Genomic DNA, 226,260 nt, shown 5'->3' with positions numbered 1-226,260 from the left:
CGTCTTTTGACGAACATGTCCCTCTGTGAAACATACCTTTGATAAGCCCCTTTTCCATCTTATTACAGTGTGATAAACAAGACCGCTGAAAGACCTTTGAAAGACCATGAATTTTGGTTGATCTTTCAGAGGTCTCTCAATGAACCTACAATGGTCTTTGAGGTCTTACGCGACTCCTGACCAATCTTTCAGTGGTCTTCTTGGTCTTCATGGGCTCCAAAACTTCTTGAAACGGTTCAAAACAGTCTTACAACGGTCTTACAGGAAAATTGTCTTTCAGTGGTCTTTCAGCAGTCTCTCAAGATTTTTGCGGAGATCACTGTAAGACTCATGAGAGATCATTGAAAGACCATTGAAAGACCAGGCAAAGTCCATGGAAAGAATTCTGAAAGATCACTTATTGCATAAAAAATCTCTGAAAGACCATTGAAAGATCTCGAGAGGACTAGTCTAAGACCAGTACGACAAGAAATATCCAACTAGTCTTTCAGAGTTCTTTGAGGGGTCTTTCTGAGCCATTCCACAGAGTCGACAAATTTCATTGATCTTGAAGACCGCTGTAAGACCTCACCAATCTTTCAATGGTCTCCGTTCTGTGGAATGGGGGCCTATTAGTATTAATGAATACATTTCAGACTAAAACCGAATGGCAAATTTGCATGCTGTGTCGGCTAACAAACGCGCGGTCGCCCAGAAACGCTCAGACCGGGGTGGTGTTTCATAAATATTTTCGTCCGACAAGTTGTAAGATCTGACAACTTTCCTGTATTCTGATTGGTTGAGAAGCATTGTTACCATAGTAACTGTCGGATAAAACGTCCTACAAGTCCTTTCATGAAACGCTTCCGGACCTGGGGAGTGTTTCATCCGACAAGTTGTCAGATCTGACATCTTTCTCTGATGTTGATTGGCTGAGAGGTACTGTTACTATGGTAACTGTCGGATGAAATGGGACTTTTCGGATAAAACGTCCGACAAGTCGATCCTTTCATGAAACGCCCCCCCCCCCCCGATATCACCAACGCGCGTGAACGCTAGTTACTCGAGCAACATATGGAATCTGAAAATAGCTGTAAAACCGAAAAGTTTAAAGAGTTATAGAGGATTGAGTAGTTGCTTATTGGATAAATGAGAAGATGCTATGATTCGGCGAATGGAGTGCAGAGCAGGAGTACTCATCTATCAACTAATCAAGCCTCTTCTTCAACCTTTTCTGGTTTACTGTCTTTATCAGGATTACGCTCATTTGAAGAAAACATTACTCGACTTTCACTGTCTACTTCCTCCTATCAATTTCAATTCTTCCTCTATCCACTTTTTTTCTTTTTTTTCGAAAACTCCACATGGTGTACCGTCAACCACATCCGCTGTTGGAATGTAATTGTTTTCTTCTAAATAATGTTACATAATGTACATTATGAACTGCCGTAGTTTGTTAGTTCATGATTATTTACCAATGAATATTTCCAGGAATTCGATATTCATAATTTCCTAGTTATGGTCACATTTTCCCCAGAAAATATGTAAAGAAAAAAGAAGATTTTGAAGGGGTCATCCAAAAGTGCTTCCCAGCCATACAAAACATGCCAAAGGAAACACATAAATCGAGTAATGTTTTAAATTTTCAGAAAAGTTTTAAATTGTTAGACAATAATTAAGCAGGTCATATTTCTTTTTCCTCCAGTTACAAAATATGAAACGTTTTGCCTATGTATGTATTATCAGGGACTCTCTCCAATGCTGAGGTCAGAAATGATTTAAATAGAATGGGTATTTAAGCGCTTATCGTCGTCTGCCACGTCAGAACACCCGCCATTTTGAATTTAAAAAGACATTCATTGGAATGTATTTTGTTTCTGTTGTTACGCTTCTTCTGTTTCTTCTTCTTCTCGCGTCGTCCGTGTATGTAAATGTACATAAATAAATATTTCTGAAAGGATATTGCATGAAAAATGTAATTTCTGGTATTTTTAGTCAATATAAGCGTGTTACGTAATTTAATTGATCAGACACGAAAACCACATTCCGAATTAAGCGATCGTTTTGCGCGTAGATTTCATAGGTTCTCATAAACTCTGAGTATAGTCTTTCGTAGTGAATTCTATGTTTAATTCTCAATAAATTTATTTTTGAATTCTCTTAGAAACGTAACTTTTAAACTCCATTTTTACACAAAGTCCTTACCGTGGGGGGGGGGTCCCACGCCCTCTACCGCTCGATCGCTTCGGTATCTCACGCTGTCAAAAATATTGTGTCCCCTTCGGGATTTTGCCCCCCAAAAACTGAAAGTGTTCCGGCGCGCCTGAACATTAATGAATCATTATTCCCCCTTTATTGAACATTAATGATATCACGCATATAGGCCCTAATTCACAAAGGTGCATGGTTTCGTTTGAAACCATGGTTTTTAGAAACCGTGTGTTTTAGACCCGGGTTTTAGAAACCATGGTTTCATTTGAAACCACCTTTGTGATTTTGGACCATAATGTCTTGATGGCCTGACTAGAAAACATTTAAAGACATTTTTCAAAAAATATCATTCAACCATCTTGTCAAAAGGTCCAATCTTGATGTTGAAATGACATGAAAGAAAACAAATAACAATTTTATAAAGTTATAATTTTCCACAATGAATGCAAAAATAAAATTTTTAAACGATGTTATGGCAATAATTTCTAAAGGGTTTTAAAAAGTCATGAAAATTATGTTTTCGTAATATTTCAACAAAACATTTAAAAAAAATATTTTTCTGATGTTCCAAAAAAAAGTGTTACAAGCATAATAATTTTGACGTTTTTGTGATATCATTTCAACAGTTTACGAGAAATACAATAACATTTCACTGTTATCATTGTAATGTATCTTGGATGTAAAAATAGCATTTTAAAAAACGTTAATTATGACAGTAATAATCAACTTTCTTGAACTGATGTGAAACAGGCGCGTAGCCAGGGGGCGGTGGGGGCGCTCGCCCCCCCAAAAAAAAAAAAAAAAACGTCCCCGAAAAGAAAAAAAAAGAGAGGAGAAAAGAAAAAGGGGAGGAAAGGGAAGAGAGGTAGCTTTGTGTTTTTTTTTTCTTTTTATTCTTTTTTTTTTTCCAGTTAAAAGAGAAACTCCATCACTCTTGCTCTATATTTTTATATATGAATTTTTCTTCCGCGCTGCGCGCGGTTAAATGACAATATTGCAATTCTCCATTGTTTCCCCCACCCTTTCTCTAACCCTGTTTTTCCACCTCAGGTATATGTGTTTCTTACCGGTTAAAGTTCAAATGTATCCATTAGTGCATGGAATTAGAGTAAGGCTACGCCAAAGTATATGAAGTTATCTTTTTTTTAAATTGATCGCGCAACTTCTGGTCGGGTCGGCTCCGGGCGGGTAAAATTTTAGATCAATTTCTGCCGCCACCTCCATAAAGTCAACTTCTCCTGCTTTTCAGCTCATTACCAAACAACCATAATTCTGGGGCAAACAGGTTCCTAAAATTCGCGTCGTATTAAATAAAGAAGTACAATATATATTTTTTTTAAATCAAATTCTATTAAACTTCATGTCATTTCCCTTCACATTCATCTCCTGCCCTGTTTTGCGCCCTCAGTTTGAAATTTTGAATGACAGTTAAGTTTCTTTATTATTCAAAATGAAGCACTTCACTTCAGGATAAGTCAAAGAAATTAGGAATCCTCTTTCTTTAATTTAATTTCAATAAATCACAGAAGTTTCAACTTTTTGCGCACTATTTCCTCATAAAGAAGTTCAATAATCTTAGAAAATCATTTTAATTAGAGCCGATGGTGGTATTAGACGTATCTGCATTATTTTGATGAAACGTCCGCCCTTTGAAATTTCAGAGTTTCATTGCTCTGCGCGGGGCTGAATATCTTTCTCCCGGCATATATACACTTCTTCTCCTCTGTTTTGCGAGTTAAAGATATGCACTGTCGCTAAATTGTTTGTAATCAAATCTGATCTTTCCAAGGGAAGTATTCAATATATCTTTGAGAAGACCCTTTAGTCGGGACCCTTTTCATGGCAAAAAAAAATGATAAAACGCTTTAGCTTCCGCGCTTCGCGCGAGGGTATTATTATTTTAATTTCCTCCAATGTATTCCTTTTTTTGTGCGTTCACAATCACTTTTTGAAAACAACTTAAGGTTCATGAAAACAATGTTCAAAATCACAATGAGTCAACTGAATTGGAGCTGAAATAGGCACTAGAGACAAGAGAGACGGCTCCTTTTCATTTTAATTTATGAAACACCAAAAGCTTCGCGCGGGAGGGGGAAACTCCCCCTCCCTGCACCCACCCCCTAGGGAGCGCGCTTCGCGCGCTCTGTAAGTGTTGGCACGCTTCGCGTGCATTTACCGCCCCCTCCAAAATGAAATCCTGGCTACGCGGTTGATGTGAAACTATTTCAACAAAACATTTTTGGAAAATGTTTTTCAAATGTTTTCCTAAAATGTTTAAAATATAAATATCAGAAACATCCTTATTTTCACGTTTTTGTGATGTAATATTTTTTGAGAGACAAAATAGCTTTTTACTAACATCTTTATAATTGATTTAAAATTTCTTGCAACAACGGTAACATAAAAAGATGTTGCTTTAAAAAAAGGGTGTTAAAGCGGGGTTGAAGCACCCAAAGGATTTTCCTTGGGGGTGCTGTGTGTATTATTTTCCACTAAAGGCAGTACCCCCGGAACTTATGGAAGGTGTGACAAAATGAAGAAATTTATAAACAAAAAAAACACCTATTTTTATTTTACAGAAACTTTTTTTGGGGGCATGTCAAATTTCTCGGGACGAAAATTGCCTTCATTTCGAAGTGAAACCTTTTTTGGGGGGGGGGTTGTCAAATTGACATCAGCACCCAACTGGATCGAGGCCCCATGGGAACGGTTTTGATACTGGGGTGCTAGTTTAAAAGAAAAAAATGACAAAATTACCATTACAAAATAGGCATGAGGGTGATTTTTGTCAGGAAATATAAATAAAAAAGGGGGGAAAATTGATAAAAGTGAAAGTGCAGGTAAGGCGGGGGTGGGGGTGTATTATCAGTTAGGTCTACACAGAAAGATTTTAGGTTGTCAGATCCCCGGGGTCAGATCTGACTTCCTTGATTTTGATTGGCTCATATGCACGAGCTGTTATTATGGTAACTTGGATAAAAACATCCAAAAAGTCATTTTTGTAAAAGGCTCCCGGGGTGGGGCCCATGACTGTGTGGTGTGGGGGGCTTTCACAGAAATTGTGAAGACGAAAATCGCTTCAAACGGGGGTACGTGTGATATAACTCACTGATGAAAGGTTCAACTTCAGCTATGATCTTGACCAAATAATCTTACGTCATATAGGGAACCCACCTGTAATTATCTCTCCATATACTCATTTTTGGAAAATATTATTTGACCAAAAAAGTGTTTATAATCATACCCTTACCATCCATTTACTGAAGAAAACTTTGAAAATATGTTTTCACTGATTTCAGTATTTTATGATTTAAAAAAAATATCATAGGTGGCGGTATATCATGGTTATATTGCGTGCCCTTGTAATCTAACATGAGATCAATAGTCTGACAAGCAAATTTAAGACTAAAAAGGTTTTACAAACAAATAAACCAGCTGTCCAACATACTGATCTCGGTGCCAAAACATATTATAATCATTATAATGTTTGTAACAATAGATGGCGCTACAAGACTTATGCTCGTAGTGCCGGATGCGAAAAATGTCTGGTTGTCCGCCGAAAGATGATCAGGATAAGGCGGAGGGGGTGGGGGCAAGAATAATCATTACTCAGTAAAGAGGTTGGCAAGTGGCGTACCGTGGGCCATGGCATTGGAGGGGGGGGGGCGAGCAAAAATGTTGAGTCATAATATCATAATGATAGTGCGAAGCGCTTAATAGCCAGGTACTGACATGACTAGAAACTTTTTAGGACTGTTGGGTGGAATTGATAAAAAAGGATTTCTATCTTACTAATCATGCTACGTACTTGCGTCACTTAGCAAACAATGCAAGAGCGAGCAGAAACTTCTGTATATATTTACCCCCTCTTAGCATTTAAGGACTTTTTTAATAGGATTTCCGGAGAGCATACAGCACCAATCAAAATGCGAGGGCGAAGCGCTAGCTAAAAAAATACGTTAAAAAATAGATTCTGACCAGAAAAAACATTTCAAGGAATGTTCTTGTGAATAAATTTCATGAAGGCCAAGCATATCTGATACGAAGGGCGGACTGAATTCTTAGCGCCACACGTTGCCACTTTTATAAGGGAATTAATTGACTGTTTTCATCAAATAGTAATAGTAGGGCCCGCTGGGAAAACAGTTTTCAGAACAGAAGTGGCTTCCCTGTGTAAAAATAATATATTATTATTATTATTATTATTATCATTATCATTGTTGTTGTTGTAATTGTTATTATTATTATTATCATTATTATCATTATCAAATAAATAACAAAATAAACTCAAGAGGAGGGTGAATCTCCATTCCCCATCCAAAAGATGTGATAAAAGTAAAAAGTATATTTCGATGAAGGGAAAGAAAAATTGGCAAATTTCAGATCACTATATTTAAAAAAAAATTCTCTTCCACGTCGACGTAAAAAAGTGCTCGTATTATCTTAGTGTATTCTCTGTTTTTCAAGCGTTTGAAATGTGTGATTTTCAGGCATAAATAAGCTCACGCTTTGCTCAGTCAGGGATTACACCTACGGAGATACGGGGTGATTAATCTTGTAGACCCTATATATCAGTGCCTTCAAGGTCAAGTCCACCTCAGAAATATGTTGATTTGAATCCATAGAGAAAAATCAAACAAGCACAATGCTGAAATTTTCATCAAAATCGGATGTAAAATAAGGAAGTTATGACATTTTAAAGTTTCGCTTATTTTTAACAAAATAGTTATATGAACGAGCCAGTCACATCCAAATGAGAGAGTCGATGATGTCACTCACTCACTATTTCTTTTGTTTTTTTATTGTTTGAATTATACAATATTTCAGTTTTTACGAATGATTCATGATGATTAGGGCCTCCTTGCCTGAAGCACAAAATGTTAAAATAATGGAGTTACACGTGTTCAGGGAGGAATAAAACTTAATTTCACATGACAATGACGAGAAAATAAAAATATTTCATATAATAAAATACAAAAGAAATAGTGAGTGAGTGATGTCATCAGTTCCCTTTGCATACCGACCGAGATGTGCATATAACTGTTTTGTGAAATGAAGCGAAATTTTAAAGTGTCATAACTTTCTTATTTTACATCGGATTTTGATGAAATTTTCAGTGTTATGCTTGTTGAATTTTTCTCTTTTTATTCAAATCAAGTTTTTGTTGGGGTGGACTTGTCCTTTAATGAGCAAAAAAGGAATTGAAGGGGTACAAGGGGTCATGCGTGACAAAATATCTTAAATGTCCCGAGAGGGCGAGGAGAATGAGCAAATTTTTTTACCTTTCAAAATGATTTTTTTTTCATGGTCGATTTTTAAATTAGGCCTATTATACTCAGAAAATGATAACACGTAACAGGCCTACATCCTTCCATAACTAGTACCTTGTGGAACTTTTTAGGGGGTGTATTACCTTCTGTACGCCAGTGGGTCCAGGGGCGTAGCTAGGCCTTTTCTAGTGGGGGGGGGGGTGAATGCCCTGATTACCGATAAATATCGGTACCGATTACCGACGACCATGAGTCATGGTAGAGCTCCCTTTTCTCCTCAGTCACATTTCCTTTCGTCATATCCAGGGGCAGATCGAGCTTTTATCAATGGCAGGAAAAATATTCTCCATCATATTTTTACCCGTTGCGGCCGCCAAAGTAAACTCCGATTTTTGTTAAGGGTTAGTCCTAACTAATTTTTTATTCTTAGAAACAAGTTCAGGTATTTCATGTGACCAGAATATCAAATACCACGCGAGCGTGAAGCGCGAGCTCATTTTTTAAGAATATTTTATTTAATGTAGATCTATAATTTAACATTTTGAGCAGATTATTTTTCATGAACCAGATGCGTATCGAACTGAACGATCCATGCAAGCGCGAGCTGAAACTTTTGATAAACTGGCCTGCAAACAGGCCTGTTAAAGACTGTTCGCAGTGATCCATAAATGGAATACATATCTCTCAGATCCAAAAATGCGAGCGCGGAGCGCGAGCTGAAAATCTTGATGCATCGGCCCAAAACTCGACTGTAACTATGAAAAGGATGGATATTTTAAAACAAAATAACAGATGCGAGCGCGAAGCTTATGCCCTTACATGTAAATAACCCAATAAGATGCAGGTGAGAAAATTGCTGATTAATTTAGATATTTTTTGTTTATAGAAATGTGTCTTATCCTATATCATTTTGTATCATATTTATCAAATAATTATGATCTGAAACTGGATAATTTAAGCACGTTCTAAATTAAAAATAACCTGCCTATCTCAATATACATGCGTGCGAGTATTTTAGATTTAGACCTAGAATCTGGGCATTCTGAAAACATTTTTTCAATCAAAGTGAAGATCAATAATGCGAGTTCGAAGCGCGGGCTGAAAACACTTGATATTCCGATCTGAAAAAAGGGACAATTTAAGCACTATTTCAAGCACTTTGTAGGAAAATTGTGGTGAATTTGGATCACACATAATAAAATAATGCGAGCGCGAAGCGCGAGCTGATATATATTTTTTATTATTTTGACCTAGGCCGGGACATTCTATAAGGATATTTTGTCATCATATGAAAATTATGACTATCTTCCTATCATTCCGAAGCGCGAGTGAAACTTGTCGATATTCCATTCTGAAAAAGGGCCAATTTAGTTATTAGAAAATGTTATATGTTTAATGAGAGCGTGGAATTTGTTGATATTGAGGCCTGAAATCTGGACATTTTAAGCATTTTGTGATTATGAATAGGACGCATGGCTTAAATCACTTATAACAATCAATGCCAGGGCAAATCGCCAATAACATAACTCACCAATCAAAATGCTAGTTTTGACAAATCATCTGAAAAGGGATGTTTTGAGAATGAAATACATGAAGACAGTAGCACCCAAATAATGCGACAGCACAGCGTGAGCTGAAAACGTTGATATTTAGACCATAAAACAGACATTTTACAGAGCACTTTACAAATCAATTTTAAATAACAATAAAAAAAATAATGAAAGCTCGATGTCCAAGCTGGTCGAAAAATGTTTTGTTAGTTGATTTCAAAACTTGATATGTTAAGCTCCATATCAGCCTATTGAGCAAGATATGAATCTCATCGAAAAGGCAATGCGAAAGCGAAGCGCGAGAGAAAATTGTATATAGAGACATGAAAGATTTTTTTTTTGCATATCTTCCCCTTACCATATTCTATTCACTCGTCTTCCTACTTTTATTTTCCTCTTCTTCCTTCTTTCCCCTACTTTCCCCTACATTATTATTATTTTTTGCTCAGCCAATTTTTTTTTCTGGGGGCATCTGCGGAGGGGGGCACACTAAATCTCAGGGGGCACGTGCTCCCAGTCCCTGGCCCCGTAGCTACGACCTGGGACTGGGGTTTATGGGGGCACGATGAGCCCCCTTCTGATCTTGGCCGCGATCGTCTCGAAATTTGGCAAGCACGTCCTTTATCAGGGGCCTGTTGCATAAAACCTTTTACCTGAGAAAACTCAGGTTGTTTTTACCAGAGTTTTTGCCCTGTGTTAAAGTCAATGGCAGAAATCAAACTAACCTTAGTTTTCAGTTTTTACCAGTTTTCTCAGGTAAAAAGTTTTATGCAACAGGCTCCAGATAAATTAATAATAATAATCCGCTTTATATAGCGCTTAATACATCGGAACGACGTGTCTAAGCGCTTCACAGATATATTATTACCCCGGTCATCGGATTCAATCAGTCATTCCCGCACACAATGTGTGCACATCCTCCATTCCCTGGGGAGTATTCCAGTCAGTCGCCGGTGAGGCGCACACAGTATACTGGACAAGCTACATGACTTTCACATCCTATACCGGGTACCCATTTAGCACCTGGGTCGAGAGTGGCAAAGTGTGGATTAACGCCTTGCCAAAGGACGCGAGACCGCGGTGGGATTCGAACACACGACCCTCTGTTTACAAGGCGAGAGTCAGAACCACTACACCACGGCTCCTCCACTCTTTAGGTTGATAAAGTACAACCCAGTAAAGAGGAATAAAAATTATCTGAAATAGTTATGTGTATTTGTTATGAATGAAATATGCAAATTTATTTATTTATTTTTTTATTATTTTTTTTACATATTTTCCAGTCCCATGCAGGGATTAACGAATTATTTATTTATTTATTTATTTATTCACGTTTTCTTTAAAAGACAGGGTAGTCCCATTCAAGCCAAAAGGCCTGCTTTACAAGGGAGCCCTGTCAAAGTGTACATACATGATTTACATAACAAATACAGAAATTAACACAGTGAATGAAAATAAATAAAACAACGCTTTTCGTAGAATAAAAATCATAAATGAAATGAGTATAAAACAACGATAGTAATATATAAACACAAAGACAAAGCACGATGGGCAAGTACAAATAACGAAGAAAAAAAAAGAAAAAAAAGAACATGATAAGACAATGGTCATTATGGTTACTTATAGGAAATCTGAATAACGAACCCGGTCGGCTTTTAGCTGAGATTGAGGATAAGCTGTGATTTAAATTCCCCTCCCATCTTGGACAATACAAGATCCTCCTGCAAACCCATTTCACTTCTTTAGGTTGATAAGTTGTGATATGAAGGTCTACTTGATATATGGACATCCCTTGTTTATTATTCAGCGTGTTATGAGTATGTTCCTCAGTCGCACGTACGCAATTTTGCTTGCACCTTTACCATTTGGGTAATTATTTGAGGCACCCAATTTGTGTATTAGCATGATTAGGAAAATTGGTATTTTTCAGTTAAGATCCACGGATTGAATGGGCCTTAAAGGGGAATGAAACCTTTGGAACAAATAGGCTTGTGTAGAAACAGAAAAATCAAAGAATAAGAATAAAGAAAGTTTGAGAAAAATCGGACAAATAATGAGAAAGTTATGACCATTTGAATATTGCAATCACTAATGCTATATGGAGATCCTCACATTGGCAATGCGACAAGGATGTGTGATGTCACTGATGAACAACTTTGCCTTTGGTGGACTATAAAATACCCTCAAAATGTCTCTTTTTGCTTTTTCTAATGATGATACAAACTCTTTATCCATGATGTATTCTTAAAAAATATGTAATAATGCCCTCTGTAGAAAGAACACATGATCTATGGATAGATGTGATGAAAGAGGCAATTCAAGTGAAAAATATACTAAAGTAATGGGGAGAGTTGTTCACAAGTGACATCACACATCTTTGTCGCATTGCCAATTTGCTATCTCCATAGCATTAGTGATCGCAATATTCCAATGCTTATAACTTACTCATCATTTGTTCGATTTTTCTCTAACTTTTGTTGATCTGTTTATTTGATTTTTCTGTTTTCACACAAGCTATCTTGTTCCAATGGTTTCATTCTCCTTTAATGAATAATATCTTTCTTAGACAGGAAAAAAATTAGGAAAAGCGATCGATAGGCATACCGTTTAATTAGGCCCTGTTTGTAACCTATGATCCTCAAGAAAACAACTATATTGTAATGGGCGATAACACATTTTTCAATGAATAGATCTAGGTTTAATCTTTATGATTTAAAACACCCATTAATTTTCTGCTACAATTTCAGCTGACAACGAGCTATAATTCCTTAGCATATAGGCCTATATGTAATTTTAATTTAATAGTTGTGTCGCATACCCTAGACCAACTCCGCCTGGTGGTCCCACGGAATTAAAAGTTTAGTGGGTGGCCCGTACGCTTCCCCTACAAACACCATGCAAATTAGATTTCTCATAAGATTTACGTCAAAACACCTCATTATAGAATACTCAGAGAAAATGTTAGCGGATTTTTTTGTTTTAATCAAGTTTAGGGTACATTAAAATGTTAAAACATTAATTGTTGTCCTGCTTCACCATTTCTTCCTAAAGAGGGAGATACAACTCCGTACAACTCACAACTTGATCACCAAAGTCTTTAGAAGAAGTTTAATGATGGGGGTAGGGTAGGGAGGGGGGGGGGGGCTGACCAAGCAAAAAAAATCACAATTCTATCGTAATTTTTACATTTTGTACACGGTTTTGGAAAAGAGATACTACCGGTATCATATAACAGCGACTGCACGTTGAAAGGATCTAGGGATGTCAGTATGGACTGACAACAAGAGTGATGCTATAAGTCCAAGTAGAATAAAAACGGTTTTATTTTCATTATATTTTCATTATAATCATATCAGGGTTTTCAATCCCTTATCGGCAATAGGTATATCCATCAATATATGACTCAATGATAATCATACAATAATTTTGGATATTTTTCGTGTAATTTGCATAATTGGTTTAATTGGCACTCATCAATTGAAAGTTTCTTATCCAATGGCCTATTGGCGAAATCGCCTCGTGGGCTGTTTTATCAACCAATGGCAGCGGAGTTCTTTCAACTCTCCATCTCTCATATCAATGCTCTTTAAACATGGCTGCTGTGTGTATGCGGAGAACGTGATATCGTCTGAAATTAATAAAGTCAGAGACTTCGTATCCCATATCGACATTCTCAGTATTCTGACGGCAGTATAGCTGGTAACGTATTTTCATATATCGAAATATATATAAGTAATCTTGATTTTTTTTATCTAACACATAGATTCCCTTGAGATGCAAATGCCCAGTAAATTTGGTGCGATAAGGCTCCAAGCGGGGTAAGCCTCGGTATGAAGTCCCCTTGGGTTTGCCGTGTGTAGCTTTCATACTGCACTGAGCTGTGCTGAGGAGAGCCGCTATTACCGGCTCGTATCGACTATTGTGTGTCGCTGAATGCGATGCGCCTACGGCCGTAATGTGTCGATGACTTTACCTGTGATGGCTTTGTGGCCTGTGGCTGCCTGTGCCTGGGCTTGCTACACGCATATAAAATAACTTCTAGGCCTATATTACTTTGTAGATCTAGGCCTACCGGTACTTCACTTTCTGAAGGTGCTACAGGAATATAGATCTAACTGGTAGTGGTAGGCCTAGATTCATCTATATTATATCCAGTTGTTGTGTGTCTGGACAGGTTGTGTGTCCGGACGATCAATTTTAGAAAGTCATTTGGAAAAAATTTACAAGCGAAGTTTCATTGATTTTTAGTACGGTACAAAATGTTAGGAAATATTATAAAGAACAAAATAGAAGATGATTACAAGTATTGAATTCATATTTTTAGTGTAATCCAAGAACAAAAAAGAAGGCTTCAAAAAGATAAACTGTCCGGACACCCGACCCCCCATCGTACATTTTTACAATGATTTTTTTGTTAGTAATTTTGAAATTTTAAACATTTGTTATTTTTATATCACCTCTGTCTCTGACTGCCCTCTGTAAAAAGCCTCAGACAGCCTCAGACTCTGTCTTGAAGAGTGGGAAAAATATCATTAGATCTAGGTAAAATTTGAAAATTGTTATTCCAAATTTAAACGACCTAAATAAATAGGTCTAGATAGATCTAGTGCAATACTAATAGAGAGGTTTAAATTTATATGATCATCAGTGTTGTCTGAATAGACAGGAATAACTAGCTATCACAGCCGGTTCGAGATTACGACACTGTCGTATCTGTCACCGTGTTAAATTGGCGAGAACAAAAAGTTCATTTTCTAAAAGTCAAACTTTTTTAAAAATAAAAATGGTATAGGGAAACACATTTTATAATATATGATATTATTACATTTAAAACTTACATCATGTATTTTGAGGTCCATAATAATCCATTTTACAGAGACGATGTTGTCACTTGTGCATCCCCAGAAAGTCGCCATCTTGAAAATATCAGGTTTCGCAGGATCTGACTTCCGGGTTTTATTTTCGCTCTCATATCGTGGCTATTCCAGGAAGCATCGATTTTCTTTAGTTAGTGTGAGCTCGCATGTGTTATCACATCCTCCCTTTTGCCGATTAACTGTCCAGACTTCAATATACCTTTTTACATTGAATTTACAGTCTAAGGATTTAGAAACTACAAATATTCTATCTTTAATATATAATCAATAATTGAATGTCAACAAAATAGATCAAAAGGTATGAAAATGGTACTTTACTGATGTTTACTTGTCTTGGTCTCCAGAATCACCCCTAAAATGGCAGCCAAAATATGAGATATTTACCAACGAACGGAGAGGGCGTCAACAATTTACAAATGTGATATTGATATTGCTTTCGATAATATACGATCTGCTCCATATGTACATATGCGAGCAAAACCGCAACGATCACAGGTAGCAGACGACATTCGATATATCGAGACATTAAAAAGTTAATAACAATAATGACGTCATTCAAGATGGCAACTTGCAAGAAAAATCCTCAGCTCAGGTGAAAATGTCTTAGATGAAAGATTTTTCAATCATCCAGAGGATTTTTTTTCAATAACTCCGGTCCAAGGTACACAATTACTTAAGTTATTTATATTTCCCTGATAATGGAAACCATGAAACTGTAAATTTCGCTTAACAACAGTTTTAAATCGCGACCTGTAAAACGTTAGTTCACTTAATACGTTGGCTGTACATACGGGCCTCCAAGCTCTTCAGTCTATGTATTGGTGAGTGGAGCCAACGTAGTTTAGCGGAACAACCAAAATAAAGAGACTGAAGCTTTTGGTCTATTGTCTGAAAAAGTTTCCGCCACTGGAATTTTAAACTAGATCTAGACAAGTTAAGATTAGTCCAGTTTACTCCAATGATGTAGTAGGACTAAGCCTGTATCGATCAAAGTAGAATGTCTTGTACTGCTCTCTTCAGACCAAATTAGGTCCTACATAATGTAGATTTGGAATCAGTTGATACATATATCTCTACATGGATAACTTTGTATTGTAAAGAAAGCATTCACATCAAATCTTTTGAAATTCACTGAAGCTTGGATCCTTTACCATGTCCATGTTCACATTGAAAGAAAATACAAGATCTTTGGTGACCAGTTCCCATAAGTGTGACTAACATATTATACTAGGGAGGACAAAAAACATCAAAACAGCATTTCTACTAAAAAGAAATTACCTAAATATATTCTTTATTACCATTATTATCACAGAACAGTGCTCAAAACTTACCTCAAAATTTCCTAACTAGTGAAAAATAAGGCTTAATCTGAATACTCATTAAAATCATGTATGCATATTGGTACACTAAATGCTACACCGTTGGCTAGTGGCTAAAAATAGCTATGGTAAAGTCTTTATGCTGATGTTAAGACTGTTTGAGCCTCTGAGAAGAGCCGTGGAAACATGTCACCTTAATAGATAATCAACTTGGCTGCCAGAAAATATGAAGATATCGCGAAGTTTAATTACATTGTTCACTCAAAATATAGAAAGAAAATTTGAGGCCAACTCACCTATTGACACATGTCTACAGCACAGTCTAGTGCCATTGCCTAGCTTAATCATACAGTATTGTACTTCAGGGATACCACTTTTCCGTATTTATACGGAATTCCTTCTTTTTCTCTATTGTCCTTCTTTCCTACTTTTCCTGTTTTCTGTGTACTAAAAAAAAGTCGGAAAGTCCTCCTTTTTCTCCCTTTTTTAGTCTAGCGTTCTATTACTTTAGAAACACACAACTAACTACCGTCAGTTTTTTCAAACCTTGGCTTCAATGTCATCGATCACAACAAGGTAAGAAGCCACTTGCCCCCCCCCAAATTTTGAGGTGGGGGATACCTCCCCCCCCCCCCGCCGCCAATGCCCCAATTCACTGATCTTGGACACTGTCCCTGCCCGCGATAAGTTTCAGTATTTTTGGAGGACACTTAGTGGCATCCCTGGTACTTACTGTTTAATTTCTATTGTTAAAAGACGTTTAGAAATTAATTATGTAATGATAACAGGGATGTGAGAGAATAATTCTGACATTCTTCTGTATAAAAGTATGGGTATGCTCTCAATTTGAGCTTTTTGCAACACTCTCCTGCTTTTTCTCTTTTTGTTTGTGATCCACTCCACACCCCTGTGTGTTATAGCAGTCAAAAGGCCCAGTTTAAAACAGTAATGAATATAAGAATGACCCGTTTGTGTTACTACATGTAGGTCCGTTAGTCATTACAACTATTTTGGACAAAAACTGGTTTTGATTAAAGGGATGGTCCAGGCTGGAGATATTTCTATCTCAATAAATGAGTAAAATTCACAGGGCAAAATGCTGAAAATTTGATCGAAATCAGATAACAAATAAAGAAGAACTTTATTGAATTTTAAAGATTTGCATTATTCCTGTGAAATAGTTCTTCTAGGCATGTCATCATGAATATTCATTAGGTTGGCAGATGTCATATTCCCACTTCTTCTTTTGTATTCTATTTTATGGAATTAAGGTTTATTTCAAAATTTTTCTACCAGGCACTAAATCAATTGGATTGGCAACTGATTAGGTGCATTAGTTTTATATTGCCGCAACTTATTTCATCATAGCGGAGACACATCATTTACACATGTATGAAAAAAGGAAACAATTATGATTTCATGTAATAACAAGAAAAAAAGAAAGTGTGGATGTGACATCATCAGCCCCCCTCATGAATATTCATGACAATGTGCATATAACTGTTTTCACAAAATATTGATTAAACTTTAGGATTCATTAACTTTACTATTTGTTATCACATTTCTTTAATGAAATTTTCAGCATTTTTCTCTGTGAATTTTACTCTATTTATTAAATATAATTTGAATAAATAATAAAGGGACCATCCTTTTAAAATTGGTATCCTAGGTACAATACCTGGGACTTAATCAGGTATGCTTAAGCCTTGTCTTTAAGGTAGCAAACCAGCATCCTTAATACCTCCACCTTATTAAGTCTTCATCTACTTATATCTGACCAGGTTCATTACCCATAATGCAACTTTCTTTGTAGAGAATTCTTGTTCTTGTGATATAAGCCCATTTGAATTACAACATACCAGATCACTATCACAATAATTATATTACCAAGTACATGTAGCAAAACATGTGGTACGATTACTTTTGAAAACATTTTAGTTTCCCTACACAAATAAAATTAGGCTAATTTATCCTATGTATTTATCTCAGATGTAGGCTTACTGGTATATTTTACAACTAACCATTCTATAACACACAGTCAAATAGAGACCCCAAACAGTGTTGGTCAGTTTGCTCCCACTATAAATAGATGAAGAAAAATTCTTTTTCATTTTGTTTTGATGTTGTCAGTGCTGATACTTACTAAGGGATGTGAAATGGGGCTAATTGATTGTGTTTATTCCGTAGCTAAATCAGTTCAGCAGCTTTATTCTCTTCAATACCATGTTGCATGCTAGTGCTGCTCAAAATTTCTACCAATGTACTAACATCGCTTTAAAATGAATACATTCTCACCTTTCATATTGTTAGCATTATTTTATTGTTAAATGGGATTTTATCGCTGATTTGGGGACTTTTTGGACATTATTTTGAGCAAGCAACGACTTTCGCCTATCCGCCATTTTGGTTTTGTTGAATCACCGTAATCATTATCATGACCTAACGCAGAGGGCAGCAACACACGGCCGTATTCTGCCTTATGTGCGGACGTGAGTGATTACTAATTTAGATCGAGTGATGGAGAGGCTCAAGTGTAGTTACGATGTGTTGATTGTCATGATTGTTGGTGCAAAGTGAGATATTGTTTTTTTAGTTGATATTCGTATTTTGTTGAGGATTTGGGATTAATTTCTGTTGCTATTTTGTGCATAACGGAAAAACATTTTTCCGTTATTTTCCGTTTGAAAACTTTCGTTCTGTTTCAAACGGCCGATTCCGTGAATTCTGTCCGTTTTCTGTGATCATGGAAAATCACTGTCCCTAGATAATTTTGTGATCATTCACACAAGGGCTGATTCAAAATGTTTACATGCAGTTTAAATGATTGTTGAAAGCATCATTTTATTATTTTGACAACCGTTTGAACAGTGAATAAAAATTCTTCCCCAAAGTTCAATAAGAAATAACATTTTACATCTTTAAATCCATGAAATGGTCATTTATTTTTATATATTTCCTTGAAATTATTTTGTTGGCCACTATGAAAAAAAAGAAGAATATTCCCTTAAGTACTCTGGAAGATCGTTATCAGTTGATGACACTAGATATACTAACATGAATGTGGGACAGAAGTGAACTAGAAATGTTTTTTTTTCTAATATTTTATTCAGAGTGTCAACGATTGACAAAATTGCAAAACGGTTATCCTTTTTTGAAATACATGTAATTGTTGTTTGAATGGTGGTTAAATGTACGACTTGGATCTGCAGTAGTTTATACCATCCATGACTTAAACTTTCTTTGTAATTTATAAGCGAATGCTTTTAGTTCAAGTAAGTTTGGTAGAATCCCACTTCTGGGATACACATAACTGGTATTAAGGCACCACCATAAAGTATGAATGCCTACAGTCATGACCATGTATTTTGAGGTCAAATAATATAAGACTTGAGCTCAAAATGAGAAAACATATTTTTTTAAAAAAGAAATAAGATAAAAAAGCAAACAAGGCAGGCAAAATGCTTTCTAAATGAACTAGTGTGGGATTTTAAAATCATTTCCTCTTTAATAGACTGCACCTGTGCATGTATTGTATTGGTAGTAGGAGCAAGTACAATATAATTAAATTATTTTTTAAAGTCAGTAATGTTTATTCATTTGTCATAACAAAGAAGTAACTTTTATGTACAGTTTTTGGTGATCCTTAATTCTTATTTTAATGAATCCCTTTGTAGAGTTTTGGAGTAAATGTTTATCTTTGTTCACAATCTCAGCACCTCTACTTTCAAAAAGCACCTCAAGTAAGTTTGGTAGAATCCAAAGTATGATTTTATTTTGGTATTGTTTATACAGTATGTTAATGGTATCTGTTAAGACTGTTATTGTGTTCAATGTTACCTGTACCTTTTGTAAAGTACTGTGATATTAATGTGAATTTTAGCGTTTCTCAAATGGTATTATTAAAAATGGAGTGTAAATGTATTTTTTTTTCATGTTTTAGGCCTATGCATTGTTTAATGAGTAGTATGCTACATATACATGTACATACATGTATGTACTGTACTGCCTGTACGTATGTATCTGTCAAGTTCAACTCACTTTAATTGATGGTATGCAGACCTATATATACTGTATGTGACCCACATAGGTGTATGTACCTACATGCACCTGAACAAGCCATCAATGAATGTTAGAGATCCAGTTCTTTCATTCTGATATTGAGTGATCTGTATGAAGAAAAAAAAGGAGGAAAACTGTGTACATGACCTGAACTTGCCCTAACTGTGTGTGGCCTGTATAGCTTGGGAGTTTAGTACATGACCTTATGACCTATTCACCGCACTTCTTTGGAGGGAGTCTGCAATGACATGCGTAAATTTGTGTGCTTAGGATATGATTGAAAAGTGCAAGTGACTGTGCGAATCATTGCTGCGCTGTGTAATTGGTTTTGACATGTGTTACCTTGCATTGCAGATTATATAGTTTTTGTTGCTACACGTATGTATGATAAGATACCAGGATGGAAATCATGCAACATTGTCTAATAGCTTTGACAAGTTCTTTTTGAATATTTTTTTATTAAAGGGCAGGTTGATTTAAATGAAAAGAGAAAAATCAGACAAATGTGCAGAAAATTTTATAAAAATTTGATGTGAAATAAGAAAGTAAATTCATTTGATAAAATTTTGCTTCAATTCTTAAAACATCTATATGTACAACTTGGTCATTATGAAAATGAGAGGACTGTTGATGTCGCCCAATCACTATTGTTACTGTATTTTATCATGAGAAACATATGTTTTTTTTACCTACTGTACAATGTGAAGTAAGGTTTACTCCTTGAATATGTTGATTGCAATGAATTGTTGCAAAATGTGATTCGATGTGGATGTTACCGTATTGTCAAAGCTGAAAAATAGGAATATTTTAACTGATATATACATGTAAGAAAGGTGTATGACATCGTTAACTCTTTCATTTGCATCACACTCATCTTGTGTGTATGACTTTTTGTGGTAATAAGTGGCACTTTCTTATTTTACATCTAATTTTGATGAAATTTTCAGCACCATGCTTTTTTTATACATTGTCTATTTATTCAAATCCATGTTTTGTTGGGATAGACTTGTCCTTCAGAAAGGTTTTCTGAATATACATGTATATAAATATATATAAGGTATATTGAGGCATATTCCTTTTGTAAAATGATAATATGCATCCAAAATTGTCTTAGGTCATACATTTAAATCTTTCATGCCAGAAGGAGACTGAACAAAAAAGTTTGCAGGACACAATACGATCTGCTGAGTTTTGTCTCGCCTGCATAGCAGAGCTAGACTATTATTCATGTAGGCACCGCTTTTCCGACGGCGATGGCGTTGTCGTCAACATTGAAATCTAAACTAAACCAAGGTGAAGTTTTTGAAATGACAGCATAACTTAGAAAGTATATGGACCTAGTTCATGAAACTTAGACATGTAAAGGTAATGAAGTATTACTGAACATCCCGCCTGAGTTTCAGATCACATGACCAAGGTCAAAGGTTATGTAGGGTCAAATAACTGAGACCATGTTTGGGGAATCAATATCAAAATCTTAACCAAGGTTAAGTTTTTGAAATGTCATAACTTCCAAAGTATATGGACCTCAGGACCTGATGGACCTAGTTCATAACATTTACACATGAGGGTAATAGTGTATCGCTAAAGATCCTGCCTGTGTTTCAGGTCGCATGAAAGGTCAAAAGGTCATATAGGGTCAACCAATCTCGTAATGCTTGGGGTATTTGTGGCATTGTCATAACTTTAAAAGTTTATAGATCTAGTTCATGAAACTTGGACATAAAAGCATCCATTTATCCCTGAATATCATGTGTGAGTTTCAGGTCATGAGACCAAGGTCAAAGGTCACTTACGGACAACAAATTTTGGTAGTATTGGGGGTATTTGCAGAATTGTCATCATAACTTTGAAAGTTTATGGATCTATTTCATAAGAGCAGCAATGTAGCCCTGAATACCCTGTGTGCGTTTCAGGAACATGGCCAAGATCAAAGGTCATTTGAAGGTCAATGAACTCTTGCTGTGTTGGGAGTATGTGTAGGGACAGTGAGTTTCTGCAATCGCGGAAAATGGGCAGAATTCACGGCAATGGCCTTTTAAAACGGAAAGTGGCATTTCAAACTGAAATCATGGAAAACATATTTTCCTCAGAATACACAGAACAGCAAAAGAAATTACTCTAAAATCTCAACAAAATATGAATATTTAATGGCCACAAAACACGATCTCATTTCACTACAATCATGACAATCCACACATCATGACTGCACGACTCGATCGTACCCCTCATCCCCGCCGTGCCCCAGCCCTTGGCCGGCGGCGGGGTGGGCCATATAAAAAACATTCACATGCATACATCGTTTGATTTAACAACACGGTTGTGTGTTACTGCCCTCTTAGTTTTAGTTTGAAGATGAAATCCAAAATGGCGGATAGGCTGAAGTCATTGACTGCTCAAAAACGATGTCCAAAAACCCCCAAAATTAACGATAAAATTACATTCAACCATAAAATAATGCTAATAATGTGAAAGGTGAGGATGTATTCATGTTAAATGTGTTTTTCAAAATATTTTGTGTACCCGCAAAGATCCGATTAGAGCGGATTCTACTGCATTGTTGGTACAGTGGCAGATACAAATTTTGACCATCGCGAGTGATGTTATATTCTACTGTAAATGGGTAAACGGAATTGTCAGTTTTCCGTGTACAAAAAGTCTATGGGGAAACGGAATTTCCGTTTTCTGACATGCTGAAATGGAAAAGGCAATTTTTTTGAAACAGAAAATCACTGTCCCTTTATGTGTTGAATTGGCATCATAACTTTAAGGTTATGGATCTCGCTCATGCCTGGGGGAGCTACTTAATTGATGAGTGGATACCATAAGCGACCCTCCAAAACATGTAAAAAGCAGTGTTGAAATTACTTTTTATTTTTAGGGAGCCATTTTGAAAAATAAAGGAGAGCCATTTTTCATTTTACGAGAGCCATTTTCAGTTTTGAGAGCTATTTTTAAAAAGATGATTTAGCGCATGGTTTCGCATCGCAGTTTTTCCCGCTTGTTTACAAACGTATTTAATGTTAAACATTGTTCATTTAATTGCTATTTACTTTTTCTTCATTGTTATTAATTGTTGAATTATTATTTTCTTTATTGTTGTCCATTTACATGTAGATCTAATGTTTGTTTGTATCTCATTACTTCTTGTATATTAAATTAAATGGATGTTCTAAACTTCTTTTTTTAATATACAATTTTGTCCATCAAATTGAAAAGGATGAAGTTTATCAAATTTGAACAGAATTTGTATTCAGAGGAATTCTTTTCATAAATACTTTTTGACTAAAACTCACTTGAAAATTATTTAATGAAATGTTGAATGCATCACAGCCTAACAGCTAACGTCACCATGTCAACTATTTCACAAGCAAAGCTACTCTATGCCTACGCTAGCGCAGCTCATCCACTGGACATAGCACAGCTCTCAGTCAATCATCACCGCAACACACAGCTCACAGTCAATCATCACTGCAACACGGGCGTGTATGAAACTGCATTAGCGCCAATACATGTATACACTCATGCGCTGACCGTTACCAAAAATCCCCACAAAAAATCCTAATTTTGGTCTGAAAATTGCGGGATCTGCGCCAAATTTCCAGAGCACCAAGTGGCTTAGTTCAGATTAGAGAAGTGGAGTCTCCGAAAATTACTCTAAAATAAAAAAAAAAGTGATTTTCTTCAGAGCTCACGATGTTATTTTCTTGCAAATTTAGGATGGTATCTTATGAAATTAATCCAATAGAAAAGGAAATATTTCGCTATCAAAGTTACGACGAGACCTGGTGCCACGGCCGTGCAGCGTTTTGAAAAATAGTACAAGGGATATCGAGAGTTTGAAACTCGATTCGCATTTTTCTGAAGCGCCACGCCCGTGATTCTAAAAATCTACTCAGTTACACGTCAGAATGCGATGGTGCATGAAAGTAAAAACTGCGGCTGCGCTGGCCTGGCTGTTTGACTGCTAATAGTAATATGCAGTCGTAAATGGGAGACTGATTGGGCGCTGGGCGCGGACGGGAGCGATTTTCATGTTGAGAGTCGCTCGGTACTTGGCAATTTTAGGCACTTGTGAGAGCGATTCCAAAGCACACGAGGGCGGAATCGCTCGTCACTCCCGTGTATTTTCAACCCTGGTAAAAAGGATGTCTTTTTCAAGATAGGGCATTTATGTACGTAACGTAATATTGGTGTCAAAAACACTAAAATAATTTAAAAAGGGTATCTATTTTGCTAGGAAAGCTACGTGTTAAGGGTCAAATTTGCAAGGGTAAAAAAAAAAATAATTGTTTAAAGGTCAAGTCCACCTCAGAAAAATGTTGATTTGAAACAGAGAAAAATCAGACAGGCACAATGCTGCAGATTTCATCAAAATCGGATGTAAAATAAGAAAGTTATGACATTTCAAATTTTTGCTTATTTTTAACAAAATAGTTATATGAACGAGCCAGTTACATCCAAATAAGAGAGTTGATGATGTCACTCACTCACTATTTCTTTTGTTTTTTATTGTTTGAATTATACAATATTTCAATTTTTACGAATTTGACGATTAGGACCTCCTTGCCTGAAGCACAAAATGTTAAAATAATTGAATTACACGTGTTCAGGGAGGAATGAAACTTCATTACACATGACAATGACGAGAAAATAAAAATATTCCATATTTCAAACAATAAAAAACAAAAGAAATAGTGAGTGAATGACATCGACTCTTTCATTTGTATCTAGCTGGCTCGTTTAACTATAATAACGTATAACATATAACTGTTTTTGTCTCACCTGCGAAGCAAAGTGAGACTATAGGCGCCGCTTTTCCGACGGCGACGGCGGCGGCGGCGTCAACATCAAATCTTAACCTGAGGTTAAGTTTTTGAAATGACATCACTTAGAAAGTATATGGACCTAGTTAATAAAACTTGGCCATAAGGTTAATCAAGTATTACTGAACATCCTATTAGAGTTTCATGTCACATGACCAAGGTCAAAGGTCATTTAGGGTCAATGAACTTAGACCATGTTGGAGGAATCAACATCGAAATCTTAACCTGAGGTTAAGTTTTTGAAATGTCATCATAACTTAGAAAATATATGGACCTAGTTCATGAAACTTGGACATAAGGTTAATCAAGTATCAATGAACATCCTGCATGAGTTTCACGTCACATGACCAAGGTCAAAGGTCATTTAGGGTCAATGAACTTTGGACGAATTGGGGATATCTGTTGAATTCCCATCATAACTTTGAAAGTTTATGGATCTGATTCATGAAACTTGAACATAATAGTAATCAAGCATCACTGAACATTTTGTGCAAGTTTCAGGTCACATGATCAAGGTCAAAGGTCATTTAGGGTCAATGAACTTTGGCCGAATTGGGGATATCTGTTGAATTCCCATCATAACTTTGAAAGTTTATGGATCTGATTCATGAAACTTGGACATAATAGTAATCAAGCATCACTGAACATTTTGTGCAAGTTTCAGGTCTCATGATTAAGGTCAAAGGTCATTTAGGGTCAATGAACTTTGGCCGAATCGGGGGTATCTGTTGAATTACCATCATAACTTTGAAAGTTTATTGGTTTAGTTCGTTAAACTTGGACATTAGAGTAATCAAGTATCACTGAACATCCTGTGCGTGTTTCAGGTCACATGTCCAAGGTCAAAGGTCAATGAACTTTAGCCGAATTGGGTGTATCTGTTGAATTACCATCCTAACTTTGAAAGTTTATGGATCTGATTCATGAAACTTGTACATAAGAGTAATCAAGTATCACTGAACATCCTGTTCCAGTTTCAGGTCACATGATCAAGGTCAAAGGTCATGTAAGGTCAATGAACTTTGGCCATGTTGGGGTTTTTTGTTGAATAACCATCATATCTCTGTAAGTTTATTGGTCTAGTTCATAAAAAGAGGACATAAGAGTAACCATGTATCACTGAACATCTTGTGCGAGTTAGAGTAGTATGCAAAGTCAGCACTGCTGCTATATTGAACCGCGTGATGCAGGTGAGACGGCCAGAGGCATTCCACTTGTTTGTGAAATGAAGAGAAATTTTTAAATGTCATAACTTTCTTATTTTACATCCAATTTTGATGAAATTTTCAGTGTTATGCTTGTTGAATTTTCTCTTTTTATTCAAATCAATTTTTTGTTGGAGTGGACTTGTCCTTTAATAAAGGATGAACTTTTTGTCCTAACAGAGTACGATTTGCGCGAGGGACATGTGGGAGGTGAGGCCGTACTCATGTATAGGTAAAGCCGTACTCATGCATAGGTAAAGGTAAAACTGACTATCGACCGACGTCCGTGACATAACAATTAAAATATCACTGTAATTGTTAAGGGATTCAATTCAATACTTTCCATCCAAGAGAATCGTTTTGTTTCCAATACTTGTTAAGGGTAGGGTTTCACACGCCAATTCTTGTTAAGGGGTGCATTTTCAGAACATGGAAAATAAATGTTTAGGGTGCTTTAAGAAACCCCATGTTCACGCATGGTTATCATTTCGTCAATGGAAGTGGCCCCTCCGGGAGCTCATGAAACATCAACAATATCACGTTTTCCATTAAATGTGATTTTCCAAGAAGTTCATATATTTATTTGAAGTTCAGAAATTCTAGGAATGATAAAATCAGAAACGCTGCCAGCCTTGTTAGAGTAAAGTCCGATTACAGTAGACTTCAAGTCGTAGCTTAGATGATGACATCATTACAATTTGGAATTTAATTAGCTTTTAAGTTTTATTCTATCCAGGGAGGTTGTAATAGACTGGAATGTTGATTTTAGTATTCACACTTTTCAAATCTTTGATTTAAGATTTATAGGTTATGTTAAATCAAAAGTTCTATTACAGTTTCTCTTAAAATGTGATTGCAACAGATTGTGTAGTGTGTGATGGGCTTATATGTTTTTCAAAATTCTGACAGAAAATAAGTTTCTATGAAGTGTTCCATCAAGAACCGGAAGAAATTGATTTTTATGATCAATATATACCTGTCTATCACAATTTCAGTAAAAATGCTGGGGTATTTTACAGCAAGGGATTTCAATAATCAGAAGATTTCATAATTTCAGCTAGTTTACATGTACATACACACAGTCTGAACAGTGTAGCTCAGCTACATGTACATGTAGTATTCATGAATAATAGCCATTGATTGCTTTTGCAAATGTGTTGACCTTCAGTCAATTATCCTTTATTGGATTAAGGTTATTTCTTGATCTTTTCTCCTTGTTATCATTCCCAATTTGTACCTTACAATTTCCAAATATTTAATTTGTTGTAGACATTCAGATGGACATACAAATTTTTTTTTAAAGTAAAATTTGACATCACTTGTAAGCCTAGACCTATTTATACGCCCGTCTTGACGGGACGTATTATGGTATCACGCTCGGTGTCCGTCCGTTAACTTCTTCTTGTAAATGCGATGATTTCAGTTTAACTTAACCTAGGCTCATATAATTTGGTATGTATGATACTTGCATGGACCCCAGGAAGCCTATTGATTTTGAGGTCAAAAGGTCAAAGATCAAGGCCACAGTGACCTATTTTCATTTTACCCTTCTGCAGTCCTTATGAACACGATAACTTAAGTTTAACTTAACCTAGGCTCATATAATTTGATGTGTATGATACTAGCATGGATCTCAGGAAGCCTATTGATTTTAAGGTCAAAAGGTCAAAGGTCAAGGTCACAGTGACATATTTTCATCTTAGCCTTCTGCAGTCGTTGTAAACGCGATAACTTCATTTTAACTTGACCTAGGCTCATATGATTTGGTATTTATGATACTAGCATGGATCCTATGAAGCCTATCAATTTTGAGGTCAAAAGGTCAAGATCACAGTGACATGTTTTCATCTTACCCTTTTCAAGTCCTTGTTAACGCGATAACGTTAGTTGACCTTAACTTAGGCTCATATAGTGTGGTGTGTATGATACTAGCATAGATCCTAGCAATTCTATTGTTTTGAGGTCATAAGTTCAAAGGTGAAGTCGCCATCTTCCACTTTTCTTGCTTGACCAATAGCTCCATTTTCCACGTTACAGACGGGCGTATTATGTGCTCGCCCTAGCGACACTCTTGTTTGACATACATGTACATGTACGATTCTAGCCTGTATTATTAATTGTGAATTGCATTTCAATTATTTGAAAGTATAAATATTACATGCTACAAAGTATGTCAAGTCATAATATTTGTCAATCAGTAACAATAATGTTCATGAGTTTGGAGTTTAAAAGGATGTACAATTCATTTTATAATGCAATATTGTACTCAATGTTTCACAAGTCATTTTAAACACTTGTAGATTTGAAGAGTATTTTTGCAATGAATTACACGAATCATGAATGAATTATATTTTTCAGACTTACATATTCCTGTGGATTTATTGGAAATATGAACTATTATGGACCTACTCCAGATGAGTAAGTATTATACCTTTCTTGTTTCTTTGTGTTCATCTATATGAAATTGTCTTTACAAGACAAAGTATAATAATAATAGCTGGATTTTTAAAGTGCTTTTTGCCCGAGTATACAAATTGCTGCTATTAATTATCCCAGCTATATCCGTGCTGCCTGCAGGTGATCTAGCACTTGAGGAATTTCTTAGTACCAGGTACCAATTCACCTCACCTGTGTTGAGTGCAGCACAATGTGGGTTAATTTCTTGCTGAAGGAAAACACGCCATGACTGGGAATTGAACCCACGTCCCTCAGATTGAAAGATGAGAGTCAAAATCACTAGACCACAATGTTCCAACAGGAGTAGGAAAATAATGTATATGTTTCAACAGGAAAACACTTCAGTGGGAAGCAAGAAAATCAGAGAAGTTGACTGATGACTAATAAATGATCTCAGAGAAAAAAATAAACAAAAATGGTCAAAGAGAAATAATGAAATTTAATTAGTTCTAATACAATTACTTCAAATTTTGATATTCATTCAGGGGTGGTAAGATAATTCCCTGTTTGTTGAAATCTATGATTAAGTACTAAGAATAATATGAATTACTTGTGCATTTAGTACTATAATTCTGTTAATCTTACAGATGTGCAATGACTGATTTAATTTTTTCATCAATTCAACTTGTTGAAAGTATTGTAGATTTGAATATTTTGATCAAATGTCAAGCACCTCTTTTTATTTAATTTTTTTTTATCTCACATGTAATTTATAGGCCCTTTGAACAATGATCAGATAGCTTAAAAGATTGTATAATTTGTCAATCAAATGGATGTTTTATAAATTATGTTAATAGGAGAAATAGACAAATTATCTAGACCATATAGTTTTATTTAGGACTCTTCATTCTATTTAATTTTATTTCAATTTCCAGCAACTAAATTACATAGTTTTGAGTATTAAATCTTGAGATGAATAGACACAAATTTTGATAACAGGGTCAGGGTTCGACAGTTGCAAGAGTTGTATATTAATATCAAAGTGGTTGATTAATGGAAGGTCTATTAAGTTGGGTTTGTAATTGTATAGAAAGCAGCCTCCTATTTAATTGATAATTGTTTATACTAGAAATTATATAATTTTATGTAAGATATCAACCTTTTCAAATTTTCAACCCTTCTTTCTCACATGGGTTTTATCACTTATGATTAATCTATCTTTTCACCTTGACAATGGTACTTTTACAGAGTATACTGGTATGTATCACAGGGCTAGAAAAGTCAGTTTTTCCCGCTCATTTTTTTATTATGTGTAGTAAACAAGTATGACATTTATACTAAATTATGAAGCATGGGGTCACCCACTTATTTTTAGGGTTCAATGTACCAGATTTTCTGTCCCTTGCATAATTTTTCATTGAGGATACTTATGGACAGAAATTGATCAGACAGCTTTTTGGAACATGATTCGTCTGGTGAAGTGAACAAGTGTTTAAAAATATATGTGTAGATGAAATCAATATTAATCAAGCAATGTCTAATCTATGCACAAAAATACTGAATTTGGTCATCCCACTTTTGATCAGTAGTTACCAACGAATGATATCATCACTAATTTCTGGGGTTTATAAGTTTTTAAACAAAATTTGCAAGTCAAATAATCAGTTCTGGTTGGTAAAACAATGCTTAATGATTGCTATTAATACAAATACAGGGGCTACAAGTATAAAAAAAAGATGGTAAGTTTGCTCCCAAAATGCCAGCTACGCAAATTTGTTAGAAGCCAATGCGAATTTCAAATTTCTTTTTGTCTTGTACAGTAGGTGCCCAGTAGCTTTCCATTGTAGATTTGAGAACTCCATAAATTTGTGATGCATAGAAAGTATGTTTTATATTTTAATATGTACCTTGATCGTAAAGCAACCCACAATGCGAACTACTGTAGATTTTATTACCAAAATTATGTTCAATCTTTATAAGATATAGAAGTAGGAGTATAAGTAAAAAAAAATAATAATGAAATGCAAAAGTACAGGTAATGTTGACTCTGCAGAATATAGCGTATTAAAGGAGTCTCGAATCTAAATAATTGCAGCAATAAAGAAAAAGAATACAATATTTTATCACTTTGATAGTGGAGCTTAGGGCGTACAGTATATGGTTGCTCCAAACATTTATGCCCTTTTTACACAGGATTTTCTTAACCCCGGACTATCGCTAACCCCGTACTATCCTTAACCCCGTACTATTATTTTTCCTTTTCATACATGCCAAATTGATATTGCTAACCCCGGATAAGGAATGCTTGCTTTTTACACACGAAACTCGCTAACCCCGGACTAGTGGTTTTTGTTGATCATTCGTAGTACAAGTGCTTCACTCGTACACTTTTTACACACGCTACAGTTTCCTTAACCCCGTACTATATATAGGTAGGGCCAAATTGCCAGCTTAGCCCACTTTCGTTTTACACATGCGATCTTAACCCCGTACTATTGCTCTTAGCACCGCAATTGGTGGGATAACCCTGCTTTTTTGCAGGGCCAAATAATCCCGTACTATAGGTGGGGTTAGCCCACTTTGCAAAAATGCTGTGTAAAACGAAAGTGGGCTAAGCTTAACCCCGTACTATAGGTGGGGCTAAATTGCCATTTAGCCCCACCAATAGTACGGGGTTAAGGAAATTTTAGCCTGTCTAAAAAGGGTATTACACATTTCTTAGATGTGCCAAAAAAAGGTTTGTGAACGTCATGTACCTGACTTGTACATTGTGTGTGTGTATATGTGAAATTGTGTACATTATAAAGAAAATTAATTTAAATTTCACATCTACAAATTCCTACCATGAATACTCTGTATTAAAAATATTTCTTGTTAAGTATGAAGCAAAGTGCATGAATTTCTGTTTCAAGTCATTTTACCTAGATGTAAAATGTGCAAAGGGGTTTCTGTATTGCACTTTACACATTCCTCCAAATTATTGTAATCAGGCAAGGGCATGCTAAATTAATTGAGCCAATATCCAGAAGAATTTGTCCCCAAAATTGAATCAGTATCGCCTTACATGAGGGAGCCCACTTATTGAGCAATCTGTTCAGGACCTGCGACAATCTCATTATTTTTCAGTCAGCAATTTTCCATTTTCTGTGTTTGAGGATCTTTTTTTATTGTTCTTGGCTACCCAGTTTTAGGGTAGAGAAGATGCTAGTCTGTTTTCAGGTTTGTGAAATAGTTTCACCTCAGAAGCATATATAGCTAGTTGTTTTGTGTGATGTAAATGAAAAATTCTTCAGCATTTTTTTTGTGAGGGGGGTTGAGAACTTGTAGATAATGGAACATAATAATTCAACATATATATTTTCAGTATCAGGATATTTTCCAATATCAGTTTGATAATGTCTGAAAATCTAATACTTTAAAAGTCTTGAATGAAGGAATGGCAATGTGTGCTGTGGAAGACATCCCTCTCATACCTGGTTATTTCCCGTTGTTTGAACTAAGATCAGGTTGCCTGCGCTTCTTCTAACTGCACAGATAATGCCATTCCTACCCAACCAATTCACTGGATGTTTGTTGTCAATGATGGAAGTGGGTGGGGTGGGACATACATCTTACACATTCATTGGATCAGCTGGAGGGAGGGGGGGAGCAAGTAAAGAAGGTGCGCCAGTGTATTAATAATTATTATTAGAAATTGAGATATTATAGAATTGAGAGTATGCATCATATTACAAGATACTTCAATTAATAATTTTGCACAATTTTTTTTTTTTAGGTTTGAGATCTAGTTTCTTTTATAACATGTTGCAGCGTATTATAGTTTTTAAATGTTATCGACATTGATATTGGAATTTAAGATATTACACCTACACGTATGCATTTTTTTTTTTACTTGAGTCAGTCAAGTCTTTGTAGTCCATTTTTACCCTTAATAATTGATTTCTTTACTCTTAAATGTGCTAGTCATGTTACATCAATCATGTTAACTAACAAAAGTGTGTGGTAGTTGAAGGCCATCACAATACAAGAAAAATATAGAGTGGGAGAGATGAGAAATATTGCTTCGTGCCATGAGACATACTGACTTTTCTTTTCAAAATATTGGAAACCTAGATTCTAATCATTGCCACATATATGTACTTGAAAGTAACGCAGAAACAAATCACAATGCCCGTGCCCCACAAGTATTGATTTGTAAAATGCGTAAGTAGAAGGGCAAAAATCAATAGCATCTCTGAGTAACTGATATTCAAGTCATACATTTTAATCTCCTTGAGTGTTCCAGAATGCTTTTTGGTGTGGTTATTCAAAGAATGGAAAAAAGGCCCAACAAACCCATGCAAAGCATTGTATCATTTTTTGTAACCATTTACAGTGTTAATTACTATTATCAGGTAACATATAGCTAGTTGTATCGTTTTCTGTGGAAGAACTTTTGAAAATCTGTATCAATTGTGCTTAATGAAAAAATATCATGATTCATCATAGTACATGTATATTCAGTATTTAAAATAATTTTTGTTTTGTGTGATACAACTTCCATGTGAGATGTTACAACGCTTAACTTTTCTACATTGTATAAAAACATGTATGTTTTTTTAAATCTGTTTTCATTTTAAATGCTCCTCTGGTGCTACTGCTAGGTCTAATGTAGATTTACATGTAAATGTTAAATCATTGTACAAGTAGAGTGTATTGATGCATGTATTTAAATGTCAAGTCCACCTCAGAAAATTTTTGACTTTAATCAATCTAGAGAAAAATCAAACAAGCTTATCCGGATGTGTATAATACATACGTAACTGTTTTGTGAAAATGCAAAACTTAAAGATGTCATAACTTTCTTATTTTACATCCGATTTTGATGAAATTTTCAGTGTTATGCTTGTTTGATTTTTCTCCTTTTATTCAAATCAATTTTTTTTGGGGGGGACTTGTCCTTTAAAATCAGACAGGTGGTATTGATATTTAAAAAATATGGACTCCTGTCATTTGTAATTCTTCTGCATACTATGAACTGGGTCCTGTAACACAAAGGTTAGCAATTAATTTCATTTTTGATTTTCATGATTTATTGTACCATGAACCATGCAGTCTATCGTAAAAAAAAGTTCTATGATCATTGCTATTAAGCTTTGTGTTATGGGCCCCTGGATGCACTTGCACAAAGGCATCTTAGGAGATTATTTTCAAGAAAATGTCGTACAGAAATAAAGTCTCTTGCATGGACAAATGTAGAAATATTTTCTTGAATTTTGAGATTAATCGTAATAGCCAATTCAGATTGGTCATGATGGTGTCTCCCAAAAGAATAACTAAATTAGGTTATCACTCCTTCAAGCCAAAAGGACCAAATCTGCATCTTTACCTTAATTTTTTTTGGGGGGGGTGTCCCTGAGAAAGTTATGAATTCATATTTTTCCTTTCAAATGAACAGGTTTTGAGATTTGCAGTTTAATATTGTATTCTTGCCACATTTGATTGTCAGTTTTAATAGAAGGAGTTGATAATGGGCATTTTTTAGGCCTATGGTACATGTAGATGTTTTAAAGAATATATTATTTACCAAGTACAAAAGATGAAACATCATTTAGGAATTTGAGGTATGTTGATGGTACATGTCTTGCATCTACTGTGTCTTTCATTCACCTCTCCTGTCTGGATTTCAAATTCCTTCTGTTTTCTGGTGTCACCATCATTGATGTTGGTCAGATGAGGAAAGTGTTTTCTCCTCTTTATATCTTCATCTAGTTTCCTGAAAGTGCATCAGGTCTCTTATCCAGCAAACCATTAGGATCATTAATTGTTCAAATAATGGGTCTTTCTGACACCTTTTAGTACTTCATATTGAGAAGGAAATTCAATATGGGAGGAGGCCAAGGGTTGACCTTTTTCATGAATGACTGGCAGATTTATAATCTTATGCGAAATGTTGTGACTCATTCATCAGCAAGTGCATGTACTACAGCAGAAGCAATCATGAATAAAGGCCCAGTTTACACCTGAAAACATAGGCCTACTTGTTTCAAAATATTTTTTTTATCATTAAAATTTTCCAAGTATGCAAATTAAATATTTCATTGGATGACAGGATTGTAAGAAATCAAAATATTTCTGTAAGTAAATTTCTTGAATTTTCTTATTAAAGTGAAGTGTACTAAAATTAAATTTAGGTTGAATAACTAGACAAAAAGCAGACAGGCACAATGCTAAAAATTTAATGAAAATCAGATGAAAAAAACCCCAAACTTTTGACACTACTAAAAAGTTGAGTTCATCATTGGCATGCGAATGTCAGAGCCCACGTTATCAGACATATTCTACATGTATATCTTTTGTATTTTAATTGTTTGAATTATACATGTACTTATGTACATGTATTTTCTCTTTCATCTCAAAAAAAGTAAATTTTGGTTTAATACTTAATTATAGAACATGTTACATGAAATTCACTGTCATAAAGAGCAAAAATTATGACACTTTTTTATAAATATTTTTAGCCTATTTAAAAAAAAGTTTTATAGTAAATATAATGATTATTATATTTTTCAATCAATGAAGAGCTTGTTTATCACCAGTGCTTAAGTTATTCATATTTGATATTAATATTGAGTATGAAATCTTTGGCTCCCTCAATTGCCTAAAGGCTACATGTATGTAAAAGCAGTATCGAGTGCATTAAACTATATTTTACATCCGGTTTTGATATGTTTGGTTTTGCTTGTTTGCAGGGATGCAAACCATTCCTTTTTGCTGGATACATGTACAGTATGTTGTAATTTTTCACCCAAAATGTAGTGTTATAGTTATTTCATAATGAAATAAAGTTTTCCTCAAATTCTGGTTGTATACATGTATATGTGTTTTCATGTATTCGGTATCAGGGCTCCATTTTTGAGACACGCAAGTGCGATTCCTACTTTATTATAAAGTTCCAATTTATGCATGGAAAAAAAAGGATGTAGCAAACCAGCATTGCCAATTTACCAGACTGAATGTGTTGAATATTTTCATTTTGTTAGAGGGTGAACACATGTACATGTACTGTATGCCAATATTTGAGATGAGGTAGTACAGCTGATCATATGTTATCATAATACTCTCCTGCATCACTAGTATGCACCCACTGTGTAGTATACATGAAGCATAAATGATTGAAGCAAGGGCCTGCAAGTAAATGCAGTGTAAACAATTGGGGAAATACAACTTTGGACACCTGCTTCTATTTACACTACCTCTCCTAGTACAGGTAAATTTCATTTTCACAATTCCTGTTAGCTCCCTTTGTCCTGCTAGTGTCAAGTGCATTGCCACTAATTACTAGGATCCTGTCATATTAATGAATTTCTTTGTGCTTTTAATTTGGCTTTTCCAAAGCCTGATTTAAGCCTTCCACGTGCATTGTAGTCTTGATTGCAGGCATGGTATTTAATCCCCTTGCCCTCATGATAATACATCTTAATCCACATGTTTAAATGAAACATATTAGTGTTTCTACATGTATTAAAAGTGCAATTAAGATTTACACATGACAATACTGGCTGATTTCAATGACAACTCTGGCAAAGACAAGTAAACTGATTTTTTTTCCTCCTAATATTGAAGGCATATAAGAAATGCAGCTATTCCTATCTACATTATGCTTCTAAATACTTAGTAATCAATTTACATTTATTATTATACATCACAATAAATTTTCAATCGAATGTCTGATTTGATTAGAAAATATATTCATTTCCATGTATTTTCTAATTAAAGTATAGGCCACCATGTACCAACAGTCTTGCATTTTCACATCATTACAGCATACAATTTGATACAAATAAATGAATACATACTGTATGGTTCAGTCAAGTTGATTCTTATTGTCAAATATGTAAAAACATGAAATATTGTATAATTTAAAAAAGAAATAGTAAAGGACATCATTGACTGTCTCATTTGCATGCCAATGAATTGTGCATAACACTCTTATGTGAAAAATAAGCGAAACTTTGAAATGCCATAACTTCTTATTTTACACCTGTTTTTTATGACATGTTTAGGCTTATGCTAGTTTGATTTTTCTCTATGAAAATCAACATTTCCTGGGGTGGACTTTACCTTTAAGACCTTGCCATGAATAATTTACATTTCATAAACATGATTTTGTTATTTCGATTTTTGTTAAAAATCATTTTGCAATGAGCGCTGTGTAGTGCCCATACATGTACTTGTTATGATGAGGAGAAAACCTTTGCTAGATGCTATAATCATGATTATTGCACTGTACAGTAGTTCATAGTACCAAGTGAAATGTTTTTACAGCAGTGACATACATGACATTCTACTCTGTTACTACATGTAGCACTCCATAATCATCTGCATATATAAACATTGATTTAATATAGAAGACAATATTTTCACTATTCAAAAGCAAAACAAATAGACCTACATAGTGAATTTGTGTAAAAATATCAACTAAAAAAATTACAATGTAGATGCTCCTTTGAAATAGAATGTACAAAGTCAAATTACAAGTAAGCTTGGGATTTTGAATAACTTGTAATATTTTATAGAAATTACAGTAACTGTTTAAATTCAAACTTACAATTTGCTCATGATGTGCTGTATGTTTAAAGTCTAAACATTTTGTACCATTCATAATTATACAAGCATATGGTTATAATTTTTTTTAGTAAATCCAATAGATGCTTGAAACATGCTTACATGTAGATGATCATCGAAATGTTAAACTTACAATTTGCTCGTGATGTACTGTATGTTTAAAGTCTAAACATTTTGTACCATTCATAATTATACAAGTACATGTATACATGTATGGTTATAATTTTTTGGGTAAATCCAATAGATGCTTGAAACATGCTTACATGTATGTGTAGATGATCATCGAAATGAAATGATTTTTTATCTGCTTTGTATTACAATCACCCCATAAATTCATGTCATGTTCTGTTTTAGGGGACTGGGTCTCAGTCATCAGAAATTAAGCATAAAGAGGCTAGTCCCTCATCAAGGTTTATTTTTGATCCCCCCTACAATTCCTGATTTTTTTAATTTTAAGCAGAACTAAAGCTATTTGAACATTTGTTTTAAAAGATCTGATCAAGGTATTTTGCCTTTTAAACAACGAAAATAAAGTACCAGAGGCATCTATTAAAGAAGAAAGAAGGGGGTTCAATTTATTAGGTAATTGATCAGTGATCAATCATTTGTTATTGTTGTACCCATCAGGGTCTTACCATTTCCTTGGGCTTTGAGTGCTCAAGAAATGAATTACAATTATACTCACGAACTATCAATTACACACACCGCTGCCTTTCCATTACATGTTACTTGATTGTATTCAGGTGCGGCTACCCCTTAGAAGTGATACAAATTAATTTCCGTTCCAAGCTCACTATTACTGGTAATTTGATGTAATGTGCAGCAAGCAACTAGGTTAATTGCATGAGAGTTATTTTCTTTGATAATTTCATTCCATTATTAGGACAGTAATTGAGTGCTATTCATTTGATAAACCTGAGTGCAACAACATTTGTTTCTCGAACCTTCATTTCCAAACTAAATGTTTTGAAGTGAATCGAATTTGAATTATAAATCACATTTGCAGATAGAGCAAGAATCATATTGAGAATTCTAACACCAACACTGCAGAAAAGATTGATTTGAAATGGGATTCAATCTTCAGGCTACCATTGCAACATGTTCAATCTGATTCTATACTTCATAAAAGCAAAGCAAGAATTAGACAAAGATCCTCCATACAATAATCATATGAATGAAGGAATGTGTATGTGTGTGTGTGTGGGGGGGGGGAGGGGGTAGAGTTAGCAATAATCATTTATGGATAATGGTATATATGTTGAGTTCTAGTTGATACAATGTAGGTGACTTATTTGAGCCCAAAAATATATTTTGAAAACTACTCAAATGTGGGTATGATTTCAGGATATTTTCTGCAAAGTTGTCTTTCAAGTGCACTAAATGTATAGAAACCACGAAAATAGTATTGGATGGTTGCCATTCCAACAAAAATAAGTCTTGAATATGGTCAGTTCATGATGGACAAGATGTCTATTACACTGCATTATCAGAACAAAATCTTAGTACTACACCTCTCTTCCTTCTCCCAGCCATACATTGCTCTTTGTTACAAAGCACATTCATCTGTCTTGATTCATATTTGTGTTTTGGGGGCTTAAACTTTTCCAGGGTTCAGAGAATTTATTGAAAAGTCGTAGAATATAATTTTTTTTTAGATAGTCATGATGAAAAACAATTTGAAATTTGGCAACATATTCAGACTAGTCCTGCAATGATGTTCTGTATCAATACTGTCACCCAGCTTTCTTGCTATGCCAGTTTCACATGTGATTGATGAGTCATGTAAATTTGCATTTTTATACTCTGGAAAATCATTGAAATCAAGTATTTTGAAAATAAATATATTTATGCGCTTTGATTCTGTATGAGCAGAGCCAAGGGCATAAAGTCATGTTATTTTCATGAAATGTTTATTTGGAATATGTAGGTGAGTACAGGTAGATTTTTTCAAACATTGGCTACTTTCACACTCAAGATTGGTTCAGTATAAATGATTTGGAGGTAAAGGATTCTGAAGTCCTTCCAAATATAAAGTATATCTACATATCAGGCACAGTAATTTGTTACTTATTGTAATATTAAAAACGATTTATAAATTCATTGTATGTACTGTAGACACAAATTTGATCTACAGGTATGTGTATGAATATAGAATATGACCTCCAGTTGTTTTTGTTGTCACAGTGTACTGTATGTGGATGTAAAAAGACCAATTAAAACTGTTGGAGTAATTGAGATACATCAATACATAAGATTTTTGTTTGGTTTAAATTGTGTTGAATAGAAATCTGGCAAGGACAATACAAAACAAATGCACTGCAATGTATACATGTATGTACCAGAAAATAAAATGCATTCAGTTCTATAAGGATTACATGTACACTCGTGATTTTTTACAGGGAGTCCATGAAATTATCATAAAGATGCACTTTACATGTTGAAGAAATGTAGGTATGACAAAAAAATGAATGTTGTCTTGATGAAAGAAATTACAATTGAACACAAGTGGAAAAATTATTTTGGAAGTGATTTTTCCAGTGAACACCTTCTTTTCAGTTTGAGATCTTTTTTTACAGTCACTCATGTACTTTCACTTCAGTCAGTTATATAATTTACTTTTTATTAAAAACCTCGAGAAGCATTAACTTCAATAGCTTATTATCAATGGAGTTTTATGTAACATATATAAAAAAAACATATAGAATCATTTTTTTAATATTATGCATTTTTATCCATGTTTTATTTTAAAGTTCAATAATACAGCCCTGTTAACATGATTAGCATATCGTAGGAATAGAAGGGCTGGTTTATTTTGAATATTCATCCTGTGATATGACAAGCACTTAAGTTGGAAATTCAAAATATAATGTAGGCCTACCCTATTACCCATTCATATGATCATTGATAATGTCCAAAGGAATTTGAGAACCACTGTCATAGAAAAGCACATACATGTACATGTAGCTTGCGCTGTATGTATCAGATCTCCCCAAAGTTTCCTTGGTACACCCCCCCCAAAAAAGGGGGGGGGGGGGTAAAAAGAGCAATTATCTCCAAATTTTGCCATCTTAGCCAGAGTTTATGTCAAATTAGATTTTATTCATAAGGACTATTGCATTGCATTGTTAAAATTATTAGAATCATGTAGTTTACATGTAAATGAGGCTTTGATTCCCTGAAAATAAAACATTTAAAAATATCTGGAAAAAAAATGACATTGAGGGGAAAAAAGAGATGCTTGTAACTTGGTAGATTACATACTGTATGTACATTGTTCATCCATTTATTTTCTTCCCACTATTAAATACTGCACGCCTATATTGCCTTTTGCCCACTCATAAAATATTTATCAAGAAATCATTGATTTTTCTGGTAGAATAACTACGTATTCACAATTACTTGATTTGTGAGTGGCCTCGACTCTGTAAAAATAGACAAGAAACTGGGCTTTATTAGATTTATTTCATAATACAACACAGTGAGTACTATGTATGTTAATAAAACGTCTTGTTGAAATGAAATTACCTGTCAGATGATTCTATTTTAGTGATGAAACTTGTTTCTAAATTAAATATATGTAGTTTACTTTATCTTTGATGGGAGAGAAGGATGTTTTTTTTTACATTTCAAACGATATTTTACATGTTCATCTACATGTAACCCCCTTTTAGCTGTCTGGAAATATCTTACCTCCACTTCTAAAGACTAGAGAATTAAGATTAGGGGTTATTTATAATTCACCCATATTAATTAGTGAACCGTTTTTATTAAATATTTACCATCATTTAAATGTAAAATCACAATACATGTAGTTCTCTGTGCTATGGGTACCTTGTTCAAGGCTAATTGTAGAAAATCCACCAGATAGCAACCAAATTTTGTAACTCCCGTATAACACTGAAAATATTCATTTGTAAAACTGCCCCCAAATTTTGTAAATATTGAATTGGATTTATTAAAACATCGTTTGGGGATATTTGTAATTATGATCATCATAATTAGCATTACAGGTATCACCAGCTAATAAAAAGTACAACAAAAATCTTATTGTAGCAAGACATCAATTGTCAATAATTCATGAAAGCATAGTTTTTTATCAATTTTTTTTTGGGGGGCAGGGAATTACATCCATTCTTGAGTTGTTTTTAGTTTTCCATTTTTAATTTCATCCCACTTATCCCTTGATATTGATATTTCTCTTATAATATATATGAAAATGGTACATTTCAAAGCCCATTTTACCCTCCCCCCAAAAAATTAAAAATAAATACATATCGTGGACATATAGTTGTACATTGAAAGCATATGATGAGTTTATAAAGTCAGAGAGCCAGGTAGAGAGAGGAAGAAAGCAAGATTTGGGAGCTTAACTATTGTTGATTCAACATCTGTGACTAACAGGAAAGGCAAACACTAAAAGGATCCCAGCCCAAGCTATTTCTGTCTCTAAATTCATAATTAATGAGTGAAAAAATGGAGAGTACATGCACTTCTAGTTGTCGGAGGGAGGGTTGTGACACATCATCAATACACATGCTTAGAATATTTTAGTAAGTATGACTAAAGAATGACACATGTATGTTCCAGAGGATACATCAAAATTAGCACAATGTGGAAGCAATATTTAAAGTCACGTGAAAACTATTACATTAATTTTGCAAAATCATTGGGAAAGGATTTTTTTATATTCTGAGAGGACTTTTTATAGATCAATTAAGTACATTTTCAATACATTTAGGTATTATATTTTTATCAAGTGGACACACATTTTAATCAAGTATCACAACTATACATGGGTTATATTGTAAAATATGTTATGAAATGCAATTGGATATTCATATGCATATATGCTGAATGTATCACCAACATATTTTGTCTTTTGTATTCTACCTGTATATCAAAACTGTAAAGTGACACATATGAACAGGAACTTAAATCTCTTCATGAGATAGTAGTTTGGTTTCAGTATATCCCGTACATGGAAATTAGGAAATACAACATATTCATTAGATTCATTTGTTCATTGGTTTCTCAGTTGAACATGAAATCTAATAATGAATTCATACTTTGTTTGAATGATTTATTTAAAAGCAAAAAAGAATGGTTTAGCATTATGACAATATCATACTTATATTGTATTATCAAATTCCATGTTTTCATCAAAATATTGCATTTCAAAGGCTATGCATTGCACTTTTTTCAATTATATTGGTGATACATGTATCACTTATTTTTCTTTCAAGGAAAATATCCTTAGGAAAATCCTTGTGTGATTTGAATGTATGAAGATTTGCATACAACTTACAAGCTTAGCAAGTTAGAATTTAATGAAGCTTGCTATTAACAAAGATGCGGGCCTGCAGATTCATGTGTATCAGATTGCAATCATTGCATTATTGATTACCATTGTAAATGCAAGAAGTCATTGATTCATTTTTCATCTCACACAGGCAAGTTTCAGGCACCTCAGGATTAGACTTGTTTTCCTGTCATATCTTGCATATTCTGGAGCTTATTTTTTTATTTTCCAAACAAGCCCCTTTTCATTCAAAGTGTGAATGATCCTATGTATTTGAAACAAGTTTTCAATAACAATATTTCTACATTAATTTGAAGTAAGTTGAATGCATTGAGATGAAATCCATGTATTTATTTGATGCTTATTAGAAGTTGTTACATGTTATCCTCTGTATATTTAACACACAATACATATTTTTTTCCCTGACATAGTGGTGGATTTGGGCACCCGATCATCAAATCTGAACCTCAGGATTATCCTGTGATTAAACCAGAGCCCCAACAGGCCTACCCAACCATCAAGGCTGAACCACAAGATACATACCATCAATACAACCATCCTCATCATCAACATCATCATCCTGGTGGTGGAGGGGGTGGTGGAGGAGGAGGAGGGGGAATACCACCGTACAATGGTGGTCATTACATCCCTCCTCCACCGGTCATCCAAACACCATCACCTGACCCACAGCAACAACAGAAACCAGGCAAGAAGGCCAAGCAGGAGAAGCTTACTGATAAGTTGAAGGAGAAGAAACCAAGAAGGAAAGTTGATCGTTTCAATGGGATGCCTGAGGAGGAGGTTGTGAAGAGGACATTACCAGACATATTGGTGCACAATCTCGACATTGTTATAGTGAGTGTATTTGTTTCTTTCTCTGATTATAGTTTTAATTATAGTATCGAGATTCTATTAGAACAACATCTCAAGCTTGTTGATGAGTTAACGCGGAAGATTCATTTCTTCCTGCAATAATGAATTTTGAATGATTAAAAAACATTTGTTGTTGTTGAATCCATTGAAACCCCATGGCCCATGGGGTTTCAATAAATACCCTAAGCAAGTATTTTCAATGACTTTGAAATGCACCCCAGGGATCTGCTCTCAGACCTGTTGTCCTGGCCATTTCACTTGCAAGGTGTATCGGGATACATCCTTTGTAGATCTGTTTGGGGGTAAATCAGACTCTAAACCCAAAATGTAAAAAATTATACCTTATTTATTATTATTAACCGTATCAGACATCTGAGCAGGGCAACTTTGAAACATTGTTGCCTGCTTAAGACTGGGATCAAATTGCCGGTCAATAAAATTCCAATTGTTTTCCACGGGCCCAATTTATTGCCCGCTCAGGAAAGTCAATTAGAAAATGCGTGGAAATGTAGCGGGCAATAAAAAGCAGCGCTAATATCCGGGTATTCTACGCGTTTTTGCACGCGTCTTTGAACCGCGCAGTGCTATACGTCATAATGGTAATCAAGTTAAGACAACGCTGGATACTGCGTCCCCAGGCCAGGGACGCGTCATTTCAATTACGTCACAATGGTAAAGTTCAGAGGCCCAGTCTGCTCAACATGATAAACTAGATTCTCATTCTAAAAATTTAAAATATCTAGATTTTAACGATTTTTGCTCTAGATGCCTGATTTGGTTAATAATAGCAATATTGACTGGCCTGGGGGCGAAAGGACATATATCGCCCTCACTAAATTGATATCACCCTCGTCTGCGACTCGGGCGATATAAATCTAGTTTGGGCGATATATGTCGTATCGCCCCGAGGCCAGTCAATATTGCTTTAATATCTTATCTTCTTTTCCCCTCGCAAATCAGAGCCTAAACACTTATGTTACTGTGTGAAAAATACAGGGTGTAAACCCTTTTTTCAGCATTTTAGTGTGATTTACACCCTTGCGTAAAATGTGCCATATCTAGAAATAGCCATTTTACAATTTTTTTACACGCATGATATGCACTTGTCAGTGAAAGTGCCCCCCCCCTCGCAGAGTTCAATAATTATGTGAATTATAATTGAGTATCTTCTTACATGCCAACTTTTAGTAGCCAGTATAATTGTCAACCGCTGGAATCAAATTTGGCGTAGATTGCAATCTAGTACCATCTCTCTGCAATGTTTTATTTTTCTTTAAAAGAGGCATTAAACTTAAAAATCAGTAGAGGAAAGTGGGCATATTTGTTTGATACAAGAATAATCTACCCCAATGAATATGGAAGTGACAATAAACTGATTGGATTGAGGGGTCATGGGTCATAAATGAAGATCTGTTTTAGGGATCAATTTCAAACCCGGGGGGGGGGGTGCACTTACATTGATGAGTGGATACCATGCGCGACCAAAAAACTCGTAAAAAGAAAGTCGTTTTCAAGATTGGGCACGTTACTTACATAACGTAATAAGGGTGTCAAAAACACTGAAATAATGAAAAAAGGGTATCTATTTCATTTGGAAAGCTAACGTGTTTAGGGTCGAATTTGCGAGGGTATAAAAAATTAAGTCTAAAGTGTTTAATAAAGGGTGTTCTTTTTGCCCAACAGTCAACACTACGTGTTTAGAGTAAGCGGTGTGGGAGGTGGGGCCGTGCTAAACCCAATGGTATAGGCAGAGATGCCAAGTTCAAAGACCAGCTATGCGTGAGATTTTCTGTGAATCTGAGTGAGATCACAGACATTGTGTACAAAGTATATGGGGATAGGCTGTGATAGTTGCGTGAGACAGAGATTTGAGGGGATGAACAAGAGTCCAAAATGCTTGAGTCTCGCACATAATGCGTGAGACTTGGTAGCTCTGTATAGGTAAAGGTAATACGGATGACCTACGTCCGTGACATAACAATACAAATATCGCTGTACTTGTTTAGGGGTTCAATTCAGGGAATACTTGCCAAGAGTATTGTTTTGTTTCCATTGTATTGTATGGTTTCACACGGCAATACTTGTTAAGGGATGCATTTTCAGATTATGGAAAATGCTTGTTTAGGGTGCTTTTCGAGACCCCATTGTCGTGTATGGTATCCACTTGGCAATGAAAGTGCTCTTGTATACATTTGTGAATTAAGATCATCTGATAAGATTTTGGGGTCACAAGGTCAAAGATCACATAGGTTATTATTTGAAAATTTAGAAGTTGGATGTGTAATATACATGTATTCTTGGTTTGTCCATGGCGGAGGCTTATAAGTGCAGTCAAGAATCCATCTTGTTTTACTTTGATGATGCCTGCAGCTGCTGGTTTGTTTTATTCTAGTGAATCTGTTCTTGATTATTTGCATTGGAAGATATAAGCTAATACAATTTCCTCCATTCATTTAATCCTTCCTTTACTCTTTATTACTGTTCAGTCACAAGTGTGTCATGACCTATTTCTTCCTCTCTCTTTTAGATTGGCATCAACCCAGGTTTAATGGCTGCATACAAAGGTCACCATTATGCTGGACCAGGAAATCATTTTTGTAAGTTTAATTTACAAATTCATTTTTGCTTTTAGATTACTCATTGAATTACAATTTTCAAAATTCACAAAGACTGGTTTGAGTGGTTTATTGTTGGAAACAAAAGTGTATTTCATGTTTTTCTGTAAATTGCTTTATTTTTAATAGTTTAGAGAAAAGAGAGATATCAAGATACAAATATAAACAAAGAAAGAGAGGGGGGTGGAGATATCGGTTTGTGGATGTTGTTTTATCTGTTCCTACATGTATGATGCATGTTATTTGGAGAAAACTTCTCTGATTATTATTCCCATGATTATCTGAACAGGGAAGTGCCTGTATCTTTCTGGTCTTGTACCTGAACCAATGACCTGTATGGATGATGTCAAGTTACCTGACTTTGGAGTAGGTTTCACAAATATAGTCGGCAGGACGACGAGAGGAAGTGCAGATCTTAAGAGGTAGGTCAAGTTGATTGCTTTTGTCATCTCATTGCATAGCCTGTATAATCATATATATATTGATGCTCTCTGAAAGTTACATAATTCTTCATTCTTAGGGGCATAATTTCTGTGTCGATGGCATAATTTTGTTTGCCAGAGATTTTTTTACATACGGCAGAAGTTTCATGCAATGGGCCCCTAGTAGTCATATTTTTGACTGATAGAATTCTTGAACCCTTCACCAAACTGTTTATATGTTGTCTGATGTATTTGCTCCATTGTGATTGAAGCATATACATGTACACACACTTTGATGAAATAATTGTTAGAGCAACTGTCTTTACAATATTAACCATGTTAAAGCTTCCCCTGTATAATTGAGTTTATGTATGTGTCTATATTAATATATTATCAGGAAAGAAATTAAAGATGGAGCAAAGATAGTGGTTGAAAAGATTCAGAAGTATCGTCCATTAATAGCCTGCTTTAATGGCAAGGGAATATATGAGATCTACAGTGGAAAGAAAGACTTTGAGGTTGGCAGACAGCCTGAAACCATTCCAGGAACTGAAACAGTAAGTCAAATAAATCTTAATTCATTCAATACAGCAATGTAAAGACAGTAGAATTTCTGTATGAAAAGCTTTCTTTATAAAAGTCCCCATTCCATTTTTATTGACAGAGTGACATTATTAGTTGGAAATGGAGCAATATATATGAACAAGTGCATTTCCAAAAATATATTTCATCGTTCTTATATATTCATAAATATAATTCTTGGCTAGGCTAATTTACAAAGCTGGATCAAAATACTACTTCATGTCAAAAGTATTTCATTTTGAAAATTACACACAAATGCACTAACAGCTGAACATTCAGTAAATGAACCACCACAATGAACCCTTATGTATTTATTTGAGAAATAATGATGAGTAATGCACAATGATATTATAAGTAAATTTTGTCTTTGAAAAGAATGTGGTAAGTTTCTGTTCTCTATTATCCGTTGCTCATTTTTCAGGTTATATATGTTATGCCTTCTTCGAGTGCGAGGTGCTCACAGTTTCCGAGAGCACAGGACAAAGTTCCGTTCTACATAACACTCAAAGAGCTGAGAGATAAAATGAAAGGAACTCCTCTGTCAGAGATAAGAAGACCACCAATAGAGACCATGCCACCAACCCCTGTCAAAACAAAAAGCAAGAAGAAACAACAACAGCAGCAGCAACAGCAACAACAGATTCAACAACAACAACAGATGCAGCAGCAGCAGCCACCTCCACATCCGGCATTACCACCACCACCGCCACAGGTATCACATCATCCTGGCGTGAAATCAGAGCCAGTTGATGGGTCATATCATGGAGGAATGGGGGGCTGTGGGTTCCCTGGTCAACCACCTGTTCATGGTGGAGTGGAGATTAAGAGAGAGCCTGGCCTTGATGGGCCTTGTATGCCATCAAATCCACCGCCTTACTATCATCATGTATCCCAGCCTCAACCACAACTTCTGCCCCCACCACCTCCCCAACAAATGAGTGGAAGTGGTGGTACAGGGTTTACCCCTTTGCAGAGGTCTGAGAACTCCTTTGGTGTGAAGCAAGAGGCTGGAGATTACACGTTATGTTCGTCTGGTTGGAATTCAGGCCAAAGTATGTCTGTCATCAAGCAAGAGCCCATGTCACATAACTATGGACAATATGATGTTCAGCATGTACACAATCCAAGCATGCTGGATCTAATGGACGATTTCTTGGATCAAATACCTTGCATCAATAACCAGGGAATACCAATAGGTCATCGGCAATTAATAGGTCAGGGACCTGCTGGACCTAGAGGGGCAACTCCCCAACAAAACCAGCCATACAGCAACAACATGTGCCGTCCACCTGCACCTCAGCAGCAGCAGCAGCAACGCCAGCCACAGCAGTCACCTCCCATTCCACCATCACAGCCTCCACAACCACCAGCATCAACAGCATCCCGGTCACCACAACAGAAACAACAATCTCAACAACCATCAATACCACAACCTGCACAACATGCCAACATCCAACTGAGCTCTATGCAGGAGAGATCAAGTCCCAGTAACCCTATGATGCCAGGGTATAATCAGTCATCATACCAGAATATGCCTGCTGCTGGCCATCAAGGCTATCTTCAACAGGAACCTAACCCTGGTGGTGGAGGTACAAGTAATGTCTAAAAATTCATCATCTCTCCATCCAGTATGATCACCATCAGGTGAGATTGTTTTTTATGTCAAATCATGTCATAACCTAAAACAGTTGGTACTTAAAATGGTCTGTATCCCATTAGATGAAATTGGTCACCTTGCATTCTGATTTTCTTCTGCCAATTCTAATTGTGTCGTTATTGTCATGCCTTTATTTTTTTCTTTAAAACGATCCAAGTTATGAGACCTAAGGAATTAGTTGAGAACATTTTGATAAACATATGTTGCTCAGTATGTTGAGAGTCGTATATGCGTATTATATGTACTAATTTGCAGCTTCACTATTTTGATTTGATGTTAATGTTAAATTGCAGAAATAGGATGTATAGTTTGTATATTTGTTGTTTGCTGCTTATTTGTGTCATTTACATGTTATATGCAAAGCAGTATCATAATCATGCTTTCAAATACGCATTGCTAAATTGAAGAAAAACAATCTTGAGGATGATATTTTGAGCATTCCTCATACAAAATCTTTGCTATACCAAATCATTTAAAGAAAACGATGTATCTTTATTATTTCTTTTTCATTTATTAATTTTAAAGTCCAAATCAAGATTGTTTTTTTTTTAGAGGATAAAGATACTATGCAAAGAAGAAAAGACTTTTTTTATAGAGTGGGGGAATGAATTAGCTTGCTTTTGTTTTGATCAGATTTTGGCCCATTTAGAGGTTTACATGCCCTTATGAAATACTTGCCCTGTAATGATTTCACCTCCATGAGTCAATGCAAGTAGTATGATGAAATATAAGACTGAAAAATCTATGAGTAACACTTAGCACTTTGTGCTGGGATGGAAAAATGACTCCGTACTAGTGGATGATGGAGTGAATAAAGATTGACTTGGGTCGATTTTTATTGACAAAGTAACAACCATAGCTCTTAAATGGGGCCTGATGCTTAGAATTTGAAAGGAAAAGAAAAGACTTTGAATTCCATATAGATACTTGGCAGAGTGACAAGACATATTTGAATTTTGTGCTATAGAATTTCCACGAAATGTTTGAAGTTGAATGTTGCCTATAGATTGGACCAATTTGCTACATCATGTTGCTTGTTACATTCAACATTAATTAGTCTGATTTATGCAAGGGCATAATTGTCTGTTTTGTGCTATTTTGTTAAGTGATATTAACTGTTAAATGTTAATGACAACATGGAATATTTTTACTCTTCATTCACTTTGGATTAGCAGTTTTTTTTGTGAGAAATACTTATAACAAAGCTCTGTGTAAAATCACATTATCAAAAGAAAGTGTATAGTAATTACATTACAGTCCAACATCACAAAAAAGGAAAAATTACTTTGAGTAAACATATTGACTTGTTGACATGTAGATTTGAAGATAAAGAGGTTTTCATTTAGTCTATATTATTTTAGAGTTCATTTACACTTGTACATGTAAATATTGACATGCTGTCATTCAATAAGGCTTGATTTAGTCATACAAGGATGAATTCATTAATTGCATAATATAATCATGTTTAAATGTACATTTTAACTGCTCAATACATGTAGCCCCATTGTACATGTTTATTTCAATGGGAAGATGAAATTCTATATGCTGCTATAATTAGACTGCTGTAATAAGCTACCTCATTAAATTTTTGAATGGGTAATGTATTTTAACAATGGGATGACATCCTTAACTTAAGGGAAGAGGGAAACTCATTGTAGAAATGCAATGAGACATCTAGCCCTGATATGTTTTATTATTCATTCTTTTCCCTTTCCCTCTTATATTATTTTCATGCCGTCTTGCTATGCTGAGGGCATCTATTCATTTCTCCAGTTACCTCAAATGTCAGAGATATGTATGTTTTCAGAGTTCCTTTTTAAACAAGTATTTATTTAGCATCAGATGTTCTCTGCCAGTTTTTAATTGTGTTTGCATTTTCCTTCATGCAATGAGAGTGCAATGTATGCATAGTACAGGGTAACAAATGTGAGAGTTCAAGGGGAGATGTATTGCTCAAAGAAACAAATGAAGATGATAGTGAATGCAATCTCAAGAAAGAAATGATAAGAGCCAAACATGAATACTTAAAACACTTTTACCAGGGCATTGCACACAATGTGGTTCTCCACTGTGAAGTAGGAGAATGTATGGATTTCAGACAAAGTGAGATAAGATAAGGATATATCTTCATGAATGTATTGTGATGTACCAAATACATGTAGTTCCAAGGAAACAAACTCTGAATTCCAAGAATGATCTGCAATAGAAGATACTTTATACTTCTTTTTTTTCCTGGAAGTTCATTCTTATTGAAATGATTTCATGATATGTTTTGAGGCATGTAGTATAAAGTTTAGGAATAATTTTTTTTTTCAAATTTCATTCACCCTCTTTTAAAGTCGGAAGAGTGGACTCCTTTTATTTTCACCCCCCCCCAAAATGCTCATTAAATTTTGTTTTATAAGTGTTATTAAATGTTTATAATTAAAATAATTATACCTGGAATTATGTCTTTTGAAGAATTCAAGAATTATGAACCCTTGGAAAAAATTCAAGACTTTTAACCAAGTATTCTGTTATGTTTATTCAGAAAAGGAAGACACCTCCTCCCCCTTCCATTTCATTGTACTCAGATAGGTTAAGTTTTGCCATATAATGATGAAAGATAGTTTCAAACTTTTATATGAAGTAAGGTTTGTTAATATGAGAAATATGTTGGTATAGAAGCGAGACATTTGCACCATTTTTGCATAACATAACCTATTTTGGACTTAATATAATCTTATATTTTACTTTGTATGTAAAATTTAGATTGCATAATTGTTTTTAATACCACATTTGTATCTGTATGAAATGAGTCAGGACCCTTCTGAATATGTGTAAGATGAATTGTGATGCAACTAGAAATTAGTGAACAGGAGTCGTTAGTCTTGAGGCCATTTTGAATGGGCAATTGTTTAATTCCTTGATTTTCAAGAATAGTAATGATTTGTTTTTTTATTTTCATTTTGTCCAAATATCATGGCCATCCTATGAATATTTGAAAGGGAAATTATTTTTTTTTGTCAGCATTCCTTGGTAGGACTACCCATTAAATATGTGAAATGGGACAATGGATCTTCCTCAATATATGAAATTATAATTCATGAAATTTGAAACATCTCAAAGCTCTGTAATTGTAAAGAATGCAAAGAATTAACAACCAAGAACCATGCAAGACATACTTTAGTTTTTGCTTACTTTCTTATATATCAGGTTGAGTGGAAAATGAAAATGAAGTGCCATATTGATCTAAGTTAGCTGCAGGTGAATGATAGGGTGCTAGTATTTAGAAAAAAAAATACAAGTAAATTAGCCATATACTTATTGCTATTACCATGATAGAAAGTTGCAAACATCCAAATGACCCATTGAGAATTACACAAGACTAATATGAACTACTCTTGTGTACCCTTTGTGATTGCACTTTCCATTTCACTCATTGTTTTTAAAAATACACAACAATGTTGTATATGTTATTATCATTATATTTCAGTATATTTTGAAGCATGAAAGAATATTCTGTCCATACAAAAAAGCTTAAATTTGATTTAATATTGTTGTATTTTGAAAAGGTTAGAGAGTGGAAGCAAATTTTGATATGATTCATCAATGAAAGATTATGTCATGCTCAAATCTGTGTGGGGAGCATATTAACTGCTCAAATGCACTCTACCAATAAATATAACCATGACAGTGATACAGAGAAAGCAAAGCAGTGGAGAGAGAGAGAAAAAAAAGAGCTAACCCCGTGCTCAGAACATTAAATGCTTGTACGTGCCAATGGATTTGCACAATTATGATTTCAATTTAGCCAACCAAACATTCATGGATGTTGTCATTGAATTGGCATAATAGGCTCTATGTATGTGGATGAAGTGAGTGAGCCCTTGTATGAATACATATCATGAGAATAACTACACGTTCACTGCCAGCCGCATATATTCTCCAACGTGTAGGAACTGCCTGTGTATGTTTGTGTGTGTCGCCCCTGGTATTAAGCACTAGGTTATTGCATTTAGTCTTTGACTCAATCTGGTCTTTTGTTCACCCATAGGTTTGTATGATACATTTAAGGGGTCATTTAGATGCCAGAGAAAAATTTATCTTTGCAATTGGAATTGTCATTATGGTATAAAAGTACATGTAACAGTGTCAAATAGCTTGAATGTAGGTTGCTATAGAGGTGATGTTAAGTATCATATTTCCCTTTGGCTAGATGTGAATAATTTAGGAATAATGTGTATTCGATCAAATCTGTTTCAGTAATTCTCATATGTAACATGTTTTTTATTAGTTCAAAGATATACATTGTATTTGTTCATTCGGTGATTTCATGCTATATTCATAATAAAAATATATTTAAATTCATGTAGGAGATGACCAAATGAAGTAATTAAAAAACTGTGATTATAACTGATAAGGATCCCAAACTAATCACTGTAATTCCTGCCTTTTCCCATATGTATGGATAGATAGCTAGAGATTTAGACTAAGTTCACTTGAACCCAGTCATTTCCATGTTCATGTATTCATTTATAATAGATGAGGAACCAATACATACAGTGTGGGAAATAATGAGATTCACATTTCATTTTTTCATCGACTTTCCCTCGTTAATTTGAAAAATTGCTCTTTAATATTTCAGCAAGCCAGCTCTTTTAATTGTTAATGTCAACCTGTAGAAGCAAATAGAATCACACATACTAAGTGGGTAGTGTTCATGATTTCAGTAGGTTTCTTTATCTTCTTTTTTGGTTGTTGTTGCAATGTATGTATGCAGTTCATGCTGGAGCCCTAAAAGTAGGGTATTTGCATACGTCTGATAGCAAATACCGTAAGGTTGTGGTACAGAAATAAGGAGAAATGAGAAAAGAAAAAAAAGAGAGAAAAAGTCTAGGAATTGGGGGTAGCAAATACAGGTTTGAATGTACAGCCAGAAGAAGTCTTTGTGCGGTTTGATTGGGTTATTGTACAAATATGCTTCATGCAAGTTTATTGCATGATTTCTATTCTCCAGGGAAAAATAGAGAAAGGTGACTTTATATAAAGAGCTTGTTGATCAATTTATTGAATATCTTATATTTTTCACTAAACACAACAATGAGAAATGTGATTGCAGTTGTGTTTGGGAGATATTTGCTGAAGAATTTGATAAATTTGAAATTATTGGACATTTTTAAAGATAAATTCATGATGTAATACATCATGTCGGGCAAGTAAAAGAGATTTCATGTTATGTATTGAAAGCCATAAAGAAATTGCACTTACAGAGTATATCATTATGTATTCTCCTAAAAATTGTTTAGGTACCTTTTTATCAAATTCATATTATAAAAGTGCATGTATTGCTATTCCGGTCATACTTTGATGTATAACTCATTTAGCTTTCTGTCAATTTTCTAATTATGCCACGTGAACGCACAAATTTTCAATCCAAATATGGAAGCAAGAGAGAGAGAGAAAGGGCATAGAGACAGAAGTAGAAATCGTCAATACAGAATTTGTCTTTTGTTAGTGAATAAATTATACGGGGTAATTACTGCTCAAGGTCTAGTATTGTAGCTTGAAGTGTTTCTATAGCAAGAGGTCAGATAGAATTCTACAGCTTGACCCGAGGTCGGTCTCTATTCTTTTTCCTAAGCCCCCTTTCTTTTCTTCTCCCCATAGACTTGTGAGTGGTAGAAAAGCTGCCTTTTGTGCTAGCTGCCATCTTAATAGCGGCTCTGGAGTGTAAGTAACACTGGGCAGGATTGCACTATTATGCTACTTCATATTTCAATGTATTATCATATTATGCTCAACCTTCTTTGTTGTACAGAGGAGCATAGCCAGTGGTAGTGGGGCAAGCCTGTAGAGTCTCCCATCAAATTGATAACCAGAAACTTTAAAAAAGGGTGTGAACAGAATATCCATATCAAGTGCAATAAAACCAAGTCTCATTATAATACAATTTGGGTTTTATTTAATGAAAATTTAGACAAATCTAAGTGAAAATTATTTTTTTTGATATTTTTTTTCCAGTATTGGATACCAGTGTATAATTCTGTCATACACACTTATACAGCTCTCCATTCTACATGAATTTTTTATGATGTAGACTTAATTCATCTATTTTTTCAGGTAAATTTGAAGAAAAATTCTATAAATTGTTTAGCAAGAAGCACTTACAGTATGAATTGATTACTGTTAATTTTGATGTTCAATTTTCATTATTTGAAATTGTACCATTTTAAGTACATGTAGGTTAGTGGCTAAGAGTTTTATGATATGCACAACTGAAAACTGATTTTTTTTTCAAACATTTTAACCTTGAAATGGTCCTAAAAGAAAGCTTTTACCCTGTATGTTTGTCAGCATAAAGATATTTGTGCATAGATGAATTTCAATTATTGTGCAATACTGCCTTTTTTGTACATTACTCTCCTAAGTTTTAGTTAATTGAATTTACTGTAAAAAGTATGTCATTTTGCCAGTAGATATGCACTTTTATTTTTTAAAGGTATCTGTAAAACTACATCTCCATTTCATATTCTGCCAAAATTGCAATTGTGCTCATTTGTGAAAAATGTAAATACTGCAGAACATACATTTCAATTAACTTTAGATGCGCACATAAAACTGATGGTTTTTTCCATCAATATTTTAGAATTCTTTTTAATCTTGTTTATTATTCATATATATTGGTGTTTTGAATGTCTTCAATATATATGATTTAAGTGTCTTATACTAGATTTCTCCCTATTTTTGATTATCAAATTGAGAGCAATACATTGTAGTAATACAAGGGGCCAAACTGTGTGTTGCAGCTTGATTCTCATTTTTTAGAAAATCGTTGGAAATTAATATATAAGTGTTAATAAAGCCTGATTATTGGATGTCTGTAATCCTATTGACTATACACCCCAAAGAGGGTGTATTGATTAAGTGTGATAATAAAGAATAACTCCATTTTGGGGTATGTTAACATTATTAGCCAAATATTTGTCTACTAATTGAACCTGATCTGAACCCATTTTCAAAGGTATTTATGCATTTGTCATGGTATTACATTTCTCATCTAATTTATTAACTTGTATATTTGTTTTGTCATTGTACAAATGAATTGTTAAGTTTATTACTTTGGCTGTTTTGCAAGGTACCTTTTTATTTTTGTATCACATGACATGTGTTTCTAGTGCTTATTGGACCATTGATTGATCTCTTGTATATGATTTCAGAGCTCAACTATTATGTTTAAAAATCATGAACAAATAATTCAGAGATGTATCGAAATACATTTTGGTTTTAGTACATGTATATTGATGGTGAAATCTGTCTCAAATAGTAGCTAAATAGTGCTCAGTCATTTGAGAACACCATTGCCAATTATTGAGATGGAGTACTGTTCACAAATTATTATTTTTTGACTGTACAGTTTCATATGATTGAAATTAGAAAAAAAAGACCAAACATGTACTGTATTTATTAGTATTGTTACATCAAATGGACATTTGGTACTTCTTTGTGTCACAATGTTCAAAATGTATGTTTGTATAAAATCATGGAAAATCAGATGAAAACATTTTGAAAGAAATTGTATGTGGACATAAAGAATGATTTTTGTACAATTTTAAGTGTAGATTCTAGTGAAATGTATTAGCAGATGTCATGTAGTGACAGTGGATTTTCATGTTTCAGTCACTAAAATGATTATTGCATTGTGACATCTACATTGCAACCTTAATGAATGGATATGTGTAAGATTTTTGAAGAAAAAAAAATGTTATAAAATGGTAGTGTTTTGGGTAGATGAATATGACATGTGAGTAGGAGTAGATAGAAACATGAACTGGTGTCATTTGTTGAACAGTGATGTGAATATGTGTCAGTTTTGAGCAATATGACAATAAAGAAAAAAAAATGTATAGGTCTTTGTCTGGATTGATTTGTGTATAAATTATGTAGGTTTTGTGTGATGGAAGGAGTGAATGCAATTGTGAATGTAAATTTTTTGTACAGTGTAACACTTTCTGATAGGGTATAAAGTGATAAAATGAACCACCTCCCGTTTGTTTATTTGTCGTTGTGTGCTGTAATTATAACTGTTTAATTAATTAATTCATTCAATTCATCCACAAAGGAGAAGAAAAAAAAAGGTAGATGTTGGCTCTAAGTTAAGAAAGAAAGACACCATGCGACAGACACATCTTGAAACTCATCTCATTCAATCCCAATCTACATGTAGGATCATACAATAAAGATAAGTGTGAGCATGAAGCTGGATTACTGAGGATTCTTTCCCAGGTTCCTTGTGGAAAATTATTTTGATGAATGATCAACATTTTTTAATCCAGTTTGCATATCCATTTTTTTTCTAGTTGCCAGGGTAACCTTAAAAGGTTCTCCAGTCTTAAAATAATAATTGAAAAAAAAAAGTATATGAACAGACTCTTAAATATTTAATCAAAATATCAATTGTTTACTTTTTCAGTGTTCCTTTGTCATGAACAAGGTGTAAAATGATTTCACTTTCTCAAAAAAAGTTATATGATTTCAATAATTTCAGCTTTTTCACACATTATTGAATCATCAATCCTATTTCCACATTATTTGAGCAAAAAGTGTGAAAATTGTAATATATTATGAAATCATTTGATAAGTTACAAAAGAAAATGTGGGAGATGATATCAAGAGCTCATCCCTTTTCATATTCATAATGACCTGCATAGTACTATTTCACCAGATTGATTCAAAATTTATGAATGTCATTCATTGGTTTGTTTGTTTGTTTTTGTAATCAAATAGTGATGAAATTTGAGTGTTATGTTTGTTTGATGTTATTCTATTTCTTCAAGCCTTTTCAATTTTAGCCTAGGGGTGCCCTTTAAATTCAGAATGCATAAAAGTTTGACTGATATTAGTAAACCAATCTGACCCTTTTTCTCCTCCATCCTTCTATCTTGTGATCCTTCCATACCTGACCTCTTCTGATTGTTCCTACCTCTGTCTACAACTCTCTTTCTGTTCCTTCTCTTTATCTTGTCTACCTTCATAATTTATTTTTCTAGTTTCATCAAACTGTCTTTTCTTCATTCCTTCCTAATATCTTGTCTTTCCACCATCTCTCTACATCATATCTCTCATCTTTCTACTCCTTCCATTCTCTTTCCTTCTTTCACTCCCTAAGTTTGCGTTTCCTCTTTATATCTCATCTCGCTCTGTCTCCATTTCTCCCCCTTTCTTATCTCTCCATCCCTTCCTTATTTCTCCATTTCTCACTCCTGTCTCAATTTATTTCTTCTCTCATCTCCTCCACCGTCACTCCTTATCTTTTCAAAATCTTATCCATCACTCCCCCCATATATGTCTCTTCTCTAGCTCTCTTCATCCCTTTCCTATAACAGTATGTCTATCTCCTTTTCTCTATTTTAAGACTAGAATCCTTAATACCAGAACAAAATCACTGACTCTGTCCCAGGAAGTATATAAAAGTCAATCTCGGAGTGTATGCAATATATGTCTAAACTGGAAGAAGACCCGTAGAATCAGGATTCAGACCTTTGTGTTGAGTCAAACTTTTTTTTCTGGTTCTGCCAAAACACCTTTCATATTTTATAACTTTCAGTCATTCATTTAAAAAAAATGTTCATTTTTACGACAAAAAATTGATTAAACTCAACCACGCTTTGGACATTTCTAAGGTAAAAAAAATCCTCTCATTTATCAGTCACTATCCCTTCCACCTCATCTTCTGTTTCCATCCTTCCTCCATATATGCTCCGTATATTCCATTTTATCTTTCTTCTATTTTTGTCTCATCCCCTTCTTTCTTGTACTCCCTCCTTGTCTCTATCAGTCAGTCATTCTCTTACATACAAATAATGTTTATGAGTCATTTCATCTATCACCGAATGAAGTATTCTGTCTATTGCACGAATGAAAAGAACATTCATTATTTGGTTCATATGACACCTAACATAGATTCTTTTTCATATGCAAAATATGCTTATGCAGTGCGAGCTCAGTCTGTTGATTATCGCATACATACAACATGCATAGGTGGCTCGGTGCGCGTGCAATGGACAAAATCGTATGGATCCAAAATTGAACGATGAATGGATCCAATATTGCACGGTTGATGACATTGTAAAATGGGCTGAATGATCAATATCGAAAAACCAATCACATGACAAGGATCTATCTAGGTGTCATATAATACATAATTATATGTCTATCCCCTATCTCTCATCACCCTTGGTCCTACCCTTCCTTTTATCACTTCACCCTCTACCCCATACCTTCATGTCTTTTTTTCTCTCTCTTAATCACACATTACCTTGTTTATTGATACTTGTGTATCAGACATTCTAAAATATTATTGGTTTTACAAGTATGATTCACATCATATTTATTTCATTTCTTCCAAATGTACCCTTCCCTAGTAACCCCATGTACATCTAACCACATACATAACCACTAATTTAACAAGACATACATCAGCATAACAATCCAATGCACCAAATACAGTAATTGTTCTTTGGTTATAACAAAGACTGGGAACATGGGAAACATTTATATTACAAGTCAAGACAGAAGTATAGATGGACCTTTAATTACCATATTCGAGGAATGGAGAAAGTTTTCTAGAGGCAATGAAAAAGATAAGTACAATCCTACAACAAAATACTTTTTGTAAATACTTCAAATGACTTTTAAATTATTTAATAGGAAATGTGAATGAGCTCATTTCATTAATGAATACATTTATACATATTTCTAATTGCAGTCATATTACCATCATCCAAAATGGAAATTACAATTAGTCATTCATAAATTTATGCTTACTCATGACAGAGTCTGTAATCAGGAGTAAGATTTACAAATGATATCTAAAGTAGGTTACACAAAAGCTGAGTGAGACATGCTTTACAAGAAACAAACACAATAAAGACAAGAAAACTGACAGCAAAAACCCAAACGAACTTGGACGTACTTGAGGAACTTATTAATTTTATAAAAGAAAAAATAAATTGTATAGAAAAATTCACTTACACAAATACATGCACAAATAACAGAAATTATTGTTAATTCATCCTGTACAAGGAAATCTTTCTCCAGCAAGATAACAGAAATCAACATCAACATATTTCCCTGGAATGTCTCAAAAGCAGGTGAGCATTTCTATTTCTGGTTAATTTCAGGAAATTGTGATCTCAGTGTCTATTTCTGGTAAGGATGTGGTTTCAATAATATTTCACAAACACATGTCAGAAAGTAGATTTCACATTCCTTGTGTAGGTTTCCTCCTGCCTGACGTTTTGGTATGAGATCTAGGACGCTGATTTCATCTCCCTTTGGGGGAAGAAGGCAGTTTGATCCCTTCATATCGTTTTGATTCTTTCAAATTGAAATAGAATGTTAACTGATCATTATCTAAGCATGTCTCTCTCCTCAGCTAAGGTTAAATTTATATCTGGCATACCTTGATGGATTTCTAAACCAAGCTTAATATTCAGAATTAATCTCTCTAATCTCACAAGCTTAAATCAGTTCATCACAGGTTAGATCAAAATGTTTGGTTTTCACTAATAAATCATAATTCTATCACGCAGATGAGATAGTATTTTTCTAGTGATCTATCATCCTTTCTCCTTAATAAATTGTGACATAAGAACATTTTCAGCCAACCCACATATTCTTGAACTCATAGCTTCCTCTTTGTCTCCCTATCTTTACATATCTCTTCTAGAATTTTTATTGAACTTGACAGATTCCCCCACTGCCCTACAATTCATTGACTTGAAAATAAAATAAAAATTTGCAATTCAATATTTTTATGTGAAATATCTTTGAATCATCATCAACTCCGTATTTATCACATAATATTCTAATTCTACTTTTCAAAACTGTTCAACACTTGACAAAATATCCATATGATTAGCAACATTGCTACAACCTTCTACACAACTGCTATTTTGTCCATTTAGTTTGAATACCAGCAATTACAACAGAAGCTTTAAATTCTTGACAGCATAGCACCAAGTCATTACATTTTAGCCAAAATCCAGTTCACAACATATATTACAGATTAGAAACAAATTCATGTCGTATGTATAATCAAATGCCTAAATGTTGATGAATTGTATATATTCTGATCAATCGGATTGGTAAAGATTTAGGACCATTCTAAATTTCAAAGTAATGTAATAATTAAACATCGCTAACACTAGAAGAGTAGAGTATGAAATATAGACAGGCCATTATGTACAAATGCACATGACTCTTCTCATGTAAATTGCCACCTGGAAATATTAAGGTTTGAAGCAATAAATAGAAGGCAACAAGAATAATTTTGCAGCAGCTTATTCACAATGAATTGTGGCATTCATTCTTGACATTTATACATCCAAACTGGCATTCTCTATAGGAGGGCTGTTCCGAATTCCAGGGGTTTCACTGTAGCAGATAGATAACAGAGAAAGAGAGAGGAAGACAATTTAAATTGTTAGTGGGTTGAACATTGCACACATTTTACACTGTATAAAGAATATGAGTTTATCAGTATGAAGTCTTATTTGAGAGTATGTTTTGTTCTCACCAGTGCAAAGCCAGATACACGTTTATTCACATCTTTGCACAATTTCCTAAGTCCCTATTAGAGCCCCCCCCCCATGCCCTGTGATGACCATGAATGGACTGCTCTGATTTATATGTACTTATACATTATAAGTTCACAGAAAACACAAGAACGGTTTGAGATAGAATCACAACACAATTGGACAGGAAAGTAAAAATCAATACATCTTTGTGGGGAAAGCATATACCCCGGATGTCCTATCTATTGTTATATAAAGCAAGTGTTAGTAGGAGAACCCTGAGCAAAGGCCATGGGACCAGATTCAAATCAATCTTTTCTTCTCTCTTTGAATAGAATTTTATTGTCAGATTATTAAGAACTTAATATCCTTGGAAAGCTTCTTTATTTTTTGGGGGGCAAAGAAACCTGTAAAATAGTTTCATTTGATATCAGAGCTCCCCTTGAAATGAAATACTTGATTATACACTTTTTTCATATCTGAATTCTTTTTAAATAAGAGTACATTGCCATATAATTTCATTATAAACATGATGGGGATGTCCAATAATGTTTGATGTGTTTTTATGACATTTCCTTTCCATGAGCATTTCAGATTGGTGTGAAAATTTTGATGATTTGGAGCAAGTATAATTGATAAGGTACAATGCAAGAGTCAAAGTACCCTTGGTCATCTAGGTGGGGTACAATAAGGTGCATTGCAACATCTAATTGTCTTTGTACAGAAGGGGGGGGGGGGCATTGTGTTGTATGTACCGGTATTTTTTTTCTACATGAGTATCCTTTGTTAAGTTCTCTATATTTCAGGTGTAATATGAAATTAATTTGATCAAAGTAATAACCTATTGACTATTTATATCGGCTCTGATATTAAGATTTATGCCACTTACAATTGGAATGCCTTTGACACCTGTAAGAAGTCATTCTGCATGATGTCTCTCATCTTCCACAGAGCATTGGTAATATCATCATCATCTCCTAACACTCCCTGTGCAAACCAATGACGTGGTAGACGTTGTTTCTGATTGTCAGACAATGGTACCGTTTCCTTGGTAGCGCTGAGGCTATGCTTCCAATCACTGATTGTATCAGTCCTGTTATTTAGTCCCTCTATATATCTAGTAGAAAAGACACAAATGTAGAGTTCTAATAACTTGAATAGAATTAGATTTTGAAAGTTATGATCACTAGGCTGTAAAAATATCTTTTTGAGGATTAAATTTTTCTTGGCAACATAATTTGTTATTCATTGGAGTTTTTGACCTGATAGACATTATCATAGAAATAAGTATCTGTATGTGTATTTCATTAGACATCGCCAGCTCATCAGCAAGGGACATGACAAGAAAGAAAATAACATGTATTTTACATAAATATATTTCAACTCCAGTAAATTAATGACAGAATTATATTTCAAACATAGTTCTTAGACTCAAAGGCAAAAATAATTTTTGTTCACCCTGCATGCAAATGTCTTTCTTCAGATTTATAACTGTACACTTCAACTAACCCTGGCCCTAACAATTAATATTGTAACTGTAAGTTAAATCTGTCCTCTCATACTACATAGATCACTAAGATTTCCAGTCACTCTGTATTTACTTGATATAAGCCTCTGAATGGAGTAGTCTTTGTGTCTTTGGTGGGGCGGGTACAAACATTGGTTGAGGAGGTGCCATTGGGGGGTACTGAGCTGCCATACTCTGCTGACCAGGGGGTACACCACCTTTAAAAAAATGATAAAACACAACATTTTATATCACTGGATTCATTAATGGTTTTAATTGAATAAAACCCAAAATGAAGGAAACTTCAGGACACACATTTGATTCCATATTGCATTGATAACATTGATAGATGGAACTGATAATTTTCAATGAGCTATCAGCTTCCATTCAAATTGCCATATTAAATTTCAAATTCATATTATCCCCTCTTTCTTTCATTGCTAAATATACAAAAAGCAATATGGCTGCCTATATAAGTTTACTAGTAAATGAACATTGAATTCAGGGAGCAAAATTAAAATGAATAAATTTCCTAATCTAAATGAATTCATTTACGACTATAGAAAGGTATAAAAGGTATTATATAAATGTTGATTACTGTTAACCTATTCCTAACATAAAAATATGATTTCTCCCTTTACAATTCATGCTCCTTAAAAAAAAATCAGACCATAGTAACCAAATGCAAAAGCTTTGTCACACTTTCATAATTTTCCTTTCAATTACCCATAACATCATACCGTCAATTTACAAATTTACATTATCATCCCATTGCAATTAGACATGTAATAATGATTGAAATTTGGAAATATAAGGATTTTTGCATTTGCATGATTAGAGAAAATTATGCATCCATTCACACTGAAGTAAAAATAATACACATCAGCAAGGACAATAATAAGACCAGTTCTAAAACATTTTGAGTGTTTTAAAGGTGTAGATTGTACTAATGGCAAATCAAAATGAAGTTTATTATTTTCTTATAAAATTATGATGTGGATCCTTGATTAAATGTTTTCATCCACAAACCATGACCAGTAATTGTACATTACTAATGACCGCACATCATTAGTCATAATTTCTTAAGCATTATGAATGATAATTGCTTGGTCACATGTGCAAACAACCAAACCAATCATTGGTGTAGGATTCACTTCACAATTCTATAATTTTTTCAACCATCAATAAAATGCACAGATAAACACATATGAGCAAATGTAATGGAACTAACCTTGATAATGAGCTGGGCTGTGTGCCCCAGCATGAGGGCTCATAGCCTGACCCCTTGGCATACCATATGGGGGTTGCATCATGCCTAACACATATAACATCAAGTTATCAATCAACAAGATAGAAAAAAATAACAATAATAAGCAAACAAGCAGGAAACGATAACACAATTTAGCATTTGAAACAAATATTAGACAAACATACACAAATGTGTTAGGCAAAATGAACACTGAATGCTGATATGGGGCGGATCATTATACTTATCATATCAGGCATATTATTTTTTAAATAAAAGAGTGATCTTAAAGCAACATAAGACTTCTTTCAGCATATACAAATATGATAAGCTTTCATTTCTCACATACAGTTATCAAGGCCAATTGTGCATGGTAAATCATAGAGGCAAATTTAAGACAAATTCAAATACACACAAAAAGGAATCCTCTTTTCAGAGATGCAAATAGAAATAAATATCCTTCCCCTCTCAAATAAATGATTTGAATAGACTCAGACTGGTATGAATATCTACTTTCAATTAATTGAAACAAAAAATATCATGTGCTGCCAAAACAAACAGTTCTTCAAAAGGATGGGGACCATTATTTTAAATGAGCCCTCACCTCAAACCAAATAAATGAATATATTAATATTTTCACATCTTTAGTATTTACAGAAAAGATGATAACAGAAATTGATATAATAGAACAAGGAAAAGAAAAACTGAGAATGAAAAGGAAAGGTGAGAAAGAGAGCAAAGTACAGATAAGAATGAAGTTTGGGAAACAACAGAGGAAAGGAATGAGCCAATTTGAATTTGATGTTGAAAAAATATTGAAAAACTAAAATAAAATTGAGACTACAGTGAAATAATGACATTGACAATGATACAGATAGGGTATTGATGGGTATTTCTTAGATAAGCCACAAATATTCTCCTTATCTTTAGCCATCTATATATTCTCCAACTGCGACCCACAAAAGTGACTATAAATTGATTTTTTGAATTGAATTAAATCATATCATTAAATTTGAAAGATTAGGAGCAAACTCTACAGTGATCTCCACTAATGATGGATGAGTGAATAAAATGAATGTGAGAATGACTGTTTAATAAAGTTAATGAATAACAGGGAGATGGAAGGAGTATTAAGGGAATATGCTGTGATTGGTCCTGTACAAGACTCACCCGGTGTTTGCTGATGAGGGGGTAACATGCCCATATGAGGGGTAGGAGGGGGATGCATGCCAGACGTAGGAGTATACGGCTGGCCTTGGGGGTGCATGCCTGGTTGGTAGGGTGGCATGCCTTGATGATATGGTGACCCATGAGGTCCACTAGGGGGTGCTGGCATACCCCCATTATACATATCACCTTGCATACCATAGCCGCCTGTAAGAGTGTATCAATGAGGGGAAGGAGGAGGTAGGGACAAATCAAACTCAACAAATATAAATAGTGAACCATCTGCACCTATTAAATCCATTCACTACATTCATACATGAGTCTCCTATAAGTGTATGAATGAACACCTTAATTTGTTGTCACAATTTATCCTTGTACTAATTCAGTAATTAGGAAACATGAATTAAATCCTCCATTTTTTTCTTTCAACTTTTTCTTTAATCCTTTAAAGAGAATGAATAACTTTCCAATACCATTTCACTATTTTAATATTGTAGAGATTGCATATTGTATTCTAATAAAGTCTATAAAGATATTTGCATAAAAATGCAATCGAATTATGAGAATAGGAGCAGAGGGTACTTAAAAATAAACAAAACTAAATTAACACAAATCATGCAAATACACACAAAAAAAGCAAAGATATATTTCAGGCAAATCATTTTGCAAATGAACTCATATAAAATTATACAAGTCAATTTGCCTGAATGACAATTATCCCCTTTTTAAAACCAACTGAAAAAAAACATTGTAGAAGCAAATAGTCTACAAAGATGTTCATGCTGCATCAGTACATGCATGTGTAATGTTTTAGTTATGAAATATGACTGTCAATACTAAATGTGCACAGCTTAATATTTGAACTCTCAACTTATCAGGGAAATGTGAATACAGCTCAACAAAACAAAAATAGTGCAAATAATTGTTCTTATAAAAAAAGTAATGTCAAAAGCTTGTAACTAAAAACATTCACGATAACAAATATTAGAGTTATTTTCACAAGTTGAACAAGATCTGGGGTGATGATAATGTACATTTATGTTTGAAATTATAAGATCTGTAATGTCAAAAAATAAACTAAATACAAGAAACGGTACCAACATTATCAAAGAAACATACTGGACATACTTTTTTTTCTCTCATCTGCAGAAACAAATGCACATTAAACAGCATAAAAAAAAATCCAAAAAATAAGTTCCTGGTTAGACATATATTGAAATTAACAAAATGGAAAGCACACTGAAAATCAATTGATTGTTTATGATCTGATTGTTTCATTCTCTATCTGCAACAGCACATAACAATAATAATCAATGCAAAACAATGAAACAAAAATAACATTTCGTAATCTTACACAAAATGCAAAGAAACAAAGATATAACAAAACACATGACAACATTGACATGAGAGAATACTTTACCTCCATATGATTGGTTGATCTGTTGAGTTGCCATGCCAACAGGAGTAGGTGGTCCAACCACACCCATGACTGCACTAGTGCCTGGAGTAGATGGACGTGGAGCATTAGGACCATGAAGAGCAGCATGGGAGTGATAGTTCCTGTTTAAACATTAGGATAAATGATATTAATAGTTCAAAAGGATGCATAGTTTACTCACATCACTTTCAATGTATTTTCAAATGCACCATCATTTCATATAGAAAAAATAATAAACCTTTATCACTGCAGTAAGTCAGTTAAGATAAGAAGCTCCTCTTAAATCAGAAAATAGCAAATCTTCTCATTGGTCCCCAATGGGACATTAAGAAGAAGCCCTAGAAGAAAAAGCAGAAGATTGTAGTATTGTGTATATACATCTGGGGCCCGTTGCATAAAACTTTTTACCTGAGAAAACTCAGGTTGTTTTTACCGGAGTTTTTGCCCTGTGCTAAAGTCTATGGCGGAAATCAGACTAACCTTAGTTTTCAGTTTTTACCAGAGTTTTCTCAGGTAAAAAGTTTTATGCAACAGGCTTCAGAAGTAATGCCAATGGAACATTCCATCTTTATAAAAATCTATTTCAGCTGAGTTATGTTGATTTGCCTGAGGTGCATGTAGCTTAAAAGGAATGCCCCTATATCAAATGTAAAACAAAAGGAATGCCCCTATATAAAATGCATGGCATCATGCTCTCAAGTACATTCAGACAGTCTATGTATGATTGATGAAGATGATGCTTGAATAGTACAGTCGCAACCAACTGATGTACTTTACAAAAATCTCAAATTATTCAACCTGTCACCAAAAGTAGAGACAAAAATGATACCTAAATTGACAATTTCCATTCTAATAATTTATATATCAAAGAAATCAAATTCATATAAAATGACCAAACTTATGCATACCTATGTATGCTTTTAAACAAAGTGTCCAAATTGCTTGGATATATAATCTGCATATTAGAAGAAAGAAACTTTATGATGTAATACACTATTCCTTACAAACATGAAGATGTCTTACCTTGAAAGTTGATGAGGAAGTACAAATCTAGCTGCATGCTTCATATGAACTTCTTTACAATGCCTTACAAGACGAGAATACACTGGGAATGGCCTGAAAGATATCATTATAAAATGTAAATTTATCATTATAAAATGTAAATGATCATTTCTGAGAAGTACTCTAGTGAGAACAAGAGATATATATATTTTTCTTGAATTACAGATCTTGACTTTCATGTTTATATACTACCATCATAAAATATGTACAGTGTGTTATAAAATAATTGTGCTATCTTAGTGACAATAAGAGGTCAATGGCAATGAGTTGTATTGTTAATGATGTACAAATAAAGAAAATATAACCTTTTTCTCAAGATACCATGAAATGCATGGTTGATTCATGTCTAAAATTCAATCTCATTATATGCGCAGTGGAAATGTTTCATTCATCAAACTATCATTCTTGGGTGAGTCTGATCCACTTAGCCTCTTTTTTAATTTTTTACTTGACAAAAAAATAGTTCAATAAATTTTGATCATCCTTAAACTAAACTATTAACCAGCAAAAAGTAATTAAACTTAACTGTTGAGGAGAATGGAATTACTGACATTTTTTACTTGGTTAAAGTTACATATCATCACAGAGTGTAATAACATTGTCTATCAACATAAAATTACTCACTGATTTTTCTTGAAACGTGTGCAACTCTTCCAACAGCACAGGAAATGAGTTTCACCTGTAAAGATAAAGCATACAATATTGAAAGGACACCTGTAGGAAATAACGCTAAGTAAGAACCCCTAATCAGCTTTCTTTATGCTCATGGGAAATAGGAATATTACTAGTTCTGGGCTGATGTTGTCTAAACTTTAGTAAATACTAACATACATCTCAAAGACCTGTATCCAACCGTCTGCTTTTAAAGGGATATATTTAAAAAAATATTATCATCTACATATTCATTCCATATTAGGCTCTATCTCTGTATTTGAGTTTTAATAGTATTCTGTTTTTAATGTGATTGTGATTTCAAGGTATATTATAGATTTTGTTTTCCTCACTGCTTGGTCTCTTACAAGGTTTTCTCCTATTTTATCATAACCTTCCTTATTTTGTATAATTCAATTTATGTCAATTATTACACAAGCATCTATTAGTTTGTAATTTTAACTGTTGATTTCCTGAGGTGAAATAGAATTAAATAATCATCATTTATTATTACTGTTATAAATATGGATATGATAATGAAAAAAAAATAATTTGCACCATATTACATGCATAATTTCCTTGAATCACTACCATTTGCAGTGAACTGTGACTAATAACTCATGGTAGCATTCAAAATAATAACACAAATTTAATCATTGCATTTACTTGATGAAAATATGTAAGATGGTGAATAATATAAACTAGATAAGTAAAATATTAGAAATCTTTCAAGTTAACACACATACCATGACTAATTTTTACAGCACATAATGTTTGGTACTGGTAATGCAAAATTGAAGTTATTTGTTAGTTATTCTGATAGCCAATGTTAATAGCATCCTTCCCTGGAGGTTAACTATATTAGTTTACAACACTAGGCCACAGATGTGTAAGGTATTCTGAATTAAAATTATGCAAGTCAGATATATGCAATGAGAGTATATATGCATTTGAATCGTCATGAACTGTTTTTACTAAATGCAGATTAACAATATGAAGATTATTTTACAATGTTACTGATAATGAGCAATTACTTTGCTTATCATTAAGGAATTAAAATACATGTATACTTGTATTTCAATCCCTTAATGATAAGCTAAGTAATACTAGAGATTAGAACTTAAGGTCTGAATTAAAAGACATTAAAAGCTGGCATAGGTTAATGAATTAGCTTAGTAGGTTTGTGAATAGAAAATTTGAAAAGGGTATGCATTTCATCATCAAGTAACCACTCTCTCTATAAACCTCTTCTTATTTCTCTCATGTATTCAAAGCAGTCTCTCTCCCCCCAAAAAAAGCCAAACAAGGTACTCTAAAAATAAAACATTTTCTCATGGCAAATAAGCACTAATTTAGCATCATTCGTAAGAGTTATTTCACTTTGAAATGAAAATGAAAGCCATGTTAAATGAAATAATAAAGAAATAATTGTGTATCAATTAATGAACTTATTCTTTTAGTGCTGAGAGAGACTATTACACATTTACTTGATTAGAAATAAATTGGATAGAAAAGTAATAAGAATCTTTAAATACTCATTCACAATATAATAACACAACTAATTATTTATCACATTTTACAATACAAAGAATCAAACTCAGGAAAATACATACAATAATTAACTAGGGAACAACGAGTACAAATAAGTGTATATTTGTCATGTTGGAGAATGTTACACTAAAACAAAACCTAGGGGAGACCTGTTAGAATAAGTAATTTGTTTTTGAACATCAATGGATGATGAGATGGACAAGGCAAGGAAGAAATAAAATGCAAAGTTTGATAAATCTTTACCTAAAACAAAACAAGTTGCAATCTGCAGCATAATTAGAATTGAAAACAAAAATTGCCTGCGAAGTTCCTTCTCAACATTTCAAGGGGAAAATTCAGAGTCCTGTTATGTAGAAATTTACACTATTATATTAACTTTGCCATCCATTGGTACCTTTCATGAAATCCTTGACACTGATTGGCTGTTGAATATTGTTACTATTACCATACTCATTAATTTGTGCATGTTCAGTAGTCTGTGAAAGGCAATGTTTTACTTGAGTTTGACAACTATTGGTTTCATTTTACATCTATATGAAAATAAAAAAGCAAGGGTGATTATTATTTTTATCAAGTGCAAATGAAAGTTTAGTTAAATATTTTCATATGGTATTTTTTTAACTTGATAAATTGCATAAATATACATGCATAATTTTTCATATTCATCGACCAATCCCATTCAAGGTTTTTACTGCACTCATGCATATATATCTCAGAAAGACTGGGACATGAAATGAATACCTGATACAGTTGTTTGGTCATTAATTTAAGGGACAAGTTAAAGTCTTTCATTCAATATTTGAAGCATTTTAAAATGTCTATACACAAAGTAGATTATGCATTTAGGGGGGGGGGGGTTAATAAAAGAAAAGAGAAGAAATTCAAGTTTGAAGAATGTGCAAACAGTTATCTATGCAATAGAAAGAGGAAGATTTGAGCAGAGACAGATCATAACTTTTCTGCATCTTAGATTGGTGTAGATGGTCAGAATAATTAACTTTGACTCAAAGACAGAGCTGATTAGCAAAGGAAGGTAATACACAGACGACACACAAAGGACACAATGCAAAGAATGGTTACTATATCATGCGACAAGAGACATCAAAGTCCTGTTCATATTTGACTTGGTAAAGCTCCTCACAAAACTACCTGCAGTATTATAATATATGTTTTTTTAATGTCATTTGTAACAGCACTGGGGACTACTGGAGGCAACCTTGACTTTTACAATCTGCATCTGTATTATACACATAAAGGAAATTTGTAGAACTAACAAATGTGATTTATCAATCTAGTCTTGGGGTTTTCTTTGGTTTATCATCCAAACATTATAAATTCTTCTCTTTGGCGCTCTGTTGTAATTGCCCAAGTTCATCTGTTTCTCTTTTTTGTCTAATAGAAGCAGTATATTAATCATATGTGGAAATTATCATTTGCAACTTTACTGTAGATGTTTATTAAGGTGGTGTACCAAGTCATGTTTTACAGGGATTTAGGATGCACACAACATTCTCTTAGATGGGATGCACTCACGTTTGGTCTGTCCTTCACCAACTTCAACTTCAACTGTAGTGCCTGGTTCAAAACAATAAATGTCACCATGTAAAATACCAACAATCATGCCAGGTGCATATTCCAAGACTAAAACTCTCATTCAATTCTTCACAAGAACACATCAACCAAAAACTCACCCACTTCTGCATCAATTTTCTACATAGGCTTTACCAATTTTTTTTTCCTTACAGAATCAAAATGTTTTGAGAATTAGACTCATATATGCGAAGTGTGAAAAAACATCACTTTTGAGGTTTCAGTATATAAAACTAATATTTTTTTTATTCAGAGGAATTGATGATTGAGAATTTGGTGACATTTACACATTTCGTTTTTTTCAAAATCACCTTCAGCCATGTGAAAATAGAATATTTCAAAAGGATAAATACAGTAATATCTTATTTGTCACTTCAGAGAAAGATTTTTTTTAAATATAAATTTCAGATCTCAACAATTTTCTCTGAAAACCGGCTCATCTTTAGCCATTCATGCTAGACTCTCCATTCATTAGGTAATACAGATATCATAATATATGTCTGTGTATATCAAATATGATGAAAGTTAACATAATTCGAAGACAAACAAATTTCTTGAAACCAATACAAATATTACGGCAATAGTAGGAACTGTAACATGCATATAGAAATTGATGAGAGTATGGATAATTTTCCCCCTGAAACAAGGCAAACTATAAGTGAGAATGAATGAATATGCAGGTTAATATCTTTACATGTGGTCATGCTATTATGCAATTTAAAGGTTAACCTGCCATAATCCTGTTAAAAATAAAATTGACTAAAAAAATGAAGTCATTAGATACAGCAGTATGCCATTATACTGTACATGCACTCTAACATGCAAGCATGGTAATCTATCTACGTCTATCCAGCTAAAGAAATCAAATTACATATTAATCATAATCACTATGTATCTTCACTTCTATATCCATGAATGTATAAGAGGTACATATTACATTTTAAGCCTCTTAAATACAAATAAGTAAAACATTATAATTCCCCAGAACTTACCTCATGACTAATGGAAATGCTGATTACTTCAAGAAATAAATTCCTAATCAGTTTACTCTCAGAGTAAAGAGCTGAAGGTTGTAGTCATGAAATCAATTTTTTCATTCCAGTGACAAACTGATCCATTGTTTCTGGACCAGGTAATTACCAACTGACATACCATCCTGGTGGGTGCTTCATTAAAGCTGCTTGCAAGTTACGTGTGACATTACCAATGACAGGTGACACTTTCCTAGGAACTGAATCAACACCAATGAAATCTAGTGTGTATCATTTGCCACATGACAGGGTCACCAGTTGCTTGGGATTTACAAACAGCTTTATGACAACACCCCACTAGGTATAAGCATCATCTTTGGTTGTATATTAGGAGGAGATGGTAAAGACCTATTATATTTACTTACCTGGCTGATCTAAGCTATCCAGTGTTCTAGGATATCAAGGATATCCAAACCCTTCAACCAGAATACGAGGTTTGAAATTAAAGGGATGGTCCGAGCTGAAAATATTTATACCCTAATACATAGAGTAGAATTCACTAAGCAAAATGCCGAAAGTTTCATCAAAATCAGATAACAAATAACAAAGTTATTGAAGTTTAAAGTTAAGCAATATTTTGTGAAAACAGTCGCCATGAATATTCACTAGGTGGGCTGAAGATGTCACATCTCCACTTTCTGTTTTCTTATGTTATTACATAAAATCATATTTTTTCATTATTTCATACTTGTGTGAATAAAATGTCTCCCTTTTAATGAAATAAGTTGCAGCAATAAATATCTAATGCACTAAATCAGTTGTCAATCCAATTTTTCTAGTTCTTGGAGGAAAAAATTTGAATAAACCTAATTTCATATAACAAAATACAAACAAACAAGTGGGGATGTGAATTCATCAGCCCACCTAATGAATATTCATGACGACTGTTTTCACAAAATATTGCTAAACTTTAAAATTCAATAACTTTGTTATTTGTTATCTGATTTTGATGAAATTTCCAGCATTTTACTCAGTGAATGCTACTCTATTAAGCTATAAATATTTTCAGCCCGGACCATCCCTTTAAACCCTTATTACCCTCACTAGCTGATCAAAGATGCCCGATGCTCTTGTTTAAATATTGACAAGCACATGGAGTTAGATTTAAAACTATTAATAAAATTTGGGTAAATGAACCTACCATACTCACAAGCTGATCGAAGATGCCCACTGCTCTACATCATGTGCTTTTAATCAAGGATCATTTATTTCACTAAAAACCAAACCTAAAATCTTAAGCATAGGGTCTGATTTAACACGCTACTCACTAGAAGATCTAAGATGTCCACTGCTCTCAACAACATGGTTTACCAGATCATCCATTTCTTCAAACATGAAGTCACATCCATCCCAGCAACACTCATAAACCTGGATTCCAACCTGTTCTGCATTTCCACCTTCTTTATTAGCTGAATCCTTGTCTTTACTCTTCTTCTCTTCCCTCATCTTTGGAGGTCTGGTGGCTGCAATGTGGGCGGCCATGCTCTCAAATCGTTGCTTCTCCTTCTTAGATAGATTACGCCACTGAATTACAACAAACATTGGTCAATATCAATTAGCACTCTGCTTTGTAGCTTACAACATAAATGCTCAAATATAAACATACAGATGTATGACTGGTGCAAACTCTGCCTTAGATAATCATAATGGCCCAAGACTGAATTTATTTTGTATTTTGAAAATCATTGATCAAATTTCCATTGCTAGGCAAGGTAATCACCCCCAAATGATATCCATTACATAATCTTTGAATGGATTTCATGAGCTCTGACATTATAAACCCTGATACTCTGGGGGTCATAATGGCCCATCGACATTTTTCATATTAAAGCCGCCACACAAATATTTTTGACCGCATTGCTCACTGACTTATTACTTTCAAGTCTTGTGAAACTTTTGAGACCATTTGCGATGCCCAGGTACATATTAACAATAACACTTAATTATGTAAGTCAATGTTCAACCAAAGATTGCTCCAAAATATGAATCATGTACAACATCAATACAAAATGCGCTTTGAGTTAAAATTTTTATTGACAAAATTCAATTCATTTGATGCTATTTATGGCTGAAATAATGTTGCCAACAAAATTTAATTTGAAAAAAAAAACCAAAATTTAATTTGAAAACAAAATTTAATTTGAAAAAAAAACAACAAAAATAAAGAAAAAGAACAAAAAAGGGGAAATAGAAAAACAACAAAATACATAAGAAATTGATTTTGGTACTGGAATTTTTTCATTTACAATTGTTAGGAATGCCATAAATGATATATTTAGGAGCTTTATCAAGTGAATAATAGCAATAATTAAAGGATGATTTCATGAATAATAATTACTATAATTAATTCAAACCGAAATAAAAAACATGAATTAAGTGGAATTAATTAAAATTAAGTGAATTCAGTGAAATTTACCTTAACAACCAAGTAGATTACCCCCCTGGAAGTAAAAAGGTTCAAAATACCCCAGGAGTATTAGGGTTAAATGCATTAGAATCAAAGAATGTTTAACTTATGAACAAAAGGTACATGTGAAAGACCGTAATGATTAATCTTACATCTTGGCCAATGCTTCTGCTGATGTCTCCAAATGTCATCTCTGGATTATTCTTCCTACAAGCTGCTCTATTCTCACTAGCAAATAGAATGAAAGCACTTGGATTTCTCACCATCTTTGACTGAAAATGAAATGAAAGGAAAAACAGATGTTTAAAAAAAAAACGATGAAAATGTAAACATGTCGATTTCTTGCTCTTTCAAACACATTCATATTTTTTTTTACACATTGTCATTTAGCTGCTTCTTAAGTTTTATTTTAGAGAAGATTTTTATTAATGATTTTTTGCCATCTATCATTTTACAACGTTCTTCTGTCAGATATGAAATTATAAATGGGTTATGGACCATAGATAACTGATGGAATGTAACTACTACCCAAGCTAAGTCAAATACAAGGATAAATAATAAAAAGACTCTTTTATAACGTACATCGTCTTTCTTTTTGCTGCTCTTTGGTGTTGATATACTAGATGCTACTGAAGCTGAATCATCTATATCACCAAACTGTTCTGCCATCCTAATCAATTCTTCTTCAGCTTTCTGAGAATCATCATCACCCAGCTCTAAACCAATCTCCATCTCTTCCTCTTCCTTCTCTTCACTCTCCATCTCTTCTGCGTCTTCTTCCTCTTCCTCTTCTTCCTCCTCTTCTACCTGCTCCCGTAAGAGGGGAGATGGCTCTTTGACGGGAGTGATGGGTTTCTTGAAGAAGTAGATCTCATCATCAATCACTTTGTTGGAGACATTATGTCTCTTCAGACCCTTCACCTTCCGTGTAGAATGATCCACATCTTTGTACTGGGATTCACACACGTAGATATGCTTTTCAGCAAACTCAGTTGGCCGACCTGCAAAACAATCAACCAAATTAAAAACATTTTTGACTTAATATCAAGAAAAGTATGGACGAAGCTTAGGCTCTGGGGGGCGTTTCATCAACATTTTTGTCCGACAAGTTGTCAGATCTGACAACTTTTCTGTATATTGATTGGCTGAGAAGTACTGTTACTATGGTAACTGTCGGATAAAATAGGACTTGTCGGATAAAATGTCTGACAAGTCCTTTCATGAAACGCACCCCAGGAGTCTGCAATATAAGCAACATTGAGAGATATATAAACATAAACAAATCAGGTAAGAATTTATCAGGCAACTGCACCTCTGAAATTGTCCTTTGGAAAATATCTAATGTCTTAACTTAATAACAGTTAAATCAATACAGAAAACTTGTAAAATGTAGATAAACTCTACATTTGATTCTAACAGTACTTTTGGACTGGAAACCTTATCATGATTTCATCTGGATATCTTCTCTTATCATGAGAGATATACCAGCCACCATATTTTGGACATTTATGTGCAAATGTGAAACCAATTTTCTTAGTTAAGTTGCCTTCATGGAACTAAACCTTTGAGCCTAGTCCTATACATCATAATTTTTGTTGGAGAGTTACATCATGCACAACAACACAGTTGTAAGATAACATGTGTCCCAATCACCCATTTAACAATCCAGACCTATTCTGTTTGCTACATAGATGTATGTAAATGGAATTCAGTTTGTAATTATATTAAAGCTAGTTAGACACTCTTGTTTCAGAACTAAACTATAAAATGTTCAATATTTTCCGAAGTTTGTCCATTTTACTGAGTAAACCTCATTCTCTTTACATTCCCCCTTCCCCTCTCTTTCCTTTTCCTCTGACTCTCCTCTTCTCTCCTTCTCCTGGCTTATTATTTTGTACATTTTGTGATTAATCAATGTTCATAGGTTTAATGTTGGACATTAATGATGCCTAAGAAAACCAAATTCTATTCAAAATAAATAAGGTGATTTATTTTGGCAAAGTTGCAAAGGGGATCGGAAGGACTAAGAAGTGAAGTTATTACTCACCTGAGATGTAATCCTTGAAGAGCATAAGGGAACATTTTCCAAGGATATGAATCATACCATAGGACTCCTCCACACAGCTAAGGAATACTTCATTCTGATAAAACATCTTGGTAGGAGGGTGAACAGTCTCAGATGGATGGATGAATACAGGTCCAAAGAAGAAGGTCTCACCACTAAGAAAATAGAACAAGTCATTGTAAGGATAAATCAAGAATGTGATATGATCAAGAATTCAAATTATTCTCACAGGGCATCTTATTTTTTTAGTTTTCCTTCATTAATCAAGAATTTAATAAAAAACTGAAACACAGCCTTCGATTATTACTTGATTGTATACGAGAAAGTTAAACTACTGCATATGTAAAGACACATACACCCACACATCAAAAATCAAATGTGACAAAACTTTGATAGTTATACAAATTAAATGTAGCTTCCAGTAGTGGCAACAATAATAAAATAGTTTGAATACAATCGAACAAAAGACCACCCAAGTGTTTGTATTCATAATTTAAATATATTTGCAAGTCACGCTGAGAGAAAATAAGTATTCACAAGCAAAAGAACATGAAATTCTGTTTAACCCTATCTAGGCTGGGGGGGGGCCCTCAGAGGCCCCCCTCAACAAATCGTGTGATATTTGTCGTGCGAAATTTTTTGACCGCGCCGCTCGCTGACTTTTTACTTTCCAGTCTTGCGCAACTTTTAAGACCATTTTTGCGTCACCCGGGCACATGGTTCCGAAATTACATAGCATTATGTAAGTGCATGCTGACCGAAAATTGCTCAAAAACGTGATTTCATGTACAAAGTCAATGCAAATTGTGTTTTCAACCAAAATTCATAAATGTATGATTATTTTTAGTTTTTCTAGTCTAAATGTATTCATTTTATGCTTTTAATGATCACAGAAGAGCCCCAACAAAACAATGAAAAACAAAAGGTTAAAAAAAACAAAGAAATACATAAGAAATTGCAAAAAACAATATAATACATAAGAAAATGATTTGATATCACAATTTTTTTCATGTGTACTTGCTAAGGACACCACAAAGAGTTTCTATACCAAAAAATTAGTACATTTGGAGCTTTATTTAGGGAGTTAAAGGGAAAAGTATGATTTCGCATACTAATTACGCATAAATTAGCATAATCACTTAATAGCGATTCGCATGAAATAAATTACTATACAATCTTGTAGATTATGCTCCAGGCAACCCGCGTGCCAATTTTCGGCGAGATCGCGCGGTCGAGATCTTAGGGGGGCCTGGGAGCCCCCCCCCCCCCGGCCATAGGAACTCCAAAAATACCCCGGCCTAGATAGGGTTAAGCAATAATAATACATGTGTCCATGCCTAGTGTACTTGGGGAATTTCAGTCTAGATTCCATCATTTCACAACATTCAGTTTGAATAAGCTTACTATGTCAAAACTTAATAGATCTTAGTTAAGTATTTATCAATAATTGACCAAGATTTGAAGACCTCTCTCTTGAAAGGATTGCTCTTTGCCACAAGGAATATTTCAGTGGATTGAAATAAATTTTGGTAAAGCCAGGAACCAAATGACCATGTAAGGGATGCACACACACCTTGCGATCTTCCATATTTTATCCATCCTGCAGATATGTGGTCTTCCTTTGATAGTCTTGATATAGACAGCATCACCTAGTTTATACCATACTCCATTCCAACAGATCTGTTCATAGTATACCAAACCTCCATCACCAGCTCCTTCCTGTAGAACATCCTGTATACAAACACATCACAGTCAAGATTATACTAACATCAGAACGCCGGTAATTCAATGTAAATACTGCAAGCATGAACAATAAAGGCAATCGACATGTATATCCAAGAAACATGCAAAATATTAATCAAATATACTATACTAAAGACTTGATATATCTGATGACTGGACAAAACTTATTTTGAACTCCCAAAATTGCATATGCAGACTTATTTATTTTGACCAAAGAATAATTCATTTTGAATTCAATGACAATCTAAAAAGTGATTTGACTGATGGTCTGAAATCAAATATGATCATAGCCACTCCAGTACAAGTATACATGTATACAGTGAGGTTATGAAACTAGTGAAAAATGAAATCATACAAATATCAACTTGGTTCATGATACCTAATCAAATGCAACAAAAGAGTTTCTTACTTCTCTCTCCTTGTCAAATGCTGGTAAGTTTATAGATGAACCAAACGCATCATGAGATTTATCTGGTGGTGATCCAGCAAACACTGATTCTACTCTCACTTTAGACAAAGGTTCATCACGGTTGATGATCTTAGTTGAGCTTGTAGGTACTGCCCAGATCTACATTGAAACAATTGCTAAGTCAGTGATAATATCAATGCTTCACAGCTAACAATGTAGAATTGAACTTCAATATTATTTGAATAGCTATCAATACTTTCATATTTGGTAATTACAATGCATCACCATGCATCACTGTATCACCAGGCATTGTCATCTGTCATCACCCCCAACATCATCAATCAAAGGCCTAGGTACTTTTCAAAAAGACTTGTTTTAATAACAAATGAACAGTTTCTATGACCAATTAACTATTAACCAATCAGATTAAACAATTTCAGTAGCCTTTAACTGTTATTGCAAATTAAGTATTATAGAAAGTTTTGTGAAATGGGCCCTGGACGAGCATCATTACGAAAGAAGTATAAGATATGAATCACAGTTCCTTTGAGGGACATTAATTAAAGCTGTCAGTCACCTGCTTGTTTCACTATAAGTATAAACAAAATTGCTAAGCAGATTGGAATCATAATCATCAACTGAAGGGGGTTTAAACATCTTATTCAACTAAGTTTACAAACTATATTTAAGGACAATCTTTCTTGTTGAATTAAACCCTGATATACTGCAATATTTTATGTAATCCTGTCATTTTATCATCAGTGAAAGAAAGAAACAAACTATACCTGAATATTCCGACAGATTCTTGCTATGGATTTATACAAATTGGTGTTGAATTAAACACACATGAGGAACAGTGTCATTTTATATTAATAAATTCTATAGTTAAGCTATACACTGAATAACTACCTTGATTTTCTTGAAAGCCTTTGCCTTGGCTGAGTAGCGTGACTCACAAACAAACACATCTTCTTCTTCAAAGCCTTCTGGTTTATGCTTGAAATAATCCCGGACAAACATCACATAGCATTTTCCAAGCACATGTTGGGAAATCTTGACTTTGTTGTAGTAATCACTCTTGAAGACTTCCTGCAAGTGTGGTGTAATCATACAATTTCACACATATCTTCTTTTTTTTTTAAATCAAACTCCAACATTCCATAAGTAGTTGGTGTAACCCCATTCAAAAACTGTTATGTTAAAGTACTTCATTATTGCTTCAAAAGACACAATCATCAAATCATTACCACCATCAAATTAAAATATATATATATATATACCATAAATCAACGAAAACCATATCCATTAAATATCAAATCTAGATCGAATTCATAGTCAATTTGATGTCAGTGGTTCACCAATGGTTAAAATATTAAGTATTTGTCATGATTTATTGGAATTATATACCACTTTTTTCTGAGAAAATAAAAACATTTCATATATAAGCTTCATAATGTGAATGAATTATGTTCAAATGGTACTGACCTATCAAATATTGTCAATTAGAAGATTATACAATAAAAGGTGCAATCACAGTCTTACCATTTCAAGAAACTTCCTTGTTGCAAGATGGAATGTTTCATTTGGTCTAAGGAACCAGTTTCCATGAAGCCATGTCTCACCATCAGCATCTCTCCAGAGCTTCTCAATACATACTATATGATTCTTTAGTTGTTTCTCACTGAAATAGCAAACACATTTTTACAATAGGAATGCATGACCAAACTTCACATTGCCTAACTGACAATTATTATTTCACATTTCAAGATTTTTATCTTTATAGTATCTCTCTATTTCAACATTATATTTTTGACATCTGATAATATGACAGACATTTTATTTTCACTTATTCATCTTACACCATCAAATAATATAGAGCCAGTTGAAAGTATATGTTTTCCTTGTTGTGATAATTATCTGCACCATATTGAACAAATCCTTGAGCAACCAGTCAATGTGAATGAAAAGAAAAATATATGAAAACAAATCACAAATAGAATATATATTGACTCACCTGGGTTCAACATAGACAAAATCACCAACTCTGTATGTGACTCCATTCACAACCAGGCCATCATCATTCTCCTAACAATCATGAAAAAAAAGCAAAGATGTCAAAGTAGTTCATATAGGAAACATTAGAAATGTTGAAAAGACAGGAACAAATGTATTTAATGTACCAAAGACAAGTTTAACTCCAAACTATGCATGTTAGCTCACCTCCAGAAATTAAGGACAAGATATTGATCAACATTTCAAGTGTAATGTTTGTGTTTAATAGCCACAAAGAAAGTAGGCAGAAAAAAAGGATACTGTTAATGGTATTCCTAAAGACAGTATGGAAATATGTAGCCTTGAATGCCTAAGCATCATGTTTTTGATTACACACTTACATATAAATTCATTTGTAATATTTATTTGGCCTTTAAAATCAACAATTCATATAATAAATAAAATCATTTTATACATTATCTTGTTTATCTCCTGGTTTGACTTCCTGATGTTCTTCCATACTTGAGTCCTTCTTCGATTCCTCATCTTCTTTCTTCTCACTATCCTCTTTCATCTAAAATAACATAAGAAAATAAATTAGCTTCATGATCTAATTACACTTCAAATATAATCGTCAGTTAACTCCCTTATTCCTAGTTTACTTTAATGATTCTTCCATCCTCTTTACCATAATACGAATATGAATTCATACTGTCTACCGGCATTGAGTACACAAGACAAAGAGACAAATTGAATATTACAATTATGACAATTACCATCAGCCTAATATCATCTACCTTGAAAATTGCTACAGTATTGTTTTTTTCCAAAGTTGATTATTCACACAGAAAACTGTCCTGCATGTTCTAATTTTATCTGATAATCTATTACCATACCATCTCAAAAGTATTATTTTCTCATTTCTCAAGGATCACAGACATGATACTAGTCCTCACCTCCTTTGGTATCTTTTCTTTCTTCTGTATATCCAATGCATTCTGTAGATGACGATGGGTGTAACTAAGAGCAGGAGACAGAAGAATTTCTCCATTCTTACAAATTTCATCTCGAATTTGGATGAAGAAACGCTGCAGCTCTATTGAGTCTTCATATACCTTGAAATATTTTTTTTTAAAAATACAAAGACGAGATGTATCAACTATTCCAGAATCTATAAAATCAAATTGTTCATATTTATTCACATAATATACAAAAATATAACAACAGCAAGAATACTAATTATACATGTACTAAAAAATGACAGTAATCTCCAAAGAGTCAATCCATGCACGGTTTTATGATTGTGCGTAAATTACTGCTAATTTATACACTAGATTTAACTACCCAATTTGTGTGTTTCAGAATACACACGTCGATGATGTTTATCATTTTGAGAGGCCTACCTCTCATTGTGAGTCAATACCTTTTTCCTATATACTAGTAAAACATAAAAGAGAGAATCAAATATTAAAGAAATATTTAATTGTACAATGAATTCCAAGCACAGGAAAGAATACAAATCCATCAGTTGAACTATAAGTGATCCTAGAAAAATAATTGTCCAGTAGGTTTTTAATCACTTTAAAAGAGAAACACTGTGGTTAATGTATAGTGTTAAATACACTTATGTCAACCAATCTGTCAGGTTTAACACAAAGGAGTGTCATCGCAATAAGGGTGTACCTTCTGTGCCTGAAGTGTACTACAAAGGATGAGATGAATTTTACCTGTGAGTCAGTTCTGCTGAGTTGTCTAGCCCTTTCAAGAACAAAGAAAATGTGATCTTGGAAGCAATCCAGTCGTCGATAGCAACCACGATCAAGGTAACGACGAATAGTATCGAGATCAAGAGGTTTCCTGCAAGACAATGAAATCTAGGCATATCAAACTTGAAATGTGGTTTATCCATACTTTAATGGAAATTATATTACATCTAGTTAAACCTCAGGTCAGTTATAAAGAGTTTCAATCAAATGCTACACAAAATTGAATGAAAGTCTCACATGTGTGCTTCTGATCAAGCTGTCTGATTTTTTGAGATACATTTGAGAAGGCATCTGCTCAAATTTAAATTTTACCATCACACACATGTATTTATAATTGTCAATTGTAACTTTTAGATATATATTAATATTTTACATTTTTTAAACAATTATTCTTACAGTATATTGTAAGCTTTGGATCATTACTTGAAATGAATATGATGCAACATTGTCAGTCAACACTTCACTATATAGTTGATCACATCAAAGTAGCATTCTAAAAGAAAACAAAGTAAACATTTTATCCTAAACATCAATCCCGATTAGAAACAACTGAACCCTGTTTACTTTTGTAGGTTTGGATCATCCACAGTGACATCCTTATCAACTGGTATCTCAGCTAATGAGTCGCTATAGCAACGCCCTTCCTCATCCTGATGATTGGCTACTGATACAAAGAGACTGGTAAGAATCTCTCTGACTAATCCCTGTATATCAGGGACTCCAGAGGTCTCATCTCCCATCAGTTCTGTCTTGGTTTGGAGGAGGATACGCTGAAGGGTCAAGGCATCCTGTAGAAAGCAATGAAGGTACACTCAGTGAATGTTTTAACTACCCAGTTAGTGCTTGGACTCCATCCTAGTTTTTTTTTGTACCCACTAGTCAGAATAATGTGGTGAATATAAATTAAACTGTTTAATGTACAAAACCAAATGATAAAGACGGGGACAAACTGGTAATCATGGGGGAGGGGACGTCTTAAGGGACTAAAGTTTATGTCAATGCATATGTTTCAGTTCGTTCTAAATTTAGAGAATAGTCACACATTTTAAATCTAGGATACTAGTAGTATTTTAGAGAAAACAGACTTAAATTGGAGAAAAAAAACCTCATCTTACTGCATTGCAACAACAGCTCTAAAATCACATGAGCAGTCGACTATAAAGTACTTAAAACAACAAGTGGAATGCCTCTGGCCGTCTCACCTGCATCACGCAGTTCAATATAGCAGCAGTGCTGACTTTGAATACTACTCTAACTCGCACAAGATGTTCAGTGATACATGGTTACTCTTATGTCCACTTTTTATGAACTAGACCAATAAACTTACAGAGATATGATGGTTATTCAACGAAAAACCCCAACATGGCCAAAGTTCATTGACCTTACATGACCTTTGACCTTGATCATGTGACCTGAAACTCGAACAGGATGTTCAGTGATACTTGATTACTCTTATGTACAAGTTTCATGAATCAGATCCATAAACTTTCAAAGTTATGATGGTAATTCAACAGATACACCCAATTCGGCCAAAGTTCATTGACCTTTGACCTTGGTCATGTGACCTGAAACGCGCACAGGATGTTCAGTGATACTTGATTACTATAATGTCCAAGTTTAATGAACTAGACCAATAAACTTTCAAAGTTATGATGGTAATTCAACAGATACCCCCAATTCGGCCAAAGTTCATTGACCCTAAATGACCTTTGACCTTAATCATGAGACCTGAAACTTGCACAAAATTTTCAGTGATGCTTGATTACTATTATGTCCAAGTTTCATGAATCAGATCCATAAACTTTCAAAGTTATAATGGGAATTCAACAGATATCCCCAATTCGGCCAAAGTTCATTGACCCTAAATGACCTTTGACCTTGGTCATGTGACATGAAACTCATGCAGGATGTTCAGTGATACGTGATTAACCTTATGTCCAAGTTTCATGAACTAGCTCCATATATTTTCTAAGTTATGATGACATTTCAAAAACTTAACCTCAGGTTAAGATTTCGATGTTGATTCCTCCAACATGGTCTAAGTTCATTGACCCTAAATGACCTTTGACCTTGGTCATGTGACATGAAACTCTAATAGGATGTTCAGTAATACTTGATTAACCTTATGGCCAAGTTTTATTAACTAGGTCCATATACTTTATAAGTTATGACATCATTTCAAAAACTTAACCTCAGGTTAAGATTTGATGTTGACGCCGCCGCCGCCGTCGGAAAAGCGGCGCCTATAGTCTCAACTATGGTATTCTAGCCTGGGGAAGTGCAAGTAGCATTCACATTTATAGATTATATATTTTACAAAAACGTGCAATAAGAATTATGTCTCATGCTCCTTATCTTGCCCATACGAATCCTCTATTTGTCGAATTGAATGTATTAAAATTTTGTGATATTCATGCATTTCAAATTCTTATATTTATGTATTTATGTAACAATAACCTCTTGCCAGATTATATCAAAACATTTTTTAAGTTTAATAGTGATTTCCATGGATACAACACAAGAAATGCAAAGGATTTTCATCTACCTAAGCCAAGACTCTCATCTTTTAAAAACTCAATTTTATTTCAAGGACCACAACTATGGAATTCTGTTTCTGTAGATATCAGGCAATCAGTTTCATTAAATGTTTTTAAGTCAAAATCAAGGCAAATTATTTTAAATAGTTATTCATAAAGTTTGTTTGTATAAATTTAATTTAGGCATATTAGGCAACCCCCCCCCCCTTTTTATGTTGTAGTTTAGTGATTTTTTTTCTTTGTTATTAAAGTCTTTGATTATTATGTTATAGGGTCAGCTAATCACAAGGCTCGTTCCTTTCTTGCTGTCCCTCTCATCATCAATCCAATGTTTATTTCTATTTGTTGTTGTTTTTCTATTTTGTTAATACGATGCTTTGTATATGTTGTGTTTTTGTATGGATTTTTATGAGAAAATAAATTGAAATTGAAATTGAAATTGAATTGAATTGACTTTGCTTCGCAGGTGAGACAAAAATGAATGCACTTGAGCTCAGTTAGAAAAAGAAAGAATGCAGAGAGACAATGTTAGGCTGATGAGTACATACCTTGTATATGAGTGAGTCTGGTTCATTGAACTTGCATGCATTGTCAAACATAAGAAGGAAATCATTGACCATATCTTCTAGTTGCTCATACCCTCTAGATATTATCTTCTGTTGAATACGTTGCATGTCCATAGGCCGCTTGATCACCTGATAGTATTCTGGATATTCCTATGGCAGTAAACAGGACACTTTAATTAATGTATTAATGCTCTTGTCTCGGTAAAGAATAATAGTACAATATGTATCTATTTAATTAATGATTGCACAAGATAAATTGTGAAATTATATACGAGCAAATCCATGAAATAATCAACATTTTGTAATTCAAGAGTACACCTTTTCATCTGGTCCCTCAGGTTTGATGGTACATATGCTATGGAATTTATTATATCATTCACTTTCCAATATTAACATGAAAAAAACAACAACTTTAGATACTCTCAACAGAGAGAGTGGTTCTACTGTCCTACATGATACAACAATAAATCTTTGGAACAGCCCCCTTCCCAAAATTTTAATTCCTTATATGAAATGGAGGGGTGGGGATAATACAATTTTGGATAGATGTGACTTTATCATTCATCATAGAAATACTTTTGAGAATTGGAACTAAGCCAGTTTTTACCGTTACCACAAAAAAATTACAAGGAAAGATTGAACAATAAAATATACTAAACTCAATCATAATCTGCAAAGAAAATTTAAACAGCTTCCAAGTCACTAAACCTAAATAAATTCTTTTTAAGTTGTACAATGTTGAGTGCCCTGCCAAGAAGCTACAACGTCATATTTCTGCTGTAGTCATAGATACTTACATTTTTAGATGGGAGTCTAATAAATGGAGGTGATAACTCTCTTCCATGTTGGTCAGTGTAGTTCTTGATAGCATTAAAAAGCTCATTCAGTTTTTGAGCTAGAGGACTCAATGTCTTGGCGGGAGATCGTTTGACTGGAGTCCTCTTCTGACCAATTGATTTAGGTGTACCACGACCACCGTCAACTGTTTAGTAATAGAGAAAAAAATAATTTTCATATATCAAGACTATCATTATGGCATGTAAAAGGTAGGGAAAGATATGAAAAGGATGAAGACTCTGAACATCATACCAAGGACACTTGGTTATAATTTGATACAAAATTGTTTTTGACATGAGGCTTATGTATTTGACATACATGTACGTATTTACACAATTTCTATGCCCATGCAAAGTTTTTAAAAGGAAAACCAGTATTTATTTGGGTTTTTGCTTGACATTCTAGAAGCACTCAAAATGTTCTGAGGCAACCCTAAGTCCAGAGTAGACTGGAATGTCTTTTCTTGCGAGAGAAAAAGATAGAAATAGTGAAAGAAAGTCTGGACTCTCATTGCAGCACTAGGTAACGAGTAGAATTCATTGGTTTGCATGCCAGTGAATTTCTCTCCTTACCTGGCCCTGAAGACAGACCAATTTCATTACACTTGTCTTTCAGAAGTGCTTCCAATAGATTAGCATCCTCATAGACCATAGAGCCTTCCTCGTTGTAATGACGGGCATTTTCAAACATCAAGGCAAAGTCCTTCATCAAAGCTTCCTCAGTTTGGTACTGTAAAAGAAAGAACAAGAGTAACTTCATCAATGCAATAAACATGTTTGCAGATTTATATTGGAATATTTTCCTTCCATTATTCAATTTGAAATAAGATTTACATTTATTTCATATTTTGGGATTAAGATAAGAAAATAATACAATTTGATCAAAGCAAACAATTTGTATAGTTGCATTACCATTGTACTTACCTTGTCATTTTTGATGTTGCTTTCGATAGTCTTCATGTCAATTGGTTCCGTGATGATGTGATAATAGTCTGGATACTCCTTCTTAGAAGGCTTCTCCATAAATAGGGCAATGGGACTACGTCCTGATTCCTCCTGTATAGATAAACATATATCATTCATGACACAGCCCTTTTCACATGTTACAAGAGAATTAAGAGAACGAGATCATCTTTGAATAGAGATACAATCCAGTTTTGATCTCTTCACTTGCTATTCATTTATTCACCTCCAATTAAACCACATTCAAGAATATTTGAGGAAATCAACCAAGTACAAAGTAAAATGATGTTCCTATACTACAGGGCAGCTTCACAAAAGCATTCACAACTTTGTGTGATGCAAGGCAAGGTGCAGGCTTATATTCAACAATGACAGGAGTCTAACCATCAGATCCTGGTGTCCATTGTGCTTAACTGTCAATATGAATAAAGGAATGTGGCACACTGGTAAACACAGAAAGTTGCCGAAGGGTTACTAGTACTGATCTACTGGCTCTCACAGACACTTTACCTTGTATAGTACTAGGGTTTGATACAGAGCCATCATCTTGGGTTTCTGAGTCGAGTCCACATCAGAACGTCTAGTCTTCCAGAGTGGTACTCCACTTCTTCGTCTTCTTCCACCCTTTTCACTCCCTTCATCTTCACTTTCATGTTCCTTCTGCAAATATAATGTAATGCCTTGTTCATGCCTCAAAAAACTCTCATATGTTCTCAAAGCAGATTCCTCTGTAACATTTTATATACATGTATGCATTTAAACACACTTCACAAATCTAAATTAAGTCTTGAAATGAAGCAACCTGGCATTCTAGACATAGAATGTTAAGTATCATTATTTCTATTTGATTTCAGATCTACATCTATAAACAATTCAGACACATCTCTTTTGTTTACCTTTAAAAATGACAACAAACAACTATTCATCAGCCATTAAAAAACATGTTATCTATGCATTTACAGGTGTGGTCTTAATCAGCATACAATTAATGCACATGTTTTTAACAAGGCAAAAGCAATTTTGTGTCTCGCCCACTTATGAAAATAACCAGAAATATCATGATTTGTGAGGGCACGCAAGAGGATTATATCGAAACTTCATTGTGAAATGACTGGGATGGAATAACACTTGTCATAAGAGCCTTGCACGTAAACTTTAATGTTGACCTGAAAATGACCTTTGACCTTACCATGTGACCTCCGACTGCAGCATAACATGCAGGTCGCCTAAGTACATCTACCATCCAAGTTTGGTTGGAAAGCGACTTAAGGTTGCGGAGTTAAAGTCTTGCATGTAAACTTTAACATTGACCTGAAAATGACCTTTGACCTTACCATGTGACCTCCGACTGCAGCATAACATGCACGTCCCCCAAGTCCATCTACCATCCAAGTTTGGTTGAAAAGCGACATACAGTTGCGGAGTTAGGTGTCATAAGAGAGTCTTGCATGTAAACTTTAAAGGGGAATGAAACCTTTGGAACAAATAGGCTTGTGTAGAAACAGAAAAATCAAAGAATAAGAATAAAGAAAGTTTGAGAAAAATCGGACAAATAGTGAGAAAGTTATGAGCATTTGAATATTGCAATCACTAATGCTATGGAGATCCTCACATTGGCAATGCGACAAGGATGTGTGATGTCACTGATGAACAACTTTCCCTTTGGTGGACTATAAAATACCCACAAAATGTCTCTTTTTGCATTTTCTTATGATGATACAAACTCTTTATCCATGATGTATTCTTAAAAAATATGTATTACATGACCTCATGTAGACAGAACACATGATTTATGGATAGATGTGATAAAAGAGGCAATTCTAGTGAAATATATACTTAAGTAATGGGGAGAGTTGTTCACAAGTGACATCACACATCTTTGTCGCATTGCCAATTTGCTATCTCCATAGCATTAGTGATCGCAATATTCAAATGCTCATAACTTTCTCATTATTTGTCCGATTTTTCTCAAACTTTCGTTGATCTGTTTCTTTGATTTTTCTGTTTTCACACAAGCTATCTTGTTCCAATGGTGTCATTCTCCTTTAATGTTGACCTGAAAATGACCTTTGACCTTACCATATGACCTCAGACTGCAGCATAAAACATGCAGGTCCCCCAAGTCCATCTACCATCCAAGTTTGGTTGAAAAGCGACTTACGGTTGCGGAGTTAAGAGTCTTGCATGTAAACTTTAACGTTGACCTGAAAATGACCTTTGACCTTACCATGTGACCTCCGACTGCAGCATAACATGCAGGTCCCCCAAGTCCATCTACCATCCAAGTTTGGTTGAAAAGAGACATACGGTTGCGGAGTTAGGTGTCATAAGAGTCTTGCATGTAAACTTTAACGTTGACCTGAAAATGACCTTTGACCTTACCATATGACCTCAGACTGCAGCATAACATGCAGGTCCCCAAAGTCCATCTACCATCCAAGTTTGGTTGAAAAGCGACTTACAGTTGTGGAGTTAGGTGTCATTACAGGTTTGTGACGGACGGACGACGGACGACATTTGGATTCCTAAGTCTCGCCTTCACCTCTGGTGGGCGAGACAATAAGTGATGATGTACTCTAATCCTCTACAACGTAAACAGATAGACTTGCTAATTGTCTGTACCTATCTCATAATTACTTGATTTTCATGATACAGATTCATAACACATTCAGAAATTATTTTTCCTCAATAAGTCCTAACTCCTAACCAATGCTTTATGATGCAGCAATGAATACCTTCAAGATAGGTGATGTTGACGGGACCTCTTCTTCTTGAGGTAGTGGTAGAGGTGATGCTTTCATACCGTCTCCCTTTTCAACCTCTCTCTTCTTATGCTGCATGGCTTTATGTAACTTCTCTGCATCTTTGTACAGCTGGGAGGAGGGCATGTTGTAATGGTAGGCATTCTGAAACATCAGTTCCATGTCAGTTACTAAGTCGTCTAGACCCTTGTATTTGTTGTTCTTGAAGAAAATAGATTAAAAGAGGATGAAATGAAACTATGTTACCAGTTTAGATGACTTTGAGTCATAGGACTTGTCAAAATCATAACAAAGATTATTCACACTTTACCATAAATTATAAGAAAGTATCAATGGCCCGTACTCTGATAGCAGGTTTAACTTAAACTCAGGTTTAAAGTTGTTGTTTAGGTATGGATAGCCAATTGTTACATAAATCTCTTACAGTAGAGATATCATACTTCAGCTTCATTTGGCTCTCAAATCATTCATAATTGTCTAGGAGGTATAAATAGATGATTGTCTTCACCATCAAGAAAAAACAAAAATTTTGATACTTTTGGCTTCCCATACTTTAAACCTGCTATCAGAATACAGGCCATTGTGTTTTGAAATGTAAGGCTAAATATCATCTGATATATTAAATGCTACCAAGCTCAATGAAATTTCAATCCATGAAATATATCAGGTTTTCAGAAAAATGCAAAAAATGGATTGTTTGATATTTTCTCAAGTATCTATTGCCTCTATAGAAACTCTAGGAAAAATATACAACCAAAAGCCAACATCAACCATAATTCTTATCCTCTCATTTCTAGAATTTTGATATAAAATATCCTTTCACACCCCAAAAAGTACCCTATTTCTAGACAAATCAAAGATTGTCAGAGGAGAAAATGTTAATTAATTGCAGCAATGTACTCAGACATTTTTTTTTTAGCATACATCATATGTGTTATGACAGTCTTACCTTGAGTTTTGATCTGATTTTAGTGAGTGCAATGGGTTTCTTTATCTCTCTGTAGTAGTCTGGATAGATCCGACTGTTTGGTAATCTCATGAAAGGCTCAGAAAGCAGCTGTCCTAGATTGTTGCGGAAATTCAGCACAAAATTAAAGAGCACATGGCGAGGGTCCAGACTGTCTGCTGAGAAACCCTCATCATCATCGTCATTATCATCACCATCGGTGGATGAAGGGACATCAGAGCTTTTAACAACTGAGGTGGCCGTAGAGACAGAGAGGGGATGGGCTGGAGGAGGAAGGGGAGGGGCTAAACTAAGGCCTGGATGTTTGTTGTCTACTCCAGAGTAACCAGCAAGATTTAGAGCTTCAGTAATGGCAGATTGACCATGGGCCGATGGTCGTCTAGAGGACAAGAAAATGAAAACAAAGCAAAACCAGAAAAACAAAGTGTAAAAAAGGGAATAAAGAAATTCCAAAGTCAATCAACAGCTCTATATGAAATTTTTAATCACGGAAAGAATTATCTCACAAACTGACTGCATACATGTATGTTACATAAATATTGTTGCAGAAATGAATTTCATATAATTATAGAGCAGTCATGATCAGTGATGATTATAAAGGATTCTTACCTCTGTTTTTGATTAATCCCTTCTCTACTCTGTCTCTCTAACTCTGATTTCTTAGAAGTCATGACTTTCCTGAGTGTGACAGCATCTTTGTAGATCTGAGAGCCAGGTTCATTGAACTGTTTGGCATTCTTCACCATCAGAGAAAGATCCTTGTCTAAATCGGCAAGACGGTCATATTTCTTGTTCTGCAGAGGAAGGCATAGGTGTAGCAGGTTACACGAGACACATTTTGGTGCTAAAAGCTCTACAATCATACCAACCCTAATCTTCACATCAACTGTAGTCTAAAGATAACATGTAAGCTAATCTCAACTGCACCATTTACTATCATCCTTAACAATTAAGAATATAGAGTCAGGATTTATATCATACCAGTGATTGTCAGTGGAAAACAAAATATCCTAATTTTTAACGTAACAGTTGTATTATTTCAGGTGAAAGTGAAACATATTTCTTCGTTAAGAAAATATGGGGTATAATTTTTAAAAATTAATATTTCATGATTTAATCACACTAAACTATGATCAACACCTTACTTGGAAAAAAATATATTTGGCAGGTTTTTACTGTATTTGTTTGATTAGTATAATTATCATTGGCCTTACCTTAATCTTGATAGCAATATCACAGAGATCAATAGGATTATCAATGATCTCATAATAGGCAGGAAATTCTTGTTGTCTTGGTAACTTGCGGAACATCAAACTAACGATACGCCCTGTGACATCTCTATGACCCATCACAGCACTGAAGAGGATTTCACATGGATCATTTGGATCATCTATGATATACCCACTTTCTTCTACTTGTCCTCCACTATTCTCCTCTTCTATTGCTGCATCATCACCCATCTCACTGGTTCTTGCTTCTTCCTGTAAACATCAATATATTACAAAGGTGTTCAATAATTTTTCATCTCAATAAGGACATTTGAATAACAAGCCAAAACAAGCCATTTGCACTACTTCCGATACAGCTAATGGATTCACTGCAAGTTTTGGCAACCCCTTGACCAGTTTATTGCACAACACAAATTAGTATTAAATACCTTAACAGGAATATTAAAGGGACATACTCTTCAAACTCCATTAATAAGAGAAAAGCATATGACAGATTTACAAATGAACCCAAGTTCACCTCTAACAGTAAATGAGAAACCTAATATGGCATACAAACAACAATGGTCTTCATCTCTCTCAGAAATCATTAAAGAAATGCATTTACCATGGTGTTTTTATGTGTGATGACTCATCACATGCAATGGAAATTATAATATAAACAAGTGGTGATACTTATTCATGAAAATTATCTATATGTTTTACCCTTTAAATATGGATTTAAACTAAGCTGCCATTACAGTTTAACTACACATACATGTACATTCAAGCTGAACAGTTATTACCGAGAGAAGAAAATTCAATAGAGACAAGTTCAAGTCTAGTTTTGAATTAAATAATAGAAATTCATTGCTTTTTTTTGCTTCAATACTTGACACAATAGTGTTAACAGAAAAAAGCTTTATAGAATAATTTTGTAATGTATTACAAAATATCCAGAGGTAACATCCATGCAGAAACCACAGCCAATATTTTTTTCCCCCAGCTCAGTACAATGGGATGACAAAGCACAAAAAAGGGGGTAAGACATGATTGATAACATAGACGATGAAATGAGAATGTACATGTGGATTAACAAAAAAAAAATACTGCACCATGAGAGTTTGCATAAATGTAGCTGAAATAATTTGACTGAATCTTAAGCCAATATTCAAGCAGCTTCATACACATTTCTTTTAATTTATAAATGTTTTTCACCATTAGGACATGATTTTCTCATCCTGCAGCAAATATGAACATAAAAATACAGGACCTTATAGCATGAAGAGAAATCAACCTCCCATTTGATATGGAAACCATACACTTTAGAGTTACTAAGAGTACAGTCCACTGCATTTTCATATAAAAGATGAAAGGTCTATATTAATACAAGTATTGCACAAATGTGTATAAATTTCATATTAAAGGACAAGTCCACCCCAACAAAAAGTTGATTTGAATAAACAAGAGTGTTGCTAAGGCAAGCACATAATACCCCCGTCTGTACCTGTAACGTGGAAAATGGAGTTATTGGTCAAGCAAGAAACGTGGAAGGTGGCCACTTTACCTATGACCTTCTGACCTAAAACCAATAGAATTCCTGGGATCTATGCTACCAATGCTAGTATCATACATACCAAATTATATGAGCCTAGGTTATTAAAGTTAAACTGAAGTTTTCGCATATACAAGGACTGCAGAAGGGTGAGATGAAAACATGTCAGTGTGACCTTGACCTTTGACCATTTGACCTCAAAATAGATAGGCTTCCTGGAATCCATGCTGGTATCATACACACCAAATTATAAGAGCCTAGGTTAAATTAAACTGAAGTTATCGCGCTTACAAGGACTGCAGAAGGGTACAATGAAAACATGTCACTGTGACCTTGACCTTTGACCTCAAAATCAATAGGCTTCCTGGGAGCAACCAGGAGGTAGGGGGTTCAAACCCTGGCCGTGTCAGACCAAAAAGACGTAAAAAGATGGGAGTTGCTGCTAAACTGTTTGGCGTTCAACGGTTAAAGGGATAGAGCCTCGTCGATCTGGCGCTGCACAGTGGCTGCCAAGCCCATGATCAATTGGGCAATGCAAATTTTCGGAGTATTTAATTTCATGTCTATTTCTAACAATAAAATTTTCATTTTCACCTTCATCTTTCATCATCATCCATGCTGGTATCATACACACTAAATTATATGAGCCTTGGTTAAGTTAAACTAAAGTTATCGCATCTACAAGGACTGCAGAAGGGTAAGATGAAAACATATCACTGTGACCTTGACTTTGGACCTCAATATCAATCGGCTTCACTGGATCAGTACCAGTATCATAGCCTACACATCAAATTAAATGAGCTTATTTTAAGCTAAACTCAAGTTATCGCATTCACAAGGAAAAGTTAACAGACGGACGGACACTGAGCGTGATACCATAATACCTCCCGTAGGACGGGCGTATAACAAGAGAAATAGTGAGTGAGGGACATCATCGACTGTCTCATTTGCATGCCACTGAGTTGTGCATATAAATGTTTTGTGAAAAATAAGCATAACTTTAAAATGTCATAACTTTCTTATTTTACATCCGATTTTGATAAAATTTTAGCATTATGCTAGTTTGATTTTACTCTGTTTATTCAAATCAACATTTTTCTGTTGTGGACTTGACTTTTAAATTAAGCCCTATAAATAGTCTTGGTAATTCCCCTAGGGAACAGTGTTCCAATTAATCCCCATTTATTCCAACATTAATTCATCTATCCTAAAACTGTTGTGGTGTGGATAAGCAAACAGTAAAACTAATTAAACCTTTGTGACCTTTGACCTATACACCCCAAACTGATCATCATCACTCCTATAATGATTCAAATTTTAAATTGATCAATCTGAAGTTCTTTCATTTGAGAATGGAAACAGGATTGATGGGGGCTAACCCTAAACACATAAACATTACTGTGAGAAGGTGATAATTATTATTCAATACATTTCCAATTTCTCAAAGAATTAACAGATGAAAAGATATTACGGTTACTACCATTTTGGAACATTAGAATGTCTGAAGATGCAAGATATTTCACAATATTGCATCTAGTTTACTAGAGCTTCAGGCTATATTACACGGTATATCTTCTTTTTTTTGGGGGGGAGGGGGGTCTCTACTTCTTTCCTATTTGTTAAATAACATTTTATAGTATTTCAAAGAAAATTAAATAAATAAATGTACATGTACATCAACAAGAATTTGAACTGCTTGTTTCGGCATTCATTTCAAATTAAATACATGTAGTGGACACTAACAGTGCGTGTTTGTTCTTACATAAAAACAGGAGAAACACATGCACATTCAAATTGCAACATTATTCACAATCTTTTCATACAGGACCACTTGACCACTTGCTAATAACATGTACTAGATGTCATTTTCTTGTTGATTTAATCAACTGAAAATAAAGACAAAACTCATGTGCAATGTGTAAACAAGATTAAAACCAGGGGGGCATTATATTGGTATACACACACTCAGGCAGAAAAATGTTTAAAAAAAAAAAAAAAAATACTGAAGCCCAAACAAGGGGTTTATGTTTTTAGTAATAAATATCTCTCCCAATTGGTCTAGATTTTAATGCAATGTTTAATAGATTCTTGGTTAGGGACATACTTTACAGCATTTTGCTTGATTACAAGTAAAGTGTATACAGGAAGTGCATGGAAATAAATGTATCACTTTGCATCTATTGATTGTTCAAGAACCTGTGGTTGCATTTTTCTACAGCTGAATGGTAGAGTGGGCTCCCTCACCCCCTGGATTTATGTTCATTTTTCAATAAATAACTTTGGCACTTTCATTCATCATTTCTTTGACTTTTAATATTTTGTTAAATATTGTATTTATCATAACTGCTTATGCCTGTTCAATTGTACATGGGAGCTACTACTTTTGTCATGTAAAAATAACCTCTTAAAAAGTAAGCCCTTGCCACCATGCTCATGAGGATCATATTAACACACAATGAAGTCCCTTTCAACCTGGACAGAAAATGCATCTCAAAGCAGTCCATGTCAACTCATATTTGCTCTGCGAGAAAATATGTAAATCAATTTATTCTTAATGGATTAATACATATTTAAAGATGTTGAGTTTTCTTAGTGTCTTTAAATGGCTGAATCATAATTTTCTAAAAGCACCAATTTTTTCCTCATTATAATTCAGATATAGGTTGATAGAGATACTTTTTATGATAGGTTAGTAAACACCTTATGCCCACTAGAAAAGAGCAATGTTTGCAAAGAATAAAAAAAAAAACTCAAGTGAAATCAATTTTTAAAAACAAATAGGATTTCCAAATATGACATTGCAATTTTTTTCAAATATAATGTTAAAAAACCCATGTTATTCCATTTATTCAATGGAGTTTCAAAAGCAGGGTCCAGGCATTGCAATATTACAAACTGTCTTTAAAGGGGAATCCAACCCAAATGCACCTCTAAAAACTTGTTTTTAGGGGAAAGGGAAAAATCAGACAAGTTGATAGGTGAAAATTTGAACAATATCGGACAAACAATAAGAAAGTTAAAATTTTTTAAAAGTTGTAAAAATGGGTAATTACTATACCAATGGCCGCATATGTGATGGCACATGTGATGTCATAGTGATGTAAGGCAAGGACTTCTCTTCCATGTACTCTAATACATAAAATGGCTAAAATTACCATTTTTTCAAACATTTTACTTCAAATAACATTTTTCTTTCATGAGAACATATAACAATATGGGGATTATATTTAGATTACTGCCCCAGGGGAATGGGTACTTAGGACAAAACCACAAATCCCCGATAATTAAGTACATGGCCTATGGGAAAGTTGTCCTTGCCCATTGTCATAATTTACTTACCAAGTTGCCAATATGAAATCTACATAGTCTTAGAGATCTCAATTTTAAAGCAGCCATTACTTTCTTATTTCTTGTCCTATTTCTTTCAAACTTTCACCAATCTGTTTTATTTAAATCTCTCCTTTTGAACATAACATTTTATGACCAAAGGCTGGATTCTTCTTTAATGAAAGGAGAGTAGGCCCAAGTCATGACAGTATTTTTGGGGTAATGATGATTTTTCTTTACGGTCAGCATGTTCAAATATTAGGATATTGGAAACAGGATACTTTTGTTTTTTAACATTACAAAATCACAGATTTCCATGTTCTGGAACAGATGAAATGATCAAACTGTACAGATTCCAGCATGCTGGCATGACAGAGTCATGTTTATTTGATTTTTCACCCACCCCCTCATTTTTGTAGCAAATATAGGGCAAAGTATATATGCACATCAAGGATTTTTTGTGTATATAATGTATCTTGAATAAGCAAATAAAAAGCCACATACCTATAAAATACACCTTTTTTTAGTGGTACAGCACCTAAAAATTAATGAGTGAAGCCCATTGTCCAAAGTTTTGGTAATTCCGATTTGCTTTGTCTTATTTTAAAAAAACAAGTTTTTTTAAACAAAACTTAAATCACTAACAATTATTATTAAAAAATTAACATTTCTTTGAAAATTGTTATTTTTTCATTTTTTATCATCTATTCATTTTTCATTTTTTATTTTATTTTTTTCATTTCATTTCATTTTATTTCATTTCAGTTTGTTTCATTATCTATTATTATTATCATTATTATTATTATTTTTTTTGGGGGGGTGATATTTTATGGCTAAATCTAATATAACAATAAGTGCATTAAATGTTCAATTAACTGGACATGTGATACTCATAAATTTTAAGGTGTTGGTAAAACGTGGACAGCGGGTCAACGATATATAACAACCAAATGACTTCACAATATACATGTACCTGTATGACATAGTTACTACTCATACCAGCCAGCTGAAATGCTGGTATGTGGGGATAGTCCTGTTTCTTTAAGAGGACTATGGGTGATTTCTGGGGCTCCATCTGTCTGTAGGAGCCATGGGACTCAACACATACACTCAGACGATGCAGCTGTAATACAGTCACCCAGTACACATACGAGTTAGACAAATGAAAGCCTATTTTGCACAAAGAGATGCTTATTTTGTATACAAAGTATTTTGATTGCACTACTAATTTTTTTTTTCTCTGCCATCTAAATGCATGATACCTCATTATTTTGACAGTGCTAAGGAAGTCTAATAATTACTATGGATTACAAACCTTAATAAAAATAGCTGAACCAAACATAGAGTAAGGTCCTGTGTAGTACTGTAAACAGTTTGACAAAATATGAGTTTGCAGTGAAAATTCAAGACCTTTCTTGCATATCATTTTCTCCCAATGTCTACAAGAAACTAATGAACAAAACTTGAATTCAAATTAACCATTTAAACAATTAAGTGACATCAAAATACATTTCTTTTTAGGAAAAAATGTATGATGGCTTTTTGTGACACACTTTGATAAGATCTGAAAATTCAATCACAAAAATATTTAATGGATTTACGAAAAACAAACAAACAAATGTTCTCATTTGAGTCACTCAAATGTAACAATACAGAAACTTGCAACAGTCTAATCAATCATTTATTTGTCTTTTCCTGGTACTTGCTAGTTTTAATGTGGCATGTAGGTTAGATTATTATTGTAAAAAAAAACAACATAATTTCCAAAACTTAATTTTAAGTTGATTTTGTAGCCTATTAAAAAAACTCATTCATATACCTATATGCTTGTTAAAATCTATATATTGATAAGGATCACTTTACTTATGAAATTATCAAAAATTGATATGCACACTGCATTATTAATCTGTTTGTTTTTGTTTAAATTGTTTTACCTGATTGTCCTCATTGTTTGGTGCTGAAGCTTCTTTAGGATCAGGACCATCCAACAGTTCTCTACGAGATTGTAAAAACACTGTCCACAGCTCTACAGCATCTTTGTGCTCCTTGGAAGTTTTCTGTTTCAAGACACAAGAGACTTTTATTCTTAGATGTCTACATGCATAAAAATATGAACATTAACATTTCATTTGATTCACTGCCAAATAATGTATATTAGTTATTTATTAATTTATGGATTAGCACTTTGGCATTAAATCCTTAACAGATTTCATATTCTACCTAGAACCTTCTACCTTCTTCAGAACAACTCAAGCACTACTGATATTTTCACTGCATGATGACTCTCATTCCTTTAACAGGGAATATACTACTATGGATCAACATTAAACTACTGAAAACTAACAATGTCACAGAATGAACAATCAAGGATATATGATAAAATGTATTCTTGAATAATGTATAAACATATTTCTGTTTCTTATCTTTTTTTCTCATACCTCTCAGAGCCCTTTTTACCTAATGAAAATCTAACAATTGGATATAAGAATGGAGACCTTGAGATTTTGTGTAATTTTTTTTGGTTGCATCTTGATGAAAATAGCACAAAATTAATATTTATCGTATTTAATAATAACCAAACCAATTTTGAGTTCTGCAAAATGCTCGCAATGTAGTCTGAAGTATAAATTTGGTACAACATTAATACAGCTAAAACACATGAGCACAAACAAATTGCATTGGGCTTTGTTAGGGAAGCGGGGTTTTAACATTTTTAGCTGAGCATGCAGACTGCGGTCACCCTGATATAAGGAAAAAAACAAAACATAAACAAGTTGTCAAATTCCTAAATCATCCAGAAAGGGAAGTTCTGACATCCCCTTTAACAAACTATCATCTAGTTTTCAGTCAAACTGTAAATATCTTACCTCATAGTAAGCCTGTGCATTGTTAACCATGAGCTCCACATCAGCCGCCATGTCATCCACTGTGTCGTATTCTTCTGTTTTCATACGCTGCTGAATCTTCAGCATATCAATGGGGTTAGAAACCACTTCATAATATTCTGGTGTAGTCCTGTAAAAATAGACATATAATATCATTAAAGGAAACCAAGCCCAAGAAGAGAATTAATCTTATTGGAAAGAGTAAAATGAGAGGTGCAATATAAAAAAAAGTTTCATCAAAATTGGTTATGTAATAAGCAAGTTATGGGAGTTTGAAAACTCATGTTGTACTTTCTATAGGCATCCTCAAATTTGCAAACATGCTTCAAAATGGCTGATTTTGTGGACAACTCTCCATTTGTTTTGTACACAAATTTTCAGATTTTCCTCATTATCTTTCAAATTGCATCTTGCCTCCTACTGAGCACAACATATGTCATGGGAAAATATAATCCACACCATATATGTCAAGGTCAGGAGATAATATGAAATATGTAAAATAAAGGGGAAAATATGAAAATATGTGTACAAAACAAATGGAGAGTTGTCCACAAAATCACCCATTTTGAAGCATGTTTGCCTATTTGAGGATCCACATAGTAAGTACAACAAGACTTTTTAATCGTCCATAACTTTCTTATTTCATAACCCATTTTGATGAAACTTTTTTAAATTGTTCCTCTCATTTTACTCTTTCCAATAAGATTGCTTCTCTTCTTGGGTTTTGGTTTCCTTTATAGGTCAAGTTCACCTCAGAAAAATGTTGATTGGAATCAAAATAGAAAACTTAGACAAGCATAATGTTGAAAATTTCATCAAAATCAGTTGTAAAATAAGAAAGTTATGACATTTAAAAATTTCACTTTTTTCACAAAAGATTCAAATGTACAATTTAGTCACATGCAAATGAGAGAATCGATGATGTCCCGCACTATTTCTAGTTTTTTATTGTTTGAATTATACAATATTTCAATTTTTACAGATTTGACAACAAGGTCCAACTTGACTGAACCTTATAATGTTAAACATTGGTAATTCCACATGCTCAGTGAGAAATAAAACTTTGTTTCACAGGACAATGAGAAAACTAGAATATTTCATATTATAAAATACAAAATAGTGAGTGTATGATGTCATAGTCTCCTCATTTGCATACCAGCCAGGAATATAACTGTTTTTTTTAATGAAGCAAACTTTAAAATGTCATAACTTTCTTATTTTACATCCGATTTTGATGAAATTTTCATTGTTATGCTTATTGGATTTTTCTCTTTTTATTCAAATCAACTTTTTGTTGGGGGTGGATTTGTCCTTTAAGAAACAGCGATATACTCTTATACAAATTGAGACTCTTCAAAATCAAACAATTAAATAAGCTCTTCGACACTGAAAAAACTGTTCATGTCAATAGACAGTCAACATTAAAATTAGGATTTTTCACAGAAATTAAATGTAACCTTTTCTTATAAAGCAATGTAATTAATATGCAGATATGTTCACTTCTTTCACTAAAAGATAGAACCAGTGATATAATAAACTTAATATCGGGAACTCATATTTACCTCCTTTTGGGAATTCTGATAAGAGCTTCACATATAACTCTACCATCTTCATTCTTGTAGTTTCTGATGATGTCATATAACTCCTGAATAACTTCACCCTGTATAAAAAAAAATCAAACATATCAATTTTTCACACTGTAATTTCGCATTTGTAGGATGAATAATATAAATTCCTTTATAATCATACTTTTGTTTGTCTGTTTTAAATGTATTGTATAATTGTTCACCATCCTTTTCTATGTTTTCGCATCCTATGTATGTTTCATATGTTTATAATGCTGGTGGAAAGCACATTTCCATGAAATTGGACTACATTAGATATGAACTTATAAAGGAGAACCTCACTATTAACCATAAATTTAAGGATATTCATATTAAGTTTACAAGCTGTACAGCAAGCTTGAATGACATTAAAAAATGTAGCACTTCCTGAGTACTTAAAGCAAACTTTGGGTTAAAAAAAATCAAGTTTGTTCTTATGTCAAATTTCCTTGACTGCCATCAGAAAAGGAATTCGGCTATGCGACACTTCCCAGTACAGTACTCTATATAAAGGGTGGAAAGACTTATATATTCCCATCTTGATATTTTAAGGAAGATATTCTTTCGGGAAAAACATTGAAAAGGGGGAAATAAGTGAGACTGCAAACAGCTGGACTGCAAGTGTGTCATTAAATGAATATGTGACATGAGAATTGGGACTATTACCTGTATTCTGGTTTAAGATGTGGTTTATTTCGGGATAGCCAAATGTGACATTATAAACAGTAGTGGTTCAAATCATTAGCTCATTTTACTCTCAAAACATTCTTAATAGAGATGGTAAATAGCATAGTTGCCTTCACCATTAAAGAATTAAGAGAGAATAGAGTAAACATTAGAAACATACAATGTAAACAATATTCTTGGCTTCCCATAATATTAATACAGGGTTGGACCATGGTCTAAGTAAACCTCGACTTCAGAATACGGGCTTATGAGTCTAGGTAGCCAGGGACATCTCTTCCACTTTTGGAAACAAACAATTACATATTCATCAAATTGTTATTGTTAACAAATAAACTAAATAAAGAATATCCATACCTCCATGCCCGGGGGGGGGGGGCACTCGACCAAAAATGTGGTGGGGGTGTGCCGCGGGCGAGACAAAAAACGGGGGCCTTGGAGCGGGCTTATTGTAAAAAGGAGGGTCCTTGGAACGGGCTTCGGAACGACAAATGTTTGTGAAAACGGGGGTCCTTAGAATGGTTCGCCAGCGTGTGAGTGCGTATGCATCCCTATGGAACGGTCATGCGTGCATGATGCAGCTAGCGCGGCCTCCGCCGGGGGAGCTCTGCGGCCGCTTTTCACCAAAATTCGACTCATTCAATGCGATCGGAGCGGCGTAACGAAAAATATGCGAAGCTTTGGAGCGGATTTCCATCTTCTTTTTTCTCGATAAGAAGAAAATGCTATGCCTTGGAGTGGCTTTCTTTGTTCTTTTTCTCAACAAGACAAAAATGCTATGCCTTGGAACGGAAATTTGAGTGTGAAAATGGGGGTCCCCTCCGCGGCACATACCCACTATGCATTATATACTGAGTGCCCCCCCCCCCCCGGGCCTCCATGAAGCTTTGACAGATCATACTTCAAGATGAAATCATATACTTACAGCATCATTGACATTGACGGACCTCTTTCTTCTTTTGATAGCAACAGACGTTGGAGAAGTGTGGAGATCATCATCATCTTTAACATCAGTAGTGGTTGACCTTCGTCGCTTTGACATACTTCTTAAGATATATTCTTCTTCTTTTTTTTCATGTAAGACAAAACAAAAAGAAATATTGAAAGAAGATTTATAATTAACAACGAAGAACAGTGAAGAGCAAATATGGAGTTGCACCTTCATTAACATTTCAAAGTTCAAGGTGTATTTTTCCACATTTCCTTAAAAACGTAAAAACAAATTATGATGCTCGTGTTCTTTAATCATATTAAGCTCAGTCTATCAAGTAGTCACTCACTAACATTAGACCTAGATATAATTATAATTATATAATTGAAGCTGATTTTGTATGAACTGTGAGGATTTTTTAATAAGGTCTTCTAATGTTGTAACCCGCAAGTGAAAACCCAAACTGTACCGTCCCGTATAATCCAATAATTTGCAAGTGGGACCCGCTGACCCGTCGGGTCTTAACCCGCAAGTCAATTTATCTTTGAAAAATATTATTTCTGCAATCCCCACAATATACAGGCTCAAATCAGGAAAATATATGCCAACTACTAACCTAGCCTAGAGTGAATTTACTTACAATTTGCAAATTCGCCTTTTATTCCGGAGAGAAAATGTTTTTTTGTGTGACTTTGTACCACAAAATGGGTCCGCTCTGATCTCGAAATTGAAAGCATTATGCAATTAACGCCTCGGATCGGAGCTAGCGAGCCACAGCGCAGCGCGCTAGCTAGCCCAGGCTGCCCAGCAAGGATCGGCAGACGGCAATGTCGTTTTTCAGTCCAGGTCAGTCGACACAGCGACTCACAACAATCATAATTACAATATTCAATTCTATGGGACCTCGTCTATAAAGTAATCAAAATTGAAATAAATACCTGGATAATGATACTGTCAATTTTTTCTTCTTGTATATCTCCATATTATTTTCTTTTGTTTTTGTATTTCTTCCAATTCTTTGTAAACTAAAACAAACATGCACGAGGGCAACCATTGACTGTGCTGCACAGTGCACTACCACTGGCGCCGCCAGTGCAGCGCACTTGTTCACTGCTACCATCCTGCCTGTGGAGAATCTACAGGTAGGACTATGGACGGTATGCCAATGCTGTATTAAGCACACAAGTTTAAGACAATCATTACATATCATTTTCGTGACAAAAATTACCAACTTCCATACATTTGCAATTTATTTTTTATTAGTAACTTGGGAATGATTTTTGTATTCATTAGAGCGCTCAAAAACTTGAATTTGGGGCATGTTTTGTGTACGCCCTCTATTGGTGGAAAGTAATATGGCAAGAAAATTTTCATTTTTCAATCTCTACTTTTAATTAAGAAAAAATAATTTAAAGGATCAAATTTACTTAAGAGCAAAATTATATGATAAAAAGCTGTTATGGAAACAGTGTAAAAAAATCAAGCACTTGTCCCAACGAAAAAGAGAAAATAAGCCAAACATTGCCAACCTTATTTTGCCACACATGGAGATGTAACTGAGAACAAGGTTATATCATAACAAGGCCCATTTTAAAGGTCCATTTTTGATGCACGTGTACACGGCGTGTTTTTCGGTCGTGTACACGTTGTAAACAGAGCGAGTCTTTTCACAATATTTTTCTCATTTTTTTAATGAATTCTTATGTTCAAAAAATAACAACGAGAGCGTAGAAATGTCGGAAATGAAGTTTTATCTCATGTACATGATTTAGGGCTAGATCTTTTAGAAGGAAAGTAGAAATCTCGGGGGTGAAAGTTTCAGGTTTTGGCTTCCGTCGTGTGGGTCAATGAGAAAGAAGGCCTGGCTTCGTATGAGAGTAACCTTACGTTAGTAAATGATTTTTACTCTCTAGAAGCCGCCTGGCTAGAGTGGAGCTAGACAGCTGGCAGCCGTCTGTTTAGAGGAGTTAAAAAATTTTTTATTTCTCCTCGTACACAGACGGCTCGCTATCGTGCAGCCACCATTTGGGGACTTGCATTTGCAATGCAAAATCCCCCCTTCGGGGCTCTTCAATTTTTGTCTATAATGAATAAAAATTTTGAAAATTAACGCGACCAAAATGCAAATTAATATTCCCTTTTGGCATTAATTGCCAAAAAACGGAAGGCCATGTGTTTTATGTTGGGCCCGCAAATAGGCGGTATCGTTACATTTGCACGACAAGCACAGAAATACTTAATGGTATAAAACTTGAAATACATGTGCTACATGGGTATATTTGGTATCATATTAAAGGGAATCTTTATACCAATTACTTAAAAGAAAAAGAAATACTTGAGATTACTTCATTTACCAGTAATTAGCAATTATGTAACATCAATTGGCCATTTTTGCATGGTGGTAGACGAGGGGAGCATAAATTTTCATTTCATTAAGAAACTAAATGTGTATCACAGTACCTAAATATGTAATAGTTTTGGGGCTCACTGGCTTATTCTTCAATCATAAGTGGGTCAAATTTGAACTTTTAAGTTTAAAGGATACCTAATTCAGCTAATTAGTGTAATTAATTGATGTAAATCATGAAATTAACATGATTGAAATTGTGACTGTCTGATGTATAAGAAATAAGGAGAGATAATATATAGTTGTGGGTTAACCTTCAATAAAATTTAGAAGCTGCAAAAATTTCAAAAAGAAAAGCACAAACTAATTAAAGGCTTCAGAGATAAATCAATCTATTTTAATAATTATGACCACATGGTTTCAATATTGACAGCGTAGACTGATAGTGATAACTTTGATGTGTCTGAATCTTCAGATAATTCTGGTAACATAACATATAGCAAATACACCTTTTATGCAATTTTAATTAATGAAAACTTGTTTGTTGCAATACAGCCCTCATCTGATGCTATTTACTCTTTTTTCTTAATGTTACATCACACTGCGTCTATAAATCAGTAGATGACAAATATTTGGCTGGTACAAAAGTGTTCAGAGAATATTTTTCCAAATTATAAAAAAAAAACTAACCAAAAAAGTACTTGAGAATGAAACTGGTACAAAGATTAAACTATTACAGAGGCAAATGTACCCATAGAATATGTTCTGTGCATTGACATTCAATTGACCCAGTACCAAGAGACCATGTCCTGCAGAATGTTGCAACAAGAGGGTATATTTAAAATATAACACTTTAATAACATAATCAAAGTATTTTTGCCAGGTGTTTGGATTTATTCATATGTAACATTACATGTAGTTGTTTTGTTCACACTAAGTTTAAATAAGCTAAAGCAGTAATGAGAACTTTTCATTGTGCATTCACATTTTTCTTATATCTATATGTTAAACCTGACTCTCAGTTGTCAACCTGTGGTCCACCAGTCTTTGAGCCAAGAGGTGAAAAATCCCACGATTTGGTCAAATGAAATGTTTTATTCATAATAACCACAGTAAATATTACTGGTTAGTGTTTGCAAGTGTATTTATGCAACTAAAGGCAAGACTAATCAATATTTTATGGGTAAATCAAGCATTGATACATATTTACCCGAAAATTGTGATGTTAAATTTGGTCTTAAAAGATGATTGCGCCCAGTTATTTTGGTAGAGTTATCCCCAAGTTATATATCACTGGAAAGGTCTCACCCAAAAGAGTTGAAATATGCATGTTATTTCCCTATAGTGTAAAGTTTATCTGATTCCCAGATTTATTGGGAAGTATGTTTTTTCACAGTTTTCCACATATTTTGACCTTTAACTTTTTATGACATTACCCTATGCCTTTTCTGATTGCATTTTTGAATTCCTCAGATGATTTCCTTTCAGAGTATATATATACTTTTATGGGTATAGGATGTCAAACATAAGAAAAAAATACAATTGTATAAAATGGTGCGATATTGGAGGAAAATTGGAGTTGTAACGGAAATGGGCCCAACTCAAAACGCATGGCCGGAGAAAAATCAAGTTAAAAGGAACAAAAACAGTGACTTACCTCGGCTGTCGCGCAAGTTCACTTCCCCGTTTTATCTGATCTTAAAGGACAAGTCCACCCCAACAAAAACTTGATTTGAATAAAAAGAGAAAAATTCAACAAGCATAACACTGAAATTTTCATCAAAATCGGATGTAAAATAAAGTTATGACATTTTAAAGTTTCGCTTCATTTCACAAAACAGTTATTTACATGCACATCTCGGTGGGTATGCAAATGAGGGAACTGATGACATCACTCACTATTTCTTTTGTATTTTATTATATGAAATACGAAATATTTTGACATTCTCGTCATTGTCATGTGAAATGAAGTTTCATTCCTCCCTGAACATAATGGCCGATCGAGACTGGTACCAAGGCTGTTGCGCATGCGAATAGCCCCGGGCTCGATCGGCCATTTTGTTTTGAATTTTAAAGAAGGGGAGCTACCGCGACAGAACTTCTTCGTTTTTTTGAGGTTCCATTCTGTGCCTCGATGTCGGGAAACTGCCACTCGTTAGACCTTCATTCATATAATCGTGGTAAGTGCTTGATTTCTGTTATAAGTATATATTCGGAGAATTATTTTGACCATACTTCACGCTTCTCCGTGAGGTATGGTTAATTGCACGTACGATCCTGGGCTAGCGGGCGGGAGTTCCCTGCAGAGATGCCAAGTTCAAAGACCAGCTATGCATGAGATTTTCTGTGAATCTGAGTGAGATCACAGACATTGTGTACAAAGTATATGGAGATAGGCTGTGTTAATTGCGTGAGACAGAGATTTGAGGGGATGAACAAGAGTCCAAAATGCTTGAGTCTCACGCATAATGCGTGAGACTTTAATATATATAATAATTTCATAAGCCCTATCAAAATAATCAGAGATGCCAAGTTCAAAAAAATGTTATGCGCGAGATTTTCATGACTCGACGTTTCTGTGCGCGCGCAGCCAGTACTTACACTCGTACGTTGCGAAAAGGCGCGCGCGCATGAGATATGGGCTTCAAAACCATGCGATGCACGCATGCGATTCATCGTATCATCACGTACTAGCTGTGCGCGCGCTGACTGCACTCTCGATTCGTCTCGCGTGCCGGGCTAGATGCGAAGCGAAGGCGGTCGGTCAGTCGTATAATCTGGCGAATAATGCTACTTTTTCTCTTTTTTTTCTGTCGGGTCCCGATGCGTGAGATCGTGAGACGGACCCTGAATGCGCGAGTCTCACGCACAATGCGTGAGACTTGGACAGTCTTGGTAGCTCTGAATGTGAGCGCAAAGTGGGAGCTCAAAAAATTTGAAATTTTATGTGTTTTGTCCTGATTCAGTTGAACATTCTGGACAATATTTGTAAACCTGAAGAAGCTATAGGCCCCACAACGAACAATTGTGTACAACGGATAGCGGAGCGTGAACGTAGCGGTCGTGTACAGTTTTGCTTATTACATGACGTCATCCAGCCCCTGCCGAGAACCAATTTATGAATGAAAATATAGTAAGCATGCGCAGTGCAAGCCTTTTATTTCCCCACACAGAATTCCACCAAAACAAGTGTGCAATTCTCTATCACCTCGTACCAAAATCGACCTAGAATTTCACTTTCCCGTATTTTATATGAATTATGAAAGGTATTCTCGGAGGATCTATTTTCTCACCGATACTGCACAGGTAAGCAAATTTCGATTACTTCTTGCTTTTCCGTCAAAATCTTACGAATTAGCGTCTATATGCCATCGTGTTCGTTGGAATTTGTAGAGTCTATCGCAACGTGCACAAAGTCAAATGGCTTCCGGGTTTCGGAGCGTCGCCTGAATATGCATGAAATTGCAGAGTTTCGATAATTTTCGATCGATACCGGAGCGATCCGATCACGAACCAAAACTATTTACGGCGTACACAACGTGACCGGATATCGTTATCGCTATCGATACTTCCGCACGCAGTCCGAAGGAATTATTTTTGGGACCACGTGGTCATGACGTGATCTGCGCGATTGACCAATCAGCGGTCTTCGAATCGCTGTGCGGAGACGATCTATCCGTTGTACACAGTCTATGGACAATTGTTCGTTGTGCTATAGGCCCTATAACTAGATAATCATTGCAGAGCTACCAAGTCTCACGCATTGTGCGTGAGACTCACGCATTTAGGGTCCGTCTCACGATCTCACGCATGGCACCCATTTTTCTCACGCATCGGGACCCGACAGAAAAAAAGAGAGAAAAAGTAGCATTATTCGCCAGATTATACGACTGGCCGACCGCCTTCGCGTCTCGCTAGCCCGGCGCGGCACGCGAGACGAATCAAAAGTGCAGTCAGCGCACAGCTAGTACGTGATACGATGAATAGCGCGCGTGCATCGCATGGTTTTGAAGCCCATATCTCATGCGCGCGCGCGTTGCGCGCGCACCTTTTCGTAGCGTACGAGTGTAAGTACTGGCCGCGCGCACACAGAGACGTCGAGTCATGAAAATCTCACGCATTATATTTTTTTGAACTTGGCATCTCTGTCATTGATAATTATTGCGAGCGCGATGCGTGAGCAGGAATTTTTATAATGCATCCTTGCCTTGTCGAAAAGGGACCTGTTAAGCAGGGGCGGAAATCTCTCCCAAAAGGTAGGGGGATATGACAAGAGGACCCTGCTCTGTGGACCCTGCACGAACTTTGCTCGAGGTATGCTTAACCCAGCATACATTTTATAATGTGGGACTGTAGTGTAGTGTAGGCCTAAGCCTACGTCCTACGGTAAGCCCGCTACGCCTACGACGCATGTATTGTAAGCGGTCGCCTGTCGCCGATTCCCAAATAGCGTCTCTTAATCCGCTCATATTATATTCTCTCTTTACATTCATTATATACCGGTAGGCCTACACACTTTTCTATCAACTGTTTCATGTTTTTAAATTGTCTGTTGTAGTAATGGAACAAAAAGTATTACCTCTCTCTATCAAGTTTTGCCTCAGCTTTTCATCAAACAAAGAAAAATACAGACTGTGAACGCAGAGGGCGAACCGCGGAGCTGGAGGGGGTGAATGTAACCCAGGGGCGGATCCAGCCTCCGCCAATGGGGGGGGGGGGCGAAATTTTTTTCACCCATATTTTCCCCGATCGGCCACTCAAAGTTGATTTTTGTTTGTTTCTTTGAAGGGGTTGTCCAAGTGGCGTAACGAGCCAAAAATTTTGAGGGGGCTCGAAAGGCGTATCGCGTAAAATTAATAAGAAGCTACGAGAGAGCGAAGCGAGTGAGCAAAAGTTTTGACATTTTTAGTACAAAAATCCAAGTTTGTGATAGATTTTAACATAATATTTGGAAAATGATATTATATTTCACCCTTTTCCCTGTCCTTTTCTCTTTTTTTTGTGATGGCCGGTGATTTTTGCTTTTTGTTGGGGGGGGGGGGGCAAAATGCCCATGTCCTCACAGTAATGTCTTAGCTTTATTCTAAATGTATAATAATTTCATAAGCCCTATCAAAATAGTGTGAGCGCGAAGTGGGAGCTCAAAAAATTTAAAATTTTATGTGTTTTGTCCTGATTCAGTTGAACATTCTGGACAATATTTGTAAACCTGAAGAAGCTATATAACTAGATAATTACTGCGAGCGCGATGCGTGCCCAGGACCAAAATCCAATTGAAACCAGTTGGATTTCCAACTGGTTTCAATTGGTTTCAACTGGTTTCAATTGGTTTTAACTGGAATTTAACAATTTCCAGTTGAAACCAATTGAAACCAGTTGGGCAACTGGAAATCCTAACTGGAACCAGTTGGGCAACTGGAAATCCTAACTGGAACCAGTTGGGTAAATGGATATGACTTCCAACTGGAAATGATTTCTAACTGGAACCAGTTGGGTAACTGGAAATCCTAACTGGAACCAGTTGGGCAACTGGAAATCCTAACTGGAACCAGTTGGGTAACTGGAAATGACTTCCAACTGGAAATGATTTCTAACTGGAACCAGTTGGGTAAATGGATATGACTTCCAACTGGAAATGATTTCTAACTGGAACCAGTTGGGTAACTGGAAATCCTAACTGGAACCAGTTGGGCAACTGGAAATCCTAACTGGAACCAGTTGGGTAACTGGAAATGACTTCCAACTGGAAATGATTTCTAACTGGAACCAGTTGGGTAACTGGAAATCCTAACTGGAACCAGTTGGGTAACTGAATTCTAATTGGAACCAGTTGGGTAACTGGAAATCCTAACTGGATCCAGTTGGGTAACTGGAAATGATTTCCAATTGGTTTCCAATTGGAAATTTTCCAGTTACCCAACTGGATCCAATTGAAACCAGTTAATTTGCATATTTTCTGCCAGTGTGCACAGATTAATGTTTTATGAGATTCATCACAATTTACAATGTATCTATTTAATTTTTTTCAATTTGAAGTTCCACACTTTTTTCAGATAAGTGTTTCCAATACTTAGCAGTGAAAACCATGTTCATAAATATTATAGATTATAATTAAAACAGATTCAAAGATAATTAGTACACCACTAACTGTTACCAAATTACATGAAATAATAATACATATATTTGAAGAACTCCAATATGAATATATACCTATGAAAGTCTGTATTTTATCAATGCCCTTTACATTGGTATTAATAGACAAATTAAAACCGCTTCTGTGTTTGCATGAGCAATAGTTAGTGCAAATGCTAATTAATTTGTAACTAATTAAGTTCATTCCAACTGGAAGTTCCAATTGGATCCAATTGGAAACCAATTGGTTTCAACTGGTTCCAGTTGAAAACCAGTTGCCTCCAATTGGTTTCAACTGGAACCAATTGAAACCAGTTGCCTCCAATTGGATTCAACTGGTTTTAATAGGGAAATTGGAACAACTGGAACCAATTGAAAACCAATTGAAAACCAATTGAAACCAATAGCCAACTGGTTCCAGTTGCCCAATTGGTTTTAACTGGAACCAGTTGGCAACTGGTTTTCAATTGGAACCAGTTGTTCCAATTTCCCTATTGAAACCAGTTGGCCAACTGGTTTCAATTGGTTTTGCTCTAATTGGTTTCAACTGGATTTTGGTCCTGGGTGCGCAGGAATTTTTATAATGCATCCTGTCCTTGTCGAAAAGGGACCTGTTAAGCAGGGGCGGAAATCTCTCCCAAAATAGGGGGATATGACAAGAGGCTGGAAAATTTGACAAGCAAAAAAAAGGGTTATCATCGAAAAAGTGAGGTCATCTCGTCCTAAAATACATGTTTTATTTCGATTTTGAATGACTTTTTTTTCTTACCATCAAAAGACCACAAATAGTAGGGGGGACATTTGATATTGTGTCCCCCTGAGATTTCCGCCCATGCTGTTAAGGACGATTTGCAGTTAGCCATTAAAAGGATACATATTTCAATTATTAAATAATGCGAGCGTGAAGCGCGAGCTGAATTTTTTTTGACGTTCCGGCCTAAAAAATTAAAGTTCGATGCACTTTTTGTTATCATGAACGGTATAATCAACCAATTATCAAACAATCAAACAATTATTGATGGAGCGCGAAGCGAGAGCGGAAACAAAATGAGATTTAAACCTTAAAACGGGACACTCTTCATGTTTTGTAAATCATGAAAAAATGGGTATAACTTAGTATCTTCCTACATTAATAATGCGAGCGCAAAGGGTGAGCAGAAATGATTTGATATTCTGATCTGGAAATGGATATATAGGCTCATAATGATTGAAATAGAGAACAAGCTGCGTACAGGCGCGCCGGAACACATTTTTTTTTTTGGGGGGGGGGCAAAATCCCGAATGGGGCACAATATTTTTGACAGTGTGAGATACCGAAGCGATCGAGCGGGAGAGGCTGTGGGAACCCCCCCCCCCACGGTGAGGACTTTGTATAAAAATGGAGTATAAAAGCTGCGTTTCTAAGAGCATTCAAAAATAAATTTCTTAAATTGAGAATTAAACAGTCTTGGAGTTCTTTTTGCTCCTTCTGTTTCCTCCCTTCTGACCCAGACTGGTGTTTCTTCATGATCAGGGTCGCAGTTCTAGCAAATTACGAGCCTTATTGCAAACGAAATCGTTTCAAACCAATGTAATATAGGCCTTTTAAAGACTTTAAGATGACAAACATGACCGTACGCAGCTGGGGGCCGCCAATCGAGAGGGCAAAAATCACAAAATTCACCAAAAGTGTGCACGAAATCCTTCAATTTTATTCTAGAAAATTTTTAAGCTCCCCCATCACAAACCCCCTCGCTCTTAATTAAGTTTCTTCGAAAATTTAGGTCTTGCAGCCCAACCCACTCCCGGATTGTTTTTATTTTTGCAAACGTCCATGATTAAGAAAAGCTGGGATGAACCAGAGAACATAGCTGCCATCTCGATCTGATTAGTAACAGGTAATGGGAAAAAGTTTTGGAATCTAAAATACACAAGTGCTATATCATATGAGCTGAAATAGCATAAGACAAAACGCCTTCCAATCATGCCAATGAAAAGGAATAGAGGAAAATACGGGGCTGTGAAAATGTCTTAAGATTTTTTTTATAGTAGAGGAGTACTGTAACGCTTATTTTTTTCTTTTATATTCTATATTTACATTTTTATTCATATCTCGGATAATACGAGTCCGGTAAAGAAGACACTTTCACAGATGATTTTATTTTTTTTCATGTCTGAACATTATCTCAAGATGCTTTCGAGTGGGATTCACCATTTTCACAACTTATAAATTATAATCCTCTACACATGATTATTCTGCGTGTATAATTTTTTGATAACATGTCTATATTGAGTTGAAATGACCTTGGTATTTTCTTTAGGGCACTGACTTGTTATTAACTCAATTTATATTTAGTTGAAAAATGAAATAATTGAATCAAGTTTCTCGAGATGTTAAGGTTTCTGGGCAGCTATGACATAGATTCCATATGTTGCTCGAGTAACTAGTGTTCACGTGCGTTAGTGATATCGGGTCCAGTCTGAGCGTTTCTGGGCGACCGCGCGTTTGTTAGACGACACAGCCAGCATCATATAGAGTTATAAACCTAATCATTGGTGGACCACTATCAATTTGCCATTCGCTTTTAGTCTGAATTGTATTCATTAAAAGGTTAAACGTTATCACACTGTAATAAGATGGAAAAGGGGCTTATCAAAGATATGTTTCACAGAGAAACTGTTCGTCGAAAGACGCGATGCTTACTATGATAATGTATTTGCCCCGTCAGGCCGGGGCAAATTTTTTTTTCATTTTTGACAATGGAAATGACAATTTTCAGGCAGAAAAGTGCCTTCGTTTACTTTTGTTCTTAAAGGGGGGGGGGACAAAATTTCGTTTAGCCCCCCTGCCCCCCATCGCTTCCGGCGCCCTTGGCTGCGTATCTGAATGACCTGAATAAACATGCGTGCACGTGTTTCAGATTTCGACCTAGAATCTGGGCATTCTAAATACCTTTTTTTTTCATCATGAAAATCAATAAAGCGAGCGCGAAGCTCGAGCTTAAAATATTTGATGATCCAATCTGAAAACAGGGTCAATTTAAGCTCAGTGTATTTCAAGCACTTTATAGGAAAATCATGAGGTGGATATGGAACACAGTTAAAAAAGGATCTGATGTGTTTCATACGAGGCCTCCATCATCATCAAGCCTAATCGCTATTACGATGGCGGTCTCCTGCATTCATTTATAATCTTGTTTTGGAAAAAATATATAACACATCTTGCTGATATTCATTTACAATATTTATACTTTGCGACTATTTTCATTTTGTTATACTTATGTATTACCTTTGTATATATGTATATTGTAATTCTGATACTGATGTGAATGCAGAAATAAATCAAATCAAATCAAAATCAAATTATTATTACTTTGTGTTTTTTCTTAGGACAGGGACATATAAATCAAATCAAGTCAAAATCAAATTATTATTACTTTGAGTTTTTTCTTAGGACAGGGACATTCTAAGAACATTATGTCATCATATGTTTAAATGATGTTTAATAATTATGTTTAAATATATTAACAATCTGCTCCCTTCGTCCTTTGATAACACGTTCAAATTTAATAGTTCTGTCCATACTTACCCAACGCGCATATCCGGAAACTTTCATCTCTCTCCCCCCAGACTGTTAATTGCCTCTAAATCAATACGACACCATGGTCCTGACATTTGGAATGGTCTTCCAAACAATATTAAAACGTGTTCAACCATACTCATTAAAAGCCACTCTAAAGAAAACTATCATTCAATCTTATCAACCCCACCCTCCAAATTAAAACATTCACTCAAATATTCACATTCGCTATTTAATATTCTGATTTTACTCAACTGCTATACACAGCACCAGCACCTGCACTTGCAATGCACCCACTTGGTCAGTAAATATCAATCTTAGTCACGAATCTTTTATGAGGCCGCCATCAATTCAAGCCTAACTGCTCACGATGGCGGTCTCCTGCGTTCATTTATTACATTATATGCATATGTTTACATTTATAAAAGATTGATTTATACTCACATCCTTATTTGTATTTATTATGTAATATGACCACATTGTTTATATTATGAATTATTTTGTATTTTGTAATTATAAATAATTTTGTATTGTGTTTTTGAACGCAGAAATAAATGCAAACAAACAAACAATATGAAAATGATGATTATCTTCCTATTTCTCTTTCTAAGCGGGAGATGAAACTTGTCGATATTCCATTCTGAAAAAATGGGCAATTTTCTTTATTAAATTTATATCTTATTTATTAATTTAATAAGCCTAATGAGAGCGCATAATCTGTTCATTTATTATGGCCTGAAAATTTTAAGCCCTTTTGTAATTATAAAATAAGATGCATGAGTTATTATATTTTCAACAATCAATGCAAGCGCAAATTGCGAGCCGAAATTTTTGATAAACTGTCATGAAATGGGGATTTTTAGTAGTTTGTTATAGAATTAATATTGAGATATACATATCAAATCACCCATCAAAATGCGAGCGTGCAGCGCTATCTATTACATTTTGACAATTTGACCCGATTAGGGATATTTGAAAAATTTATGTAATACAGAAAAATAATAGTACCTGACAAATCAAATTTTGCGAGCAGGAAATGTTAATATTCAGAAGATAAAACACAAATTCTTACAGAGAGTTTTTAAAAATCATTGAATCTGTAAATGAAACCAAATAATGAAAGTTGAATATCCGAGCTGAAATATTTTTTACTACAAAATTTGATATTTAAGCTCCATATGAGCAAGATATAATGCGAGCGCGAAGCGCGAGCGAAAATTTTATACAGTGGCATGAAAGATTTTAAAAATCATTTTCCAAGTCTTCCCCTCATCTTATTTTATTCACTCGCCTTCCTCCTTTTATATTTCCCCTTCTTTTTTTCTCCTCTCTTTTCCCTTCTTTTTCTTTTTTTCCCTTTCTGTCCCCATGTTTGCTCCGCCAATAGGGGGCCGGAGGGGGCCGGAGGGGGGCGGGCCCGTCGTCCCCCTGGATCCGATGATGTAAACCGGCGGATTTGGAGATACAGATCCGTTCTATCATGGACATATTACGAAATAGGTCCATGGTTCTATTAACGGTTGTAAAAACAAAACAATTTACAATGATTATATTTTTCTGACGATATGGATCGAATAGACAGAACAAGTTATAACGATGACAAACATGAACATAGGGGGGGGGGGTTCGCCCCGTAATTATATCTAGCACAATTTTGAGCCTACCCCCATCAGAGAGCTAGATCGAGAGTATAGCAAAGAAATATAGCAGTTTTTTTTATATTGATAATAATAAAATCATATAACACTAACACAATTAAAGTGTCTAGCAAATATTTTTTTTCTCGCGTAGGCCTATATTATGTCTTACATACCCTGAAAAGCCACTTACATTGACGAGTGGATACCATATGCGCGACCCCTTAACAAGTATTGGCGTGTGAAACCCTACCTTTAACAAGTACTAAACAAAACGATACTCTTGGCAAATATTCCCTGAAATGAACCCCTAAACAAGTACAGGAATATCTTATTGTCATGTCACGGGTCATTCGGTCGTCGGTTTTACCAGTTACACATCAATTGGTTTAGTACGACCCCACCTTCCACACCTCGCGCAAATCGGACTCTACACACGTAGTGTTGGGGCAAAAAGGACATCCTTTGTAAAACTTTATATTTTATCATTCCCGCAAATTTGACCCTAAACACGCATAACTTTCCTAGCGAAACAGATGCCTTTTTTCATTATTTTTACGTTTTTGACACCCTTATCACGTTACGTACGTGCTCTATCTTGGAAAAGACATCCTTTTTACGTGTTTTTGGTCGCGCAAGGTATCCACTCGTCAATGTAAGTGCCCCCCGCGGGCTTACATATCTGTGCATCTATTTTGTTTTCGGAGTCTTGCATATTTTGTGCCTGACATACAACTTGTACACAATTAATGTAAGAACCCGGTGCTCTCCCCTTCATCTCCACTCGATCCTTTGTAAAAAGCGCTTAGAGACATGCAACTTTGCTTATGTATTTTGCGCTACACAAAAACGTTATTATATCTTGAGCCTTGATATTTTGTGACTTTTTTTGATATATTTTGTGTCTTTGCATATATTTTGCAATTTGCACGTGCCGAGCTTAATTACATTTTGTGACTTGCATAATTATATGCCTATGTAGATTTTATGTCTTAATTGAACCGATATTTTCATATACGTGGCATATATTTTTCTTCTGCTCAGTCAAAGTAAATTATGTTCTTTCCTTTTATAGATCTGCTGACTGGATATTTTGTTCATATTGATGCCTAAACAATAGCCCGGCGCATGTAGGCATTGGCTGTGGTTTAGAATCTATACCCCCTATACCACTCTGCCTCTAATAGGGGCCTTCAAATGGAAGGAAAGCAACGCTTTTTTAGCAGTGCTTTTAAAGGAGAATGAAACCTTTGGACCAAGATAGCTTGTGTGAAAGCAGAAAAATCAAAGAAACAGATCAACGAAAGTTTTAGAAAAATCGGATAAATAATGAGAAGGTTATGAGCATTTGAATATTGCGATCACTAATGCTATGGAGATCCTCACATTGGCAATGCAACAAAGATGTGTGATGTCACTCTTGAACAACTCTCCCCATTACTTAACGCTTGTGTATAGTTTTGGTAAATCCACCAAAATGCACCTATCACTATTCCAATTCATTGCTAGCTAATATGAATGGATATGCCCTATAACAGTTATGATGTGGAGGATATGAAATGAAAATGTGTTTTACAGGATAAATTTTGCAATTTTACATGGAAATTTAACTTGATCGGGTCACCCGATCAAATTAAAATATCTGTGCGTTTTTGTCTTTCAATTAAATCCTATTCCAAATCATGGAATGGGCTTAAACTTTCAAGATATGTTCTTTGTCTGTAACTTTTGGATATCTAATCACTAAATTTATAAAATAAGCGCTTGAATGCCCATTTTTTAAATTCAAAACAAGCATCGCCGAGAGAGGGCGCTATATATCCAAGATTTGAATATTTGAAATTTTCTCAGAGAAGTGCGGTTGGAAAAATATCTAACGGTCTCTACGCTTCAGAAAGACTGTCATATTAGATGATATTCGATTATCGATCACATTATATTGACCCTTTACCAAAGCTATACACAGGCTTTAAGTATATATTTCACTTAAATTGCCTCTTTTATTACATCTATCAGTAGAACATGTATTATTTCTATAGGAGGGCGTGTAATACAGATTTTTAAAGAATACATCATGGATAAAGAGTTTGTATCACCATATGAAAAAGCAAAAAGACACATTTTCAGGGTATTTTATAGTCCATCAAAGGGAAAGTTGTTCATGTGTGACATCACACATCCTTGTCGTGTTGCCAATGGGAGGATCTCCATAGCATTAGAGATTGCAATATTCAAATGCTCATAACTTTCTCATTATTTGTCCGATTTTTCTCAAACTTTCTTTGTTCTTATTCTTTGATTTTTCTGTTTCGACACAAGCCTACTTGTTCCAAAGGTTTCATTCCCCTTTAATGTTTCTTTTAATATCCCATTATGAAAATTGAAAGTTATTTTTTCTAAATGTAAAAAAAATGCCTGTTTTGGTATTTCTGTCATATGGGGCTCAAAGTTACGCATCAATTAAGATAAGCTACAAGACATCCTCATCATGTGATAGTGACTGTTTGATAATGCTTTATTTTTTTTAATTCGGGGGGGGGGGGGCGCGAGCCGGGCCGGATGCATGCCTTGCATGCTTGCGCGCTGGACAGCTGGAAATACATGTATGAATATGATCGGGTGTTGCGTTACTTAAAATGGCAGACAGTACGAAGGATCCAAATTCTGTTTCTAATATATCTGGTATCATAACCAAACACATTTCAATTGAATGGAATGTCAATTTCAAAGAGAAAGTGTTCACTGGGGATGTGAAGCTGACATTAGAAACATTGCAAGACGGAGTTGCAAATCTGGTAAGTAGACACGACTACGGTTTCTTCGGTCCCACATGACCGTTTTGATGCTGGCTATTTTGAATCAGCATTAAAATGGCCATAAAAAAGTAAACAAAGCAAAGGCCGATTTGTAAGAAAGTTCTGTTTCATTACTTCATTTATCATTCTTGTAGGCATATATTTTTGCTCACAACCAGGATAATTTCATTTTAATAATCATGACATAATAATGTACTAGCTTGAGGCGGCTTGAGCTGAGGACTTTTTTTTTTTTTTTAGATAAGATATTTATTTTGTCTTTCTGTCTGCACATAATTTTATCTTACAAGTGTGATTTCACATTCTACAAATGAAAATCAATTAACCATAAATCATTGTTACAGTAGAGAAAAAAAAGAAACACAGCAAATAACTAATTACCTATTGAGAGAAAGACAAGGAGAACCCACTCACACAACATGCGAGGTTAGTATAGTGACGTATTGTATTACCGGACACTATCATATTTCCGGACGCGCATATAACTGCGTAGGAAATCAATTTCGTACCGTAAGACTTCCGCAGTTCAATATCACAGATCAATTCAAAGAACGAGAATGCAAAAACAAGGTGAAAATATAATTTTTACCTTATTTTTCTCTAAAAATGACAAAAAATGCTTGAAATAACATATAACACAGTTTTGGCATTAACAATTGATCCCAATTGATCTATTTTCTGATGGAAATACGGACCTGATTTGCCGAATTTCAATCTCGTACGCTCCATCGATTAAATCGTCGACGGCTAGTTCTCAATGTACCGGGTATACCCCGGCCATGCGCGAGGTTTGCCGTGATGGAGAGCCGTCATGATCGACAGCGCATCGATAGAACTTGATGACCGAGTGTTACGATATGAACGAGCATTAACACTTGGAAGTGCAATATCGAACGCGCAATTAAAAAAAAGGAAATTAGTTAGCAAACGCAAATTTATAACAAAGATCTGCTCAGAATCGTTATAAGAAAGCATACAAAAACTTAGAATTTACTCATGAGATGATTAATCCCGAAAAAATCACACCAATTCTTTCTTACATCATTATAATCAAGAATATTTTTTACCCGTCCGGCGCGCGTCCGGAATTACAATATAATTTGTCACGCACGAAAATAATTGTTTTTCGCGGAGGGGTATGCGGCAAGTGCGGTGCAAAGAAAACGGTTGGAAAATATAAAATAATTTCATCATATTCATAATTTTCGGAATATTTGGAATAGCAAGTGATAATTTTTCTTGATTGTATTTCCTCTAGTTGTCATTTTTAAAGCACTGAAATGAAAGTGTCCGGCAATAGGATACACTGCCATAATACTAACCTCGCACAACGTATGTGGTTTCATAGTGGACTTCGACGTTTTCATTCATCACGCGAATGTGAGGGAATGAAAAACACCAAACATTTCAGTATTTCTCCACTTTGGAATTTTGTTTTAATGATTTAAGTTTGTTTTACAAATGAATTGGAAATTATTTATAAAAGTGTTTTTATCGCTTACCTCCAAGTCTCAACCAGGATAATCCGTTCGATCTGTCCTTAATACTGCGGTGGAAAGTACGCAAACAACAATCGAAAAGCAATTTTTCGTATCGAACATTCTCAATTCAAGTCGTCAGCGCATAATAGGAAATTGTACCAAAAATCAACAGGTTGCATCTCATGTATATACTTATTGGTAAAGTACGCCATCTTTTGACAAGATGATGATGAAAGTGGATTGAACGAGCAAGAAAATAATGCTGATCGCCTAGAATGCAGCTAGCTTGCAACACCGTAAACAAAGGTACGGTAGGCACTTAAGAACCAAGTTTGAAAGGACACTCGTAAAATTACGTCACTCTCGCGATGAATATTCATTAGATCGTGGTCGTGCGTGTTCAATACAAACTCTCTGCATGCATGCACTCAGTGTGTATTGAACACGCACGACCACGATCTAATGAATATTCATCGGCGAGAGTGACATAATTTTACGAGTATCCTTTCAAACTTGGTTCTTAAGTGCCTGCCGGCTTTGAAATAATATCGCACGCCCTCTTTAGGCAAAAGTTGATATCAACGCTGATCAAGAGGCATCTACGTGAAGATCACGAAAAATGCTCTTATTTTATTAAAAAAAACAGCAAAGAGAATTCAACAAACGATCCATATGGTTCGGTAAGTGTCATAGCATAAATATAATGCTTAGCTACGATGTAAAGTCATAGTTATTTTAGTAAAAAGGGTGTGAAAGATTCGCGTGCACCAGGTGCATATGAATCCTTCACACACGAGACGATTTGAAACCATGAGTGAGGAGAACCCTAACCCAGGCACTTGTTCACTGCTACCATCCTGCCTGTGGAGAATCTACAGGTAGGACTATGGTATGCCAATGCTGTATTGAGCACACACTTTAAAAATCATTAAAATTTCACTTTTGTGACCAAAATTACTAATTTCCATACAGTTGCAATTTATTTTTCATTAGTAACTTGGGAATAATTTTTGTATTCACCAAAGCGCTCAAAAATTTGAATTTTGGGCATATTTTGGTATACGCCCTCTATTGGTAGAAAGTAATATGGCAAGAAAATTTTCATTTTTCAATCTCTACTTTTAATAAAGAAAAAAATAATTTAGAAAATTAAATTCACATAAGAGTCAAGTTATATGATGAATAACTAATGAAAACTGACAGTGTAAGAAAATCAAGCATTTGTCCCATAAAAAAAGAGAAAATAAGCCAAACATTGCCACCCTTATTTTGCCACACATGGAGATGTAACTGAGAACAAGGTTATATCATAACCTTGTTCATTGAATGAGTGAACCCAGGGAGCCCAGGACCTTACGTGTAAAGGCATACTCACCTGACAAGCGTGAAGTATGGTCAAAATAATTCTCCGAATAAATAGTTAAAACAGAAATCAAGCACTTACCACTATTATATGGATGAAGGTCTGACGAGTGGCAGTTTCCTGACATCTGGGCACAAACTGGAACCTCAAAAAACCGAAAAGTTCTCTCCTTCTACCCCAGTCTCGATCGGCCATTTTGTTACGATTCATAACAAAAATGGCCGATCGAGACGGGGGTAGAAGTAGAGAACTTTTCGGTTTTTTGAGGTTCCAGTTGAAGTAATTATTTTGTGAAAGCTGTGTATCGAGCTGCAGGGATTATTGATATTCATTTAGTTTGTTGAAAGTCAAGAATGATTTGACAACGTGTGAGGCATTTTCATCGATAAACACAAACTTTATTTTTAGTCAGTATTATCCCGTCAGTGAAAACAACGTTCTGGAAAAAAAAGAGCAGAAACAAACAAACCACTTTCCAATATGTTTTTCTTTATTAGTCCAAGCCAACTCTCGAAAAGCGAAAAAGAAAATGAGAGATATTTGAGGGAGAGAGAGGATAAGAAAGTATAGCCTCGATCGTGCGGACGCACAGATTTTGATCTCGAGCCAACTCGAGCGCGGATGGAACTTCAGACCCTTTGTCGAGATTATAGGCGTTGTTAGAAATTTTGTACCCCAGATCTTTTTTGTCCCCGGAGTCAGAAAGCACGATAATGCCGCTTATTGTTCCATTGTCAAGGGATTAGCCTACAACTCTTTGAAACCCTGCCTCCTACACAATACAAGCTTTGTGTTACTTGGATAGAACCCTGCACTTGTATTATTGTTTGCAAGAATAGTGGAACCCATGTGACTGCATTTGCAACATGAAACTTGCTTGATGACAGGCCATTGATAAGTATAGATCTACAGTGACTACACATAACATACTAATATATTCTTGTTGTATGCTAATGTTTGTGAGTATACTACATGCATTTATCGACTGGTCTAGATTAATAACACCTAAAGTTAATATGGGCAACCCTAAAATCTTTGCTGCCCTTCTACTTGTCCCAGTCCTTGTTGTGAACTGTATACATACAAAAAATCAATCCTTGAAATCACATCTCAGGCATACTTCCTGGGAACAGCTCATGGTTCCCAGCCTCAAGCCTGACCGTAGGAAGCCATCTTACATCTTTGGGAAACCTACCTGCCGGAATGACTTCAAGTGTAAACACCAACTCTTTCTTTCTTTCCAAAAAGAAACATGTATGCTGTAACTTTTGTAAGCAGAATTAGTAGTAAGTCGGTTCTTCTGTATCTTAGTGTACTTCTCCTCACCCATGACATTGAGCGCCACCCAGGACCGTACACACCAAAGTATCCATGTGGAGTATGTGCGAAGGCAGTAAGATGGTCAAAGAAAAGGACAGCTGTTGCATGTGACTCGTGCAATGTTTGGTACCATACAGATTGCATGGGAATGTCAACTGCCACATACAACAGTCTCAATAACAGCAATGTTACCTGGTTCTGCGCAAAGTGTGATCAACCCAACACTTCATCTTCCTTGCTGGACTCATATATTTCTGAGAGTCAGAACAGCTTTGCTGTTCTCTCTGATCTTCCGGATGGCCAAAGTGAATTCAGCACATGTTCAGATACTTCATCGTTTATCTCGATTGGAACAATCGAAGATTTAGATTTGCCACCCATGACTTCATCACCACAAAGAGCAAGGAGATCCAAGAAAAATAACTGTAAGTCCTTTAAAGTCCTTACTGTAAATTTTCAGAGCATCCGGAACAAGAAGGAAGCATTCTGGGAAGCAGTTGAATCCTGCAACCCAGACATTTTTGTTGGCAGTGAGACTTGGTTACGGCAAGACATCCTTAGCTCGGAAATCCTCCTGCCGGATTACAACTTACCGGCTATCCGGAAAGACAGAGATGATGGGTACGGAGGTGTACTTATCGCAACCAAATCAGATATTATTGTATCAGAAGTGTCCATTGATACCAACAAAAATTGTGGCTGCTGAAATAAAAATCGCTGGTGGTCACAAGCTAATAGTTATCTGTCTCTACCGTCCCCCAGATAACAACATAGCCAGTGCGGAGGAAATATGCAGTGCTATCAGTGGCATTGTAAGAAACAACCCATCCTCGGCCATCTGGATCTCGGGTGATCTTAATTTGCCAGACATTAACTGGCAGACTGAGACTGTGACGGGCCATCAGTACAACCTCGGCGTTATCTCAGCATTCCTTGCAACCTTTCAAGACGTATGCCTCAGCCAAATAGTAGACTTTCCAACAAGAGGTCAATCAATCCTAGATGTCTTCCTCACAAATCGTCCATCTCTAATCAGGAAATGCATCCCCTTACCAGGTATCAGTTATCATGATATGGTCCTCACGGTTGCGGACATAAGGGCGAAGATACAGAGACCAATTAAGAGGAAGGTCTATCTTTGGAAGAAGGCAAACATGGACACCATCAGAGAAGCGATGGCAATCTTTGCTGATAGCTTTTTGGACCAGACTTCTCTAGATACCCCGGTCGAAAGTCAGTGGACAGAGATAAAAAGTAAGATCTTATCTGCACTTGAGGAAGATGTACCATCGAAGATGACCTCATGCAGATTTAGCCAACCCTGGATTACAGAAGGCTGGGAAATCCATCTTTTAACTTAGAAATCACGTAAATTTGTTTGATTTTATTCATCTAGTATGCACCTTCACCCAGCTAATGCATATGAAGGTGCAAGTCTGGTAAGAAACCTCTGATTTTTTACAGTTATAATTTATAACTGTAAAAAATCAGGTTTCTTACCAGACAAATCTCGTGTAGATCCCTCAATCGGAATGTAAACACAGCACATACAATAGGCTTGACCCTTGAACCGCTTTAATATGACGTAGCTTCAATGAGCTGTGATGCGAAGTGTTGTTTTGACGAACAATTCGTAGATTGAAATAAGATTGAAATTATTATTTATTGAATAATAGAATTAAAATATTTATCTTAAGTAATTATTGATTTTGAAAAATTATTATAACAATAATAATTATTTAAGATCAATATTTTAATTCTATTAAATTCAATTTTTATTCAAATTAAGTTGTCTTGAAGATGGCAAGAACACACTTGTCAAAACGTCCAATTTGGGTGGTCCTTTTCCAGACCAACAATTTCCCAAGAAAGATACATGGTGTACCATGAAACCTACACTATTCTTCTTCACCATGGATTGGAAACCTTCAGAAGTCACATTATTTAATTATCATTTCAAATCTTAGAATATGTTTATCAAGCTCGATAAAACCTAAAATATCATTTTGGGTAAATTCTTGTTGATTTTTAGGGTGGCGTGTAACATAACATATAAAGTGAAAGAAGAAGAAAATCAATCATTTCATCTTTTAAAAAGTAATTATGACATTGTTCTGTTCATAATGTATTCTCTTCATGCCTAGATTCTGGATACAAGTTGCAGCTTATGTATATCAGATGTCAGTGATGATGCAACAGGAGAAAAACTGACATTTGAAGTGAAGGAACCTTTGGGAGCTCTTGGGTCTCCCTTGAATATCAGACTACCATCTTCTGCTCAGTCAAAGTAAATTATGTTTTTTCCTTTCATAGATCTGCTGATATTCTGTTCATATTGATGCCTAAACAATGAAAGATTAATCGTTTTATGAAAGGTCCACATTTAATTAAATGATAGTAATAGCCTACAATGGATGTTAATCTAATGTAGGCATTGACTGGATTAGTAGGAGGTTTATACCACACTGCCTGAAATAGGGGTCTTCGAATGTTAAGAAAGCAACAGGGTTTTTTTAGCAGTGCTTTTAATGTTTCTTTCGATATCCCATTTTATGTATGTATTAATTCTCTTATGAAAATTGTACATTATTTCCTTTTCCAAATGTAAAAAACAATCCTTGATTTGGTATTTTGTGTTGGTATTTCTGAAATATATTTGTGTTTTGTAGGGGCTCAAAGTTATGCATCAAGATAAGCTACAAGACATCCTCATCAGCCTCTGCCATTGGTTGGTTAGAACCGTCACAGACAGCTGGCAAGCAATTCCCATATCTTTACAGCCAGTGCCAAGTAAGATCACATACTGAGAGAATTATTTTCATAATTGTTGATCTCTGAATGTTGAAGTGACTTTTGCAACTGATTACATGCTTGCAGCACTTATAGCAAACCTTAAGAACAAGAGAGAACTTAAGGTCTTACCTAGATGAAGCTGTGGAGAGTCTACTAACTGCAATAAATGTAACATTACAATAGATATTTTGATGATGGAAGCCTGCACATTATTATGTTTTATGACATGTTCTCTAAAGTAAAGGTCAAGCAACATGATATTTTGTGGAGGCATTGCCATAACACCACTATGACATTATGCCAGTCTTCTTGTTCTATGATCTCTCCCTGGGACACAAGGGGTTCCTCTCAATGAGAGACATCTTAGTCTTTATGACATTAGAATGGATGAAGAAGTCATGCACCAAGACCTGTAGGAGAATAGCTTTAGGTTAAAAAAAATGAGAAAAATTGCCCTGTCCATATTTTGCTTATACCATGGTCACATTTGCTCTACGGCGGCCGTACGGCGAGTCAAAAACAGCCGTTTTATTCATTTTTATTCAAACCACCTATACTTAGCTGGTACAAAAGTGTTAAAACGGCTGTTTTCGACTCGCCGTACGGCCGCCGTAGAACAAATGTGACCATGGTATTACTTGTTCTATGTCACTGTTGTATTCATATCCCCAACTTTGAATACAGTAGAGAAATATTACAGGGAAGAAGGGAAACTGAGTAAGTATTATCACATGGAAATGCAGGTATATTTTGTGGCAAACTCATCAACTGGACTAAATGACAATCCGGTGGATGAAGAACATTTTTTTTATCAAGGCTGACCTGACTAGTCTCCAGGAGACTTAAGTCATTACTAGGTTCGCAGCTTTATGTAGTCTTCAGGTCATCGAGATGATAAACCTGTATAGAATAAAGTTTCGAACCACATTTTTGTAACTTGTCCCTTTACTTTGCTGTTGTAATATAAATGATGTGGATTACGGAGTATGATGTCTCCTTTCAATTCAGGCCATCCATGCTCGTAGTATCCTTCCTTGTCAGGACAGCCCTTCAGTGAAAGCAACTTATGAAGCCAAGGTATTTCATCCCTTTGTATCTATGCCCTATATTTAAAGAAATCAGCAAGATGATAAAACATGAAAATTATATTTTTTATTTTTCTTTGCTGCAAGATATTAATTCATACTCACCAGATATGGAGCTAGTCGGTAGATGTAAATGACAGTCACTCACGAAGTGAACAGAGGATTTAGCATTTCATTAAATTCAATGTTCAGAATGATATAACAAAACACAGAAAAGTTGGTTTTGTAATTAAAAAGACTTTGAAAAGGTGGGTTTTGTACCCTTCACCTTCTAAGGACCCTAGCTACCTCTATGATCTATGACAATGGTGATGCAATCATTTATGAAGGTGTCAAATTAAAGGTGATGAGTTACTTTGTTGAAGTATAGAAATCAAAAGAATAAACCATGTATTCTTTATATAGCTGACCTTTGAACTTTGTTTCCCCTTTTTCGGAAACACCCTGTGTATCAAGACCACTTTTGATGCATATGAGGAATATGAAAATGGGATTTGGTGAATGGAGTCAATTGAGTTAAATCTACATGTATACCTTTGATTTTTGTAGGTGACTGTTCCATGCGATCTTGTTTGTTTGATGAGTGCGGTGAGGACAGGTGAAGAGCCATGTGCAATAGATAATTCTCTTAAGACTTATACCTTCAGACAGACTGTCCCAATGCCTAGCTATCTGATAGCAATTGTTGTTGGTGCATTAGAAAGCAGGTAAACTCTTTGAAGTATTAATATATTGTTTTAAAATATCATGTTCATTTTTAAAAATATATTTTGGGGTTTGTACAAGAGGAATGGCTGTATTGTAATAACATTTGCAAGCAGAAAAGTAAATGTTTGATATTCACCAATAAAAGAACTGATTGATTGTTGTTTTTATATTTCAAACTAATGAATAATTTTGCTATCATTTATTGGTTTCATTGGTAGAAAACATTAATTTGGCTTGAACAATTGTGATGATAAAAAAGACCTCACAAATATTTATAGAGATTCCATATTTGACATTGTAAATGTATGTTATCTTTTTATTTATGCATTATAGACAAATAGGGCCAAGGTCTAGAGTTTGGTCAGAGAAAGAATTTGTCGATAGAGCAGCATTTGAATTTAGTGAGGTATGATTCACTGCATATTTAAGTTTTCATATACAGTCCGACTTCTCTTATCCGGACACGTTGGGACCAGCACCAATCCGGATAAGGGATTTATCCGGATCTGGGAGACCCAATATTAAATACATGCAGCTGCGTTGCTGGCTGCCTCCCCAGGCCACCGGCGGAAGCTACACTGCACTATTGTAGTGGGCGTACGGTAAAGACAATATTCACTGCATAGTCAGTGCAAATTATAGGCAGTGTTTTTTATTTAAATGAAATCGATTGATGGCCAAAACTCTTCGATAATTTACCTGCTAAAATGACTGAGGTATACATCGAGCATACTTCGAAAGAAAGTAAATGACTGGATGAAACCAAGTTTTAAAATTAGATCATCGCGGCGGGTATCGCAGCTTCGCAATGTCAGCCATTGTTCCACTGACTGTAGGCTCAAACATGATAGATGGCGCTGTCCGAATTGAGGCCTAAAGTTAGCTAGCAAGACGTGTTGTTTTTCCCGCGAAGCAAAAAGAGAAACGTGATGAAATGTTTGCGCTGCACCCTGATTTACTGGAAATTATCATTCCTAAAGTTCTTTTGGTGATTTGGGTGAGATATTTTCATGAAAAATATGTTTGGTGTAGGGTGACTATGTTGGGAAATATATGTAATCAGAGTGGGTTTATGTATAGGATTGAGTTTAGATTGAAATCTCATTTCCTCATGTACCTGTACTAGATTTAAAAAAAGAAAAAAAAAACATCTCGGCAAGTGTGCCTCCGGATAATAGAGAGATACGGATAAGGGGAGGCCGGATAAGAGAGGTCGGACTGTAGTTAGATGAATGTTTCTGTAAAATTTACTTGAATTTACATGGTTTTCACAATGTTTTGTTTGTGATGCAGTAGCTCAAACTCTACACTTTTCTATGAAGTACTTAATAATCATAATGATACACACACATTTGTCCAGCACAGCTTTTATATGAATATATTCAGCTACACTGGCTGCGAGTCCTTATTTCTTGATTCTCAAAAAAAAATCTTAACTTATGAGATATAGGACTTGAATTTAGATTTGGAGATAGATAGTGATGGAGAGCTTCTTATATCAATTAGCAAGCTATTCTAGAGTTTGAGGTCAGCAAGCACAAATGTGCAATTGCCAAGTGTGACTTGTTTTGCGAAGGGTGACCTGAAACAATAATTAATCTCTGAAAGTGCGCTGGCTTTGACTGTTATGTAATAACAGAATTTTGAATGAAATCCCTTTACCTCTTGGTAGAGCTCTCTCAGAATAGGTGTTGTGGAATTGAACTTTGGCAAGTACTAGCTGAGTCTTGCACTTGCATTTTGGACTCATTGTAAAATAGACATCAGATTATCAGGAATCCCAAACAAATCACAATAATCTGCTTGTCATCAGAGCCTGTGCATCAATATGATACTTTCTTGATCAAAGTATTTGAAAATGTGTCTATGGTTGTAAACAATAAGATTGATTTTCATATATATTAGTGACTTGTGTTTCCAGGTTCAGGTTTAAATTCAATATTGAATGAAATAAATTATACATACTTTTTAATAAAAATTCATTAGTTGTATGTGAATATTACATAAAAATGGAGATTAATAGTGATTTTTATTCAATTATTTTTATGATATCAGACTGAACACATGCTAGCTACAGCTGAATCTTTGCTTGGTCCTTATGTGTGGGGTCAGTATGATCTTCTTATCTTACCCCCATCCTTTCCATATGGAGGTATGGAGAACCCTTGTCTCACTTTTGTCACACCTACCCTTCTGGTAAGCACCAATTATGGTATCACTGTGTGTATCATCTTTATTCTCATGATAACTACAGAGCTATTATGGATCAACTTTAAATTGGTTCATGTAAAGATGTGAAGGTATTCTGAGTAGATTGGGGTCACAATGTAAAATGTCAAGGTCACAGGTGACAGCAATTTTATATTCAGGAAGAATTTTTTTTTTGCAGTCCTTAAAGAACTATTTGAGAGATCAACTTCAACATCCCCCATATATGATTAAAAAAAATCATCTGTTTTTTGTTACAAGGTGAAAGTTCACAGAGGTTCTTGTGATAAATGGAGAACCTTTTGAAGGATCATCTTTCAATTTCATGTTTGCATATGAGAGTGACTATGATATGCCTTGATTAGTATTTCAAGGTCAAAGGCCCAGATGTCATGACTCATCTTCATAATAAGTTAATAATTCATATGGATAAATTGAAATTAAACTTGATTCATGAGTGAATGTGGGAGTGGTGATTTGACTTAATGACTAATGTTTTGAAAGAAAAATATAAGTCTAAAGTGAAATATCAGATTTGGCAATTTTAGAGTTAATAAAATGTGAACTGCACACTGTTTAGAATCCAACTTGCTCAAGCATGTGAAATAAAATTAGAACATATATTTGTAACATTGTAACAAACTAGCAAAGATTTTGAATTCAAAAAGCTTATAATATATGTGTGATCGATATAAAAAGAATACAAATGTTACAAAAATAACATTCATTTATTCTAGTGGGCCAATGAAAGGCTTACATTCTGACTACTTTGTGAATACATGTGACATATTATGTGCATGTGTAAATGTGTATTGTAATTCCATAATTGTTGCTATTTTATTATTGTTAGTGTTATTAAAGACACTACAAGGGGAAGACTGGCCAGTCAGTAGAGCGCGTTAAATGCTTGGGGAGAGCGCACTACAGTGTTGGGTAAGTATACATTCGCATATTATCATTTGGGATTGTGTATAAAAAATGTAGGGGAAGTGGTGGAGGGGTGAAGGAAGTGGCGATTTTGACATTTCAAGATTTTGCTTTTCGTCAAAAGATCATAATAAAATTCGAGATGAACATATCTCAGAGTCTTTTTGCTAGGAAATGGGAGATGAAATTATCCCCAAGCACTGTCATTTTGCCCCTCTCCCTAACCCTCTCTGTCATTATCCCCACACAGCTGCGTGCCAATGTATGAAGATGTACTCTATACCCAACGCTAATGGGCGCCCTTCCCTATGAACAAAATGAGCATTTTAAAGAATCCCCAAAGTGTCCAGTCTTCCCCTTATAGTGTTTTAGGTATTATCTTTATTATACTTGTTGTTATCGTCGTAATCTTTACTGTAATGTTTATATTTGACAGTCTAGCTAAATATAAAAATTACAAATAACTTTATTGGACATTATTTTTTTTTAAATCTTCTCCAGGCAGGAGATCGCTCCTTAGCTAATGTAAGTATGGCATCATAATCTATTGCTATTGTTACTATTTAGATTCAGATTAGTCATCAGCAAGTATTAGTTTTTGTGTTATTTCTAATGACTATCACATCAGTATGCTTGGTCACACATTGTAAACCACACATTTAAAGAATGTATGTAGAAACATAGCCTACACTAAATATGAAGGCTACTTTTAACTTATTTAATGACTGGACTCATATAGTTATTCTGATGCCTGCATTGCTTCCAGTAGTATTGCTATTAGGAATTGCATATTTAATATATGAACAAATTTGTCCTCTATTTTTTATTGATTTGATAACCCCACGGCTATACATTGTACTGGCGATATCTAATGAAATAAATAATTGGATGCCATGAAATTGACTTCAGATGAAAGAGTGATACCTCTTCTATTGATTTTACACCAGGTTGTAGCTCATGAAATCAGCCATAGTTGGACCGGTAATCTGGTAACAAACTGCAGCTGGGAACACTTTTGGTTGAATGAAGGATTTACTGTCTTTGTAGAGAGGAAGATTCTTGGACGAATGAACAGTGAGAAACATCGTCAGTTTGCATTCATCGGAGGCTGGAAGGAGCTCTACAATTCAGTGAGTCTGAATATCAACTTTTTTTTATACATATCTCTTTCTCTTTTTCCAAAAATCAGTGTGGGCATGGTTACTTATTAGGTATGATATTTTTTTTTCGAAATTCTCTTTGATGCCATCTACATGTATGATGACTTGACTCATTTTTCTATGTGAAAATAATCTGTAGTCAACAAGATGACCTACTCGTTGATATGATTGACACACTTCATCAAATCATTAACTTTTTTTTTTTATATAGGTTTCAAAATATGGTCAAGAGCACAAGTTCACACAGTTGCTTCCACCTCTGGAGGGTGGTATTGATCCAGATGATGCATTCTCGAGTGTTCCTTATGAGAAGGGATCATGTTTCTTATTTTATCTTGAAACTCTGGTTGGAATAAATGGTATGAGCTGATGTTTCTTGTTTACTTCCTGCATGAAAATATTTGTAAATTGTATTTGGGGGGGTAAATTTGAAAGTAACCAAAAGGGTTTCATTGATCTATGATCAATATTTGCCTCAATTCTGATTGTTAATTTATCTGAAATATGAAAATGGAATTATGTAATTTATGTAAATAATTGATATCCACATGTTTTATGTCCCTTTGTGAAATTGTATAAATTTGACTTGAAAAGTGCTTATCTGAAATTTTAAACTGGTGATTCACTTTTCCTTTAAAAGATAGCTGATTCTATTTCTGGAATTCATTACAAGTCTATTGTGAAACTCAAAGAAGCATAGGTGTATAGTGAAAAAAAGAGATGTTGTTTATTTTAACCACAGAGTTTGAGGGATATTTGAAAGCCTACATTGATAAATTCAAGTACAGAAGTCTTACTACTCAAGATTGGAAGGATTTTTTTCTTGAATACTTCCATGAAAAGGTGAGTCTCATCATTATGTGATTTCACTATTGTATTTACCCGCGAAATTAAACATGCTTTTCATTTCATTATCAAAGTAGTTGAATCTTATCAAATATCAGATTTCACTTTGATAATCACAATACATATTTACAGAGTTTAATGAGAAAGAAAAGATAACATGGTCAGGATAATCATGAATGTCTGTCCAATTTACTAATAACTTGTCAAGAGTCACATCATCAGTGATAAAGAGCAAGCATGTGTTCATTAGTGATATAATTTACATGTAATTTTGTTAACCCCCCTCCTTAAAAAAAACATTAATGCATATATAAGGTTTAATATACCATACAATAGGAAATATATCTTCATTTCTATTTTATTGTTGATATTCTTTCTAAAAGGCAGCAGCTGGTGTATTTGATTGCATAGAATGGGATAAGTGGTTCTTTTCACCTGGTATGCCACCTATTAAACCAAAGTAAGTTAAAGAAATCTTAATAAAATCTCTCCTTGGTAGGGTTTCAAGTAAAGTACATATTTTGGATTAAAGAGCTCATTTTAAAAAAATTAATGTCATTTAGATTCTGTGAAACCATGATGTTTTCAATAAGCTAAGTGATTTGGCCAGTCATATTTTTTTTGCAATGCAAGTGACAGTTGAACTGAAGGAATATAGCATAAATGTTATACCCACTTCTCACAAGATGATTAAGAGACTAGATTAGCTTTTGCCATGAATTATGTGAGGTGAAATATTCCTCTTTAAAAATCTTATTATATTTGAATTTTTTAAAATATATCTGAAGTCAAACACTTTCCTTCATGTAGACTTGCTAGAATTTCATCAGTACACTAGGGCCGTCTGCACCATCCCGAGTTTTCAAATTAGCGGGCTATTTCTGATCCGGCAAATTATCCCGATCTGAACAATCTCGAGATTATTTGCAATGGAGATGCAATTATCGCACTATTTCGTAGGATTTATCTCGTGATTGCAATCCCAAGTCAACTTAGGATTATTTGGAAAACAGCGCACTATTTCACGAATTATCGCGCTAATTTGTAGGTGCAGATGCACTCGGGGTTATTTATTTACGGCGTCAGACCATATTGCATCAATGCCTCGCTCGAGCAGGAGTTGTGCTCTTGCGATGGTGGAGACGGTTTCTGGAACCCCGAGATTAATCGTGAAGAGGGCCAATTGGGCTAAAATATCGAGATTAGTCAAACTCGGGATGGTAATTTTGAAATTACTGACATAAAATTCATGATCAAAGAAGAAAATCAAAGTTCTTTCTTCCCCTAATTGTTATTTCAGTAAACACTTCAATTCACTTGAATCAAAAGTTAGCCAAACACCACATAAATTGATTGACAATTTGATTTTATGATTTCAGTTGCCCATTTTGTAGATATGATGTAAGGAAACTTACTACTGTTATTTTATGGTGATTCATCACCCCTTCATAAATAACTTTTATACAGATATGATACTTGTCTGGTGGATCATTGTACAGAGCTGTGTGAAAAATGGAGTCAGGTAAGTCAATTTCTATAAACAGGTAGCAGTTAATTGTGAACTTTTTAGATACCTTTTCCTATCAAGGATGATGGGTGGATTTCTTCGGGAGTTTTCCTCTGTAAGTATAGGCTTATGAGCAAGATAGCTGAATAGATTAATAGATTTCATTGACCTCCGTGCTAGGCCCAACATGGGTATCCACAAGCTAGATAGACAAAGGGGTCGTGAGGTCAAGGTCATAGATCATACGTTGATGCAACTATGTGGGAATATATTTCAAATACATCTTGCAAGAAAATAATGGGTTGAATTTAAACATGGTAATAAGTTATGATGTTGGGCTTACAATCTAATGAGATTTATGGTTATGGGGTCAACTTCCACAGGAGATTATATCCATAGAAATGGATCTTTTTTGTGGTGACTTTAAAACAATGACTTTAAAAAAGTGTTTGATGATAAAACTGCAACTTGGTTCATGTTTGCAAATGGGGGAAAAGTGGTCTCGTTAGATCTTTGCATTACAGTGAAAAATATTTAGTGTGATAACTATTTTTACAAATCAGAAATCCTGATAATTCAAACTAAATATGTGTTTTATCTCACATCTGTAAGGGATATTCTGCATAGCCAAGAAGCTTCTTTGTTAGGACCAATTGCAGTTTTTTTTTTCACACAAAAAAATCACATGATATAATTGATTTGGAAGAAGAGTTCCCAGTCCCATTTGAAATCATATTTATCATTTTTTTTTATTGTTTGCTGACAGGTTGGTGAAAGTAACTTTGAGAAGTCGTCTGGTGACCTTGAGTCAATGTCTCCATCTCAGAAAATAGAGTTTCTGGCACAGTTGTTGCTGAAGGTAAGATCCTTTTAAAAGTTGCATGATCACATCCCATTTTTGGTCACAGTGACAGTTACATGTATCTATCCATCCATCCATTCATCCATTATTTCAACCTGACAATGTGAGGGACACATCAAATATTTTACAAGCCAACTGAATTTGAAAAAAATTGAGGTTTTTAATTTCTTTATTTTACTGCAGTATATTGTGTTTGAAATTAATTCTGTTACCACCGAGGTAAAGCTCTATTTTCATTTTTATAGCATCTTTAAAGAAAAGAACTCCCCAATTTTTACAGCATACATAAATTCACTAATATACTGTTTGTTTCCTTTTCTATTTTTATAGAAGCCATTAAACTGCAATCTTATCCAAGAAATGCAAGGAATTTATGACATGGACAAGTACACCAATGCTGAAATTCGTTTCAGGTATGTTTTTATCTTATGAAAAGTTTTGTTTCAGCCATTGTCATATTAACGTGAAAGATATCGTCTACTTTTCTGTCACTGATGTGTATGTGGGAGAATTGAAATATCAAGTTTGAAGGCCCCCTAAATGGATTCCAATCCATGGCAAACAACTATGTCTAACTCTTAAATTTGGTGTTCTTTGTGTCCTGTACAACTGCTATGAAACATTAAAACTCAGGAGGCATATTTTCAATCATGCATTATACTGATAGGAGTGGATATGGCTATCTTAAAGTGTCACTCATATTTGTTACTTTGTAAATTTCAGGTAATGTATTTTGGGTCATATTTCATTTTAATATTGAGGTGGTTGAGATTGAGAATAAAGGCTGGTGATGAGTCTGCTATTGATAGTGCTCTTAAGATGGCAACAGAGGCTGGTCGCATGAAGTTCACCCGTGTCCTGTTCAGGTAAGCTCTCAGCAGCTTTCTTTTACAGAAAAATCTACAATTTTATTTCGTTCGTCTCGAGAGGAGACTAATTGAGATCCCGCCTCGCACATGCGCACTCATTATCGCTTCATCGCAAAATAGCAGGTTCAAACACCTGCCGCACTCTTACAGAAAAAAAGATTTTTCTTCGGAAATACGACGCATTTTTACTCAAAAGACTATTCATATCTATTTTCAGAAGTTATTCAAGGCAAGGTGATAATTTCTTGCACTTCAGAATCATATTTTTACGTTTTCTATCATGAGTTCGAGCAACGCTCGCGATCAGGACTCGGCGGATTTGAGTCCGTCTCCGACCGGACCGAGAGCCTCCTCGGCCCCCGAAACTCAGGCGGCGATGCTCCACCATGGGTCTAAGCACCCCGCGAGCACATCCACCTCCAAAAGCCCCACAAGTCATGAGCCCAAGAGCTCCGTGAGTGGGAAGAAGATCGATAAACGATATGTTAAGAAACCAGAGAAAGATAAGAAGCAAAGCAATGTTAAAGACGGCAATAGCGGACCCCCAGCTTCAGTTTCATCTTCAAAAAAGGAGCAGTCGTCCCACTCACGGGATGAAAATAAAAACTTGGCTGATGTTGAAAGTCGTTTAACAAAACTGGAATCCATGCTTAACCGTGTCATTGGTGCTCTCCCATTGCCGGAGGAAGATTATGACCAACATTACGCTGAACATGCTCATAATGAGGACTCAGCTGATGATCATGATGACATCAATCCGTACCAATCATGCCAAAGGCTGTACACGCAACCAGTTGATGTTGATTACGATGACATCACATGTACTTCCCAAGAGGAATCCACATTGCCAAAAATGATTCCCACATTCGCAGCTAAGTTTGCTGCCCAATCTGATGAGGGGCCTCCTCTTGAAGAAGAAATAGCTAGCTCAACAATGTTCATGATGAACAATAAATTGGAGGAGAAAGTCCTCGAAGAGACTGGAATAAAATATTTGCCACCAAGCAACTGCCCCTACTTGGATGTACCTAAAGTGAACCCTGTTATTTGGGAGAATCTGTCTCCTTCAACAAGAAGCAGAGACCTCAAGCTAGCTAGGGTACAGAAGTCCCTCACTAGGGGCTTGACTGCCTTCACTCGCTCAATCTCGTCAGGCAACCTTTCTCCATCTCAACAAGATGCATTGGCCTTGCTGTCTAATGCAAATTATGAAATGAATGCTCTACGCAAGAAACAAATAAAGCCTGACATGAATGCTGCATACAGCCACCTGTGCAAACCAACTATTCCGGTCACAAAGTTCCTTTTTGGGGACGATTTGGGAAAGCGAGTTAAGGACATGACCGAAGAGCAGAAAGCTACTGGACGAGTTGTAAAAACTTCAGAGCCAGGCCGTGGCCGTTATCGAGCTCACGCCAATTACCACCCTTACAGAGCTGGAGATTACTCCCGCCAAGGTTACAGAGCTGCAGGTTGGTCTACTCCTAACCATCGACCACAATCAGGTGCTCCTTACAGGCCTTTTTTGGACAGAAAGGCCCCTATCAGGGGCCGCAGATAGCCACAAGCCCCCATGGTGAAAAAACTACCAGCATCTCAGGGCAGATACCGAGAGAATCCCCAGCGGAAGTAGCTACCAGTATACCTCAAGAGGAAGGTAGCAATAATTCTTTGTTTTATACAAACGATCATGAAATTGCATGCACAAATAATTCTGACCAAGCATCCCCTGTTGGAGGTCGACTGAAACAATATTATAATAATTGGAAGAAAATCACATCCGATCATACAATACTGGAAGCTGTCAGGGGTTTTAAGATAGAATTTGATACAAGTTTACCACATCCAGAAAGGTTGATATGTCATCAATTTAAACGTAACAGATCTGAAACAGATAAGATCTCAGCTGAACTGAGAAATCTTGAAGGAAAGAATGTAATAGAAAGAAGTTCACCCTTTATCAAGGGTGGTTATTTTTCCAACATATTTACAAGGCCAAAGAAAAATGGCAGTCTAAGATTGATCTTGGATCTATCAGACCTAAATGAATTTGTGGTTAAACAACACTTTAAGATGGATAATATCCATTCTGTGATTTGCCTCTTGGCAGAAATTTTTTACATGGCTTCAGTAGACCTCCAAGATGCATACTACTCTATTCCGATTCATTCTGAATTCCGGAAATACTTGCAATTTAATTGGCAAGGACAACAGTGGCAATACAAGGCACTGCCAAATGGGTTAACCTCTGCACCCAGGTTATTCACTAAGATGTTGAAACCAGTATTCTCTTCACTACGTGAAAAGGGTCATATTGTACTTGGTTATCTTGATGATACAATTCTTATTGGGGACACAAAAGAAAAAGTTGAGTCTGCAATTAATGCCACTTTGCAGGCATTTTCAGAATTAGGGTTTAAAGTTCACCCAGAAAAATCAGTACTAAAACCAGTACAGGAGCTCCAGTTCTTGGGCTTTACCCTCAATACAGTAGACATGACCATTAAACTCCCAGTAGAGAGAGCTCAGAATGTCAGGGAAGAATGTGAAAAGTTACTCCTGCAACCAAAACCCACAATTCGACATGTCGCACATGTTATCGGAAAGATAATCTCCACCTTCCCTGCTGTCCAGCATGGACCATTGTTTTATAGGAATATGGAGAAAGAAAAAATAGAAGCCTTGAAAAAGAATAAAGGGCATTATGACAGAATTATGGAGCTATCATGTGAGTCGAAGCAGGAACTAGAATGGTGGATAAGTCATGCAGATAGTACATTTGCTCCTATCAAAAGGGAAAACCCTAAATTTGAAATCCGCACGGATGCTAGTGGCTATGGATGGGGTGCCACAAATATGCAAGTTCATACAGGGGGAAGGTGGAATCAGTCTGAAAATGAAAAGGCACAAAATAATGAAATTAATTATCTAGAAATCTTGGCCATCGATCTAGGGCTGAGATCCTTTCATGGTAGTACATCCAATGCTCATATCTTAATTAGATCTGATAACACAACAGCAGTGTGCTATGTAAATAACATGGGAGGCATTAAATCCCCAAGTTGTAACAAGCTTTCCATAAAAATTTGGAAATGGTGCATGGAACGAAATATCTGGCTTAGTGCTGCACACCTTCCAGGCAGCCAGAATATTGAAGCAGATTATGAATCACGCAATTTCAATGATAGAACTGAATGGATGCTCAGCAAAAGAGCATACAGAAAAGTCATCCAAAGATTTGGCAGCCCAAAATTGATATTTTTGCCTCCAGGTTGAATGCACAAACACAAAGATATGTTTCATGGTTACCAGATCCAAATGCAGAATCAGTTGATGCATTCACACTAGACTGGGGAAAGCTAGATTTTTATGCATTCCCTCCCTTCTGCTTATTGGCTAAATGCATTCAAAAGATCAAGTCTGATAGGGCATCGGGCATTTTGGTCGTTCCAAACTGGCCAACACAATCATGGTTCCCATGCCTTAATAGCATCCTTGTGGAGGAACTGTTGCTCCTTAGGAGAGACATTAACCTCCTTAGAAACCTGTAACAAACTTACCTCAACCACTTTATGATCGCCTTGATCTTTTGTGTTGCAGGGTAACAGGGGACCCTTCGAGAATATAGGCTTAGATGAAGGGATCACCGACGTGTTGACAGCATCATTGAGGAAGTCTACTCAACGTCAGTACCGAGTATATTGGACAAAATGGACAAAATTTTGTGAAAGCAGGAAGAAAAGTCCTCTTCGTTCTTCAGTTAACTTTGTGTTATAATTTTTAGCAGAACTGTTTCATAGAGAGAAGGCTAGTTATAGTACAATGAATGCAGCAAGAAGTGCATTATCCTTGTATGTAACGCTGGAGAATAGTGTTCATTCTGTGGGGACACAACCTCTTATCTGTAGGTTTCTTAAAGGGACCTTTAACCTCAGACCTCCACAAGCACGTTATCAAGACACTTGGGATGTCAGCGTAGCATTGAAATTTCTACGTAGGCTTTCGCCAGCTAAGACTTTAAGTTTAAAGCAGCGCCATTACACAAAAGAAGAAACTCCCGGACGACCTCAGGTAGGGGTGAAGGCAGTTTATTGCCATGACCGAGTCGGCCATGAAGTATGGAACGCCATACGACTTACACATAACATATAGTGGCGTGACCACTTTTTCTCATTCCCGTGATTATTTGAGAGGACATGTTTTATATAAGCAAATCCAGAAATTTATACAACCCAAGAATTGACAGCCAAAACTTAAAACTTAATACAACTCTACACATGAATTACACTATATACATTTACTCCTTAACTGAAACAAACTGATCAACCATTTCAATCTTTCTTTACCTTCTGCAATTACTAACTGTACAGACTACCATCTTTAAAAAGTAAACTAAGACAACTGGTAATTAAATAGCTTCTTGACATAAATATATGTCTTTCAAATAACAACCCAAGATGCACATAGATAGGCAATATTTGGTAACACAACTAAACTCTATATCTGGCTTAAACTTTATAGTTCACGGCTAAACTATGCCGAACCTATTACATAAACCAATCCGCCAAGTTGGTATAAAATCAAAGTCAATTATTAATGCCCCAAAATGGTACAAAAACAATATCAAAAGGCATATTATTAGTTAAACAAAATGCATACAGGCCTTGACGTCAAACAAAAGATAAATAAATGTACATGTATAAGCTACTAAACAATCAAAATACACAAGCCACCTTTCTCTCCGTCTTCCTCAAAAGAAGAAATCCGTACACTCTATACAAGTATGTAATACATTCACAACTAAAAGAAAAAGCCCGCAGCAAGACCTACACACATATGATAATCAAGTTCCATATAATCCAATATCTATTTACTTAAAACAATAAAAAGAAAAAAATCTGAAACAAACATAAGCATGTCAAAAAGGGGACACAAAGTAAAATAGGAAATAAACATAATCACATAATTACCCAAAATGAAAATAACTAAGCTTAATTGCATTGAATTACCGAAGAAAGAAATCACTATTACGATCCTAAATGTGCTTAAACAAATTAATCACTACAGCCTGCACAGAGGGCACCACGCTATAAAACATGTAAAAGACTGTATCTGAAAAGAACAAAATGGAAATAACAGGTACCGTCAACACCAACAACATAACATCACAAAAGTCATGTCATAAATGCAAGGGCGTCACATAGGCAGTGACATAAAGGCAAATAAAAATTAGGTAGCAACCATATCAATATTTTCAGTTAAAAAAAACATGACAAAAAAAGACAATGTTATCACAGTTATCATAAGGACAAGCAATAAAAAATCAACAGACAAGTACATCCATTAAGCAAGACATCAGAACGTCTACACAATCGTTCATTCCTACCAATTATAAACAAACGCAACAACCTCGCAACCAAGGTAATGCAAATCCACATGAATCAACACAAAATGTAACAAACAACCATCATCAAAGGTCACGAATAATAAATGGTTAACAATCAGATATAAACCAAAAATCTGAAAATAAAAAAAATATCTAGCGAGACATTGTATAATAAACTGTAAAAGCAAAATAGCCGGGAAACAAAAGTTCAAGGTTAAAACTTGTGGAAAACAAGGTTCAAATCATCAAAGTCCAGATGAAAAAAGTATCAGCCCTTTAGGCTGACCTGGATAGGCATCAATCAAGTGGGGTCAAAGTCTGGTACCAAAGTCCAGTAGAATGTGTGGGAGGGGCTCTTCAACGAGGTGAGGCCAACGATAATCATGGAATATTCCTGACTGTCTACCGGGTACAAGACGTTCTCGACCTTGGGACAGGCAGCCAGAGTTTCCTCGGACAAAGGATCCAATCCGTCTTCCAGTGAGGGCGGTCGAGGACCACGGTTCCAAGGGGTAAGACTCCAGGTAAGGTAGGCGTCACAGCAGGTAGGACCAGGAGAGGAAGACGGGCTAGGGTCCAGCACAGAATGACCAGTGAAAGAGGCCTGTCGATGACAATCATAGGATCTGTCATCAAGAGTGACCATGTGGCTAGTCACTGGAGAAACCAACGAAGAAGCGCCTGTCACAGGGTCGGACCTGCCATTGTCTCCAACTGAAGGCCAGCCAGTAAGGTGAAGATCCGCATCGTCCAGACGTGGGCCAAATGGATCACGATAGTGACCATGCATGATGTCTGTAGTTGAAGCAGGAACATTGGCATCAGGAGGATATGTAGGCTTAAACGTGGCGTAGTTGTCATGGTAACGAATGTCGGGAACTGAGCACACGGGCTCAACGACACGAGAGGCGTGCGAGTTGCGATCTATGAACATTGACACGGACCTAGTAGTGACGGAGGCATGTCGGCTACGCATCTCTGGAGATGTCCCGTACGAACAGTCAATGCTGTAGTACTCTTTGTAAGTATTCAAAGCGGCTACAGAGTTGTGAGAGAGTTTACATCTGCTCGAGCTGCCATGATACGATTCAACGACCGGTTTGTTGACTGCGAAGAGACCTGTTGTTCGTGTACGATCAACAACATGGTTACGACAGTACGACTCGAATGCTCGTTTGCGAAGAGCATAGTAGCTGCGATATGTGGCACTGCGAGACGAATCGGAACCCGGAGCGTGTTTGGTACGACTATCGCGATTCGAATCAGCTATGGTCCAATCGATATTGTATGTAGTATCTGAACGCTTAGGCGTGCAACGATCTGTTCTACGATTCACTTGTGAGTCACCGTCAGGGAAAGACAGAACATCAGAGTGCGCAACACCATCGTCATATGACGAACTAACAGGCCCAGAGCTATGCTCAGTAATAAAGACTGGAGGACCTGGAACATTTACATGTTCCTCTTGGGACCTGCAAGCAAACCGACAATACACAGCCAAGAAACCAAACGCAACAGGATTGTTGTAAACATCTATAACTGTATCGGGTAGTTCATAGGCATGGGGTGTACTTGCAACACAATTTGGTTTGCAGTAGACCTCATGATACGTGTCTGAGAGATCGTGTTCAGTGTTACATGTAGGTATGTCATTTATGGTTATACCTTGTAAGATTTTGACATTGTTGTAGGCATGTATAGACATGTTATTGAGATCAACTGATGAATCAACCTCACTTTCATCTACATTCATGGTTTCATGAGAGATGTTGTCACTTATCATTTCACCAGCACTCTCAAGTAAGATGTTATGACATATCATGTCACTTTCACTCTTGTCACCTTCACTCTCATGTAAGATGTGATCATCACTCATGTCATCTTCATTCTCATGTAAGATGTTATCACCAATCGTCTTATCTTCATTCTCATGTAAGATGTTATCATCACTCACCATGTCACCTTCATTCTCATGTAAGATGTTATCACCAATCATCGTGTTATCTTCATTCTCATGTAAGATGTTATCATCACTCACCATGTTACCTTCATTCTCATGTAAGATGTTATCACCAATCATCGTGTTATCTTCATTCTCATGTAAGATATTGTCATCAATCACTGTGACACCTTCACTCTCATGTAAGATTTATCATCACTCGTGTCGCTTTCATTCTCGTGTAAGATATCACTCACCATGTCACCTTCAGACTCATGTAAATAGTTATCAGTATCACTTATCATGTCACCATCATTCTCATGTAGGATGTTATCACCAATCATCATGTCACCTTCACACTCATGACAGGTGTTTCCTTCACTCTCATATCCAGACTCATGGTAACCATGGTTACTGATACTGAGGGGTGCACCACACTCATGTTCACTCACAGTCATGTCACAATGGGAGAACGCTTCGCTCACCAGGCATGCATTGGATGTACATGTATCAACAATTGCACATTCAATCTTGTTCTCAGTCTTGTCATCAAGGCAAACTGTTGGACTATCCGGCTTTCTCTCATGTTTGTGTTGTACGTCTAAGCTACCATTTGTATGTTGTGGTTGTGTGAGATCTGTAGGCTGGTGTTCATTTGAATCGTGGTAAATGAACTCAAGTCCCAAGTCACCAAATGTTATTAAACATTTGGAAGGCCAAACAATCACATCGTTGTGCTCCATAAACGGTGCACCGACGAGGATGTCACCTCGGAGACCAAGACCTACAAATGCATCATCTGCAATCACTAAACCATCAAACCATAGATTATAATCTTCGTAAGATAGCACAAAAGAACTACTGCCAATCACACTAGACCTGGGTATGGGGAATCCCCTAACCGAAGGAATGTTTTCATCAGCATCAGACTCAGAAAAATCAAAACTGTCATAGTCAACATCAAATTCAATAATAATACCACAATGGTCAACAACTGATTTGCTCACCACATTAATGGTATAACCACTTCGTACCTCTACTTGTACGAAGCAATCACTCTCCTGCTGCCCCTGCACGACAGCAGGAAAATGGGGGGCTGGAGCGCGCCGCCTCTTCGACGCATCACCAAGAATGGGCCCGGTCATGGCAATGGCGCATCGCTGCGTTGATGCAAATCCATACATCTTCAGAAGTATGTGGGACTACGATTCACCTAAGAAAAAGAGCTAACCTGACGTTATCACGAAAAAGTTACATTCGAGCGCCTGGTCCCACGGATTGGATAAAGTTCCCTCTGTGCTTGGAATAACACTGAGTCGAATGGTCAAAGTTCAGATCCCGATGGTGCCACCACGCCATTACACAAAAGAAGAAACTCCCGGACGACCTCAGGTAGGGGTGAAGGCAGTTTATTGCCATGACCGAGTCGGCCATGAAGTATGGAACGCCATACGACTTACACATAACATATAGTGGCGCAGCTTACACATAAACTTTGCTTATTGTTAGCCTTAGTCTCTGCACAAAGGGTGCAGACGTTACATTTGTCAAACTTAGATAAGATGGAACTGAAACAAAGTTCAGTGAGTTTTCATGTTGATGAACTGCTCAAGCACAGCAGACCAGGTCACCATGGTTTCACTATGAAGTTGAAGGCATATCCATCAGACAGGAGGTTGTGTATTGTTAAATATTTACGAGCGTATATGAAAAGGACTAAGTCTATCAGAGGACTAGAGCGACGCTTGTTCATTAGCTATACCAAGCCATATGGCAAAGTTTCATCACAGACCATATCAAGATGGATCAAAGTGACATTAGCAGGCGCCGGGATTGATACTTCAGTGTATAAATCACATTCTACAAGATCGGCTGCAACATCAGCAGCAATCAGAGCAAGTGTGCCTATTTCTAGCATCATGAATCAAGCTGGATGGTCAAGAGAAAAAACCTTCCAGCAATATTACAATAAACCTCTTGCTGATAGTGAAGAAACTGAATTTTCGCAAGCAATTCTACAACAGTAGTAAAGTTGAAATAAGGTATATACAAATTTGCTTTGTACATGTTCCATACTGTATATCCTTTGTATCTGCACAAACATGTCTTTTGCAGACAGTGCAACTCAAAATGTGTTCGCTGAGCTACAAAATCTCAATTAGTCTCCTCTCGAGACGAACGAAATAAAATTGAAAGCTCAAACGATAACTTACCAGTTTGAAGTTTGAGCAGAATTTTATGAGGGAGTTGAGTGAGGAGATTAATTGCCCTCCTCTCCCTCCCTCTTGAGAGAAATTAATTTTAATAGTCTGTGGTGACTTAAAGCTAATGTTCGTTCGTATCAGCTGCATTAGGTAGCTGATATTTTAAACAGCGATCACATTTTGATGCTCCGAAGAATGAGTGCGCATGTGCGAGGCGGGATCTCAATTAATCTCCTCACTCAACTCCCTCATAAAATTCTGCTCAAACTTCAAACTGGTAAGTTATCGTTTGAGCTTTTAATTAAAACTACAAAGCTGCACCAGCTGCTTGAAATATCATTCCACCAATTCTCATCTTATTGCTCATCAAGCTGGGATGAAAATCATAGAAGTACAAATAGAAGAGAAAAATATTTTGGCCCAAATCACAGAAGAGGTTTAAACCCCCTATATGTTTGAATACCTATATAAATGATTTTATTAAGTGATCCAATTACATATTACTTTAGGTGCCCACATGGGCATTGTATGCTCATTTTAGTGCACTGAAATAAATTAGAAGGGGCTTTCAAGCCACAAATTTCTCAGTATCTTTTGTGTATTTGGGCCTTAATTATAACAAGAAAAAAAAAATAATTTTGAGGTATTAAATGTTTGTTTCTTTCTTTCAATCTTTTTTTTTTCTCTTTCTCACTTTTGCCCTTCTGGCCCCAACCAACTGGACAATGTACAAATTTATGCCAATTTGATTTTATTTTAGACAGTTTGATGATTGATATACCAAATTATGTTAAACTAAATTGGTATAAAGACTAAAAGGCTTTATATGGCTACGAGACGAATTGACTATAATTAATTGCAGTTGATTATAATGTTAAAAAACAACAACAGCACCCTTTCGTCAAACTGGGGAAGGGGAGCTTTGGACGAAAAGGTGTTTCCAATAAAGCGACGAGACACAAGATATTATCAAAGAAACAAGAAGTCAGGAGCATATGCAGGGATGGGGTGGTGGTTCAGGGTTTCAAACCCCCTTTCATATTTTGGGCTTGTCCACATTTCATTGAAACTCATCCCTTGCACAAATCCCGTCTAGAAGAAGCTATAAAACGATTAAAAAACAACAACAAACACAAAAAAGTGAAGAGAGGAGGACGAAAAAAGGTGACATAAAATGTGTATATATATCTGTAAATGTTATTTATTTCATCTTATTTCATTTGTATTCATCTAATTTTCCTTTCTATGCATTACTTTGGCTTTTATAATTTTGACTTAGACTGACAATACGTGATTTAAATATCCAGATGTTTGAAGATTAATATGTATTAATGTGTAGGCTATGTATACTCCATCCTTCCCTCCCTCCCCCCACCTCCCCCTTTTTTTTGAGGGGGATGGGGTTGAGACATTTGCATATATGTATATGGTAGTAAAATATTACATATAGTTGTGTTTATAGTTGGTTACATTAGTCTTGTTTCAAATATAATATTGTTATGATACATTCAATTTTGTTTATAAGAAATAAAATAGTAGTAAATTGCTTGATTATTCATATTTCAATAGTTTTAATTTGATGTTTTCTATGTGTATGGTTTCATTCATAGGGACTTGTATGCATTCCCATCTGCACGTCAAAAGGCAATAGATACATTCCTGGCAGAAAGACATAACATGCATCCGATTACTGCAAAAACTGTTGCCAAGGATCTGGAGCTAGAATGATTGCCATTATATTTGAGCTTCCATAGTTAACATAAATCTCTCTCTTTATTTTACTCATAAATCTATTTCTGTCATTGAATTCAGATGAAATGTTATAATTTCACAGGATTTGGAATTATTATACTCAGGATACTGAAGTTATTTTCATGTTATCATACATGTGTACATGTTTATGGACTGGAATGTTTGGATTTACCAAAGTCTTTATTGTTTATAAGTAATATTCATTACTAGAACTCTTGAAATGCAGTTTGCTTTGATTGTGTGAAAGCATTTATAAGTTTCTGAAATGTCGTTGCAACTGCTCCATTTGTACTTAGTGTCATTAGTTGGGATAATGTAATGCTTGGAAGAGGAGTTATTTCTTTTTAAAATCAGCAATGACTATTATTAATCTCTTTTTTCTCACTTACAAATCTGCAATAGCTTTTTAGCCATTTTGTGAAATACCACTTGGTCCAATTCCAAAATAGTCTACCAACACAACAATTTTTTTTTCGATGCCGAAATCAAGCCCAAAATTTGGGTCTATTTACCAATTGTGGACTAAACATTATTCCAACCACACCTTGGGCTTATAGTCTTCATTGTGTTTTGTCAACAGACCAGTCGGTACATTACCAGTTTGTAAACTGGTAGACATTGGTCACTTAAGACAAGGTAGAATTAGATGAAAATTAAATAGCCTCACTGTTCAAGGGGAATCCAACCTTGATCATAAAATGTTGTGTTAGAAAGGAAAGAGAGAAATTAATAAAATAGAATTGTGAAAGTTTGAAATAAATCGGACAAGCAATAACAAAGTTTTGACTGCTTTAGAATCGAGATCCCTAAGACTATACAAAATTCATATTGGCATTTAGGTAAGTAAATTATGACAAGGAACAAGGACAACTTTCCCCATAGGCTATGTATTTCATTATCAGGGATTTGTTGTTTCTTCACATGTACCTATGCCCCTAGGGCAGCAGTCTAAATATAACCTAGGTAGCATATTGTTTTATGTCCTCATGAAAGAAAAATATAATTGAAGTAAAATTTTTGAAAAAAAAATGAAATTTTAGCCATTATTTGTATTGAAGTACATGGAAGTGTGGTGCTTGCCTTACATCACTATGGCATCACAAAAGTGTCCAATTTGAAGTCTTCATTGGTATAGTGAATACCAATTTTTACAACTTTATCGGACAAACTTTTGTTTGTCTGATAATGTTCAAATTTTCACCCATCAATTTGTCTATTTTTTTTCATTTTCCTCTAAAAACAACTTTTTATTTTGGTTGGATTCCCCTTGATTTGAACCAAATGGTAGGCTATATGGTAACTAAGATCACATGGAAATAAATATGTTATCAGACCACACCAAAAGAACACTTGATAGAGAGCTGTCAGACCAAGTTTGATATATATCTTCCAACACACTGTTCAGATTTTATTTCACTTAGATTTCCGTTTACCTTTGTATGAATTATTACCAACACAGAACTGAAATATTATGTTTATTGTGTTTCTTCCAGAATTTTTCAAAATTATGTGTCAATTGATGATAATCAATGGAAAGTATGATGCTATGCTGAACATTTTCCTTTTTATTATTTAGCTACATAGCAGCTGCAGAGCTATATATTCCCGCTATGCAAGTACAAAGTGAATGATAGGGCAATACATTCTTGGAATAAAAAAAACTGTCATGTATTGAAGAAAAAGTGTAAAATATGTTTATACAGTATCTGCTACTCGAAAATTCAACAGTCATTAATATACAAGAAAAAAGACAGTATCAGACCGTGTAGTGTAATTAGAATTTTCAGATTTATTCACCAGAAATCGTCATCTCTTGTAAACTAAAAGTTCCCATGAAGTGCATCATTGTCAAACTTTCATGAAATCCAATCCACAGATGAATGTTCTTTTACATGAATATAAATGCAAGCTGATTGTGACATTGCAAATGAAATTACGCTTCTTGTTTTCTTTGTTTTTGGTGTAATAATAATTTCGAGTAGATAAGATTTTTTTTTTAATGATTTTCATCTTGTTTGAATTATTTTGAACTCATTGAACCCCTTCTTCGGTTATGAGCACTTGCAAAAAGGGTATTGGAATTGTTATTAGCAACATATAATTGTGAGATATCATTTAAATGCACTTCCACTGGAATAGCTCTTTTTTAGTAAAAACACCTTTTTCAGATCATATTGTAGAATCTCAACCTACTTGGGATCAAGTCCCTTACACGAAAGATGTCTTTAATAAAAACAAACAAAACAACCTGATGCTTGAATTGTTCGTAAGTATGCCTTATCACTTCATTCAGTGCAGGTGTTCATGTTATTTGGAAACACTCAATTTATCAGAAGGTATGCCAGTGTTGGCCCAATGTGTAGGAGAGACACCATCTACATGTAAAAGTATGCATGTTAACACCTATACACCATATGTAATGGAGTTGAGTGATCACCCGGTATATCGCATGATCTACCAGTCCCCAATCTTCCTTAACTGCAAGAATACTCAGAATACGGTGGGTTCACAATGAGGTGTGCCATGTATCGGTTTCAGCGAACAGGCCAAATTTCTAACTTCAGGGTTGACACCACTGATCAGTGGTTGATACTGCCCGCTTGCAGCGCATGCACACAGTGCTAGTGTACTGTAATGCGACTAGTGACTGCTTAAAAAAATCATAAAAAATTACACAAAAAAATATGCAGGCAAATTTCTCTCCCACTTTCTGGACCCTAGTACACAGCATATCCCTTTTAGCCGTGTCGGCCAATGCTGAATAATCTCACGCATGCATGCACTAGTCCCGGGCACTAGTGCGTGCAGCAGATGCCAAATTTTTCCATTGAATATTGGCCTGTCTGCTGCAACCGATAGATGGTGCACCGTATTATGAATCCACCGAATTGAAGGAGGTGTTTTAGCTCTTTGAATAAGGAAACTAAGTTGCTGCTCTGTACTCTCTGAACATTAATTTCACATTAATTTTTTTTTACATTGTTTAGTGCATTGTCTAAAAGGGAAAAAATCTATCTTGTCTAAAAGGGAAAAATCTATCTTGCCCGTCACTACTTTGTAGAGTGATAGGTACACTGAATTTGGATTCTAAATCTATTTTACCAATTAGTGCATAGCAGAGTGAAGGCAAAAACATTTTATCAAATGACTTTAAAGCAATAATTACTACAATATTTTATAATAAAACTATTTGAGAATCTTATTTTTAACACACAGTGATAGAAATTATTCTCTAGTAAGAGTAATGATATTGAATTTTAATTTTCTTGTCTCCAACAACCATAGGTGGTTGCGGAGATTACTGGCGGATCCAGGAAGGGGACATAGCCAGCCTGTGCCCCTACCCCCTTTGAGGAGCAAAATTAGAATTTGTAATGTAAAAATGCAATTAAAACAGAAGTGTACCCCCTCCCCCTTTAAAAATGAAGACCTTTTTTTTTGGGGGGGGGTGAAATATCCTTAATTTTTGTTTTGCTTGTCAAATATTTCCTCAGAAAAATGTGCCCCCCCCCCTTTGGAAAATCCTGGATCTGGAGACATTTTATTTTGTTTTCATAATAACTGAAGAACTGTTTGAAGGGTCAAATTCAAACTTGGCTCATGGATGTATGTAAGTGACAATTTTTTAAGTTGAATTTTGCAATTTATTTCAGATCTGGCAATGGTGAAAGCATCTAGTCACCTTTCAGATCATCCCAGGAAGTAGAATATAAGTTGAAAGAATAACATCACTAAATACAAATTAATTTAGTTATGTTTGTGTTCAGTATATTTTATACATTGTACACTGTCCTCTATTAACGGGCGTAGCGAGGGGGCAATCATCCCCCAAAAAGAAAAGAAAAAAGAGGAAAAGGAGAAAGCGAAGGGAGAAAGGGAAGAAGGGTATACCTGTAATTTTTTCTTTCTTTTTGTCAAAATAATAAAAACCTAAACGAGATGTTCTTCTCTTAATACAAATTTTTGTTTCTGCATTCCTCGCGGGAAAAATATAGAAATTGCCTTTCCCCTTTGTTTCCCACACTTTTTTTCTACTCCGTTTTTCCCCTTCCCGGCCATGGGAATCGCATTTTTGCCAGAAATTATACAGTTCTTGTAAAAGAGTATGAAAAGTTTTTTTTTAAATTGCGCTGACACAAATTTCGGCTCTTCTGTTTACTCCCCGAGTCCCCAAATGCTATCTCTTCCGCTTTTTAGCACGCAATTTTTTTGGTAAAGTATCAGCTCAAATGGGGAAGTCGTGCCTAGACAGCTGGTAGCCGTCTGTTTCGAGGAGTTTTTAAACATTTTTTTAAAATTTCTCCTCTGTAATGGTGAGTGGAGCCAACGGAGTTCAGCGTAACAACCAATATAACAGAGACCGAAGCTTTTTGTCTTGGTTGTGCCGTGCTATATGCAAAAGTAGGTACATGTACGATGAAACTTTATTCTATATCGCTGCACATCCACCTGCTGTCCTGTTTTGCGACATTTATTTGAAATTTTGAATATCACTGAAGTTTTTTAATCATACAAAAGGAAGCACTTAATACTATATATGAGCAAACGTACCCATTTTTTTTTAGTCCAAAATAATAAATCACAGAAGATTCCGTGCTTCGTGTGCATGGGGAAAGTAAAGTCCATTAATTCTAGCTTGCATCATCCCTTTCACGTTTTTAGCTATATTTTTCTTCATATTATCTAAGAATCATAGCAGGATAAGTTCCAGAGAAATTTCTTAAAGTCATGCAGAGCTTCAACGCCATTTGCAGGAAGAAATATCTCCTCCGTGCATATACTTGCTTTCTACTCTGTTTTGTCAAGTTAAAAAATCAATGTGGCTAAAGTTTTTACAATCAAATCTGTTGTGACTAAGGTATACATTTTATGCCACTTCTGTTCTCAATTGTTTTCATAAAACGTCATAGCTTTCGCGCGGTATGAGGAATTAATTTGAATTCCTTAATCTTTCCCATTTTGTGGGCGCTCATCTTTTCTTTTGAAAACAGATTTTGTTTTTAATCACAGCAAGTCAATTGAATTCGAGTTGATAAGGGTATCAGAGACGTCTTCTTTTGATTTAAATTGGATGAGATATCAAAAACTTCAAGCTCCGCACGGGAGGGGGAAACTTCCCTTCCTTGCACCCCCCCCCCCCCCTGAGAGCGCTTCGCACGCTTTGTAAGTGTTGGCCTTTGGTGTTGGCACGTTTCGCGTGTACTTACCGCCCCCTCCAAAGATCTCTGTCGCGTGCGACCTCGCCTGACCTCACGCCGAGGACAGTTCTGTTTTGCATAAGTCCAGGGTCTCGCTCGCTCGTAAACAGAGTCTGCCCTTGTGTTATGCAACATCAAGGACCGACTCTCAGTCGCGTGCAGCCCATTTCGGCCGAGGACGAATGTTGTTCTTGGAGACTTCACATTGGCCGCACATGTAATATCAGAATGGTCATGTAAGGCAAGGACTACTCTTCCGTGAACTCCAAAGCAAAAATGGCTAAAATGTCCCCCTTTTCCAATAGTTTTACTTCAAATGATATTTTTCGTTCACGAGGACATAAAGTAATATTCTACCTGGGTTATCTTTAGACTACTACCCCAGGGAAATGGGTACTAATGAGAAAACCACAAATCCCTGATAATGGGTTAGTTGCCCTTGCCCCTTGTCATAAGTTGCCAATTTGAAATCTACAGAGCCTAAGGGGTCTCGATTTTCAAAAAGTCATAACTTTCTTATCGCTTGTCCGACTTCTTTCAAACTTCCATCACTATTTCATTTGTTTCCTTGCTTTCCACACACAAAATTTTATGTCCTAGGTTGGATTCCCCTTTAACAAAATAAATAAATAAATAAAAATACACGAATACACTAAACTCAGGAATCCCCTTTGGAGTAAATTGAAAATAAAAATTTTATTTAAGACCTTATAATCACGTCTAATTCAAACACACAAGAAGAATATGATTATAGCTCCTAATATTGTCTACTAAACAGTCTCCACTGCTCTGAAGTTATCCTCGAATTAATCCCCATCTCGCGCAAAGCATGAAATGTTTGATGTCTCATCAAATTCAATTAAAAATAAGACGTCTCTAATGTACCTCTAGTCTAGTATCATCTATCAGCTTGAATTAAATTGACTTACTGTGATTAATATAGCTAGAAGAAACTTGTTATGGAAAAAAATCATGAACGCGCAAAAGAGGGATAATATTGAGGAATTAAACTTGGCCACAACTTTGAGTAATCAAATATTACTGAACATCCTGCCTTAGTTTCAAGTCACAGGTCATTTAGGGTCAATAAATTTTGGCCAAGTTGGGGGTATTTGTTGAATTACCATGATAACTGAAAGTGTATGGATCTGATTCATAAAACTGACATAATAGTAATCAAGTATCACTGAACATCCTGTGCGAGTTTTAGGTCACATGACCAAGGTCAAAGGTAATTTAAGGTCAATGAACTTTGGTCAAGTTGGGGGTATTTGTTGAATTACCATGATAACATTGAAATATCACTGAACATCCTTTGCGAGTTTCAGGTCACATGACCAAGTTCAAAGGTCATTCAAGGTCAATTAACTTCGGCAATTTTGAGGGGTATTTGTTGAATTACCATCATAACTCTGAAAGTGTATTTTTCTAGTTGATAAAACTTTAACATAGGAGTAATCAGTATCACTGAACATCCTGTGCGAGTTTCAGGTCACATGACCAAGGTCATTAAGGTCAATGAACTTTGGCCATGTTGGAGGTAATTATTAAATTGCTGTCATAACTTTCAAAGTTAATGAATTGTGGACATAGGGGTAATCAAGTATCAGTGACAAGTCTTAGATCACATGATCAAGGTAAAATGTCATTTAGGGTCAATGAAGGTAGTATTGTATCATTATTTGAATGGTGTTTTTGTGAATAAATTATTTATAGTAGTTTTGCTGCTATATTGAATCGCGTAACGCAGGTGAGACTGATAGAGGCGCTTCAATTCACTTGTTCTAAGATTATGAAACTTCATTACGAAGGAAATTGACAAAAAATGGGAAAGGGGTGATGCAAGGAGATGGATTTTTCCTTAATTCTCAAGTGAAGCACGGAAACCTCGGATTTATATATATAAAAAAAAAAAAATCTGTAATCATTAGTATAATTTCACTCCTAATATGAAGTACTTCCTTTTTTGTCTTGCCCAAACGAAGTTCGGCATTAACCTAGCGATCACTTTTCCTGTTACAAATATATTTATAAATATATATATATATATATTTTTTTTTTGGGGGGGGGGTTAAACTTGCTCTCATTTCTTTATTTCTGCATCAATTATGTTTACACTTGTACAAATGATCCCTGGTAATACCACATTGTGTGTTCACTTGCCACTGCTTATCTACTCCACTCACATGACTCATGAAACTTAAGGCACGTAGGCCTATCCTTACAAGTTTTTTTCCTTCATAAGTTGTAACCCATAAAAAGGGGTGCTCATTAACACATAAAACGGTTTCTTTCTGCAGGTATGAAAGGGCACAGAACACGATCGTGAGGGGCACTTTTCTTGGTAAAAAGGGGCACCGAGTCAAGAAGGCAATGGGCACTTGCTCACACTTAAAACAGGTCCTTCTCAGATGAAAGGGGCACAGAACACGTTCGGAAGGGGGGCATTTTTGGTAAAAATTGGCACTGATACGAGAAATGGCACTTGGTAACACCTAAACCAGGTCCTCCTCAGGTAAAATGGGGCACAGTACATGTTCGTGAGGGGCGTAAAAAGGGCACCTTATCAGTGCTTCAAAAAGTGGGGGCACTGTGCACCCGGCAGGATCGCTGCTCCTTACTTTTCATACTTAACGGTCAAGTCCACCTCAGAAAAATGATGATTTGAATCAATAGAGAAAAATCAGACAAGCACAATCAATGCTGAAAATTTCATCAAAATCGAATGTAAAGCAAGAAAGTTATGACATTTTAAAGTTTCGCTTATTTTTTAACAAAATAGTTATATGAACGAGACAGTTACATCAAAATGAGAGAGTCGATGATGTCACTTTCTTTTGTTTTTTATTGTTTGAATTATACAATATTTCAATTTTTACGAATTTGATGATTAGCACTTCCTTGCCTGAAGCCAAAAATGTTAAAATAATGGAATTCCATGTGTTCAGGTAGGAATGAAACTTCATTTCACATGACAATGATGAGAAAATCAAAATATTTCATATGATAAAATACAAAAGAAATAGTGAGTGAGTGATGTCATATGTTCCCTCATTTGCATACCGACCGAGATGTACATATAACTGTTTTGTGAAATGAAGCGAAACTTTAAAATATCATAGCTTTCTTATCTTACATCCGATTTTTGATGAAATTTCCAGTGTTATGCTTGTTGAATTTTTCTCTTTTTATTCAAATCAAGTTTTTGTTGGGGTGGACTTGTCCTTTAACAAACCTTTTTGTATGGATTTCTACTCTATTTCATGCGTAAAGTGAGATTTTTTTCAGATGTGTGGCCGAGTGAGATACACATAAAAGTTTAAGTTAGAGTGGTAGACCAAACCTCTACTCTCCGGGGGCGACAATGGGGGCTTGTGTCGGGCTTGTGTGTGGCTGTGTAATTTTGCAACAAATTGTGCAACCCCTCCCACCAATATGCAATCGGTATTATTTACATATGGGAACTTGTTGAATTTTCCGCCCTCGTGAACTTCTGTCCAATCGTGTCCATTGCCACAGTATCGCTATGGTCTAATTGGCCAAGTTTAATGTGACGACAAACTTGCGGGTGGCGAAGATCTATGCATTATTCATGACGAGGAGGAAATTCGGGGTCAACTCGCGGCCAATTTCCATGCTTGGTTTTCTGTACCGTGTGCATTGCCGGGTAGTATACTGTGTACGTGAGCGCCTTTCACACGTAGTATACGTCGCTAGCTATGCGCGGAAAAGCTATTGAATTGAACTGAGCAAAAGAAAATGGCAGATTCTGCATCATCGTCTGGTGAAAAAAATGGTAAAGGAAAGGTGTCCTTACGTTCCCGTTCGGATTCCAAGCCATTGCATCCGGAAGGTGTTTCCAGAGAAAGGGTGAGTATCATTAAATTATCATTAAATTCTAAATAAGAAAAAAAAAACAAGACTCGAGAGAAAATCAATCGTGACAATGAATGAACAGATGAACATTGATTGATGAATGCCTTGCCCTTCTTCAGCCCTTGCCATGTGAAGTGGTGGCACAGCTCTCTAACAGAGCATGGACCTATAACATGATGTAGGTCCATGAACAGAGCTAGAGTTGGCATTATCGTGATTTTGGGAACCACCGTTCCAGAGCTACCAAGTTTCACGCATTATGCGTGAGACTCAAGCATTTTGGACTCTTGTTCACCCCCTCAAATCTCTGTCTCACGCAACTATCACAGCTTATCCCCATATACATTGTACACAATGTCTGTGATCTCACTCAGATTCACAGAAAATCTCACGCATAGCTGGTCTTTGAACTTGGCATCTCTGCCGTTCACTTCATAAGCAGCGCTTTATTCAGTCACACGCACGGTTCCCTATTTCCACCTCCATTCACTTTGTACACAAGTGCGCGTACACAAATCTACGAGTGGTTCCCAAAACCACGATTTGGCCCTAGAGTCTAGTAGTAACTAACAGTTACTCAATGGCCAGGAGGAGGCTAGGCTTCTAGTCCTAGACTAGAGTAGAGTCAAGAGAGTATAGTAAAAATGGCATTATCGTGATATTGGGAACCACCGTTCACTTCTTACAGCAGCAGAGATGCCAAGTTCAAAGACCAGCTATGCATGAGATTTTCTGTGAATTTGAGTGAGATCACAGACATTGTGTACAATGTACATGGGGATAGGCTGTGATGGTTGCGTGAGACAGAGATTTGAGGGGATGAACAAGAGTCCAAAATGCTTGAGTCTCACGCATAATGCGTGAGACTTGGTAGCTCTGCAGCAGTGCTTTATTCAGTCATGCGCACGGTTCCCTGTTTTCACCTCCATTCACTTTGTACACAAGTGCGCATACACAAATCTACGAGTGGTTCCCAAAACCACGATTTGGCCGTAAAAATCATTTGTACGGTACCGTATGCTAGTTATTCTCCACGGAGCCAGGGGCAGGGATTGCATCCCATTTATGTGCGTGTATGGTTGGAACTACCCCTTATCGACCACCCAATTTTCCAAGCATTGTATCTGCAAAAATATTCATCAATTTTACCCAGTTTTCGTCTCATTTGTGCAGAAAATTGAGCAGATCAGATTCCCATGTTTCGCTCGGCGAAATCAATCGCAACTCTAAAAATCATGCGTAACTTGATTTTCAACCAATCAATAGCGCGCATTTGGGACTTGCGATTGATTTTTTTTACTTGCGTTTAAATGCAACTCTTTCTGCAACGGACCCCTGAATACTTTATTTTATCAGTGATAAAATGGATCTTCTCAGAATGCCACTCAATGTTATCAAGTTTACTAGAGATCAGAATGATTGTGTTACACTCCAGAAAAGGAGAGAGAGAGGGGGGGGGGTAATCTGAAATGATGGTCAGAAAGAAGGCAGGTTACATGGAAGCTGATATTTAACTCCCAAATATATTTTTCTCACCAGCAGTAACTCACAGGCCCAGCAGGAATCTTCCATAAATATAAACATGTCACTTTGTTTGGGACTTGGGGTGTCGTAATAGATGATAAACTTGGGTTTGAAGAGCATCAAAGTTCAAGTACAACAAGCTTATAAATGGGTTTAATCAGGCAAACTTTTGTCAAAGACGACTGAAAGATCAATTTTTTTAAATGTGAGTAGATATTAGACAACTTGATATTACACTACTGACAGTGCCATCAATATTTTACATGTGGGACATCTGTCTCTGGATATGAAAATTTTATTTTATATAAAAAAAACAAGCAAAGCAAGATGAGAGGGTATCACTTATGTTGTGTAACAGCATCTGCCAGATTGTAGGCTCTGTTGAATATTGCATTATTTCGAATAAATTTTTAAAATTTGTGAGTTTGAATTCAACTTACAAGCCCAGCAGGAACCTTCCATATATAAACATGTCACTTTGGTTTGGACTTAGGTTGTGATAATTTTTTTCTCGCCTGCATAGCAGAGTGAGACTATAGGCGCCGCTTTTCTGACTGCGGCGTCGTCAACATTGAAATCTTCACCAAGGTTAAGTTTTTGAAATGTCATCATAACTTAGTAAGTATTTGGACCTACATGTAGTTTATGAAACTTGGTCATAAGGGTAATCATGTATTACTGAACATCCTGCTTGAGTTTCAGGTCACATGACCAAGGTCAAAGATCATTTAGGGTCAATGAACTTTGACCATGTTGGGAGTATGTGTTGAATTGGCATCATAACTTACGAAGTTTCTGGATCTAGCTCATGAAACATCGACATAAGGTTGATTGTTTCGCACATGTCTTAGGTCACATGATCATGGTCAAAGGTCATTTTGAGTCAATGGACTTATTTTATTATTATATTGGTGTTTTGTTCTGTGAATAATTATTTTATTATTATATTGGTGTTTTGTTCTGTGAATAATTAGCTGTTTTAAAGGAAGCACTGGTGCTATATCGAAGTGTGTATTGCAAGCAAGACTGCCAGAGGCGTTCCACTTGTTTGAATTCAAACTCCACGCTATGATTGGTCTCTGACCAATCATAGCAAGGCAGTTCCTGCACTGACAGTACGCAGCTTACAGTATAAAAGGCGCACACAGCGATTGTCCACTTCAAAACCTGTACCTGTTTAATAGGTGATTCACAGTTGTGGGTTGGTCAGTTGGAGGTGCACACCAGTTTTGATTTTTGATTATTAGTATAGTTGCATTTATAGCTGTGTCATTTTCCCCTGCTACTTTTTTTTCCGTTTTCTTTCTTTTCTTTTAATCCCAAGTACAAACCATAAAGAGAACACAGTGGGCTTAGAAACACCAGTAGTAAGCACCCTATAAATGTTATTTATTATTATTATAATTGCCTGACGAAGACTAGCAAGTGCAGTCGAAACGTTGCAAGTTCAGTTTGCCGCATCATGAAACAACAGATTATTTCCTTTTAATACCGATTAATAAATGGACCTAGTTCATGAAACTAGGCCATAAGGGTGATCAAATATTACTGATTATCCTGCCCGAGTTTCAAGTCACATGCCCAAGGTCAAAGGTCATTTAGGGTCAACAAACTTTGGCCAAGTTGGGGTATTTTTTGAATTACCATGATGACTTTGAAATATCACTGAACATCCTGTGCGAGTTTCAGGTCACATGACCAAGGTCAAAGGTCATTTTAAGGTCAGTGAAATCTGGCCAAGTTGGGGGTATTTGTTGAATTACCATCATACTTTTAAAAGTTTATGGATCTGATTCATCAAACTTGACCATAAGAGCAATCAAATATCACTGAACATCCTGTGTGAGTTTCAGTTCACATGATCAAGGTAAAAGGTCATTTGAGGTCAATGAACTTTGGCCAAGTTAAGGCTATTTGTTGAATTACCATCATATCTTTGACAGTTTATGGATCTGATTCATCAAACTTGCACATTAGAGTAATCAAGTATCACTGAACATCCTGTGCAAGTTTCAGGTCACATGACCAAGGTAAATGTTCATTTAAGGTTAATGAACTTTGCCCACTTTGGGGTTATTTGTTGAATTACCATCATAACTCATAAACAGGATGTGTATATGTATACCTGTTTTGTGGAAAATAAGCGAAACTTTGAAATGTCATAACTTTCTTATTTTACATCTGATTTGAATAAAATTTTCAGCATTATGCTAAGTTTGATTTTTCTCTATTTATTAAAATCAACATTTTTCTGGGGTGGACTTGAGCTTCAAGATCACTTCCAAGACCACAGTGAGCATTCCCAATCCTAATTCCCATTACATGTTAAACTGGTTTCCTATAGTTTTGGAAGTAGATGAGAACGGGTTTTGTCTATGCTGCATGTATATAACATTCTTTGATGTGTACCATTAATTCCTTACAAGACAATAAAGATATCCATGTCATTATGCCACACAACAATCAAACAAAACAAGAAAAAATGTACTGAATCAGTCTTACTTGGGGTATAGTTCATGAATATGATAACATTTTATCTCTGACTAAAAAAATTAGTGATTCACTTTCTTAGAACCGTTTCGGTTTTATCATGAAACTGTTACCCTGTTCTCATCTACTTTTCTAAAATTAGTTTTTTTTAAATCAGTTCAGGAAACCAGTTTGGAAGATTACTTTGCTAGTGTTCCCATCTGATCACCCAAAAGTCATTTTCAGATTCAGAACCCATTCACAGAAAGCGATCTTGTTGCTATAGGAACTGTCTCAGTTTCACACAAAATTTGAAACTGCAGTGTAGGCATTCTACATACAACATATATGCAGTGATTACTTCCCCAAAATGGTAGTTTCCTCACCTATGCTTAAACTAGTTTAACAAAGCAAGGTAATCTGGAAAACAACATTGGAGGTGGTTTTCTGAACTGGTTTGGAAGATCGTTTCTAAGACCGCTTCGACTTTCATGTTACACAGTAAACTAGTTTTAGGACAGTAGTGAGAATATGGTCATTGTTGATTATCACCTCTCAATACCCATGTTTTCTTTTTGTTGGCTGTAACTCTGGTTTGTAATGAAAATTTTCAAATGAACCAAGTTATTGGGTTTAGATTGTGTGCTCCTAGAACATACTTATGTACATTTGTGCTATTGAACTTAAATTGAAAATCCGAAATATCATGCAGAAGAGTTTGAAGAGTTGCTGTAGGCCCTAGATATCATATATGTAATTTTGGTCAGCAGCATTGTATAATTATCAAGTAGTCATGAAAGTTATACCAACTGCACTATTTTTTAAGTATTCCTGCAGAAGTATTCCTATGAACCAACTGTCCTGAAAATTGTCAAAGAGGGCTCACTGAAGTGATGATCTGTTTTGCGTGTCCAGATCAGCATTAGCTTGTTCCCTGCGATCATGTGATTAAAGAGAAACTTGTGTTGTTTGGAAGGTGTGATGTGCTCCTGGCCTGAGAGAAATTATATAGCCTTGTCTTTGGCCTCAGAGTTGATCTAGACTCCGAAATCCTTGACCAAATCCTTGACCTTAGCCTTGGCTTTGCAACTTTTCACTCAACATTGTTGCATGTTGAAAATATTCATCAAGTTTTTTTCAAGTTCTTGTTTATGTTATTTAGGAATTCATATCATTGTTTAAAAGTCATTCGCAAAGGATTATATTTTTCTGATGCACTCAAAACATCACCCCTCCCCCAAAGAAAAGGGAAGTGATGTCTGCAGATTAGCTTTTGGAATTAATACTTAAAGTAGACAACCGAAGAATCAAAAGTATTTTATAATGTCTTTTTGTGGTCATCATTGTAAAGGGGAAGTATTACTTATCAGATATATAACTTCACTTTTTAAAATAGTGATTAGAGTTTGCAGAAATTAGCTCTCAAAAATGACTTATTTTCATGGCATATTTCTGCCTTCGTCCGTCCTCTGGCGAGCTCCAGCTGAGTGACGTCACACCAAGAGCAGTGAGCAGCTGAGCTGACAGCAGCCCATTGAAGACGATCTTTCCAATCAGCGTTTTTTGCTCTTAGAATTGTTTATTACTCACAAGATTGGTCTTATTACATAGATAAAAGTTTGAATTTTCTGAACAGTAAAATGAAATGCACATTTAACATATTTTGGTAACCGATATTTAGCTTAGAAAAAATTATTTGTTTTCAAGAAATATACGTGAATAAACAAAGCATATTTTCACTTAGAAATCATGCTTGCACCACATTGATATTATTATCAATATAAAACATAGACATTCGTCTTCACGACTGAATAAAAATTATGAAATTTAATTACGTAGCAAGTTCAGGAACCACAAAAAAACACGGCAATATCCATCGCGAAATGATTGGAATTGCAGTTGGATTGCTGAAGCATTGCGAGGCAACAGCAGCGAACGCACTTTGTATATATATCATTATGAACCCAGGAACGATAAAGATACTCTCTGTGGACAAATCTGTACGCACGTAGTTTTTTTTGTGAGTGCGGGGATCCTGGTTCGAAACTCTTCGATTTTTTTTGGTTCGGGATTTTTTTTTTTCAGTTATATCCCTTCCCCGTTCCTACCAGCTCTTTTTTCTCTTTTTTATTTTCATGTGAGATTCTGTTCAGTCCTGTATTTATTAAATCTTACTTCTTAATTGCTGCTTTTTATTTTCAAGTTAGATTCTCTAGGCCTACTTTGGGCAGCGACTCCCTCACGGTAGTCACTTAAGAACCAAGTTTGAAAGGACACTCGTAAAATTACGTCACTCTCGCCGATGAATATTCATTAGATCGTGGTCGTGCGTGTTCAATACACACTGAGTGCATGCATGCAGAGAGTTTGTATTGAACACGCACGACCACGATCTAATGAATATTCATCGGCGAGAGTGACGTAATTTTACAAGTATCCTTTCAAACTTGGTTCTTAAGTGACTACCGGTACCCTGATCACTCACTGACTGGAGTGGAGCAACACAATGACGAATGCAGTAGACAAAATCGGTCTTTACAGTCCACAATTCAATAAAAACGGGCAAAGGAACACAGTTCTGATTCACGTTTGGTCTGAAGTTGTCGAAAACAGAAATTGAATGTCACATAACATGAAGAAAACGGTAAATTCGGAAGATATTGAACAGGTCAGTAAGGTGATTCAGTGCATGATGCACAGAGAGCTGATGAGCTCGTCGATTGTGTGACGTCATTATTCTCGACCGTTTTCGGCTGCGTGATTGTCGGTCTGGGGGGCTGAGAAGGGTGTCTAATAATTTAATTTCTTGCATTTCCACGACATCTATAAGACTTTTTAGTGATATATTTGTGTATAAAAAGACAATACCTTTCCATCCATATATAATTTGTCTATAATCATCACTTTCGTGAATTTTCTTCGTGTGTATCCTTTAAATGTTCATGTATCTGTATAAAAAGCATATGTAGACCAGGGATGTGAGAGTTCAGATTTTTATCTGATTTCAGATTTTATTGTTTTGATTTTCTGCTGAATTTCAGCTTATATTTGGCTTTCCTCTGTACAAAAAGTATGGGAGTGCTTTCTATTTCAGACTTTTTCAGCTTTTTTGAGATCTTTTTGTTTGTGATCACTCACACCCCTGATGAAGACTGATTTCCTCCCAAACTTAATTCAGCTGGCAAAGTACAGACTGTATATTATCAAATTATATTACATAGGTTATGTAGATTCGAATCATTGACCATAGCTGTGAGGATCACATTTGCTATATTTTAGGTTTTGACATCACCTCAGTGAATATAACCGCTGTATTGTCAATTGTGGCGTTTGTGACGTCACTGGCTGCTTACAAGTTGCGCAAGCAGGTAGTTTATTTGATGCACGCGTCAATTGCACGAAGAATGTGCTTGATATATTTCTTTAAAAAAATTCATTATGACGTAGATGGATCAGAGCTGCAGCAAGAATTTCGGGTTAATCAGAGAGCCAGATGATGAATGCAATCTCTGATGGCAAATCCACAAGTCTATAGCCTTGTCTATCTTTTAAATAAATTACATTTCAACTCCCCTCTGAAGCTATATTTTTCCCTTGGGAGAATATTTTCCTTCAGCGCTGCGCGCATCGGGCTAATATAATCCCTTGGGAAAAATAAAACTCTGTAAGGAGAGTAAATGTTATATTCAAACTCTAGGTAGGCAATATCTGTATAATATTACATAGGTTATGTAGATTTGAATCAGTGATAGGTCAATACGCCATCACGTGACCATAGCTGCGAGGATCGCATTTGTTATATTCTAGGTTTTGACGTCACCTCAGGGAATCTACTGCGTTTTATTGTCAATTGCGGAATTATATTCACTAAGGTGACGTCACTCGCTGAATACAAGTTGCGTAACAAGGTAGTTTATTTGATGTACGCGCTAATGTTAACGTGTCGATTGCATGAAGAATGCGCTTGATGTATTTAAAAAAAAAATATCTATTATGACGTAGATGGATAAGAGCTGTAATAAGAATTTCGGGTTTGAGCAAGATGATGAATGCAATCTCTGATAGCAAATCCACATAGACTATATAATATAACAGATATTGCCTGGTCTATCGTTTTAATAAATAACATTTCAACTCCCCTCCGAAGCTATATTTTTCCCTTGGGAGAATATTTTACCTCAGTGCTGCGCGCTTCGGGCAAAATATAATCCCTTGGGAAAAATATAACTCCATCAGGGAGAGGAAATGTTATATTCAAACTCTAGTTAGGCAATATCTGTATAATTCATATTGGCAAGAATCCAACCTAGAATATCAAAGAGATATAGAGTGTTGCAAAGGTACACTTGATTCTGCTGTCAATTGGCAATGGTCAAGTGATTAAAAGCTCTAGGTTAAAGCTACATTTTCGCCAAATACTATTTTGTTTGCAAAAACCAAATTGGAATTCATTTGGCCTATTTAGGCTGTTATCTATTGTGTTTCAGAGGAGGAGGGGTATCCATTTACACCTCCCATGTTCCAAGTAGAGTGCAAGTCATAGCCCACTTCAGTGTCGTGTAGATCTTTATTATTCAATTTCCTGTTGTTTTGTTGCTTCTGTGCTACTTTTGACTGTCTGGCTTATTTGTATAAATGAAGGTACGTTTTGTACATTTATACATATGATACACTTTGGAGCAAACAGATTAATGATAACCTATAGCAGATCTATAATGAGCAAGGCAGATGATAGACTTTCATTTTTCAGAATTCTTTAAAATGCTGTCAAATAATAATAGATTATACTTATCATATTCTTATCAATGTCATTGCAGATGCTCAACTTGTGCAAGTTATAGTGTTCACAGTTCTAGAAAGAATATTTTCTTGGTTGACTAACCTTACTTTGTCAGATTTAATAATTTCATATCAGATCATTTGGATAACCTATCATTTGACAGAATTAACCTTTTCATCAGCGAGGACTTTTAAAAGGGTAATGGGCATCCATGAAGTACTACATTGTATCACATTGATATTTTCATGTCCAGAGGATTTTACCTTGCATGTGACATTTGAAAAAGCAGTAAACAAAACAAAACAAGATAAATGATGCTAGAATGATGCCCATCTCACAAATTCAAGATATTGAATTATATCGAATGTTAGATGAAGTTCATTGATTTTGCTTTGATACCTATATTTGACAACATTTATACTAAATGTAAAACAAGCACCTCTCATACAAACTGGTGCATATGACTTTGAAAGCTTAATAATTTTTGTCTGGTGACATTTTCTGATTTCATCATCTGGTGTTGTTCACTTCCTGCTTGATAAATCCCCTCCTCGGAGCTTCATATTCGGACAAGGAGGGGGCTGACAGTTTGGCATTCACTCACTCTCTCTCTTCCTGCTAGCAACATCTTTTCACAAGCTGCTCTGTCTAGTGCAGTCTCTTCATTGAGCTCTCTGGATTGCCATTGAATACTAAGCAAAGCAAAGCAGTGTGTATAAAATGTCTGCCATGGAGCCAATGAGTGGGGTTTCACAAGAGGAGATGAATAAATTATGTGCTAATGGAAAAGCCACGAAAGTACAAGTGCATTTAGAAGGAGCTGATAGTGCCAAGGCAGCAGAGGTAGGCGAATCTGAAAATGGAAAGGTTAGTCAATATTGAATTAGAATTGTTTCAGAGCTTTGGTCAAGTAGTCAACTCCATTTTCATCTCATTTTTCCAGTGGCCACCCTTTTTTTTTGGGGGGGGGTGGGATTAGCTCTTTATATTTTTTGTGGTATTGTACATCACCATGGGACCTACATGTACAGTGTACACCAAGTATGGTCTCTCATTGATTGTTGATATTCTTTTCTTACCTTTGTGATAATTGCTAATAGAAGAGGATAATAAGCCTATAATTTTACATAGAGAATCTAAAATGATTTAGAAAGTAAAGTTTATTTTTTTAGTAATTGATTTTGTATTATATTCATTTTTATGCTTTTCCGCTTAAACAAAAAAAAACACTTTAAAGGTCAAGTCCACCCCATGAAAATGTTTATTTGAATCAGAATAGAAAAATCAAACCAGCATACCACTGAAAATTTCATCAAAATCGGATGTAAAATAAGAAAATTATGACCTTTCATAAGTTTATTTTCTGCAAAACAGGTAACTATGCATAAATCTGATATGCAAATGAGAGTTGATGATGTCCCTCAATCAATATTTCTTTTGTTTTTTTATTGTTTGAATTATGCAATATTTAATTTTTACCGATTTTACAATATTGACCAAATTGACTGAGCCCAGAAAAGTTGAGACAATGTTAATTGCATTGTACAGGGAGGAATATATTTTGTTTTTCATGACAATCATGAGAAAATGGGAATATTACATATTTTTAATGAAATACAAAAGAAATAGTGGGTAATGTCATCAGTCCTCTCACTTGCATAAGACCAGGATGTGCATATAACTGTTTTGTGAAATTGAGCATACATTGAAAAAATGTCATAACTTTATTTCATTATTTTGATGAAATTTTCAGTATTATACAAAGTTGTTGTTCAAAGGCCATTTTTGGTCAATGGACATAATATTTAGTATGAATGTTTTCTTTTGTGAATTATTATTCAATAGCTGATTTCGAAGTCAGCACTGCTGCTATATCGAATCAAGTAATGCAGGCAGGACTGCCAGGGGCATTCCACTTATTATTTTCAACATAGAATCTGATGGGGTTGGTAAAAAAAAAAAACCCAACAAATGTCCGCACTACATTTATCTGTACATACTTGTAAATGGATCTACATGTAGTTGGGCAATTCCACAGGTTGGTGGACATGAGCTTAAAAATTCAAATTCAATATTTTCTTGAATTTTTTAATACTTAAAGTCCTTCATACATGATAGTTTCAGGAACAAGAAATAAAAAGTTTATTTTCATAAGTATACTTTGGAAAAAAATGGTCAAAAGTTGTGTCTTCCATTGTGTACCAAAATACAAGAAAAATAGTGAAAAATGAAATATGCCTTATTACCATTTGGTTATTGCAACAACATACCACTTTATACATTTCTGAAGTTTAGAAGAGTCAAATTACTTAAAATACACAACCGCTTTTCAAGTAAATTTGTAGTACTCATTCAAAAACGAATATTGCAACCTGCCCATGTGATGTAACGTGAGTAACCGAAAAAACTGACTTTGTTTTCTGAGAGAAAAATTCTTCACAGTTAATTGGTGGGATTTCAAATTCTCTTCCTTCAAACAATCTTTGACACAGTGATGACTATCAAAATCACTAAAAAGTACAATTTTTTAATAAAAATGATGAAGAAATACTGTAACGTGAGTAACTTTGTAACGTGAGTAACCATCATGTAATGTGAGTAACCAGTAAAAATTATTCAGTTCGGTAACATTTTCTGTGGGATGTCAAGTTTTAAGTCTCATGGTGAGTTGTGAAGTTATTTTTGATCAATCAAAAGCAAAATGAGGGTACATCTCTTTGATGCGACTCTTTGTTCATCAAAATATCAGTGGTCATACAATCACGCAAAAACTTGAATATTAAGTAGAAGTATTCATAATGCGAGAGTGCATTAGTAAGACTTGGTTTTGATTAACCAAACTTAAAAGAGTGTTCGGACAACACATTGAATGCCCTTACCTGTAACTCTATCTAGGCCGGGGTATTTTGGGAGTTGATATGGCCCGGGGGGGGGGGCTCCCAGGCCCCCTTGAGATCTCGGCCATTGGCCGCACGATCACGCTGAAAATTTGCGTGCAGGTTGTCTTGGACATAATCTACAATACTATATAGTAATTTATTTCATGCAAATTGGTATTAAGCGATTATGCTAATTTATGCATAATTATTAAGCGAAATCATACTTTTCCTTCCTACTCCCCAATAAAGCTCCAATTGTTCAAATTTTTGGTACAAAATCTCTTTTTGATGTTCCTAGCAATGAAATTTACACACATTATTGAATTTTCAATGACATGTGTGTTGTTAACCATACATGGACAAAATGTAACGTGAGTAACCATATTATCTGCACCCCAAGTAAAAACCATGTGTTCTTTATTTTTTTTAATTATATACAAAGTTTGTCTCCCTAATATACTTCTTTGAAATGGATATAATCAACTTTCATAAAAGCCTTGTATGAGGAGACTTTTCACTTATGTCGACTTTTCATTTTATGCATGTCCAAATCATGTAACGTGAGTAACCGACACATTCCAAAGATTTGCCAGGAGCATAATATGATTTCCCAAGTTTTGTTTTTATACAAAGGATAGTCAGACTGTGTACTTTGTTGTGATAAGGAGATGTTTAGTTCCTATCAATAATAATGGAGTTACAGCTCCAAGTATGAGTCAAGGTGTCTCCAAATGTAACGTGAGTAACCGTGGAATAGCCCAGTTGATGAAATATAGACATAAGAGTAATCAATTATATAAATGATTGTTTTGCAATTTGCACACAGCTTAGATTACTTGATCATGTTCAAAGGTTATTTTGGGTCAATGGACATAGTATTTTATGATATGAATGTTTTCATAAATTTGTGAATAATTATTCAATAGCTGTTTTCAAAGTCAGCACTGCTGCTATATCAAATTGTGTAATGCAGGCAAGACTGCCAGGGGCATTCCACTTGTTATTTCAACATAGAAACTGATGGGGTTGGTAAAAAAATAAAACAAATGATACCTTTATCTGTACATACTCCTAAATCACATTAAAAGTAAAGCCCCAGTGAGCCAGTACTCAATTCAACTCTTTGAGGTCAGAAAAATGCTGAATTGAATCATTGTAAGAGAAAAAATCAAACATGCAATTTTGCTTTTTAGTCTGTCTCCTACCTGGCTTAAGTTTGGCTTGCATGTAGATTACAAACATGTACAATACGGGCAGTCATACATACTTGGCAAAGGTACATATGTATATAAACAAAATAACAAATTGTACATTATTTTGCTTACACTATATGACATTAATGGTATGTACACGTATTTAGCTTAAATTTGTCTTGATAAAGTAAAATACTTATGTGATTTGAATGTGAGTATCAATAGTAATTTTTCTTAAAGCAAAATACCTGATCAATATTTTTTTATTGAATACGATCGAGATGCAGAGTCATGGGATCTTTTAATTACCTACATGTATATTAGGCCTCATATGTCTGATCATTTTTTTAAGAAGTAAAGGGCCTGATGATATCTTCAAAGAACTTGGTTGTTGTCAAGTCATGCTTAGCTGAGCCTGATGCCAATTAACCTTCAATATTTCATGTATCTCACATGACATGCATTAGTCTAGGAATCTTCCAATGCAGAGGAATTAGCAACCATGTATAAATCTTGGTACATTATGTGTTTTGTACATTATCTGTTTGGATACATGGTGTGTATATTTAACACCTACTGTGCAGTATCAAATAGTTATCCAGATAAATCTACAACTCATTTCAATTTTGTGTGCTTTCCCTGAGACATTTGCAATATGCATGGAGACAAATTATAACTCATTAAGAGTCCCTAGGCATGCAAAATCTTTGACGGAAATGGCTGCAACTACCTTGTCTGTTTGAAAAAAAATTAAACATACAGTGTACATGCAGATTGTAATATAAGAAAAATATGATTCAGAAGATTAAAATGGAAACATCAAATATTTATTCTTTATCTGTTGTTTGTCACAGACACTTCTTGGAAGACAGAAGTTAAGGCAGTATACATGTATTTCAAGCATCTGGGCATATAATAATTACTGAAAACCTTTACCCTTTTTTTTTTTGGGGGGGGTAGTTGAAATAAACAATGTTTATTAAAAGGGGCAGTATGACTGAAGAGTAATGTGAGAATATGTCAACAAATCCTGGACAAATCCCTCAGGTAATAGAAGTTTAGCATGTATGCACATTGCTCTAGCAAATTGATCTTGCCCGTTGTCAGAATAAGAAATGAGTTTCCCTGAATGTGGACTTAAGTAAATTACATTAAATGTGAATTTTTGTCCTATTCAACTGGAAGGAAAACAATCAGTCAGTTTCAAAGTGTACTTCTAAAAGATTTGGTTTATTGGTGACCTTCTGTTTGGAATAGAATTAATGAGTTGTTAATGTTAGGAAGTGTGATATGAATATCGTTGATTTCGTTTGACTCCATGCCCCAAGCTGCCCAAAACTCATCAGCCTCTGCAATTATTTAGAGGGTATAAATTATTAAGGTTTAGATATAAATCAGAAAATGATATCACAGCATTTCTACATTGTTTTTTGGTTGATTTCTCATCGATTGTCAAACAAGTTCTGTGCTTGACAGCAAACACAAACTTGAGTGATATTATCCCCTTTGAATAGGTAAATACTAAAAATATGCAGAGACAAATATGTGAAGAAAAAAAATAATTAAAAAGTGAAATTCACAGAGTAAATAACAGGAAATACATAGGCCTACCAACATAATTTCCAAAACAATCCACAATCATAGATTTAAAAAAAGTATGCAATGTAGGTTGACAATTATTCAATTAGTGTAAAAATGTACTTTGCCCACCCCCCCAAAAAAATATATCTTTCCTGATGAAGAGTAGCTTTGAGCAGTTCGGAGCATGGAAACTATCCAAAGTCAAGTGAAACTTAGCACATCGTTATATTTAACTTATTACACTCACATGTGTTTGGGTAGATCATGCATATTAGAGAAGTTTTCTTTACTTCCCTATCACTACCCTGGTCAATGTAAGATTGATTTGAAAAGCCCCTGTTATTCTGATGAGCGTAAAGGCTAGCTATACAGGTATCATAACTGTACAAACATTGGTAGAATTTATTTAAATGACATGGCCATCACTGAATGATATTTTCTCAAGATTTTTGTCTAAATTTGTGTTTGTTTTGTTTTCTTGTTTGTTTTATAGAAAATAACCTTTCAAACTGGACCCCCACAAAGTGGACCAGCAGGAAGACGATACAAGAGGCGATCTAGATCTCTTTCCCAATCCTCAACAGATAGTAATACATCAGGGTCCTATTCCAGTTACTCAGAAGATGAAGATGAAATCTCACCCAGACAGAAAGAACAGGTAGAGTAGTTTGATTGTTCAATAGTTTGATAACAAAGCCCTGGTTTATAATGTTCCATGAAAGCAGTTTGTAATGAACTTAAGACTGTGCGCACAACTGGTGGTGATTTCTTGAGGGCTAAATCAGATCTGCAGTCATTTTGATTAAAACAGAAAATTTTGCAAAAGAAAGGGTGACCATTCAGGTGTCAAATTGTGTGTAACTATAAAAATGGCCCCAGAAAAGTATTAATTGCCTTAATGATATATGATGTGAACTAGTTGTAGATGAAAATAAAATCACCCCTTCTTACAGATAAGTTTTATGGATACATTTTGCTGATCTTTGATATTTTTAAATAAAAAAATAAAATGTATTATTGTCTAATTAGAAGACTGTAAAAGCAAACATCCTCTCAGTAAAAATTGATTTTTCATCTTTATGCATTTTAATCAAGACATTTTTAAAAGTGTCATTTAGATATTACCATGATTACACAAAGCCGTATAAAGCAGAAATACAATTGATGACCGTACATGAAACAAACAGTAATATAGAATGTGAGTCTCTTTTGTTACAGTGAGAAATGTTATCCATTCATCTGTTATCAATGATTTTGTAATGTAGTCAGGAATCCCCTCCCCCTTTCATGGATTTGATTTTCCAGGTTTATGTATTTCAAACTTCAAGGTGTTATACAACATACTAATTTATGCTTTGGTTAAAAATTTTGCATTTTGTGAAGAGAGAAGCTGAGCTTTATCTTGTGTGAAAATTTACCATCGCACCCATGTCTAGTGGCTAGTCATTATTTATATACAAGAGTTGCCAGGGATGGCATGATTACCTTCTCAAATTTATATTGTTGTTTAAATATTTCTCTGGGAATTTAACTTTGAATTGAGTAACAAATGTTATTGAAAATTCAACACTATTGATTGCCAAATATTATATTTAGAGATACCTTGGTGTTAGATATTTAATTCATTTTACAATTTTATTTCTTTGTAAAGAAAAATTCAAAAGGATCAAGTGACTTTTGTGTTAGGAACATTAAAAAGGCTGCATTTGGTAGGCGTGAGATAGAGATAGCAGAACAAGGTGAGTATTATAACACATTGACTCATCTTGGACTGGATGATGAAAACTTTGCATCATTTCTTGCCATCTTAAAGCTTACAGAATGACTTTACTTAGAATCAGTACTCTAACCAGGGAAAGTTTTTTTTCCTGGGACTACTTATGAGCTCAGCAGACCAAATTTGCCACATTGTATTAAAGTTTACATTGGACCCTATTTGAATTTCAGGGGCTCTTTTTTAGTTTTCCTGGGCTCTGTAGGGCATTTTGGGGATAAATTTGCCCCAAGCCCCCTTTTATTTTTTTCCTTGACTCTAACTAATTTTCTCAATTCATAATTTACAAGTTATAAATCTGAGAATGACAAGGTGGAAAAAGGGAGTCATTGACACTATTGTTTGTAATATTTGTATTTAATGATTAAAACTTAACGGGAGTTGCTTTTATAAAAAAAGTTGAGCTGCCACAATATACGATTTGATAACAGTCATGTATAATGTGTGAAACATTCTTGTTTGTCTGAAATGTCTATTTATTTTAGTACATCAATTTTGATTCTAAAGTAAGAGTTTTATAGGCGTTTGTAATGTATAGATCTTTTTCGACATTGATACCAAGATGCCAATTTCATTTTTTTTAGTTTGAATTTGCTCTTAAGAAGATATGTCCTTTATTTTTATTTTTTCAGAAATGCCTGGTTTAATGCTGCTAAGGAATAGAGTAGCTAGTGACAAGCCTCTGAAAGGAGCAAAAATCATTGGATGTACCCACATTACAGCTCAAGCTGCGGTAAGCATAAACTCTCTTCATATAAAAGAAACCCTGCTCTTAGAATGAATGTATTTCTTTGTTAACAAGTCTCAAAGTCCACAATATAATGGAAATCTAGATGTTGTTGTCAGGATTGGTACATCCATGTAGCCTATATTTGATTTTTTTACATAGGTCTGTATATTTTCAGTTGTTTAATTATTTTAGTTAATTTCCATCCATCCAATATTTTGTGCCATGTTTTTGCCTATATGCACTTGAACACACACACTAGTCTGCAGGCACATACACTGATTAAAACTTTGATCAACACCTGTGTCTCCATGCCAAGACTAGCTAATACAAAACTAGCTGTTTTAAGTCACAAGGCATATGTAGGCTGCACATTCAGACCCTTAACTTGAGTGAAGGGCTTGCATAGCAGACTACACACACACACACACACATGTTGAGTATACTGCAGCTTTGGAGAGCTACTCTCTTGTAGGCCCGTTTCGGGTACACGTGTACACGTGTACACGCACGGTCAAGTCAGTGCACGTGTACTAAATTCCATCACCGTGTACACGGTAGCATCTGCATAAACAAGCTCACAGCCTCACATTAAATCTTAGTTCTCAGACACTGTACATGTTTTAATTACTAATATGTCAACATATTTCAATTAATCCAGAGTGAGTTCACTTCCAAAATCACCAATTTAATCCACATTCTTTCTGGAGACTCACGTTTTTGTACCACGAAATCGGCACGAAATGTGTCTTCTCCGGTCTCAAAAGCTCGAAAGCGTTGCTCAATCACACTCAGAGTCAATTTGAGAATCACCAATTGTGATAGCGATCATCGCTACAACTTACGTGTTATACGCTCGCACACAAGCCTACAAACAAACGCTCTTCAAATTGGCAACATAATAATGAAAATTAATCGATAACTTCAGTTACACTTATTCTGCAGCGATCTGTGCATGCATGTACGGTACAGTATACAAAATGCGCATCCACCGAGCGTCGGCGTTAGCTAGGGCCCTGCACTGATTTTCTTTTGCATTCTTTATTAATTTAATGCGCTGCTAAGCCGAGTAAACTTTTAATTTGCACCAATTTTTGTGGATTGATACTTCAAACTTCTCAGGTAAGCTTTAAAACCGTGACTTAGGCTATATAGACCCCTTTTTATGACATATTTTTTTTATTATTGATGCGGGTCCGTGTCGACATGAAAACAGAACTCCTCTCACAGTGTTTACAACGTGTACACGTGTACACGACCGAAAAACACGCCGTGTACACGTGCATCAAACATGGACTTTCAAAACGGGCCTACTCTCTTGCAGTATGCATGCATGCAAAGACTTTATCTGGTACTTTCCGACTTGAATCATTTGTCAGCTGTTAGTGTGAAAGAAGTTATTTTCTCACAAAATAACCTCTTTGTTTTAATGCACTTTGTTTTAATGCAAGTATCTTTATTTCATTTGTTTTTTGCATTCCACAACAAATACATACTAGTCTGTGACATCTCCATTCCCTGATACACTTTAGAGAGTGACCTCGCTTGGGTTTGTGTCAATATTTCCTCTACTCGTTTCAGGAGGTACAGGGTACAGGGTACTTCACCCTGAGAGCAAATTGATTTCAATACAAGAGGAAAATTGAACAATAGAAATAGTTATCAAATCTAGTAAGTATTATATAGAAAGCTGTGTTTTACAAAACAATGAACATGGGTGTATCCACATGGTTATGATGTCATGACCAGTCCACTTTATCTTTTATGTCTTATTGCATGAAAAGAAAATAAATTATTTTATTTCTAACTAAGAATGTAAAAGCTGTTTGTTTGTTTTTTAATCAAAATTTTCAAATTCAAATTTTGATGAAATGTTCATTATTCCTGTTTATTCCATAAATTTATTAAAAAGCCTATAGTTATGTAATATAAAATCTATTGTTTTGGTGTAAAATCCCCCCAAATATGCATGTTACTATTCCATTTCATAATGCGTAGGCCCCAAAACAATTTTCGTGTGAAGGGTATGAATAAACGGTATGTTTTATTGGATAAAATACTGACTTTACATCAGATTGTCATTTAATCAGGTCCTCTATCAATATAGAAAATCTGCATATTTTTGTCTTGTTTATTAAAAACACCTCAAGTATGGAATGGGCTGAAAATTTCAGGATATAATCTCTGCCAGTAGCTTTCTAATATCCAGTTTATATGAAAAGTAAGGGGTCAAACAGCTATTTTGAATATGGTACAGATAAAAACTTTACTGAGAGAAAGTGCTAGATTTAAATTTTATGGCCAAAAAAAATGGCATATTTAAATTCTATTTGGATGAAAAATGCATTCAATGAGTACCACGCTCTTGTAAGATTGTAATGTTCATTTGTGTGCAAGTATAGTTCACATTACTGATAGTTTACTGATGCTAAAGACAGGCTTTAAATAAACTTGCAGTTAATTTAGATGAGTGGCCCTTGTTTTTCATATGCAGTGTTTTGGGGCGGGGTGATTGGGGATTAAAAGTACATGATCTGGCACAATGTGGGGTTGTTCTATCCAAGTATAATGCTCTAAATAATCTTGTATGGTGAAAGCAGTAGGCTTCACTCAGGGAACTTCCTTAATAACATGGCATAATGTTTCAATGTGAAAACCAGCTTCTGGCAAATTATCAAGTGTATTGTGAGCAATCATTTACTTTGGATATATTCCAATTGTAATTCCAGTGAAGAAGTGAAGTATTTGTCTACAGTATAAATGTATACTTTTTTAGTTATTATTTGAAATGGAAATTTATTCTTGTCTGCTAGCAAAACAGAGCACTTGAGAGTTGAGACTATAGGCTCTGCTTTTCCAATGGTGGCGGCAGCAGCATTGGCATTGTCAGCATTGAAAATCTTTAAAATTAAGATTTGAAATATATTAAAAAGTATATGGACCAAGTTCATGAAACTTAAACATAGGTATCACTGATCATCTTGCATTAGTTTCAGGTCACATGATCAAGGTCAATGATCATTTAGGGTCAATAAATTTTGACCATGTTGGGATATCAAAATTGAAATCTGGATTAACCCTATCTAGCTCGGGGGGGGGGGGGGGGTGTCTATTTTAGCCCCTCCCTTGAACATTTTGCGTAATAAGTCTGGTTCATCCCAATGTCTTTGATAATCCGTTCATGAACCATCATTAGATTACCACACTTGAAATATGAGCTTTGTTTGGATAAATACTCATCCATGAGCAGAGTTAGATTTCTTTTCAATTTGCTGTAAGGTTTGACATATTCATTCTTTCATGGGTTCTAGAACTTCTGAACCACTTATAATATGACCGCGTGTAGTTTGTAGCCGAATTGAATCATTCTACATGTATGAAGTATAATGTGGCTTTGCTTTTTTTTTTGCATAATTCAAACGAAAAGTGTGAGTTTATTTTAGATGTACATCTTAAAGAAAGAGAGGAATATTCAATAATGTCCTTTAGATGGAAAAGAATATATTTTCAGAACACACAATTTTCTTACACATAATTGCAAAGTGGATCCAGGCGGGGAGCAACGGATTCACAGTATTGCATGCCCACTCTAAGTTTGAAAATTGTCCATTTAACATGTAATTATGCATGTATTGTTATTTGGAGAACAGGGGCCGTCTTACAAAGAGTTACGATTGACCTGATCAACCTCAAATGTATGGAAATCAATCAGTGTCAGTTTCTTCAAGAAATTTGTACAATGTCCTTTGTAAGCCCCCCCCCCCTCCCCACAAAAACCCCTTACTTTTAAGAAAGCAATGAATAAACAACATATCTATATTATAAATATTTTGAACAAAAATGTTGACATTTTTGGCTTTCCATAGTTGTGGTTGATCGGATCAATCGCAACTCTGTGTAAGACGGGGGGCCCCAGACTTGTCTATCAGGCAAAATGCCATGCTTACTTTGCTAAAAAGGAACAGGCTAGCATTGATTTGACTTAGTCAAATCTGAGCTGTATGGTCCTGTTGTCACCTTTGTCTGTTTATATGTTATGAAAATTAAGCCCGGAAAAAAATTGTACCCCCAAATCTTAATTTTGTGCTTCAAAAAAGTGACCTCATACACTAACTTGTGTTAATCTTCTTAGGAGATTCAGTCACAGATATCTCAACAATATATGCATGATTTTTATTTAAAAATTTTAATTTCATTGTTGAAAAAAATGCATCTTTTTTGCATAACTTCACTACCAATGAATATTTTAACCCTAACATTAAGTTGTTTGTACTAGCTAGATCTTAGAGTTAAAAGTGAAACGATCAATTTTAAAATAAAAGTTCATTTCAAACATCTCCAATTATATGTATACCATTTTTTAAATAACATTTTGTCCTCTAAAAGGGTTTACATTGACTACTTGTTTCTGAACACTTTCCCAAGCCTTATTTCAAAGAAGAAAAATGCAAGCCTGTTTCATGTGAATCATGGCCTCATGTAATGGTTACAAGGAGAAAAGTTCGAAAGGAAAAAATATCTTAAATCAATCTTTAATAGCTAAACTTCACTCATCACTCTTCATGATTATCACCTACTTACATGTACACCCATATCTCTTTTCAATTTTTGTAATTCATGAATTTTTTTAAAGTGAGAGGTGCTCACTCTAGTGGAAAGATTTGTTGACAGTCATACCAGTAATTTTCTTGAAGAGACCTGTACTTTAGGAAATAGCTTTAGGAAATATATTAATATAGGAGAAAGCTTTAGGAAATATATTAAAGGAGTATTCATTTCAGAGTGAATTCTATTATACACACTACCAGGCACCTGATCAGATACAATTTTATCTCGAAATCTAACAATTTATCCTGTAAAACAAACTTTTATTTCATAATTTCACAACTGTTTTAGGTGTGCATTCTAGTAATGAATTAGAATATTGATCTCAAAACATGCTTTAATAGTCACTCATTACACATTTCTTTCAGATATGTCACATGTTGGTGTTTTTAAAAATTGCTAATAATAGTAAAATGTGTTTGAATTCTTTTAATAATCTTTACCACTTCTGAAATTTATGTTTTAATCATGTAAACTTCATGTAGGTTTCAGCCTTCAATCGGATTATTTAATGTGACTCTCAAATCTCAATCAATGACTAATATTTACTGAGCTGTATGTAGGCCTACATGTATTGTTTGTAAGGAAGGCATGGAAGTAACCACCATTTCCTTCCAGACAGGTGAATTCTTTACTGGTAATTATAGGTTTGCATTGGTCTCATTCTAGTTTTCACATGTACCTGAACATGTAATTTGACGTTAAAATAGTCTGGATGTATACATATAGTGTGTGTTGCAAAGCTTATCTTTTTTTCAAAGAACTGATAAGCGATTTAAAATAGATTACTCTTCGCAATATGTGTATCTTTACTACTATAGGGTATTTTATATATCTAATTAATGATTGTAGGACATTAAAATGTTAACAGATGTTTTTCCAATCTCGTTTTAATGATGTGATTATGTTTTTGCTTCTCAGGAAAAAGGTTGATTTATTGAGAATGATTTACATGTCTTCATTGATCACTGAATATTAGGAGAATCTTGCCAATCAGTATGACATTCATAATTTTCTTGAAGTACATGTAGCTAACCAGAGCTCTGTGCTTTCAAGTCGTAACATTTTTTGATTTAGTGAAAAACCTATGCTGGTGGAATATTTTTGTGTCTTCTGGGGAGCGTTTCATCAACATTTTTGTCCGACAAGTTGTCAGATCTGACATCTTTCCTTGATTTTGATTGGCTGAGAGGCAGTGTTACCATGGTAACTGTCGGATAAAACAGGACTTGTCGGATAAAACGTCCGACAAGTACTTTCATGAAACGCTCCCCTGCTCTAATTTTAAGTTTCATGGTGATTTTTGCCAGTTGCCCATCAGAAATTTAGTTTGTTTTTGTACATTCATACCTGTAGTTAAGATATTTGTTGCAAGGTAAATATTGCATCCTTTTTAGAATAAGACTGTTACATTTACATCGAATCAAGGCAAGTATATGTACGTGAAAAATACTAAGCATGAAAAGATATTAATGTATTTGATATTATTAATAGTAAAGTATACAAATGAACATAATTTTGAACTTCTAGGATTAAGATTGTGAAGTAGTAGATTGATTTTTAAAAAAAATTAGTAGGCCTATACTATTACGACAGTGCGTATCAAAAAAAAGTTTACACTTTGAAAAATCCCTGGGAATTAAAAAATATACATCATGCGGGTAATTTTTTTCATATATAATATTGGGTATGGGTATCATTCATCCGATGAAAGTAAAAGTTTTGACAGAATGTTACACTTAAGTAAGCACGGTCCATTTTTGTAAAGCTCACAGAAATCTGTTCGCGCAGAAATGGTCATTTTCACGTTGTGTCAAGGGGAAAGGGCGAAATCAAACTTACCCTGCGAATTATTTCTCATACATTTCCCTTGCACTTTTAGTCAATTTAAATAAAACGGATACATTCAAGCATTTTGTAACAATTTTGCCACCCAAATTTAAATTTCAACACTTAGTAAGCACAACCTTTACCCTTTTTGTGTCAGCTGGATCAGAGGACATACATGTAACTGAATCTGAAGAAAAGTTTTTATTAGACAACTCCAACTTTTCACTAAGTTTTTATCATTTAAAGGGTGTTTACATTTCATGTTTCATTTAATACTTATATATACTTAATATTTTTCGACAGTTAAATCGTCATTTGCATAAATGGATCTGTACCAATATTAAAATGTGAAAAAAAATCTTCAGGATATTTCAAATATATAATTTGACAGGGTTTATTCTAAGTGTATACTTTTTTTGATACACACTGTATAGTAGTTTTGTTACTATTGGTGTACATCTTGTTTTATGAATTAAATGAACAGAGCAGTTTGACAGGTGCTGAATGGATATAAAAAAGCCTACATTTATTCATATACAGTGTACATGTACGTATACCTACACATGTATTTTCACATGCTCCTGATACCAGATAATTTTAATGCTATTTTTATCATGCATTGAAACCTAATCTAACAACCATACTGTTGAGTTATTATCTCAAGCTCTAAATCTAATAATCCTTAAAATTATAATCATAATCTGGTTAACGAGACGGTAAACATGATTTGTGACTGTAGACTGGATGTGCTTGTAAAGGAAGAGGCTTTTATTAAGATTGGAATTGTTTGATTTTTTGTTATTTCTGTTTTTATTAAATTTCAAATATACATGTATTAAAAAAAACAACATATATGTAGTTGTATGCACATTTCCAGATTTAGAAGAGAATTTTGAAATAGTGTATTGAGGGGTTGTAGAAGCAAACATAGGAGCAATTACGAATAGTGAAACTCCCATTTCAAAAACCTTTTCATATGAATGTGAAGAAAATGTGTTCACAGTATTTGTCATGCGTTTGCCAATATCTATTTGCATGGAAACTTACATTAAAACAAGATTTTCACTATTTTTTGTTTTATCATTGTATGTTTTATATATGTCATGGCAGAAGAACATGGAATGTTAATGTTTAGAACACCAAAGAATAGGAAATTGGCTGTTTAGAAAATTGAAGACGGTGTCTACTCTCTAGTCTATGTTAACCCTTAAGAAAACAATTTGATTTCCACATTTCGTTATTTCCATAGACTCCATCCCAGGATATCTTGTTATTAGTCTTCAACATGTGGAAGTGGAAGTTCTTATAAATCTTAATGTCACAAACAAGCCCCCTTTTAATAATAAAATAGATCTATATATGTTTATAATACAATACATTTTTTTACAGGTATTTTCACTAAAATCATGAATATGTTTTTATAGTTCCTTTATAGGTAAATGTAATTCAGAGTGTAAATAACATGGAAAGAAGAAATAAAACATTACAAAGTCTTGTTTTTTTTACTTTTTGAATTTTATTTCAAATCATACAATCAATGACTATAATATTTCACCATTGGTGTTTATTATTTCCCACTGTTCTTTCATCATTCTTTGCATGTAGGTTTTGATTGAGACACTATCAGCCCTTGGAGCAAGTATCCGTTGGTCTGCTTGTAACATCTATTCCACCCAGAATGAAGTTGCTGCTGCTCTAGCTGAAGCTGGTTTTCCTGTCTTTGCCTGGCGTGGAGAGACAGAGGAAGACTTCTGGTGGTGTATTGAGAAATGCATTCTTGCTGATGCATGGCAACCAAACATGGTAGGTGTGTGGGTTTGAATGTGATGAATATTAGGTCAGATAGTCACTACATCCATCCTTCATCATAGTCAAATACAATTGCTCTGCGGGTATTGTTTTGATGGAAGGTCTTAAAAAATAATATTATAGTAAAATGATGACCTGTGTTATAGGTTTGCATTCTCTTTACTTATTTTGAGTTTGTAATAAAGCTATTAAACGTGGATTGCATTGAATTCATTTAGAGGTCATGTCTTATCCCCCAACTGACTTGGCTTAAACAAAAATCTTAACTCATTCTTTACCACAATGTTTATGAATACATCAATGTTGTAATAAACTGCCATAGTGACGAACACTTAGGGGTATTTAACAAAGCTTTTTTTTAAAGAGTGTTTCTATATTAATATTTGGTAAATATTTTGTGCAATTCATGACTTCTTAAGAAAGAAATGATGAATTTGTATATCTTTAAATTCATTGAATGGAGTCTGGTCAGCATGTCTGCATTTATCTATGTGCAATAGCAGTCTGGTTTGTTCATACTTTGTCTAGATCCTTGATGATGGTGGGGATGCCACTCACCGTATGATAAAGAAGTGTCCAGAGACGTTTACTTTTGTCAAAGGAATTGTGGAGGAATCTGTAACTGGAGTTCACCGTCTCTACCAACTCTCCAAATCAGGAAAGCTGAGCATTCCAGCTATGAATGTCAATGACTCTGTCACGAAGGTATGAAGAATTCATTTTAATACTACAACAGGTATTTCCATTCAGTTCCCAGGCATCTTTTTGAAGCTGGATTTATGAAATGATAAGTGGTGCTTTTGTAAAGTCATATATCATATTTGTAGAGTGCATGCTAATTTTGATGATTTAAATATTCCCACAAATAGGTTCTTCCACAAGTACTGTGGATAGACAACCAATTTACATTGTTTTTATGTTTATTTTCACAAGAAATCTGTGCATAGTGTCTCTTTCAAGAGGTCTTAAATAACTGTGCTCTCTGACCATATAGAACATTTTGATAAGTCACAGAAGTGCTTTGATGGATTGAGGCCCAAACTCATTTTCCTCTTAAACTTGACAATTTTTAATAATGATATGACAGTAATTGAAGATGGAGAAGTAGAATCTCCAGGGGTGGCTTATTCATTCTGACTCAAAATATTGTTATCAGAAAGTGCACTAAAAAGCTTTTTTTAAGAGTTTGTTATGCCAAAGTTGTGTCAACTTACATGTTAATGAAACATTTCCCTTTTATTTATGTTGGCCGATAAAGTAACATATCTTTAAAAAAATATTTTCACAAATCATTCTTATTTGCAAATCATAAGAAATATATAACAATTTATTTTTCAATCCTGCTCTAATCATGATGCATAATCAGTATTCTAATATGTAAATTGGAAGAAAAGGTATGTTTTTTGTTTTTTCATTTGAAGAGGAAGGAGAGAGATGTAAAAATTGAAAAAGTGGTAGCATGGATGGCATTATATATTGATATATTATATTGATATTATATACGGGTAGAGGTTTGGAGTAAGGAAGAATTTTGGAAGGAAACAGGTCTTATGGGAGGTACTAGAATGAAAGGAAGATGTCAATATGGGAGGGAATCAATCATATATGAGGGGGTGTTTGAGGTTGTGATGAAAAGAAATCTCTGAGGTGGAAAGGGCACTCGTAATATTGTGATGAATCACTTCCCTTTTGCAAGCCACTTACATCCCATGGGTATTGAGTAACCATCAACTTTTCACTTCACATTTCAATGTCTGTTTTAAAGTGAAGAAAATAGAGCAAGGTTTAAGGTGTCTATCAGCGAGATTTTTAAAAACTTTGTTGAATACTTTCTCCCTGGTAATGCCTCTAATTCAAAAGAGTTGAGCAAATTATAAACTTATACATTCATGTTGTGATGATATAGAAATATATTAAAATGATGTGATACATTCAGACACATTTTTAGTTTAGAAATTGACCCATTTCTAATTCATCTCATTAAGACTTTTGAATAAATTGTGTCAGACATAGATTCTTCGACACACAATTTTTTTTCTTTTTACTGACGACACATTTAAAAAAATCTGTATGATATTTCTTTGCAAGCATTTTATTGCAGTTGTTATGTAGGATTTTGAGGATAAATTTGGTCAAAATTGAAGAAGAATTTTATTTAAAGTCTGTCCCTTCATGAGATGGACTACCATATGGATTGATTCATTCATAACTATTTCAGGAATAGTCCTATAGCTTAATGAATAGTGTTCGATGTTTTTCTATATTTGCAGGTTAAATTTGACAATCTTTACTGCTGTCGTGAATCTATCTTAGATGCATTGAAGAGGACTACTGACACCATGTTTGGTGGTAAACAGGTAGTGGTTTGTGGTTATGGAGAGGTTGGCAAAGGATGTTGTGCTGCTCTAAAGGGTCTAGGATCTATTGTCAGTGTGACTGAGGTTGACCCCATCTGTGCGTTGCAGGCTGCGTAAGTTCACTCCGCCCAATCAAATCTACTTTTTTTCATCTCATACTCACCATTTAAAGCAGAGTTTGTGTAATAAGAAGTGAAAACTTTGAAGAGTATTCTGAGAAATATATAGTTTCGGCTGTGCATAAATTTGAATTTAATCTTCAAGGTTTACATCTTAGCTTGAAAATATTAATGGTTTAAGTAGGTTTTTCATTGAGTAATCTGTGTCTGTTATGGGTTTACGTCAATCCATTAGCATCAAATGTTAGATTTTGACAAAATGATAATACTGATATTTTTATTATTCTACTTCATTCTCATCTGTCTGTAACATTTTTTTTATTCTGTTGTTGAGAAATGTGTTAATGTTGAAAGTTAGAGGTAAACTTTAGCATCACATATTTTGATATTCTTATATATTTTTTTTATATCTTTTAGTATGGATGGCTTCAGAGTTGTGAGATTAGAGGAAGTCCTAAAAAATGTTGATATTCTTATTTCATGTACAGGTAAGCATCGGAAGTAAATTTTATTGACCATTAACCCAAAACCTGAAATCAGTTCTGCCTGAGTGATTTCATTTAGAACTTGATTAAGTCAAATATGCCTTTAGTTGGTATCTTGGAGTTCTAAGTTTTTCTATTGTGTTTTTCTAATTTTTCTAGGTAACTCAAATACTTGGAGGTATTTACCCTTTAAGTGACATTTTTGAAAATTTCCCTCTGTCTTGCTTCAACTACATAACTGAAGCAAAATATAGATGTCACTTTTTCCACATTGGTGATGATATCTTAACCAAACTCTCAACATAAGGTTGAGTTTTTGAGTTTTCAGTAGGACATTTTTTTTTATTACTGCACAAATTTTGAAAAAATATAAGGTGAACGAAAAATTTCCTCAACCATTAGAAGGGATACTACTAGTAGGGAGACCTACTCATCAACCACTTCATGACACTGTCTCATTTTTCAGATCTTGATGAAAATTGTGCAAAACAGACATCTACCAAATTTCATAGCAATCCATAAATTGGTTTTTAAATAATACTCAAATGAATTTGGAATGAAATTCAGCTAAATGCTCCCAATAGACTCAAGATTTCTGCTTCATTGAACTCTGCTGTTTGGATGATTTATTATGCTAGAGCAATCCTTGATATCTAATATATTATAATAGGATAGATTTGAAATTATCAGACATGCATAATTGCCTGTAAAATTACTGTGCTTGAAATGCCATTTTGTTGGGACTTGGGAGTGGACTCAGAAGAAACTTGTTTGAGTAGAAAATTTTCTTCTTTTAGGTAACAAGAATGTTATTCAGAGACATCACCTTGACAGACTAAAGACTGGTTGTATTGTTTGCAACATGGGACACTCTAATACAGAGATTGATGTGGTATGTAACATTTTAAAAGTATATTGATTGATTGATTTAGACTTGTTTGAGGACTTGAGCTAGTAATATAATAAAGACTTATTCTTGTGGTCGATCACCGATAACATCATTAATGTCTTGAGGTTCAGAATCTTAAATGAGAGATCCAGTAAATGAAAGAAGAAAACACAGATTAGTTACCTAGTTCTGTATCTTTTCCAACATTATCATACTTGTCATTAAGATTGTAAACAATGGAGTGTTGTACAAGCACTGTACGACAATGAAGCCTAATGCTGTGATCAGTGTCTATAAAGACCATATTTCTTGCTCCCTTGAATAAGGAAGGATTTATGATGTGAGTGTTCACTAGATGAAACCTATTCATACAGCGTTACAGACAACAGGTTTGGTGTTAGAGCTGGGATGTCTTGACCTTTCATAGGATATTAATAACAATTTCATGACACCAGACTCTATGAAAAGCAATGGAAAGTCCTGTCACATATTTAAGATTCATCTAATTACTTTGTACCATCATTTAGTTTATACCATCAAATCCACCTATTTGTCATAAAAATTGGTTGTGCTCTATGTAATCGACAACATCTGTTAATGGATAAACAAACTATAGATAGTAAATTCCTCATGAAAAATTATGCCAAACCCTTTTTAAATGGTCTTTTTACACAGTTAACCATGATGAGAGATCGTCTTATAGCTGTTAATCTTTATTTTTATTGTTTCCTTACAAGTTTGTATGTTTATACATAAAACCTACTAGCCTGAATTCACAGAGATGTTTTCAATTGCACTGGACATGTGGACCTTTCTCAGTGAAATTAGTGTAATTATGTAGGCTACACAACATCTTGCATATTGTGTTCCATGGTACATTGAAATCACCTGTGTTAATTCAGCTCACTATAGAGTCTTTATATTTCATAATATTTGTTTTTAAAATATCAGGAGAGTCTACGTACACCTGATCTAGTTTGGGAGAGAGTTCGTCAGCAGGTAGATCATATTATCTGGCCTGATGGTAAAAGAATCCTCCTTCTTGCTGAGGTAAGTGTTTCAAAGAAAAATATTTTTCAATTGAAGAAGATGAGGATATATTTTGCTTGGACAGAGATGGAAAGGATTATAGTAACTTTACACATCTTTTTCTTGTGTTTACTCATTCAATATTAAAAAAATCAATATACATGTATGTGTAGTGTAGCCATCCTTATGAACATTATATTTGACACTATTAAAACAATTTTTAAGCATTTATTGGTGAAAGATAAGCAAGGGGAGGGGTAGAAGAATACAAAATATACTCTCATGGAATTCTAGTTGAGTTTGAATTTTTCTATCATATTTTTATAGTTTGTTTGTGTTGCATAGACCTTTGTATTATACATTTACTGAAAAAGGCCAACACTCAAACATATTTTTTTACTATATTTTCTTTCAAATGAGATTGTATCCCCCTCCGTCAATCCATATTGATTTGAAATATTAATCATTTGATGAAATCCTGTGTTCCTTTATCAAAGGGTCGTCTTGTGAACCTGAGCTGCTCTACTGTACCATCATTTGTGGTATCCATCACTGCCTGTACACAAGCTCTCGCTCTTATTGAACTATTCAATGCTCCACAGGGCAGGTACAAACAGGATGTATATCTACTCCCTAAGAAACTGGGTGAGTCTACTAATAGGCACCTTGAGTCAAGAAGTCAAGAGCCATGTTTTTCCCTGCAGGAATACCACAAGTAGCTTTTCATTACAAATCATCAGAGTCACAATAGATAGTACAATCGGGACTGCAGGAAACCTTGCAATGAAAATACACATAGCATTCTTATAGCAGGCTTCATGGTAAAAGATATGGCACAGACTTCTGATAAGATGCTTATCAGATCACATTTTGTTTTCTAAGTTTCTTAACAGGTATTCTTTTTTATGTTCTCTATAACATATATCCCTAACCACTGTCTATTATTTGCATGTCATAAATTATAAAGATGAATGACTTGGTGAATAATAAAAACTTGATGAAAAAAAAAACAGTATCCATAGTTGCTTGATTTAGTGACTATTAGAGGTTTTCATCCTCTTATTGAAAAAAATCAATATAGTTATAATCATGTTTGATATGGCTATGGTAAATGTACATTAATAAAAATAAATATGAGGTAATAGCATATATGATTTAATGAAAATTAAAATACAACAGGACAAAGAATAAAAAGGAATTTAAAAAGGAATTGTAAACTGTAAGGGAAAAATTTGACAGAACAATAATGTGTGCAATAATTGTATGATTCAATATTTAGATGAATATGTAGCAACCCTTCATCTGCCATCGTTTGATGCTCATCTAACTGAGTTAAGTGATGAACAAGCTGCCTACTTGGGATTAAACAAGACTGGTCCATTCAAACCTAATTACTATAGGTATGTAATGCTGTGTGGCAATTCAGTATGTTCTCTGTCCTTATCTTTGGCTCCAAATAGACAATATTTAACCCTAAAACTGACATTTTTTGCGACCATTCTGCGCCACTTGCTGACTTTTTACTTTGAAGTCTCGTGCATCTTTTGAGACCAAATTTATGATGCCCGGGTATGCGGATGAAAATTTACGCAACGTGTCAGACTCAAATCAAAATTGCTACGAAATGGGATTTTGTGTACAAAGTCAAAGTAAATTGAGGTTTCTCATCTTATAAAGATATGATTATTTTTACTTTCATCAAATGAAATTAATTGATTTTAACATAAGTATGATTTGTGCATAAATTAGCAGAATTATTTTTATATTCAAATTTTTTATTAATGCGAAATAATTAACCATGCAGCCTTGTAGATCACTTCCCACTTTATTATCATGCCAATGATTGAAATGTTGTATTCTGGGAACAATTTTAGTGATTTATTTCTTGAGCTGATGCTATTCAAATTGGATGTAGGAGGTTGACTTTAAAAGGCCTATATTCTGAGTCCTAGATGTGAACTGCGCAACTACTCAAATCAAGTTTTCTGTCATACTATCTTTAAATTTCAATATTCATTATGAGTATCTTTTGGTGATATCTTTCTGATGCTGAAAGCCAATTGCGTTTCAACCATTTTAAAGATTAAAAAAAAAGACAATATGAATTAGTAGAGATTGACGAATGATGTGGAATACCATATCAATTCCACTTTGAATGGGGTTAATTATAATCAAACATAATTATACAATATGAAGTATATTCTCTTGTATCTATTCATGTCAAGGATTCCTTGTTATATTCTTTGATTTAAGATTTTGATGCACAAGTAATTAAAAGATTTTATCCTATAATTTGTTACCAATTCTGCTGGAAAAAATGAAATTTGACTTTGTTTTTACTTTATTTCCATGTTTACAGGTATTAATTGGCTTGTGTATTGATCTGACTGTAAGTCCAGAGGCTCTCTTACTGTTCCATTCTATAGCACTGTAACCCACAACTGACAAGTATTATTCATCATAATGGAGTATAGTTTGATAGAACGAAGTGGTATTTTCCTATCCCTGAAAGTGTAATTCAGAGAGCCATAGAAAATATATATGACTTTTGTGAATTTTGTAAATGATATGATATTGTATCCAATATTTGCTATGGTAAGAAGAATATACCAACATGTTATAATGAAAAAGTATTTGTTGATATTTGTGAGAATGAGAATCAAGAAATAGTTGAATGATTACAAGGGTTTTTGGTCTTTCTCATACCTATATATATGGCAATAGAATGGTATATGCTGTATTCATTAACAGTTCCTATTTCTCTGCTAGAAGCATAGGTTAATCTAAATGGGGCTTGGTAAAACACACAAGAAAGAAACATGCAAAACAGTTGTGGCACTTCTTTATGGAAATAAATGACAAATGTATGTAATGAACAGCTCATATTCTTTATTGATCCCTGATTCACAAGATTCTAAGATATCTTGTGTATCATACTTCATATCATTAAAAAAGAAGAAACAAAAGTGTTATTTCATGGTGTGAACAAGCCTTTAGAATTGCAGGGAATTAAAGAGTTGCCATATATCTACCACCCAGTCCCAGTTTATGTCCAGATATGTGTGTGAAGTGTAGGTGGCATTATACAAATATGTATTATTGATTATGAACTCTGAAGCAATACATTGTAGAAAAAAAAGTTATATGAATTTGAATGTCTGTCATTAAATGATTTGTATGACAAGGAAGAATCAACTAGAGATGTAGATTTATTGTTTGATAAATTCAGAGAATTTATTAATAAAATCATGTATTGATTGAAGCATGTACATAGCTGTTCTCTAAACATGAAAAGAATAGTACCTTGTAAGTGTCCTGTAAAGTCAGACATTGCATTTCAATTAGAAACATTGGTTTAGCATGTTGGTTATTTCTGTGCAGGGTGTGTACACTTCTCATTGTAATATTATACAGGGTTGATATATTTGGTGTATTAAATGTCACCTGTATGCTTAAATTGAACTCAGCTAATGGCTGAATTGTTTTTCTTTTCTTTATTTAAAAAAAAAATAAATTAAATTACCTGTGCATGGTATGATGAAGAAAAGTGTAAAATGTTTAGTTCATTTGATGATCTTTTCCTTTTTTTCTTAAAAGAAATATATGTATGTATTGTCATTCTTTTACTTTAATTCAGTTAATACTGTAGTCCATTATCTTTCCACTTTACAAGTATATCATGGCGATTTTCATGCTTTCTGCCCCTAAGGGTATCAGAGGCGTTATTTTTAAAAACTTTTAACAAATATAATACCAACGTAGTGAAGGTTTAACAATGCTGAAATAAGATATCACCTTAAACAATCATTACTTTGATGAAATAAAATCAATTTATAGATTCTAATTGTGAAACAATCATAGGGTATACAAATAATATTGTTACCCAACAGCAATAGAGAGAACCAGAAGCTTCGATGAAATGAATGCTTACAATAAAAATTTGATTAGTATGTTTACAGTATTCTCCTCAGACAGTGCTACGTAAATAAATGTGTGTAAAATACACACTGTAAAAGTAAAATGTTTGGCAAGTGATTATCACATGGTTTGAGACATAAGGCGATTCTGGTTAATTACTCTTGTCATAAGGAATGTAAAGGATATTATGCTCTTTGAATCAAATCCACATATTTCTGATGTAAATTTTTCAGATTTGCAATTCATTTTGAATTTTTCTGGGTACTCTTCCCAATGTTTACTACATGTGAATGATGCTTGGTGTCTCATCATGATACTGCAGTTAGTCTTCTTTCTTTTTCCTGAATGTTTAAAGAGGATTATAACATGTTGGAATTATTTTCTTCTGCACATTATTACCTTGATTGAAGCTCTTGTACAGTTGATTGTATCTTCATATTACAGAGCCCAGATATTATGTACAGCACACAATATCACCTTTGATATTGCACATGTTATATTGATAGCTACCAGTATATGAGATATACAGTGTATATATTATCTATGTGCCACATCAGGGGGCTCTGGAACTAAATCTTGGTCTTAAAATGGGGGTCTCTGGAACAGTTCGAGTCAACGATTGCTAAAAACAGGATGCTCTGGAACTGACCCATCAAAATCGTATGAATCTGCGCCGATTTGAGGGTCTCTGGAATGCGTAAAAATAGGAATTTCTATAATTTTCTAAATTGGTGATTCTCTGGAACGGAAATTTAGGCTAAACATGGGGGTCTCGACTGCGGAACATACCTATTGTGCATTTATACTAAGTAGCCCCCCCCCCCCTGGGGACTTGATGTTGCTCTAGTATCCTTAGAGATTTGAATATAATAATTTTCGGGTATCATATGGTAAAGAGCAAAGTGACTTCATGGAATTACTCCTGGTTTTACCTGGGGGCTGTTTCATATGGTTATTCGTAAGTTGAGAACTACTGGTGAATCTTTCTTACGTGCTAAACCATGGCCAATGAACATATTGGTGTATACCATTTACCACCAAAAAGGATCACCTATTGTTATTAAAGTTACTCTTATGAACAGCTTTATGAAATACCCACCAGGAATGATTGAGGGGTCAAATATTTTACTTAAAGAGATTTTAAATGGAAATTATTAGATATACTTTTTTTTCCTAATTGGTGATCAAAAAAATTATAATAATGAGATGCATTTCCAAGTATTGACAAATTATGCAGATGTATGAATTTAGATCAGATCAGATGATGAAATGACTTGATACTTATTCGCTTAATTTCATTTCCAGCTCTGCTAAATACTATGTTTATTTCACTGATTCAATTTGATCTTGTTCTACCTCCTTGATTTTATGAGCATTGTCACATAAAAGTTACTATTATGGTAACTAAATTCACTATTCAATTGTAGCTACCATGGCTACAATGATCAGCATTCATTATGTAAATCAAGGATTACATGGAAGTGAACATTACTGGCAAACATTTTTATGCAATGATCCCTAGCCATAGTGATGATGATGCACCACAGCATTTGTATAGCGCCATATATCTGTCAAAGACATTCAAAGGCACATTGGAGGAGCCAGCCAATCTGGGTCGCCTTGAAGGGCGCGCACACAGAATTGTGACTCGTAGGTCACTCCTCCCATAGTGATACTATAAGGAAACTTTCATGGAATAGGGGCCATATTTATGATTTTTTTTCCAAACTTTGTGTAGAGTGGGCATCTTCCATTACATTTTTCATCTTTCTTGCCGTTATTATAATAATTAAGATTCTATTTCTGTCAGCTCAAAGCTGGAATAATGCCCGTTCACGTTGGCAGCACTGTAATTTGAAGACATGGTATTTGATACTTTTTATTTCTTGCCCGAAACACATGGTTACAGGTACTCAATCTTTTTTATTTGTTTCTTCTATTGGTCCATAATTATGAATTAGTAATTGGGGAATCGGGTTGGTCACATTCCAATTTTCTAGAGACAATAAATTTTTGTCATGCATTTCTTGATATATTTAGAAGAGTTAGACTTGACGGTTCTTTTTTGCATGATCCATGCCATCAACAGTCAAGTGTGAATGATTTCCATTTATTTCCAAAGAACATTTACTTCCAAAGATTATTTTTATATGACATTGCTTTGCAGGGACTTGGTTGGGATGCAGTGATGTAATTCAATAAGCTGAGAACACTGAATCTCCAAGATGATTCACAACCTGAGTGATCGCTATATTTTAAGATGAAACAAATATTAATTATATCTAGTATTCAAATTTTCTTCATTACGTTTGAGTTTCGCATATCAAATATACAGATTTGAAAAGAACCTCTGATTTTTCAATTTTTCATGTTTAGTACATTTTCTGTGACTACTTAAAGAGATATCATCATTTTATGAGTATAAGTTCAAGAGAACACAAAATATTATTGGCTTTTCATGCAGGTATTTTGTTTAAAGCACAAATTTTACAGTTTGGTTCTAACTTATATATGATTCAAATACTGTTGTCGAGCAGAAACTGTCAAAATTATGATGGATTATGAAATTAAACATTCATTTTCCCTTTAAAAGGAAAATACATTTACCGGTAGACAAATTCTATACATATATTGATTCTAGTCACCTGGACAAATGGAGTACATTTTTTGTGGCCATTTTTTTCCATCTTCATTTTGAACTCCTCGATATGAGGAAAATGCATATTAAAGATGTTCATGAATTCTAATGGATTTCCTCAATAATTAGTAGATTTGGATTACTTCATAACAATATTTTGATTGTGACTGCTTATGAAGTTATAAATGATAATATGTAGAGTTATTGATATCATACATACTTAAATGAGAGAATGCATGTAGCATTGCCAGCTAATGGATTTGAGATTGTATGATTGCTTGAAATAGCTTATAAATGCTGAAAATAAACTGAATGAAAAAAAGACTGTTGTTTGATGTGTCCTTATTTAAGAATTAGTTTTTGTCTCACCTGCATAGCAGAGTGAGACTATTGGCGCCGCTTTTCCGACGGCGGCGGCGGCGTCAACATCAAATCTTAACCTGAGGTTAAGTTTTTGAAATGACATAACTTAGAAAGTATATGGACCTAGTTCATGAAACTTGGCCATAAGGTTAATCAAGTATCACCAAACATCCTGCATGAGTTTCATGCCACATGACCAAGGTCAAAGGTCATGTAGGGTCAATGAACTTAGACCATGTTGGGGGAATCAACATCAAAATCTTAACCTGAGGTTAAGTTTTTGAAATGTCATAACTTAGAAAATATATGGACCTAGTTTACGAAACTTGGACATAAGGTTAATCAAGTATCACCAAACATCCTGCATGAGTTTCACGTCACATGACCAAGGTCAAAGGTCATTTAGGGTCAATGAACTTTGGCCGATTTGGGGGTATCTGTTGAATTACAATCAAAACTTTTAAAGTTTTTGAATCTGATTCATGAAACTTGGACATAATAGTAATCAAGTATCACTGAACATCCTGTGCAAGTTTCAGGTCACATGATCAAGGTCAAAGGTCATTTAGGGTCAATGAACTTTGGCCGAATTGGGGGGTATTTGTTGAATTACCATCATAACTTTAAAAGTATGTTGGTCTAGTTCATAAAACTTGGACATAAGAGTAATCAAATATCACTGAACATCCTGTGCGCATTTTAGGTCACATGACCAAGGTCAAAGGTCAATGAACTTTGGCCATAATGGGGGTATCTGTTGAATTACCATCATAACTTCGCAAGTTTATTGATCTGACTTTTGAAACTTGGACATAAGAGTAATCAAGTATCACTGAATATCCTCTGCAAGTTTCAGGTCACATGTTCAAGGTCAAAGGTCATGTGAAGTCAATGAACTTTGGCAACATTGGGGATATTTGTTGAATTACCATCCTATCTCTGTAAAGTGTATTGGTCTAGTTCATAAAACGTGGAAATAAGAGTAACCAAGTATCACTGAACATCTTGTGCGAGTTATAGTAGTTTTCAAAGTCAGCACTGCTGCTATGTTGAATCGCGTGATGCAGGTGAGACGGCCAGAGGCATTCCACTTGTTAAAGGTTCAAACTAAACGTTGTGCTTCGACTTTATTAGCTTGTAATGCGCACACTTTCTGGTGCATTGTTGCTATTATAGTCAGTTTCACATCCTTTCCTTGAATGAGCATCAAGTGTGATTCTGTCTCATCATGGCCAGGTAGTTTTTGTCTCACCTGCATAGCAGAGTGAGACTATAGGCGCCGCTTTTCCGACGGCGGCGGTGGCGTCAACATCAAATCTTAACCTGAGGTTAAGTTTTTGAAATGTCATAACTTAAAAAGTATATGGACCTAGTTCATGAAACTTGCCCATAAGGTTAATCAAGTATTACTGAACATCCTATTAGAATTTCATGTCACATGACCAAGGTCAAAGGTCATTTAGGGTCAATGAACTTAGACCATGTTGGAGGAATCAGCATCGAAATCTTAACCTGAGGTTAAGTTTTTGAAATGTCATCATAACTTAAAAAATATATGGACCTGGTTCATGAAACTTGGACATAAGGTTAATCAATTATCACTAAACATCCTGCGTGAGTTTTATGTCACATGACCAAGGTCAAAGGTCATTTAGGGTCAATGAACTTTGGCCGAATTGGGGGTATCTGTTGAATTCCCATCATAACTTTGACAGTTTATGGATCTGATTCATGAAACATGGACATAATAGTAATCAAGCATCACTGAACATCCTGTGCGCATTTCATGTCACATGACCAAGGTCAAAGGTCAATGAACTTTGGCTGAATTGGGTGTATCTGTTGAATTACCATCATAACTTTGAAAGTTTATGGATCTGATCCATGAATCTTGGACATAAGTGTAATCAAGTATCACTGAACATCCTGTGCGAGTTTCAAGTCACATGATCAAGGTCAAAGGTCATGTAAGGTCAATGAACTTTGGCCATGTTGTTTTTTTTTTGTTGAATAACCATCATCGATCTGGTGCTGCACAGTGGCTGCCGGGCCCACCATTGGGCAAAGCAAATTTTCAGAGTTTTTCATGTCATGTCTATTTCGAACAATAAATTATGGATTTTCATTTTCAAGGTCAAAGGTCATTTTGGGTCAATGATCTGTTGAATCACCATCATAACTTTGAAAGTTTATGTATCTGATTCATGAAACTTGGACATAATAGTAATAAAGTATCACTGAACATCCTGTGCAATTTTCAGGTCACATGACCAAGGTCAATGAACTTTGGCCGAATTGTTTTTTTGTTGAATTACCATATCTCTGTAAGTGTATTGGTCTAGTTCTTAAAACGTGGACATAAGAGTAACCAAGTATCACTGAACATCTTGTGCAAGTTATAGTAGTTTTCAAAGTCAGCACTGCTGCTTAATTGAATCGCGTGATGCAGGTGAGACAGCCATAGGCATTGCACTTGTTTCTACTTTCCATTTGATATCATTCCACTAATCCAAGTTCTTGTTAAACCAGATTGTCTACTGACCATTTGGTACAATTATGTATGATTACTTGTTAGGCTTTACTCATTTGGTCTAATATCCACTTGGACTAATTTCATTTAGTCTATATGATCAGATGATGAACTGCTTGTGATCCAGATTTTCATATGACAAAGTGCAAAAAAGTTCAGTAAACCTGTAGTTGAAATAGAAATCAGACCATTAGGGAACCGTATTCTGAGGTCATTTTATCTTTAAAATATTTTATTTTATCTCTTAAAATGAAATTGGTATTCTGAGATGACATTTTATCTCTCAGATAAAATTTTAGATTTTATCTAGCGTATAAATTTTATCTTGCGTATCTATGATACGCAACAGAGCAGCAAATGAAGCAAATTGTTTCAGCCTTGAACTAAATTATCCAATTTTGGAAGAGGAGATAGAAAATCAATTAAAGAAGCTTAAAAATAACAAATCATCCGGTGATGATTTAGTATTAAATGAAATGATAAAGTATAGCAGCAAACCTATGATGAAACTGCTCACAAAGCTGTTTAACTTAATACTGGATTGTGGCAAAGTTCCCACAGACTGGACAATAGGTATCCTTTGCCCAATATACAAAAAGAAGGGTTCAGTGAATGAACCAGATAACTATCGTCCAATTACATTGTTAAGTTGCTTAGGTAAACTGTTCACATCTATTTTGAATAACCGAATTTCTTTATATTTTGATATTTGCAACCTGATGGGTGAAGAACAGGCAGGATTTCGTGAGGATTATTGTACTCTAGATCATATATTTACTCTTTACAGTCTGATAGATATTTATCTATCTCAAAAGAAAAGAATTTATTGCGCATTCATTGATTATAAGAAAGCATTCGATTCTGTAAAAAGACATCTATTGTGGTCTAAAATACTTAAGTATAACATCAATGGCAAAATTCTCAAGGTGATCCAAAATATGTATGAAAACGCAAAATCTTATGTTATGAGCAATGGACAACGGTCTGAGTTCTTTGAATGTAATATAGGAGTAAGACAGGGAGATAATCTATCTCCATTATTATTTGCAATCTTTATCAATGATTTTGACAATACATTGAGAAAAAATTGCAATGGTGTTAATTTACTTACGAATGGCCTGAAAGAAAAACTCCTCGAGAGAAATATATGTGTATATCTTAAGTTATTTACCCTATTATACGCTGATGACACCATTGTATTAGCAGAATCTGAAAATGATCTCCAAGAAGCATTAAATGCTGTCTACAAATACTGTGAAGATTGGTCGTTGAATGTAAATATACAAAAAACAAAAATTGTCGTATTCTCTCGTGGTAAGATCCGCAATTTACCCATCATTACTTTCAATAATCAACAGCTAGAGGTTGTTGATGAGTATACATATCTTGGAACAGTTTTGAATTATAATAACCGCTTTTCGAAAGCTCGGAAAAAACAAATAAGTCAAGCACAAAAAGCATTGTTCAGTTTACGTTCCAAATCAATAAAGTTGAGTTTACCAGTTGATATTGAATTAGAATTGTTTGAAAAATTGGTACTTCCGATTTTGTTATATGGAAGTGAGTTGTGGGGTCTTGAAAGTAATCTTCAAGATGTTGAAATGTTTCAAAGTCGTTATTATAAACGTCTTCTTCATGTGAGTAAATTTACTGCAAATTGCATGACATATGGAGAGGTCGGTAAACACAGTATCAAGAAACTAATTGAGTGCAGAATGTTAAACTTTTGGATTAAAATAATCGAGAGCAAAACATCAAAATTGTCCCATACTGTTTACGATATTCTGAAAATAATGTTTGATCTGAATATATATCAAAACCCGTGGCTAGTAAAAATAAAAAATACATTGGATAAATTAGGCTTATCTTACCTTTGGTTTGATAATCAGCCAATAAATCCAAGGTGGTTCAAAGCAACAATTAAAACACGATTGGACGATATATACTCTCAAAATTGGCATGCTGAAATGTTTTCTAATTCACTGTGCTTAAACTATCGCATTTTCAAAGAAAATTGCAGTTGTGAATTATCTCTTCTAAAATTGCCTTTCAATTACAGAATTACTTTAACAAGATTCCGGTGTGGAAACCACCGTCTGCCAATAACATCTGGTAGATTTGCAAATATTGAGCGATCACAGAGAATATGCACTATATGTAATACATCAAAGCTGGGTGATGAATTTCATTATTTGTTCGAGTGCCCTGCATTTCTTACAGCAAGAAAGAAATATATTGATGGTTCCTATACAAGCCGTCCAAATGCATTGAAAATGTTTAAGCTTTTCAATTCTTCCAAAATGTCAACATTAATAAATTTATCAAAATTTTGTAGCATTATAATGGATAAGTTTAATAAATAAACAAATAAAATATTTATGTTAACATTTTCTATTTGAAAACACGTTCATGTATATATGTAAATAAACAATAATTAGGTAAAGGATAAATTAAATTTTAATTCTCTCTAATTTCTTAAAATACATTTTTATCAATTTTTATGCCAAAGTCCAATATAATTATATATATAACCACGTTAAATACACATATCGGTGCCTTTGCATTGCAGTTCCAACTTTTTCAATTCTATAACACGCATTCATTCGTATTTATTTATTATCATTGTTAGTACTGTTTCTTTTAAAAATTATTGTTATTACAATCATTTGTCTTTTTGTTCTTTTCTTTTTTCTCTCTCTCTTCCCCTTTTGTTTTTCCTTCTTTTCCTATTTTGTCTCTCCTCCTTCTCTCACCAATTGATTTAGAGACACATCATTCCTTTTACTTTTACGTCTCTAAAGTAATTTCATGTAGTATTTATTCAATTACTCTGTAACATGTGATTGTATATATTTGTAAATACTTTGTAAATATAATTGAAATGATTTTGAATATGTTATGTTCTATATGATAATATCCCCAATACCCGAATTAGGGTGACATGGGTAAATAAATCATTGTCATTGTCAGTGGCTGCGTAGACATACCCATCGCGTATCTGGCCATTGCAACGCGGGGGATGTGCTTGCGCCCAAGTTACTTTGAAGAAAAAATAAAATAAACTTAAAAGAGGGTAGGGGCTATTTTATCTCTGCGACGTTGATTTCATCAATATTTCTAGGTGAATTGACTTCAAATGTTGGCATGAAAATTAAGAAAAATTATATATTCATTGAGAACAACACTTTAAAGTTATTCATGTACAATCAGGAAGCATTTCAAAAAACTTTTCTTGACTAATATTGTCTTTGAAATAATGCTTGAAAAGATGCGATACAGACTTCGAAATAAAGATGAGAGTATTGTCATATTTGTTAAAAAGAAATCTTTGTAAAGACGCGCAAGCGTATAGTGCAAGCGTATTGAGGTCAATAAATTGACGCAATCTCACTCCTTCGCCACACCTCCTAGCGGAATGGATTTCCATTGGTTGAGTGATATGAGAGAGCTATAAAAGCGCGTTTCTAATTGGATATTGATTAAAAAAGGGTGTGTCTTACAGAGATAAAATGAAGATAAAATTGTTCTCAGAATACCAATTCGGAGAGATTTTAAGGGTATTTCATCTCACTGATTTTAACGGAGATAAAATATTTTATTTTATCTGAGATTAAATGGATCTCAGAATACCACCCCAGACCATTAGGGAAGCGTTTTATCAACATTTTTGTTGTCAGATCTGAAGATAACTTCCCTTGATTTTGATTGGCTGAGAAGCACTGTTCCTATGGTAAATCTCGGATAAAACCTACAAGTCATTAGACAGCTAGTTGATTTAATGGTAGGACCAGATTGATGGTAGACCAAGTGAGTTTAGCCATGGTGTTACATGATCAATTAATTGGACCAAGTGAATATGAACTACCAGACATAGAGTGATATTACTATCAGATGAACATTTGCCATCATTTCTTTCTGATTGTTTGCTTAAAATGATGTGAAACACAATTGGAGCCAAAGATGGCATGCACCAAGACAATTCCACACAAAAAATTTGCTAAAACAATGATTTCTACCAGAATTTGTTCCTATTGTAATTAACATTGTATCAGTGAAAAACTTGGTGTTGTGATTTGTATCTCACTGAGGTAAGAAAATTACACTATTTATTTACTTTTTTACTAAGACTTTATATTTGAGAAAAGTTTAACCAAAACCATACTTTAAGTTCACATTCTCCTCACCTCAAGTATTTCAGATTTATTTAGAGGTTAAATTTGAAGAAAATAATATGTTCTATTTGAGGAATAAAGAAAAATGTACATTTTATCAAGTTTTGCTCCAAATGAAAACCGATCACTCCAGTCATAAGGACAAGGTTTAACTCATTTGTATGGGTACGCATTTGTCATTTCTAGAAATTTTAATATATCTTATAAGATTTAGTCAGTTAAGTAAATATTTTGTCATTTCAAGGTTTAGTAATGTGCTGCCGTTTAAACCAACATTGATGCCAGGTTTCGAAATTCACCCATTTACATATTTTAAGACTGATCAAAACACAAGAACAAAAGACTCAATAAGACATGAATGTGATTGTACCACATTTACTGTGCATATAAAAGCAACAGCACTGTACAATGTTTAAAAAATCATATACCTGTACAAAATGAGATCTGGGTTATTTTGCGTAACACTCATATTAAATTTGCAAATTATCATAACTTCCACAGCATCCTTATTGTGTATGACTGTTGACGGAAGTTAGTGTCGTAATTATAATAAATTGCAAAGTTAACATAATTCAGACTTTTATGCAATTGAACCCAAGTTTATGAATTGAAAAGAAATCTGATATCATACATCTCTTATAATAATTCAACATCTTACCAAGGCCAAAATAAATATATTTCATAAGATTTAAATGAAAATGAAAATCAAAACACTTTAATCAATACACGAATTTGATGACATTTTAGTATTAAAGTTGGCATGATTGATCTATTTGTGATACTCCGCTCTAGGACGTCAATATTTGAGGCAGATAACTACAAACAACTAAATCACCCTCAGATCAATTATTGAACGTAAAATGCAAAAATGCTTGAGCAATCAATCTGATTTATGAATACAGTAACCAGGATAAACAAAAATAAAACATATTTATATATTTTGAATGTTGACATTTCAATCTTTACACACACCGATAATCCATCAATAATTTTGCTTGTTCCACTTCACTTTGCTACAATGTTATATGCTACAATAATAACAATATTAACGGTGGCTACTTATATAGCACACCTTTCGGTGCTCATAGAGCTTCAAGAGTGCAGAGTGCAAAACATTTTGCATGGAGTTAAACAGATCTAGTACTTTCAAACAGCATTCTACATACAGGCAAGAGAGGTAGTAGAACTTGACACAAAGTGGCAAAATGCAAGATTGACGAAATGTATGATAAACTCAACCCTCAATAATGTGCCAATCTTTCTGATTTTTACAAATATGTTTTTAAATGATCAAAATTGGGGAAATTCATGTAAAGCTTGCTTATGGATCTTCATGAAATAATTCCTATGCTACTTTGATAAATATGATCAAAGTAGAAGAAAAACTACATTTTCTGTCACAAAACAAACTTAATATTTAGAAATAAAATCACATTCTGATACAATTTAAAATGAGAATATCGAGAATGCCAATTAAGCTCACATTCTCAACACAACTGTAAATTTAGGGGCTTTAACCTTCAACATGTAACATTTCAGTTAACTTAAAAATTTTCTCCCTTCATGGCCTAGATGATATATTTCAAAAAAGCAAACCATCAGTTCAGAAGTGTATGGTTAACTCTCCTACAACCACCTCAGCCCCAAATTAAGACAATGCAAAGGTTTAAAATAAAGCTGGTCCTGAAAATGGCTTTTATAATTTGTACATATCCTGGAAATCGAAATAAAATGACGTCTTATGCTCTGTTTGTGCTTTGAGTACATCGGTCTATATGTGTAAATGAATAATTGTGATTTACAAATTACAGTAATACCGGTAGTACACTTTTCTTATTGTCTGCAATGAACAGTTGTACCCAGGTAAACAGTGAGTGTATTACACAAAACAAATTGTTGCATGGGTCCCTCCAATAACAATCAATGGCAGATACCAAGGATGGGAAAACCAAATAAATTTACTTCATATTTAAAACATAGTCATAGTAAATTCATGGGAAAGAATGGTAGGAATATGCAATTGAAAGAAAGAAAATTGCTAAGAAGTGTTAGACTATATAAATATTACGTTAACAATTACTATTTTGTAACTACAGTCATAATTTGCTACAATTTTCAGTACTTTACCTTTCAAGCAACTGGTTATGGGTGAAACTTTTCTTTTATTCTACTGAAATTAAGATATGGCACTGTCAATTTCACAACTCAATATTGCAAATAAATTAATAGCATAATAGATATGAAGAAAAACAGAACAATTACAAAACAGATCAACAAAATGATTGAAGAGAAAATTAAATCAGAATCAGACCAGCTGGATTTATGTTGATTTTATGTTTTAAATTGACTATATAATTGCCATTGTCTCACAAAATATAAACTGAACGAGTTTCAATGAAATAAATCATGTTCATCAAAATGATCCAATCATAAACTTACAAACTCTTTTCTCAACAGTGAGGAGCTGTGATTAAAACCAAGAGTGAACATTTTTTTTGTAAAAAGGGATTGGGAACCTTGTCAACTATACAGTGCGTCCCAGAAAAAACGAAACCGAGATTTAGCGATGATTTATCATAACTTAATCATAAATAAAATAGACAAATGACCTATCAATGTAAAGCTTAGAATCTCCTCTTTCATCTGGTATTACTTAGATTATTCCTCATTCACGCATGAGTGAGTAAAAACAATTCGAAGAGAGGATGCCAAAAACTCACTTGGCGGGGGGTATCTGAATTTCAAAAAGAAAATCACATGACTAAAAAGTTCAATATCTGCTCTTTAATTTGATACCTCAATCACAGAAAATGGTCAAGAATTAAAAAAGTTATGATCCCTCAAAATAATGCTTGTATTTCCCTAATTTCATTAAATAAACTTGTTTTCACCAGTTTCCCACAGAAGCTATCGCACGGTAACAAAAGACTTCATGCATGGCTGATCGTTAACAAAACGGAGTGTCGAGTGAGTTTGAACGCTAGCCTGTAAAACCTCTTCATTTCTGAAATTATTGAAATTCAAGCCTTATTTCAAATAACCAGAACTTTGTTATTTCTTGACCATTTTCTGAAATTGAGGTATCAAATTAAAGAGCAGATATTGAACTTTTTAACAATGTGGTTTTCTTCTTAAAACACAGATACGGCCCGCCAAGTGACTTTTTGGTATCCCCTTTTCAAATTGTTTTTGCTCACTCATGCGTGAATGAGAAATAATCTAAGTAATACCAGATGAAAGAGGAGATTCTAAGCTTTACATTGATAGGTCATTTGTCTATTTTATTTATGATTAAGTCATGATAAATCATCACTAAATCTCGGTTTAGTTTTTTCTGGGACGCACTGTACATGTATGTTGCATGACCCTACATGTACATGCAGTCAGTATTATCTTGTGCTGATAAATATGGTAATGAAATACCAACCTTATAAGAATCATTTCCAGCTTCAATAAAGGTTAAAATATGTAGATGACTAGAATTTCAAGATATCTTCCTCTCCAAGAATACAGTGTTATGAAATAATGCCTTAGTTAGTATACTTTCCTATTTTACAGTATTTAGTCAAACATAGATGCTTTGATAACACATTCATTTCAAAACCTTGCTCATGTTCATTAACTTATTCATCTAAAAATAATCCACAGACATTAATAGTCAACAAGGAAAATGTTTAGATTGCTCGTGATTGTTTGTGATTTGTTAAAATATATTTTTTAAAAAAAGTCAACAAGGTAGTTAGTCAGATTTCCAAAAAAGCTACCAAACCCTTTAATATGACTGAGCAGATATAAGCTATTAAATAATCAATGCCAAAACATACTTTTCCTGATATCTTGACTGTCCCGGAATGAAACTTCAAATCAATCATTCTTGAGCAGATCGGTGAAGCATTATGTATTTTGATCAGTTGGTGCTGAATTTACTACAAGAGTAGCAACTTGAGATTGAGAAGTGATAGGTTGTGTTTGCATGACAGAAGTAACATTCTTAATAGTTGGCATATTGGTTGCTCCTGCATTCTGTGGAGCAATGTTCACATTAGCAATTTGTATGGGCTGTCCATCACCTGCTACCACTGTCTGGTACACTGAAGCTGGAATAACAATACCTGAATACAAACAAAATAAGTATACATAGCATTAATGAGGCACTGATTACCTAGTTGCCCATTCAATAACACATTATACTGTATATTACCCTGGCTTTAGCTCCAGCTGTTAAAGGCTTGGTGCAATCAAGGAATTTACCCTGCTGGGAGCCCATTAACCTCATCGGGGTGAGTGCAGCACAGTGTGGATCAATTTCTTGTTGTAGGAAATTACGGCTGGGATTTGAACCCATAACTCTCTGTTTCAAAGTCTGGAGACTAATCCACTGCATCATACCACTTCATAATCATGGAAATGAAGATAATCATGGAACTGAAATTTGATTACTTAACCCTATATAGCCCAGGGGGGGCTAAAAGGCCCCCCCTCAACATTTTTCGCGATAATTTCTAAATGCAAAAAAATAATACGCTGAAATTTCATAACTTTTTTCTTTCACATCTCCCGGACATTTTGAGACCCTGTTTGCGAAAATCGGGGGTACACTTGCGGAGATATAGCACATATTCGTGACCAATGTCACTGAAAATGGCAATTTCCATCGACTTTTGTGTGTACAATGTATGGGTTTTACAAGAAGTGTTGTCAGATGAATGTTTTTTTTCTGTTTTTCCTCACATAACTTTCTTTTGGGCTATCACCAACTATTCTAGATTAAAAAAAAAAAAACAATAAAAAATAGAGATTTCAAAACAAAGAAATACATAATAAATTAAAAACAAGGAAATACATAAGAATTTGGAAACACAAGGAAAAAAGAATATTATCCAACATCTAATAAATTACGTTGAAACATTCAACTTTCTGGCTAATTTGCATAAGTATTTTCACTTTTTGATGATATGTCAAAATATAAAGTAAATATTACCTTTCTTCAGTACACAACTAGAAAAAAAATTTATGCCCAGACGTGGTAATCAATATGTGAAATTCAGAATTTCGAGAAAAATTAGCATATGAGCATAATTAATTACTATTATAATCTAATAATTATACAATTTCAATACAGTTGAGTGAGCTGTCTTTTAGATTACATGAATGGCTACTAACAGGCTTGATTCCATTGCATTTTCTCAAAAAATGGGGGGAAAACTACAAAAAAAATGAAAATTCCTTGAAAAAATTTGAATATTTGCATAATTAATTAGATAAATAAAAAATGATAATAAATATCACAAATTTGACAACGCATTCTTGTAAAATACATAATGACACACCCACACACCAAATTTGGTCGCAATCGGCTGAGAAACGGCCGAGATCTGAGGGGGGGGGGGCCTAATAGCCGCCCCCCCCCCGGGCTATGCAATTTCAAAATAGCCCGGGCTATATAGGGTTAAGATAAGGACACACTGTGCAACCATGAGTCATGACATTTCACCTTGCACATACTCTGACTGTTAATTATGTGTTGGTAGTGGACTCAATCTTTTCTGCTGTTAAATGAGCAATAAAGAGCAAGTTGGTTAAAACAAATGGCAAAGCTTACCCTGTGCTGAACCATCATTAACTGCTTGGAGTGATCCATCACTTGATAGTACAAGTTGAGTACCCTCAGCCAATGCAGTGACTGTTTGCCCTTCGGTCATCTCACCCTGAAATGAATACAAATTTAAAATTAGGTAACCAAAAACCACAAATTTAATGGAATTGATCTGAATTTGTGAACTAAGAAATAGGAATTCTAGATCAATCATGATTTTAATTTGATTTGAATTTTTTTGCAAATATTAGGAGCATGAGGCCCTGATGTCCATGAAATCATACTCTTCCATGTATTGAAAAATATATCTCCATTTAAATGAGAAACATGAGAATTTAAATTAAAAAGCATTTATGTTAATTTTTAAAAGGTATTCTTTCAATCAATTTTACTGCAACTCTTGAGTCTCTTCAATGATGGTCAGTATGTTGATACTTTTCTGGTCAATTCTTTGATAAATGTGATCCTTTGCATGTGCTTTTCTCTCTCACACATACACGCTTGAGAGCAATTTTCTTACATCTGATCCTTGTGCAGCAGCTACCTCAGCCAGGGTCTGTACAGCTTGAGTAGCCTCTGCTTGTTGATTTCCCAATGCATGCTGGATTTGCAAAGGTTGAAGTCTCACTTGCTGGAGAGTCTGAAGGTTAGTTAACTGTTGAACTTGCTGAAAGAAGGAAAATACAACTAATATTTTATATTGAAAATTACAAAATCACAAAGCTCATCAAAACCAACAGCACTTCACTTTGTCCAGAGCTTTTCTCTTGAGATCTCAAATGAGTACATTTGAGGCAAAAAAAGTGTTGTCACAGTAATTCACAACACTATGAATCTTTAAAACGTTTGAAGAATATTTCCTAGTGATTCATAAGAAATGTGTAAGAAAGGGTCACTACTTTGTACAGTTTAGGTCACATATATCTCAAATAACTGGAATGCTAAAACATCCAAAATTAACTTGAATAACCGTTTCATCCTAAAAATATTAGAATGATTTTGTAGATCATGTTTGAAGGTCATCCTGCAATGAATTGATGAATATAAACATTTGGAAGTTCATAAAAAAAATTACAGACAATAACAGAGACACCTGGGGGGTATTTCATGAAATTTGTCAGCACTGACTAAAATGTCGGTGCTGACAATTTCAGGGAAATACCTGGTTTTGACTGGCAGTGAGGCACTTGCCTCTGATTGTTACTACGGTAACTGTCGGAGTAAGCCAACTTGTCAGCGCTGACAACTTTCATGAAACGCTCCCCTGATTTTCAAAAACACATATATTTTTCAAGGTCAAGATGATAAATGGAGAGATCATTCACCGTAACATCTGCCAATGTTGCTACAGTGGCTCCAGTATCAACCTGGATGAGAGAAACAGTCCCATCAGGGTTATTGATTGTGTGTACCACAGCATGGGATGGTAATAAGGTTGCTGTCGGTAGTGAAGCAGCCTGGTTTTGAGATGCCTCTATTTCCTTGCACTTATCTTCAACAAATTCTGGCAAGAGGTCATCTCTCCCATGATGCTTGTAGCAGTTGATGACAATTGTACGTAAAGCATGGGTCCATGACACCTGTGAATACATGAAAATAAATAAGATAAATGTATATATTTCCTTCAAATTATGCCAATCATGTACCTCCTAATCTTTATATTGATAAATACACCAGTCTTGTTTTATTACAATATTAGCTCTGTTCCAAGAAAAAGAGACAAATTTATAAAACTCACAATGAGACATGGGGTTAGTTTCAAGTGAACTTGTACCTCAGACATGAGAAAAAGGGAAGTCATATAATTTTGGAGAGAAAACAAATATTAAATGTGACAATTTCTAATCGGTAGCACTAGAGACTAATCCCTGATGAGCTCATGATGCAAACTTTTAGGATATATTCTCTATAGTCACATACAGCTAGACAATTAATTGCAAGCCTGAATATCAGATGCAGATACAGTTGCAATCAATAAAAGCATTGTTTTAATACTTGCTTTTCATTAACTGAGAGATCACGCACTAATGGGGGAAAAAACATAAGCTTAGTACACTGCACCTTTCTCTTCTCATCTTCTGATCTAACATCACTTCTAACATTAGCCCATGGTAGGTCAGATGGCCACCACACTGGCCTGCAGCTTTCTTTTCCCCAACCTGGCTTTCCTCTTCCTGTTGAGTACTTGAGCATGAGAGGTATAAATGCCCTCAATTGGGCTTGGGTCATCTTATTTACTGGAGTTGGAATACCATCAATGACCAGAGGTGGTAGTTCATAGAGATCTGAATTTGCATCAGCTTGCTGGGGAGCTCTCTGTGCCAAGGCATTGTCAAGGTCCTGTAAGACTATTCCCCTTAAATTTCTCATCTGAACATAAAGGAAAATGAAAAAAAAATACAGGAAACATAAAAATTTTCTAGTAGAGAATTACAAATTACCAATAATGTAGCAGAAAGCATGTTTTCCTCATGAAGCAATCATAAAGATATCATTAACATAAGATTTTCTTATATTATGTTTAATAAGTTCACATTAACAAAATGATTTCATTTATATCTTTGCAGTTGTTTTCTAATCTTTTCTACGTCTTTTTCATTCTGTTTATCTAAATGTTTTCAATTAAACTTATTCAGAACAACTAGTGGTCACTTGGTGATTTTAAGTATGATGATTGTGCTGGCTGAGCATGAACTATGAGCTGCTGAATCATGCTCATAAGGACAATAATGATCATGATCATACTTACAATATTTTCAAGTGGAGCAGCTCCAAAGACCTTGAAATTGCCATCATGTTTTCCAGGAGTACAGGTTAGAACAACAGCTTGCTGCCCTACTCTTGTTGCATACTCATCAATAGTTGCTTTCAACTTTCTACAAGGATGATAATAAATGAAAGATGGTCTTGTTGGCTATTGTGAGATCACCTTTACCATGCTGGGTTTTCAGGAGGTTGTTAGGTCCTCCCCACTCCAACATCTTGGCCACAGACTGAGACCAGTAACCATCCACTTCTACATAATCAATCATAGTTTATTTTCATTTGATTTATGTTATAATCAAATAAGCTAATACAGGCACAAAACCATTCTTTTTTGACACATGAATGAGATCGAAGTAAGCTGCTTGTCTAATACTCATACAAATAGCATTATTTCAATCATACCTAATCAGTCTTGTTTGCTGTCTACGGCGTATGGAAGGATTTGTCTCAAAAGAATGTGGTCTTTTGCGTTTTTTCCCTGTTGCTATGGCTGCTGCAGCAGCTACACCTATTGGACCTATATCAAATTAAAAAAAAATCAAGTAATAGCATTACATGTATGACAAATTACCACTGATAAATAAAACCCACAACAAGTTCAATAAACAAATTAAACAATTACATGTAAACTTGATGATCAAAATGATGAGGACAATAGCACAATGATACTTCAGATCTCTGTACAATTATGCAGGACTCAACAGTCAACACTGGCTTTGGTCTAACAAACCGGTGTCAGAAAGGTGAATTTCTGAGTTTGGCCAAATTTGCTGGTGAAAGGGTAGATTTGAATGCAGAAAATAATTATCAGGTATCTTAATGCCTGAACAATTTCTCGTATTTTAATGGGTATTCTGGTGTCCGAGTCGGTCTGAATACACTGAATGTGAGAATTTCAAATAAACTTGTTATAATAAGTATTGTGTGGTTGTATCACAGAATATGCCAGATATCATGGAAAATAAGGAAATCAAACAATGTATCCTGAAGCTAAAGGATCTCACAAAGAAAATAACTATTAATAAAAATAAAGGAATGCAAACTCTCATACTACATGTATGGCCATACCAGAAGACGCAAATCTTTGCCAAAGAAAATCATGGAGGGAAAAATTGAAGGTAGAACAGGAAGAGGACGCAACAGGAAAAGCTGGCTTGAAAATATTGAGATGACAGGCAGAAAGATAAATGAATGCTGTGAGATAGCACTGGACAGAGACAGATGGAAAGCTATGACATCCGACCTCTTTAAAGAGACGGAACAGCGGTAAGGTAAAGTAAGGTAAGGTAATATGTCTAGATTGAAATTTGGTTACTCATAGTCTCAGTCACAATTTTCATAGTGTAAGAACCCCATCTCCCCCCCCCCCCTTTCAGAGCTACAGTACACCATGAAATGTGAAAAAAAATCAACAGAAGTGAAGACAAGTGTAAAGAGTGATGCTTTGAGGTTTTTTCATCAACAAAATCATTTTGTAATTTATATCATAATAAGATACTTATATCTATTTTTTTCTTCATTACTTCCCAAAGTTCATGTAAAGTCTCTTCAATGCAAAAACTTGGTGGAAACTGGAAACTAAGTAGTGCAGACATTGCAGATTACAAGTTTTGCAAGAATAAAACAAATATTCTTCCTGACATCAATCACCCTTAATTGGGAGAGAGGCCCTTTTATTCCCTTTGCTTGTCAAATTTTTCCTGACATAAATGACCATTCATTGGGAGTGAGGATGTAATATTTTTTTCTTTCTATGTCTTTTCATTGTCAAAACATTCCTGACATAAATCACAATTAATTGGAATGGAAGACCTTCTTGGAGTTTTTTGGTAAAAAAATGTCGCCTCCTCTGCTGGAAAATCCTGGATCTGCCCCTGACACATAATCTATCTTTTGCAATTTTTAATGAACAGGCTTTAAGTTATTTTTTTACATGTAGTTCTGTCCATGAGTAATCCTGCTTTTGTTGAAGTGCATTAATTTTCCTTTTAAGCAATTTTAACAAAAAGAACAAGATTCAAACTATTTGTTTGTGCAATGGCATGTAATCAGAAAATATTATAGCATTAAGGTCTGATGATGTTTGCCAAGTACTAGGTACATGTATACTTAGAATACCGTACCATACTCACTTAAGGGGGTACCCTGAACTACCCTGGGCTGAAAATAGTCATAATGAAATACATAGTGTAAACAGAGTAAAATTCACTGAGCAAAAATGAGCTGAAATTTCATAATAATATATCTATAAAAAAAAGTTATTCAATTTCAAAGTTTAGCAATACTTTTTTATAACAGTAATTGCCCTGAATATTCATGAGTTGGGCTGATGATGTCACATCCCTTCTTTTTTTTTCCTTACCATATTACATAACATCATAATTATTTCATAAATTTAGGCTTAAACTTTACACACCCACGGAATTCAGTGAAGCCAAACATCGTAAAATTTACTACACCCTCGGATATATATAAATACTACCATTACAAATTTGGTATCAAATTAAAGAGCGTATTAAGCTCATTCATATAATAGGGATGCCGGTAGGATCAAAGTATATTTCAGGTGGAACTTTCTTTGAAGTAAAAAAAGTGATATTCAAGCCAAATGTATTCTATTGTTTGTTATCATATTTTCAAACATCATGTCATAGAACAATATAAATGTCATATCTACATGATTGTATTACATTTTCTATTATGATATGTTACCACTGAACAAAAGAGGGTAGTCTGAAATGTTCGTGATGAGAAGTAAATAGCACAAATATGAATGTTTTTGTGAAGTTTTTATTTTGATTGGTCTAAAATATGAAGATTTTTTTGGGGAAAACAACACTGATATATATTTTTAAGCTCCTGGTGACAAAGCAATGTGATGAAGGGGTATGACATACTCATTTGTTTGATATCAAATTCATTATGATAGCACAAATATTTTACAAGATACAGTTAATTTTATGTCTGGCAAGTGTCAAATTTTCTTTGAACATCTGGCCTCAACTGTATTCATATATTTGTGTATGTATATGTCTCCATTCTATCAAAATAAGTTGCAGCAATGAATGTCTAATGCATTAAATCTGTTGTTAATCAATTTTTTTTTGTTCTTGGAGGAAAAAATTTCAATGAGTATAATTTCATGTACAAAAGAACAAGTGGTGATATAACACCATCAGTTGCTCACTGAATGTTTATAAAAACATGCATAGAAACGTTTCACCAAAATAATGCAAATGTCATATTATTCCTAGTGCAATATTGATAAAATTTTCATTATTTTGTGTGTCTGATTTTTCGTACTTTATTCAAATCATATAATTTTCAGCCGGGAGTACGCCTTTAAAGAAACATACCAGTTGTGGTAATGATCTCCAAATGAGTTTGAACAGAATCCAATGAAATTACCACCAAAGTGTTTGTACAATGTATACAATTATAAATTAAAAACATTTGCCAAATAGCGAGAAGAAAATGCGTAATTGCTGAGAAATTAGCAAAATAAGCACGGAATTCGATCAAATGTCAGGTATTTTTCGAAGCAATATCAATACATTGTCCCACATGTGCTTTTCTGTGTTAGTGATCATCAGAATTATTGATTTTGAGCTAAGATTTGAATTCTTGAAGAGAAAGTTTGACAACAAAATACAATGTGCTTTCATATTTCAAATAAGTCAAAAGGAGATGGTTTTTAAAGATCATGAGGAGAAGTAAAAACTCACCAGAAGCTGCGAGTTGTGCAGAGACATCATCTGTCATACTTGAACTGAGCAAATCTGAATCATCAAATGGTGTGTCCGGGGAGGACGGTTCACTGATATCTTCACTGATCATCATTTTGAACTTGATCTGTTATCCTCCTTATTAAAGTAAAAAATATCAGTCCAGTTGCCTTTAGGGAGTTTTCGCACCAAGACATTCAGAGGATTCTACAACAGTAAATTAATATAATGCACATAAAATGACAAAGAACAGCTGTGAGTACTTTAATGAAAATTGGTGAGCTGGAACAGCAGTTTCGTGCTAAGTTTTGGAGCCGACAAAAATTGCAAATATGTTGTTTGTTCAGAGGCAAGGATGAAACTGCTGAAGATTTTTCATTTACATGTACATTTTAAGAAGTAATCTGTGGTGGGAAATAAGAAAGCTAAAATGCTCAATTACAAATTTCATTTTATCTTAATTTCATGATATGTAAATGTATACTAAGGTCAACTACTTTGTATAGGAAACAATAAAAATGGGTGTTACGCATGGGACAATTTGAAAAAGTGGAGTGCCTCTGGGCAAAATGGACATTTTCCAAAAATTTGTATTGGCTCTTTTTCAGATCTGGATCTAATGTTTTTATCAAAACTCATATGGGATTTCATAAATACAAAAGGGGAACATAAATTAATTAGCAACATTTTTTTTCTCATGCATCTCCTTATACATGTAGGAGTATCCAAACCATAGGCCTACAAAAAATTCTGGACTATTGTTTTTTACTTAATTTAAATTTAACAGAAAACTTTTGCTTGTTTTGTAAAAATTTTTTTTTGATAATCTGAAGGTCATCATTTTACATCATATAAAATGAAAATTTTAAAATTAACGTTGCCTGTGTGTGAATATTTCAGATGTCACTCCGTAACCGGGTATGGGTTATGTTTTATTAATGAAAAAATACACAAATTTTTAATGTAATATGCATATACAGCTAGAACAACAAATAATCCAATCAATAACTCAACATTGTGATAGCCATTTAAAGTTCACTGAGTTTGAGTAATATGTTTTCTCCTCAAATATGCATGTCCATTTTACGTCATTCCGTAACCATTATAATGAATATTCATATCTCATTAATTCAGTGGGTCAAAATGAAAAATGATATCATTTTGAAAAGTTGGTTTCAGCAACTACTGTCAGGTACCATTTCTTTGCAAATAACTATTTAGATATGGGTGATTTTTTTGTTTGAATGCTAAAAACTTGTTTCTGAATGTCACTCCGGAACTGCCCCTCTGGCAGTCTCACCTGCATTACGGGATTCAATAAAGCAGAAGTGCTGACTTTGAAAACTACTATCAAATAATTATTCACAAAAAAAAACATTCATAAGATACAATACTACCTTCATTGACCCAAAATGATATTTAACCTAGATCATGTGACCTAAGACTTGTCCGTGATAGTCTGTGATACTTGATTATCCCTATGTCCTCATTTCATAAACTTTATCCATAAAATTTGAAAGTTATGACAGCAATTTAATCATTACCTCCAACATGGCCAAAGTTTATTGACCTTTGACTTTGGTCATGTGACCTGAAACTCGTACGACATGATCAGTCATACTTAATTACTTACTCTTATGTCTAAGTTTTATGAACTAGATTCCATACACTTTCAGAGTTATGATGGTTACTCTACAAATACCCTCACATGGCCAAAGTTCATTAACTTAAAATGACCTTTGACTTTGGTCATGTGACCTGAAACTAGCACAGGATGTTCAGTGATACTTGATTACTCTCATGTCCAAGCTTTATGATCTAGAACAATACACTTTCAGAGTTATGGTAATTCAACAAAATTTAATACCCCCAACAAGGTCAAAGTTCATTAACCTTAAATGACCTTTGTCATGTGACCTAAAAATCGAAAGTTTATGAATCGGATCCATAAACTTTCAAAGTTATGATAATTCAACAAATACCCCCAAATTGGCCAAAGTTCATTGACCTTATTAAAGGACATGTCCACCCCAACAAAAACTTGATTTGAATAAAAAGAAAAAAATTCAACAAGCATAACACTGAAAATTTCATCAAAATTGGATGTAAAATAAGAAAGTTATGGCATTTTAAATTTTCGCTTCATTTCACAAAACAGTTACATGTATATGCACATCTCGGTCGGTATGCAAATGAGGAACTGATGACATAACTCACTCACTATTTCTTTTGTATTTCATTATATGAAATAAGGAATATTTTTATTTTCTCGTCATTGTCATGTAAAATGAAGTTTCATTCCTCCCTGAACAAGTCAGTGGAATTCCATTATTTTAACATTTTGTGCTTCCGGCAAGGAGGTCCTAATCATCAAATTCGTAAAAATTGAAATATTGTACATGTATAATTCAAACAATAAAAAACAGAAGAAATAGTGAGAATGACATCATGGACTTTCTCATTTGGATGTAACTGGCTCGTTCATATAACTATTTTGTTAGAAATAAGCGAAAATACGAAATGTCATAACTTTCTTATTTTACATCCGATTTTGATGAAATTTTCAGCATTGTGCTTGTCTGATTTTTCTCGATTGATTCAAATCAACATTTTTCTGAGGTGGACTTGACCTTTAATGATCTTTGTAATGTTACCTGAAATTCGCACAGGATGTTAAGTTATACTCGATTACTCTTCTGTTCAAGTGATCTGGTTCAGATCCATACACTTTCAAAGTCATGACGAAATTTCAAAAACTTATCCTTAGGTTAAGATTTTGATGTTGATTCCCCCAACGTGGTCTAAGTTCATAGACCCTAATGGCCTAAATGACCTTGGTCATGTGACCTGAAACTCAGGCAGGATGTTCAGTAATGATGTAAAAAAATTAACCTTTGGTTAAGATTTGATGTTGACGCCACCGCCGTCAGAAAAGCGGTGCCTATAGTCTCACTCTGCTTCAAAGGCGAGACAAAAACAATATAATAAATTCATAAGACTATGATAAAAATTAAGCACAAATAATTGAAATGGCTCATTTAGAACTTTTCTTCACTGTTTCAAATTCAATAGAAGAAAATTATGAAAAGAAACGCTTGATATTTCCATGTTTACATTTGAATTTGTACATTCATGGAACAAATTCTGTGCATTCTCTATAGGAGAGAAAAATGTTCCATATTAACACTTCCTCTCTGACTTTATCAAAGACATAAAAAAGTAACCCTTACGACACTTTTTAGTCCACAGAAGTATACAAGAATAATGAAAACAAAACAGAAAATTCACGAGTTCTAAGCCAATTTTTTTATCAAATGAATGCTCTGGTCTTGCTTATAGTTACGGTACTGCATTTAGTAAGTTGCTCATGGTCACTCACCGTCACAATACCGAACAGAGCAATGTTGATCACAAAAATTAAGGAAAACAAATTCCTCAATTTTTTAGGTCCTGAAAAACTCCTGCTTCATTTATGCTATTCAAGAGGATTTGAAAACTAATGTTAGCAGGTACAAGTACTTTGTTGTGACAGTAATTTCTGGTCACTTCCTTTTGCAGTTTCAATATGAAATCAATTCTACGGTGTCAGTGCTGATAAATTTAGAAAAGGTTTCAAAGATAATGTTGGATTTTCTTGAAAAATGAAAAATTTGTGAGCTACATGTACAGAATCTTAAAGAACATTAAGCTATAGGCATATGCTAAATGTTTAAACATATTCTATAAAGAGGATCTTACAATGTACATGTACTACCCAACTGATAAAGTGCATGTGGGGCCTGGGGGCCACTTACACTGACGAGTGGATACCATGCGTGACCCCAAAAACACGTAAAAAGGGTGTCTTTTTCAAGATAGGGCACGTTACGTACGTAACGTAATAAGGGTGTCAAAAATACTAAAATAATGAAAAAAGGGTATCTACATGTATTTTCACATGCCAATACTTGTCAAGGGGTGCATTTTCAGAATATGGAAAATATACTTTAGGGTGCTTTTTGAGACCGCATGGTCGCCCATGGTATCCACTCGTCAATGGAAGTGTCACTTCTATACCCCCCGGGCAGGGGTATAGGTACTAAGTAATGCTTGGCTGAAGCTATACATGTAGGACCTAGATTGAATTGAGTCAGATCTATTACCTGCAGATTTGTACAACCTACTGTACATGTAGGCCAAGGGAGATCAAGGAAAGACCAATTCTAATGGGATTGCCCAGCTCTAGCTCTATTTTTTTTATTGAACAAGAAAAGTTTGCTTTTAGCTGATCGATACTCGATTGCTGCAAGACTGTGTGCAGCCTTAATTTTTCCACATTATCAATAACCTCGTAAAAATTGTCACAACATAATTTATAACTAGATTATAATAATTGTGAATAAAATACTAAAAATAGTCAATGTCATGATAACAACGAAAACAATAATAAAAATAAATAGGGGCCTAGATTCCTAGAAACATGTATTGTTAATGTTAGGCAGGTAACAATATGGCTTGGTCTCAACTAAAGTTTAAGTCTGAATTTGTTCTTTTATAATTCTCACAATTATGAAAAGACATCTTATTCTGACTCTCACTCTGCACTGACTGGTCTTGTCACTCTTGAGTCAGTTGAGTGACTCAGTGAGTGAATTCTGGCTGCTGTCAGAACAGGGCATCGAGTAAAGTAGGAATAGGGTGAGAGCTATATCAAATGTTCGACGCTCTCTTCATTCTTTTACAGAAGTTTTGGCAATATTGCTCAGAAGTTTACTGAGCACAATTAGTTTGTTAAGTCTTTCGCGGCTGCGTAGTAGGGCACACCGATCGGGGAAACACCGGCGCAGAAATTGATGGAGCATCCGTACACTATCGCGCAGACTCAAACGTAAAGGCAATATCAAAGACGATTTTCAGAGAGGACTGCGAATCGACCAAAATCATCCAAATCTGTTATTAGTTTGATCTGTGAGCTTATTCAAATTTTGGAACGGCAATTGAATTTCACGATATCGGCTACTTTAATTAAATAATTTAATGATAATACCGAAAAAATCCCGAAAGATCGCTGGTTATGATTTCTTTTCCAGCAATGTACAGCCTCGGCCTGCAGCTAGCTAACACTCTAAACGGCATTTTTCGTGGGCATTTTCATCACGACTAATGGATTCCAGATTGAACTAAGAGGGAGGTCAAAACATATTTCTCTTCGAAAAGGGAATCAACAGACGGGAAAGGGACTCTACCGTTCAGTTTGGGTCATTTTCATATTACAACGGTATTTAATTTCTAGCTTTCTTGACAAGGTCAGACTAGACGGGCACACACGCAAAGACACAGACGTGATTTCGATTGCTGGCAAAAATGGCGATCTGAATTGCGACTGCGCAGACCAATTCTCTAAGAAGAAGAGATCATTTCGGAGCAAATTCTTCACAAATAATGCAATAATTAGATTTCTTCAAATAAGAAAACTCACATAAAATATAGCACAATTATTGATGATCCTAGGCATTACAGTAAAAGCTGTGACATACCACAAAAATAGCGAGATTTCTGGTCCCTGTTATTGTCTTCCTTGGTGATTTTCGTATGCGCACACCATTCGAAAAACAACAACTACTGAGCATACAATATACCGGGTATACACTTCGGATCCGGATAGGATTTGTATACGGTATATAGTGTACACAGCATAGGTAGTGTACAATGAACGTACGGCCAAGGTGCAAGCAATTGGTGCAGGGTACGGTGCAAGCATGCGTGACGTGCATTGCATGCTGCAGCTTTCCGGGGGGGGGGGGGGGGCGTTCAGGAAGGAGTGATCAGCTCCCTTCCCTATTACGATTTTCGAGTTTTTTTTCATGGATTTTTTTGGGCCACGATACCCCTGCCAACACGAGTAGTGCATCTAATTTTATCTTAAAGGGGTGGTCCGGGCTGAAAATATTTATATCTAAATAAAACAGAGTAAAAATCACCGTAGAGAAAAAATATTGAAAATTCCTTCAAAATCGGATAACAAATAACGAAGTTATTGAATTTTATTTCATCAATATTTTGTGACGATATGCACATCGTCATGAATATTCATTAGGTGGGCTTATAACTGTTTCATTGGAATAATGCAAATCTTTAAAATTCAATAATTTAGTTATTGAATTTTAAGTAAAGCAGTATTGCCTTGGTTAATCAAAGAACAGGCTTAGTCCTATATACAACATCGTTGGAGTAGGCCTAAACTAAACTAAATAAACCTGTCTTTTCTTGTTTTAACTTTCTGTATTATATTTCTTTATCTTTCAGTGAAATGAAAGCATGAATGGAGCAGTTGAATTGAGGTCAAGTCCACCCCAGAAAACTTTTTAATTGAATCGATAGAGAAAAATCAAACAAACAACGCTGCAAATTTCATCAAAATCGGACGGTAAAATAAGAAAGTTATGACTTTTTAAGTTTCGCTTATTTTTCACAAAACAATTAAATGCACAACTCGGTGATATGCAAATGAGAGAGTCGATGATGTCCATCACTCACTATTTCTTTTGTTTTTATTCTTTGAATAATACAATATTTCAATTTTTACAGATTTGACAAAAAGGACGAACTTAACTTGACCATAAACTGTTAAAACAGTGGTATAATTCCACATGTTCAGGGAGAAATGAAACTTTGTTTTACTTGACGTGCAAGGAGGAGAAAATTAGAATATTTCATATTTCATATAATAAAATACAAAAGAAATAGTGAGTGGGTGACGTCATCAGTCTGCCAATTTGCATACCGACCAGGATGTGCATACAACTGTTTTGTGAAATTAAGCGAAACTTTAAAATGTCATAACTTTCTTATTTTACATCCGATTTTGATGAAATTTTCAGTGTTTTGCTTGTTGGATTTTTCTCTTTTTATTCAAATCAGCTTTTTGTTGGGGTGGACTTGTCCTTCAATATAAGGCATGTACATATACTGTTAAACCTTGGATGAATAGGACCTATGAACCACTTTGTCAGTTTATGTTTGTATTAAGTATTTCATTGCCACTTTGTAAATGTCAGTTAAAGAATACTTTAAAACAAAACAAACAAAAGTAATGTAGAAATCCAGGGGAGGGGCAGGGTCACTTGCACTGAACTTCCTCGAGAATCATCCTTAAAAAAACCGCATCGTAAGTAAAGATTCTGAAAGGGCAAGCCGCTACCCTGAGCCGCTACACCGGCCTATAAACACGGATTTATTTGCACTCATGGGACCCATTTGAACATCCTAAAAAGTGGATTAGGATTTAGGGGCGGGTTCTTATTTTTTTTTTTTTTTTTTAGCGACTTTAACACTCGATCTAGTCCCTAAGTGAGTAGTTAATTGCATTCCGCAATCAGGGTGCCGCGCTAGACCAATGATACTACCATTTATGATCGAATTCATAGGCGGTTCCGGGGGGCGAGGGCCCCCCCCCCCTATTTGCGGAGCAATAAAAAAAGAGGGAAAGAAAAAAAAAGAGAAAGAAGGGAAAAGAGAGGAGAAAAAAGAAGGGGAAACATGAGAAGAGGAAGACGAGTGAATAAAATAAGATGAGGGGAAGACTTTTGATAAAAATTTCTTGTCACTATATAAAATTTTCGCTCGCGCTTCACGCTCGCATTGCCTTTTAGTTGATTTGTATATCTTGCACAACATGGAGCTTCAAATATTAAATTTCAAAGTCATTATACAAAACATATTTCAGCTTGGAAATCGAAATTCATTATTTTGTTTTATTTACAAATTGATTTTTGAAAAGTGCTCTGTAAAAATGTCTGTTTTATGGTCTGAATGTTATTATTTTCGTATATTCCATAAAGTTTTCAAAATATCCCTATATTCAGGTGAGATTGTCAAAACGTTACAGCTAGCGCTGCATTTTGATTGGTGAGTTATGTATATCTCAATATTAAGACAAGTCCACCCCAAGAATAAAATTTAAAAAATCCATTTAGTATAACACTGAAAATGTCATCAAAATCGGTTGTAAAATAAAAAAGTTATTTCGCAAAACAGTTATATGCACATCCTGTTCGGTATGCAAATGAGGGGACTGATGACATCATATGAAATATGATTTATTCCCATTTTCTCCTCATTGCCCTTGAAACAAAATTTAATTCCTCCCTGAACACGTGGAATTACCATCGCCTTAACATTTTATGGTTCAGTCAAGTTGGTCCTTGTCAAATGTGTTAAAATTGAAATATTCTAAAACAATAAAAACACAAAAGAAATAGTGAGTGAGGGACATCATCGACTCTCTCATTTGCATATTATTGAGTTGTGCATAACTGTTTTGTAAAAAATAAGCGAAACTTTAAAATGTCATAACTTTCTTATTTTACATCAAATTTTGATGAAATTTTCAGCGTTATGTTTGTTTGATTTTTCTCTATCAATTCAAATAAACATTTGTAAGATCCCCATTTCATGACAGTTTATCAAACATTTCGGCTCGCGATTTACGCTCGCAATGATTGTTGAAAATGCATCTTATTCATAATAATTTTTTCAGTACATAATATAAACAGATTTCGCGCTCGATCTCATTAGATTGATAAATAAGATATTAATTTAATTATCAAATTGTCCCTGTTTTCAGAATGAAATATCGACAAGTTTCAGGTTTCGACATGAGAAATAGCAAGATAGTCATCATTCTCAGATGACATAATTTTCATAGAATGTCTCGGTCCTACATTTAAAAATTCAAAGTAATAATAATGAAACATATCAGCTTTTGATTTGCATGTGATCCATTTCCACCTCACAATTTTCCTACAAAGTGCTTGAAAACCCCCTTTTCAGATCGGAATATCAAATATTTTAAGCTCGCGCTTTGCGCTCGCTTTATTCATTTTCATGATGAAAAAAGATGTTTTGAATGTCCAGATTCTAGGTCGAAATCTGAAACATGCACGCACATGTCTATTCAGATACGCAGCTTGTTCTCTATTTAAATAATTATCCAGTTTCAAATCACAATATCAAAAAATTCTGCCCTCGCTTTGCGCTCGCATTATTAATGTAGAAAGATTTCCATTTACTCATCCTTTTCACGATTTAAAAAACATGAATATAGTGTCCCTTTTTTGGTGTAAATCTCGAATTTTTCCGCTTGCGGATGCACTCACATAAATTATTTAGTTATATACTTATCCTTTTCACGATTACAAAAAGTACTTAGAATCTCCATTCTTCATGTAGAAATCTCGAAATTTTCAGCTCGCGCTTCGCGCTCGCATTATTGTTGAAAAATGAAACGTATCTTCATGGCTGACTGCAAAACACCGTTAACAGATCTTTTTTTTTGATCAGATCAAAATAACATTAAAAATTTCTGCTCGCACTTTGCGCTCGCAAAAACTATTTAGTTGGATAAAAAAAATCGTTTAGGATCACAAACATTGTCCAGAATGTTTCAGTTTTAGGAAGATAAAGCTAAATTATCAATGAATCAAACCTTAGAAAAAAATAACAGCCCATATTGAATGAAAATTCATTTGCTTACTGGTTAAATAATGAGAATTATGAAAATTAAAAATGGGATCATGATTACACAGGAAATAAGGGTGCAATATAAAAATAGCACATAATGCAAATTAAAAGGAAAATATTGCAGAAAATAAATATTTTTGATTAATCTTTAAGATTATATTAGGAGGTGAATTCATATTTAAAATATTTATCAGATTGTTACGGAATAAATGTAATTTACAGTCTCCTATAAACGGATAAAACTGTAAAGTGTGTGGAAAATATTGCTGTGATAACCTGCCTCTGTGTTTTACTAACGGCAATGATTTGGCCAATGTCATCACTATAACTCACCATCGAGCTCATCGTACACTTTTGTTCAGATTCAGTTATGTCCTCGGATCCAGCTGGCACAAAAAGGGTAAAAGCTGTGCTTACTAAGAGTTGAAATTTCAATTTGGGTGGCAAATTTGATTAAAAATGCCTAAATGTATCTGTTTTATCTTACTTGACTAAAAGTGCAAGGGAAATGTAGGAAAAATGTATCGCAGGGTAAGTTTGATTTCACCCTTCCCCTTGACACTGCGTGAAAACGAGCATTTCTGCGCAAACAGATTTCTGCGAGCTTTACAAAAATGGACGGTGCTCACTCAATTGTAACATTCTGTCAAAACTTTTACTTTCATTGATAGATGAGACCCTAACCCAAGATTATATGTGAAAAAATTACCCACATGTTGTATACTTTTTAATTCCCAGAGCTTTTTCAAAGTGTAAACTTTTTTATACGCACTGTATATATATATATATATATATATGTATATATATATATATATATATATATATATATATATATATATATATATATATATATATATATATATACATATATATATATATATATATATATACAGTGCGTATAAAAAAAGTTTACACTTTGAAAAAGCTCTGGGAATTAAAAAGTATACAACATGTGGGTAATTTTTTCACATATAATCTTGGGTTAGGGTCTCATCTATCAATGAAAGTAAAAGTTTTGACAGAATGTTACAATTGAGTGAGCACCGTCCATTTTTGTAAAGCTCGCAGAAATCTGTTTGCGCAGAAATGCTCGTTTTCACGCAGTGTCAAGGGGAAGGGTGAAATCAAACTTACCCTGCGATACATTTTTCCTACATTTCCCTTGCACTTTTAGTCAAGTAAGATAAAACAGATACATTTAGGCATTTTTAATCAAATTTGCCACCCAAATTGAAATTTCAACTCTTAGTAAGCACAGCTTTTACCCTTTTTGTGCCAGCTGGATCCGAGGACATAACTGAATCTGAACAAAAGTTTACATCAGACATCTCCATCACTTTTTCACTAAGTTTTTATTATTTAAAGTGGGTTGACATTTAATCTTTCATTTAATACTTGTTTCTCTACACTTTTCCCAAGCTTGAAAATGATTAAAAAAATGAAAATCAAGTCTAATTCATTTCATGTAAGTCACAGCTCAGTGTAAATCAAATATCGTCTTGATGGCCGGTGTGTGGGGGAGTGGGACGGGGCGCAATGCACTCTTCGAAGTGTACACTGTAAAAAATATTGGGCAAAATTTCAACCAGCACGAGGGTAATTATGTATCCAACCAATTTGGGGCAGTATTTTACCCAATGCGGGAAACATATTGTCCAGTAAGGTTAAAAATTAAGCAGAAATTACTTTAGAATGAGCAAATTTTCATCACACTGGATAAATAATAATGCCCAAAAGAAATGTCCAATGTTGATTGGATACATAATTACCATCATGGAGCATTTTTACCCAATATTTTTAAGAGTGTATTAGGCAAGGAAACAAGTTAAAAGAGGTCAAAGATATCTTCAAATCAATATCAATTTTATTTGCTAAATTCTACGTGTTCTTCATGATGAAGGTTTACTTTTATTCGTATAGCTATTTCAAAGTTCTGCGCAAATCATTTTTCACTAACTTTTCAAAAGTAAGTGGTGCTCACTCAAGCGGAAATATTTTTCGATAGTTATACCGTCATTTGCTTAAATGGTTCTGTACCAATGTTAAAATGTGGAAAAATCTTCAGGATATTACAAATGTACAATTTTACGGGATTTTTTTCAAAGTGTAAACTTGTTTTGATACACTCTGTATATATATATATATATATATATATATATATATATATATATATATATATATATATATATATTTATATATATATATACAGACATGAAACCACATGGCCACGCATGATATCTACTATGCATGAGATTACCATCGATTATTTTTTTTCTCTCGTAAATTTATGATAATTGTTATTGAATGAAACCATTCCTTTCATAATTTGTAAGAAACAGATGGAGAGAGAGAAAAAAAACACAGGACGAAATGAAAGAACATGTTCACGGTTATTGTTTTTTTTATACATGTTATTATCTTTTTTAAACTTTACTTTTCCCGCAACCAAGCTAGAACATTGGGTGTGGTCGCTTTATTTTACAATCTTTTGAATGTCACCTCATTTTAATTAGTTATCTTTTTTCAGTTTCGTGATGTGAAAAAGCGGAAACTTAAAAAGCAAGAGAATTGAAAATGTAAAAGTGCAGGTGCGGATCCAGCTTTCGCCAAAAGGGGGAGGGCGATTTTTTTTTCATTCACCGTGTTTTCCTCGATCGGTAGCTGAAAGTTGATTTGTATTGTTTCTTTGAAGGGGTATTTCTAGCAGTCACTTAGAGATTTATTTTTGTTAAACATAATTATGTAATATTCTCGTATTAAAGGGTCCTGTTTGAAGTTAGCCATGCAGACATTGACATTCCGACCTAAAAATTGACATCTGAGCACTTTTTGTAATCATGAACGTATGGAAGCTTAAAAGTGCCACCGAGATGTTGAGATAATTATCTTGGGAAGTCGATATCTTGATAGCAAAAGATCAGATGACGAGATCCTGGATCTCATCATGTCAACATCTTTTAGAAGAGATGATGAGATGACAAGATCCCGGATCTCATCATGTTGACATCTTTTAGAAGAGATGATGAGATGACAAGATCCCGGATCTCATCATGTTGACATCTTTTAGAAGAGATGATGAGATGACAAGATCCCGGATCTCGTCATGTCGACATCTTTTAGAAGAAATGGTCAGATGACAAGATCTTCGATCCATGATCATGTCATCTAATCATCTCTTCTTAAAGATGTAGACATGACGAGTTACGAGATCATGACATCTGATCATCTCTTCCACTGGATGTAGACATGAAGAGATCCAAGATCTTGTCATCTGATCATCTCTTCTACAAGATGTCAACATGATGAGATCCGAGATCTTGTCATCTCATCATCTCTTCTAAAAGATGTTGACATGATGAGATTCGGGATCTTGTCATCTCATCATCTCTTCTAAAAGATGTCGACATGATGAGATCTGGGATCTCGTCATCTTATCTTTTGCTATCAAGATGTCGACTTCCCGAGATAATTATCTCAACATCTCGGTGGCACTTTTAAGCTTACGTAATCATGAACGGGATAAATATATAACTAAGTACTTTATGCGAGCGCAAAGCGCGAGTGGAAAAAAGAGATTTCAGACTTAAAAACATGACACTCTATTCATGTTTAGTGAATTATGAAAACGATGGGTAATTGGGTATCTTCCTACATCAGTAATGCCAGTGCGAAGAATTGATATTGAGGTAAACATAACTTAACAGTCAAAATGCGAGCGCGCAGCGCTGGCTGATATGTTTTGACACTCAGAAGAGAAAGGGACATTTTTAAAACGTTATGGAATACATGAAGACAATAAGGTACTTAATAAGGCAAATTAAATAATACGAGCGCGCAGCGCGAACTAAAAATGTTGATATTCAGACCATATAACACAGACTTTAGATAACCATTTTTTTAAAATCAAATAAAATAATGAAAGCTCGGCGTCCGAGCTGTAATACGTTTTGTATATTGACTTTAAAAACTTGGTATTGTAGCTCCACATAAGCCTATTGAGCAAGATATGTATCTCATCGAACATGCAATGCAATCGCGAGCAAAAATTTGTTAATAGTGACATGAAAGATTTTCATTATTTTTCAAGTCTTCCTCTCACCTTATTTTATTCACTCGTCTTCCTCCTCTTATTTTCCCTCCTTTCTTTCCCCTTCTTTATTTCTTTCTTTCCCCTTTTTCTTTTTTGCTCCACCAATGGGGGGGGGGGCCTCGCCCCCTGGATCCGCCTATGAGAGTGTATAAAATAAGAGCACCGACAATAGTCATCAAATGGC

The 226,260-nt window shown here is 34.8% G+C and overlaps 5 protein-coding genes across 17 annotated transcripts; 3 read left to right on the top strand and 2 right to left on the bottom strand.

Annotated features, from left to right (window-relative positions):
- The first annotated feature begins 12,570 nt into the window (after positions 1-12,570).
- Positions 12,571-55,634, top strand: LOC121410405. Its single transcript, XM_041602475.1, has 7 exons — positions 12,571-12,709; positions 27,655-27,714; positions 42,031-42,454; positions 45,000-45,069; positions 45,377-45,509; positions 45,907-46,066; positions 46,513-55,634. The coding sequence occupies exons 2-7, from the start codon at positions 27,686-27,688 to the stop codon at positions 47,695-47,697; spliced, it is 2,001 nt and encodes a 666-aa protein (XP_041458409.1). The 5' UTR covers positions 12,571-12,709; positions 27,655-27,685; the 3' UTR covers positions 47,698-55,634.
- A 2,466-nt stretch (positions 55,635-58,100) lies between these two features.
- On the bottom strand, positions 58,101-109,759 carry LOC121410404 (protein polybromo-1-like). Of its 9 annotated transcripts, none has more exons than XM_041602465.1 (37): positions 109,679-109,759; positions 102,747-102,886; positions 101,096-101,193; positions 99,516-99,663; positions 98,583-98,705; positions 97,622-97,771; positions 91,776-92,042; positions 91,171-91,355; positions 90,544-90,940; positions 89,568-89,795; positions 87,343-87,492; positions 86,794-86,925; positions 86,443-86,599; positions 85,831-86,015; positions 85,016-85,183; positions 82,495-82,718; positions 81,892-82,021; positions 81,121-81,279; positions 80,640-80,738; positions 80,187-80,257; positions 79,715-79,853; positions 79,082-79,261; positions 78,173-78,331; positions 77,594-77,751; positions 76,003-76,175; positions 74,538-74,956; positions 74,108-74,227; positions 72,817-73,072; positions 70,461-70,502; positions 67,350-67,404; positions 66,687-66,779; positions 65,646-65,785; positions 64,229-64,432; positions 63,044-63,127; positions 61,907-62,030; positions 61,195-61,422; positions 58,101-60,165 (listed from the first exon to the last, which is right to left on the bottom strand). In XM_041602465.1, exons 2-37 carry the CDS (start codon positions 102,861-102,863, stop codon positions 60,108-60,110), a joined length of 5,820 nt encoding a protein of 1,939 aa, XP_041458399.1. In that variant the 5' UTR covers positions 102,864-102,886; positions 109,679-109,759; the 3' UTR covers positions 58,101-60,107. The 9 variants fall into 9 exon arrangements, with proteins under 9 accessions (XP_041458399.1, XP_041458402.1, XP_041458400.1 ...); XM_041602468.1 differs by having other exon boundaries at positions 86,473-86,599; XM_041602466.1 differs by having other exon boundaries at positions 102,747-102,883; positions 109,679-109,743.
- A 9,258-nt stretch (positions 109,760-119,017) lies between these two features.
- Positions 119,018-148,119, top strand: LOC121410402 (leukotriene A-4 hydrolase-like). Of its 2 annotated transcripts, none has more exons than XM_041602463.1 (17): positions 119,018-119,222; positions 125,552-125,694; positions 126,077-126,197; positions 127,209-127,277; positions 127,835-127,992; positions 128,327-128,399; positions 130,049-130,189; positions 131,630-131,653; positions 132,076-132,258; positions 132,500-132,647; positions 133,031-133,131; positions 133,518-133,594; positions 134,602-134,656; positions 135,408-135,500; positions 135,834-135,916; positions 136,265-136,369; positions 147,512-148,119. In XM_041602463.1, the coding sequence occupies exons 1-17, from the start codon at positions 119,064-119,066 to the stop codon at positions 147,627-147,629; spliced, it is 1,851 nt and encodes a 616-aa protein (XP_041458397.1). In that variant the 5' UTR covers positions 119,018-119,063; the 3' UTR covers positions 147,630-148,119. The 2 variants fall into 2 exon arrangements, with proteins under 2 accessions (XP_041458397.1, XP_041458398.1); XM_041602464.1 differs by lacking the exon at positions 119,018-119,222 and adding an exon at positions 122,946-123,046.
- An 8,425-nt stretch (positions 148,120-156,544) lies between these two features.
- Positions 156,545-193,657, top strand: LOC121410401 (S-adenosylhomocysteine hydrolase-like protein 1). 2 transcript variants are annotated; one of them, XM_041602462.1, is made up of 13 exons: positions 156,545-156,721; positions 171,647-171,811; positions 172,805-172,892; positions 173,560-173,660; positions 181,695-181,892; positions 182,427-182,603; positions 184,169-184,368; positions 184,792-184,862; positions 185,657-185,751; positions 186,700-186,798; positions 187,275-187,422; positions 188,057-188,177; positions 189,137-193,657. In XM_041602462.1, exons 1-13 carry the CDS (start codon positions 156,611-156,613, stop codon positions 189,141-189,143), a joined length of 1,581 nt encoding a protein of 526 aa, XP_041458396.1. In that variant the 5' UTR covers positions 156,545-156,610; the 3' UTR covers positions 189,144-193,657. The 2 variants fall into 2 exon arrangements, with proteins under 2 accessions (XP_041458396.1, XP_041458395.1); XM_041602461.1 differs by lacking the exon at positions 156,545-156,721 and adding an exon at positions 165,868-166,367.
- Positions 193,658-203,745: 10,088 nt separating this feature from the next.
- On the bottom strand, positions 203,746-218,145 carry LOC121410400 (DNA-binding protein P3A2). 3 transcript variants are annotated; one of them, XM_041602459.1, is made up of 9 exons: positions 217,944-218,145; positions 212,486-212,692; positions 209,163-209,277; positions 208,744-208,870; positions 208,056-208,364; positions 207,320-207,574; positions 206,515-206,661; positions 206,001-206,106; positions 203,746-204,510 (listed from the first exon to the last, which is right to left on the bottom strand). In XM_041602459.1, exons 2-9 carry the CDS (start codon positions 212,598-212,600, stop codon positions 204,293-204,295), a joined length of 1,392 nt encoding a protein of 463 aa, XP_041458393.1. In that variant the 5' UTR covers positions 212,601-212,692; positions 217,944-218,145; the 3' UTR covers positions 203,746-204,292. The 3 variants fall into 3 exon arrangements, with proteins under 3 accessions (XP_041458393.1, XP_041458392.1, XP_041458394.1); XM_041602458.1 differs by having other exon boundaries at positions 218,002-218,145; XM_041602460.1 differs by having other exon boundaries at positions 212,486-212,623; positions 218,002-218,145.
- Positions 218,146-226,260: the final 8,115 nt, after the last annotated feature.

Source organism: Lytechinus variegatus, chromosome 3 (genome assembly GCF_018143015.1).
Source record: "Lytechinus variegatus isolate NC3 chromosome 3, Lvar_3.0, whole genome shotgun sequence".
Taxonomy (NCBI): domain Eukaryota; kingdom Metazoa; phylum Echinodermata; class Echinoidea; order Temnopleuroida; family Toxopneustidae; genus Lytechinus; species Lytechinus variegatus.
This window is presented reverse-complemented; position numbering and strand designations above follow the sequence as displayed.

Excerpts from the sequence above, each read along its gene's own strand:
- LOC121410405 (XM_041602475.1), top strand. The coding sequence starts at position 27,686 with ATGAACTATTATGGACCTACTCCAGATGA. Across the intron at positions 45,070-45,376 it reads TGGACCAGGAAATCATTTTT|GGAAGTGCCTGTATCTTTCT; the intron begins GTAAGTTTAATT and ends TTATCTGAACAG. Across the intron at positions 45,510-45,906 it reads GGAAGTGCAGATCTTAAGAG|GAAAGAAATTAAAGATGGAG; the intron begins GTAGGTCAAGTT and ends ATATATTATCAG.
- LOC121410404 (XM_041602465.1), bottom strand. The coding sequence starts at position 102,863 with ATGTCAAAGCGACGAAGGTCAACCACTACTGATGTTAAAGATGATGAT. Across the intron at positions 91,356-91,775 it reads ATATTGCTATCAAGATTAAG|AACAAGAAATATGACCGTCT; the intron begins GTAAGGCCAATG and ends CTTCCTCTGCAG. Across the intron at positions 76,176-77,593 it reads AAAATATGGAAGATCGCAAG|TGGTGAGACCTTCTTCTTTG; the intron begins GTGTGTGTGCAT and ends CTATTTTCTTAG.
- LOC121410402 (XM_041602463.1), top strand. The coding sequence starts at position 119,064 with ATGGCAGACAGTACGAAGGATCCAAATTCTGTTTCTAATATATCTGGT. Across the intron at positions 131,654-132,075 it reads GAGATCGCTCCTTAGCTAAT|GTTGTAGCTCATGAAATCAG; the intron begins GTAAGTATGGCA and ends ATTTTACACCAG. Across the intron at positions 135,501-135,833 it reads TGGCACAGTTGTTGCTGAAG|AAGCCATTAAACTGCAATCT; the intron begins GTAAGATCCTTT and ends CTATTTTTATAG.
- LOC121410401 (XM_041602461.1), top strand. The coding sequence starts at position 166,221 with ATGTCTGCCATGGAGCCAATGAGTGGGGTTTCACAAGAGGAGATGAAT. Across the intron at positions 182,604-184,168 it reads TCAATGACTCTGTCACGAAG|GTTAAATTTGACAATCTTTA; the intron begins GTATGAAGAATT and ends CTATATTTGCAG. Across the intron at positions 185,752-186,699 it reads CTAATACAGAGATTGATGTG|GAGAGTCTACGTACACCTGA; the intron begins GTATGTAACATT and ends TTAAAATATCAG.
- LOC121410400 (XM_041602459.1), bottom strand. The coding sequence starts at position 212,600 with ATGATGATCAGTGAAGATATCAGTGAACCGTCCTCCCCGGACACACCA. Across the intron at positions 208,871-209,162 it reads CAGCAAACAAGACTGATTAG|AAAGTTGAAAGCAACTATTG; the intron begins GTATGATTGAAA and ends TCATCCTTGTAG. Across the intron at positions 206,107-206,514 it reads CTGCTGCACAAGGATCAGAT|GGTGAGATGACCGAAGGGCA; the intron begins GTAAGAAAATTG and ends TATTCATTTCAG.